Genomic DNA, 282,300 nt, shown 5'->3' with positions numbered 1-282,300 from the left:
CACATCTTGTGGGATCTTAGTTCTCTGACCAGGGATTGAACCCGGGCCCTCGGCAGGGGAAGCACGGAATCCTAACCACTGGACTGCCAGGGAATTCCCTCACCATGCTATTTTTTAACAGTAAAACTTTTCAAGCTAGATGTCAATAATAGGACTGTAGACTTCATGAGGGCAGGGACTTTGCCTGTTTCACTCACCACAATGCACCTAGTGCCAAGAACAGTTCTGACACATAATAGGTGTTCAATGAATTGAACTTGTTGAATGAAAAAGAGATCAATTTATATAAATTAATGTATGCAATATGATAGAATACTAGCAGTCATCATAAGTATTTGGTGATATGGAAAAATGCTAATGATAAATTCAGTGCCCAAAACATATTAAAAAACAGTTTCTATACATCCTATTTTCAATAAAGTGTGTGTGTGTGTGCACGTGTGTGTGCATGTGTAGGAAAAAGACTAGAAGACTATCGTCAAAATTTTAACAGGGGTCATTGGTTATTGCTGGGTGGAAGGACGGGGGATTTAAATTTTCTTGTTCAATATTTTCCAAATTTTTAACAATAAAAATGAATTACTTTGGAAATCAGAAAAATACAATAAATCTGGAGAGAAGTTTTAACCTTCAAAACGATTCTGGAGCAAGGAAAACAGATGTTCCAGTACAATGCCCAGCTAACACATTATTTAGCCATGTATTAGTATCTGTGAAGGAGCTGAAATCAGTGGTGCAGTGCATAGAGGGTGTTGTCCTCAAAATTCTGCAGTTTCTAGGAAACAGGGTACACTAGGCACCATCTGTTTCTGATTTAGGGCATTAGAGTTGCAAGATCATGAGCTGTATCTTTGTTACTCTCATAACAAATTGTTTAAAGTTAAAAAAAAAAAAAGAGTAAAGAGCAAAACCAAATGCACAGGATGCCAGAGTGAATGGCGTTATTGTATCGTTCGCTTTCTCCTCCCTGGGGCTTTGCATTTTAAAAACACATGTTGTGGTTTCTCTATGATTATCTTCCCACTTCCTGTGTTGTATCTGCCTTACTGTAAATATCCTTTTGTATAGTCATGCTTTTCTTGTATCTTGCATGTGTGTCTTCCTTCATAGTCACTAACTTTCTCCAAACTTCCACTGTATATTTTTTCTAATTTGTTTGAGTGCAGTGGTATTTTTATTCTCTAACAAGATTTTTAGGACCCTGGTTTCAAATCCTAGTCCCATCTTTTATTAGCTGTGTGATTTGGGGAAAGTCGCTTAACCTCTCTGAGTTTCCCCCCTTGGATACTGGAGGACAGTATTATATACCCACTGGAAGTGTTGCAAGGACTGGATGAGATTTAATGTAAATATGTGGAGGATCTATCCTAGTGCTAGTCGCAAACAGGGCACTTAACCGTTCGTTATCTATTACTTCCTTTTCCCCTTCCATGAACGCTCTGTACTGTGTCTCTCGCCATCTTTCTAAAATGCCAACACATACTAAAGGATCAAGTCCAAACTTAGGCTTTCAGGGTCCTCTTCAAATGAGGCCCAACCCATCTCACTGGTCTCACTGTCTTCCAGGCACATTCTATATACACATTACACTCCAAGCACACCAAATCACTGGCTGTTGCCTAAGTACACGTTACTCTGTCTTTTCCGCATGCCTTTACGCATGCTGTTTTCTGTGCCTGGAAGTCTTTTGTGTTCCTACCTGACAAATTTCTTTGTGAAGCCTCTCTGACAACTTGAGGCCCCTATGCTCCCTTCCGACCACAGTAATGTGTTCAGACTTTTATTAATGCAATTCCTTATTCAAGTGTCGTATCAGTCACTCATTTACTTAACAAAGAGTTATCCAGCCCCTACTATGTGCCGGGCACTGAGAATGCAACCTCTAGTTAAATTATAGATTCCATAATGACAGGAGTCTTGTCTTATTTCTCCCTCCCCAGTGCTTAGCACAGGAGAAAAGCAAACAATGTTTGTTAAACATTGAATAAAATTAGAACATTTCGTTTTCAATAATCAAATTGAAAATCATAATGCTACCAAGTACTTCCTCGTTTGCCTTTTAAAGGCAAAGATGAAAGACACATATTTTCTTTTACATGTAACATATTGTTATGCTTATTAACAATTCCAGGGGGCTCAGAAATATTCCTTTGCTTTGAATGTTCTCCATCTGGAAGGGTTTAGCTAATTAAACCAAAGACTGCAGATGAGTTGGCCCCATTTATCTTCAAGGGATGAAATCTTTTTCTCTCCAGAGATTCCTCAGACAAATATCAAGGGTCAATGTTATTTTTAGTAACATATAGTTTTGAAAGTCTTAAAATTTTATTTTCAATTTCTAAATTTGGTAACACATACTTTTAAAAATCTTTTCATCAAAAAAAAAATTAAATTTACTAGGGAACCTTAGCCTATACAGGAGCATTTGTATCAACTCTAGATTATGTTGAATTACCATACTGGAGGTTAAGTTAGCCATTAATCTACAAAAAAGAAGTTAGAAAAAAATGCTTTCTCTTTCCTTTTTTTGGTAAATGCAGGATTCCTGTTGGTGATAATATTCTGTGCAGATTGAATGGCGATTCAGAGAAAGCTATTATTATCCTTCATTTTGAGGGGTTTTCAGTTTTGATGATTATTTGTCACTGTTTCTAAGTTTTCTTTCTTGCCCCTACCCTCTCCCCTTCTCCATCCTCTCCTAAGGTACAGAAACATATGGGCGTCGCTTTCTCGGATTAATGCGGATCCCCCTTGTACACTCCACAGGACAATTATGAAAATTCATGTGAAAAGTACATGCTGATTTCTTTGAGGTTCAGAGTGAAAACACTTTATAATTTCACACTAACAACAATGAAGAAATGACCACAAAAGCGGAGTTTTATTGACATAAATTCAAGAATTTTTTTCCCCAGTTGGAAATAATTTGTCCATCTCCTGGGTTATATCATAAGATTTAAACTGAAGGGCCCTGATAGGAAAGAGCTACCTCATTTTTAGTGAAAAAGATATTATGCAAACTCTGATAGCGCATAAAGAAAATTTCATGGCTAATACTGCCATCTTTGCTAGGCAGTGTCAGCATGCACAATGGATTCAACTGAATTTCATATAAACTAAAAGTCAAGAAAGAAAGTCAGTATGGGGCCAAATAACCCACTGAAGTTCTACCGGCCCTATGTGGGCGAGGGCCTCTTTTGCACCCCTGCCTGGGGCTGCCCCCCAGCCTTTCTCAAGACTCTGACCTCCTCCTTTTCCATTTTTCTTCTTGGGGGACAAAAGGACCCAACAAAGCCAAGGACGCGGGTAAGGGTTGGCGGTGGAATTCAGATCACTGGGTTTAATGAAACAAGCAGGTTCTGTGGTCATCACAGCCCCAAACAATAGATTTGATCAAATCCTTAGCTCCTGAGTGGTCTTTGGCATTTTACAGTGCCCCAGAAGTCCGAGGGCTGTCACCAGGCACTTTTTTTCATTTTTCTTCTCTGAGGCCCTCCTGGAGGTCATTGCATCCAGCCTTCATCTCTGGGTATTGTCAGAGGAGGTTAGCCCAGTTTTGTAGCCTCAGGTAGAAATACTTCTGCTATCTTGGGCTTTGGTATTGTTAAGGAGGGCCCAGGCAATCCTCCACTGTGTTTTGAGAAAGATGTTACTAGGATACTGTTCACTGAACTTCTTTGGAAGGGTCCATGGGAGACACTGTCGATTTAGAACAATTATGCTCTGTCTATGCAACTGGTGTGTTTATCCTTCAGGGACCCTGTGCGTTTTGTAATCCATCATTTTTCTCTCTTGCGTTGATTACCGGGAGGCTGTGAGCCAACTTTTGTCCCATCTGTCGCAAGGGCTCCACAATTTGCATCTTACTTCTATACCTTTGCTTTCCCTCATGTTTCTTATTTCCAATTTATTTGATCTTCCTCTAGTGTTTGCATTTCTATAAGCAGCCTTAAATTCTTCTGACAAGAAGATAAGTTGTAGATAAATAAGTAAAATAAACATTTGTGGGTAGGAAAATTCAGAGAAAATGAGTTCTCTCAGGCAACAAACCTTGATAGGACTTAGGACTGCCACAGTACGGCATGGATTGTGTTAGAAAAGGCAATGCCCCTTTGAGTAATGTGGCCACACCTATGGTATGGATAAATATGTCAATGGATATATGAATTGCAACTAAGCCATGAAGCTCAGGAATCAGTGAATGAATGGTAAAGCAGGAGTCTAGGAACGGAAACTCTTTTTTAACTTAGTTGTTGAAAATGATTAGACTCTCCTACAGGAGAAAAAACTCAAGTGACCCAAAGGAAGTGATTCATAGGGGATGAAACCAGAGAGTGGTGACAGAAGGCTAAAGATGGCGTCCCAGAGGGAAAGCGGGAAGTGCCAAGCAGGAACTGCAAAAAAAATAAAAAATAAATCCACATTTGTCGAAAGGCGAGTACATAAGCCGTCCAAACCAGGGTCACAAGCTCCCAGCAAAGTGGCTAGAATTTCTGCTGATGAATTGAAGGAAATTTGCAATAAGGAAAAATACACCCATCTGAAAAGAAATCCAGTTCATAAGGTCAGCCCAACCCAAAACAACATCAGTGAACAGGAATTTCATTCTCTGAACAATACCAATCTTAGCGCTGCAGTGGCCAACTCATTCCCTTCCAAAGGGCACACAGTTCACACCTATTTTTGTACTGAAAATTCTACAGAGAACTTTTGAAAAAAGTGCTGCGCCGTCAGGAACCCTCAAAAAATGTGATTCTGTTTCCTTGTACGGCTGCATGGTAGCACATGTCCCCTTTACTATGTTAGCAATTGCCAACTTCACTAAAACTGCACAAATGGGGGTAGCGAAACCGCCAGTTACCTCATACACAGAAAGTCTCTCAGGGAAGGGAGACAACGTCACATTGTAATATTTTACATTTAAGTGCCCATAGCCTTTTACAAGGACAAGTAAGTAATACCGACCTCTTATAGATATGATGATCGTAATAATTATAATAGCTCATACCAACATGGTGCTTACTACTAGACCCTGTGCTAAGCATTTAATACATATTAACTCATTTAATCTAATCCTCATCACACTTCCCTTTCAGGTAGTCACGTAAGATAGCCCTATATAAGCTTTCCCGTGTTCAGAATGTCTAAGTGTGCATGTACGTCTCATTGCCATACACTAGGTCAAAATTTCCCCTGAGCCTGAATATTTATGAGCTCATTCCTTGGTCAGGTGGGGTAAGGACGTACCAGATGGCAGATTCATTGAATCCGTACTCTGTGCCTGTGCTTTGCTAGGCGTGTGTCATGGAATCCCTAAAACAACCCTTTGAGGTGCTTTCTGTTATTGACTCCAGTTTACATTTGCAGGAACAAATTCAGAAAGGTAAAGTACAGTCAGTGCCTTGCTGAAGATTACACAGCCAACAAGTGGCAAAGTTGGAATTTGATCCCAGAATTGTTAAGCTTTAGAATTTTAGTTCTTAACCAAGATTCTATATTGTCCCTCTGCTAGACTCCATTTGAGGGGGTGGGTGTACCAACTGCTTTCAGGTTTAAAAGTTTAAGGTGTGTTGGAACCTCCAGATCTTCAGCTGACTGGTCCTAAGTCATGGAGTTGGAGGCATCTGCAGCTATTTTTGTGGGACATCCTAACAAGAAAATGCACTGATGCCACCATAAGAAACATACAGATGAGAGCCATGCCCTAGGGGTGGAGAAGCCCCAAGATAGAAGGGTCTGGGCCTCTGATGACTTTGAGGAAGAGAGCTGCTACACTGCGGTGGGGAAAGAAGCTCTTCTCTTGTTTAAACCATGCTGTTTGCTGGGGTGGGAGGCAGGTCCAAGAGGGAGGGGATATAGGTATACATGTAGCTGATTCACTTCATTGTACAGCAGAAACTAACACAACATTGTAAAGCAATTATACTCCAATAAAAACAAAACAAAGCAAAACCAGCCAAAAAAACCCCATGCTGTTTGGTCTCTGATACCTGCAGATGGACCAAACTAATATACCCTCTAAAGGTTAAACTACTTATTTTGATCATCTCCTATTCAATGTCAATGTCACATTGTAAGATTTTACATTTAAGTCCCAGCATATTTTACATTTAAGTCCCTCCCTGTGGAGGAAGGAGGGATGCCCTGGGATTATGGGGATAGCCAAATACATGACACCTGACACTGGACAGATGAGACGGACAGCCGTTTATTAGTACGTATACTCACAGTCTAGAGGAAGGGGACACTGCTCCATGCAGTACCACATGGGGGCTGCATTTGGGAAAAGAGTGAATTCCCTGGGGGCTGCAGGAGGTAGTATCAAGAGAGTGAGGTGCCCCTTGGTTCCTTAGGGAGGATGTGACTGGCATGTTTGAATAATTCCATGGGCTGTCAGGGAATTGAAATCTGCTACTCAGGAGTAAGCAAGCATTGCAGGTGGCGCAGTGGTTAAGAATGTGACTGCCAATGCAGGGGACACAGGTCCCAGCCCTGGTCTGGGAAGATCCCACATGCTGCAGAGCAACTAAGCTGTGGGCCACAACTACTGAGCCTGCTGTCTAGAGCCCTCGAGCCACAACTATTGAGCCCATGCACCACAACTACTGAAGCCCACGGGCCTAGAGCCCGTGCTCCGCAACAAGAGAAGCCACCGCAATGAGAAGGCGGCACGCTGCGATGAAGAGTACCCGCTCGCCGCAACTAGAGAAAGCCTGCGCATAGCAACGAAGACCCAACGCAGCCAAAAATAAATAAATTTACTTATAAAAAAAAGAATTGCACTTGGTTCATTTGATAAGGAGGGCTATTTGGCTTGGGGGGCAAGAGTGGTGAGGGGACCATGTGGTTAGGCCATTTGAGGACTTCCCCATTTTACCAGCTGTCAGGGCAGCGCATAATAATAATATTAATTTACATCACGCTACTGAAACGTAATGGATCAGAGCCAGGCTATGGAGCCCCTCTTAAAACAATAATATGGCTCCTAGGGCTTCAGTGTAAGCTGATTGAAAGTTTTAAATATAAATAAAGATGTGTTAATTAAATTAAGACTTGATCAGTTAAGAAAATGGAGCATTTCCTGCTCACTCAAGCACAGCCCAGGAAGACTTGGGTCAACATCCGTGTAGGATTTCTGGTCCCTTGCTGTGGAGATGCATGAATCTGATTAGGAGAGCCTGATGCCATTGAGCTTTAAGTCCTTGCTCTCCACAGCAAGTGCTTTCCTTTCCATTCATTCCTGTATTCAACAGATTTATTCAACAATTATTATTTACTGAAGGCTGCCAGGCTCCAGGCACTGGGATTAGGCAGTAGGTATACCATGGAGAACAAGAAGGGCATCTGGTCCTTGATTTCATGGGGCTTCTAGTCCAGTCAGGTAGACAGACAGAAAACAATTAAAGACTCAAATAAATAAATACTCTGAAGGAAAACAAAAAACAGGCTTCTTTGAAGAAACTAGCAAGACCTACATGATTTGACTCCTGTCAACCTCTCCTGTATCATCTCATGCCATTGTCCCCTCCTCCCATGAGTTCCAGCCCACTGGTCCTGTTTTCTCTCTCTCTCTCTCCCCCCCCCCCCCCCCGCTTGTTTGTTTCTTATCTACACTTGTCACAGTCTATAATTACAGTGATTTTTACCTTTTTTTTTCTCCTATACTTTTTTAACCATCAACCTCGTTAGAATGTAAGCATCTCCAAGGCAGCAGTGGTGTCTATTTATACTTCTTTGCGTCACTGTCACTAGCATACTCTTGGCTTTTCGGAGGTGTTTGAAAATCATTTGTCCAATGAATGAATACACAGGAAGACCTGGATGGGGTTGGACTGGATCAGGGCAAAGGTCTCAGTTTTTTTCCTCCACTTTGAATCTTCTCAGCTTCACTTGTCTCTTGTAGCTCTGCGTGGCGCCAACGATTTCACATAGGTGTAACCTGACAGTATACCGCTTCTGCTCTGTACCTCACTTCTCTGGCTTCCTGCTCTGGTGTCACCCTGTTGGAACGACCAGGAGGCTTCTCAGCACCCAATGCCCACATGCAGCCTAGAAATACAGGGGAGTTAACATCCCAGGGCTGAACCTTTGAGCGCTGGGAGGTAGGAGCCAGAGGATAATATCTCCCCTTTGCCTGCCTCTGAAGGATGGTCCCAAGACTTCTTGGGGCTGTGGTCCTGCAGATTAAGAGATCGGTTGCATTTGGAGATGGCCAGCATATCCACACACTGGCTCTTCCTCTTTCCCTGCTTCTCTCCCAATTCTTCCTTCCTGCTCCCTGGGCTCGTCTTCCCTATTAAAAGAAAAGCCCAGCAGCTTTTTGCCCTGGGTTTCATTTTCTGGGGAACTTAGCCGAACATGGAAGCTTCTTTAAAAATGTGATATTTGAGCTGAGAGCTGTCAGATGAGTAAGATGCAAAAACAGGTGCTTCTAGTTCGCAGCTCTCCCCTCTCCTCTCCCCTCCAACACCCACGCCGCGTGGACCTGCCCTGCGGGGCAGGGCCCTGCTCGCTGAGGACTTGGCATCGCTCGGAGGCACAGCGGTCCAGGATGACACACAGGTGAAAGTGCTGAGGCGGCGCCTCGAGCCCCGAGGCCTGGTCGTGCTCAGCTTCGCGTGCAACCGGTTTGGGCAACAGGAAAAGGCGCCAAACGCGCCTCAAGTACGTCAGACCAGGCAACAGTTTCGAGCCCAACTTCATGCTCTTCGAGAAGTGGAGAAGCGCGAGGTGAATGGCTCGCAGGCGTACCCGCTCTTTGTCTTCCTTCGCGAGGCTCTGCCCACGCCCAGTGTCGCCGCCACTGCCCTCAGGACCGACCCCAGGTTCATCACCTGGTCTCTGGTGTGTGGCAAAGAAGTGGCCTGGGCCGTGTGCCTGGGCGCAGGTATAGCCGCTGCATTCTGACCATCCACGTGGAGCCTGACTGTCCCAGGGCCCAGCTGTGCCCAGGGCACCCCTCCTACCCCTGCTGCTTGGCAGTCACCACGCTGCCCTCTGGGGATTTTATCTATGAAGGTGTTACCTCGAAACGTGCATGGAGGAACCCCTGATGTCCAGGAAAATCCCTCGAGATGGGTGCTGGTCCTGTTCATCCCAGGCTCCCCTTTCCCAGACCACAGTTCTGCACTAATAAAGTGATGAGTATCAGCAGAAAAAAAAAAAAAAGAGTTAGGCAAAGACAAACAAACAAACAAAAAACAAACAACCCCCCCTCCTCCCACCCCACCGCAAAAGCTGGAGGGAGTTGGGGGCCGTTGGTTTCTAGGCAGACAAAACATATATCCTAAGGCAGAGGAGAGGTCAGAGCATTGGGAACTGAAATGCCACTGTGCCATTTTCTGGGGTGAGGGAGGGGTGAATGGGGCAAAGGAGAGATGATGAGGTGGTGAGAGCTCAGTTCACGCAGCGGCTTGTAGGATTTAGGTTTTGTTCTAATGCAACGGGAACCATTGGAAAGTTGAAGCAGGGGCATGGTATAATCACATTGTGGTTTATTTTAAAAGACCCCTTAGGCTGCTATGTGAAAAATAAACCATTTTTTCATGTTGGAGAAGGGGCAAAACTTGTGAGGTGGAGACACCAGCCAGGAGTTTCTACAGTAGTCCAGATAAGAAATGATCATTGCTTGGACCAGGCTAGGAGCAGTGGAAGTGGAAAAAAGTGGATTAATTTGAAACATATTTTTGAAGTACAATCCTTATGACTTGGGTTGGATGGGGGAGGGAGAATGGGGGAGGGAGAATGGGGAGAGAAAGGAAAGTATGGCTCTCTGGTTTCTGATTGGAATGGTGGGCAAGAACGAATGAGTGCAGATTAGAGAAGGTTAAGAGTTTAGTTTTGGATATGTTAGTTTTGAGATCTCTTTACATTATCCAAGTGGAGACGTCAAGTAGACAGTCGGGCACATGAGACAAAGTGCTCAAAAGAGAAATCCAAAATAAAGTTACACGTTTGGGAGCAGGACAGGTTCCTTAATCTGCAGCACCCAGTGCAAAGTGAAAATGCAGGTCCCTTTGTCCAAAAATTATTAAGAATTTCAAGATGGTGACAGCAGAGCATAAAACCAAGCTCAGGGAACTGTAACACGGGGTTCTGTGTGATCGTACAGGTTAAAATCGATGGAGCCTATAGGGGATATTGAAAGCCAAGGAAATGGATAAGGTTACTTAGAGAGAGAGACTTAACAGGATGAGGAAGGAAAACCCAGGACTTGACCTTGAAATTCTGTGTCTATGCTAAACTCCAGATGCATGTTCCAATTGCCTATTCAACATCTCCACTTGGATATCTAATAGATATCTCAAACCAAATGTCCAAAACCCAACCCTGATTTTCACCCTAAATTTCCTCATAACAGTCTTTTCCAACTCTATAAATGACAACTCCATTTTTCTTGGCACTCAGGCCCTAAACTTTGAATCATCTGGTCACTCCTCTTTTTCTCACCTCCCATACCCAGTCTGTCAACAGACCCTCCCATCAGGAGATATTCACAATTTTCCACTTTTTATTATGTCCACAACTGCCTCTCTGGTCTGAGCTGCCTTCTTCTCTCACCTAGATTGTTGCAGTAGCCCCCCCCCCCCCGCCACTTCCACTCTTCCCTCCTACAATCTGTTCTCAGCACAGCAGCCAGGGAGGTCCTGTTAGAGCGTAGGTCACATTATGCCACTCCTCTGCCCCACTCTATTCACTTCCCATCTCACTCGACAAAACTGTCTGCCAGGCTCTTTATGACCTGTATCTCCACCTCACTGCCTCTCAGAGTATGTACTCTGCCCCATCTCATTCTGCTCCAGTCGCCATGGCCTCATTGATATTCTTCAAACACATTAGACTCTCTTCTGCCTCAGGGACTTGTGATCTGTTTAGAAAACTCTTCCATATAATAACATTGCTTTCTCTTCCACTACCTTCAGTTCACGGCTCGGATGTAACCTTATCAGACCAGCCCTATAAAACAGCAGCCCGCCACCACACCTTGGCTCTTCCAATCTCCCTTAACCTGCTTTGTTTTTTTCTGTAGCTCTTAAGACCGTCTAACGCAGTGGTCCCCAACCTTTCTGGCACCAGGAACCGGTTTCGTGGAAGACAATTTTTCTAGGGACGAGGGGTGGGGAGGGTGGGGAATGGTTTCGGGATGATTCAAGTGCATTACATTTATTGTGCACTTTATTTCTATTATTATTACATTGTAATAGATAATGAAATAATTATACAACTCACCAGAATGCAGAATCAGTGGGAGCCCTGAGCTTGTTTTCACTTGCCACTCACTGATAGGGTTTTGATAGGAGTCTGCAAGCAATTGATTTATGATGGTCTCTGTGCAGTCACGTCTCTGCTGATGATAATCTGTATTTGCAGCCGCTCCCCAGTGCTAGCATCACCGCCTCAGCTCCACCTCAGGTCATCAGGCATTAGATTCTCATAAGGAGTGTGCAACCTAGATCCCTTACATGCACGGTTCACAGAAGAGTTCGCGCTCCTATGAGAATCTAATGCCACTGCTGATCTGACAGGAGGCAGAGCTCAGGCTGTGATGAGAGTGATGGGGAGCGGCTGTAAATACAGATGAAGCTTCGCTCGCTCACCCACTGCTCACCTTCTGCTGTGTGGCCCGGTTCCTAACAGGCCACGGACCAGTACTAGTCCATGGCCCAGGCGTTGGGGACCCCGATCTAACGTACTACGTATTTACTTGTTTATTTGTTCATTGGATCATCTTCTATCCAGTAAGAATAGAGGCTCCGTAAGGAGAAACTTTGTGTCTTTTGTCTCTGTTGATTCCCAATCCAGAGTAGACACTCAAATATTTGCTGAAGGAAGGAAGAAAGAAAAGAAGGCCTCCAACATTTCTCATTTAGGTAGAGAAGGAATTGACTAGGAGACTGAGAAGTGGCCATGGAGGTAGGAAAAGAGAAACCAGAAGCAGGAAGTATACTAGAAGCTTAGAGAGAAAGCGTTTAAAAAATTGTGGCAAAACTACATAACATAAAATTGACCATTTTAACCATTTTTAAGTGTACAGTTCTGTTAAGTACTTTAACAGAATTAAATACATTCTTATTGTTCTGCAATCATTACCACCATCCCTCTTCAGAACTTTTTTCATCAGAGCTGTAACCCTGTACACATTAAACAGTAACTAACTCCTTATTCCCTCCTCTCCCCCCAGCTCCTGGCAACCACCATTCTACTTTCTTCCTCTATGACCTTGACTACCCTAGGGACCTCATATAAGTAAAATTATACAGCATTTTTCCTTTTGTGACTGGCTTGTTTCACTTAGCATAATGTCCTCAAGGTTCATCCACATTATAGCATTTTCCAGAATTTCCTTCCTTTTTAGAACTGAAGAATATTCTGTTGTATGTACATACCACATGTTGTTTATCCATTCACCTGTCAACGGACACTTTGGGTCACTTCTACCTTTTGATTATCGTGAATGCTGCTACTATGAACATGGGTGTACAAATCTCTCTTTGAGACCCTGCTTTGAAATTTTGGGGATATATACCCAGAATTGGAATTGCTGGATTATGTGGTAATTCTATGATTAATTTCTTGAGGAGCCGCCGTGTTGTTTTCCACAGAAGTGGCACCAATGCACAAGGGTTCCAATTTTTCCATACCCTCACCAACACATTATTTTCTGTTCAAAAAAAATTTTTTTTTAACATAATAGCCATCCTAATGGGTGTGAAGTGGTATCTCATTGTGATTAGAGGAAAGCATCTGAAGACTAAGGGAGTGGTCAACTATGTCAAGAGGTGCTCCAAGATCTAGTAAATCAAGACTGAGAGTGTCTATTGGATTTGGCAATGTGCGGGTCGCAGCAACCCCAGCAGAATGATTTAGGGTCACCAGATGGGAGCAGGCAGAAGAGTGAATGGGTGGTGAAGGAGAAAGATGACTTGAGAAGCTTGGCTATGCTCAAGAGTGGAGAAATATTATTTATTGAATGCTCACTATGCTCTGACATCATATAAGATGCCTAAGTTGGAACAGAAGAGCCAACAGATGTGGTTTCTATCCTCAGGGGGCTGACAGTCCAGCAGAGAAGAGAGACAGTCAACAAATTTATTCAACTTCAATTTGACAAGTGCTAAAAACATAAGTGGAGGGTGCTGTGTGCATATTACAGTAAATATTGCACTTGAGGAAGGGAAGGGAGGAGGCATTTCTGAGGAAGTGATGTTGAAATGGATTACAATTTGATATCCCCTTGGGTCCATCTTCAGGGAGAGAATGCCCTGGTCCTGCTGGCATGGGCATTTGGGTCCCCATGGAATCCCTTACCATTGTGTGTCACTTCCATCACCTGGCTTCTAGAACCAGCATACGCAAATGGAAGTCATTTATGTGGGCTCAAATTATGCTGGCCACATGCTCAAGTAGGAACTTAGCCTCCCCCACTAAAGTAGTCCCAAATAACGCCCACGTTCTCAAACTAGCCTGTCAGTCTGCCTCTTCTTCATCATTGACTCTGGCTTCTATCTGTCCGAATCCCCTACCCATGAGACTAGTTGGTGGAGCCTCATTGTGGCCGAGGTTAGAGGGTCTCAGTGTGAGAATACCCACTTACGTGCCAGTGCCTTCTCCCAGGCTTCTAACACCACCTGTCTTCCAGGCGAGGAGCAGGGCTAGGTCTGGGTGGAGGCACTGAAGTGCAATGTGCTCTACCCATACCCCAAAGCAGCAATACTCGTGCTCATAAAGTCTCTCATTCAAGTTTTCTGTCTACTTTCTGTCCTGTTCAATTCCAGTTCAAGGGCCAGATGGGAAGTAGACATATGACCTTGGGCAAATTACTTAACCTCCTCGTGCCTAAATTTCCTCATCTGCAATATGAAGATAATAAAAGTACCTATTTCAGCGAATTCCCTGGCAGTCTAGTGGTTAGGACTTGGCGCTTTCACTGCGGTGGCCCAGGTTCAATCCCTGGTCGAGGAACTGAGATCCCATAAGCCTCGCAGTGCAGACAAAAAAAAAAAAAAAGGTACCTATTTCAGATTAAGTGAAAAAATTTAGATAAAGTACTTTGCATGGTGACTAGCATGTAGTAGGTGCTCAGTAAATGTCAGTTTTTATTATTACTTTTACTAGTATGATTATGTACTGGAGAGTTTGGTTACATTAAGCGTCTGAGCCCCAGCTCAGCTATCTGAAGCTCCTGTTTAAAGTCTACTGTTTAATAGATTGGCATTCTAGTTCTATCCATCAGTGTCACAAGCTTAGCTAATGTGTGTCTGATCCTAAGAGCTAAAGCTGAAGCTGCCAAGTTCTGGATTCTGAACAACCAGGCTGAGGACGGCCTTGGCCCGGGGTATGTGCACCAGAGGAATAAGGCTTCTTGGGAGCCAGCTTGCTGCCCTCCCTGGATATGCCCAACCTCCATTATTTTTCCATTTGAAATTCCTGCATTCTAGGGCCACCCCTGCTTTTTATATTCCCACCAGAAAAGAATGTGTTTTTAAGCACAGTGGTGCCTACACACCAAAGGTTTCTGCTTCAAGAGTTTGGGGAGATCTTCCCCTTGCCGCGGCCCCCCATCTCCCTTGCTTGACTCGGTGGGCCTCCTATTCTCTTCCTTAGCAAGGTAATGTGGTGCTGAGCGCCAGAAAACTCCCAGGGAAAACCCACTGCCAAGATGCAAAATCAAGGAAAGAAATAAAAGCAATGATTTTGGACCAGGCTGGCATAAACTGTGAGCCTGGTCTGCCATATTTACTTTTTCTTAATCTAAAATAACAGAGATAACATGCACAATGGACTTTCTAACTTGCCACTTTTCCCTTATCTTTTTTCCCTTTGTGAGCCTAAGACATCATGTTCTTTCATACAATCCCTAAAAAAAAAAAAAAAAAAAAACCTTTGGCCATTCCATTCCCCGCTGCCCATGGAGAAGAACAGACTCTATCTGATATTTCAGCTGGAAGGCAGGGTGGCAGATTCTTTCCAATGGGGTGGCGACTTCCTCCTTACTTTCAGAACACATCCCTTCCCAAAAATACGCCCTCCTGAGTGAGCAGCACAAAGGGAGCAGACCAAGCTCTCAGCGTCAGCAAATGCCCACATCCCTTCCTTTTCCTTTTACACCCAGTGGCCTGGGAATGGCACAAGAGCTTGGGGAATACACACCACAAATCTGTGTGTAGCCCCTTTAGGCCTGGAAGTGGCCTTACTCTCATCTCTCGCCCTTCTGGTCCATCTTCCAAACCAACCGTCATAGTGATTGTCCTAAAACCGAAATCCGATCATTCTAGCTACTTAAGAACTTGCCATGGCCTTTTGGCCCACAGCAAGCGTTCCCAAACTCCAGCTTATGCATGGGTCTGTGCATGGTTGGCTATAAAAGAATGGCCGTACTTTAAGATGTAGTTTCTAGACTTTGGGAAAGGACCTGGGAATCTGTATATGTTAGTTTGAATTCTTTAGATTGTAAGCGACAGAAAGTCATTTCAAACTAGCTTAGGTCAAAAAAGGAATCCATTATTTCCTTGGAAATTCAGGGAATGAAACTATCTCAATTATATATGGGGCACTTCGATTGAGTGATGACATGGAAACGTCAATATCATTGAAAGAAGAATTTATTACTTACATTTCCAGAGAGCAAGGGTTGTGTCATGCCATGCAGGGTCACCTAGGGAAGCACCAGTTTTGGCCAGAAAGTAGAAAAGAGCCAGGGGAAGGTGTAGACCACAGCCTTTTTGGGGTTTCTGCAGGAAAGGCATGGCAGGGCAGGGTAAACAGCTTAGGATTGGCTAGTTTGAATAATTCTGCTGGGCTTTGGGGCCTAGCAGCTGTTCCTAGCTGTCTGATATCTGGCCCTGGGTTGATTTGAGGCAGGGGAAATAATGGCTTGATGTGTAAGAGTTAGATAAAGGAGGTGATTTCAGAGCATGAGCTCTGGATCTCAGAGGAGATGTAAACAACTTCAGCTGTTAATTTGTCCCTGTGACTAATGGATGCCAAACAGACAAATACAGAATCTAAACAAACACAGAACAAGAACTGGCTTCAGCAGGAATGGATGTAGAGCTGTGTTGTATACAAAGCAGACACTAGCCACATGCGGCTGTTGGACCCTTTAATGTGGTTAGCCAGATTGAAATGTGATGTGAAATACATGCTGGCTTTCAAAGACGCAGCATAAAAAAGGGAAAACTGTCTCATTAATGATCTTTTATGTTGATTACATGTTGAAATAATATTTTGGAAATATTGGATTAAATACAGTATAGCATGAAAATTCATTTCATTTGCTTCCTTTTACTTCTCCTAACATGGACACTAGAAACTTAAATTGCATATGACAGCTTGCATTTATGGCTTACATTATATGTCTATTGAACAGCACTGATCAAGATCAAATGATGCGGGGCTTCCCTGGTGGCACAGTGGTTAAGAAGCCGCTGCCAATGCAGGGGACACGGGTTCGAGCCCTGGTCAGGGAAGATCCCACATGCCACGGAGCAACTAAGCCGGTGTGCCACAACTACTGAGCCTGTGCTCTAGAGCCTGCGAGCCACAACTACTGAGCCCGCGTGCCACAACTACTGAAGCCTGCGTGCCTAGAGCCCGTGCTCCACAACAAGAGAAGCCACTGCAATGAGAAGCCTGCGCACCACAATGAAGAGTAGTCCCCGCTTGACGTAACTAGAGAAAGCCTGTGGGCAGCAATGAAGACCCAACGCAGCCAAAAATAAAATAAATTAATTAAAAAAAAAAGGTCAAATGATGTTCTCTCTATCTCCCTCTCTGTTTCCATAATTCGACTCTGCTCCTTTTTGATATATTTGGAGTTCATTCTCTCTCAAACTGTCTTCCTCTGTGTGTCCATGGGAAGATGGCTGATGGAAGCTCCAGGCTTATTCCATTGAGAACCATTCCAGGTTCCTCATGCCATCCAACAGAGATTCTCTTTCTTCCATTGTTCATACATCAGTCTCCGAGAGAAACACTCACTGACCCTGCTGATGTCATATTCAAATCCCCTTAGAATACTTCTGTCCAGAGAAAATTTCCTGTGTCAACCACTTGGGTTTCCGGAGGTACAGTTTGTACCCCCTCGTCCCCATGCTTTTGCATGTGCCAGTGCATCAGCCTGGAATACCTTTCCTTCTCCTCTGTCTGGCTAATGTCTAATTTAGCAGATTCTTCATGATCTAGCTGAAATGTGAAGCTCTACCATCTCGATCATAGCACTTATTGCTTTTTATTGTAATTTTTTGTTTTCCTCTCTGTCTCCTCCACTGACCTTTAGCTCCTCAAAGGCGGGCTCTGTCTCCTATTCTTTGATTTGGCCCCAACAGAATAGTGGGTGCTCAATAAACATTGATGAAATGACGGTAAGCTTGTTCGTTGCAAGCATTGGGCAAAAGACAAGGGTTAGTTATCTACTTTACATTATGTATTGGCTTTGTATTGCTGTGTAACGAATTGCCACAAATGTAGAGGTTTAAAACAATACATTTATTATCTCACAGTCCTATGTGTCAGGAGTCTGGCATGGCTTAGCTGGGTCATCGACTCAGGATCTCATCAAGCAGTAATCAAGGTGGAAGTTGGGCTCCATAGTCTAACCTGTAGGCTCCACCAGGGAAGAACTAAGTTCCAATATCATTCAGGTGGTTGGTAGAATTCATTTTCTTATGATTGTATGACTGAGGTTTCTGTTTTCTTGTTGGCTGTAAGCTGGGGCTACTGTTTACTAGAGGCTGCCCTCAATTCCTTGCCATGTGGCCTTCTGCATAAGCTCTCTCACAGGGAATTCCTTGTGGTCCAGTGGTTAGGACTTGGCGTTTTCACTGCCGGGGCTCGGGTTCGATCTCTGGTCCGGTAACTAAGGTCCCACAAGCCACCCTCTCACAACATGGCAGCTTCCTTTTTCCAAGCCAGTAACGGAGAGTGAATCTCTCTAGTGTGTGCTAGCAGGGCGGAACCTTATATACATCATTGTAACGCTAATCACATTTGTCACATTCTCTTGGTTACAAGCAAGTCAAAGTTCCCACCTATACCCAGGGCATGTCCTCCACAATTAGCTATGTGACTAATTGAGAGTCTGCTGTGTACCAGGAACTATACCAGGCAGTTTTCATTAATTATTTCATTTAATCCTCAGATTATCTTACGAGATGAATACTATGAAAGCTGTTTTACAGATTTGGAAATTGAAGCTAAGAGAAATTGGTTTTGACTTGTTCAAGGTCCCCCACCAATCCATGACAAATCTGGGATTCAAACTCAAGTTTGATCTTAAAATAACCTTCTATCTTTTAAACCTCACCTTTAAAATAGTTTGCCCCAGAAACATTTTAAAAAATTGTCTTCTTCTTCCTCTTTCTGAAGGGTAACAACAGAAACAGGAAATACACATTCTTTGCTTCTTGGGTTCATATTTTCAATCACAGTCAGAATGAATTCTTCCGGCTAAGAGGGAATGTTCAGATAGAAGCTGGCCCTTCTAGGAAACATTATGTTGCAGAATTAGGGCAGGCTGCCAAAGCAGGGAATGAGCCCTGACCTGGATTTTCTCAATACCATTAGAAAATAATTATAATAATACCTCATAGCTACATACTGAGTTATCAATTGCTGTCTCATTTTATTCTTGGTGTCCCTGTGAGTCATACAGGGCAGAGATTTTATACAGTGTAGAGTTTAGTCCGTATATACAATTTTGTATTTTGTATTAAAAACTTTACATTATTACATGAGCTTTTCCCCCCATATTCTTATATCTTCTCCCTAAACATGATTTTAGATGGCTGCTTAATATTCAGTTCAATGGATCTATCCTAGCTTAGTCTAAAATGTTTCCCTAATTTTGGCTATTTAGGTTTCTTCTTGATTTTCACTATTGTAAAAAGTATTGTGAGAAACATCTCTGACGGTCAAAAATGTTCTCGCACACATATGCACACATGCTTAGGATAGAGTCCCAGAAAAGGGATGGCACACAGCAGTCAGTCCCAAGGCACTTGGTGCATACAGAGACGTGATTTGTTTTTAAAGATTTATTTATGATTTATTTATTTAATTGATTTATTTTTGGCTGCGTCAAGTCTTTGTGGCGGCGCGCAGGCTCTAGTTGAGGTACAGGAGCTTAGTGGTTGTGGCGCACAGGCTCAGTTGCCCTGAGGCAGGTGGGATCTTAGTTCCCTGTCAGGGATCGAACCTGTGTCCACTGCATTGTAAGGCAGATTCTTTACCACTGGACCTCCAGGGAAGTCCCTAGAGATGTGATTATAACCAATACTTTTCAGGTGAGGAAACAGACGAGTGAGACCTGCCCAAGTTCACGCGGTTCAACAATGTACAGCTGAGACTTGGATCCCATTCTTCTGGGTCCTAGACTGATGTTCTGCCTGACAACTAGCTGCTCACAGTGTGCTCCTTGGGCCAGCAGCATTGGTAAACCCGGGAAGAATGTTAGAAATGCATTATCTCAGGCCCCACCCAAGATTTTGTGAATCAGAATCTGTGTTTGCCACGATCCTGAGATGCCTCTATATACATTAACGTTTGAGAGCACTGCTAACAACACATCCTCCCCTATAATCCTGTGAAATGCTTTAAAATGAGGCAAAACACCCCTGGGTTTGGGGTTACCAGTTTCTCCTCAGCTTTGAGATGTCTCTTTCACATTTCCTCAAGGGCTGTGTGCAGTGTGCCCACCTCGTGAAGGGATTTGTTAATTTCACTATAAAACATCAGAATCTTTAACTGCATACTATCCCCGGATATGGCCAAACCCTCCTGCTCGGAACCATACAAACAGCCCTTGGGAATAATTTTCAGTAAGTACCACGGTGAAGGAGGATGGGGATTACACCAGGACTCCTGGTCCAGTTTCCACCATTAACAAGCTGGGTGACCCTGGAGAGCCTCTGAATCATTCTTTATTGAATTAGATACTGTGATGAGAACATGCTTTGTACATCATAAGGCACTGGGCACATCTGTCGGGAGCCTATATTCAGACATCACCTTCCTTGTGAGAGAAATGAAGGTGTTTAGACGAGATGATCGTTGGGGCAAATATTCAGAGGACCAAATCCTTCTGAGAAAGCCTATTTTAGGTTGCATTCCACCTGTGCTCCCCAGGATATAATGACAGGGAGATATGAGTCAAATCAGGATGGGTGAGAGTGAGAGCTTGTAGTAACTGATCTTCAAAGTTCCTCTTAAATCTAAAAGCATATGATCTACCATTTCAACATAAAAAAAGAATGAGAATTCTAAAGGGTAAGCTGGGACGAAGTGAAAGAGTAGCATTGACATATATATATACCACCAAATGTAAAATAGGTAGCTAGTGGGAAGCAGCTGCATAGTACGGGGAGATCAGCTCGGTGCTTTGTGACCACCTAGAGGGCTGGGATAGGGAGGGTGGGAGGGAGACACAAGAGAGAGGGGATGTGGGGATATATGTATACATATAGCTGGTTCACTTTGTTATACAGCAAAAACTAACACAACATTGTAAAGCAATTATACTCCAATAAATATGTTAAAAAAAAAAAAGAATGAGAATTCTAGCATCAGCTCGTCATTTTATGCAGCTACCCGCTTTCATGAAAGAGAGAAGCTCTTCTATTCTTTAAAAATGTGGATTTACTTTGGGCTTCCCTGGTGGCGCAGTGGTTAAGAATCCTCCTGCCAATGCAGGGAATAGGGGTTCGAGTCCTGGTCTGGGAAGATCCCACATGCCGCGGAGCAACTGAGCCCGTGCACCACAACTGCTGAGCCTGCGCTCTAGAGCCTGCAAGTCAGAACTACTGAGCCCGCGAGCCTAGAGCCGGTGCTCCGCAACAAGAGAAGCCACCGCAATGAGAAGCCCGCGCGCCGCAAGGAAGAGTAGCCCTCACTCGCTGCAACTAGAGAAAGCCTGCGCGCAGCAACGAAGACCCAACACAGCCAAAACTAAATAAATTAAAAAAAAAAAAATTGGATTTATTTCAAGTCCCATTTCTGGGATTAAAGTATCAGTATTTCTTCTTGTATGTGATTCAATTAATTTCATTTGCCTTAAGCACATTAAGCAATCAGAGACCAGGCTCAGGTCTCCCCAATCAGATGTAATTACTGAAGTCACTGATCTTTGCTCTGTTCTCCTTTTTCCTCTCCACATATTACCTTTCTTAGAGGAAGGAAGTTAAAAGCTTTACATAGGCTCTCTGTTTTGTAACAGCCTTTCTCAGACTTAGAGTTGAGTATCATTATGACTAAATAAGCAGCTCTGATTCGGCCCCTGGGAAAAACAGATAGTTAAAGGAATTTATATGTCACATGCGGCAGATTTCAAAGACTGGTCAGTGATGACCATTTACCCTGAACATCATGGGAATGTCTGCAGAAAAATGAACCGTAGTTTTGAGACTAAAATCTAAAACTTTTCTTTTGTTTTAATGTATTTCATAATCTGTATAATAAATCAGATCATCTTTTTTTCTTAGAGCTCCTTTGATATGCATGGGGGTGTTACATTGAGCTTTTTGATGTTGAGAGGTTAGTATTTCTAAAATCCCCAGGTTCCAAGAGGGGGAAAAAAGGGACCAGAGACTATTTTGATTACTTTCAACCGCACAATATTTGCACAAGGGTCTATTACTTAATGCCCCTTATTAGGCACAGATGGGAAATTAACCACTCATTCATTTTACACATATTTGGTAAAAGCTTGTTATGTGTCGGACACACTTAGAGATTCCAGGTGAAAGACATGGCTGCTGCCCTCAAGGAGCTTAGAGTGGAGTGGTGCACTGGGTGATGGGATAAGGGTCCACGCAGGATCCTACGAGATATCAAGGACAGAAAATTCCTCCTAAGGGCTTGAAGAAAGCTCCCTAGAAGAGATGTCCTGAGGGCTGAGGAGGAGATAGTGAGGGGGATGCGGGAGTGAAGGGTGTTTCAAGCGGAGGGAACAGCAAATACAGAGGGAAAAGCAAATACAAAGTGCAGAGGCAACGGAGAACATGTCAAATTAAGCATGACTGTATCGTGACAAGTATCTGGAAGATTGGGAAAGATGCAAGAGTTGGAGCCAAGATACAATGAAGCACTTGCTGAAATAAATCTAGGCAGAGTGAGCCGAAGTCTCCATTGTATAAAGATTTCAGAGAATTCCCTGGTGGTCCAGCAGTTAGGACTCCGTGCTCTCACTGACAGGGCTGGGTTCAATCCCTGGTCAGGGAACTAAGATCCCACAAGCCGCTGCATCGTGGTCAAAAAAAAAAAAAATTTCTTTGACTAGAGTTACTTTACAGGTACTATAGAAATAATACCTGTTAGGTGTGAACTTAAATTTGGAGAAGGTACCATATCAAGAAATCCATTGGCATTACTCCAAAGTAGAGATTATAATTCTTATTTTGCCTAGGCTTACTCTTTCATTCTTCTCCTTTTTTTTTTTTTCCCCCTGTTTGAGTGCAACTGCTTCATCTTTCTTTGCAAGAAAATAAAGTCTCAGCACAGGCAGCGTTTGATTCAGTGCTCATTTGATCTGGTTGATTCAGGAAACAGATGCATCCTCTTGGTCTCCACACAAACCATTGGGGTTTCTTTTTTTTTTTTTTTTTGGTTTCACCAAAGCCAGATCTATGTCTCCATCAGCACAGAGGAAAAAAGTAATTACCGAAGTATTAGTGTGATTATTATTTCCTGATATGAACTGCTGCATTCTTTACTAGTATCTGGTTCTCTCCCTAGGCAGGAGTTAGAAAATTTAAAAACAAACTCTTGTTGGACAAAGCCTATATTAATTATTTTTTAACCTTGTTTGCATTGGAGAACTCTTCGAAAATTTGATGAAAAAGATAAACCCTCTCCTCCGAAAAATTCATTTTCTCACACCTACACAATGCGACACAGTTTCAAGAGGTTCACAAACCTCTTGATGCCCCTGAGGACCCTTGAGGAATCTTAGACCCTGGTTATGAACTTCTGGTCTATACAGTCAAGAAAAAAAATGGAAGAACTGCTTTATGAAATTGGACTGTGACAGTTGCCTGCTAATTCTGGCAGTACATTTTGGGAAGTCAGAGTAAACCTGAATTATATTGGCCATATAGTTGCTCAAGCCTCTGCTACAACATCGATTCAGTGGGTGGACCTCAGCTTCCCCAATGTCCCCACCTCCATGCTAACCCAAACACGAGTGAAGGTCCCAGAGGAGGAAGGGAAGAGGAAATCACTTGAGATTTTTAATTTTCTAAAATTATCACTCAAGACTTTTAATTTCCTAAAGTTAAGTCTCCTCGGCCTTGGAGTTAAAAGAAGACCTGGTTTTAATCTTAGCTCTATCACTTTCTGTTTATGTGATCTTGCCAAGCCATTTATATTTTTCAAGTGTCAGCTTTCTCATCTGTAAAATGGGGATAATTATAATAACTACCTCTCAGGGCTGTTCTGAGGACTTAGTGAGATAACAAGTGTGAAAGTATTTACCGGACATCTGGCTCATAGATGGTGCTTGACAAATTAACTGAAATTCAGCTCTCCTAGGGCAGAGTAAGACCTTTTAGAGACACATCAGTATGGAAAAAAATATGGTAGAGGACTTCGAGTTTCCTGTCTGGCATGTAAGGAGCTCAGAAATTGCTGCTTGGTCCTAACAACAAGTAAAAAGCTGAACAAACTGAAACAAAATCAACTTTTCTTAGATCTGTCAAAGAAATGAGGTCACAGGGCAAATCACTGGACAGATCAGTAGGTACCCAGATTCACAACTTAAGGGAGCAGAAAGCACCAGGGGAACCAACAGTGGGAAAACCTGTAATTGACAAATTGCTGGAGGCACAGTGTGGACAAACCTGAGAGTTAAGAACTCCAGGGGCATCTAGTCATAAGGGTCCTCCCCCACACTTTTGTATTCACTCAACAGTGAATATTGGAAGCAAAGTACTCATGCTCAGCAGGTGGAGGGGAGAAAGGAACCACTTTGAATATGCTAGAGCATTCTGTTCCTTTTTTTTTTTTTTTTTTTTTTGTGGTACGTGGGCCTCTCACTATTGTGGCCTCTCCCGTTGCGGAGCACAGGCTCTGGACGCGCAGGCCCAGCGGCCATGGCTCACGGGCCCAGCCGCTCCGCGGCATGTGGGACCCTCCCGGACCGGGGCACGAACCCGTGTCCCCTTCATCGGCAGGCGGACTCTCAACCACTGCGCCACCAGGGAAGCCTGAGCATTCTGTTCTTAACAAGGCCTGCCCTCAGGAGAAACTATTTCACCAGAGCTTAACCTACTGGGGTTTTATCAGAGCCTAATTTCCCTTGGGGAAGGGAAATACCCAAGTCTAGCCCCTTCTAGCCTTCTGTGTGGGAAAAGGGAAATATGTAACTCCAGCTCCTCCAGCCATCCTGGCCCAACTAAGATGGCAGGTGGGTGGGTTTTAAAAGCACTCGTGAAGTTCACAGTCCATGACCAAGTGGGATTTATTCCAGGTATGCAAGGCTGGTTCGACACTTGAAAATCAATTAATGTAATCCATTACATCAACAGAATAAAGAAGAAAAAGTCACATTGTTAACATGAATAGATGCAGAAAAAGCATTTGACAAAATCCAACATTCATTCATGATAAAAACTCTTGGCAACTAGGAACAGAGGGGAATGTCCTTGATAAAGAAAATCTACAAAAACCTACATCTAGTATACTTAATGGTTAGAAACTAGAAGCATTTCCACTAAGATCAGGAATAAGATGGGGATGTCTCCTCTCACCACTGTTTTTCAACATCATACTGGAAGTCCGAGTTAATGCAGTAAGACCAAAAAAAAAAAAAAAAAAAAGTGAAATAAAAGGTATACAGATTGGGAAGGAAGAAATAAAACTGTCTTTTTTAGCAGATGACATGATTATGTAGAAAATCTAAAAGAATTGACCCAAAAAACTCACAGAACTAGTTAGTGATTATAGTAAGTGAATATCTTGATTACTGCAAGACATTAGGCAAATATAAAGAAGTCAATTGCTTTCCTCTATACCAGCAATAAACAAGTAGAATTTGAAATTAAAAAGATATCACTTATAGAGCACCCTCAAACTGAAATATTTAGGCATAAACCTAGCAAAATACATACAAAATTTATATGAGGAAAACAATGAAACTCTGATGAAAGATATCACAGAAGAACTAAATAAATGGAGAGATATTCCATGGAAGGATAGGAAGACTCAATATTGTCAAGATGTCAGTTCTTCCCAGCTCAATTCAATGTAAGCCCAATCAAAATTCCAGCAAGTTATTTGTGGATAAAGACAAACGGATCCCAAAGTTTATATGGAAAGGCAAAAGACTCAGAACAGCTAACTTGATATTGAAGAAGAACAAAATTGGAGAACTGACACTGCCCAATTTCAAGACTTACTATAAAGCTATAGTAATCAATACAGTGTGGTATTGGTGAGAGAACAGACAAAGAAGTGGAACAGAAGAGAGAGCCCAGATATAGACCCACATAAATATGGTCAATTGATCTTTGACAAATGAGCAAATTCTATACAACAGAGCAAAGATAGTCTTTTCAAAAACTGGTCCTGGAACCACTGGACATCCACAGGCAATAAAATTAATCTAGACAAAGACCTTACACCCTTCACAAAAAGTAACTCAAAATGGGTCATAAAGAAAAGAAATATAAAAACGTCACCAGAGCCAGATATGTAACACTTAAGAGCATTATTTTTTATTTATTTATTTTTTTGGTACACGGGCCTCTCACTGTTGTGGTCTTTCCCGTTGCGGAGCACAGGCTCCGGACACGCAGGCTCAGTGGCCATGGCTCACGGGCCCAGCCGCTCCGTGGCATGTGGGATCTTCCCGGACCGGGGCACGAACCTGTATCCCCTGCATCAGCAGGTGGACTCTCAACCACTACGCCACCAGGGAAGCCCTTAAGAGCATTATTTTTTTGTATATGTTAGGAGTCAGTCTGTCTGGGATGTGGAGTTTTCCCTCAATTCAGCATTTTAATTTAAAAAACTAAAAATTCATCAGAAGGAAAATAAGCAGACAAAAAAATGGATTATAGAACTAAATGTAAAATGCAACACTATAAAACTCCTAGAAGATAACATAGGAGAAAACCTAGATGACCTCGGGTATGGCAATGACTTTTTAGATATAACACTGGAGACATGCTTTACTAGAGAAATAATTTATCAGCTGAACTTTACTTAAATTAAAAACTTCTGCTCTGAAAAAGACACTGTCAAGAGAATGAGAAAACAAGCCACAACCTGGGAGAAAATATTTGCAAAAGACACATATTATAAAGGGTTTTATTCCAAAACATACAAGGAACTCTTAAAACTCAACAACCCAATTAAAAAATGGTCAAAAGACCAGAATAGACACTTCACCAGAGAAGATATACAGATGGTAAGTAAACATATGAAAAGATGTTCAGTAACATATGCTATAAGGAAATTGCAAATTAAAACAACGATGAGATACAACTACACACCTAGCAGAATGGCCAAAATTCAAAACACTGACAACAAAAATGCTGGCGACGATGTGGAGCAACAGGAACTCTCATTCGTTGCTGGTGGGAATGAAACATGGTACAGTCATTTTGAAAGACAGTTTGGCATTTTCTTACAAAGCTAAACATATTCTTAATATATGATCCATCAGTCATACTCCTTAGTATTTACCCAAATGAATTGAAAACTTATGTCCACACAAAAACTGCACATGAATGTTTATAGCAGCTTTTTCTTTTAAAACATCTTTATTGGAGTATAATTGCTTTACAATGGTGTGTTAGATTCTGCTTTATAACAAAGTGAATCAGTTATACATATACATGTATCCCCATGTCTGCTCCCTCTTGCATCTCCCTCCCACCCTCCCTATCCCACCCCTCTAGGTGGTCACAAAGCACCGAGCTGATCTTCTTGTACTATGAGGTTGCTTCCCACTAGCTATCTATTTTGCATTTGGTAGTATATATAAGTCCATGCAACTCTCTCACTTTGTCCCAGCTTACCCTTCCCCCTCCCTGTGTCCTCAAGTCCAATCTCTACATCTGCGTCTTTATTCCTGTCCTGCCCCTAGTTTCTTCAGAACCATTTTTTTTTTAGATTCCATATATATGTGTTAGCATACGGTATTTGTTTTTCTCTTTCTGACTTACTTCACTCTGTATGACAGACTCTAGGTCCATCCACCTCACTACAAATAACTCAATTTCGTTTCTTTTTATGGCTGAGTAATATTCCATTGTATATATGTGCCACATCTTCTCTATCCATTCATCTGTCAATGGACACTTAAGTTGCTTCCATGTCCTGGCTATTGTAAATAGAGCTTTGGAGCTTTTAAAATAATTGTCAGAACATGAAAGCAACCAAGATACCCTTCAGAATGTGAATGGATATATTGGGTACATCTAGACAATGGAATATTATTCAGCTCTAAAAAGAAATGAGCTATCAAACCATGAAAAGACATGGAGGAACCTTAAATTCATATTATAAGTGAAAGAAGCCAATCTGAAAAGACTACATGCTATGATTCCAACTATATGACATTCTGAAAAAGGCAAAACTATGGAGACAGTAAAAGGATTAATGGTTGCCAGGGGTTGGGGGAAGGAAAAGGGGTGAATAGACAGAGCACAGAGGATTTTTAAGGGAGTGAAACTATTCTGTACAATACTGCAGTGGTGGATACATGTCATTATGTGTGTGTCCAAACCCATAGAACATACAACACCAAGAGTGAACCCTAATGTAAACTATGGACTTTAAGTGATAATGGTGTGTCAGTGTAAGTTCATTGATTCAATGTAAGTTCATTGATTGTAACAAATGTACCACTCTGGTGAGGATATTTTTTTTAACGTTTTAAAAACGTTTATTGTTTACTTTTGGCTGCATTGGGTCTTCGTTGCCGTGCGCAGGCTTTTCTCTAGCTGCGGCGAGCGGGGGCTGCTCTTCGTTGCGGTGCGTGGGCTTCTCATTCCGGTGGTTTCTCGTTGCGGAGCACGGGCTCTAGGCACACGGGCTTCGGTAGTCACAGCTCACGGGCTCTAGAGCGCAGGCTCAGTAGTTGTGGTGCACGGACTTTGTTGCTCCGCGGCACGTGGGATCTTCCCAGACCAGGGCTCGAACCTGTGTCTCCTGCATTGGCAGGCAGATTCTTAACCACTGCGCCACCAGGGAAGTCTGGCAGGGTTGTTGATTGTGGGCAGCTTGTGTTTGTATGAGGACAAGGGGGCATATGGGAACTCTGTACTTTCCACTCAATTGTGAACCTAAAACTGCTCTAAAAAGTAAAGTTTATTAATTTAAAAAAAAGCAAAAAAAACCCAACTGTGGTCCACCTCCACTCCTACAAGTAATTTGAACTAAGAACAACATATAATAAACCTGGGCTTCCAGGGAAGCCCAGGGGAAATATTATTTTTATTATTAATTAATAATAAAATAATTATTTATTATATTTTATAATTATAATAAAATAATTTATTAATATTTATTATATTAATAAATATTATTATAATATTTCCTGAGGGGAAATATTATTTTTTCTTATGATGGCATCAGAGTTTTAAAAAAAAATATGTCAAATTCTTTTTTTTTTTCGTGTGTGTGTGCGTGTGTGTGTGTGTGTGTGTGTGTGAGCCTGCCTTGCTGGTAACCCAGGAGCATGCTTCACCTTCCAACTCGGTAACCCAAGCACTGAATTCCCCAAGTACACAGCTCAAGGTCATAATCAAGGATGTCAGGAAGGAAGACTTGACAGTGGGGGTATGGGCATCATAGTCAGGTTCAGAGACACCAGAACAGTTTCCTCCGAGGGTTCATCATCAGGACTCCTGCCCATGGGTCACTCTCCTGGGGTCAGGCTGCCCCTTCCCTCTCTGCATCCTCTGTAGCAGCTGTATTAGTGGATCGAAAGTGCTCATACAACCCTGTATAGCGCACCCCTTGGATGTGTCAGTTATCTTACTTCTCAGGTGGCCTTTCCCTTTCTAAAGCAGAACTGAAATTTCACCTGGGCAGTCAGCTTGAGCAACCACAGAACTTTCATTTCCTTTTTATCATAGGGAGAAAGTTCTGAACACTATTATTTCACCAAGAGAAATTGGGTGCTGGGAGAGTAGAGGCTGAGTGGGGGCTTGGTTCACACCTGTGGTTCCTAACCCAGCACTCACCTGGGGGAACTTGTGACGATGAAGGTTCCTGGCTCCACCCGAGACCTACCCTGGGCAGGAGTTTTTCATTTCTTAAGTGTTCCTCAAGTGATTCTGGTGATCTTCTAGGCTAGGGAACCATTGGGGTAGAGAAATAAATCTACCTGCCCAAGAGCATTCATCCTTCCCTAAACTGGTCCCATGTTTCCTGTCTTAAAGTCTTTGATCACATCTCCCTTTTGCTGCTCCTTCCCATATTTGCACATACCTTTATTATGTCACTTATATGATATCATATGTGTTTTTGTTTTCCTTTACCAGATGAACTCCTCAAGGCAGAGATCATGCCTTATTGATCTTTGTGTTTCCTGTTCCCAGGGTTACCACTTATAGTTGAGAAGGTTGTTCACTCTGCACGAGAGCTTAGTGTGAGGGGTAAGTGGAGCTGTAAGTGATTCTGAAATCTAGCCTGACTCACCAAGTCATGAGCCCTGATTTCGACCTCTGAATGTCTAGAGGAGGGATGCCTTTTCTAATTGAATAAAGGTGCCCTATTGGCTATTGCTGGCCCTGTCTGCACCTAGCAACACAAAAGCTAGTGTTTACTGAGCATCTATTCCAAGAAAGGCACAGAGTTTAGTATTTTGCGTAGAGAGTAGGTGATTAAGTCGTGTTTGTTAAATTGAATTAAAATCTTCTTCCTCATGTCTGGCTCTCATAATCTTCTCATTCTGCAAGGCCTTGCTGAATATCACTTCTAGGTGAAGTCCTCCTCCAGCCTCAATTCATTGCCCCAATTCATTTCTCCTTGGAGACACAGCAGCACCTGGTTTATATCTCTAGAACAGCACTTTCTGTGGTCATACATTGGAGTTGGTGTATCCCACTGTCCATGAGCGCCTCATGGGCATGGGCTCCTTATTCAGCTCCTAGATCCTGGGTGTCTAGACATCATAATGAAGGTTTATTAAATGAATATTAACCCCACCCCCAAGTGGCCCTTTAGACTCTGGGTTTCACTGCATCATGTAAAGATACAGTAGCTTTCATCCCTATCACCTGAAACTGGGAGCCAAATTTCAGAAATTAGTGTTAATTCAACTCATTATATATATGTGTGACTATGTATATATATTATATATATGAATGTATATGTGTGTACATACACATGTATATTAACATCAGCTTTGTGGGCTACACTGGGCCAAGTTAAAGAGGTGATTGGCAGACAATTCTGCTGGTTGCTCATATGCTAATGATATTTGAGTGTATGTATCAGGTTATAGCTCTGTGTCAGGACGTCTGCATTTTGGTTTCATTGATGCAGTAGACAGTTCTGGAGTTGTCCCATGTCCGAGATTTAAAAATAAGCCCTGCCCTGGGCTAATCTTTCTCCCTTTTTCCAGGAGGGAGGTGCAGAAGAGGCGGGTGACTTCCATAATTGCATGAGTTCCTCCTCATTGATCTACATGGATCCTGAGATGTACAAATAATGTGGAACATGATAGTAGGAAGTGAAACATACCCAATTATAGCCAAACTCGGGGATGTTGTTAGGAAAGCTCACTGTCTACTTTCAGCACACCTTTATTTATTAGATTAACCCGACTGAGGCATATGGGCCTCTGGAAGTCAATGGAAGCTCAGGATTCTTCTGTTTTTTGTAGCTCCTGATAAATGAAAATATGAAGAGGGTCTAAAGCAGTGTGATACAGGACTTCCCTGGTGGAGCAGTGGTTAAGAATCTGCCTGCCAATGCAGGGGACACTGGTTAGATCCTCGGTCCGGGAAGATCCCACATGCCGCAGAGTATCTAAGCCCATGTGCTACAACTACTGAGCCTGTGCTCTAGAGCTCACGAGCCACAACTATTGAGCCCACATGCCACAACTACTGAAGCCTACGTGCCACAACTACTGAAGCCCACATGCCTAGAGCCCGTGCTCTGCAACAAGAGAAGCCACCGCAATGAGAAGCCTGCGCACCGCAACGACGAGTAGCCCCTGCTCACCACAACTAGAGAAAACCTGCGTGCAGCAATGAAGACCCAACACAGCCAAAAATTTTTAAAAAAATTAAAATAAATAAATTCATTTAAAAAAGCAGTATGACACATATTGTGGTATATTTAAAATGTTTACATTTAACAAATTAATATTTTTACCACAAAAAAATGTAATTTTATAATGTTATTCACAAGTTATTGCAGAAATAGAAAGCAATATTAATTCAAAGTAGAATCTGAGTGCCATAGTCCAGAACCCAGTGTAATTCCACTGGTGTAGCACAGTGACTCTAAGTGTAAGTTCTTTTGTAGATGATGCCAAAAGTGCATCTGAGGTTTTTGTCAGTGTAGGGATCTGGATTAATTGGCTCTCATCTCTTTCCCCAACTTGCCTAGTGTCAAAGAGAGAGCTTAAGGCATACTATAGGACCTGTTTATTGAATTAATAGGCACTGAAGGTGCCAGGCATAGAGACTCTCACTGATGGATTCAAATTGCTGTGAGGGCATCAAAAAGGGTGCATTGGGCAGAGAAGCATGGGCAGTGTGAATGGAAACCCTGACCATTAATTACGCACATCTGTTTGGTCTTCCGCTGGAACTGCAAAATAAGGAGAACTTGTTTCAAATTCAGGCACAGTTGGGAAAGCACAGGATTGGTCTTAGAGAGTCATTTTGACTTTTGGACCAAATCCAGTGCACCCAACTGCATTCTTGGGTAGCCTCTTCTCAAGTTAGACGTTGCATACAGAGAAAGGATGTGCCATGGCTATAGGATAGAGTTAATGAGGGCAGTTTTTCAGCAAATCAAGTCCTTGTTTATGCACAATATTTCCTCCTTTGGATATGAAGTCATAGGCTCTTCTGGGGCCCTAAGTCTAGGGACATGAGGCAAAATTTGAGGACAAGTAGATGGAGAAAACCCTTATCAATGGTAGAATTTGTGGAACTGTCATCTTGGATAGCCCTAGGATGAACCCTGATCCTGGTGTCAGAATGACCCATGAACCTGGGCAAAGATAAACATGAAGGGGGACTTCCCTGGCAGTCCAGTAGTTAGGATTCTGCACTTCTACTGCAGGGGGCAAGGGTTCAGTCCTTGGTCAGGGAATTAAGATCCCGCATGTCTGTGTGGAGTGGCCAAGAACAATTAATTAATTAATTAATTTTAAAAAATCAAGGGAAGAGAAGTTAATATTGCAGACAGGGGTCAGCAAACTTCTTCTATAAAAGGCCAGAAATAGTATGTTAATCTTTGTGTGCTATACCAGTGGTCCCCAAACTTTTTGGCACCAGGGACTGGTTTCATGGAAGACAATTTTTCCACGGACGGGGGGAATGGTGGTGAGAATGGTTCAGGCGGTAATGCGAGCAGTGGTAACGCGAGCAGTGGTTCAGGCAGTAATGTGAACAGTGGTAATAGGAACAGTGGTTCAGGCGGTAATGCGAGCAGCGGTAATACGAGCAGTGGTAACGCGAGCAGTGGTTCAGGCGGTAATGCGAGCAGTGGTAATACGAGAAGCGGTAACGCGAGCAGTGGTTCAGGCGGTAACGCGAGCAGTGGTGATACGAGCAGTGGTAATGCGAGCAGTGGTAATACGAGAAGCGGTAACGCGAGCAGTGGTTCAGGCGGTAACGCGAGCAGTGGTGATACGAGCAGTGGTAACGCGAGCAGTGGTTCAGGCGGTAATGCGAGCAGTGGTAATACGAGCAGTGGTAACGCGAGCAGTGGTTCAGGCAGTAAGGCAAGCAGCGGGGAGTGATGGGGAGCGGCAGGTGAAGCTTCGCTTGCTCGTCCGCCGCTCACCTCCTTCTGTACTGGTCTGTGGCCCGGGCGTTGGGGACCCCTGTGCTATACAACCTCTGTTGCAACTACTCACCTCTGCTGTTGTAGCATGAAAGCAAGTGAATGTGCATGGCTGTGTTCCAATGAAATATTATTTCCGAAAACAGGTGGCGGTAGGTTTGGCCCACAGACTATAGTTTGCTAACCCTTATTCTGGACTACCGCAAGCAGAAAATTGTGTGTCTTCAAGAAATATCAAGTCTAAAATATGATCAAAGAGCACTTTTGACTCTATAAAAGGGACCCCTAGACTAAGTGAGCTTGAATCTCAGATCCATTATTTATAAGTTGTGGGACTTTGGGAAAAAACACATAACTTCTCTCATCTTCACGTTTCTCATTTGTCAGAGGGAGACTGTAAAACCAGCTTTGCCTACCCCAGCATTATTGTGATGCTCAAACAAACTGTAATGAATCAGCGGAAAGAAGCTCTTATTAGTATTAGTATAGAATTGCAGAAACACCTGTTGCTTTAAAGACTAAAGCTCCTTCATGGAGGAGGTGGTGTTTTTTCACCCATCATTGAGTCTTTGGTACCTGCCACATATTGGCACTCAGAATAAATTTATTGACTTTATAAATGAAACAGATAAAATATTTCCTTCTTTCAAATCAGTGTGGTATTATTCGAATAGACTGGACAAATAGAAGCCCACAGTGAAATAATTTGAAACTAGGACATGAGCCATTTAAATTTTGAAGTTTAGCTACATTTGGGGAGTATTTCTGGACGAACTTGCCTAAACAACTTTGGACACGTAGAGAAGAGCTCCCATCAGGATATTACATACACATTTCCAACTGCACTCAGATATATTGGAAGTGTTCCATAATCGAGGGAGGGTTTTCCCTCGGGTCTTTAAAAATTTCTCATCAGTAATATCCTCATCACAAGAGAATCCCGACTGAGTACCCCTGGGACAGCCACTAGTTTCAACACTTGTATCTCGTGGCTGGACATGACCACATGCACAAACTCCTCAGACTCAGGATACCAGCTTGTTAAGCAAGTCAGGGGTCTGTTTGGTGTTTTACAAATATGTCATTGCCAAAATAAATGCTCAAGATAGCAATCTGTTATGAATACTACTGATGCCAATAAAAAGAAAATGAACAATGTTTCCTTCATTGCTTTTTCCACCAAGCAGTCAAATTGAGAGGCTTCATTCATTACAGCTGTAGATGATCACACTAAAGAGAAAAGTTGTTTCATCAAGTTAGGGGAAATGTGAACAACTTCAAGTGAATTAGAGTGTTCTTTCTAAAGGCGGTTTATAGGAAGAATCAGGATCATAATTTAACCGTTGAAACAATTTTGTTCATGTGTGTTTTTCCTTCCTATTGTAAACCTGAGGAAAATGTGACACAGTTTGCTTCTAACATGTTCACATATGTGCCTAGTGAATGTCTTAAATCAAGAGATAATCCTTTGTATTTCCAGGGATAAAAACTTAACACACCTGGCACTCACATAAATGTGCTGAGTGAATCCATAAATGAACCAATGATTCTAGTATTAAAAAAAAAGAAAATGAAGCAAAAACCTTATGCGCGTACGTCACGGTTGTATCCTAGCTCCACTGTCTTTCCAATTTGGAGGCAGCAGTGAACAGTGGAAAGAGCTTGAGCTTTGGAGCCCGCCAGACTTGCGTTAAGATCACGATGATAGCATGTTAGAGATTCGTGGCCTTGAATGGTTTACTCAATCTCAGTTTTACATCTCAAGGTTATTGTGAGAATAAGACGGATCAATGTAAATAAAAGTACCTAATGCAGTGCTGCTGGGAACCAGTCTTGGGTGGGAGTGGAGAAACATTCTGAGAACTGGGGGTTCTTGCCGGCTGGGTAGCCTCCCCAGAAGGGAGCTATGACAATGAACTTCTTCCAGGGCTTTGCCTTCTGCCCATGATATGTAAGGTCAATGAAGATGAAAAACGTTCTTGATCAGGGTATGATGTGGGGGAAAGGTTCCTGGACAATCTTAAAAGAAGTGACCAAAAGACTAACGGGCAGGAAGAGGCCCTGGGTGACCATCCCAGAGAAAAGAGCCAACACTACTGACCCTTTTGTTCTTTTCCTTTTAACATTTGCCTCTATTAACTTGTATAATAAGGGTTTGTCTGCATTGAATATAACGCAGTTGCTTTGGGTAGCAATTTGAGGGGGTGGTGTACCGGTTGGGAGAGAAGGCTTTAGAACTAGACTACTTGCTGGGCAGATTAGTTTGCTTCTCTGAGTCTCCACTTCCTTATTCTTGAGGATTATAGTCTTCATTCTCTACTCGCTGTGGTTTTTCCCCGCTTTCTGGCTTCTGCTTACACAGAGATTCTGCCTGCACATCACTGTAGTTCACTCAGGGCTGTAAGGCTAATTACTGAGGTCTCTGGGTAGAACTGTTCACTTCAGACCCTCAGAAGCTGCTGGCTAGCCTATGGTTGCCTGCCTGTCAGTCAGTTGCCCACCCCAGGTCCAATCAGCATGGCCAACAGGGAGACAGGGTGGACATGGTCACATAAAGTAACTCAGGGCTGGCTGCTTAGCCAAGGGACTGTAGACAGGGCCATTCCTCATAGGAGACTGTGGGTGTGATATGCACCGTGATTGATGCCCAGGACATAGAGATAAGCCAGAGAGCTTGAATGCAAGGTAGACAATGGTAACTGCAATAAAAGAAATGTGGATAAAGAGCTTTGCAAGTTCAGAGGAGAAGGAAGCTGCTTTCTAGCTAGGGCAGTGGGCGAAAGGCTCCATGGAAGAGAGGACCTCCAGAGCATCTAGTCCAACTCTTCAGATTATTACAATAAACGCTCAGTGGCCCCCCCCTGCAGCCCCTCCCCAATTCACTCTATTTGTACACATTCCTGATTAATTCCTCCACAACCAAGCCAGTCAGGGCTCATCTCTGGACTTGAAGGCAGGGGTCAGTCCGACCCAAACCTCATGACTAGGAGCTTTAGGGAGTTCCTACAATGAACTTATCCCACCGTCTGGCCACAAGCATTGATTAAAGGATGGGGGTATGACAAAGGTCAGGCCAGTCACAGACAATGAGATCTACCAGGAAACAGGCGTTCCTCTTCTCCACTGAATTTGACGTGGAAGCACGTGTTCTTCAAATCCACTGGCAGTTATCTTACAGGAACAAGGGGAGAGACTTCCGAGAACAGAACACTCACTGAGGAAGTAGAGCTGGGAGATAGAGAGAGATAAATAGAAAGAGAGAAAGTGAGAAAGACAGAGACAGACAGAGCGAGGAACTGGGTCTTGGACACATCATTTTGGGAACATAAGGGGAGTAGAGGGCACTAGTGAAAAACCCAATTCACTGGGAGCGCTGGAGCAGGGATGTTAAGATTGGAAAGAGATCACTGAGGTCTTGAATGGGGGACAAGAGGCTCCTCTTTCCTTTCTATAGCAATAGGAAGCCACTGTGATATGAGTGGGGTTGTGGAGGAATTAATCAGGAATGTGTGCAGATAGAGTGAATTGGGAGGGGCTGCAGGGGGGGCCACTGAGCGTTTATTGTAATAATCGAAAGAGTCCAAGGAGAGCAGGCGCAGTGGGGCTGGAAAGAGGAGAAAGGTGCAGAAAAACAGGAACACGGATTCCAGTGTTCAGAGTGAGATCTTGTCACTTTCTAAAGGCTGCGTGAGCGAAGGAGGGTGCCGACACACAAGCCAAGGCTGGAAGAGCGCCATTCCTAAACTTTGTGGATGGCTCCTCCAGGGCAGTAGTTTATCACCGTAAAAGATGGATGTAAAAGATCAGACAACAGATTAGATGAAGGGTCTCCTTAGGTATGATTTTTGTCACAGTGCAAATGGATCATGATAAAATTTTACAACGTTGAAAAATACCTTGTGGGGCTTCCCTGGTGGCGCAGTGGTTGAGAGGCCGCCTGCCGATGCTAGGGGACGCGGGTTCGTGCCCCGGTCCGGGAAGATCCCACATGCCGCGGAGCGGCTGGGCCCGTGAGCCATGGCCGCTGAGCCTGCGCGTCCGGAGCCTGTGCTCCGCAACGGGAGAGGCCACAACAGTGAGAGGCCCGCGTACTGAAAAAAAAAACAAAAAACCTTGTGGAGTTGGGTCACCAGCATACTTCAGGAGATATTTATAGACAGTGCTAGCAAAATATTTTTGAAAGGGGTGGCATAAAACATACAAATCAGTTTGTTGAGATTTGAAATTTTTCTCTAGCTGTGTGACCCTGGTAAATCACCCTGTCCGAGGTTTACTTAACTGTAAAAAAAAAAAAAAAAAGAAGAAGGGTAAAGCTTCTTCCTGGTAGTCCTACCTCACCATCTCATAGGAAAACTCCTTGCCAGTTCCTAACAAATAAAAGGTAAAATAAATAAAAATATTAAAAATAACAAACAAAAGGTAAACATGTTTTTGTGCTCCCTCCTTTTCTTTTGTTCTAGGTATGCTTTGCGTTTACAGGCTGCCCTTCCACAGGTACTATTTGTACTGTCACAGCTTGTTTGATAGGTTTCCTATAGCTTTTATGGTTAAATCAGTAGATTCTAGTACCATCTGCATTACAGAACTGGGATGGCCTTTCTTTGCCCTGTATTCTATAACAGTGGACTAAATAAAATACAGTATTTTATTAGGATGATTTGCTCAAGGAGCTAAAAACTGTCTCTGATTTATAACAGTGCGGGAAGCGTGGTGCTCCATGGCAAGGGGCTATGGGTGTGGCAAGCACTGTGATTGACACCTCTAGAGCAGGGGGATAATACGTATGGCTAAAATGCAAGGGAAAGTGATTAGGGCCACAGCAGAAGCATAGCCGAAGTCCCATGACCAGGGGAGAGCCACTATTATGGATCCAGCATCATAGGTCCGTCAGCAGCTCCCCGTTTCCCCTCCACCACTATTTATTGAATGCTTACTGTGTGCTAAGTGTTTGTATTATTTCGTTCAATTCTTGAAATAACCCTATGAGGTAGATAAAGCATTATTACTGTTCTAAATGAGCGTAATCTGTCAAATACACTGATGAGGAGACTGAAGCTTAGGTCACTTGTCCAAGGTCACAAAGATAAGTAGTAAGTGACAGAGCAAGGACTTGACTCTGAGCTTTAAGGATTCTAGAGCCCAGGGGTTTAACTATTGCCCCAGATTGCTTGTGCTGAGATTCCCTGGGAAGATCTCTCTTATCTTTTCTTTTATAGGCACATGATTTATGTCACCCATCTGGAATGGGATGGAGTGAAAAGGGGATTTGGGAACTGTTGTCTCTTCAAGATTACTCAGCTCTTTGATTTCTCCCCTGGGAGCTACACTGACTGTCAGCTAGAAGGTGCTGGAAAAAAATTAGATTGCTCCAGTGTGTTCACTTGTATGCAATTTATTATCTCTAAAGATAAGGCCTAAAGACACCGTACTGCATTATATGTTTTCCAGTGAATGAAAGCAGAGGGCATCTGTTTAGTATTTGAGACATGCACCTGGCTCACTTTGGTTAAAAGAGAAAAATAAATATTAAAACATAGTCATCCAAAGAATGACTCCCTCTGTGGCTGGCTTGCCCTCTGCTTTGAGTATGGGCCTCAAAGGCGATAATTTAAATTTGGGGCTGCCGGAAAAGGATGTCATTTCTCCTGATTAATTGGGAAGACTAAAGATCTCCCTAGGAGAGGGCTTGGATTCCCTCCTAGGGTCTAACCCTTCTAGATCTGGATCTGAAGCTTAGAAAAAGTGCTGAGAATCTATCAGAGGGTGAGATAGAAGGAGAGGTCATCTCCTTCAATACCTTCCTTTAACTGTGGAAGAAGGGAATTCCCTGGCAATCCAGCAGTTAGGGCTCTGTGCTCTCACTGATGAGGGCCCAGCTTTGATCCTTGCTCAGGGAACTAAGATCCCACAAGATGCGCGGTGTGGCCCAAAATAAATAAATAAATAAAAATAAAAAACTGTGAAAGACATTGAGGCCCAGTGTGCTGGATACCTGCCAAATGCGCCTCCAGCCCTTCTCTTCACCCTTTTCCACTCTGTGCTGTATCCTGGGAGGCTACCCTGGATGTACTGTATCACTGGGTTCCCTTATTCTCTGGCCTCCAGTTTGATCAGACCAAAGGGAAGCCCACACAGGAGATCGGACAGCAGGAGGAGATCAAGGTAAGGGTATTATTTCCTTAACTCCCTCCCCTGCTAGGGCACTCTGGATGGGCTGCGTCCCTCCTCTGATGGCCACAGCATCCTAACAGGTGGCCTGTCAATACAGCTGCCCTCTCTGGTCCTAGTGACTGCTTCTCCTTTGCTCCTTCATGGCCTAGCGGCAGTAAAGACTCCTTGAGGTCACTAGCCCTGAGATACCCACTATCCATTTGTGCACGTGTCTTTGTGAATAGCCCTGTTATTATGCTCTAAGAAAATCACCCAGTTTGGATGTGCTATCTGTTGCCTGCTGGGACCCTGACTGATATACCCAGAGAGGTTTAATGACTTGCCCAAGGTCTCAGGAGGATTTGATTACATACCAATATGTGCTAATGAGAAGAGGTAACACTGGTATTTATTTTTTTTTGCGGTACGCAGGCCTCTCACCGTCGTGGCCTCTCCCGTTGCGGAGCACAGGCTCCGGACGCGCAGGCTCAGCGGCCATGGCTCACGGGCTCAGCCGCTCCGTGGCATGTGGCATCCTCCCGGACCGGGGCACGAACCCACGTCCCCTGCATCGGCAGGCGGACTCTCAACCACTGCGCCACCAGGGAAGCCCAACACTGGCATTTTTTAGAGTAGATGAAGCACATTCATAAATTGGGTGCAGGAAAGGCATTAAGCTTCCCACTTAGAGACTAGGAAATTGAATCTCAGAGAAGAGGAGGGATTTGCCGCAGCTGCTGAACATCAGAGTCATCCTCAAACCCAATGCATGGGCTCTGCCAGTCACGCCATGCCCGCCCACAGGTCAGGGCTGAACCTCTAATTCTTCACTAGCACAACTCTATAATTTGAGCATCAGGAAAACAAACATACTCAGAGTCCCTTCTTCCAGGCCCAGAGCTAGAGATGTTACATACACAGTCCAACAACTTGTGGGGCCAGTGGTATCATCCCCATTTTACAGATGAGGAAAGTGAGGCTCAGAAGGCTGAGTATCTAATTCAAAGTCATGCTGCTGGGAAGTAGCTGGAATCTGAACCCAGGCCTGTCTGCCGGCTCTTTTCACTACCCCGCGCTGCCTCTTTGTGCAGAGATGCGGATTTCTGAAGGTTCTGCGGGCTGCAGGCCTAGCACACTCATTGTATTTTTCTCTCATCAAACCAGTCCCAGCTTGGCCTTCATACTAACTCTGGGACCTTGGCTTGGCTTTCCTGTTAGGCAGCCAAAGAGTCTTTTGTGGATAAACCATGACAGAAAATGGAGTGGAGCTGATTAAGACCAAGAGATAACAAGGCCAGGCCAGGCCAGCCCTTTGTCTGAGACAGCCTGGGAAAAATGCAGCCCTGGTCAGCACGGCCTCTATTGTTACTTCTGAGGGGGTAGGGGTGCCAGAGGGTGTTCTTCAGCTTTGACGAGCACCCCAATCTGCAGTGCTGAAGGGTGCCTCTAATCTACCAACTTAGTAGTAAAACAATTTCCCTGGACCCACTAGCTTTCACACCATAAAAGCAGAGTCAGAGGCTGTTGCTGGCTCAGTATTTGGTCACCTACTCTCTGTGTGGCCTTAAGGGCTCACTTCTCCAGTTTGGACCTCAGTTTCCTTATCTGAAATACAGAGGAGATGGGTGAATCCAGGGCTCTGCCACTGTCTTCCCAATTTGTCCTTTATGAGTTGGGAGTCTGGGGAAGTATGTGAAGCCTTCCAAGACCTCCCCATTCACGCCCCATCCCTTAGCAGGACATCAGGGTTGTACTGTTAATGGAGTTACATCAGTCAGTTCACATTTTCCCTATTTACTCACATCCATAAACAGCTGCCCCAAACCAGGCGATGGCCTGTAGTGTGGAGGGGGCAGGATCAGACTCAGGACTTTGCACAGTATTTTCACCAGCTACCAAACCTTGAGTGGTGCTTGTTACAGTCCTGGGAAGTAGTGTAGGTGAAGAACTGGTCCAACTTCCCCTTACTTTACAACAGTGAAAAGCAGACCCTGGGATGCTGAGTGACTTTCCCAGGACATCCACTCATCCACTGCCCTGGTGTTAGAATGGGGTCCCCCCAGGCACTGTACTGTTATCACCAAGGAGAACCATTACTGGGCTTGACGAGAGTCTCCATGTGAAGTTGCTGCTTTGAGGATTAAACAGAAATGGTAAACATCCAGCTCAGGGGGACAAACATAGAAAATGTAGATAAGCAAAAAGAGGAAAATGAAATGGGTGTGATCTGATGCCCTGCCGTTTTGGCTTCAGCAGAGCAGGGACTCTGTGAGATGTACTGGATCCTGGCTGAAAACCCAGCAGAGATTGAACTTCTTGTTCTTGTTGGCAGGTTTAAGGGCTAGTGGTCACTCTGTTTTCTGTTTTGGGAGGGCCTTTGGCCAGAGTTTCTGAGTACTCAACTCAAGCCAAGCAATGAAGCAATGACCAGTAGACAGAGAAAGGGAAACTCTTTCTCCTGGCTGAGTGAGGAGGTAGCGCCTTGGTGGTACAGCCCAGGGGATGGGGTGGTCCCCAAGACAAGTGGGCAAATCTATAGAGACATTTGCTGTGTGGGAAGATTCGCCTCCCTCTAATGCCCACTTTTAGGGGGTGGTTCTCTTTTCACATATCCTAAGAAATAGCTGCTTCCAGATGCATTTTGGCTCTGAAGACTATGTTTCCTATGACCAATGAAAAAAACTCTGTTCCAGGCTTCAGACTTAGAATTTCAGTGTGTCTGAGCCCAGAAGGACCTTAGAGCTCATCCAGTCCCAACCAACTTATTTAACACATGGGGAAACTGAGGTTCAGAGATAGAAGCCGGCTCACTGCATGTCATATGGTAAATCGTTGGCAGTGCCAGGTCTAAGACATAGGTCTTCTGGTTCCATTCTGTGTGCTCGACATCAGTTTCAGACACATGGGAAATGCGTTCTCAGCCACCATGGGATAGTGAAAGGGAGTCAGTGCTTTTAAAGAAGTAATTAGTAGCCTTAATTCCATACACATGATAACAATGAGCTGAAATTTATCCAGAGCTTGTTATATGCTAGCAGTTTTATAGTCATTACCTTCTTTAATGTCCACAGCAACCTATAAAGGAGATGTTATTATTCCAAGTTTTTCAGATGAGAAAACTGAGGCTTAAGGGGTGACATCATTTGCCCAAATTCACACAACCAGCAAATAGCTCAGAGAGGATTAGAACTTAAGTCTGATGTCTCCAACTCCTTAGATTAACATACAATGATCCTGTAAAGTTTGGTCTGAAATGAGACACAACTTTAAAGCATCTTTTTTCTTCATACCTGAATGTTTTAGTAAACCCATATGGGACTGAGCTCAATGGTTTAAAAGCAGTAGTTCTCAAGCTCTAGTGGGCATCAGAGAGAACCTCTGAAAACCCAGACTGCTGGCCTCTCTCCCAGAGTTCCTAATCCAGTAAATCTGGGTGTGACGTGTGGATCAGCAGTTCTAGCAAGTGTCCAGGTGACGCTGATGATGCTGATCTGGGGACCACATATATAGAGTCACTGACTTAAAGCAATCATTAAAAGGTTTTGTGTTTGCTGAATTTTCTTGCAGTAAGTCTCATTTTCCAAGTAAATACTCAGGAACAAAGCTGCTACATCTCAGTAAAACACTCTTGTCAGGAGATACAAGAAATGACATTATCACTTGATTTCCTAATTGCTGAGAGGTCTTCAGTTGGGATGAATTGTCAGGAAGGTTAAAGATTTAGATTAGGGACTTCCCTGGTGGCGCAGTGGTTAAGAATCCGCCTGCCAATGCAGGGGACACGGGTTCAAGCCCTGGGCCGGGAAGATGCCACATGCCATGAGCAACTAAGCCCATGCGCCACAACTACTTGAAGCCCGTGCGCCTACAGCTCGTGCTCCGCAACAAGAGAAGCCACTGCAATGAGAAGCCCGTGCACCACAATGAAGAGTAGCCCCCGCTCGCTGCAACTAGAGAAAGCCCACGTGCAGTAACAAAGACCCAATGCAGCCAAAAATTAAATAAATATATTTTTTTTTAAAAAAGAAAAAGATTTAGGTTAGAGGGACTTCCCTGGTAGTGCAGTGATTAAGAATCCACCTGCCAATGCAGGGGACACAGGTTTGAGCCCTGGTCTGGGAAGATCCCACATGCCACAGAGCAACTAAGCCCGTGTGTCACAACTACTGAGTCTGCGCTCTAGAGCCCGCGTGCCACAACTACTGAGGCCTGTGCGCCTAAAGCCCATGCTCCGCAAGAAGAGAAGCCACCGCAATGGGAAGCCTGTGCACCGCAATGAAGAGTAGCCCCTGCTCGCCTCAACTAGAGAAAGCCTGCGTGCAGCAACGAAGACCCAATGCAGCCAAATATTAAATAAATAAATAAATTTATTTATTAAAAAAAAAGATTTAGGTTAGAAAGCACAGGCTGCAGCAGCAAAAGCAAATAACTCCAGGCATTTCTCCTGTCCATGAGGCAGTCTTCTTAAGACTGAGGGTCCTGAGGGAGAGAGTGTGAGTGGCTGAGCTTAGGTCACATGCTCATTCCTGAGCCAATCACCGTGGACAGAGAAATGTGATGCTCTGATTGGCCAGACCTGAGTCACATGCCTACTCCTAAAGCAGGAAGTGAAATGGACTCCTGGAAATGAATTCCACCCAGGTGCAGAACCTGAAGAGGGGTTGGGAGTGGTCCTCCTTGAGGAAGCCTGGGGATGAGGACACAAGAAAGAAGGGTAAATGGATGCCAGGTGCCACACATGCCCACATTTCTAGTTGCCAAGCAACCTTTTACCTTTTAGTTCTGGTTACTCTTCTTTCCCACAAAGTTCTCCTAGCACAAGGGCTGACTCTTCCATAGATGGAAGGGTGCCAAACCCTGGAAGCCTTGAGGGAAGTGGAAAGAGATCTAGGCTAGAGATTTGGGTTTTAGTCCTCTTCTGCCACGAATTTCCTTCCCTCTGCGAGTCTCTTTTCCTGTCAGCTGTAAAATGAGGAGACTGGATAGGATCCCTATGGGTGCTTGCAACTCTAATAGGCTGTGGTTCTGGGCAGTGTCTTAGGCAGGGGGGCCCTCCCAGTGCCTTTCAGTGTCTCAGAAATGAAAGCAGCTTTCTCTAAACATGGGCAGTCCCTGCCATGAAATGACACAGCTTGCTAGAAAGAGCCTCAATCTTGGCATCAAACAGACCGACTTCTCAATTACCTGTGTGACCTAGGCAAATTAATTAACCTCTCTGAACCTCCTAATAGAAAGTGGGGTTAATGATAATCCCCACCTGGTCTCAAAGGTTGTTGAGAGAATAAGACAGTGGATGTGAAAGTGCTTTGTAAGCCCTCAAGCACTGTGTAGTTGGAGGGCCTACCCACCCAGGGCTCCTGCCTCCCAGGCCAGTGTGATTCAGGGACTCTACTCTGAGAAAAAGTTAGTGCTCACATTCAATGAGCATGACCCCTCCACAAGGCACACGTCTGCTACTTACAGAGCATTTGTCCTAAACCTTGTTATTCTGTGCATGAGTGCCATATCAGGTGGTAAACTGAGGCAACTGGGAGGGTGGAGTGGGGGTAGGAGGGAGAGGCCACTGATGATTCCAAATCTTGCAGGGAGAGTCTGTCCTGGAGTTTCAGGGTGGGGACCAGGACCCAGTGGCTCACAGGGAGTAGGAAGCCAGGCTCCGTCCTTCTCTGCTGACCATCCTGTCCCTCCGAGTGTGCCGTTGGACAGAAGCCTCCCTCTCACTTGTCTAGTGGGGAGGGGTTAGCCATTTCCACTCTGATATCTCACAGTCATCTAAATTAATATGTTCAGAATCGGTTTCTTAATCTTGTTCCTCACCTCCAAAATCTGTTTACTCCTAATTCTGTAAATGTCACTTGCGGCCGTTGAGTCTTCCATGCAAGATACCTATGGGTCAGGATCCTTGACATCTCTCTTTCTCTTTTACCCACCCCCCCAAAATCCATCATCAAATCCTGTCTATTCCCCCTTTAAAGTATACTTCATTTACACTGATTTTCCCCCCATTCTCACCACTAACACTCCTGAGACACTCATTCCAGTGAAGGGGGACATATATCAGGCCAGAGTAAACTTGCCAAAATGCAAATCTGATGGCATTACTATCTCTCTTACAAGTCTTCAAAGACTACCTGTTGCATTTGGAATGAAAGCCAAGATCCTCAGTGGATTCTATCAAGTCCTGCAGAAACAGGTCTGTGCCCCAGCCCCCTCTCGCTGAACTCTCCCCCTTGTTCTCTGGCCTTTGTCCAGTTCATGAACAGGCCAGGTTCCCACACATGCCAATATCCCAATGTCCTTTCCCAGGCTGTTCCCCTGCCTGGTCTGCCATTTCTCCTTTCTTCACACATAGCTGCTTCTGTTCATCCTTCAGGTCTCAGCCAAAGGGTCACATTTTCAGAGAGGCCTCTTCTAATGACCCTGTCCTAGTCCCTTTAGCCCTCCTCATTTCCCACCAGTTATTCTCCCTTGGCATTATGTTTCCTCTGTTGCACTTCCTGCAATTCATATTTATCACTGTGCTCATTTAGTTGCTTATTGCCTGGCTCCACTACACTGTAAGCTCATGAGGGCAGGGAAAATGCCTTCCTATTGTATGTCCAGCACCTATTTGCTCAATAAATATTTCTGGAATGAAAGGACAAATGCAAAAATTAGAGGCCTTGGGCTTCCCTGGTGGCACAGTGGTTGAGAGTCCGCCTGCCGATGCAGGGGACACGGGTTTGTGCCCTGGTCCGGGAAGATCTCACATGCCGCGGAGTGGCTGCACCCATGAGCCATGGCCGCTGAGCCTGCGCGTCCGGAGCCTGTGCTCCGCAACGGGAGAGGCCACAGCAGTGAGAGGCCCGCTTACCACACACACACACACACACACACACACAAAAATTAGAGTCCTTGCCCCTGTGTCTTCTTCAGAAGATTTTCTTCAGATGAGCTACACTGTGAACCAGTAATTCTAGGTACCCTGTGAGAGCCAGGAATAAAAAGAAATGCTGGCAGTGTCTGGCTGTACTCAAGTTGTTGGAATGGCCTAACCTGTCCCTTGATCTTGACCATGCCCTTCCCCTCCTGCATGTCCACCTTTGCAAGTACCTGGACCCTCAAGCTCTCCTAAAATGGCTTTCAAGAAAGGATCTGACAAACCCAGATGAGACAAATGAGAACAGACATTATATATTTCACAACAAACAATAAACTAGAACACCTGAGATGACAAGGGTTTTTGTGACACTTCCTGCAGGACTGACTAAATAATGTGGGGGGTCCAGTACAAGATGAAAAGGTGGGCTGCTTGTTAAAAAATTCGTAAGAATTTCAAGATGGTGACAGCAGAATATTAAACCAAGTGCAGGGCTCCTTCTAAGTGTGGGTTGGACACCCACGAAGCTGGCCTTGCTTGCTGCCTTCAGAGGCAGGCCAGGAGATTGGTTTGGACTGTCTGAGGTGGCCCTGATCTTTCTGGATACTGTGGCTTCTAAGAGACCCTTTTCCCATCAGCTCAAGAATGATACAGAGTCCAGACAGGACTCTCTCAGCAGCCAGGATACACCAGGTATACAAGAGGCTGCTACCACTTGTCTACCCCAAATTTCCCCCAGACTCCATGGTTTCAGCTAAGCCAGTTGACTCAGAGCAGAGCCAAGCTTATTTGCTCTTATCTAGTAGTTTAAGGAAGCAGGAAAGTTGTTTTTGTAAAACTCCCTAGAAGGTAAACATGATGACGTTCTTTTATTCTGTTTACACGAACACACTGGTACGGAGGGAATTTCGGTTGCCACCACATGTCACTGTTTACCTGTCCTTCACACACCTCCAGTGAGTACGTGAGACAGCTCCTACGGGGCCCAGCCTTCAGGAATTTGGCTTTATTTCAGTGGAGGGGAGAGGAATGGAGGGGAAGAGTGAGGGCAGGCCCAGGGTTGTGCCTGTGAATGAAAATGGGAGGGACACTGGCTTACATTTCCTGAAAGCCACCAAGAGAAACTGAACTACATTCATCAATTTATTCAATCAATATATATTTTAAATAAATATGGTTGTGGATTTTATTTTTGAATAGGTAACACAATCTTATGGTTCAAAACTCAAAAGTTACAAAAACTTCCCTGCTCCCAAGTAATCCAGTTCCCCTCCCTGTAGATTGTCCTTATAACTATTGAAGAGTTTTTTGATAACTGGTAGAAATGTTGTATAAACAAGCAAATACAAATACATTGCCTCTTTTTTTTTTCCCCACCATTAACAGCATACTTTAACACTGTCCTGTACTTTGCTTTTTCACGTAAGAGTAGATCCAGGAAAAGATGAAAACTCTAATTCGAAAAGATACATGTACCCCAATGTTCATAGCAGCTGTATTTGCAATAGCCAAGATGTGGAAGCAACGTAAATGTCCATCGAGAGATGAATGGATAAAGAAGATGTGGTATATATTTACAATTGAATATTACTCAGCCATAAAGAGGAATGAAACAATGCCATTTGCAGCAACATGGATGGACATAGGGATTATCATACTAAGTGAAGTAAATCAGACAGAGAAAGACAAATATCATATTGCATATACGTAGAATATACAAAAAAAAGATACAAATGAACTTATTTACAAAACAGAAATAGACTCACAGACATAGAAAACAACTTATGGTTACCAAAGGGTAAAGGAAGGGGGAAGGATAAATTAGAAGTTTGGGATGAACAGATACATACTACTATATATAAAATAGATAAACAACAAGGACCTACTGTATTGCACGGGGGATGATATTCAATATCCTGTAATAACCTATAATGGAAAAGGATCTGAAAAAGAATATATGTATGTATGTCTGAATCACTTTGCTGTACACCTGAAACTATCACAACATGGTAAATCAAACTATAATTTAAAAAAAAAAAGATTAGATTCAGGAAATCTTTCTATATTAGTTCACAAAGAGCGTCCTTGTTCTTTCATAGGTATGCGTGGCATCCTTACTGCATAACCAAGTAGACATTTAGGTTCTTCCAGTCTTTTGTTATTCTAAACAGTGGTGTAATGAATTATGTTGATGATTGAGGTGTCGAGATTCTCTTGGTTTCTTTAAGGAAAATAGATTCACCCTCCTGATCTCTTTTTTCAGTCACTGTGAGTTGAGGGCATGTGCATTTGTAAGTTTGTTGGATACTAATATATGGCCCTCTGTGGACTTGCACAAATATTTATTGAGTGCCCACTTCAAGCTAACACTGTTGCAAAACACGGGGGTTACTGCAGTGCCACGACAGATCCTGCTCTTCTGGGGACACAGTGTGGCTGTGGGCGGGGTAAGAGACCAGCGATCAACTAGAATCCAAGTGAATGAACAAGAGAATTTCAGATAGTGATCAATGCTGTGGAAAAACAAAAAAGAGTCAAACCTAGGTGGTGTGACGGAGCATGTACCGGGTACCGCTAAAATGGGGACCAGGCATGATCTCTCTTGGATGCCTGAGTTGAGCTTGGGGGATGGTTCCAGAAGAGGTAAAAATAAACCCAGCACTGAATTTGTGTGATTTGTGAAGCTCTTTCAGACTCTCCCCATCAATTGGTTCCCTAAATAGCAGGAATTACTTTCTTGAGGTGGGGAGGTTGGAGACATCTTCTTTTCTCTCTCTCTCTCTAATTCTGTTTTTGTAAAAGAGAAAATAATCTTCCACCATCCACTACAAGGAGGGTTGCCCCTCACACTGAAGAGGACAGACCATGGGGCAGTGGCCTTGGGACAATTCCAGGGAGGCCTCAGCTCAGTAATTCAAGCCACCTGAGCTCAAGGTTGTCATCTCATCTAAGTGGCCCACAGGCTGCGGAAGCGCCCATGGTGATGGCAGCTCGGCTGCGAGGATTCCAGGGCACCTCTCTGTTCTTCAGGCTTTCCTCCCTCAACTGTCTCATTCGGATGCTCTCAGAGCCATAAAGCCCTAGTGTTGGAAACATGGACAGGAGCCCTGGGCATGGAAGTTGGCATATCCCTTCCATTCAGGGAGAATATCAAAAACTTGGAGCCATCCGTCCAGCACCAGCAGAGACCAATCAGGCAAAAGCCAGTTGCTTTGTCAAATGGGTGTGTCTCTCCCACTCCCTGCCTCTACGCTTCCTTTCCTCTGGTGGCAAAATAGGCAGTTCCTTGTTGTTTCTGCCTCTTAAAATCCTTCCATCCTTCAAGTCCCAGTTCAAGTGCCCCTCTTCCATGAGACCCCTGCCTCCTTACAGCTTAGTTGAAAGCTTTGAGCTCGGGGCAGGCATCGTCTTTATTCCGTACAAGGTCCTTTGGGGCAGAAGCCTTGACAGGCTACCCACTTCTGTCTCCCCCAGAGCCTGGCGCAGTAGAACCTTGTCCCTCGTAGAACCCTAATACACGTGTGCTGTCCGAGGAGTGAAAGGGCTGCCCCTGGCTTGTGAGGTGACAACATGTCCAGAAGTGTGTGGGCTGGCGATATTTAAGGGACAGCGATTAGCATGTTGTTACTTGAAGTTGTTCTAGAGGATCTATTTTCCACCCATGTCAGCACTCTCTTGCTTTCTATTTTGAGTCCAATTTCACCAGAATGATTAAACAAAGGGGAAATCATCAAAAACCACAGCAGAGCCTGGAGGGGCGAAAGAAAAGGCAGAAATAAGCATGTGGGGTTGAGGGGAGGGTGATAAAAATACAGTCAGCAAGTGAGAGGCCTAGGGACTAGGCAGCCTGCTCACAAGCTGAAGCAAAGCTGCAGATGCAAAACAGGACCATGTTGCAGAGCCTTTGGGGGAAGAGCTGTATAGGAAGGGGGGCTGAAGTCCAGAAAACTTCACCCTGGGGACGCGGCAACTGTCCTGACTTGTAAGAGAGGAAAGCCAAAATTGCTCCAGAATGTTTTTTTTCCTGGAGAGAAGCATGAACAGAAATTCCAGCTGACGGGCCTGTTTCCCTCTCCCATCCCCCATTCCTTGGGCTGGGTGCGCAGTTGCTCTCCCTGAAGAAGAGGAACCCATGTGTGCATTCTGTCCCCAGGGCTGCTGGGAGAGAGGGTCTGTTCTCCCGCGTCCCTCCCCTTGATGGACGGGGCTGACCTTGGACATTCCCCACTGCAGAGAGTCTGGGTCCCTAGTGGGTCCCACGAGTGTCACGGAGGGGGATGCCTCCAAGTGGAAGAGCCCTGAAAGGGGCAGAAACCCACAGCACCCAAGGGAGATCCCAGAGCCTAAAGTGGCCGAGGGCAGGGGTTGAGGGAAGGAGAAAGAAAGAGGCCTGGCTGCTTCTGGAGCTTTTGCTGATGCGAGCTTTATTATTCTTCTTCTTTTTTGCGGTACGCGGGCCTTTCACTGCCGTGGCCTCTCCCGTTGCGGAGCACAGGCTCCGGACGCGCAGACTCAGCGGCCATGGCTCACGGGCCCAGCCGCTCCGCGGCATGTGGGATCTTCCCAGACCGGGGCGCGAACCCGTGTCCCCTGCATCGGCAGGCGGACGGACTGTCAACCACTGCGCCACCAGGGAAGCCCTATGCGAGCTTTTTTTACCAACACTTCTGGTGAGAGGCCCAAAGCTCTTGCTTTGGCACCATGGACCCCATACCCTCTCCTCCAGAGACCACAGAGCTGGCTGTAGCCACTCGCCACATGTGGCTCTCGACAGCTTGAAATGTGGTCGGTCCAAGTGGAGATGTGCTGTAGGTGTAAAATACACCCCGAACGTGAAAATCTTTGTATGGAAAGAGAACGTAAAATATCTCATTAATAATTATTACATGTTGATGGGGACCTCCCTGGTGGCCCAGCGGGTAAGACTCCGTGCTGCCAATGCAGGGGGCCTGGTTTCGATCCCTCGTCAGGGGACTAGATCCCACATGCATGCTGCAACTAAGAGTTCCCGAGCCGCAACCCAGACCTGCAAAATAAATAAATAAATAAACATTTTAAATAAATAAATAAATAAAAAGAAATTAAAAATTATAAAAATAATTATTACATGTTGAAATGACAATATGTAGATTATTGAGCTAAATAAAATACATTATTAAAACTCTTTTAACCTGTTTCTTTTTTACTTCTTTTAATGTGGCTACTGGTAAATTTAAAATTACATATGTGGTTTGCATTCTATTTCTGTTGGCCGTGCTGCTCTAGAGAGTGTCTGTGCCTGAGGCTGGGGAGAGGCCAGCAAATTTTAAACTGAGACGTGTCACTGGTTTAAATATTTAAAAAACTATTTTTAATATCAGTCACCTGTGACCAATAACAAAAATCAGGGGGTCACAGGGAGAAAGGGGTTCTGCCACATTTACTGTGCCAGGAGATAGACCCCAAATCTGGAAGAGGACTCCCAAGAGAGCGGAGCTCAATGTTCATTCTACATTTATCAAAAAATACAAACATTGAGCTCTTTACTATGTGCATGTTCTAGGGGCGAAGGATCCAGCAGGAAACAAAGCAAAGATTCTTGCTCTCAGGGAAGGGGTAAACTCTAGATGGGAGACAGACAACACACAGTCTAAACGCATGTAAGAAATATAAGAAAAAACATAGCATGTTCAAAGGGGATAAGTGACGGGGAGAAAAGTGGTGCAGGTAAGAGGGGTTTGAATTTAAATATGGTGGTCAGGGAAGGCTTCATGGAGAAGCTGACATTGGAGCCCAAACTTAAGGAGGCGAGGGAGTGAACTGGCAGGTCTGGGAGGGAGTGTTCCAGCAGAGCAGGATGGAGGCGGGAGGGGGCCTGACATGTTTGGGGACAGCAAGGAGGCCAGTGTGGCTGGCATGGAGTGCGCAGGGGAGAGTATAGGAGGAGATGAGGTCAGGAAAGTAGCAGGGAGCAGACCGCATAGGACCTTGTCGGCCATCACAATGGCTTTGGGTTTTACTGTGAGTGAGATGGGGCACTTCGGAGAGCCATGAGCTGAGGCAGGGTGCACCGACTTAGATTTTAACAGGATCACTGTGGCTGCTGAGTAGAGAACAGACTCTAGGGGGTGTTGGTGGAAGCGGGGAGAGCAGTTAGAAGATTAAGCACCATTAGGGTAAGATGAAAGGGAAGGGTGGCTCCACCTGGGAGGTCAGAGTGGAGATGAGTGACGAGAGTTGCGTGGGCGGCCCTTTGGGTTTATTTCTCTCCCCACAGCTGAGGAAGCTCGAGGCAGGGACTGCTGACTCTCCATTTGCAGACCCCCCATGCTTTCCGCTCTGTCCTCAGCGACGGCCACGCAGGCTGGCGTCCTTGCTGGTCTTCTGGTTCACCAAGCTCTGTCCTGCAGCAGGGTGTTTGCTCTGTCAATGCCTCTGCTCTCCTTAGGGCTGGTGCCTCCTCATCGTTCAGGTCTCAGCTCCGATGCCACCCTTCAGAGAGGCCTCTTCCCCAACACAGCCTCCAGGACCCCCTTCCCCATGTCTATATTACTCCATTTTATTAACTTCTTTGCATCAGTCACTGGCTGAAATGATGCCTTTATTTGCTTACTCCTTCCTTGTTTCTCACCTGCCCTAAGGGTGGGGACTTGGTCACACCGTGTCCCCTGTGCCTAGGACAGCATGTATCACATCTACAGCAACAAGCCAGCGGTTCTTGTCCTTTAAACTTGAGGTAAGGAGGCAATAGGCACAGAGTCTGGTGCTGTGTAAACTGGGTGCACTTGTTTGCTATGTGACCTTAGGCAATTTCATCTCTTCAAGCCTCAGTTTTACCATTTGTAAAATGGGGATGTGTATTCACCTTATGAGGAAATTTTAAGGAGTGAGTGACAGAATGCATATAAATTGGGAAATCCAGTAGCTGGAACTATTATAATTATTAACAACTGCCTATTTGCATCATTTTCATTTTCCTATTGTCTAATTAATCTTCTCTCAGATGTTCTGAACTCCATTTCCACTTAATCAAACCCTCAAGAATAGTGCTGTCCAGTAGAACTTTCTTCCATAATTGAAATGCCCTATGTCTGTGCTGCCCAGTACGGTAGCTACTAGCCCCACGTAGCTATTGAGCACTTGATACGTGGTTATTACGGCTGAAGAGCTGACTTTTACATTTTATTTCATTTTAATTAGTTTACATTTACCTTTAAACAGCCGCATGGAGTTAGCAGCTACCATTTTGGACAGGGCAGCTCTAGAAACTACCAGTGATGGGAAGAAAAAGCTTTTAATAAATGCAGTACTTTTAATGGGCTCTTTACAGATCTAAACTTACTATATCCATTTTGGAATACCAGAATATATCATGTAAACTTTGATTTGCTTACAAAATGTTGGGATGTTTAAATATATGAAAATCCTTAACAAAAAGGGACATCTTTTCCCTTCACTTTCTTTCTGCTCCTCCGCTTTCTCCTTCCTCTTACTTCTTCAAATCCAGTTATTCAGCTTCCATCCCTGTTTTTCTTTTCTTTCTGGGGCCTCCATTCTCTAGCTAGAGCTGAGAGCAGCCTCAGTGGATAGAGGGTTGACAGGGAGGAAACCGCCTTGATTCATTTCTCTTCTGCTGTCCAACAACACACTGGCACCGTCTCAGGACTAGGAGAGGGCTGCCGCTTCTGCTGTTCCTTAGATTCAGGTAATACAGAACAAGGCAGGACAATCCACTTGTAAAATCATGAATTTTTGAGCTGAGAAGTTCCTTAGAGATTGTCTGTTCCAATCCCTTCATTTTACAAATAAGGAAGTAAAAACCCAGAGAGGGGAAGTGACAACCAAAACCCGGGACTCCTGACCCCCTAGCCTTCTGCTTATTCTATAACTCACAGTGGACAGCCCACATATTTTTCCAATTCTTTTTCTTAAAAACAAAAGCAATTAAAACTCAACTACACTAAACCAAACCAGACTTTTAGATTTTGTTTTTCTATCCCTAAGCCTTTTAGACAGATCTCAGTAAAAGTTTTTGGTCTTGATGCATGGGAAAAGGAACTCAAATCCTTTGAGTTCCTTTTGAACGACTGTTCTATAAATGTTTTAAAATGTCGCATCATGTTTATAATCCTTATTATAAATAAAAATTACTGAATATTGCCTAGTGATTGTCATTTATTTTGTGACTTTGCTTTTAAAAAAAAAAACGCCCATGCCTGAATGTTGGTGGAAAACTACCAACCAAAGTAATAGCAAGAGTTTTCATTTCATTTTCAAAGCTACTAATCAAAGCATACCAAAGCATTTTTCATATAAAACATTCATCTGATATGGAAAAAAACCTTTAACAAACAGCATGCAAAATAACTAAATTTAGTGGAGTTTGCATAAGAGTACCTGTTTTGCCTAGCAATTAGACAATAGTGTACTTAGTGGTGAGATGTTAAAGCTTTAGAGGAAAATCCTTGCTCTGACACTGAGAAGCTGTTTGAAACTGGGCAAGTGAATTAACCGTTCTGAGTCTGTTTCTCTATCTTATAAAATGGGGTTCATAATAGTATCGACCTCAAAGAGTATCTGTAAGGATTAAAAGAGAATCTATGTAAAGCTTATAGTATAGTACTTGACACATAGTAAGCATTCAATAAATCATTATTATCACTTACTTATTACATATTACTATTATGAGATAATGTGAGCTTTGCAAATTAAGTGCTATGCAAAAGAAAATTATTTTAATTATATTGATATTTTGAAAACATTTTAATTACTAAAAATACCTCAGATTTTTTAAAGGAAATTTTGACATTAAAGAAAAATGTGGGGCTTCCCTGGTGGCGCAGTGGTTGAGAATCTGCCTGCTAATGCAGGGGACACGGGTTCGAGCCCTGGTCTGGGAAGATCCCACATGCCACGGAGCAATTAGGCCCGTGAGCCACAACTACTGAGCCTGTGCGTCTGGAGCCTGTGCTCCACAACTAGAGAGGCCGCGATAGTGAGAGGCCCGCGCACCACAATGAAGAGTGGCCCCCGCTTGCCGCAACTAGAGAAAGCCCTTGCACAGAAACGAAGACCCAACACAGCAAAAATAAATAAATAAATTTAAAAGAAAAATGTGGAAAAAATTAAGATCACTCATAATGTCACCATTCAGATGCAACCACTGACACCTTTTTTAGTTTATTTCTTCTCATCTTTTTCTAGACGCAGTGTAGTTTTACCTTGTATATATCATTTTAAAATTGGGTCTCTGTCTTTAACATTATTTCATTATCTTCATGTTGTTTGTTAGAACAAATTTATAGCCCATTCAAAGCAAGCCTATGAGACTTGATGTGTGTCCTTCTCCTATTGAATGTCCCTCCCGTCTTGCAATTCATCTTATCTTACTGTATTTTTATGAATCTCTGTAATTTGTCTAATATTCTTTTTTGAGTTAGCAGAGTAGAAATCAATGACTCTCAATCCTGATTGCCTATTAGAAACACCTATAGAGCTTTAAGAAAATACTAATATGCAAGCAATATCTCAATTTAATACAAATTTCTAGGGGTGGGTCTTGGCATCAGTACTTTTCAAAAGAGCCCAAGTGTTTGTTTATGCAAATAAACAAATAAATACATGATTATAATAATTTCTAATGTATATTATTGCATACCCTTCCTAAGCACATACTTTTAAAAAAAATTTATTTATTTTTGGCTGCATTGGGTCTTTGTTGCTGCACACAGCCTTTCTCTAGTTGCGGCAAGTGGGGGCTACTCTTCATTGTGGTGGCTTCTCTTGTTGCAGAGCACGGGCTCTAGGCATGCGGGCTTCAGTAGTTGTGGCACACGGGCTCAGTAGTTGTGGCACATGGGCTTAGTTGCTCCGTGGCATGTGGGATCTTCCTGGACCAGGGATCAAACCCGTGTCTGCTGCATTGGCAGGCGGATTCTCAACCACTGCACCACCAGGGAAGCCCCTGTTTTTTGTTTTTAAACTCAACAGCCACTCCCTGCAGCCACGGGGAATTCCCTGGCAGTCCAGTGTTTAGGGCTCTGGGCTGCCACTGCAGGGGGCGCTGGTCCAATATCTGGTCGGGTAACTAAGATCCTACATAAACAAACAAACAAACAAAAAACACCCGAACTTTTGTGGTATTGGGTTGGCCAAAAATGCATGACCTGAATCTAATTATTAGGAAACATCCGACGAAACCAAATAGAGGCATATTCTACCAAATACCTGGCCTGTGGTCTTCAAAAATGTCAATGTCTTGAAAGACACAGAGGGACTTCCCTGGTGGCACAGTGGTTAAGAATCCACCTGCTAATGCATGGGACACAGGTTCAAGCCCTGGTCTGGGAAGATCCCACATGCCGTGGAGCAACTAAGCTACAACTACTGAGCCTGTGCTCTAGAGGCCGTGAGCCACAACGACGGAGCCCAAGTGCCACAACTACTGCAGCCTGTGCGCCTAGAGCCTGTGCTCCGCAACAAGAGGAGCCACTGCAATGAGAAGCCCGCACACTGCAATGAAGAGAAGCCCCGGCTCGCCACAACTAGAGAAAGCCTGTGCGCGGCAATGAAGACCCAATGCAGCCAAAAAAATAATAAAAATAATAAAAAAAAGAGAGTGAGCCAAGGATACTGAAAAAAAAAAAGATAAAGAAAAAAATCTGGAACTATTCCAGAGTAAAGGAAAGTAAAGAGACAGCACAACCCAATGTAAAATGGGATGTAGGATTTTGTTCTGCTCTAAAGAGACGAGATAATTTGAGAAATCTGAATAAAGTCTGAAGATTTTATAATATTACATCATCATCAATAAAGTATTTAGGGATAAAAGGGCTTCATGTTTGTAGTTTACTCTCAAATGATTTAGAAAAAATATGTATGTATTACATATGTATGCATGTGTGCATGTATTGTGTGTGCAGAGACAAAGAAAATCATAAAACAAATGCGATCAATTGTAAATATCTGGGGAATCTGGGTGAAGAGATAGTGTTAATTCTTGTGTTATTCTTCCAACTTTTTTGTAAGTCTGAAATTGTGTTAAAATAGATAAATTTTTTAAATCCTAAACTTTTACAAAGTCCTAAAAATGGAATAAAGTAGGGACAGAATTTAAAAATGCAAAAAACACCTTATTTTTGTTGTTTTAAAAATAATCCGTAGCTATATGGAGAGAGATCTTACTTAAGAAGAGACAGTTGTCAGCATATAGGCGAGGGAGGTCTGGGCTTCTGTTTAAGCATCTGCTGATTTAAGGATCCAACAAGTATGCTGGCAGAGTATGTCCAACAGAGGGCGGTGCAACATTATGAAGAATAAATCACATCACATGGGTTTTGGGCAACATTACTTAAAGTGGATTCTAAAGTGTTTACAAATAGAACAGAGGCATTGAGAATCTTAGAGCTGAATTCTATCTGCAACCCATTTTACAGATGCACAAACTGAGACTCAAAGAGGGGAAAAAAACTTGCCCAAAGTCATAGCCACCAGCAGCACAACAGCCTTGCAAATAATAACCACAGCTATGATTTATTGAAGGCTTACTATACGCCAGGCACTGTATGTACTAAGCACTTTACATGCATTATTTAGGTAATCACACCTCCACTCCCATCTTTTTTTTTTTTTTCAGTTATGTAGCTGAGGCTCACAGAAGTCAGTAACTTATCTGATGGGTGTCACTAATAAATGAGATTCTGGAGGTGCTCATAGCTGACATGCCATTCTGTCCTACAGTTTTGCTGGTGTACCTACCCTATCCTTGAAGAATCAATCACCTAATAGGGGAAGGCAGAACACAGCCATCGAAACAGAAATTTATCTCAGCACTTACTGATGGATACACATACACACACAAGTAACCAGAGATTAAGTGAAGAAAGATTCCAAACTGGTCCCCTTGCTTCTCTTCTTGCACTGTCCACAACTCACTCTCCACACGACAGCCAGAGTCATGTTTTAAAATATGTATCAATCATGTCACTCTCCTATGAACATCTTCTAACGGCTTCCCATATACTTAGAATAAAATCCAGACTCCTCACCAGGCTCTGCTTGAGCTGACCCCTGCCTACCTCCTTGACCTCATCTCCCACCAATCTCTTCCTTGTCCACATTGATTTGGCCATACTGGCCTTCGTTCCACCCTGAGCACATGTGAAGCTTGTTGCCATCTTAGGGCCTTTGCAACTTGCTCTCGCTTTTGCCTGGAACCCTCTTCCCAGGTCTCCACGTGGCTGTCCCTTTCTTCTCACTCAAGTCTTCCCTAAATGTGGCCCCACAAAGAGACCTTCCTGATCACAGGATCTAAGATCGTGCCACCACCTTCCTACCACTGCATCCTGCTTTGTTTGAGCTATTGTATATGCTACCGTTACCAAAGCATAAGTGCCGTCTTATCATTATCTGAAGTAATCTTGTTAACTTGTTTCCTTGCTTATTGCCCAACATTTTCCCCTCTAGAAAATATTCTTCTTGAGGACAGAACTTGTTCATCACAGTAGCGCCTAGAGCTGTGAGTGTCTGGCTTATAGTAGGAAATGTAATACATAGTTATTGAATGAATGAGTTGAATTGATTGGAGCAGGGAATTCTTGTGCAACAAAGCAGGGTGGAGTAGGAAAGTATGTTTGAAAGGGTCAGGAGAAGATTGAGGAGGCCTCAAATTGTAGGCTAACCCCTCTACGTGTATGCTGTAGGCAGTAGGGAGCCACTGAAAGTTTTTGATTTCCTGAAAGCAAGGTTTGTTCATTTAGTTTCCAAGCAGTGTGTAAGATGGATTGGAGAGGAGAGCTTGGAGATGGACAGTCGAGTTAGAAGACTAGTGGAAACCCAGCCAAAGGCAGAGTAATAGTTTAAAAACTAAATAAATTGTCTGCTTTGACCCTATAACAAAAACAACTACCACAACCCATTGGTATATAGAACTTACTGTGTCTCAGCAGACCCACCTGCAATGTCCCCCAGTCGAGTGCAGTCTGAAAGAAGACTGGAAATGGAATCAGATGGGCAGAGGTTTCAACTTGTCCTGATTCTGCAATTACGGTTTATGGGCAACATCATTTGAGTCAGTCCTTAAAGGGTTAACGATCAGGTCACAGGATTTAAGAATTTAAAAGTCTGAGCCCCAGAAGGGAACCAGTCCACATCTTGTCATTTTCTCATAAGGAAAAAATGAGATTAGAGAAGGGAAGTGACTTGCTCAAGGCCAGGAGGCCAGGAGAGCTTCCTCTGTTTTCCAGAGATGCTTCATGTCTGAGTTTCTTCACCTAGAAAATGCAGAAGTTCTTCTGCACAGGATCAAATAGATACTGTGAGGAGGCTTTGCAAACTGTGAAATGAGGGGCTCGTGTGGTATTTTATTATTATCTGGCCATAACTGCCAGCTTGGCTTTGACTCAGGTTCAGATTCATTCTTCCAACGCATTTTATTTAGCGCTTACTAATGCTTACTATTTATTGCCTACTAATGCCTCTTCTCAGCACTGGAGACACTGCAGTGAACACACAGCCCCTACAAGCCCTAATCCTCCCAGTACTCACATTCTAGGGAACTGCGTGTGTGGGTGTGTTTGTTGTGTGGTGATAAGTGCTATGGAGAAGAGCAAAGCAGGAAGGGGAATGGGGAGTGGCCAGAGGTGGGAGAGGGGCTAGAATTATACACAGGGGTGTCAAAGAGGGCCTCTCAGAGAAAGTGACCCAGATTCTGGGCTGCACCTAGCACAGTGGAGGGGAACTTTTAAAATTAAAATAAAAAAGTTTGGAAAGGAATATACTCGTTCTTGGGCATCAGAGTCTCAAGGGAAAGGCTGATTTTGCTCGGATCTGTGGTGATGACCATCCGACACTGGCTCGGAGCGTAGGCTGCAGAAATGAAACCTTTGTCATCAGCATTCTCTTAGACCATCAGACGCAACTTTCTGCTTCCTTCTCACAAACAAAACCCGAGCAAAAACCTTAAAGGGGTTAGCAGAGATAATTAGCATAAAGACATCCTCAAATCTGGGTAATTGAGGAAGGAGGCAGGAACCCACATTGCAGCCCTACTCTCTCCTAAGTGCAGCGCTAGGCTCCTACACACCCATCTCATTTGATCCTCCAGGCAGCCCTACAAGGGAGATATTATTGTTCCCATTTTGTAGATGAGGAAACTGAGGTCCAGAGCACCCGTGTGACTTGCCCAATGTCAACATAGCTGAGAAATGACACACCAGAGGTTTAAACCCAGGCCAGCCTGGGTCTTTATCCTGTGTTCTCTCTGTGAGGTCACAGCCCCTTCCCTGGGCTGAGAGCTGGAGTGGTTTTGAAAGCAACTACTGAAACCTTTCCCAGAAGAGACGCAGAAATTACATAGTCCAACTCCTTCATTTTACAGAGCAAACGAGTTAACAATACGAACGCGCGCCTAAACACCTGGTAGCCGTGAATGGATGCTGGTTTTCTGTCTTTGCAGATTAGAAACCAACGGTTTAGAGACAAGAAGTTACTTCCCTGAGGTTTACAAAGCAGCTTAGCTGCAAAGCCCATAGACTAAGGAGCCCCGGGAAGTCTACATCGTTTCACTACTCTCTGAGCCCCTTAAGGCTTAGAGGTCAAAGGCTGTAGAGTCAATGACAAAGAGAAAGAGGAAGAACTGTCAGGCCTGGAGACCAGTGATCTTTCAAGGCTTCTCTCCAAATGATTACTACGGGGAATGGCCGGGGTGGGTGGAGGTCTGGGGCCAATAACACGGAGTAGCCATGAGCTGGTGGGCTAACGCTACAGCCACTGCTGGGACAGTCGCGGCTCTCTCTTACGCTGCACGGACTGACCCCTGTCACATCCGACTTGCTCCTCAGGGTGCTTTGCTTCCAGAGGCAGTGTGGTGGTGGTACCAGCTGACGGTGCGCTGGTGGTCTTGGTTCCAAATTCGCATTCACGGGGTGAACCTAAGCAACGGTAATAACTGCGACAGCTAACATTTAATGAGTATGCATGTCTGGGGTGGGGCTGGGGAGCTGGCGTGTGTGTGTGTGTGTGTGTGTGTGTGTGTGTATGTGTGTGTGTGTGTGTGTGTGTGTGTGTGTGAGAAGACAGACAGAGAGAGGGGGGACAACTCTGGTCAGAGTGTGGGCTAAAGCTTGCGGGAGGAGCTAAACAGGGGCAGGAGGGCTCGTCCCAGCACCCAATCAGGTGTCTTGAATTTTCTTCCCAGTTCACAGATGAGAAAGCAAAGGAAGGCTCAGGGAACTTCAAGGTCATATAGACAGCGAAGGTTAGAACTCTAGTCTGTCTAAGCTCCATTTCCCCATTTTATGTTGGGTGTGTGAGTGTATATGTGCGTGGGGGCTTAATTCCTTCTTCCATTTGAATGAGAAAATGCCGCGGGGCGGGGGGCAGGGTGGAGGGAGGTGGGAGGGCGGAAGGGCTCTGGCAATTCCCGCTTCTAGGAGTAAAGGCGCCACACTTTTGGAGCTGTCTCTCTTTGGGAAATTCACCAGGATGGGCCTTTATACAAACATGAGGCAAGTCCCCGCCCATTGTCCTTGGGGAGGGGGTGGGGTCACCCCAATCTCTACGCAGATGGAGCGGAGTGCCTTGAGTTCTCTTGAATGATGTGAATCTATCTTTTTAACCACCCTTCACCCTTGAGGAATGGGGGAGAAATAATCTTCCCGGAGCGAGATTCCAACTGGACATGAGGTGCCTCCTCGGGAGGTTTTTGAAGATTGAATAATGGAGATGAGGAAGGTACTGCGGACCCTTGTGACTGATTGGTATGGGCCATCCAGTCATTCATTAATTCACCCAAGCTCTGCTAGGCTTTGGGAATTTACTGGCGAGTTACCCACCAGCTGAGCTTTGGGAGAGTTAAAAGGGCAGCAAAGCAGCCCAAAATAGGAGAGCTAAGATTGTAACTGACTGCTAGACCTGTGAAGCCCACCTGGAGTCTTGATGTCAGGGTGGTGGGAGAATGGGGTCTCTGGGTCGTGTCAGTATTTGGATAGTTTAAGATCAGGATGATCCAGTGGGTGGTAAGATAAATTTACAGTTAGAGTCTGGAATCAGGGAAATGCAGCTTAGAGACGTGTTTGGTTAGTAGAGGTTATTTTTTCATTTGAATTTAAATGCCTTTAGGTGGGGATTGGACTCCCAGCTTCCTGGGTTCTCACCACTCCTTACTGGCCCCATCGGATTTACATTACAGGCCGTCTGCCCAGCCCTGTGGCTAACAGAGTTTTCCACCCTAACAGTGGATGTCTCCAAGTTTTGAGAGTCTATTAATTCAAGTATAAATGAACCAAAGGCAGATGTGCAGAATCTGGTAATGGTTTTAAGCTTTGAACTTCTCTCTGAGTCTCACTGGAATGAGATAATAATGGTGATCTTTACTGGTGATCTTTATTGATGACAATAATAATTGGTGATAAATAATGGTGAATAAGTTGACATTCATTTCCATTCATTCCACATGTTTATTAAGAACTGCTATGTGTCAGCACTTTTCTAGGTCTTGGGAGTACAGCAGTGAAGAAAACAGACAAAAATGGAACTTGAATTCCAGCGTGGGTGGAGGGAGACAGACAGTAGAGAAGATACATGATTGAAACGCATGGTGTATTAGACGGTGATAAGTACTATGGAGACAAAGTGGGAACGAAGGTAAGAAGTTTGGGAGGAGGAAGGCTTAGATAGGGCGGCCATCGTGGGCTTCACTGAGAAAATGAATCTTTAGTAAAGACCTGAATTAAGTGAGGGAGCTGCCATTGGGGGCAAAAACAGGCAGAGAAAGCAGCAAGTGCAAAAGTCCTGAGGGGGGACCAGGCCTGGGGTTTTCGAGTAGCCCTGTCAGCGTACCATGCACTGTTCTAAGATATTTCACTTCTGTGAGGGAGGTAACATTATTGTTCCCATTTACAGATGGGCAAACTATGGCCGGAGAATCTAAGAAACTTGCTGTGGATTAGATAAGAGGTGGAACCAGGCTTCTAACCCAAGCTGCCTAACTCCAGAGCTTGTGCTTTTAAATACTAAGCTGTGTTGAAGAGATCAGACCCAGGTACTGAAGACTTACACCTCCAGCTATAAGCAGCCTTCCAAGCCCTGGAGGAAAACCCTGGGTGTGGTGGGAGGGGAGGGAGTGACTCAGACCTTGGCTGGCTTCCCGCTGAGTCACTGCCGAGGGGCCATGAAAGGAGTCGAGTGGCACTCAGGCTTCACCTCCTCACACTGGTAAATTCCTGTCTTCTGGGGGAGATGCCTGGCGGCAGACCCGAACCACACATCGTTGGTGGACAAGTTCGTCTGACTTTCCTAACAGCTCTGTTGTGGAACCGTGGGTGGGCTCCATTTCCTGGTGTGGCCCCACAGCCAGCAAGAGGGAACACTCCCGGAAGTTGCCTTTCTGCCCAACCTAGCTCTGTATCCTCCAACGTGTCCTGGATGGACACATTCTGTCCCTCGTCAGGCTGGCTGTGTTGCATCTCAGGTGAACTCTTCGAGAACAGCTGTGCGCTTGCCATGCCACTACAGAGAGCAAGATGCAAAGGGCAGCCACACACGTTGCGCTGGGGCTCATTCTCTTGACATAGTCATTCAGGAAGACAGCAAGGAAGAAATGCGTAAGTACTACGGCAAGTATGTCAAGTTTGTTATGATTTCAAAACAGGGATTGACGAATAACAGTAGCTAGCAGGGACTGAGCACTAATTATGTGCCTGGCGGTTTCGAAGTGCTAACCGTGGTATATCTCATTTTCATAGTTCTCACAACACCTAGTTAGGGAAGTGCTTCCCACTGTACAGAAAAGACAACAGAGGCTCAGAGAGGTCACACATAGGAAAGGGCAGGAAGGACAGTGGGAATAAAATCCTGGAGTCAGGAAAGTACGAGCCTGGGCTTCCCTAGCAGTCCGGTGGTTAAGACTCCGTGATTCTGGGCTTCCCTGGTGGTGCAGTGGTTAAGAACCCGCCTGCCAATGCAGGGGATGTGGGTTCGATCCCTGGTCTGGGAGGATCCCACATGCTGCGGAGCAACTAAGCCCGTGCGCCACAACTACTGAACCTGAGCTCTAGAGCCCATGAGCCACAACTACTGAGCCCGTCAGCCACAACTACTGAAGCCCAAGTGCCTAGAGCCCATGCTCCACAACAAGAGAAAGCACCACCATGAGAAGCCCACTTACCAAAATGGAGAGTAGCCCCTGCTCACTGCAACTAGAAAGCCCACGCAGAGAAATGAAGACCCAACACAGCCAAAGATAAATTTAAAAAAAAAAACGGGGTTTGATCCCTGGTCAGGGAACTAAGATCCTGCATGCTCCGCAACGCAGCCAAAAAAAAAAAAAAAAAAAGAAAGTACAGCCTGGATTTAGAGAGCTCCAAGGAGCTGGAGCAAAAGGATGGAGGAGGGAGGAGGATAGTGATGGATGAAGCTGGAGAGGACCAGTGAGACCAGACTATGAAGTCTGGACTTGAGTTCATAGTAGCAGGGAACCACTGAGGATGTTCCATCATGTTTCTCCTTGGTGCCCCAGAGGTATCACACCTTCGTCGCTTTGGTTTAGGGTCACTTTGGAGCATAAATAGTGGAGACTGAACAAACACAGTGGGAAGAACTCATACTGTCTGCATGGTGAGATCCCTCACTAGCTCCTCGCTCACCAAGCATCCTCTGTATTTGTTGAACCTCTGCTGCAGAATATCCTTGGATAAGAGCTGTATGTTCCCAGGAATGTGCTGTCCACAGCTGGCTGGTCCTCTCCACTCTGGCCATGCCCACCTTCCCTGATTCACATCTTTTCCTGGCCTTCACCTCCCTCCTCCCCAATTCTAATGTGCACATAAGTTGTTTTTGTCTAGCTGGCATTTCCACTACTTTTGCAAAGCTTCTCTTCCCTGTGCTCCTTCTGCGATCTAGCCAGTTTGCCTCACAACACTTTCTTGTGGTAGACGCCATTCGTTACCTACCCAATCTAGTCTCCTTCCTTCCTGGCTTAAGAAACCCCAATTTTGTTCAGGCTGACCACATGGCCAGCCCCAGGCCATGGATCATGATACATCTAAGCCAATCACATCCCTATTTCTCACTTTTCTAGACTCCCTTGCAGCTAGGGTATCCACGTGACCCAGTTGTTGCCTATAAGACCCGAGGGGAAGTCTGCTCTGGGGCTTCTGAGAAAGCTTTCAATTTTTTGACAAAAGAAAACAGCCTCTTCCCCATGACAAACCCTTCCCACTGCCCCCAAGGTAAACACAGTCGTGATGGCTAGAGCTCTCTGCAGGCTGGGAGGATGTCCACTGAGGGTTCTCAGCAGCCATCATTTGGAGAACGCCTGCTTTCCGAGGAGAGCGTACCATCAAACACAGAGAGAAAAGCATCAGAGCAGGGAGAGAGAGAAAGAGAGAAAAGTTGAAGTCTTATGTGAATGTCTTTATTCATACCTGAAAGCAGAACTACCCCTGGAATTCCAAGTTATGTGAACAATGCATGCCTTTCTTTTTTCCTTATGCGTGTTGAGATGGGTTTCTATTATTTGTAACCAAAGGTCCAGGTCTCCCATCTTGATGATAAATGTTCCACAGGACTCCCAACCTTCCTCTGCCTGTAACACCTGTGACCTTGATGGACTGTTAGGATGTGTGTGAGTCACATGTCATCCACCTGCCTGCCCTCAACCTCAGCACCCCCTCCCCAGCACACACACACACACACACACACACAGACACACAGACACACACACACACACACACACACACACAGAGATATCTCCATCTCTACCCTCTTGGTAAAAGCTGGCCCAAGGGAATGAGGAATGAGGAAACCGAGGGTGTCACCACATACTAAGGCCACTTCAACTCCACATTGTGCTCAGAATGCCCTTGCAACACCCTTGTTTGAGAAACACTACAGTTAAGAAATGGGAGTCAGAGAAAAGCGGGCTGGGTGGGCAGGGGTGGGGTGCATGGGGTCCATGTGATCTGGGAGGGAATTTTGAGATTGTGCAGCTGTTCTCTCATTTGTTCATTCATAAAACATTCCTTTTGCCTTTATTTATTATTCTTATTGTTAATTGAGATATAATTGACATAACATTAGTGTCAGGTGTACAACATAATAATTTGTTATTTGTATATATTGTGAAGTGATCACCACAGTAATCTATCATCACACAGTTATAAATCTGTTTCTCCTTGTGACGAGACCTTTTAAGATCTACTCTCTTAGCAACTTTCAAACATACAATAGTATTATTATTATTATTTTTTTTTTGGCCACGCCGAGACATGGGATCTTAGTTCCCTGACCAGGGATTGAACCCATGCCCCCGGCAGTGGAAGCACAGCATCCTAACCACTGGACCACCAGAGAAGTCCCTACAACAGTATTATTAACTGTAGCCAACATGCTGCACATTACATTTTATGACTTACTTATTTTAAACTGGAAGTTTGTACCTTTTGATCCCCTTTACCCATTTTGCCCACCCCCAACTCCCCCACCCCACCTCTGGCAGCACCGATCTGTTCTCCACACAACACATTTCTCTGTTGAGCATCTACTTCGTGCCAGAGTCTAAAATGTTCCCTGCTTTCTCTATGTTTGCGAGGAAATGTAACGTACAGTATATGAAAGATACAAAACGAAGAAACTGGTGAGTCTCCATCTTCTCTCCTTCTCAAAGAGGAAATGACCTTAAAATAAAACAGATGAAATCCAGATTGGCAATGAGAGAGCCTTACTACTGAGTGGGATTTGGGATGTTAAAATGAGATATCACATTGGGAGTGAGAATCTCCTTTCCTGGAAACCTTCAGGACGAAGATCTAAACCACTGACTCATCATTACTAGGCACCTCCATGGGGTAATGCATAAAGCAAAGGCTTCCGAGTGAAGCAACTTAGCTTTGAATCCTGACTCCTTTCTTGAAATGGGTGGGTTTTGACAAATTGCTAAATCTCCCTGAGTCTCAGTTTTCTCTGAGTTACTGTGAGTGTTGTACGAAGACAATATTATGTACTATTGTTTGAGGGCTGACTATATTCTGGTTCTGATCTAAGCTCTATATGTCTCAATTCATTTAAACCTCACAACAAATGAAGAAACTAAGGCTTCGGAAGGTCAAATACCTTGCTGGTCAGTTGTAGAGCCTGGCTTTGAACTCAGGGAGCCTGGCTCTAGAGCTTTTGCTTGTAACGGGGTCACTTACTGCTGCCGTTCTTGGTAAAATGGAGACTCATTTGTTTCAGTCACTAGGTGAGTGGTAAGTAAGATGCATGGGCTCTGGGGCCACACTGCCCTGGTTCAGATCCCAGGTTTATCACTCCTTAGCTGAGTTATTATGAGCAAATCATTTCACTTCTCTATCGCTGTCTTGATTTCTTCATTTGTAAAATGGAGCTGATAATGTTCTTAGGCTTTTTGTGAGAATTGAGTGAGTTAACACAATAAACTTTTTTTTTAAAGGCCATTGATTTTTTAAAAAAATTTATTTAGGCTGTGCTGGGTCTTAGTTGTGGCATGCGGGATCTTCGTTGTCGCGTGCAGGCTCTTTAATTGCAACATGTGGGATCTAGTTCCCTGACCAGGGATCAAACCTGGGCCTCCTGCATTGGGAGCATGGAGTTTTCGCCATTGAACCACCAGGGAAGTCCCAACACAATAAACTTTGACTCATACCCGGTACATGGTAAATGCTCAATAAATGTTGCCTAGTATTTTCTTTCAGGTCTCTTTGCTGCCTCAGGGAGGTTCCCCTCCCCACCTCCACCCAATCTGAATTATGTTCCTTCTCCGAGCATCATGTTCCTTTCCCATATAACACTCAGGACGACTTGCAATCATGTATAATTGTAACCACCTCACAGGGTTGTTATGATGATTAAATGAGATAATGTGAGTAAAGCAGAGCTTCCTGGCATATGTTTGGCTCTTGGCAAGTGTAAATTGTTATATTATTATCACCATTATTTACACTGGATGCCTTCCTTGGTTGAAATCACTGATGTTTTGATGTATTGACAATTTCACTAAATTGAAGGCACCTGTCAATCATAACCACACCATTACTGATGCATTTCTAAGAAATACAAAATCACGACACAAAGCTTTCCTATCACGTAGAATTTCCATTTCATGCATATTGAAAGAGCTCTTTTAAGTCTTATTTAGACATAGATTTTTATCATGTATCAAGCTGCTCTGTTTCCTTGCCTTTTTAATACACAATAACTTTTCATTTCAGTGCCAAATCAGCGTGGAATCTTTTTGAAGACATTGTTAGTGGCGATTAAACCAACACCTGTGGTGCTAACAGTGCACACAACTCAAGGGAAAGGAGACGAGACGGAAAACTGTGACCAAGTTTGTGCACGTGCGGTCAACTGCAACTATATCACGACTATCTCCTGGCTGCCTGCAATTTGACATACTGTTGATTACAACATACAGCCTTATTTCAGAGATGTAAAAATATGAAAAAAACGTGTCATAAGTTTGATGGAATACAATATTAAAATGTAAATGTCCTCGCTAACAGTCATGTGGTTCCTTATTTGGTTTTCCGAAAGCCACCGTGGTTCAGATCAAACCTTATGTAGGTTTTCCTTCTTTTTTTTTTTTTTTTTTTTTTTTTTTTGCGGTACGTGGGCCTCTCACTGTTGTGGCCTCTCCCGTTGGGGAGCCCAGGCTCCGGACGCGCAGGCTCAGCGGCCATGGCTCACGGGCCCAGCCGCTCCGTGGCATGTGGGATCTTTCCGGACCGGGGCACGATCCCGTGTCCCCTGCATCGGCAGGTGGACTCTCAACCACTGCGCCACCAGGGAAGCCCCGTTTTCCTTCTAAGTAATGGCTTCATCTTTAGCAACAAGCTTTGCGTTTGTTAAAGCAATGCTGGCTGCTGTAAAAGCTAAACCCTAAAACCACATCGGTTAACACTCTAAAGGTTTATTTCTTGCTCGTGTAAAGTCCAAATCAGGTGTTCCTCGTTGGCAGCAAGGGCTTCACTCCATGTGGTCATTCAGGGATCCAGATACATAGATTTTTGTGTTGCAACAGATCATTTCAAGGGCTTCTCTGGACCTGTAACATAGAATGTTTCGTGGGCTGAGCCTGGAAGTGGCTTGCACAACACACTTTTTCTCACATTCCACTGTCAGATCTTGATCCTATGGCCACATCTAACTGCAAGGGAGGCTGGGAAATGTACTCTAACTGTGTCACCGGGAGGAAGAGGAGTTTGGTGATCAGGCACCAATATCTGCTCCAGGCTTTGTGGGAAATTCAAGCACTGTGACGGGCATGCTTATAAGTGAATTCATTTCACCCTCACAGCAACCCCCCAGGTGGTTGCTATCTTCATTTTACAGGTAAAGAAACTGAGGCTCAAAGAGATGAAATGACTTGCTCAAGGCCACATCGCTCCACAGTCAGGGAGCCAGAGTTGGAGGTCTTGCTCCCTATGTTCTTCCATTACACCCACCTGCCTCTTATTATTATTATTTTTTTTGCGGTACGCGGGCCTCTCACTGTTGTGGCCTCTCCGGTTGTGGAGCACAGGCTTCGGACGCGCAGGCTCAGCGGCCATAGCTCACGGGCCCAGCTGCTCCGCGGCATGTGGGATCCTACCGGACCGGGGCACCAACCCGTGTCCCCTGCATCGGCAGGCGGACTCCCAACCACTGCGCCACCAGGGAAGCCCCCACCTGCCTCTTTGAACTATCCAAGAAAGGCAAGGGCGGGAGGGAGTCAACAGTCCTTCTCAGATGGAGCTGATTCACCTATAGGGTATAGTTGGGTTTTTTCCAAGGCCAGCAATTTCACCTGTAGTCAGTCACCTCTTACTAGTGGATGGGAGGGGACCAGGTTACAGGGTTTGCTACCCACTAATAGCCTGGGTTTCTTTTGACTGAGTCTAGCTATACTGGGTACATGATTTTTGGGAGCGATCTTTTTTTTTTTTTTTTGACCGTGCCTCGAGTCTTGTGGGATCTTAGTTCCCTGACCAGGGGTTGAACCCGTGCCCTCGGCAGTGAAAGCGTGGAGTCCTAACCACTGGACCTCCAGGGTATTGACAATGGAGATCTATCTACACAGATGTTGATGTAAATGAGATTGTAGATATAGACATTAAAAGGAAACTTAAAAGTAAAAACAACCAAACACAAGGTGTAGCTGCTGATTGGATCTTAGTTTGAAAAACCAGCATAAAAAAAAAATTATAGGAGGACTTCCCTGGTGGTCCAGTGGTTAAGAATCCGCCTTCCAACACAGGGGATGGGGGTTCGATCCCTGGTCAGGGAACTAAGATCCCACATGTGGGGGGCCAACTAAGCCGGCACGCTGCAACTACAGAGCCCATGGGCTCTGGAGCCCGCTCACTGCAGGGATGAGCCTGTGCTGAAACAAAAGCTCCCACGTGCCACAACTAAGACCCAACACAGCCAAAAATAAATAAATAAAATATTAAAAAAATATTACAGGAACAATTGTGTATACTTGAGCATGGGCAGAGTATTTGATTCTTTTAAAGAATTATTATTAATTGTGTTGGGTGTGATAATCATGTTGTGGCTAGGTATACGGTGGTCTTTAATTTTTAGAGATGTGTACTGAAGTATTCAGGGGTGAAACGTCATGATGTTTGTACTTTAGAACACATCAACAACAAAAACAGCAACAGAAAAATAGATGAAGCAAACATGGCAAAATGTTAAGAACAATTAAATGTTGGTAATAGGTATGAGGATGTCCATTATATTATTTTTTTTCCCCATGACATTTACTGTTTGAAGTAAGACAATGGGGGTATTTGGATGCAGCTTAAAAACGAATAATGCTTGTTACTGTCAGGTATTTTTCTTGCTATGTTTATTTATTGACTCATCAGTCAATTTCTTCCCTCCTCCACTTAACTGTAAATCCACGAAAACAGGGACCTTGCTCGTTTTGATTATCCTTAGCACCTGTATCCCTAGCACAGGACCTAGCACACAGTTGGATTTTTTTTTTTTTTTGCGGTACGCGGGCCTCTCACTGTTGTGGCCTCTCCCATTGCGGAGCACAGGCTCCAGACATGCAGGCTCAGTGGCCATGGCTCACGGGCCCAGCCACTCCGCAGCATGTGGGATCTTCCCGGACCGGGACACGAACCCGTGTCCCCTGCATCGGCAGGCGGACTCTCAACCACTGCGCCACCAGGGAAGCCCCACAGTTGGATTTCAATTTTTTTTTTTTTCTGCTAAACTTAATTCTCACTGATGTCGTTGACCCTTATTCATCATTGCCGGTCTTTGCTTTGCTGGTTCTTGCTGCATCTCTGGCTTTCTAGGTTCCCCCATCCATAGCCCCCCCCGCCTTGTCTTGGTCTATCCTTGGTCACAGGAAGCAAAGTACTGTCGGTGGCCCTTGTGCCCACCATGGTCTCAGTGCCAGCCTGCAGCCGTCTCCCACCCTCCCCTGTGATTTTCTACCATCACACTGTTGACTCCTGGAGGGCAGGGACTTTGCTTGACACTTCTTGATAGTTGCTGAAGCACTCAGCACCACACGCAACCAGTGCTCTGAAATCATTTGTTGATTGATCACTTGTATTCATCTCCCTCTTGGCCTCACTTCACCCTTTTCTGATGAGAAATATTTTCATGTATTACTTTCTTTTCTCTCTGTCTTTTTTTTTTTTTTGGCCGTGCAGCTTGTGGGATCTTAGTTCCCTGACCAGGGATTGAACCCGGGTCCTTGGCAGTGAGAGCTCAGAGTCCTAACCACTGGACCACCAGGGGAATTCCCTCTCCTACTATTTCTAATTATACAAGTAACACATGGTCATGGTAGAAAATTTAGAAGATAGAAATAAACTAAAAGAGAAAGGATTAATGATCTGAAATCTTATTTCCCATTGTTATCATTTTCATACATTATTAACTTTTCTTTATGTGTATATTAAAATGTTTTTCTCTCTATAAAATGACATTATTTTTATCCTGCTTTCTTCCCCAGCAAAATATTGAGAATATTCTTCCAAATCAATAGGTATACGTCTATGCCATCCTTTAAAATATTTGTAAAGTATTCTTTTATAAGGCTATACCATAATTTACTTAACTAGTCCCCTATTGGTGGGCATTTAGGTTGTTTCCAATTTGCTACTGTATTGAACATCCTTGCTTATATCTCTCTTTATGCACATGTCAATCATCTAGTCGTTCGTTTAGTAATTTTTATTGAGTCCCTTCTGTGAATCAGGCTCTTTTCTAGGCAGTGGAGAAATAACCACAGTGGGTTTTCTGAGGTAAAAATGCCTTTATTATTATTGTTTTTATTATTATTAAAGACTTTTTTTTTTAAGAAGACGTTGAGGGTAGGAGTTTATTAATTAATTTATTTATTTTTGCTGTGTTGGGTCTTCGTTTCTGTGCGAGGGCTTTCTCTAGTTGTGGCAAGCGGGGGCCACTCTTCATCGCGGTGCGCGGGCCTCTCACTATCGCGGCCTCTCTTGTTGCGGAGCACAGGCTCCAGACGCGCAGGCTCAGTAGTTGTGGCTCACGGGCCTAGTTGCTCCGCGGCATGTGGGATTCTCCCAGACCAGGGCTCGAACCCGTGTCCCCCGCATTAGCAGGCAGATTCTCAACCACTGCGCCACCAGGGAAGCCCATTAAAGACTTTTAATACATATTGCCAAAGTGCCTCCAGAGAGACTGGATTGGTTTCATTCCCACCTGCAGTATGTATGTCCCAGGTCCCATCCTACCATGGTCCTTAAGGGCCAGCTCCAGATGGCCTCTGCAGGGAGGGGTCCAGCAGTGTGTCTGGCATCCGTTCTCTGCTCTCCCCCTGTCTGGGGTTCTTTCCCTGGCCATACCCCCTGCCCTTTCAGTATCAGCTCAGGCCTTTTGTGTCTCCCTTTTCTAGCGCCATGACCCTAGTAGCTTCCTGCCAGCCCCTGAGCAGGCCTTTGATTTCTAGGTTCCCTGCAGATACTTCCTCCATCTGCCATGGCCCCATGCAGTGCTCCCCACAGAGTCAGCACCACTCTTAGCCCCTAAACAGAGTGTTCAGACAACCAGAGGATGAGAAGCAGGCAGGATTCTGGGACTCCACTGCTGATGACAGGTTTTCTCCTTCCTCTGTTTCTCTGTCTAATTTCATCAATAAACTCAGGGGCCCATCAGGGGATCTCCCTTGATCTCTGTGCAGGCATAGCTGGAATTGAATCTAAGTCCTTAGCCTAAATCCTTCCAGGGCAACAGGGGCATCCCTTGGCCTCCAAAGATTAGTGCAGAGTGGGCAGCCATGTATTTGGGCATGGCCCTGGGGACAGAGGCGTCAGTGGTCCTACGGACAGGCATCCCGTCCTGACAGGCTGGAGATGGGCCTGAGCCCTGGCTCTGTGTGTCCTGTGTGACCATAGTAGACAACTTTTGGGGTGTCTGCTCAGCTCACTGCTACCCCTATCTGTGCATCCACCTACCAGCGAGGTGGCCTTTGGTCGCGATCGTTACGTAATATGACCCTCTCTCCTCAGCCACATTGATTGGACCAGGGGTGGGCATGGGATCCAAGCTGGGCTAATCAGATTCCTTCTGAGAACTGGGATTTGATATGGTCTACGAGTCACTATAAGGACATGAAACAGAGGTGAGAAAAACTGGAAAGAAGTACACGGAGATGCATTGAAGGGTGGCCTGCAGGAGAGAAGCAAGAGGCAGAGACAGCTGTCTGGAGCTCTTGGTGGTTTTCCAGTTCTTGGTCCCAGGCTAGGGGAGGCCCTGGGTATTCCTGCCTTGGGGGTGCTCTGTGACACTCCAGTGTTATAACAAAACCCCCCTTTTTGCTTAAGCTATCTCTGTAATCTGCAAACAAGCGAACACAAATATAACTTACGATGGTGAACAGGGCTAGGTGTCAGTCTTCTGAGGCTTCATCTCCTCATCTGTGAGATGGAAATAGGGTCAGAGCCCACTTCTCAGGAGAGGGCCAAATGTATTCATGTTTGTAGGGCTGTGGGCCTGACAGGTTAAACTATCTTGAGTATCATTCTTAACTGTATGTGAAAGAATTTTGTAAACTTTAAAATGACATAACACTGTGTGTATGTGTGTGTGCATGTGCACATGTGTGTATACCTCTCTCTCTATTCCACTCCTATCCCAGTTCCCATTCTGACTTTTCTCTACACACTTCTCCATGGCTTTAGACAATCATTGACCTCCTTTGGGGCCTTTGTTTGGTTACTGGTAAAATCAGGGGTTGAATGCATGACCTCTAAACTCCCTTCTAGCCCTGGGAGTGGAAGATCGAGCTGGCTGGCTAACACCTGGGTATGATCCAGGTGCGCAGAGAATACACCTGCCTCAGGTTGGTGCTGAAGGCCAGGAGGCCGGGAGCCAGGGATCCTCCCAGGTAACAAATGCCAGGTCGAGTTAGGGAGCCAGGCAGGATCCCTTCACTGCTTTGCCTTGTTTATGTTTATGCTTCTTCTCTGCGGATGTCTTGCTCCGGGCCTAACGAGTCTTCAGGTTGTCACTGTGTCAGCAGGGACCGGAGTAAAGGAAATCTAGCTTTGCCAGAAAAGCCAAGACCTTGAGGACACCGGTTGCAGGCTTACCTACACCGGGATTACAGCTGGTGTACAAACTCCTTCTTTGTGCTGGATTCCTTTGCTTCGGACAATGGCCAAATCAGAACCAGGCCCAGGATCAGCCCAGCCCAGCTTGCTTTCCCAGGGCCCAGAGGCTCAAGGCAAAAATGCTTCATGTTCTGTACATCTTTGGTGACTGCAAATTTCAAATTTCTTAACAGCCCAGAGATTAATGGAGGTTATTTGAGAAGGGTGGAGGCCCAGAATGCGAGAGATCTTACTTTCTTTCCTGTGAGTCACATAGAGGAGAGGGAGCACGTCAAGAGAGATTGCAGAACAGAGCCTTACTGCTGAAGCACTGCTGATACATGGACCAGATGTGTTACCATTCACAAGTCACTCAACCTCCCTGAGCCTCAGTTTCTTCATCTGTTTCTTCATCTGTAGAGTGAGCGGGTTGGACTGGATGACCTCCAAGGTTCTTTGTGTGTAATATTTTACAATTGCCCGAGTCTCAGGATGATAAGCCCTGAGAGCAGCAAGAGCACCTTTCAACAGAGTGGATGCAAGTCTCAGAAAAAAAAAGCCTGATGAAAATAACAACAGAGGAAAATGACAGCAGCAGATGAATAAGAAACAAGGGAGAAGAGGAATTTGTCTATATGTTCTTATCTTGAAATCATGCATTTATTGTGTATGTTCAGGGAATTCAGGGGTATCTGTAACATGCTGCCCTTGGCAAGACGCTGAAGCTTAAAGGACCATGTGGGAGATACTGAGGGTAGGGAAAGAGTTCTACAGAAGGACCTCCTTAGGCCAGGGATGTCTGCCCTGGGAAGCAATCATAGAATGGTTAACACAAGTTTGGCTTCAGCCAGCTTTTTGTCCGCCTCCTGTTCCGCCACCTGTGTGTCCTTGAGCAAGTTACTTAAACTGTACGTGCTGTTATTTCCTTAACCATAAAATGGGAATCATGACAGCACCTGTGGGGTAGGGTTGTGGGTATAAATATACAGATAAAGAAGGATTAAATGAGATAAAGTGTATAAAATAGCTTGCACATAGCCTGGTACATAGTTAGCTGCCAATAATGGAACTGGATGTTATTACTTAGGTGTTTACTGTCTCTTGATCTTGGATTATAGCTTCTAAGTAAGTAAAAGGAAACTCTTTAAACATATTCTGCTTATATGTGGTAGTCTAGACCTTTTAAAATTCTTTTGCTTCATAGGAAAAAAAAAATCACATAGACTCAGAAGACACTTGAGAGTGTTTTCCCAGAGTGGTTGGAGGAAGCTAACGGTACCTGGGTCACCTGTGTGCTTCTTAGTGCAGAGTCCTGAGCTCCAATTCTAATCGGAGATAGAACCCTAATTCAGAGTTTCTGATGGGGGGCCAGAAATAAGCATGTTAACCAAATCACTGATAAAGGCTGAAAGCCAGCTCTTTTATTTTATTTTTTGGAATAAATTTATTTATCTATTTATGGCTGCGTTGGGTCTTCATTGCTGCGCACGGGCTTTCTCTAGTTGAGGCGAGCGGGGTTACTCTGTTGCGGTACGCGGACTTCTCATTGCGGTGGATTCTCTTGTTGCAGAGCCTGGGCTCTAAGCGCACGGGCTTCAGTAGTTGTGGTGCATGGGCTCGATAGTTGTGGCTCACGGGCTCTAGAGCACAGGATCAGTAGTTGTGGCGCGTGGGCTTTGTTTTTCCGCGGCATGTGGGATCTTCCCGGACCAGGGATCGAACCCGTGTCCCCTGCATTGGCAGGCGGATTCCTAACCACTGTGCTGCCAGGGAAGTTCCTTTTTTTTTTTTTCTTTTAGGTTGGAATCCGGCCCCCCTGCAGTGGAAGCGTGGAGTCTTTACCACTGGACTGCCAGGAAAGTCCCTGAGAGCCAGCTCTTAAGGAGCATGCTGCCTTGCCACCCAACCGACCAGGTCAGTGCTTCTCAAACTTTCAGGTATATAGGAATCTCCTGGCAATCTCATTCAAATGCAGATTCTGATTTAGTAGGTGCGTTAGTTAGCGTTCTTCAGAGAATCGGAAACAATAGGAAAAAAATATATAAAATTTATATGTTGGGGCTTCCCTGGTGGCGCAGTGGTTGAGGGTCCGCCTGCCAATGCAGGGGACACAGGTTCGTGCCCCGGTCCGGGAAGATCCCACATGTCGCGGAGCGGCTGGGCCCGTGAGCCATGGCCGCTGAGCCTGTGCGTCTGGCGCAACGGGAGAGGCCACAACAGTGAGAGGCCCGCGTACCACAAAAAAAAAAAAAAAATATATATATATATATATGTTAAAAAAAATATATACAAATAAAATAGGTATTGGCTCATGTGATTATGGCGGCTGAGAAGACCATGACCTACCATCTGCAAGCTGGAGACCCAGGAAAGCTGGTGGTGTAGTTCAAAGGCCTGAGAGTCACAGAGCCAGAGAGCTAATGGTGTAGATTCCAGTCTGAGTCTGACGGTCTGAGAACCCGGAACGCCAGGCAGGAGAAGATCGTTGTCCAGCTCAAACAGTCAGGCAGAGAGAAAATTCAACCCTCCTCCGCCTTTTTGTTCTATTCAGGCCCTCAACAGATTGGATGAAGCCCACCTACATTGGGGAGGGCCATCTGCTTTACTCAGCTCACTAATTCAAATGTGAATCTCTTCCGGAAGCACCCTCACAGACACATCCAGAAATAGTGTTTAACCAGATATCTGGGCATCCCAAGGCCCACTCATCAAATCAACCATCTCAGTAGGTCTGGGGTGGGGCCAGAAACTCTAACAAGTTCCCAGGGGATGTCATACTGCTGCCCAGTGGGCCACACTTTCAATTGCCAGGTTTTAGAGGCTCTGTCACTGTGATGGTCATGAGTACCATTCACTAGTACCATTCATTCCCAATCTCCTTTTTTTTTTTTTCTATCAGTTACTATGCCTTTACCACTTGTATCTCCTGGAATATGTGCCAGGCACTTTGCATGTGACTTTTCCTTTCATTTTCATAATGATCAATTATCATCCCTTTAAAAAAATTTTATTTATTTATTTGGCTGTGCCGGGTCTTAGTTGCGGCACGTGGGATCTTAACCTGCGGCATGCGAACTCTTATTTCCGGCATATGGGATCTAGTTCCCTGACCAGGGATTGAACCTGGGCCCCCTGCACTGGGAGCATGGAGTGTTAGCCGCTGGACCACCGGGGAAGTCTCTATCATCCCATTCTTTACATGAGGAAATGGAGGCCAAAATTACATAGCAAGCATAGGACTTGAACCTATGACCATCTGATCCAAAGCACATATCCTCCCCCATTACACCACCCTGCTTCAGATCTTCCAAAAAAATATTTTAATAATGGCAAACACTTACATGGTATTTACTTTATTCCAGGCAGTATTATCGGTGCTTTAACTACTGTAATACTTATAAAAATTCTATGAGGTAGATATCATCATCAAGAACATCCTCATTTACAGATAAGGATGTTGAGGCACAGAGAACTTGAGTAACTTATCCAGGGTCACACAGCTAATACATGGCAGGACCAGGATTTGAACCCAGGCAGCTGACTCCAGAGTCCAGACTCATATCCACTAGACTTTATTGCCACTAGCAAAGCTCATGCTTGTAGCTCTCTAATATGATACATACTAATATGATATATACGTGCACATGTTTATATATCATTTATATATATAATGTAACTATAGTGCCATACATGATTTTTATTTGCTTATTTAGATTTCAGGGTATTTTCTTCTCTGCTAGCAAGATTCCACTATACAATTGTTCCCACACGAGTTGATTACTTACCCTAACTGCAGGGACCCAGGTGTTGTATACATCCAGCCCAATGTGATTAAGATTTTCTTTTCAACCTGAAAAAAAAGAAAAAAAAGAAGAAAGAACATTTCTTTTCAAACCTGAAAAAAATTAATTTATTTTTAACGAGGAAGGACCCGGCTGCCAAGAAGCCCTGGGACTCTGGGCCTCCCGCCTACTCTCGCTCTTCTTGTCTTTACACCTCTCAGCCCTTCCTTTGTTGGAGGTGATGTTTCTGCTGCAGGCTTGACTGCCCTCCTGCCCCCAACCTGGCACTTGTGGTCTTTGTGTGGAAGTAGTTCGCAAGCCCTGGACAAAAGCCTCTTGTCCCCTAGGCTCCAAGTCTCCTTACCACACACTCCCCGTGTACCCAGGTACCCCCAAACCCTGGGTCTTGTGTTCGTTCTGCCAGCCCGGTGTGATTGGTACTGGACTCCCTGGGAGCTTGAAGGTACTGGGCTCCCTGGGAGCTTGACTCAGGACCTAACAGTTGGAAGTGCAGAAGCCCGTGGGCTCCTCCCTGTGGGTGCCTACATTTGGGAAAGGGTGGGGACTCTTGAGAGCAATGGCTCTCTTTCTGCTCTCTACACTCTGAAAAATCTGTCACGTGCTACTGTTTCTTTGCAAGTAAACTTTGTTTCCTATCTCAGCATACAACACACAGCACATAATACACACACACACACGCACAGAAATATGAACATGCTTAACGTTGCAAGTGCTTGAAGTCAGGAACAAAAAAGGCCTGCCGAGACACTCCCTGGTTTGGTACAGGGGCAGGTGATTAAGGCAGTGTTTCAGGAGGAACTGAGGTCTGGTGGACAAACATGGAGTTCTAACCACAGCCCAGTTATTAGTCCACAGGAAACAGCCTGTTACTATTGTAAAGATGAAGTGTTACTTTTTTTTTTTTTTTTTTAAAGAACTTTCGAAAAGTCTTCCTTTCCATTCTGATTCAGTTCAAGTCTGTGAGGCAGGAAGGTCTTAGGGCAGCCATGCCTGCAACATTAGCTAATCAGACTCCCAAGAAACATTCCATTCCGCTTAGGAGGGCTTTGGAGAATGGTTTGCTCATGGTGGCTTTTAAAATAAACTGAGGGTTGCCAGGCTGAATTGACTCCCTGCAGGGCCGGCGACCTGGTTCCAGGCTGGTGCCCAGCAGGCTTGCTTCCTGCTGGGATGGTGGACCTCTCATGAAACATGGTTGCCTTGCCTGTTCCCCATTCTTGGGGGATGAAGTGGAAAGTCTTGTACCTTCTGTCACTGCCTATTTTAAAATTGGGGAAACTGAGGCCCAAGAGAGTCATGATAAAAGTAATAACAACAGCTAACACAGAAAACACTTTATATTAAGTTATCTACAAATGTCAAGGGAAGGGGCACCATGACATAGTGGCAAGAAAGGTATGGTTTCAGATGCTGATTTTGCCCCTCTGAAGCTCTGTGATCTTGTGTAAGTAACTAAGCCTCTCTGAGATGTAGTTTCTTTGTTCCTAAAATATTGATAATGATACCCATTCTATAGGGTTGTAGTAAGGAGCAGAAATAATGGATGTAAAGTACCTAGAATAGTGCCTGGCACCTAGTTAGTACCAGATCAATGGTCTTTATTATTAGTAGGGATGCAATGCAGGCCAGCCATAAGATCAATAGTGCCTTCCAATCCTGTTTCACAGCAAGAATTACCCAAGGAGCTGGTGAAAAGTACAGATACAGTCCTCTGCAGTCTAAGGAAAGGCATGGGAACGTATATTATAACAAGCCACTGGGTGATTCTTACCTGGCAATTTTGGAACACATTCAGGTACGCTGCCCCCCAGCCTCTCTTTGCTTTGACCCTTTCATTCTCTGGGCACCTGGCCCCATATTCAGTAGAGCTTTAGCTTTTGCTTGAGGGTGGACATGATTAAAAGGTCAGATAGCATTATTTATTCTCAGAGAGAATGTGCTCTGAACTTTGCACAGCAGATTTATTCCTGAAAAGCTGTTTGCAAATGGAAGTTGGGGTGTGTGTGTGTGTGTGTGTGTGTACAGACATATATTTAACACCTTAGTTTGCTATTCAAAGGAATGCATTCAATTCAGCTAAATAAATACTATATGAGTGATTATTATGTGCTGGGGATACAGTGACAAGGAAAATGCAGGCCTTGTCTTCAAGGGCCTGACTTACAGTCCACTGTGGTTAGGTTAGGTTAGCACAGGGAGCTACAAGAGCACAGAGGGGGAAGGGTACCCAACTCAGGGTTGGGGCATCTGGGAATTTCTAGGGGAGGTGGCATCTGAGGATCTTCCTGTACACTGGAACATAATCTCAAGTCCTTTTGCAAAGAGAATGACCCTTCCCTAATTTATCCTTGTGGAAAAATGAGCTTTTCCTGCCATGGGTAAGGCACTGAGTGAGGTGTTGCAGGGCAACCAGGGGGAGAAAGGCCCGATCCCTGCCCTCAGGGAGTTTATACCACACGTACTCAAGATTAATTTATGTCTCATATAGGTCATTAATCCAGTGTGATCTGTTTATGACTGAACAGGTAGTTTATTATTCAGGCTGTAACTCCCTTTACTGAAAATACTGTTTATTCTCTTTCATCACCATGTTGTGGGGAAATCCGGTTCCAACTAACACAGCCGTGAGTACACATTTCATCCAGGAGAAAAACCCAAGCGCACGCTGGTGTTCCCAGAGCTATTCGCAGACCTGGCACGAAGCAGTGGAGGCTTGGATGGATCCTTAGGGTCGGTAGGGTCTATGAGTATCTGGGGCAACCTGAAGACCTGGTAGCACTGGCAGTAAGTCACGCTTTCTTTGGCCATCATGGATACGAACGAACGGCTTTCAAACCACCTGTCTCTGCCCCAAGAAGGTGAGGAGTCAGGAAGGAACAGAATTCCTGGTGAATTACGATAATTACACCGTGTTTAAACAAAAGATGGCAGGGTGTTTGAGTGACCAGGTGAGGTTCCTTTACCTTCTGTTCTCTGTGTGTGCAGTCCTGGTAGGAGCTGCTTAGACCCTTTAAGCGAAGATGCGTTCCTGTCTCGTAGATGGGGAACCTGAGGTACAAGAGGTGTCTGGTTGTGGTGTTGGGCACCTGGTGGTTTACAATCTGCTGCACATCGAATCCAGCTCAGACTTATTATTGTGCCTTTCAGAGTCTCTATATATGAACCCCTCAACCTCCCATTTGCTTCTTCTCAGAAGGGCCAAGCCTGAAGCATCCGCCTCCCATTTTTTGCCAAGTTGCTCCCACTTCTTGAGCCCCTGCCCCCCTCTATCTTCCTGGTGAAATTCAACCCATCCTTCAAAGCCCAGCTCAGGTGTCACCTCCTCCCCTGGTTGGAATTCATCTCTCCCTCCCCAGCACTCCTTGGTTTAGCCCTTTCTCTCATTACTTTTCCTTGGGCAACAGGCTGAGCATCTGATTCTCAGTTCCCTCCTGTGTGCATGGGCATAACAGTAACATCTGCAGTAATCTTTAACCCCTTTCGGGTTGTGGACTTCTTTGAAAATGTGATGAAAGCTGCTGGAAGAGCTACTGCTTACTGAGGCCCACTATGTGTGGTGTCAGGCCGGGTGTTTAGGGCTTTTCCGTTCATTATCTCATATAATGGTCAAGTCTCTCCAGCCAGGTACTAGTATTATCCTCACTTCACAGATGAGGAAAGGAGGCCCAGAGAGGTGAAATGCCTCTCCCGAGGTCACACAGCTAGTACTACTAGCAGAGCCAGGTTTACCACATGGCAGAGCGGGGGACCCTAATCACAGGACCCGCTCCAATGCCTGCTCTCTGCCTCCCTGGTCCGGGGATGGGGGCGGGGAGAACACACTGCACGTCCCCTACAATTTAGGGGTTCATGCACCTCCACTGCCACTCCAAGCCTTCGCCGGCAACCCAGCGAAGGTCAACCAGGCCTTCCCTGGGTTGCCGTCTTAACGCAGGCCTGGCTGTGCCCTCGGCAGGGGTCTCGGTCAACATCTGGTGACCCAAACTCGGGGCCATGGAACCGGGCCGAGGGGTACGGGCTCGCGTCTCGAGAGCCGCAGAGCCGCGTCCCGGGTGCCGAGTCCCAGGAATGTGGGAGGGCTGGGCGGAGAGGGCGGGCAAGGCGGGGGAGCTTCCTCTGCCCGCCGGAGGGGAGCCGCCCGGGAGCGCGCGGGGAGCGCCGCCGCCCCCTCCCAGCCGCCCGGCCGGCCCGGCGGGGGCGGGGGCTGCAGCGGGAGGGCGGCGATGGGCCGCGGTGCTCGGCAGCCGGTCGGCCGGCCGGGGTGGGAGGAAGCGATGAATATTCAGAGGGGGAGGGGGAGGGAGGGGGCTGAGCGCTCGCCGAGGCTCCCTGTAGCCCCATCCGCATGACGCGCGGAGGAGGCAGCCGGAGCCGCCGGAGCCGGGATCAGGGCGCTGAGCGCGGGGGGTGGGCGCCGCTCGCTCCGCCCTGCGAAGCCCCTGCGCGCCCAGGGACGCGTCCACCCCGCTGCAGCCCCGCCAGGCTCCGCCGTGTGGCCGCTGCCGCCGCCGCTGCTGCCATGTCCCCGGGGAAGCCCGGGGCGGGCGGAGCGGGGACGAGGCGGACCGGCTGGAGGAGGAGGAGGCGGAGGCGGCGGCTGGAGGCGGCGACTAGGGCGCCGGGGCTCGGAAGCACGGCGGGGCCCGACTCGCGCGTCCCGGGCACGTTCCAGGGCGCGCGGGGAATGAAGCAGGCGGCGCGGGAGGCGCGGCCGCCTCCGCGCTCGCCCCGGCTCCGCTGGGCGCTGCCGCCGCTGCTGCTGCTGTTGCGCCTGGGCCAGGTGAGATGGGTGGGCCCGTGGGGGGGGAGCGAGGAGGGTGGGGGCGGGACTGGCAGCCCCTGCACCTGCCCGGGTGCGCCCTGCCTGCGGGGATCGGGGGAGGTGGCGGGGGGTCCGCGTCCTCGGGGCCCCCCGCTGCTGGAGGCCGGCCTCGCGCGCCGGCGACCGAGCCGTTTCCCCGGCTGCCGCGTACGCGAGGGAGGGTGGTGGGCTTCGGGGTCCCGGGTGCCCGGAGCCTCCCCGTGGCCGGCCCCGCGCGGGCTGCAGGCCGTCTCTGGCCCGGCCCTGACCCGAGCTGGTCACATCTGGCCGGCGCGGGCCCGGCTCGCCAGCCCGAGGCGGCCGGAGGGGGCGTGTTTGTGGAGGGCTCCCGACGCGGAGCCGGGCGGGCCTGGCCGAGCCGCAGCCGACCTCCGACCCGGCCTGCGGGGGCCCGAGGGGCCGGGCCGAAGGGCAGCGGCGGCGGCCGCGGGGAGCCGGGGCAGGGTCGGGCGGCGGGCGGCGGGCAGTGGGAGAGGCGCGGGGCCTCCGGGCAGAGGGCGCTGCTTCTGGGGAAAGTTCTCAGCCTGGGGAGAAGGTGGCCACTCGCAGGCGTGCCTCCGGGCGACGGTCCTCTTCCCGGAGAAGCTGCTTGCTTCCCTGGATGCTTAATTCGTGCTTTGTGGGCGCCGGCTCCCCCCCCCTCCCCGCCCTGTTTTCTAGCTTCGCTTTTCAGATAATGCTGTGCCTGCCGTTTTGGTGACGATCTTTCTGAAAGCGCCGTTTCCCCTTCACGGTGTTCCCACGGGGTGAGGCCGGGCAGCTGGGAGATGTCCCCATTTCACAGATAGGGAACTGGAAGTGAAAAAGCAGAATCACCCAGCCCTGCGGCGGGAGCTGAGCCAGCGGGTTCGTCCTCACAGCTTTCTAGGAGACTGCTAGGGTCTTGAACTCGCAGTCGAAAGGGCCCTGATGATACCCCTGTTGTGCATTTTGTGAAGGAAAAACCTTGCTTCTTTTATACAGACAGCGGCTCTGAGGACATGATGTTTGAAAACCTGGGAAGTGAGTTACTGGCTGGGTATGGAACCTGGCTTCAGGGAAAACTGTTTTTTTTTTTTCCAGGTCCCTTCCTTTCTCTTTCTTTCTTTTAAATTGAAATGTAGTTCATTTACAATATTGTATTAGTTTCAGGTGTACAGCAAAGTGATTTGGGTATACATATATATGTATATATCTATATATATACTTTCGATTCTTTTCCATTGTAGGTTATTACAAGGGAAAACTTTTCAAGCACAAATAAAAAGATTGTCTGAGAGCAGAGACGTCAGCCTTGGGGCAGCAATGCAGCCCAGCAGGCAGGACAAGAAGGCAGCTGGGGCCTGGGGGCTGCGACAACTCTCAGCACCCAAAGGACGCTCTGGTTGCTAGTGTTCCCACACAGTTTTCCTCGGCAGGCTTTGAACAGGCTGTCCTGAAGGCCTGGAAGGCTCTGTGACCTCCTGCAGAGAATATTGGATTAGGTGTCAGAAGACCAGCTCCAGGGCCGGGTGCAGGTTGGACTTGCTCTTCCGTCTCCTCCATCCTCAGTTAATAGCTTTTGTAGCATGGGACCACCTGCCCCATAGCGTTGTTTGAGGGACTTTCACTGGCCAGTGTCTGAAAGAGCTTTGTAAACATTAAAGTGTGTCCAGGGCTTCCCTGGTGGCGCAGTGGTTCAGAGTCCGCCTGCTGATGCAGGGGACACGGGTTCGTGCCCGGTCCGGGAAGATCCCACGTGCCGCGGAGCGGCTGGGCCCGTGAGCCATGGCCGCTGAGCCTGCGCCTCCGGAGCCTGTGCTCCGCAACGGGAGAGGCCACAACAGTGAGAGAGGCCCGCGTACCGCAAAAAAAAAAAAAAAAAAAAAGTGTGTCCAGATGGGGTTAACATTAAGGTACAGTGTGTATGGACTGTCTTCTCCCTGACCCTGTAAGGAAATTCATTGAGAATAGTGTATGAGATTAAAAAAATATTGCCTCATATTGAAGATCTTTTGTACCAAAGTTAATACTAAAGAAATACTTCATTTATTTTTAGTTTACTTTGGTACATATATATTTTATTATATTATTTATGGTTTTGCTTGGGCCCTGATGGTTGCTAGCTGTGCTTTGAATCAGCGAAACGTTTCTTGGGTAAATTTATTTCTTGCCCAATCCTTCCTTGTGTTTCAATAGCATCTTGCCACGCTACACTTGTCCCCTATTCAGGTATTTCCTTCCTCTCTAATTTGTCCTGTAGAAACTCAAGAGGGCTCTTTATTTCTCATTTTTGGATACATTATAAAATAGGAAGTCTAAAAGGCTCTCTGAAAAAGCATTTTCAAAATCCACATTTGACGGTCTATTTTGATACTGGGTATTTCAGGGATTCAGCGCGTTTTTGAGCTGGACCAGACTTCAAGGTAGCTCAAAGTCCTTTTTCTTTGTTCCTTTGCTTGTTTCTTTTCTTTTTCTTTCTTTCTTTTTTTGATAAGGCTATTGAGGCCCAGGGAAGACAGTGATTGGGCTGAGGTCACCTGGCAAGACTGTAGAGGAGCTGGGACTGGAACCTGTGTCACTTGCCCATGCCTCAGATTTTCATGATGCTGTTTTTTGGGCCATGTTTTCTCTTTGTTCTTAATTTTACAATAGGCACAGCCCTGCCTCACTGTGTACTCCTGAAACTGTGGGTGTAAATTGAGTTTTTCAAAGTCGAATCATATTTGAGATTGAAAGTCATATTTGAGATTTCTGAAGCTTGTACCATACATATAGGAAATGTGGGTGAAGTTATCCGACTGCCTCCCTAACACTTGGTTGGTTTTGTAAGGCTTGGATGGTGTGTGTTTTTAAATGGAATCAACTGTAGCAGCTTAAAAAATGGCCAAGTTGTAGAAAAGATGAAGCTCTGTTTGGGCATTAATGATAATGGGTACGGAAGCAAGGAAGCTGAGGTGCTGGAAGACTTAATGCTTAGTAGGGCTGGAAAAGCAATTTTTTAACCTGGCTTCTCATCCCCCTTCTCCAAGACAGGAAGGATGGCCAGAGATGATTCCAACATGAGGACTTTGCTGGGTGCGGTGACTTCACCCATTCTTGTAGCATTTTTGCCCACTAATTTTGGTTTGTGTGTATGTTTTAGGCAATGTGACAAAGCAGTTTTTCCCCCTTGCCTCCTTCTTTGGAGAAAAGCAGTCCTGACAGATTCTTTATAAAATCAGTTTGATAGTGGGCTGCTTTAGAATGAAAAACAAACAAACAAACTGGTGAGTGATAGCTGTTTTGTTGGTCTTATAGTGTTTTGGATTTGCTTTTCCTTTGTTTTCTTGTTTCCTGGTGAATAATAGCTGTTTGTGTTTATTGTCTACTGTAGCTAATCCTTAAGCCCTCTTACCTACCTGTTTCATCCAGGGTACAAAAAATTATTTTGACTCCCCTTGAACTTGCTTGTTAAAATTCTCATAGGGGTGACTTTAAATATTTTTGTTTTGCTTCAGAACAACAATGGAAAAACCAAACGATTATGTTTTGTTTGCAGACAGTTTAAGAAAACAGAGCAAATTGGTTTATGGTTAGACTGTGACTTTGAGCCGACTTCAAGTTTAGCCACACGGTGAAGATAACCACAGAACACCCAAGGTTTCCTAAGCAGAGAGAATCCTGGCTCCTGAGCGAGCAATTTCGGTCAGCAAAGAGGTTATTTAGCTCCTAAAAGTAATCTTTGCTTGGGGTTGAGGCCCAGGTAGAGTTGCTGAATGACTGTAGGCCTGGGTTTAGCCAGCACTTCATCAGCAGTTCCTTTCTTAGTTCATTCACTGCTTGGCCAAGGGAATTATTCAGAGTGTAGGGTAAGAGGCAATTTTCCCTTCGAATGGAATGCTGCTGACAACATTAATTAATAGGTAACTTTATATGTGGCAGGCACTAAGGGTTTTAATGCATTATCTCATTTGACCATTGCAGAAATAACTGAGAGGTAGGTGCTATTCATGGTCCAATTTTATTTTATTTTAATGTTTTTTCTTTTTTAATTTTGGCCACACCACGTGGCTTGTAGGATCTTACTTCCCTGATCAGGGATCGAACCTGGGCCCCAGCAGTGAAAGCACTGAGTCCTAACCACTGGACCTCCAGGGAATTCCCTGATCCCGTTTTATTTGGGAGAAAACTGAGGTTCAGAACTTACCAAAGATTCATAACTAGTACATGGCAGAGGTGGGTTTGCCATCTCTGCCGCTCCAGTTTACCGTCCTGTGCTGGAAGAATTCATGTGTTTTACAAAAGTCTTCAGTGTGCAGCTAAGAGAGGAGGTGACACAGATGAGCCTATCTATGAAACAGAAAGAGACTCACAGACATAGAGAGCAGACTTGTGGTTGCCAAGGGGTGGGTGGTAGGGGAGTGATGGATTGGGAGTTCGGGGTTAGCAGATGCAAACTATTATATACAGAATGGATAAACAGCAAGGTCCTACTGTATAGCACAGAGAACTATATTCAATATCCTGTGATAAACCATCATGGAAAAGAATTTTAAAAAGAATGTATATATAGGTATAAATGAATCATTTTGCTGTACAGCAGAAATTAACGCAACATTGTAAATCGACTATATTTCAATAAAAAAAGGAGGGGGAAATAAAAAGAGAGGAGGTGACTGACCTGTGGTGAAGGACAGGCTTGTGGGGCCTGAACCCTGATGGGGTTTTGGGTTTTCTGCATTCTAAACCCTGTAGAATCTACTCCATTTGTAACACAGACAGCCCAGGAACCCCCTTTCCTGCTCATGTTTCTTTGGGAGCCTGAGTATGTGAGGCAGGCCTGCTTTAGTGGAGACAGAATGGGATCTGGGATGGAAAGACCTGGGTTTAGGTCCTCGCTCAGCCAGTTAGTAGCTGCCTAGACTTGGGCAAGACACTTAACCTCTGTGACTCCTCATTTCCTTATCTGGAAAATGGGACTAATACTTCCTGCTTCACTGGGTGGCGGAGAGGATCAAGTCAGATGGAAGAGGAACTGCTCTGTAAATTCCGAGTCTCCCCGTTGCTAGTTGTGGCTGCTGCTGTTATCTGCGGAGGGGAGGTGGGGCTTCAAGTCATTAATTCATGTAACAAATATTTATTAAGTGTCTCCCACACAGTGGTGCGGAATAACCCTAGTGGTGTGCAAAATGAACTTGGCTCACAGAACATTTTAGAAAAATGTTAATAATTATTTATTTTAGGGGAGCGTTAGTAAAAAAGTTATAAGTGAGATGTCAGACCCATGAGGGTCATGGTAAATAAATTTGTTTAAACTTAATAAAAAGTTAAGCTAAAGAAAAATATTGAGTACGGAATTATGTAAAGATGTTGTGGTTACGGCACACTTGTAAATGTGACAAATTGCTTCAATTGGGGACGCGCTGGATGTGGGACAAGCACTGAATGGAGGTCCTGGTGATGAGCAAGAGAAGCAGGTGGCCTCGTGACTCTTACAGGCTGTGGGGCTGACATCATTCTGATCACCCCCGGCTAACCAGTCACAGGTGTGATACAGGCTGTGCATGTGACGTCTTTGCTGCCCCTCCAGAGAAAGGGCTGGCACTGGATTTGCCAGGGAAGGAGTGGTCATGAGAGGGGTAGAGAGTGTCTAAGTGGAGATCTCTGGAAGCTGCAGGTCTCTCAGACCAGAGAAGTCCACAGCAATTTTGTCACCTCCCCGTATGGCTTTCCAGTGGCTTTTCTGGTGACCTCTTGGAAGACGGGAGCTGTAGGAAATTTGTTATTACTTCCTTATCAGTGATAGGATTCCTTAATAGTCATCCTATTGTCTCAGAATTTCCACGGCATGTAAATGCCTGGGTGACTGGGTGGTGGCAATGAGACAGCAGATGGGAGGCACTTTGAAAGCGAAGTAGTGTCAGTTCCCACAGAAGGTCTAATTTTAAACATGCAAATAATTTTCAGTTCCACTTTTCCTTCTTCCTGTTAGAGGGAAGCTGTGCCCTGTTGCCATTTCTGAGGCTTGAGCAGACAATGTCATTATTATGCCACAAACTATCTCCTTCTCCAGGGCAGGGATGGGGTGGTGTTTTTCTGAGTGCCTGTGCTGGTCACAATCCAATGCTGTTTCATGGCTTCTGAGCAAAGAAGTGAGTGAATATTAAAACTCAGCACCAATACGGGTCCAACACAGTGGTTCTTAATCTTTCAGGGGAGGGAGAGGTTTAAGACCCTTACAGGGTATGCAAAAGCGAAGAATCCTTTCCCTAAAAGAAATGCAGACATTTACAATTCAGTATCCAATTTCAGGGGTTTCACAGACTCCTTAAAATAGACCATGAAGCCCAGGTTGAAAACCCTCCAATCTAAAACTGTAACATTTAGAAAAGTATCAGTCCTCTTCAAAGAGATAACCCTGTGGGTAACCTTGGTTTCCTCCCAGGAAAAAAAAGTTTCTATGTAATGTATACAAGTGTCTGTGTTGAGCTTTTTAAAAAGTTACATTAAAGGAAACATTATATGTACATTGTTTTCTACTTAGGCTTTTAATTTTTTAATACTTAGTTATCTTGGAGATTATTTCATATCTGTGCCCATAGTTTTAACTCATTCCTTTAAATGACTGCCTAATCTGATGTGTGACTTTCCCATAGTTTATTTCACCATTCTCCTGTCAATGGACAGTTAAGTTGTTTTTAGACACTCTGACCCCCTTTTTAGGAATCATGCTTCAGAGAGTGTCTTTGATACATATTTCTTGTAACCTTCACAAGAATTTCCATAGGGTAAATTTCTAATTTTAGGATGGCTGGGTTAGAGGGTACATGCATTTAAAAATTTGATGGCTGTTAAATTTTCCCCACTTTGTACCTGCATGCATAGGCTTGGAGAGTGTCTGTTTCTCCATACTCTCAGCTGAATTGAGGATTGTTAAATTTGTAAGTGTGTGCCAGCCTGAGAGGTAAAAAATTGTATCCTGTTACTTTTAGTTATAGCTTCAATTTTGAGCATTTTTTTCTTGTTTTGGGCTATTTGCATTAATTCCTTCTTTTTTTTTGGTGGGGCGGGGGTTAACTCCCTGTTCATTAAAAAAAAAAAAAGATTGTCTTTTTGTTATCAATTTGTACAAGCGCTTTGGAAACTGAGGAAGTTAGTCCTTTGTCTCTAATTTGTGTTTCAATTACATATATTTTCCAATTATTTTAGATGCAGCCCTTGTCCTTAGGAACTCAGAGATAAATAAGACCCCTGGGGGATGAAGAGAGTATAGACCTGAGAGCCAGCCTGCCAAGTTGGAATCCTAGCTCCACCATCTAACTAGCTGTGTGCCTTAACCTTTCTGATCCTTGGCGTTCACATTTCTAAAATGCTAATAATAGCAGTGGTACCTTTCACACAGGGTAGTTGGATAAGTTAAATGGGATCACATTATATTAAAGTTCCTTGTAAATAGATATAGAAATTTAAGAACATTACTTCATTTTCTCAAGAATTAGGTTTTTAAAGTTAGGGCAAAAGGCCATAATTATGAATTGTAAACGTTGTGTTACAAAAAATTTTAAATTGGATTTAAGAGATTAAATCTACAATGGATGGTATACATACATACATATGTCTATGTGTTTATATATATATTAAAATGTATAATGTGAAGTAGTGTAGGCTTCTCGGCTAGCATAATTTAAATTATATTTCTCTTTTGACAAGTTAATATAATTGAATTAATATAGGTCAGATGAACACAAGATATGACTGAAGAATGGCCAGTGTGGTCTTTGCCCCCAAAGAGCACAGGAATAATGACCATGTCCTTTAAAGCAACAGCGTCTTCCTTGAGTGTCTCTCTTTCTCTTGTGACCGGGCCAGCTCTGGCTGTGGCCACCTCCTATCTCTGGGGACATTTTCTGTAGGACCAAGAGGACTTATTTTATGCCACCAACTGAAAGTTTAAAGACATAATCCTTGACTCTTATTGCAGGAGATGGGAAGTTGAGGGAGTCTGTGTGGACCATGCCACCCTGTTTCCATGGCAGCGAGGTGATGCTGCATTTCCTGCTACTGGCTGAGGGGCTACCACGTTTTCATGTCCTTGTGTCATGGCGGTTATTCCTTCGCCACTAAGCATGGACCACACTTGTGGTCTTGTTTTGCCAAGACATTGGCATACTTTACTACTTACAAAAACGAGAATATTAATTTTACCTTATAGTTTGCAAGGCCTTCAACATACGTGAACTCATTCAGTTCTCATAGCATTCCTGTGAGTTTGTCATTGTTATTCCCATTTAAGGTGTGGCTCAGACTATCTCTCAGTGTCTTGTCCGGTCCATTTCAGGTGCCATCTGTCTTTTGCACAATAATAATGTACATTCACTGTGTAGCCCAGTTTTTAACATTAGTCAAATTTAGAATTAGTTTTCAAGAGGCAAATGGGGCAGTTGAGTCCCCTAGTTTGGTTCATACATAATTATTAGGTTGAACCATATGAAATTACTGTTTTTGGTCCTTTGATACCGGTAGTTGTATATGAGTCTACCTAATATGTCCCAGAAAATGTTCTTTTAAAGTGTGGTTTAGAAAACCAAATCATAGACTTGCATGTTGTAAAGCAGTATATTTAAAACCATGGATCATAAAATCAGTTTAGTGATTTTAATAGATAGAATATATTCTATCTATTAAAAAATGATAGAAGAGAAAATATTGGCATCTACTGTATGTAGGAAGGGTAAGTATTCCTTTATGAAACTTGTTTCAGTTATATATGTGTGTGTGTGTGTGTGTGTGTGTGTGTGTGTGTGAGTGAATGTACTGAATTGAGTATAAATTGAATTAATCATGGCTTCAATCATTGCCAAAAACCCTGGAAGCCATTATTATAGGGAATGGAGTGATGGAAGGTGTGGGGTGGGGGTGGGCATGCAGGTGGTTTCTGTTTCCAGGGACGGTGGAAAACTAGTATAAAGTCCCCAAATGTGCGTCATCAGTGGCCCCATATATGACTGAAAACCATTATGCAGTGGCTGGTCCAGGAAGGCCCTTAGGAGGAGAGGGTGTTGACTGGCAACTGAGGAGGCCTGACTTTTAGTAGTTGCCCTTCTGGATAATTCGGGGGGACCACCCCAGTGGGACAAGCTATTGGCCGTGCTCTGCGTTCTTTGGTAGATGGGTTTGTTAGGGAGCTAACAGTTGTGGACCACACGTCCACTGGACCACCACTGGACCACACGTCCAGTGTGTGGTCTACTTTGAGTGAGAACTTAGGACGTCTCAGGGGAGCTGAGGCTCTGAGGGCTTCACCCATCTGGTGGACAGTGGAGGACTGAGACTCACGGCCTAGATGTTTTTTTTTGTTGTTGTTGTTTTTTTACCTCCAGGCCATGCTGCCCTCATTCCACTCATGGTGATCTGCACTGGCCTCATGCGGATCTCTGTCTGGGGGCTGTTAGTGCAGTTGACTGGAGGATCCTGATCCAGAGATTGATTTGATTCCCCTATGAGTCAGTTCTGTTTTGTTCTTTTTTTTAAATATAAAAAATTTGAAAATACAGATAAATAAAAAAGAAAGCAGGGACTTCCCTGGTGGCGCAGCAGTTAAGAATCTGCCTGCCAATGTAGGGGACACGGGTTCGAGCCCCGCTCGGGGAAGATCCCACATGCCGCGGAGCAACTAAGCCCGAGCGCCACAACTACTGAGCCTGCGCTCTAGAGCCCACGGACCACAACTACTGAGCCCACGTGCCACAACTGAGACTGAAGCCCGCGCGCCTAGAGCCCGTGCTCTGCAACAAGAGAAGCCACCGCAGTGAGAAACCCGCGCACCACAACAGAGTAGCCCCACTCGCCGCAACTAGAGAAAGCCCACGCGCAGCAAGAAAGACCCAATGCAGCCAGAAATAAATAAATAAAGATAAAATAAAATAAAAAAAAAAGAAAGCAAAATTATCTGTAATCTCCATTTCCTGAAATTAACTCCTGGTACCATTTTATGACGGGTGATCTTTGTCTTTTTTTATGCTTGTTCTATCTATCTCTTTCTCCTAAAATAGGATTCCTTCCTACACATGCTTTGTAATTTATATTTTTCTTTTTTTTTTTTATTGGGTTAGATGGTGGTACCCCAGGAGGTCACAGCATAAACATGAGGCTTCTTCCTGGAGGGTCACTGTTACTCAGAAAGTCTTTTGAAAAACATTTTTATTTCTTTAAACAAACAAACAAACATGGTTGCATCTAGAAAAATTTCAGCAAATACAGGAGACAACAAACAAATCTGTACCCTGCAGACCCTCTGGGGGTGAGTTCACTCTCCTCTGCTCTTCTCAGGGGCATTTCGTAAAGTAGTGATAATATGTTGCAAACATTTTTCCCTTGAGAGTAAATATTCTTCCCTTCTCTAACTTTCGGCTGTTGCATCCCATTGCATTATATGGAGGTGCCTTAATTTATCTCATTCATCCTGTTGTCTGGTTTGTTTCCAAAACTTTTTGCTGTAATAAAGACTATTCAGATGACTTTGTGATTAAATCTCTGAACACATCTCTGATGATTGCCTTAGGATAAGTGAAGATGATAAAAATAGTAGCTACCATAGGTTGAATAGTTATTATGAATTGCTGTCAGCACTTTGTATGTATTAACTCGTGTAATCCTATGTTGTAGGTACAGGGAAGGAAACCGAGGCCGAAGACCTATAATCTGGTCCATGGCCACACACTGTGCCGGAACCTCAACCAGCTAGTTGTGGGTTTCCTTGGGGACACGGGGAGATCTGGGAGGATTGCCTACATGGGCCAGGGTGTGTGTGAGTCTCCTGGAAGGACAGCAGGCTTGAGGGCCATTCTCACAGGTGGGAGGGTCTCTTCCTGTGGGATGGGAGGCACATTGATGCTTGCTGCTCGAGTGCCATGACATGGCAGGAATGAAATGCTTCCCCAAACCACAGAAGCTAAGAGTGATTTTGCCGTGGATTTTAGGTCCTGGAGCCATAAGTGGTAAAGGCTGCCTGAAACTTTGGGGCCTTGGCCCAGGTCAAATGAATGAAATAATGGCATCATGTTGGGGTCTTGGCTTTCCTGTTGTGAATGAATTTGGATTTCATAGAGCTTGAAATTGGGCATGGATGACATGCCTTTAGGGTGTCCCATAAGAAGAGAAGCATGGAAAAGGGCATGGGCTTTGGTGTCAGCAGAAGCATGGACCCAGGTCTATGTTCTTCTCTACAGCCATGCCTTGGAACTTGTTACATCATCTGGAAAATGGGTAATAATTGCTGGGCCACGTGTTACTAGGGTTAAATGAGGGAAGGTGTGTGAGGCACCCAATCTGGATTGTGGCTTAAGTGTTCGCTCCCAGCTCACCCATATTAACACAGTGCCTCCTGACTCTGGGGCTGCAGCTGCCACGTGCCCAAGGTTGAGCAGACTTGCTGTGCAGGTGTTCAAACAACTTCTGCCTTAGTGCCCAGGAGCATTGTTGTCTAGAGTGGTCACCAGATCCTACCGCGTGAAGAGAAATTGTAAGGGTGCAGGACAGGAGCTCTTATTTAAGATGACATGTTGGCACATCTGAAGATATGGACCTATATTCACTTTGAATCATAACGATCTCTAAAAGACAATAATGTTAATTAAGCTAGAGCAGGAGATCATGAGAGAGAGAGAGAGAGAGAACATACAACCAGCCAAAGCCAGCCTTGATGGAGGAGAGTAATGGTCCTGTTTGTCTTTTCTCCTTGTGGTGAGGCCATCCCGATCCGTCAAATCCTTGCTTCGGGCGGAAAATACTTAACAAGCACTAATCCCTTCTTTTAGATCTAGTACTCTCCAGCCTAGCCTGTCTTTCTTTCTTTTTCTTTTTTTTTTTTTGAGATTATTGCAGGCTTTATAGAAAACTGCCCAGGGGAGATCCAGATTTCCCGGGTGGGGTGGGAAGGCAGGCCTCAAGGCAATGCGTTGAAGGAGGGTGACTTCCTGTGTGCAGAGGCAGCACAGGCCAGCCATTCTGCCTGACCCGGGGCGGGGGGGGGGGGAGTCAGGGAGAGGCGGCCCCTCCCACTCACCAGTTGTGCTTTGGGATCATGGAGAAGGCAGGGCACTGAGGCTCTGACCCTGGACAGGAGGGCTTGTCCCTTCCTCTTCCAGAAGGATATGGGGGGCAGGGGTGGAGAGGTGGCGGCGAGGAATCTCCAAGGGAGGAGAGTCACATGGGTGGGAAGGAGCATGTGGCCAGCAGCTCCCAGCCCTTCAGAGCCCCTCCCGCTCCCCGCTCTGTGGCACAATGGGTCAGGTGACCCTGGTGGTGAGGCCAGACCATCTACTTTGCACCCCCAGGACTCCCTCCTCCACGATCTCCCATGGGGATCTGCTAGTATGGTTGGGGGGTGCTTCGCATCTGCGCCTGTTTTGCAGGGCTAGAGAGCTCATCCTAAGAGGAAAGGGGGCTGGGCATATCCCAGGGATGGATTCCTCACTGGACCCTGACCCAGTGAGTGGAAGTGTGGGTACTGAGTGCAAGCGACGGATGTAGGAGGAATTGAGAGCCTAAGACCTGGGCAGGGGGATGAAACTCAGATCGGGGTGAAGAGCTGAGAGCTTGAGATTGGGGACAAGGACTGAGTATCAGGGTATCAGAGCCACAAGTGGGAAAGGCGGAGGATCAGCTCCACACTAAGGCTATAAAGGGGTGCGCCTGTGCCTGGGATGGGAGAGATAGAGAAGAGCTGAACCCCAAGCCTGGGCCAAGGAAGGGAGGGGCCTGAGCTAGAGCTGGGGTGGTGGGTGGTATGAAATACATCCTCAGATTGGGGCAGGGTGCTCAACCCTCAGACTTCCGGGATGTAGGTCTCTATACAGGATGGAGAGTGAAGAGCTTCGAAATGAGAAAAAAGGCTCAAAGTCCACAGAAACCTCCTGGTGGGTTGCTGTGCTTCTGAGACCAGAATGGGATGTGAGGGCCCCCGAGCCCTTGAAGGGAGCTGAGGGCTGCTAGCTGGAGTGTAGTCTAGGGGGATGTTTCCTGCTGAGAGGTCTGGGTTCAAAGCACAGGGTAGTGGAAGCAGTCCCAGGGCCTTCGGATTGAAGGACAGGTTCTCTGGGTGAGTCCTGAAAGGGGGAGGGGGCTTCTGGTGGTTCAGGAGGGCTGTCAGAGCTTGGGATGGGTGGACCGGGTTTCTGGAATCAGAAGAGAGTGTCTCTGGGTCTTTGATGGTGACAGCTCTCAGAGGCTGGGGAGGGGGGTACAGCTTGGGGCCCCTGAGTGGGGGAGATGCCATAATCCAAAGATCTCAGATTGGTCAGGGGTAGGTCTCAAAGCCCCGAGCTCGTGGGTGTCTCATACCCATGGCCTCGGGATAGGCCTTGGGTAGCCTGTCTTTCTTAGTTTGCTATACGTAGCTCTGCTCCATATAGTTTGGCCTCATCATCAAGCACCCGTCTCCTGACTTCATGCCTCAATCCGTTCCTCAAGATCACTTCCTCCTGCAAACCACTCTACCCGAAACCGTCTCTGATCCTGCGTCCTTATTACAGTTCAGACCTGGTGCTGAAATTGTTTTCATGGCTCAGACATAACATCCAATGTAGCCTCATTGTATCTGGCTACCGGGAGTCCATCCCTGTGAGGGTGGACATCAGAGAGCTTGAAGTCACTTCGGTTGATAGTCTTGTAGGCTTGTTCATGGGGCTGAGAGACAGTACGTGCCCTGGTTAAGAGCTAGGGCTCTCGAGGAAGAAGGCTGCCTGGGAATTCCTTGTTTTACCATGTTGTTTAACCTCTGTGCCTCATTTCGCTTATCTATAAAGTAGTGGTGAGTATATGACTCAGCTCTAGGGCTGTTACAGGGCGTACATAAGATACGGTATGTATTTAGCACATATTAAGTATCAGTAAACATTGCAAAAGAAAAAGGGCCACGTGTTGGGTGGGGGTGAGGCTCAGACCCTCAGCCTCTGTCTGACCACAGAGTTTGTGACCAGCCTTTTGATTTCCTTTGGAAGAGGCACGTGTAGCGCTTAGCCTTTGCTGTCCCCTGGAATCCGGCATTTTGGCTTTGAGGTTGTGTCCCAGTGTGGTTGGGGTGAGTGGGGACAGCTTCTTTTCCTTTAGAGCAGCGTCTCTCAACCTCATTTGGGGCCTGATAATTCCTTGTTTGGGGGCTGTCCTGGCCACTGTAGGACGTTTAGCAGCAACCCTGGCCTCTGCCTGATAGATCCCAGTACCCACCTCCCCCAACTTGTGACAATAAAAAATGTCTCCAGATATTGCCAAACGTCCCTGAGGGGTAACATTGTCTTTGTTAGTAGGGGGCCCAGCTGTCCTTCCATTCCCAGGTGATTGCGTCACTGACTTCCTCTTGTGAGACCGTAGGTCTAAACTAACAAGCGCATTTATAGATGTGACAAATAGCCACATTGCTAGATCTCAGAAGAGGATTCATGTTCCACCTCTGCTCATTCAGTGGGTACTCTTTAGGGATGCTGTGATAGGTACTCCTGTGCCAGGCTCCACTTTTCCTCACCCTGCCCGGTGGGACAGGAAGCCGGTGTTAACGTGATATGTGTGGTGCTAAGCTCTACTGCAGGGGATGTGAAATTGAAGGAAAGGCTTAGCGTTTATTAGGAGCGAGGCCAGATATGCCAAGTTCCACACAAGAGATAGACCTGGTCAAAGGGAAATCCCATTACAAAGGGATTCACGGGCAAGTTCTCCCTCCCACCACCTCCCTGGAGCAATTTTCAGCCTTTAGAGTGTTTAGAGGCTCCAGGGCATAAGCCTGGAGATAACGCCTTCAGAGCCAGTGACAGGGAGCCCGGCAGGAATGAGGCAGGAGGAAGAACCCCGGAAACCTACTGAAACGGTGGTACCCTGGTGCCCATGGTGCCTGCCCCGGGGCGAGGAGGTTGGCTTTCTGAAAGCTGGGTATTCACACAGCTGTTCCGGAACACATCACTTTGTGAAGCCAAAAAAAGGGCTCCTCTCTCAGTGTTGGTCACACCTGGTTAGGACGTACTCTTTTTAGGGGCTCTAGTCTTTTACCCAGAGTCCAGCAAGTTCTTCCAAGCTGTCTGCTGCACTGTCACACACTGTGCTGGGCTCCCTCTTCATCCTTTTAATTATGGCCATTTTAGCACTGAGGCACAGAGAGGTGAAGGGACTCGCGCAGAGCCAGGGATGGGATTGTTCCGTAATCTCCTTTCTGCTGCTTTGTGATCAACAACAATTTAGTAGCTTTCAAGGCCTGAATTTTCTCTTGCGCCAAATGGCGATAATAAATACCTCAGAGGACTGTGATTGAGATTCCATGAGAAAATGCATGGGGAGCCCCCAGCGTGCCCCAGCCAGGCATGGGGACTGGCATACAGAAAGTGCTCCATAAATGCCAGCTGGCCTCATTATTATTGTCTCAACTATCAGTAATAGCAATAGGGCACCGGCTTTGATGAGCTTTTCCAGGAATGGGACTGGTTTGCCCTGATCTAATCATAGAGTCTGTCTCAGGCCCTGTTCAGTCAATGTTTGGGGGTGCAGCTACTTGGAGCGGGGGAGAGATGTCACCTGGGGAGGACAAAGAGACTGAGCTTGAGAGAATAAAGCAAAATAAAGCAAAACCTGCCCTCAGGGATAGAACATGTGATCTCCCAGTCAAACCAGCTGAGCTCATTGCCAGGCAACTCGGTAGTTAATCATTGCTTATAGGAAGATAAAAAGGATTATCACCTCAAAGAATGTCAGAGTGAGAAAGGACCTGAGGGACATTAGGCTAGGGAAGACAAATGGGTTCCAGTTTATGTCCATTTTCAAGTGATTGATAGTGGCTGCTCCAGCCCTGCATGGAAGGGATTCTTAGACCGCTTGGAGTGGCCTAGCTCAGCAGGAGAGAGTGCTGGGATCAGTTAGTGATGTCTGCCATGGCCACAAGAAAGGCAAGGGGTGGCACACAGGCTGTTTTATTTGCTCTCTTTGGTTTCAGCTGGGACAATGAGACCTACGATTTGCTCACTGAAGGGTCACCCAGCAAGTCAAAAAACCACAAAAATCCCTTTTGGAAGGGATCTTTCAAGGGTATCCAGTTCTTAGGTTTCATCTCTGAGAAAGTGATTTTTGCTTGACTATCTTTAGCTAGGAGGAACTTGCTATCTCAAAAGGTGGCTCGTTCTGTCCTTGGGCACCTCTCCTGGGTAGTACTTACACCATAGAGGGGGAGAAGGCCTTAGAATACACTTTTGGTGGGCTCTTCTCCACCGTGGCTGCACCTGGGGGGCTTTTAGAAGATACTGACTGAGGGGGAAAAAAAAGAGAGGGAAAATACTGATTGGAGGTTCCCACTCCTGACGAGTGGGATTTGAGCACCTGCGTGCGTGGGCACACACCATCCCCGGCATCATTGTCTTATTTTTATTTTTCCAGACTCTTCATGTGGTATTAATGGGTAGCCAGGGTTGAGAACCACTGAGACCAAACCTTTTTTTGCAATCAGAGGCCCAGAAAGGGTATGATTGTCCAGGGTTATATAGGGTTAGTGACACAAGGAGAAGGAAACTAGGGTTTCTTTCTTTATAGAGTGCCAGCCACGTGCTAGGTTCTTTTACTTTCATGCTGAGACTCTTCTCTTGTTTTAAAAAAATTAATTAATTTTTATTTTTGGCTGTGTTAGGTCTTTGTTGTTGCACGTGGGCTTTCTCTAGTTGCGGCGAGTGGGGGCTACTCTTCATGGTGGTGCACGGGCTTCTCATTGCAGTGGCTTCTCTTGTTGCGGAGCACGGGCTCTAGGCACGTGGGCTTCAGTAGTTGTGGCACGCGGGCTCAGTAGTTGTGGCGCACGGGCTTAGTTGCTCCGCGGCATCCTCCCGGACCGGGGCTGGAACCTGTGTCCCCTGCATTGGCAGACGGATTCTTAACCACTGTGCCACCAGGGAAGTCCCACTGAGACTCTTCTTGTCCCCCAAAGGTGTGTTATTCCACTGCTTAAGCCCATGTGGCTTCATGTTGCACTTGGTATAAACCCAAATGGTGGCCTGTAAGACCCTAAACCTTAGATCCGGATGACCAGACCCATCCTTCCTCTCTGACTTCACCCTGTCCACCCGCCCCTTTTCACTGATTCCATTCATGCTGCTTCTGTTTTAGCAGACACTGGCGCCCACCCTCCTCTCTCCCTCGGGGTGCAGGGGTGGGGGACACTTGCTGCAGTGTTCTTCCCCAGATCCTTCTGGTTCCTTCTCAGGCTTTAACTCGAGTGTCTTGTCCAGACCCCTCTATTGCTGTCTTGCTTCATTTCCTCCATCCTTACCACCACCAGAAACTATCTTACTGGTTTCCTGTTTCTGTTTCCCCATTCCCTGGAATATGAACTTCAGGAGGTAGGGACCCTGTCTGGGTCTCTGTTCATGCCTTGGAGGGAGCCTGCCTCAAAAAGATGCCACCAGGGAAGCCCCCAGAGCTGGTAGTATCCCCAAGTTACAGTCGACTAGAATCCCATTTAACTGCCTCTCAATCTCATATTATTTCCAATTATCTCATAATATTTTTACCTTTTGCCATGGCACCCCTATATATATATGTGTGTGTGTGTGTGCATGCGCTCTAGTAAAAAGAGCACAGATTTTTTTTTCTTTTTTTTTTTTTTTGCGGTACGCGGGCCTCTCACTGTTGTGGCCTCTCCCGTTGCGGAGCACAGGCTCCGGACGCGCAGGCTCAGCGGCCATGGCTCACGGGCCCAGCCGCTCCGCGGCCTGTAGGATCTTCCCGGACCGGGGCACGAACCTGTGTCTCCTGCATCAGCAGGCGGACTCTTAACCACTGCGCCACCAGGGAAGCCCAAGAGCACAGATTTTGAAGTCCTTTGGACTTGAATTTGAATCCCAGCACTGCCTCTTACTAGCTGTGTGATCTTGGGAGATTACTGAACCTCTCTGAGGCCCAGTTTTTCTTGTCTGCAAAGTGGAATCACAGTCAGTACTAATGATTACTTGACATTGATTCTATGTGCCAGGCACTGTGCCAAGTGCTTTATGTGTTTCGACTGAGTGAATCCTTATGATCACCTAAGGAGGTGGTTCTCTTGTTGCCTTCATTTTACCGGAAAGGAAAACCAAGATACAGAGAAGTTAAGCAACCAGCCTGAAGTCACACACAGCAAATCAAGTGAGGAACCAAACTTTGGCACCTTGGTTCTAGAGTCGGGTTCTTATGAATTTATGAACCCTGTCCAGGTGGCCCCAGATGGGTGGTAATGCTGAGGCCCCAAGGGTGCGTGGTGCTGGGCCCTGGTACTCAGGGCGCGTGGGGCATTGCGCGCACTTCCCATCAAAACAACAACAACAAAAAACTTTTGCCTCAAATATTTATCAAGTGCCTACTTTGTGCCAGGCATTGTGCCTATGACCAATAAAAAAATTAAAAAATAATTCTCAATCCTGTCACCCCAACTCATCAGCCCTTTATTTCCATGCCCGGTTACCTGGGCACTTTTTGTGGTTGTGACTGTTTTAATTGGAGATGCGGATTTATGACGGTGCTGGGCCTGAATTTGGTGTCATCTTGCTGAGGCATTTTCTGGGAGTATTTGCCCTGTTTTTTTTTTTTTTAATTTATTTTATTTTTGGCTGCAGGGGGTCTTGGTAGCTGCACGCGAGCTTTCTCCAGTTGTGGTGAGCGGGGGCTACTCGTTGTTGCGGTGCGCGGGCTTCTCATTGTGGTGTCTTCTCTCGTTCTGGAGCATGGGCTCTGGGCACGCAGGCTTCGGTAGTTGGGGCACATGGGCTCAGTAGTTGTGGCTCGCGGGCTCTAGAGCACAGGCTCAGTAGTTGTGGTGCACGGGCTTAGTTGCCCCGCGGCATGTAGGATCTTCCCAGACCAGGGCTCGAACCCGTGTCCCCTGCACTGGCAGGCGGATTCTTAACCACTGCGCCACCAGGGAAGCCCTGCCCTGTTTAGATAAATGGAAGAGTGAACAGCCACGGCTGCATTTCAAGTGGCTGCTGTATTCTGGGCTGGGGAGGCTCAGGGTTGATGTGAGACTGAAAGGGCTCAAAATGAGTTTGGTCTTTTTTTTTAAATTTATTTTTTCCTATTTATATAAGAGTAGTGTAACAATATTAAAAGAAATTTAGAAATTGGAGAAAGGAGGGGACTTCCCTGGTGGTGCAGTGGGTAGGACTCCACGCTCCCAATGCAGGGGGGTCCGGGTTTGATCCCTGGGCCCGCATGCATGCCCCAACTAAGAGTCTGCATGCTACAACTAAACATGCTGCAACTAAGACCTGGCGCAGCCAAAATAAATAAATAGATATATACTGAAAAAAAAAGAAAAGAAACTAGAGAAAGGAAAAAAAAAGCCACGTATCTCTCCTCATTGGAGAACTATTGTAATTTTAAAGGAGTTACAGCTACGACTTATTCCAGGTTGTTTCTTATTTAAAATAATTGTCATCACAGACAGGGACAATTTCAGATCCTTTAATGGCAGAAGGCTAAATGAAGAGCACACTTTTTCCATGGTGATAAATGGATGATAGAACCATAATTTTTTTTATAGCTGCATGGATTGGGTGTACTGTCATTCACTTAACTTTTTTCCTGTTTAGAGTTTTAGGCGGCAGCCAGTTTTTCACTGTTATAAGTAATGCAGGGATGAATATCTTCACGCTATCACTTTTTCTGTGACACAGAAATGATTTCTTCCAGATGAATTTCCAGGCATCTTTGTACTCTTTGACACCACTTGCCAAATGACTTTCCAAAAGGGGTGCCTTGTTTACATTGCCATTAGCATGCATGTGACTGCCTGTTTCAGTACGCCCACACCGGCACTGGGTGTTATCGTTTTTTAAAGACAGATGTTAAATTTAATACTTGCATTTGTAGACATGCCAACTGGGCTGTGTGGTGGCTGCCTCCACCGCTTTTGGACCGTGCGCGACTCGTGTAGAGCCTGTTCTGTGTGATCTTTGTTAAACATTAATTAATTAATTATATATTTAAAAAAATGCGCCGGGAAGATGTCAAGTCACCGTTGGTGTTCTGTGCTGCAGTCTGCACTTGTCTTGTGGTACCTAGAAAAATTCTAAGTGCAGCCAGAAACCAGATGGGCCTAGGTGGGTATTAGCTGATTGCAAAGACAATCAGGTGTATTCATTTCATTTTTAGAGCTAATTTTAGGGGTGCCTGCTCTGCAGTATCTAACCTTAAACTTGAATTATGTGATGGTCAGATGGACGTCTGAAGAATGAAATATTGTTGAGCGCTTATTAGATATCTGGCCCTTTTTTTTTTTGCGTTACGCGGGTCTCTCACTGCTGTGGCCTCTCCCGTTGCGGAGCACAGGCTCCGGACGCGCAGGCTCAGTGTCCATGGCTCACGGGCCCAGCCGCTCCGCGGCATGTGGGATCTTCCTGGACCGGGGCACGAACCCGCGTCCCCTGCATCGGCAGGCGGACTCTCAACCACTGCGCCACCAGGGAAGCCCTGGGCCTTCTTGATTATATGTCGAAAGTGGCAGCACGTGCTAGCATAGAGAGGGCAGAGAAAGTTGAGTTCAGACCCTAGCTTTGCCCTTTGCTTCCTCCCTTCCTTCTCACTACCCTACCCTGCCTTTGTTTCCTCACCTGTAAATCAGTCTGACCGTTCTAAGGAGCGCTGATGTCAGGATCAAGAACCCTGTTATCAAGGATTTAGCACACAGGAAGCCACGGGGATCTACTTTTGGTTTTGACACAACAGTGACCTGAGGGGTGGGGACAGAGAGGAGGGAAGCAGGCCGGTCCAGATCTCTTTCCTTTGGGAGGTTCTGGTTTAGCGGGAGAGGTGAGGTGGGCTGCTGGGTCAGTTTCAAGTCACAGATGGGGCAGCCCTCAGAATACCAGCCAGGAGCTGAGACAGAAGGAAGGCCAAACGAGTAACCTTGGTTGCTGTTTGGGGGTGAATGTTGGGAGCCCAGGCCTGCAGTGGGGAGGACTCATTCTGGGGGCAGTGATGGGTCACGCTTGGTAAGTTCACCATGTTTGTGGCAAGGTAGGCTGGGGCCGGGCTTGGAGGTTTCGGGTGTCCGAGCGATTTAAACCCCGTCTTGTAGAGCATGAGGCATTACAGGAGGATTTTCTTTTCACATTTTATATATTAACCATTGTATTATGTTGTTATATTTTTTAATGGTAATTTAAAAAGTAACAGCTGTATTGAGATGTAATTCACATACCACAAGATTCATTCTTTTAAAGTGTCCAACTCAGTTGTTTTTAGTATATTCAGAGGCAATCATCACTGTTATCGAGTTCCAGAATATTTTCATTACCCCTCAAAGAAACCCACACCCATTAGCAATCACTCCTGATTCCTTCCTCCCCCCAGCTTCTGGCAACCATCAGTTTGCTTTCTGTTTCTAAGGATTTGCCTTTTCTATGTGTTTCATATAAGAGGAATCATATAATGTTTGTCTTCTTGTATCTGGCTTATTTCACCCAGCATAATGTTTTCAAGGTCCATCTTTTTTTTTGGCCACACTGCACGGCTTGTGGGATCTTAGTTTCCCTGACCAGGGATCGAACCCGTGCCCCTTGCATTAGAAGTGCAGAGTGCTAACCACTGGATCGCCAGGGAATTCCCTCAAGGTCCATCCTTATTGGAGTATATCAGTGCTGCATGCCTTTTCATGGCCAAATAATATTCACCATAGGGCCCATCCCATGTGTTATTTCTTCTTTCACGAGTTGATGGACATTTGGGTTAATTCCTCTTTTTTACCTATTACGAATAATGCTTCTGTGAACATTTCTCAGGTTTTTATGTGGACAAATGTTTTCACCGTGGGAGGACTTTGAACTGGGGAGTGGTGTTTGGAGCCTTTGAGCAGGGTGGGCTGTGAGGAGACCTGTGTGTGTCTCTGCCTTTACCAGGCCAGTCCAGGGCAAGCTTAACGTGCTCCATTTCTTTTAAATGACCCTATGAGGCAGGGTCTGTTACTGCTCCCTTCTGACAGATAAGGATACTCGGGTTCAATGAGATGAAGTATGCTGCACAGCTAGAAAATGGTAGGTCCCAGCTCTGTCCGGTTCTTAGCCGGCTGGCATGCCATCTGCTCCTGGGAGACCAGGTGAGAGCAGTGGCCTCCCTGGGAGGGGCCAAGAGGCTGAGCAGTCCTGTAGAGTGACAGTGAGCTGGATGGAGTCGGGGTGTGTGTGTACACTGGTGCGAGCGCGGTGTGCAGTGAGGGGAGACGTTTCACAGGCGGCATCAGCAGGACCTGCTGTGTGCAGCTGTGACAGTAGAAGGAACACAAGTTGGGGTTATGAGAGTGAGTTGGATTCTTGGAACTAGACCTCTGTGACCTTGGGCTGATCTTGTCTCCTTTGCACATTACCTTCCTCATCTGGAACCTGGTGTTCTTCTCCCAGCCTCCTGCCTCCCTGAAGGCTGAAATGAACAAGGGTGGGGGTTGGGGAGGAAGGGAGGAGAAGAGGAGAAAGGAAGTGGGGGGACCAGAACCTGCTAGAACATGTCTGGGAGGCAGGGAGGGACACACGTGGCAGGTGCAGGCAGGTTCGGGAGGAGGTCGCCCGCTGGTCTGGGAGGACGTACATCCCTGCCCATTTGGGGGAGTTTTGAGCCCCCGTTGTAATCCTGAGACTATTGATTTTTCCTAATAGTTGAACTGGAGCCTTTGTTTCCAGGAAGAGTCTGGTGCTGACCCGCCCTCGGCATGGGCAGCTGCCTTCAGCACGTCCCTTCCTCGTTCTGCCTGGACGTCACCTGAAAGCCAGCGAGGCTTTCCTGGGTCCTAGAGGTCACTCGGGTGGCCTCTCCTATCTGGGCCTGTCTCTCTGTTCAAGTGGTAGAGCTGGCTGTCCCCTTTATCAGTGACTTGCAGCTGGCCTGGGTTTTGTGAAAAGCCTGTCGTTGCCATTTAGACAATAAAGACAGAAACCTCCCCTTTGGTGCTGTCATCGCAATGACTTGCTCTTGTCTGACTGCGGTATTTTGCTGGGTTGTTATGAATCAGGCACTTAATGTTTTTTAAGTGTGATGAGCACATGTGTCTTACTATGAGAAGCTAGGCTTATCGGATGCAAGTTAGGTGATTTTTTCTTAGACTAAGTCAGAATCCTGCCCCTATCAGAGAGTGATCTAACGTGTTCTCTCTTTTTTTTTTTTGCGGTACACGGGCCTCTCACTGCTGTGGCCTCTCCCGTTGCGGAGCACAGGCTCTGGACGCGCAGACTCAGCAGCCATGGCTCACGGGCCCAGCCGCTCCGCGGCATGTGGGATCTTCCCGGACCGGGGCACGAACCCGTGTCCCCTGCATCGGCAGGCGGACTCTCAACCACTGCGCCACCAGGGAAGCCCTAATGTGTTCCCTTTTATCCTGACCTATGAGGACATAGGGGGCCTAGGTCTGTGATCCTTCCTCTGTGTGTTTCTGCCCTCTTGCCTCCAGGCAACTGCTGTCGGTCCGGGGCTGTACTTATCAGTTCGCATCATGAAGTCCAGTCACTCTTCATTTATATAATTGGTCAGGCCCAGGCCCTTTGGAGCAGGAAGGGACCTTAAGGATCACCTAATCCAAACCTTGCCCTTTGCAGATACTGAAACTGTGGTCCAGAGAAGGGAAGCCACTTGCCCAAGACCACACAGCTAGTCATAGTGTGAGCCCAGCTTCCTGGCTCCACTACCCTGTTCTTCCGGACAGTAACGTTCCCAATCGTGAGCATACAAGGCATTCAGGGAACATACCTATCTTTGACCCGTTTCTCCAGTGGACGTGGAATTGGTTTTCTGGGGTTGAATTCTGTGGTGTGCTTGGTAATCTGCTGAGGGGAAATGCATTCTTTTCTGGGAAGCGTTGAAAGTGTCTGCTGGAGTCTGGCATCTCTGCAGTGTTTGGCCACCTGAGGGGAGGTTGAGCATGCTTGGATCCTGAAGGTGTTGGCTGACAGATGGTCCTCGCCTGCTACCCCCATTTATTGCATTTATATCTAATAGAGTAACCCAAACTGGGAGGCTGAGTTTGGGAGGTGAGTTGGGGAAGAAAAAGAGTAGTGTTCCTTTTAGAATAAAACTTGCTGATATAACGTTGAAAGTCACTGTCTTACTCATCCTCATCCGAGATAAGTCACACAATGGGTGGTATCTGGGGTGCAGAGTTCCCCCCTGTGAGAACACAGTGAGATGAACTTTGTGTGGGCTGGTCTGTTAAAAACAAGAAGCCATGAGTTGGAAACAACTGAAATGTTAAGCGGTGGGGGAATTGCGGAAACCGTGGACTACTACGCAGTCATCACAAATGCTTTGAAAGAATGCTTAATGACACAGGAAGATGTTTGTAACGCAAGATGTTTAAAGATGTGGGCTACAAAATAAGGTAAAGTGGAAACCCAGTTCGGTAAAACATTCAACTAGACTTCCAACTCAAAAACATGTTTTGCAGGGATACAGGAGTGCACTATAGTGTGGTGTTTAAAGAAAAGCAGGTTAGGCAGCCCTAGGCCAAGTCCCATAATTGCTGCGTGCCCTTGGGCAAGTCACTGGACCTTCCAGTCTCAGCTTCCCATCTGTAATTTGGAAGAAGTACCTTGCCTGTGCGTTGTTGTAAGAATTCAGTGAGCTATCTGGGCCTTCAGAGATAGGGCTTGCCTGGCCTTGGACCTTGAGTCATTGCGCTGTGGTTGAGAGATCAGACCAGACCGAATTATCTGCTGCTTCAAGCCCATCAGAGCTCCCAGTACCTTCTGGATCCTGGACCTACACACTGTGTGGGCTCACATTTCTTGCAGTTTCCTCCAATGTGCCATGCCCTTTCCACCAGCTCTGCACACATCCTGAAAGACATCCTTGTGTCTTTGTCTGCCTAAGTAGACTGGGTTCCCCCAGGGCACCATGTCACAGGGCCAGGTATCCAGGAGGTGCGCAGTCAGTGTTTGTCAAATGAATTGAAGAGGTGGGACTTGAATTGGGCCTTTAAGTAAGAAGTGGGGCTTGGTGATCAAGGCAGAAGCCTCATTCTAGGAGGCAGGCAGGGCAGAGGGCAGTGGCGGTCACTACCGCCTGTTCAGGGACCAGACCCGCTGGGCACACCAGAGATTGACATAGGCACAACCTGCCTTTTAGCGTTCAGTGTCACACGGGCATCGGCACACTTTGTAAGACATTTCATCTATCGGACTTGATCAGTTTTGCTACCTTTTGTAGATTGGGGCTGTGTGCGCTTCTTCATAAGAGAGACCCATAAGACCAAGCCTGTGTGGTGGTCGTGTATGTACTGAGGCTGCCAGCAACGTGCTGATGGTGAGACAAGTGCTGGACTTGGGGGCGAAGGTAGCCTGGGTTCTGTGTCTGGTCTTACCACTTACTAGATCATCTATCTTGAGTGGAGTGACTTAAGGAAAGAAAGCAATGCTTACCAGAGTGTTCCAAGTGCCTTTACACACAGTATTCTCATCTAGCTCTTGTGGCAGGGGTGCAGCTCAGAATGTGAGTGGTGTTAATAAGGCAGTAGGGAGTAGTGGGGACTTTGGTCAACTAAGAGAAGATGCCCTGTTTGAAGGCGAGTGCCTCCCCACTTTTAAATAACATATTAAAATGTGTCAGACAGTGTGTTTGTTGTTTTTTTAAATTGTAGTAAAATATATATAACAAAATATAGCATTTTAGCCAGTTTAAAAAATTAAAAACATTTTTTAAAACTTTTTTATTTTGTACATTTTAGCCATTTTTAAGTGTATAGTTCAGTGGCATTGTGTACACTCACAGTGTTGTGCGCTTATCACCACTGTCCATTCAGGTGCTGTATTTTGTGCTTTATAAACAGCACCTGCTATATTTAAAATGGATAAGCAACAAGGACCTACTACTGTATAGCACAGGGAACTCTGCTAAATATTATGTAACAACCTAAATGGGAAAAGAATTTGAAAAAGAATAGATACATGTGTATGTATAACTGAATCACTTTGCTGTACACCTGAAACTAACACAACATTGTTAATCAACTATGCTCCGATATAAAATAAAACGTTAAAATAAATAAATAAATACCACCTCACTTAATCCTTACCAACCAACCCACGCCACCTCCAGTGGAAGCACAGAGTCTTAACCACTGGACCGCCAGGGAAATCCGAGGTATCTCCAATTTTTAATCCTCATTTGAGAATTGAGGAATCTGAGACACGGATGGGTCAAGTAACTTGCCCAAAGACCGCACAACTGGTCAGTGTTGGAGCTGGCATTCTAACCCTAGGGAAACCAGAGTTGTCAGTTACTCTGATTCCTTTTTTTTTTTTTCCCCAAGAAAAGCTGAAAATAGTTTTAAATGTTGAAACACCTGCTTTTAAAAAATATTGACTCAAATTAACCAAACAAAACACCATTAGGGCCAGATGACAGCCTCACTGCTGTAGGCTGGGCATAGTTCTCCCAGTAACTCATCCCCACCTCACCTGCCCCCAGGAGGAGTTGGGAGGATCCAGGGAGATAATGTAAGCGAAAATCTTTTGTACCCTATGAGGAGCAATAAGTCTAACTTGGAGTTAGTAAGAGTAGCTAATATGCATATTGAGTGCTTCTGTGTCAAGCCGAGTTCTCAGTACTTTCATTCTCACGAGAGCCCTCCATGGGTCGGGGTATTGTTACCCTCCTTTTGCAGATGAGGCACAGAGAGGTCAGGTACCTCTTCTGAGGTCACACAGCTGGGAGGGTGGAGTCAGGATTAGAACCTGGGCGGTGGGGTCCAGAGTGGGGCTCTGTCCACTGTGTTTATTGCCTTTGTTTGGGCTCAATTCTGAAGAATTACCAGGGAAGGGGAAGCGCTGAGCATCTATTAAGCCCAGACTGGGGCCAGACACTTTGCTAGGCACCTTCTCTCACTTTATTTCATTTAACCCTCACAACAGTCCCAAGGCCGTGGTGGAGTGTCTTATTTTACGGAGGTGGAAACTGAGACTCAGAGAGGTCTAGTGACTTGCCAAGATCCCAAGGGGAGGGAGTGGCAAAGCCGGGATTTGAACTTGAATCTGAGAGAGTGCGAAAGCCCACACTTCTTTCCTCTACGTGGGAAGGTAGTAATCAACCGATTTTCAGTTTTAAAAAATATGTCTGCTTCAGGGGAGAGCACTGAAAAGTACAGTCAGGAAGACTTGGGTTCACTCTGTGGAAGTGACTGAGAGCTGTGGCAGTTTCCCTCGCTTGTGTTTAGGTGGTTTCTTGGGGGTCACATGAGTCCAGGTCTGCAGCAGCTTGGGGACGTGGGGTGGGGAGCGTTGAAGTGGGCGTTACTGGGGTGAGTGCCGTGCTGGCCATTGCTGGCCATTGCCCCAGTTTCCCCTCTTATCTCCTTTTGTGAATGCTTTGCTAGCAACAGCCTGGCAAATCAGCTTGTTTGGAGTCGCCTCCTCGCTCTAAGTGGTGCTAATTGAATTAGCCACAGCCTCAAGGTGGTGTTTTCAAGGTTGGCATCTATGAGGCTCTGTTGGAAAGTCTACCAAGCACGGTGTTGATTTCCACTCCTCTTTGTTCAGCATGGTCCCCTGAAGCTGCTCTGTGCCAAGGCCTGTGCTGAGTCCCAGGAGAACGAGAATGGAGGGTGATGTCCCTGCAGTCAAGGACCTCGTGATCTAGTGCAGGAAAAGAGGAGCCACCGCTCTGCTGCCGTAACAGCAGATGCAGCTGTCAGGGAGGACCTTCCGGGCGGCAAGAACAACATGGGCAGTTGGGGGAGGTGGGGTTGGAGAGACACCTTGTTGGGGCTTTGGGAGCAGAGGACTCACGGGTCCCAGCCACCTTCCAGTCCCCGGCACACAGGGCTGCTGAGAATGTAGTTCAGGGTTGCATTCAAGATGTCAAGCCCCAGGGGGCAGAAGGTGGATGACAAGTGATGCTAAACAACAGTTGGGCCCACGGTCACCTACAGGCCATTTTAATTTCTTTCAAACACACGGACTAGGTGCCTAGAAGTAGGAGGAACGTGAATCTCGTGGCTGTGTAGGTGGACGGCAGGCCAAGGCAGTCCGGCAGCACAGAGGGGTCTGAGGGCAAGGCCAGGGTTCACGTAGAAGCCTGGGCCGGTGCTTGGTGCTCAGTACTAGGCAGACACTTAACAACTGTTTCACGAATGAGTGAATGGGTGCCAGAACCTGCCGGGGCGTATCCGAGGCTGGGAGCAACCCTCTGCTGCCCGGAAGGGCTCAGTAAACACTCGTTAATCATTTCCTGTCTGGCAAGCCCTGTGGGTGCCTGAGAGAGCCGTGGTTTGCATGGGGGAGGGGGTGCTGGTCATTCGGATGGCCTGGTCTTCTGCCCGCCTGGCTCTCTGGGAGCTGGGGGATGGCACCTGCGGGGGCGGGCGGCTAGAGCGTCAGCCAGGGGTACCTGTTGCCAGGCGGCCTCTCAGCTTAGTGAGCTAAACAGAAACATGTGATGCACCCTGTGGCCTGCCACCCAGGGACTCCTGGATGGACACATACCCAGGTCCTCCTGCCTCCTGTACCCTCTTCCAAGAAAGCTCCCTGGGGGTGGTAAGGACCTTTTCCCCGACCCAGACTCTGTGCTTTGCTTTGACTTGGGTGTTTCTCTGCAGGCAGGTGACCCTGAGCCAGGAGACTGGGAGTTGGTCTTGCTGAACAAGTGGGTTCTGGAATGTTCAGGGGCAGCCAGAGTGTCCATGTGTCCAGACAGAGGGAGCTGGTTAGGTCCGAAGGATCCATTTGATTTAAAAAAAAATGCCACGTGTTCCAAAGTGCATAGGTGGTGGTGGTAGAAGGGGTTGGCTTGGAGAGTGGGGGTGCTCTTCGTTCCTCGGCTATCATGGGACCACCTCTGATCTCTGGGGTGGCCCCCTTTCCTTCTTAGGATCAGTTAGAGTCCCCTAGGGTCACGAGAACACATGTGGGTCACTTTCCCATTCTATGGGGGAAAAAGAGGGGGTTTGTGGCCAAGCAAGTTTAGAGAACTCTGGGCTAAACAAAATCAAACAGATGTCTTTCTTGCAAGACTTCTAAGAACGTTCCATGTGCTTATGACACTGACAGGGAGGCGAATATAAAACCCTTATTTTTCCCAGATTTTTGTTTTACCTCGTATCTGTTTATCTCTATTTTTAGAAATATCTCACGAGACTAGTGTTTTCAGGAAACTGCCGCAGAAGGTTAATTCAACAAAGATTTGTTGAGTAATTACTATGTACCAGGGGCCATTCTAGATGCTTGGGATAAATCAATGACCAATTCCGCCCAAGAGCCTACCCTGGAGGAACTTACCTTCTTGTAGAAGCTAGGAACTGACCTTTACAGAGGACCTGCTGCGTGTCGGGCATGTGAGCTATCACCTGTTATCCCGTTTAACCCTCACAACAGTCTGGTCGGATAGAGGGATCATTTTATAGATTAGGTAACTGAGGCCAGGGGTAAAGTGACCTCCCCATTTCGGCTGAATTGTCCTTTTTGGATTATGCCTTTGAATCGCAAGAGGAGCTGGGGAAGTAAGGAACTGCCTGGCAGGGACATTAGGGTCTGTGGTGGGGAATCTTTTGCTATACCATTGTGACCCTTTATGAAGGTCTGATGGAGAAACTTTTCTGAGGCTCTGAATCAGACGGGGAAAGATGTGCTTCTCCAGAACAACTGGTTTGTTTTCTTTTTCTGGGTGCTGAGAATCTCGTGGCTGATCGTGTTTCCCTTTGGCTTTGGTTACTAAGCACCTGAGAGCTAGGTGTGTGACCCGTCTTGACACTTCTGCAGAAAGGAACTGACCATGTGGTATATTTTTCTACGTGCTGGTCTTACCCCTGGCTTTATTATTTGCCTTACGTTTACTTTTCTCTTATCCCGATTCCCTTGGCCGTTTATTTTATTCTTTTGTGTTGTTTGTATTATTCTAATCCACTGTGAAGTACCTGGCAGATGGGGCTGAGTATAACTGAATTTTAAAAATACTGGTAAGGTGACTTGTGTAAGACCCTCCAGCTGGCTTGCAGGGAGGCGGCTCCACCTTTGTCCACCACGTGACGTACCTCTCTGGATGAGGACCCACCGAGAGACAGCTCTGTTTGCCTTTGCAGCCACCGTTTTGTGGGTTTCAAAGGAAGCTGGGCTGGCAGAACTGGAGGTCTTGAGTGGCTTGAATTGACCTGCATGTCACACGCGTGGTTTGAGCCGTGGATCCTCCTTGGTGAGGGCTGCTCAGCCTTCCCTTCCTGCTTGTGGTTCTGAGGATTCCCAGCGGGGCAGACCCCCCTTGGACAGACAGATGAGCACTGTAATGCTCTTTGCAGCTACGTCTCCTTCATTATCCTCATGGCAACTCTGTAGAGAAGGCAGCTTGGGAGCGGGGAAGAGCTTAGTATTGGGGATTTGGATCACATGGCCACAACTCTGTGCATATATGTCACTTTTCTGAGCCTCAGAAGCCTCACCTCTAAAATGGGTCCCCTAATTCCTGCCCTGCCAGCCTCACTGGATTGTTGTGGGAAAATGAAGCAGGTGAGCGTGGAAGCACTTGTCTGGTGTCATGTACTGTGCCCGTTTGCAGTGCCCTGTCTGCATGGTGCTAGACGATGAACATCATAGGAACATTGACTCCTGAACCCATCACTTTGGTAAACTTTACATACATTTTCTTAATGAATGCACAAAGCATACAGACGAGTGGGGACGACGATAGCCCCTTTTTGCAGGTGGAAAATATTAAGTAATTTGCTTAAAAAAGATTAAGTAATTTGCTCAAGGCCCCAGAGATCTTAAGTGGAAGAGCCAAAATTTGAACCCAGGCAGCCAAGCCTACAGCTGAACTTACTATTACCACTATCATAGCAAAAGACAGAAGCCTGAGACCTTTTTGGGTAGCGATATTAATGCACATCAGTGTCGTAGGGGCAGTAAGGACCACCTGGGGTAGGAAGTTGGTGTGGGTGGTCCCTGGAGGAGCAGTGGAACCTGGGACTCAGCTGGGTAACAGCCCTGGGCAACCGAGCTCGTCTCTGAGCTTCACGTTTCTCACCTGTAAGATGGGGAGATAAAAATGTGCCTCGTGGTGTTAAATGAAATAGGGGACGCATGGATGCTTGTTCCTTGCTATAAAAATGTTTGTGATATGTGAACGACATGGAGAGTAGATGTAAATTAATTGTAATGGCCCCTCTGTCTCTTAAAATCATCCTCCTTGCTGAGATGGCTCGATCACCCCCAGTCTGCAGATTCTTTGTTCAAACGTTTTGTCGAGAATCCATTTTGCAAAGTCCTAGCAAAGTGCCAGGCATGAATTACACACACCAGGGATGTGGCTGGGGGGCGCTGTGAGTGGCACGAAGCCCTGGGCCTGCCTTGGGAGCATTGGGAGGAATCTTAGAAGTGAAGCCCCTGGGATGAGGCAGTGGGGTCCCAGGGATCTGAGGTGGGAGGGAGAATTCTCTTTTCATTGTTTAGATCTATTTTTCTTCCCATGTACAAGTAATAACAAAACTTTCAAAAGTTATGTGAAAAGCAGCTAATTAAAAATACAAACGCAGTCCCCTTGGAGACTAGAAACGGGCACAGGAGAAACAGGTTAAGTGGGAACAAGATCCTTTTGTAAGGGCCAATGAGGGGAGGGGCTGGAGAGCAAATCCCACCTTCTGAAGGGGGGGGGAGACTGGGCTCCCTTTAGTTAAGCTTGATGAGCTCCGGCTTTGAGTAAGTGACAGACAGCCTTTTTATTTCCTGCTTTGTTCTCTCCCAGGTACAAATTGACCACAGTCTTCATGCATGCGAATGGCAGCTGGAAGCTGCCCTAGGGGGATGGCGAGATACCTTCGAGAATAAAGCCGAGGCCTTCCTTTTCTCTGTCTCACCAGAGTCGAGTTACCCCCTCTCCCAGCTTCCTGGCAGGGAGGGGGTGGGGTGGGGGAGGGGAGGCCCCATCCCAGCAGGCCTTTGGGGTCAGGCCGTCGGTTCCCCATCTCCCAATCTCCCTGTTCTTCTCCTGACTTTGGGACGACCTCTGTTCAGGAACGTGGAGGTGGCAGGGGTGAGGCGGGCACTTGGCCTTGACAAGAGCAGTGGAGAAGGACTCTCAGTGGAAAGGAAGCATCCTTCCTGGTTCACCCTCTTCTGCCTGAGCCCGCTGGACAGGTGCGCGGGGGCAAGCCTGTTTGGACTTGAGGCCTCTTGCTTCACCAGCGTAGAATCCCGCCCCTTAAAAAAATCCCCCCTGAAAGCAAAAATCAGGGACCATAGCAAAGAAACTTGAAAGCCAGGGGGGACTTGGCACTCTCATGTTCACTGATTCTGACATAAGGTAGTGACCCTAAGGAATGTTACTTTGGAGAAACATCTTTGGACTCAGAGAAGATCGTACATATTTGTAGGTATCTGGTAGCTGTCTGTTGTGAAATGAGCTCCTTGAAATTTTTTAAAAGCTAAATTAAAGATTTGCAAAAATATTAAATATATCAGAAATGAAACATTCTTTTTTCTGAGGGCCCTCCTCCCCCCCCAGCCAAAACCAACATCCACTTCTTTTTTCTGAGCCTAAGAGGAGTAAATAGTGTTGAGTGGGCCTGGGAGCCTTCAGGAAGGGGCCCGACTCCCTACGCTGACCATTGAGCAAACTCATTTGCCCAAGTGTGAAAGTAAAATTTGCTGACCCAGGTGAAGGGGGTGAAAAAAATGTTGTGATGGACATCTTGCCAGGGTACCAACAGTGTGTTCCCGCTCCCAAGGCATCACCCTGACACGTAGGAGCATTTAGGGTCCCCCCCCCGCAATGGTGTTGAATGCTGTCAGCTTTTCCTTCCTAATTCTTTACCTTAATAGATTATTTGAGAAAGGTTGATTTGCTTTTAAAAATCAGCACCCAAGCATGCGCCATCACACCGCACACAGATGAGAGATTGATGCAGTTCTTTAAAATTCATAGCCTGTGTTGTGTACATAGCAGCAGAGCTGGGTGGTAGTTATGTGTGTAACCGCTGACAGAAAAGGAAGCATAAATTTTGTAGGAAAGAATTTGTTTTGGTGCCCTGTTCTTTTTGCTTCATATCCCATATTGTTTAAAAGAGGGATATTTTTTGTTAAAGGGAACTGTGTATTTGAGGTAAGTAGACTAAAGTGAGATAAATGATTGGGTTCTGTCATGTGGGTGTAAAAATGGCACAGTTTCTGAGATCACCCCGTTTCTGTACTGTTCCCATATTTATCTGAAAATTAGAAAATACAAAGTATGGGCTTGTCCTGAGATCCTGGTTCGATTGTGATTTATTTCTGTTTTACAGAGCTGAGATTGGTGAAATTTCAGGAGGTTTTAGCCAATGATGATCCAAAGACAATAAATATTGCTTTGTGGGGAGGTTTCCACCTTGTGTCTGATTTGGTGACCGTAAAATGGTAGCCAGATGTCGGGACCCATTATGCAAATGTAGAAAGTGGCCGGATTTGAGGCAGTCACCTTGGCTGGCGGCATGAAATACCCTAATTTTTGGTGGCGGTGTTGGAGGGCGTTAGCACAGAAAGTAAAGATGCTCTTTGTTCCTTGCTGCTGTGGGAATGCCTCTTGTCTCTCCCAACCCTTCATTTGGTGTGGTCCCCTTTCCTTCTTAGGACATCTGGAGTTCCCTGGGTCGTGAGAACCTTGTCCACGTCTGTCCCCCACTAAGCTCACGTTTGGAGGTCTTATAACTGGGCTTGGTGCAGTCCGGGTGCAGAGCAAACGCTTGGTGACTGCAGCCGGCACAGCCCAGGTGCCAGAGATGGGTCAGCAGCTGAGCAAGCAGAGGTTTCAAAACCCTCTGAAAATCAAGCTGTGTGTCGGTTCTGCCGTTGCCAGCCGTTAGCTTGGAGCTTCTGGAGGTACCATAGGTGTGGATGCGCCCATGAGCTACGAACAGGCTGTGGGCAAGTGCATGAAGCAGTGAAGAAGCAGGGGGTTTAGACAGTTCACCTCTGTATTATCTGACTTGATTTTGAAGGGCACATGCCAGAGTTGGGTGGAGAAATATCCCCAGATACAGAGAAAGATCCCCAAAGGGCAGGCTAGCCACTGATGGTTTTTTATTTTTTAAAGAAAGGGCGGAGCGGTTTACTTTTCTGTGGTAGAAGGGTAGGCTGCCCAGAACCCTTCACAGGAGGGTGAGTTTTGTACAGAAGCCCCAGGGTTTGGGGCATCAGGGGTAGGAAAGAAGCCAAGATGTGTGTGTGCAAAGGACAAATGCATTGCGAGAAGACTGAAGACTTTGGGCTACTGTGTACGTTCACGTGGGATCACACCGCCCCACCCCGACCCCACGCAGGCAGCACCCTGAAAGAGAAAGCCAGAAAGCCGACCGAAGCCTTTGAGGGGGGTCTAGCCCATTCAGGTTTCCACTGCAGTCTTCAGCGTCGTTGCTGTTGTTTTAATTTTTCATTCTTGTGGGTCTTTTGCTTTTTAAGGAAAACTCTGGGTCTATTTGTCAGATGGCTAATAACACAGTATTCCCTTTTCTGCCTAAAGGCAACAAGGGATTCCTTCTGGCAAACGGCTTAAGAACCATGGTTCTGGAGTGGGGCTGCTGGGGCTCAAACCCCTCGCTCTGCCATTCACCAGCTCTGTGACCTTGGCCAAGTTCCTTAATCTCTCTGGGTCTCAGTTTCCTACTCTGTGAAATGGGGAGAAGAGAACCTACATCCTAAGACTGTTGTGGCGATTAAATATGTTAACCTGTGGAGAGGGCCTTAGACAAATGCTGGGCACGTGGTTGATTATGTGTGAGCGTTGGTTATAGGAATTAAGATGCAGTGTGGGCGGTGGAAAGAGCGCTGGTCGGGTGAGTCGAGAAACCTGGCTTCCGGCCTGATTTCTAACAGACTGCGTGCGTGTCCTTGGGCCTGGCACTTTCCCTCTCTGGGGTTCTGACTTTGCACCTGTAAGATGAAGACGTTTGGCTTGAATAGTGCTTTTCTGGGACTCTGTGGTAAGGGGTAGAGGTAGGGGCAGCCTCAAGACTGAGTGACAGAGGCTTGTAGACCTCCGTCTTTGCTTCAGCTGGGGCAGCTTGGGTTCCTTTCATTTATGGATTTTGGTTCATGGCAAAGAAAGGGTTCATTTGCGTGTGTGTGTGTGTGTGTGTGTGTGAGAGAGAGAGAGAGAGAGAGAGAGAGAGAGAGAGAGAAAGAAAGAAGTATGGAAGTGGCTGAACCCAAGGACCCTTCCTGGGGGAAGATGCAGGGGGAGAGGGCTAGCCAAGGGGAAGTTGGTAGGGGTGGGCCTGATGGGTGTAATGGAGCCTGGGGAGAGGGGTTTGACAGCCCGAGGTCACGTGGCACAAGACGGGACTAAATATAGAGCAGCGGGGAAATGCTGTCATCATTTTTGTCCCAGTGGTCTGGGCTGATTTACTTATTTGGCAGGTACAAATGGCTGCATGTTATAACGTGACCATTGTTTGGAGGAGAAATTAAGAGCAAGAAAACCAAGAAAAATGACTTTCAAGAGTGTAGAAATTCACTTTTGTTATAGCTTGTACTAATTCTTGCTGGAGGTCATCCCAACTTGAACAAAACAAGAATTTAAAGCGGAGGGTGCCTGCCAGTTGTTAGTACTCTTGCTTCCTCCTCCCTCTTTTCTTTCCTTTCCATTCTAATAATCACTAGGAATTTCCCTGATACGAATGTCCATTCATTCCTTTGTATTATCACTCAGTGATGAGGGGCTGTCTTGCCAAGTGGAAAACCCATTCACAGGCTAAATCCGTGGCTTTCTTTTTCTTTTTTTTTTTTTTCTTCGGTACGCGGGTCTCTCACTGTTGTGGCCTCTTCCGTTGCGGAGCACAGGCTCCGGACGCGCAGGCTCAGCGGCCATGGCTCACGGGCCCAGCCGCTCCGCGGCATGTGGGATCTTCCCAGACCGGGGCACGAACCCGCGTCCCCTGCATCGGCAGGCGGACTCTCAACCACTGCGCCACCAGGGAAGCCCCCGTGGCTTTCTTGAACCAGAGTTTTCCATGGGGTTTTGAACTTCATTCTTACTCAAGTGGGATTTAACGTTTCCTATTATTTCTTCAGTAATATCGCAGATCCAACATTTTTTTTCAGAGGGAGGTCCTGATGATTAATCAAACACAATTCAGATTATTTGTGCCCCCCTAGGCTACTTCTTCAATTAAAAAGTCTTTCAAAACCCAGCCCTGGCACACCTCATCCAGCAGGCCTCCCACCTGGATCTCAGCCCGTGTTCACATTCCTTCCATGTTAGCGACGTGGTTAATCTGTAGGGTTCGGTGTTTTGATCCTTAACTAGGCTGTTTCCTTACTGAAGACAGGAATCATACTGACATTTCTTTTCTGTTTTGCTGCCATGACCAACCTTTTCTCTCTCTCACTCTGTATCTAAGATCAAAGCAGCAGAGTAAATTTCCTTGCCCAGTTTCTGATGAGAATAAGTATTGGGGACCAAACATCCCCTGTTCTGAAAGGCTGTGCCTGCTGCCTTATTTACTAGCTAGTGAGTAAATACGTTTGCTTGTAGAATGTACATGGATTGCTGTGTTTCACGCCTGAGCTGTGTTGTTATTTCATTCATTCTGAGTGGCATCTAAGCCAGGTCCACCTGGAGTTTTTCCAGGTTCCCCAGACCTGGCAAAGGCAGGGATCCCATCTTATTCAGCCGTATTTCTTGAGCACTGCTTAGAAGGCCTGACACACAGTGGGTAATCAGGAAGAGTTGAGTTGGTAATAGAAGGGGAAAATAAAGGTATGTTGAATTTCTTCGAAGCTTGTTGCCTAGCTCTCTCGAGGGGCTTTTTGATTTCTTTCAGCAGTGCCATCTGCCAGGGCCTGAGAGTATGAGAAGGAGGGAGGTGTGGGTCTTGTGGGTCAGCTGTGGGCTCTGGAGGAGGGATTAGTACCTGGGGCTGGAGGGATCAGGAATATGCTAGGCCCATAAATCTAGCATAAATGTGTCTGCAAACTCAGAGGCCTTTGGGTATGTGGTAGGTGGCCTGTAAAAGGTAAGTGGACAGTGGACAGCCTCAGTCTTGGAGATTCAGAAGAGGTGACGGTATGGAAAACCGGTGACTGCGTGCTCTGCCTAAAGGGGGCAGCTGCCAGTCGGCTTCTTTGTCGCCGTGTAGAAGCATCGTCCTAGAAAAATTTAGATTTTTTAATGTGATGTCTCCTAATCCTCAAATGTTGGCCACAAGTTCAGCTGCAGGATCGTGCCTACTGGCCTCTGAGCGAAGGCGAGGCTGGAGAATGCCAGAGGTCACCAGGGGATACACACACGCCATAGGGTCAGTTTAGGCGGGTGTTAGTCACTGTGCAGATGGTCGCGTACCAGGATTGCCACGGAAACGGACATGCGTGCACGCAGGGCGGGCGGAGCAGATGCCCAGAGTTGGCATCAAGGAGACATTGACGACAAAAGCCGAGTTCTTCACCCACCAGAAAACCTTCTGTTCCTGGTCCCCTCCCCTCCCCCACGCCTTCAAGGGCACCTCCCTGCCTCCCGTAATGTAAGTCTGAATTTTCCAGTTTGGCATTCAAGGCCTTCCTTGTGCAGTGTAACTGTAAACGGTGCCTCCGCCCCAGAGTGTGGCCTCAACTTTCTTACACACCAGTTTTATCTCCCTGGTTCCCTCCAGACTTCCTAGGCTGCAGCAGTCTCAGTCTGTGCCCATGGTTTCTTCCCTCCTGGTTTGTTTTTTTTTTTTTTTTTTTTTTGCGGTACGCGGGCCTCTCACTGCTGTGGCCTCTCCCGTTGCGGAGCACAGGCTCCGGATGCGCAGGCTCAGCGGCCATGGCTCACGGGCCCAGCTGCTCCGTGGCATGTGGGATCTTCCCGGACCGGGGCATGAACCCGTGTCCCCTGCATCGGCAGGCGGACCCCCAACCACTGCGCCACCAGGGAAGCCCTTCCCTCCTGGTTTTACTCATGCTGTTCCCTCTTCCTGGAACGCTTGTCCCTCCAGTTTATGGGAACCCTACTTCCCACTCATCCTTCAAAAGGCTCTGCTCCCTGAAGTCCGCTGCCCTCCCCACTTTGTAAAGTTGGAATACCTTGCGTGTTTCTCTCAGCTTCCGCGGCGCTTTCCCGCCATCTCTACCCTGTCCATGGCTCGCAGCTGTTCAGTGGTCTGTCTGCCGTGATAGATGATAAAGTCTTTGTGGGATGGCTCCAGTCTTACTCATCACTCTGTCCCCCTGGCGTCTGGCTCAGGACCACAGCCAACAGGGCTTTATTGAATTAGACACTTCTTGTTGGGGTATGGAGAGCTGATCCTCACGAAGAAGCTGCTTCAGGTCTATAGGGGGCGTGGAAAAGGGGGCAGGTGGCTGGACAGAGGGTGTGGTGCCGTCTAATGGTCTTTTTGGACTTCAGCGCAGGGACTGCCTGCAGTATTGTCAGGTTTGTTACTTTTTCTTCCCCGAAGCTCCTCTTCAGAGAGCTCCTAGGTTCCAAGCTCACATGCATGCAGCGTCCAGGCAGTGAGTGGAAATGAGAGGGGCTCCCCAGCTGAAAGAAAAAGCATCGTAAGTTAATAGTCCTTCTTCACAGTTGTGCTTGGCTTGTGTTTTAGACAGAGAGCAGAGGTCTTCCCTGCTGCTAAGTCATATGCTCTCTCACCTTTCTGGAAACACAAGGTCTTCTTGGTTTATCTTTCCATTTTGTGCTTTTGATAGAGGCATGGACACCAAGAAATGTTCCTCTGATGGTGGAGAAACAGGCTTGAAGATGGGCGCTGGCCTCAGCAGCGGTGATGCCGGGAGCAGCTTGGGGAATCCCTCCATGCCCCCTTTTTGCCGTCTGTCCTCTCTCCTCTGCCCAAGAAAGTGGACCTGCTGTTTCCACATCACCCAGTTCTTCGTGAAAAACTAGAAATCTGGGCTTTTAATATGACATCTCTTAATTGTTAAAGCTAGATTTGTTTCAAAACATAATGAGGATGAACCAGACATCTGTGAATGTGATTCAGCCACTAGCCCTCCCATTCTTGACTTTTCGCTTGGACCCATAGCGGAGAGGGAAGTTAAAGCTACAAGTTAGAACTCCTGCAACTGAAGGGTAGTTTGGAAGTGAATCTAAAGCAAAAAAGGTTTGCAATGATGAATGTATGATTTCATACCATGTTGTAGTGCTGTATGATACAGGTTTGTCCCTGCAGGCTTTGAGCAGTACCCTGGAGGTGGGCTTGCTGTGTGTGTGCCAGGCCATGTGCTGAGAGCTGCAGGTGCTGCAGTGAGCACAGTGGACACGTCCAGCCTCATTGGACATCGCTCCCCCTGCCTCGGGGGTGTGGGCTGGTCTTCTTGGGTCCGGTGAGCCTCACACCTGTGTGCGTTGTTTAGCCCTTGTGACCGCATGCAGATTGGTCCAATTACTTTTCCCTTTCCAGAGCCATGAAAAATAACTTTTTTAAAAGGCTAAAAGTAAAAGAATGCATGTACCTAGTTGTATAAAATTCAGATTATACAGAAAGATATAAAGAAGGAAAATTATTCTTTGCCCTTTCCTCTCTTCCTCTCCCAATTATTTGAATAAGAAAACTGTCTGACTAGTTATGTGACCTCAGACAAATCCTCTAACCTCTCCAAGCACAATTTCCATATATGCTATGGGATAATATTAAAACCCAGCTCATTGTATTATTTATTCTTTAGCGTGGATTAAATGAGGTGATATGAAATCCCCCGAATCCTAAGCACACAGATTTTTTTTCTGTTTTGTGTGTTGAGGATTCCTTTGGCAGTCCCGTTTGTAATTACTACACAGTTTGTCCTTGATAAACATACATGTTTAGCTGTATAAGAGAAAGAATAAAACTATTAAAGACGAGCAGGACTGTTTTCAACTTGAAGTCCTGTTCTGTCCTTCTTCCCATGTGGGGGCTTAAAATTGCTTTCCCTACCCTTTCATCCCCTAGACTCATGAAGACCTCTGATGAGTGCCTCTCAGTAAGACTGGAGGAAATTGTTCTTTCAATTAGAAAAGGACATAGAATCTTCATTGTCTGCCCTTCGGAGCCAGTGATAGAGATGATAGTGTAAGAAGTTCTGGACGTTCAAATGTAAAACAGCTTAATTTGTAGGAATGTTGGATTTTTATCTAGACAGATGTTTTGCTTTTTATGGAGCTGGTTGGGAATAAAGATGGGGGCAGGGTTTTGTTGGTGTTTTCGTTTTGCTTTGAGGTCGTATTCGTTAGGATCCGCTTTAGCTGCCTACAACAAAATCCAAACCCCCGAAAACCTCCAGCTTCACAGTAATTTAAAAGATGCTTCAGTGATTAAAGTTTTGTGTCTCACATAAAAATAAGTTGGAGGTAGCAGTTCGGGGCCCTTAGAGCCCCATGGTGTCATCTGGGACCCAGGTGTCCATCCTCAGGTCATCTCACAGCCCAGGGTGTTCCTGGAACTCCAGCTCTTGTGCCTGAGCAGAAGGAAGAAAGGCACAGCCCTCAAAGGAGGCACCTTCTCTGCTGAATCAGCTCTCTCTCAGCTCTTTTCTGGAAGCCCCACGGAACATTTCTGCTTACGTCTCACTGGTTGTGACTTGGTCGCATACACACAGTTAAGCTGTCAGGGAGGCTGGGAAGTGTAGCCTTTTAGTCCCCAGTGCAATATGTAAAGTTAAAATAAGGGTCCTTTGGGCTTCCCTGGTGGCGCAGTGGTTGAGAGTCCGCCTGCCGATGCAGGGGATGTGGGTTCGTGCCCCGGTACGGGAGGATCCCACATGCCGCGGAGCGGCTGGGCCTGTGAGCTATGGCCGCTGAGCCTGCGCGTCCGGAGCCTGTGCTCCGCAACGGGAGAGGCCACAACAGTGAGAGGCCCGCGTACCGCAAAAAAAAAAAAAGAAGGGTCCTTTACTGAGGAGGAGGAGACTGGAGGTTATGGATGTGGGCAGTAAGCAGTGTTTTCGAGGACTTTAATAATTGCAGAACTCTGTGGACTGACCTCCTTCCTACTTAAGCGAAGAACTGCCTAATTGTTTTGCACAGTGACCATCGCCTATTGGAGTCTAGGGGCACAGACTCCAAGCCGACTCTTCCGCTTTGTAAATGGTGGGATGAGGTTGCAGGGAGCCTGTAGAAGTAGGAGGGCCAAAGGTAAAGTCACAACACAGGGACGGAAGGTAAATGTGTTGAGCTGTGGAAAGAGCCCGGGCCCTGGTGTCAGAAGACCTGGGTCAGCTCTGCACCTCCTCTTACCTCTCCGAACAGTCAAGTCTCTGACCTCTCTGAGCTCCTCCCATCGGTGAGACGAGGAGTCCCAACACCTTGTGGAGCTGCCGAAGCCTGCAGAAGCCCTAGTAGTTTCGAAAGCGTGATGCAGGTGATTAATCCTCTGCTAGGCTGAAGCGCTTCCAGTGGGCACGTGGGAAGCATCCACAGTGTGGAAGGTGCCGCAGGGTCAAGGGCAACATAGAAGAGGTCCAGCCTGAGTCTGGCACAACGTGCTGGCGGGACGGGGTCAGACTGCTCTTTACCAGCTGTATGCCCATACTTGGCCTGCAGGGCATGCGGGATTGGAAACACGCATCTGATCTTCCTTGTTGGTGTCCTGGTGCCTCTCACAGTGTAGTTATCCTGCCTCGTGAGTGTGGTTCTGGGGATTACAAGGCATACTTTTCATACAGCGTGGCTCCTACATGCAAGCCGCGAGCCCATTACGTCACCTGTCCGGTGCTGGAACTCAGGGGACAGTGTGTCTTTCTCCAGCAAATGCCTAGGTTGGTACATTTCAAGGGTTATCATGCTTAGGCCCGGTCCTGCCCCCACTCCCTGGTGACATTAGAACCTAGCCCCATGTTAGAGGCAGCATCCCTGTGACTGTATCGTAGGGTTGTCATGAGGATGAGCGTGCAGCTAGGTGCTTGGCGCTTGGTCAAGGCTCAGTGAGTGACCGTTGCCGCGTCCAGCTGGCCAGAGCAGGCCAGGTGGCAGAGGGCGACTCAGTCCCCCAGCGCCTCTTCCTGGCCCCGCCGGATGTTCCCCCGACTTGGTTCCTTTTTTTTGGGTGACATTCTCATCCCTCAGCTCTGGACTTCCATGTGCCATCAGTTTCAAAACATTATAAAATAAAATATAGAGGGGAGAAGGGAGGAAAGGGAAGCTGAGCAGCCCAGCCCACCTCTGGCTGCTGAGGGCCCCCACGAGACTCCTTGGCCGGCCTTCAAGTGCATCTTAAAAACTTTAAGTTAAGCCCCAGATAACGATTTTGTTTTTTGACCCTCTCTTTGTCTACCTTGGCTTCTAATTAATTAACCAATTAAAGGATTCATTCATTCATTCACACGCAATTTAGTCACTGCCTGCTCTGTGCCAAACCCTGTGTATGTGCTGGGGATATTGACATGCCCGAAACAAACAATGCCGCCTCCCTCATGGAGCTTAGGTCTGCTGGGGAAGACAGGTAGACTTCAGACTGTGAAGAGAAGTAAAATAGGGTGATGGTGGGGGGGGCGGGTGCTAATTTACACATGGTGGTCAGGGAAAGCCTCCCCAAGGGGGCATAGGGAACAGCAAGTGCAAATGCCCTGAGGTAAGACCGGTTGGCTCGTTTGTGGAATAGCAAGGAGGCAGCTCTGCGGGGAGTGGAATGAACTGGGCAGGGGGTGTGGGTTTTAGACTTTTGAGCCTGAGATGCTTTTATGTGGAGTTGTTGAGCAAGGTGTTGGTAACAGGCGCCTGGAGTCCAGAGCAGACATTGAGGCTGGAATGATAAATTTGAGAGGCATCAGCTATGCGATGCTGTGGGACTGGATGAGATCACCGTCACGTTGGATCGGTCGTGCTGGCCAGGGGGTGCACGCATCCAGTCTTGGTGGGTGTTCAAGAGATACATGTGCCTGTCCACCTCATTGGCCTTGGATTTGCATCTGGGCAGAGTGACCGAGGACCAGTCCCTGTGTTGCTCCCAATCTGGTGTGGAAATCCCTCAGAATGATGAGACAAGTACAGAGGAGAAGATAGATAGTCACTGGGGAGTCTGTCCTTGAGGTCTGGCCTCGATAGCTGTTTGGTGGGTGGTACCACTGATGGTGGCCCTACCCGGGTTCGTCAGCAGAAACAGAGCATTTGACCCATACTAGCCAGCTGAGTATCAACAAATCCTTTATTTACTACGAGGCTTCTCTCCAAGGCAAAGTGGGGCATGTATGGAGCAGGGACTTGGGAGGACTTCTTAGTCTGCACTCTGAAGTGCTGACACTGTTAACAGTCGCCAAGTGGAGCCCTTCGCCTTGGTCAGAAAGTAACATACAGACTTGGCCCAAGACTCCCTTTTCCTCTCCTTCAGCCCAGCCTGTCCTGGTGCTAGACACTGGCTTGGATCTTCCTGTTGGCCATTCCCACAAGATGGCACGTGAGAAGGATGTGATCTGCTGGGAAGAACTTGGCTGTACAGGCAAAGACTTGAGCTAGAAAAGGAACAAATGGTCATTCATTCCGTGCTTCCCATTAACCAGGGTCTTTTTTGTTTGTTTGTTTTTCCTTGTTTCTTAAAGGAAACCTTCAAGAAAGGAAGATTCCCTCCCAGGCCATCCTTAGAACTTAGGCCCCAATTTCACATCATAGGATTTTTTTTTTTTGGTTTCAATGAAAGCCTTAAATAACTTAGTGGGTATGAATATGAAGGTATGCTATAGATATTAGTAACTGCTGCTATTGCCTTAAAGGACACCCCTTTCCCCAGATCCCTATTGATTCATCTTATATTTATTTATATAACAAATCCTTAGACTAGTGCCTGGTACTTATGTATGTACTGTGTAAATGCTGTGCGTATATTAACCCATTTAATCCACATATCAGCCCTGGGAGGTAGGTGCCATTAGTTTGCTTATTTTACAGATGAGGAAATAGATACAGAGGTTAAGTAAGGTCACCCAACCAGGAAGTGGTAGAGCTAGGATTTGAATCAAGGGAGCCTGGCTCTGGCGCCAGGCTTTTAAACATTATGCTCCAAGGGCTATTGGTTTTTCCACAAATCTTTACTCGAGAATAATGACGATGGCCATACCCATAATCGTTGCTCTTTTTACGCTGTGCACCGTGTCGTGTATTTCAGATGCTGAGTAGGACTCTCCGTCCCTGCCCAGTCTTCAAAGCCCGTTTTTCAGAGGAGGAAACAAAGGCTCCGAGCAGGTAAATAACTGCTCAAAGTCTAAGGAATGGCGCCAGGATGCCAACTCTGGTCTGTCTGGCGTCCGAATCCTGCTGTTTTCTCAGTACAATGGCTGTCCTGCACTGTGCACACGACACTCCTTCGCTGGTGACTCACGGCACCCGGTCACCTCCTTTCAGACTCACTCTGTGGCCCACGGCACCGGCTGGGCCACAGGACGGGACGGTGGCCTGTGTTTCTCCAGGTCCGAATCCAAGGCCACGTGAGCCACCCGGGGAGGCCGGGGAAGTCGGAGCTGGGATTTGAAAGCTGTTAATCCAGCCGGGTTCCTCCACATCCCTTGCTCTGTTTTATTAAGCTCAGGGTTTTCCTAAAGCGCCACAGATCTCCTTTTCCTGTGTGATGAGATTAGGCCAACACACACCGCCAGTAACGCGCGTAAGCATCTCGTTTCTGGTCAGCATCATGATGAGCAGTGTCTAGTGAACTGCCTGGGCCTGGAGAGCCCTCGGGAAAGGTGGGGACCATCTGTGCTGTCCTGTAAAGGAAATTGTGGTTTCTTTCTTTCCTTTTTTCTTTTTTCGTTTATGGGAAAGGGAGACTTGTGTCTCAATTGAGTCTTTGTGGCATTGTATTACAGAGAGTCACAGAAAATGTTCTATGTAAATGACTGTGCGCCCTGATTAGGGCCTCAATAGGCACCATTGTGTCATATTGCTATTATTGGCGATTGCAGGATTCTAAATGATATTCTCATCAGGCTGAGAAAGTTCAGTGTTAGCAGTGAAACTCGGGGTTAATTATACTGCTCTGAATTAGAGCATAGAATTAAGTTGTAGGGAGAGCTGGGCTCTTGCTTTCTCCCCCCTCTGTCTCTCCAGGGTTGTTGCTGGAGGTTTGATCAGAGTATTGTTTAACCCATGTTCTAAATTTGTACTTACTGGCATTTTGCTCTGCGTGAGTTACTACCCCTTCTGGTGCTGGGAAACACAGGACCAATTTATAGGACAGTGGGAGAGGGGGAGAAATGATCTGCTTCACAGCGCATTCTTAGTCACTTGCTGGGTAAAAAAGATGGAAGTCTTAGGGGCCCGAGGGACCCTCCAGAGAGGCCCTTTACAGTTAGCTCTCGGCTCTACTGCCTTTGAATTACCGGCTGCTCTGATCCCGACTCACCTCTGAAGAAATGACACACTGACCTACATCTCGGCTGAAACAGATAGAAGCCTCTATCTCTGTTCTGCCCCTTCTTGGCATTCCTGATGCAACCTGCGAGGGAGTCCGTCCGCGGGCTGAGGCAGGCCCTCTCGGGTTTCCTGCCATCCGCTTCTCTCTGCGTGCTTGGATTGCAGAGCTTCGCTCTTCTTGAGTGGTTCCTGATTGTAAACTTCCTGCATTCCTCTCGCGCGTTCCTTTTGTCTATAAATTTCATATTGCTCGCATTGCTTCTGAAGCCACATTCCCCCGCTCCCTTTAATATGTTACATGGGCTGTGAATATAATGGTTATAAAAAAAAAACCTTTGAAAAGTGGTTTGTAGCAGTGGCCTCCTACTTTTTTTTTTTTTTTGCGGTACGTGGGCCTCTCACTGTTGTGGCCTCTCCCGTTGCGGAGCACAGGCTCCAGACGCGCAGGCTCAGCGGCCATGGCTCACGGGCCCAGCCGCTCCGCGGCACGTGGGATCTTCCCGGACTGGGGCACGAACCCGTGTCCCCTGCATTGGCAGGTGGACTCAACCACTGCGCCACCAGGGAAGCCCTGGCCTCCTACTCTATCATATGTACGTATCATGACTTATTTAACCACTTCACCACTTTTTGTTGTTTGTTTGTTTTTGTTTTGGCTGCGCTGCTTGTGGGATCTTCGTTCCCTGACGAGGGCTCGAACCCAGGCCCATGGCAGTGAAAGCACCGAGTCCTAACCACTGGACTGCCAGGGAACTCCCACCACTTCACCACTTTTGGATGTTTAGGGTGCATCTTTTTTTTCTTTCTTTTGCTGTTGTAAGTCACACTATATTGGCAACTAGCCTAGGACCTGTTCCTAGAAATGAGTGTACTGAGACTATGAACTTAAAAGTAGAGAAAGCATTTAAACCCAGATCTGTCTGCCTCCAGATCCAGTGTCCCTTCTGCTGATTTTAGTTCTCCTGTCTTTTACCTGCCAGAACTCCAGAGCCTGCCCAGAGAAGCCAGGCACATACTGCTCTCCCTGAGTGACCCACTTCTCACCTGGATGGTCCAGAGGGAGCGAGCTCTGGAGTTCTTTTTTCTTCCTCCTGTCTTTTCAGTTTGACGGTGGTGAACCATTCTCTGGAGCAGTACCGGGTCCTGTCCTGCACAGCGTGTGCAGACAGCACACGTGAAAGAATAGCACGTCGTTAACAAACGGCAGTTGAAAGAGTAGAGGATAGTTTGGTGACCGTATTGGGTGTGATTTAATCCTCCCAATGCAGACCCCCTGCTGAGTGCCCTGTCGTTCCTGTTTGGAAACATCAGTTCTCAATTTTTTTCAGTCAGTGTAGTAACATATTTTCTATATTTATAATATATAAAATAGGCTTTCTGAAGCACAGCCCGGACTGAAACAACTGTCTTTCCCACACTGTGCATTCCCTCAGAACCTGGAGAGAATACGGGTGGGGGGTGGGGCATGGGGAAGGGGCCTTTGGTCAAACAAGCTGGGGAAAAGCTCCGCTCTAAAGAGATTCCCGAAGCCCTTCAGACTCTTGGAGGCTCGGGCACACTGCCGTCGGGAAGCCTGTTTAGCTCTGTGGAAGCCACTTTGTCCCCCAGGACACCTGTTGATATCCTGTGGCAGAAGCAGCATCTGGAACGATGCTGAGCTAAGGGTTAAAGTCCAGAGTCCTAGCTTTTCAGCCCCCGTACCTGCTGTTGCCTTTTCATTTCCTGTCCTTTCTGGCTTCTGTGGGTCTCCATACACCATTGTCTCTGCAGTGCCCTTCCTCTTATCTCCGCATGGCCAAGTTCAACCCTATTTCCACATGGTCAAGTTCAACCCCCTTTGCAAGACTCGGTTCAGATCCTCCTTTTTTTGCTTTATCCTTATACATTCTCCGTACAATTCACCTCTGGGCCTCCTGCATCCTTGCAGCTGTTCTCTGTACCTGCCGTATGGCATGATTTCCTATCTGGTCTTACACTTATTTGTGTCCATGTCTCTTTGATTGATTCATTGCCTTGAAGGTAAGACCGGTCTTTCTGTCATGGCTACAGTATGGACTGTCATATTGCCTTGCACATAGTAAGTGCTCAGTAAATGCCTGCTGAACGGATGTTCGTAGTGTCAGTTAATGTTTCCATGGAGGGAGGACCTGACAACAGTGGTGACATTGGAGATGTCCCCACAGCGATTCCTTTTTTTTTAAAAAAAAAAATTTATTTATTTGGTTGTGCCGGGTCTTAGTTGTGGCAGGCGGGCTCCTTAGTTGCAGCATGTGGGCTCCTTAGTTGCGGCAGGCAGACTCGTTAGTTGCGGCTCTCCGGCTCCTTAGTTGCAGCTCTCCAGCTCCTTAGTTGCGGCACATGCCCACAGCAATTTCTATGCTGACCTTAAAAAGCACATCACTGTATGAGACGCAGAATCTGCCTTCTCCTCCGTTCAGAATTGCTGGGGAGCACAGCTTTACTTCTGATTTTTTTCTTTTTTTTCTGATCAGTTACATGAAGTTTTCGTCTCTAAGACTACTGCTAATAGGCTTTGGTTTTTTGAGTACGTACTAGGTGCTAACTGCTTTATGCACATTATCTCTATAATCCTTCTGTCTACCCAGTGAATTAGGGTTTGTTAATCAGGCAATGTCAAAAATTGTGGCCCAGAGAGGTTGAAAAATGGGCTCAGGCAAGGTCATATAGTAAATGGCAGTGCTGGGAATGAAACTCGGGTCTGTCTCCAGAGTCCTTACCCCACATAGCTGTATTGCCTTTCTCCAGATGCAACTAATACTGTGGCATTTATTGTTTTATTGAATTTCTCCTGGAACCCTCCCTCCCCTTCTCTGTCCTCTTTCTCTTTGTGAATAAGACCGTTTCTTCTTCTCTCCTGGGCATGGTATCTGTGGATTTAAATGTGGCTAATTTATCCAGTTTTCTTAATTCTACTTTTCCCCTCACCTCTGATTTTCGGAGCTTTATTGAGAAACTGGCTGAAGGGAGGCTAAAGGGCTCCCAGTGTTAAGTTTGTCATTAATAGTTATGTGTCTCCCCTGATCTGCCGTTTGCCCTTTCTTGGCATCACTGATACCTCCTGTCTTCGAGCCTTTCCAAGTTCTCAGATTTGCTCTCTTTGGATACAAACTGCAGGTAGGTGTTGCTTCTTCTGGAAGTTCCCAGATAGCACAGGCCTTGCTAAACAACCCAGCACCAGGAACTATCACCAGCCCCCCGAGATGCTGTATGTATGCATGTGCGTGTGTGCGTGCTCGCGCGTGTGTGTGTGTGTGTGTGTGCACGCGCCTAGTGAGGTGTAAACATTTACAAGGAATAAAAGACATTCTTTCCCCAGAGCTGAAATTTGAATAGTCTCCTTATGTATACAGCTTTGATGGTGATTCCATATGTTTTGTTCATCATTACGTTTTTGTAGCCTCCACAAATTATTTTCCACACTGCTACCACCAGCAGGAGAGTGTTTCCAAAATACAGAACAGCTAAAAGTCCTTCTTTGCACCCCCTGGTGCCCTCAGGGTGATTGGCCTGTTGGCTGCCCACCTTTCCAGCTTCTTTTATGTTTTTCCTGTAAGTTTGCTCCAGCCAGGGTGTATTCAAGGTTGCTCCTGCGTGCATGTGGTTTTCTCTCTCTTCTCTAAGGCTTCCCGGCTGGCTGCACCTTCTGTACATGTCACTCTTCTCCACCTGGCTGATTCCTGTTGGCAGCTCCCGGAAATCTATGCCCAATCAGATCCATCCCTGGTCTGCCCTGTGGCGTCACTCAGCTCACTGGGCTCTGTTTCATGTCTGTTTCTCCCTCAACTAGACCATTCACATCTTGCCTTCTTCATCTCTGTACCTGGCACACACTCGGAGCTCAGTAACCGTTGAGTGGAGGATTAGTCACATGAGTTTATTTCCTGTGAAAATGCAGGGAGGTGGGAAATTTGAGCATTTCTTGTCCCTTGAGCTTTCCCAGATTTGCGTGATAATGAGAATACACACTACTGATTATCAGATGCCTACTGTGTGCATTCCAGGTGTTTTGTATAGTTTATTGTTACCCTCGTTGTACCCATGAATGTAGTAGTATTACTGACCCCATCACAAAAGTGAAGAAGCTGGGGCTCTGTTTCTCAGATGAGAAGTCAGTAGACCACGGCTTCTGGGCATGTCACGTCAAGGCACTTTCTGAATTTAAAGCTGAAAGACATCACCACTGAGGCTCAGGGATATTGTGACAATATTGTGACAATATTTGAAAGAGGATTTTAGGGGCTTGGGCCCCGAGATGTTGCCAGTTGCCAAACTCCTGAGTGTAAAGGGAGAGAGAGAGAGAGAGAGGAGAGAGAGAAAGAGTTGGAGAGAGGGTTTTCTCTTTCAGATAGTTTGCATTTACATGAAGGCCAAATTGGATTTGTTTATTAAATCAATAAAGATACTATCTCTTTGAATAATTCAGAATCTGATAGCCCTGTTACCCTGAGTTCCTCTTTGTGAGAGACACAGGGCTGCTGGATGCGGCATTGCAGAGCTGGGGGCTTATCTTATAAGGGGTCTCTTCAGTGTTGTCTCGGTCATATGAATTTTGTTTGCCTAGTAGGACATGACTGAGGCTCTGAATAGTCAAAGAAAACATCTCTCTTATGTTTTTCTCATGAATAGAACACTCTGTGTCCTGAACTATTGCTCCACTGGGTCCAGCACGTGGTGTATTTTCCTAATGTTTGAACCAGTAGGGTTTTTCATTTTGGGGCAATCCAGGTAAAGATTTTTCTGGTGCTCCTGTGTGGCAAGGAAAGCACCTCTTTTCTTCTCTCTTTCCCTTCTGTCCTTGTGTTTGAAAAAGTATATTTTGAGTTGCATGACTAATCTTAGCATATTTACTAGAAATTAATGTTCCGCCAATGATCGGAAATTCCTTCTTCTCCTCCATTCTGTCAGACAGTGCTGGGGACTGGAACTCAGGGGTATTCAGATCCAGAGGACAGCAGTTTAGAACATTGGAGACATTTGCAAAAATATATCTATGGCCCTGGGCTCTGATTCTTTTATCGTGTGTGTGTGTGTCTGGGGGGGACAGAGAAAAAGAGGGAGATTGATTGATTGACTAGGAGGAGGAGGCAGCTGCATGGAGTAGAACAGGACTTCCTAAAACATGGGACCCAGAGAGACATCATAGGGACCATGATTTCCAGCCCTTGAATCAGGCTCAAGTTCAGGTCAAAGTTTTTCTTATGATTTGTGAATATGGTAATATGAAAAGTCTTATAAAACTGTGAAAATGTGGCTGGTAGCCTGCTTTATGAAAAAGACTAACCCGCTACAGGGTGGGTATTGCCCTATGAGGTCCAGAACCTGGTACACGTGCCGACAATGGTCTTCAGTCTTTGACCAGCTCCCTTTTAGACGGAACCTTTTCTACCAGCCTCATATTCATAAATGGGGTCACGTTTAGTCTGAGGTCTTTTCCTTTTCCAGGAAGAACAGAACCACACCCGTCAGACCAGGAAGACCCAGACAGAGCCCCGGGGAGGTGGCTGGAGGACTGTGGGAGCTGAGGCAGACAAGTGCAGGAAAAAGCAGTTTCTCGTCTTTAGAAAAAGTTCAGTATTCAGTTGACTAGAACGAGTGCCACCTGTATGACACTGTGGAAGGCAAAGCGGAATAGGGAAGGAAATGGTTGAATAATTCTGTTTTTCTTTTTTCCTTTCTTGAGGTTTTTTTCCTTTCCTCCCTGTTAAGAGGGATATTTCACAATTGGCAAGGTCCAATGAAATGGATCTTGAGATCGGTGAGGGTGGGATCAGGGAAGGGGCTCAGCCATGGTTGACTCCTGGCTGCTTTTATGAGAGCTGCCCTGTGCCAGCCCCATGCTTCGTCCTCATAACCATCCTGTGGGTTGAGAAAGTGGGAGCTTAGAGAGGAGGGTGCGTCCCCAGGGTCTCTTGGCTAGTAAGTGGCTTTCAATTCCATGCTGGTGGGCAGGTGGGAGAAACCTTGGATGTATTTAGGATGGCACTTGTGCAGCCCCTCTCCCCTCCCTCTGAAGGGAAGCTGAATCCTTCACTCTTGCGTTGATGCTCTGGGAAATTCCAGATCCAAGAGATCAGCTTGCTCGGAGGGCTCCCCAGTGCTGGGCTGCGTTCCTCCTACATGGGGGACTGGCCATGTGGGAAAGGAGGGGAAATCCGATGTGCTGGGCTGGGGGAGGCATTGGCCTTGGCCCATAAAGCCTTCTCTGGGCTAAGGAGGTCCACACTTGGTCTTTTCACTTGTGTTTGTTTTGAGGCATACACACTTCTTGCTTGAGTGGGGTTGAACTGGTTCCTCGGCCAGCTGGACATATGGTTGACTTCCTCAGTGGGTCCCACCTGGGGGGCGGGAGGTTTAATCTCCAGTGAGGGCTGCAGATTCACAGCTGCTCTGCTGTCAGGCATGATGGCTAGTGGGGGCCTAAGAGGAAGTGGATTGCCCAGGGACCAGGCTGGGGTAGATGGTTGCCTGTGCTTTTCAGCACGTGCTAAGGGATCTCCAAAACTGGCTGGCTCGCTAGTGACGATGGACAAAGGAATAACTCTTTTGCATAATGCTTTCATATGCTTCAGTGGGATTTTGGTACGTATTACAGGAACCTGAAAGGTAAGGAGGTCAGGTCAGGTAGTTTCTACCCCATTTCAGACATGAGAAAATGGAGACGGGATATAAAGATCAGAAAGTAGTTGGAACTCAGCTACTCTCGCAAGGCTGGTATTCGTTCCACTACCCTGTCAAAACCAGGGTGAGGACACAGGCCAAGTCAGGCCTTTAACAACCAAAGTTACACTGGAGGAAATGGCCAGGTGGACTTAGCAGTGACCAAAGACAGAGTAGAAGCCATCATTGCTGTGTCCCTAGTGCCTGAGAGAGCCTGGCTGAAGTGGGTTCTTAGTAAGTCGTTGCTGGGACCGTGGAGGAATTCCTTAGACTTGGGGGATGATTGATTACTTGCTCTGTACCTTTCAGAATGTTCCCCTTCCCTCTGTGACCCTCCAATTCTTTCCTCCCTGGGTAACGCATCTTATCACAGCAGTGGGATGGTCTATGAGATTTCCATCCAGCTTTTCCCCCACAAATTATGGGATTTGGGACTAGGAGAGAGAACTTTTAGGCTCAGTGCGTGAACTTGAGCTGTGGATTTTGTAGCTGGCTTCTGATGCCCATAGACCACTTTTGATCTGGAATGGTGTTCTTGTAACTTTATTTTGTCAACTGGGGTGAGTGGGTCCCAGGGAGGTTTGGGAAGCTCCCTGGGGCTTTCCAGTGAGTAGGGTCAGAGCTGGGCTTGAACTTGCACTTTCACTGCAGTGCTTTCTCTGTACTAGTCCCTTTTTAAATCCCAGCGGGTCATCTTAGATGTCTTTTGAGATTTAAGTCTCTCTGGTTTCTGCAGCTTGGGGCTGAGCGGTAGAACTTCTCTTTAGTGGAGAAGGACGGTGGGGTGTCTCCAAGTAGAAACTTTGGACCATTTGCGCAAGGTTCTTGCAGCTCTCAGGTCAGGAGCTCTCAGATATTTTTCTTTTGAGAGTTTGGTTTTCTTCCCTTCCCTCTGCCTCCCTTTTCTCGACCCACCTTATCTTCCCTGGGCGGAGATAGGTGGAGGGAAACTGGTGGAATATTTGCGTGTGGAGCTGATGGCCAGGCCCCCGGGGTGGGTGTGCGTGGTAGTGGTCCAGCTTGATTGGCCTCTGGTCTGGATCTGCAGGCCACACCCCGCCCTGCCTCTCCCTGGAGGGCCGAGGGGCCGGCCGCCTGGGGCTTACCAGTGCGGCTCTCCCTGTGTTCTTGTGCATCGAGGAGAGAATGAGAATGCCACCTGATCGTGTGCATGTATGTGACCGTTTCACAGCCTCGTTCTGTTTGTGGTCTCATCTGAGCTGCATGTGGGGGTGGATTGCCACTTAATAGCACCCGTGTGGAGGCCCTGCCCTGGGCACCTTCCCATCCGTGAGCTCGTTTAACCCTCACAGTTATGCAGGGGGGAATATCTCATATCTTATATAGAAGGAAAGGGACAGTTAGAGCCCTTTACTCGGGGTTGCTTTCATTATTCATTCAATCTGTATTTATTGAGTGTCTGCTGTGTGCTGAGCTCTGCCCTAAACTTGACCTTGGTGCGTAAGACCCACACATTCCCTGTTCTCATAGAGCTGGGAATCTTGGGATGGGGATCCCTTATAGAGGTTTGTGGGTGGGGAGCAGTGAGCAGGGATTGGGGGCTGGGGGGAGAGAGTTAGGATTTTAGCCCATTTTACTCAAATGCTTCATATTACTTCATGTTACTGGCCTTCTCCCTGTGTATCCTCCCTTCTCCCCTAATACGGATTATTAGCACAGTTTACATATGTGTAAACCTAGGCTCAGAGAGGCTCGGTAGCTTGTCTGAGGTTGCACAGTAGATGAACTGGAATCTTGAAGAGACTCTAGGTTGAGTTTTTTCATCTTACTCTGTCTACCTGTGAATAATGTGTTTTCATAAAAATAAATAATCAGTTTGCAGAAGAATAACCATTCCGTTAGCATTTGGGTGAACTCTCAGATACGTTAAATTCAAAGTTGCGCCTACGCAAAGGTGAAGCCCCGTGTCTCATCTTGTAATCAGGACTCAGGGATGTGGGCTGTCTGTGGTCTGAGGGGCAGAGGGGCTGTCTGTCTGAAGACATGGGCTTGGCCGTGTCTCACAGTCGTGTTCCAGTTAGGGTCAGGGTAAAAAACCTCTTCAAATAAAGCCCTCATGTTTGTTGCCAACATTAAACTATGTTCATATTTAAACCCTGCTCAGACGTTTAGAAAACAGAAGTCTGGAAATTCCGCACTGAGCCACCAGTGACCTCCTGGCACACGTGAGCATGAGTGTGCCATGGGATCGGGGCACACGCCTTGGTGGTTCTCTTCAGAAACAGAAGTTCCTGGGCACGTGCAGTTCTCACGTCTTAGGAGGCTTTTATGGGGCCCTGACTCTCCCGAGTTGGTTATGACCAACTTTATTTGATTCTGGTTGTTTGAGGCCTCCAGACATTGCGTCCTCAGTTGTTTTTGTCACGTTAAGGGGCAAATTGAGGGGGGGTGGTTTGTGCTTTAGTCTGCTCTTCTTTCTTTTGGGGATCTACAGAAGAACCCTGGCTAATCCTTTTCTTGGATAGTTTTTTGCCCTCTGCTACCAAATGCTGACCTGGGACTGGTCTGGTCCCAGCCCCTCCTCCCTCTCGCCTTTGCTAAGTCATTGCTCCCATCCAGGACATCTTTGGGGATACAGGTGACCCCAAGAAACTCTGCTCGGAGAACCCTGAGCTACCTCAACTTGCTCAGTGTCCCAAGTGGCTCTGCCCTGCTTCTGGGAAGACTCATCTCTGCCAGGCCCTCTGCAGCCTGGCTGCTCCACAGCTTACGGCAGTGATGGCTGTTACCATCCAGAAGACATCTCAGCTTTGCTGATTAGCCTCTCGTGTAGTTTGTGTTTGCGACGTGCAGGGCACTGCAGTGCTGTGAACCCTTTGTGTGCATAACCTCACGTTGTTCTCACCAGAATCTTGGGAGGCAGGTATTAGTATTGTCCCCACTGTATAGCTGAAGAAACAGAGGCTTGGACGTTGTAAATCACTATCCCAGCTCACATAGCCAGCGATGGAGGGCTGCATCTCCCCGTAGGAGCACAGTTCCGCTTAGGAATAAACTTCCCTTGCAGTCCTGAGGCAGGAGTTTTATTTTAAGGTGCCTTCAGCTTTTCCCACTGAAGCCTTCTAGTTACGGTAGGGCCTCTGAACCTTGGCACGCCTGACGTTTGGGGGCAGATCATTGTTTGTCGTGGGAGCATCTCTGGCCTCTACCCACTAGATGCCAGAAGCACCCCTGCCCCGCCCAGTACCCCACCTTGCCACGTCCAGTTGTGACCACCAAAAGTGTCTCCAGATGTCAGATGTCCCCTGAGGGGGGTGAAATTGCACCCAGTGAGAACCACTGACCATTTCTTTTTTAAAAAAATAAATTTATTTTATTTTATTTATTTTTGGCTGCGTTGGGTCCTCGTTGCTGCACGCCGGCTTTCTCTAGTTGCGGCGAGCGGGGGCTACTGTTTGTTGCGGTGCACAGGCTTCTCGTTGTGGTGGCTTCTCTTGTTGCGGAGCACAGGCTCTGGGGCTTCAGTAGTTGTGGCACGTGGGCTCAGTAGTTGTGGCTCACGGGCTCCAGATCGCAGGCTCAGTAGTTGTGGTGCACAGGCTTAGTTGCTCCGTGGCATGTGTGATCTTCCCTGACCAGGGATCCAACCCGTGTCCCCTGCATTGGCAGGTGGATTCTTAACCACTGCGCCACCAGGAAAGTCCCTATAGTGACCATTTCAAACCCTAAACCAGGATGTACATTATATGGAGATTGAGAAAAGTAGAACATTTAAAATCAGGACTGTCTTAGAGAACTTGAAACTACTGCTTTAACTACAGTCTTCGATGTAGGAAGACAGACTGATGGCGGGCTTTACGTGGGGATAACCTTTCACGTTGACATGTAAATTACACTGCATTACACTCTCGGAGGCCCCGTTATGGAGCCTCCTTAAAATATTTTGTCTTTATTCACTGATAACTTGTGGGGAAAAATTGTAGTCTTAGATTTAATGAGGTTTTGTGGTTCAAGGCACATTTTGCTGAAAAGAGCCAGGTGAAAATGAGAAGGGCCTCCCTTGAGCCCTCGGACACGTGGAGAACATACATGGAGCAGAGCATTCCTGTGCTCTCTCTACGCCCTTGCCGAACCCACCCTGCAGGTTTCATAGGCTCCCAGTCAGGTGGTTTGAGCAACGTCTGTTTTGTGGTGTGTGTACACAAGCCCGGGTGAGTTTGTTTTCACACACGTGGCTGGCAAACCTGTTACGTTTTGTCAGACGTGATTTCTTTTCCTCCGTGTGTCATTCCTGTTGGTTCACACATCCGTCCTCAGAGGTTCCAAGCCAACAGTGTGCCAGGCTGTACCTGAAGCCTCAGAGCATTTATTTGGAGAGTTCAGTAAACATGAGAGCACATGGTTTGCTGGGATGCCTTGTACTGAGAAAATCCAATTTATAAAAACCTCAAATAGAACAGTAAAATTTGGGAAGGTTTCTTTTTTTTCAGATGATGCAGTCAGATTATAAATCCATTTCTTGGATTCTGTGGAACAGAGCTCCCTCCTGTTATGTCATAAATAGGGTTCCATTCGCAACACCCATTTACATGCGCTTTCCCAGAAACACACATGTAAGCCGGGTGTAGTATGCCCCTGCGCTGTAGCGGGCAACCTCCCGGGGATATACTAGAAGTCTTATGTTTAGTACAGCTCACGAGAGTGGCTGATTTTCAGGAAAGGGTTCTCTTGTCAGTCTCGGTGACTCAGAGGAATTTTGCAAAGCCTGGTGAACATTTCTATCTTATTGCAGTACTAATATAATGCCCCCAGGAGTGATATCTAATTAACTGATGACATCTTTTTACCCATAGTATCCCATTATTTTTATTCCCAGGGCTTAACGCCCTCCTCCAATAGGATAAGTCATAATAATAGCTACCGTTTGGAGTCCTGCTATTATTAGTAGTGTTATTAACTGGGAAAAGTTAACTACCTGGCACAGGGTCACGTGGCAGGTGAACGGTAGAGCTGGGATTCCAACCCGCACTTGCCCTCAGGGCTTTCCCGCCTCTGATGGTCACTGTAGATACAGAACTGGGGAAACAAGGAAAGTTTAAAGAAGAAATAGAAATCCCTTAGTCTGCTATCTTGAGGTCGACATTGTTAACATTTTACTGTTTCCTTGTGACTTTCTCCCCCAGAACACATATGTTACAGGACTGATCATACTGCGTGTATGCTTTGTATCTCATCGGCCTCACTTTGTGTCTTATTCTGAGCACTTTCTCATGTTGATAGTTGTTCTTTTTAAAGCATCATTTGGTAACTGCATAATATTCTAGCGTCTCTTGTATTTTATTTAACTTTTGTATTATTGAGCGTTTAGTTTTTATGATGTTTCATTATCCTAAAGGGCTATCACTGCAACGCTGCTCTGATGTTGGGGACGTCAGTGTGTGTGTGTGTGTGTGTGTGTGTGTGTGTGCAAATTTGTGCACATGTGAAGGCTGTGTGATAGGCCATTGGGTTCCAGGCTCGAGCTGGAAGATTCTTATATTTGACTTCCAAGCCAAGCTGCTTGTGGTTTTCTTTCATTCTTCCTTTTTGGTTTAGAGGAAGTCACTTGGTCATATTTTCCCCCTCCCATGGCATAAGGAAAATGGTGTTTCTGATGATTGTGTTTCTCCGTAGATGTGGAAAAACCTGCTCCTGGTTTTCAGAGAGGTTTTCCAGGTCACTGCGAGGTGGGTCCTCAACTGGACGACCAGACTCATTCCGCTGACAGCTAAGCGCAGTCGAGCACCGGTTGTGAGCCAGCCGCTGGCCCAGCTGTTTTGCATAACCAGTTTCATTTACTGTTCACATCAGCCCCCGAGAGGGAGACACAGTGCCACTCCGGTCTTACAAAGGAGGAGACCGAGGCATGTGCTCAGGGGCAGAGCTGGGATTTAAGGCCAAGCTCAAACCCAGGGCTCCTCTGCCAGTTTGTGCCTCTTCTGTTCTGGGCTGTGCCTTGGTATCTCCTGTGTGGGTCATAACTGGGGGAGATTTTTCCTCCCAGGGGACGTTTGGCAAGATCAGGAGACTTTTTTTTTTTTTGCGGTACACGTGCCTCTCACTATTGTGGCCCCTCCCGTTGCGGAGCACAGGCTCCGGATGCACAGGCTCAGCAGCCGTGGCTCATGGGCCCAGCCGCTCTGCGGCATGTGGGATCTTCCCGGACCGGGGCACGAACCCACGTCCCCTGCATCAGCAGGCGGACTCTCAACCACTGCGCCACCAGGGAGGCCCCAGGAGACTTTTTGATGTCATGACTTGGGGCAGAGGATTCTGAATTTGCTGCTGGCATCTAATGGATAGAGTTCAGGCATGCTGGTAAGGACCCCACATGCACAGGACGGCTCCCCCGTTGATGAACTGTCCAGCCCCAGATGCCAGCAGTGTGGGTGCCGAGAGGCCCTCCTGTGATAGGGTGGGGGGAGTGAAGAAAACACAGGCTTCTGGGCGGGGGGGCAGCCAGGAGCGGGTGGAAGAAAGTGGGCTTGGGAGGGAGCTCTCTTCCCAGTTTTATCGTCTTAGATAAATTACACAAACTTCTTGAGGCTCAGCTTCCTCATATGAAAATCAGGAAATGATGTTTGGCATTTCCAGCATGGGTTCGGGAGTCAGACTTCCTGGGTTTGAATTCTAGTTCCTTCTGTGACTTTGAGCAAGTTACTCTAACTTTGCTAAGCCTCAATTTTCTCATTTGTTAAATAGGCAGGTAATAGTCATACCAAAATGTGATAATGAGAGTGAAATGCATAACATACCAGCTGAGACATTGTGAACACAGGGAATGTTAGTACCTCGATAACAGCAACAATGGTGAAAGTGGTACTTGGCCAAGTCTGAAAGTGAAGTGTCTCTTCCTGGGGGCAGGGTTTTGTCTTGTCCTGTGCTCTCTCTCTAGTGTCTAGAATTGCCTATAGGTTCGCCTCTGGATCCCATCAGGGTGGGGCTGAGTTTAGAAAGACAAGACATAGGGCATCCCAAGTGATGGAGACTTAGTGTTTATTCTCCGTCTACAAGATAATGGAGTCGTGATTCAGCTGTCAGTGTGCACGATCTTCAGGTTCTTGAAATGTGGGAATGTGGTTCCCTTGGGACAGGCGCTTGCCTTTCTCTTTTCCCTGCCAGGACTTCAGGAGATGCTGGCCATCCTCTGGAGCCCATGATTGGCCTTACTCCTGGCTTCAGCCTGGAATGGAGGTGCTCACCATTCCAGCCCTTGGGTCAGTGCCATAGTTGTGCGGGCAAGGTCCCCCCGCCCCCCGCACCTCTGCCCTGCTCGACAAAGGCTTATGCCCCCTGTCCCCCACGCCCAGGTGGTAGAGGAGCTTCTGAGGCCAGGCGAGGCTGGGGATCTCACGTGTCTGCATCCCTTCATTGATGCTTCTGATGGGAGTGATTTAATCGGGGGGAGCCCCAATCTTAAAGGGTGGGACACATGGATCCAGGATGTGGAGAAGAGCCTGGGGGAGTACCGAGCATGCTTGCCCAATGTCATCAATGAAATGTCCTTCATGGATCCCTCAGGTAACGGGGAAGTGGTACCCCAAATCTTACAGTGTGATGAAGACTCGGCAGAACTGTAGAAACTAGTAAAGGCCTAGCAGCTCTGCCATCTCACAACACCTGACTTTATGCAATGCTTGCTTACTTTAGCAATGCTGGGCCACCAGCCTACAGTGGCCTGGCAGCCACATAAATGAGGGAAGTGGGCTGGCGGCACTGGTGTTGAGTTGGAGGGGTCAAGCCCCGCAGGAGGCCGCCACCTTGGTGGCGGTTAGGGCCAACAGCCCTAACCATTGTTGTTATGCGAGAATGCGGCCCAGTGTTAGTAGATCTTCTGCTTTTCTCCCCCAAGAAAAGCAGGAAATTCTATTTTTATGGGAGATATTCATTTTTTGAAACCCTCTAGCATGGTGCCTGGTGCATGGTGGGCACTCAGCAAATACCCCTCCAGGGTGGTCCGGACCTGTCGTTTATAGACTGTGGATTCTTGGGCTTCCCTGGTGGCGCAGTGGTTGGGAGTCCACCTGCCGATGCAGGGGACACGGGTTTGCGCCCCAGTCCGGGAAGATCCCACATGCCGCGGAGCAGCTGGGCCCATGAGCCATGGCCGCTGAGCCTGCGCGTCTGGAGCCTGTGCTCCGCAACGGGAGAGGCCATAGCAGTGAGAGGCCCGCGTACTGCAAAAAAAAAAAAAAAAAAAAAAAAAAAAAAAATATATATATATATATATATATATATATATATATAGACTGTGGCTTCTTTCCGTCTCAGTGGACTGCATTCTTGCCTGACCGGTTGCTTGCAAGCGTGGAGCTTCTGACAGTGATTCTTGGAGTCTGAGGGCCCCTAGATCTCCCACTGTATCTCTGGGGTTAACACCTAGTCAACCTCCTCCCTTTGTTTCCTGGCCTCTGTTCTCTCCACCTCCTCCTCCCACCAGTGTGACAGTTACATCTCCTCTAGAATGTTTCTGATGAATTCTAGCCTTGGGAGGCTAGAGGGCTGGTCTTGTGACCAACATGTGGAGGACAGTGTCACCCGCACCCCATATCCTTGGTCAGGCCCCCAGGCTCCATACTTCAAGGCAGGTTAACGTCCAAGGCCTGCTGACAGATGCCCTTCTGTTATTTCATGCACAGGCTGTGGGCACGAGGGTCCCATTCCACCGCTAGGCCTCAGGGTCAGTGGATGAAGGTAGGTCCTCGAAGTCAGGTTCGGTCAAGGCCACTGGGGCAGCTTGTCTTGGTCTGTGGTGCTGATCTCAGGATCCAGCAGGATGCTGCTAGCTTGCTTGGCTCAGCTCGGCTAGTGCTGGGAATAGTAAGCAGCGTTGAAGTCGCGAGGCATTTCAGTCCAAGTCACTCTGATCCCTTTCCAGGCGTTGAGAGAATGTTTTTGCAGCTCAGTTACTTGCTGGCATGCGTAGGTCAATATACAAGGTGTTCTCGGAGAAGCTGGAGCTGGATGTTGACTTTTGCTGCCTGGGATGTGTTCTCGGGGGGGAAGTGGGTTTTTAGGTTGTAGTGGGTATAGGATGTGGTCTGGGGTGATGAGAATCACACTGTGGATGAAGTTAACATGAATTGTGGAACTTTTTTTCCTTTTGTACTTTTGGGCTAAGGCTTCTCAAAAGGAGCTTTGTGTGTCGGGGAGGTGCCCTGGATTCTACGTGTATTTTAAGCATTTGTATAGAAGTTAGAAGCACACTCATTGCTCCCTTTTATGCAGTAAATATGTTTCTGGCATGTTACTTGTAAGACCTGAGTTCAGTTTCTGACTTTGACACTTAGTGGTTATGTGAGCTCTAACCCGTATGCTTAACCTCACTCTCTGAATTTCAGATTCCTGAGTGTAAAAAGGGGACAAAACTCGGAGACTCTTGTAAGGTTTCAGTGCGTTACTGCACGTAAAGCACTTAGTGTACAATTCTTGGCTCAGAGTAAGTATTTAGTAATGGTAGTTATTATCCTAATTATAAGGCAGCTTGGTATGACGATGATAAGGGTAAGAATAAGAACAAGAATGCTGATGATGATAGTCATTGAGTGCTTACTGCGTGTCAGTTATTCTTCCAAGTACTTTGCATCAAGTAACTCATTGAATTCTCCCAATAACCCAATGAGGGAGGTGCTATTATAATCTCTGTTTTATAGATGATATATAACTCAGGCACAGAGAGGTTAAGTAACGTGCCCAAAGTCACCGCTTATAAATATGAAAAGAGCATGGACTTAAGAATCAGAAGACTTTGGCACATGCCTGTGTGTCATCTCCTAATGGTGTGGCCTTTTGCAAAGTGCTTACCTCCCTGACTTGCCTTCTCAGCTGTAAAAAGGTGCTCATGAATCAGACGTCCTTCGCCTCCCCCCCCTTTATCACCTAGCGGTGCTTGATTGCCAGTGCTTAGTAATAGGTGCTGAGGAGTCATTTGCTGATTAACTGAAGATGGGAGGGGTTATTACGAGGTTCCAATGAGCTGTAAAACTTGGGACAAAGTTCGCTGTTATTTTAAATGCCCCTGGGTGCTTATTGCTGGGGTTTAAACAGCACCCCTGTTTTTCAGGTTGCTGAACCACTTAAGAGAGAGGCACAGAGTAAAAAAATAAAGATCAAAATATCAGCTTTCTGACTGATAAAGGCTTGGTTGGAGGATGTGGCTTAGGTGTGGGACAGCATGAGCTTCCTGGTGGGAACCCAATATTAGACAGATGTACCCACCCAGTCACAGACAGCTTTGAGCCCCCAGAGGCCTCCTCCGGGGGGTGGTGAGGTGGCAGTGGTAGCAGCAGCAACTGGGTGGAGGAGTGGGCCGCCAGGGCGGGGTAAATCATGTCTGCATGGGGGTTGGGGGGGGGACCTTGGGGGAGAGGCTGATGAAAGCCAGGAGTTTTTATTTTTTTTAAAGAAGATGCTGGGGGTAGGAGTTTATTAATGAATGAATTAATTTTTGCTGTGTTGGGTCTTTGTTTCTGTGCGAGGGCTTTCTCTAGTTGTGGCAAGCGGGGGCCACTCTTCATCTCAGTGCGCGGGCCTCTCACTATCGTGGCCTCTCTTGTTGCGGAGCCATGGGCTCCAGACGCGCAGGCTCAGTAGTTGTGGCTCACGGGCCTAGTTGCTCTGCAGCATGTGGGATCCTCCCAGACCAGGGCTCGAACCCGTGTCCCCCGCATTAGCAGGCAGATTCTCAACCACTGCGCCACCAGGGAAGCCCAAGCCAGGAGTTTTGAAGGAAAATCTTTCTTTTTGGAAACCAGAAGTAGGGAAGAAGCATACTGGCTACGATTACTATTTAAAGAAATATTCTCCTTCTCCCCCTGCAGAAAAACCCAGTAACCAGAAAACCAGCGGCGCTCACGGTTCTACCCTTTTCCTCCAGCATGGTTCATGGCTGCTCATTCCTCCACTCGCTCACACCCAAAGCCCTTGAGTCATCCGTGACTGCTCCCTCACACCCTGAATCAGTGCCCCCTGCGGGTCTGCAGATGCAGAATCCAAGCCACCGTCGGGGGCTTCCTCACTGGTCTCCCCGCTTCTACCTGCGTCTGTTTTCAGTCTGTTCTCAGTGAGGCAGCCACAAGGATCCTTTTTAAGACTTGAAGTCGGGTCACGAGCTTTGCGCTTACCATCTCCAGCAGACTGCATTGTTCCTCTTGCAATTACAATGTAGGCTCCAGGAGGATTCTGATCTGTTTTGTTGACGGATTCATCTCCAGCCACCAGGGCAGTGCCTGGTGCAGAGTAGGTCCAGAACTTGGCCCTGTAACAGATACTAGAGATTTTGCTGTGTACGCTCGGGATAGAGCAGGTAACGGTAGCGTGCTTTTCCAGAGCCCTTGCTGTATGCCCCACATGCCACTCAGTGCTTCCTCGCAGCCGCCCGACAAGGCAGCTACTGTTAAAACCTCCATTTTACAGGTGAGAAAAGCAAGGCAAAGAAAGGATAGGTAACTTCCCTGAGGTGATACATCTGGCATGCAGAGAAGCCACCTTTAGCCCTTGGCATCAGCTCTGACAGTCTGTGTCTTAACACCGTACCATCTGCCACCCCTAACACAAACCCGGGTCTCAGCAAGAACCCCCAAACCCAGTTCTGATCGAGGCTGTAGGGAAGCTTTGCACATGGTGAATGGGGTGCTCTAGGGTCAAGGGGTTCTGGGAAGCCTTCTCCGTGGAAGGGATGTTTTGTAAAGTGAAGATGCCCCTGGTAAACAGAATAATTGCCCCCAAATTAGCTTCGCTTTTCTGTTAACTGTAATACCTCAGGCTCTCAAAAGTGGAGACACGCTATTTTATCTTTTTCTCTAGGTCCGGAAGTAGATTTTTGCGATGAATAAAATTAAAAATGACTGAGACCTAGGGTTACTGAGAATTCAAGAGGTAGATTAACGAAACAACATTTGAATGCAACTTTATCTTCTGAAAAACATTTTTGAGAAGCCCTGTTTATAACCAGGAAGCAGGCTTCGTGAAACTCTCTTTTCCATTAAAGTGTGTGTGGTGTACTGTAAACAAAGATTGAGCTCCTGGGAGCTGCTTTTTCATAACTTATAGAAGCGATTTTTTAAAAAAGGATCCAACGCGTGTTGCCACACAAACAACAAAATAAACCGGTATGTGCCAAGAGCAAACATTTGCTTCACCCACCCACAAACTTGGAAAGACGCAACACTGAAGGAGAAGTCAGAAGCCAGGGAGTTAGCGCCAGATTGTTCTTGGGGCCCCTGTTCATTTTAGTAAGTCTGGAAGAAGCTCTTAAGCTTTTAATGTTTTTATTAGAACCACCACCTCAACAGATTTGTCAGAAAAAGTATTATTGTAGAGATTCTTTGGGCTTCTTGGACTCCATGTTCCTTGAGCAACTGGGAGCCGCAGCCCCTTAACAGGGAGGAAAGTTTCTACCCTGCCTCACTTCCTCATCCCCACTTTGCCAGAACAATGTGTGGCAAAGAAGCTTTTGTGTCCTATGTGACTAAGGCTTTCGTAGGGAGCTTAAGAAGTTGGGGGCCAGGGTGAGGGCTGCTCCCCGCTCAGACCTGCCCCAGGAGCTGTCCTCTGTGGGGTGTGTACTGTGGGCTGCCTGGGGTCCGTCCTGGCTCCATCCCCATAATGGACACTGCTGGTTTCTTACTCAATTCTCAGGCATTCTCTCTGCTACCGAATGGAAGCCGCTTCTCCCAGGCTCACTGGCACATAGAGGCGGTCCCGGGACCCTGTCCTGGGAAATGGTTGCTTGTTGGGTCACTGGGTAGGGCTTCCGGGAAAGCCCTGAGTGGGGATTGACTCTGGTTTGCTCTTCGGCGGTGCCCTTCCGACTGGGGTGTGGATTCTGTGCTTGGAGGTACAGCAGTGATGCTGCTGCTTCTGACAATAATAATAAATACTAGTACAGCGAGTCTGTGTGCCGAGCACCTTTCTGAGCCCCTTTTATTAACTTGTTTAAGATCGGCAATGTGATCTCCATGGGATAGATGAGGAAACTGAGACTGAGGAATATCTCCATGGGATAGATGAGGAAACTGAGACTGAGGAAGGACAATATTTCTCCACCCCGGGCCTCAGACTGAGTCAGTGGCAGAGCTGGGACCCTGGCACCAGAATTTGTATGTCACCTGCCCGATATGCTGCCTCTCACAAAGGTGCAGGCCCTGTCCTGAGGACGGGAGCAGGTAATCGCCTTGAGCAGCTGCAAGTGGCCTGGGCTGCCTGCTTCTGGGGCATCTGTTATTTGAGAAAAATAAATCCCTTACTTGTTACCAAGGGCCGGTGCTTTACAGAATTGATGGAAACGCTCCACGTTGTGTGACTTTGGACATATTCCTTCACCTTTCTTGGTCTCAGTCTTTTCAGCTGTAAAATGGAGATAACAATGGTGCCAACTTATAAGTTCTTTTTATTTTTTTTTGCGGTACGCGGGCCTCTCACTGCCGTGGCCTCTCCCGTTGCGGATCACAGGCTCCGGACGCGCAGGCTCAGTGGCCATGGCTCACGGGCCCAGCCGCTCTGTGGCATGTGGGATCTTCCCGGACCGGGGCGCGAACCCGCGTTCCCTGCATCGGCAGGCGGACTCTCAACCACTGTGCCACCAGGGAAGCCCGACTCATAAGTTCTTTAGGATAGTGCCTGGCATGTACTCATGCTCCATTGTTATGGTTATATCATTGTCATCAACAACACTGGCAGTGAATTCAACAACTACTGATCTACTCTATACCAAGCTCAGCGATAGGGAGACAGAAATAGCCTATGAGGGCTGGAGAATCATCGAGAAAGAGAGCTAAGTACTGAACAATAAGACCACCTGGCTCTTGGACACCTTTGTTTCTGAAGCACTTTCTCATATATTTTCCCATTTAATCGCCTCCTGCCTGCCAACTTTGCCCACGAGCACATCCCTAGGTAGAACTCTCCCTCACCAGCCTGGGGCTGAGCTGTGTTCCTGGGCAGGTTGTCTGTGTCTACACTTGGACGGATGCAGGGGCAGCAGGTGGGCACAAATTCCAGGCTGCGAAGCAGAAATAGGAGACAGGTAAGAGCGGATTTACAGGCAGGAATGAAGTTGTGGGGAAGCATCTTAGATGTTGTTTCTGTTGTAAAAGACAGAGAATGGATTCCTTTATTTGAAAATCCACGTTTGGAGGAGTTAGCGCCCCAAGGAGAGAGGTTTTTGTCCATTTTGTCCACTGCTCTGAAGTAGCAGCTGGCGTGGAGGATAGGTGCTCAATACATATTTGCTGAATGAGTAATGAGAGGAATTGGCCTTCCTTGTACAGTTCTCACTGAAAATTCAGTTTTCACATAAAGGGCGGTGTCACGGACAGACTGCCGGAGGGTGGCTTTTTGTGATCGCCTTACCAGTCTTTCCCGACGGAGGGAATTGCACATTTTTAAGCTACTTTTGCTCTGACTGATACACTTGGCTGCCTAACAAAAAGCCAGAGAAGAACTAAGATTTTTAGCATCATTCAAAATGCTTGCCATTCCTCCTGCTTTGCGAAATCATGAGCTAGTTATTTCGAGTTCACATGAAGGTCAGAACTTGATCTGCAGGAAGGAGGTTCCCCTTGGTTTATGCGAGGGGAACTTTTTCCCCCTTCTGTTTATTTTACCCAAAGGCTTCTGTTTTTCTCCCAAGCTAAACTCTGGCATTTGTTGTAGAAAGTTCTCAGCTTATGTATGATTTTTTTTTTTTTTTTTTTAAAGAGCTCAAGTTTTGGTCTTAGTTTTGATTCTTAGTGACTTTTTTGCTGCCTTAGTTGAGTTTTCTGCTCCTTGGAAGGCCAGCTCTTAAGTGGGCGCGCCTGAAGTTCCCTTTCAGTTTTAGAGGTGACTTCAAAACCATTTTCCGAGACCTTCTAAGGGCTGCTCCCAGCTTGTGTTTCTTCTTTTTTTAGTTGATTGGTGGGACAGCGTCTCTCAAAGTACACAGGCTCATCTCCCTTCCCCTCCACCCCTGTTTTGTTTTTAACGACCGTGAGACAAATGAATGTATAATTTTTTGTGGGGGGAGGTAGTGAGTCCCCTGAACCCTGGTGTTGTTGCACCCTGCGGAACCAGAGGTCTCTTTCCCTCAGGGCTGGGTTAGTTCAGAAAATGGGAAGCTTTGGAACTTTTGTGGAGGGGGGGTTATTGTAGGGGCTGAACGGGGCAGAGCCTGGGCAGCAGCCCCGAGGCAGTTTTGGCTGCAGGGTTACCTGCGGTGGCTCAGGCGGCTCCCCAGGCATGTCCTGGTCCAGCGCAGCTGCCCAATCCCTTCCTGCCCCTCCAGGATCCTCAGGATGGTTTCCTTCTGAGCAGGGTGGAGGAGAGTCAAACCCAAGAGTCAGCTAAGAGAAGAACTTTGGGAAGGGGTTCTCCCCACCCTGCTGGGGCTTAGGCCTGCGTCTCCCGGGGGGCTTGGTCACTTAGCCCAGCCCAGTCCTCCAAGCCCCCTCCTGGGGGGAGGTGTCCCTCCCAGGAGCCCGTGCCCTACACTGGACTCTTCTTGTCTTCATTCTTTCTTCCTGTGGTGCCCATCAGATTTTCCCCATACACAGATTTGCATTATAAGTTCTGGAAACATCTGCAAGTCTTTCTTCATGTTTGTAAAATTGTATGTCTTCTGGTAGATTTTCTAACTTTTAAAAGTATGTGTCTTGGGCTTCCCTGGTGGCGCAGTGGTTGGGAGTCCGCCTGCCGATGCAGGGGACGTGGGTTCGTGCCCCGGTCCGGGAAGATCCCACATGCCGCGGAGCAGCTGGGCCCGTGAGCCATGGCCGCTGAGCCTGCGCGTCCGGAGCCTGTGCTCCGCAACGGGAGAGGCCACGGCAGTGAGAGGCCCGCGTACCGCAAAAAAAAAAAAAAAAAAAAGTACGTGTCTTTCTGTGTGCTTTGCCCTATTTGTATAGCACAGGTCACAAAGCTCTGCCGTGCCTTATCTTACTTATAAATAGTAGCAATGGTGGACACCGCCACAGTGCTTCCTGTGAGCCAGGCACTGTTCTAAGACCTTTGGATCTGCTAACTTACCCTAACACCACCCATTGTGCTGTCATCGGCCCTGTTATATAAGGGGAGGAATAAGCTAGAGAGAGATTAAATGATACTCTGGCAGCCACACACTTCCCAAATGGAGAGTTTGGATTTGAACCCAGGCAGGTGAGCTCCAGAATCCTGGTGTTTAACCACTACACCGTACTGTCCTTCATATTAGCCAGCAGGATTAGGACTTATCGTTCTTATTTCTCAAAAATGAAAACTGCTTTTCTTAAAAGATTCAAAAGTAAGACCGCAGGAACAACTTAAATGATGCGTAAAAGCAGAAAGTGAGAGCTCGCCCACCTGCCGGTGCTGTTGAGATAGACCAAACTGCTGGCAGGGGTTGATGTCCTCACAGACTCTCCATTTGGAATCCTTATGAATTTTATACATTAAGTATAACGTATATAATCCCACTAATGGGCCCGCGCCATCATCCTGCTGGTGGTGGGAAGGAGGCTCAGGTGTTGAGTCTACTCCAGGGCACACAGCTCTGAGGAGGAGTCTGGGTTTGAACCCGATCCCCTCTCCACTGTAACCTGCCTCGGGCTGGTTTTACACGAATTGAGCTTCAGGCAAAGACAGTAAAATGCAAATCTTCAGTTTCGGTTCAGAAAATCTGAAACTTGTGGTGGCGATATAGAAAATAAGGAAGTAGGACGATTCTCTTTTTCTCTCTCCCTTCTTTCTGTCTTCTAGAAAGAAGGGATTAGGAAGGCCTCCTGGAAAAGAGTCTAGGAGAGTCCTTTCCTGTGATAAAACCAGCCCCTTCCCCTCCCCCAGCGCAATTATGGAGCCTCTGGCCTGGAACCCTGGAAGCATCCTCACCAGCCTGGAGGAGATACCATTCTGCAAACAATGGGGGGAAGGAAAGGAAAGCAATGCGTTTGCCAATGGTGCAGATGACTTCCTCAATGCAAGACTCAGGCTTGTGCTTAGAAAATCCCTACTGGGAGGTCCCCTGGTAGGACCATATAGAATTTGCTTTCACTCTCCACATCCTATTGTCCAGGAAAGAAAGTTTCAGACTGTAGGGAGGGCCCTCTGGCTGTGAATTCATATGGAAATTTGAAAGGGAAGGGAACCTTATCCTAGGAAACCTCTCTCTTTTTCTGGATTGGACTGGTCAGGCAACAGCAATTATCCAAACCACAGCTCTGCACCAAGAGGCAAACCACAGGAAAAAGAAATCTGAACAAGCAGTGAAACTATGCATTAATATTTTTCTCAGAGGAGAGTTTTTTATTCACTTTTTAAAGACTGCTCCAATACGGGTAGTTCTTCTGGTTTCCCTATCCCACAGCAGATAAGCAGAAAATTGGAAGGAATAGCAGAAGACTACAGAGTATCTCCAGGGTGGAGATGGGAGAAACTGGGAAAAGGAGAAGTGGATGCTTAAACACCTCTGCAGCCCCTGGAGACCCTTAGGTGCTTGGTTTCTAATGAGAGTGTAGAAGGCCTGTATCTCAACCGTCCTGGCAAGTATTAATCCAGCACGGTAGGTACAGGCTGCTGATAAAATGACTGGCCGTCCTCAAAAGATGAAGTGACGACCAGGGTAATATTATTAAACTCAGAGTACTTGGTTTAAGAAGGCAACGTGGGGAGTTCAGTGGTTAGGATTCGACGCTTGACCCGTGTTCAATCCCTGGTCAGAGAACTGAGATCCCACAAGGCGCACGGCTTGGCCAAAAAAAAAAAAAAAAAAAAAAAAAAAAATTGTGATACAGACAGACTTCCATCCTTTCTTTATTCTTTGTTTGGAGAGGCAGAACGGTTGAAATAGACATGTGAGTGATGGTAGTTGACTACCGTTAACTACAATTTTTTTTAAAGGGTTTATAGATTCTTTTAAATTTATTTTTTTATTTTTCGCTGCGTTGGGTCTTCATTGCTGCGCACGGGCTCTTCTCTAGTTGCAGAGAGTGGGGTCCACTCTTCGTTGTGGTGTGCGGGCTTCTCATTGTGGCGGCTTCTCTTTCTGTGGAGTACGGGCTCTAGGCACACGGGCCTCAGTAGCTGTGGCACTCGGGTTCGGTACTTGTGGCTCGCGGGCTCTAGAGCTCAGGCTCAGCAGTTGTGGCGCACAGGCTTAGTTGCTCTGCGGCATATGGGATCTTCCCGGAGCAGGGCTGGAACCCGTGTCCCCTGCATTGGCAGGCGGATTCTTAACCACTGCACCACCAGGGAAGCCTGCTCTAGACAGCAGGAACACTGAGTCAACCTTGATCAGTCAGCTGATACAGGTCGAGAAGGGTTCAGGTTGCTGGGAATAGGTAGGTGAAAAGCCACGCCTTGTCAACAGGGAGTTTGTGCTTTAGTGGCCTTGTGAGAGCCCTGTGATCAGTGTTGAGGTGGCCGGAGAGCCCGGTTGAGCCAGACATTGAAGCTGGCCCTGCCGCTTGCCTCGTAGAGTGACTGGGTCCCTCTCCTTCCTAATCCTCACTTTGCTCATGTATGGCATGAAGACTATGAAAGTTCTACCCTCAGAGGTCTCCTGTGAAGATTAAATGAGAAAAGCCATGGAAACTACCTTTGCAGACAGCCTGGCATAGCCTGATAGCCGCTGTTCTTCTTATTTTATTCTCCTTCACAATCGAAATCTGCCTCGGGGGGTGTTCCAGGACAGCTTTGGAGAGGGAGTGATCTTTGAATCCAATCTTGAAGCCCCCCTAGTAGGTACAAAGGAGGTAACACCAGTTGAGAATAATTCTGAATGGCTGTGATAGAAAGTACAGTTAATTTGTTTATCAGGTGGTGTTGCCTGATGACGGTGGGAACAAGGCAACTTGACTGTGCCATATTTTGGTTTTGGACCGAGGTCACCATTGGTGATGCCAAGTAGAATCGCATCTCAGTTGGAGCATGGGTTCTTGACGGAAAGTCAGTGCTGTGGCAGACATGCTGTTTGGTTAGGAAATGAAAATCATTCCTTGAGTTGTCCCAAAATACAATGCCCGGAGTGGTATTTATCTGCCACACTGGGGACACATGCCATCTCTTAGTAAGCGCCCCTCATCTAGTTATTCCTCATGGTTGAAAAAGGTACCATCTGTGGTTGAGCATCAGATAAAATATTATATTTAGGGGCCACGTGGAATGGACAATTTATATCCTTAAGTGTTAAATCACTATGAGGATGGTGAGAAGTGGTGCATGGGAACTGGGACTCGCTGAGGCTACGGTGGAGTGTGGGTGGAAGAGCTGGTGCCATTTAAATTACTTCTCTTTACTTCTCCCTTTCAGCAGATATAGTTTAATTCACCCAAGTAATATTCTTATGTGATGGGACATCAACATAGGCTTTTTGTTCTCGCTACTGCTGGTGATCTGATTTTAAATATGAATACGTCATTGCTAAGAGTTTTTGTTTTTTGTAGTATTCTCTGTGGAGAATTTCTTAATGTATACTTCATTGTTTATCCCTTGGCAATTTACCAATAGCAGGAAATATCATTCATTATTATTGTTCAGAGGAGCAGACTATTTTTATATTTTTCAGTCAAAAGTGGCTTTGGCTATTATATAGAGAATGGATAAACAATAAGGTCTTGCTGTATAGCACAGAGAACTGTATTGAATATTCTGTGATAAACCATAATGGAAAAGAATATTTTAAAAAAGATATATATGTATAACTGAATCACTTTGCTGTACAGCAGAAATTAACACAACATTGTAAATCAACTATACTGCAATAAAAATTTTTTTAAAAAGAAAAAAAAGTGGCTTTGACATTTACAACTGTAGAGGGAGCTTTGATGATTTAGTGTTTTATGAGGGCTGGTCTGAATGTCACACGATTGTGCTCATTGCCATAGAGGTAAATTATTACCTGTTTTCTGAGGGCAGAGGGACTTGGTTTTCCTGGGCTTGCATAATTATTGGTTCACTAGAACTGCAGATATGTTAAAAGAAGGGTTACAGACCATCTAGTTCACTCTCCTTCCAGTGCAGGGAACCTTCTACAAGGTTCTGAATAGATAAAATAGGTCAAAATATCAATGAGTAGAGCGCAGTGGAGCTCTTGTGCAAAACAATGTGAAAAGTACAACAATGTTAAAAAGTACCAGTGGAAGTGGTAAGAAGTATCAAACTACTGTGGCGTTGGCGCTGTGCTTAGTACTGGGTGTATTTTTTCAACAATCCCAACAACCACCCTAATGGAAACAGCACTATGTCATACCCATTTGCAGGTGAGGAAATACACAGAGTCAGGAGTTTTAACCGAAAATTATCTAATTCAAAAGCCAATGGTCGGGCTTCCCTGGTGGTGCAGTGGTTGAGAGTCTGCCTGCCGGTGCAGGGAACACGGGTTCGTGCCCCCGTCCGGGAGGATCCCACGTGCCGCGGAGCGGCTGGGCCCGTGAGCCATGGCCGCTGGGCCTGTGCGTCCGGAGCCTGTGCTCCGCAACGGGAGAGGCCACAACGGTGAGAGGCCCGCATACCGCAAAAAAACCCAAAAAAAGCCAATGGTCTTTTGTTCTGCTTGACTTTTTTTGATCTGTGGTTCTAAATGGGGTGGTCATTCAACTCCTGGTATGCGAGATGATTTTAGATGCTACACAGATGAATATTTATTTTAATAGCCATCATTTTCATGTGTATTAGCAAAAAACCCAGGGAACAATGAACCTCATGGTTTCTTGAATAGCATTATAGGGCTTCCCTGGTGGCGCAGTGGTTGAGAGTCTGCCTGCCAATGCAGGGGACACGGGTTCGAGCCCTGGTCTGGGAAGATCCCACATGCCGCGGAGCGGCTGGGCCCGTGAGCCATGGCCGCTGAGCCTGCGCGTCTGGAGCTTGTGCTCCTCAACAAGAGAGGCCACGACAGTGAGAGGCCCGCGCACCGTGATGAAGAGTGGCCCCCACTTGCTGCAATAGAGAAGGCCCTTGCACAGAAACGAAGACCCAACACACACACACACACACACACACACACACACACACACACACACACACACACAGAAAGAATCCGCCTGCCAATGCAGGGGACACGGGTTCAAGCCCTGGTCCGGGAAGATCCCACATGCTGCGGAGCAACTAAGCCCTTGCGCCACACTCCTGAGCCTGTGCTCTAGAGTCCGTGAGCCACAACTACTGAGTCCACGTGCCACAACTACTGAAGCCCGTGTGCCTAGAACCCGTGCTCCGCAACAAGAGAAGCCACCGCAATGGGAAGCCCGCGCACCGCAATGAAGAGTAGCCCCTGCTCGCCGCAACTAGAGAAAGCCTGCGCACAGCAACGAAGACCCAATGCAGCCAAAATAAATAAATAAAATAAATTTATATTAAAAAATTGCGTTACATAGGATGAAGCTACATTTATTTCAGTAAAATCTGTAGATCAATTCACAGAATAAGATTAAATAGATAAAAATGTGGGTGGTTTGTGACTATGACAAAATCGATGGTGACGGTAGTTGAACGAGTGAAGTAATATCAGTGATGCATTTGCCCGTTAGATGCTGTTCCATTGTGAATGTGGTTCTGCTGGTCAGAAAGTTCTTACAATGGTGGGGGGGGGTCTCTAGGCCTGCACCTTTTGCCTACTAGTTCTGTCTGGTTCCCCTGGAGCCCCACACAATGAACCTGCATACACTTTTCTCACTCCCTTTGGTATTTTCTTCTCTGGGTTAAGCATCCCCAGCCATCTGCATCCCCGTGTGCCGTGGTCATTCCTGCCCCAGGATAGCATTTGTTCTAAAATGTGGGTGTCCCACATGAGGTCAGATCACCTCCTGGGATTTCTGGAAATCCTGCTTCTATGATGGAGACCTTCTTTAGCAGATGCTCGAGGACAGTCTGACCTCCTACCTGTCAGCCCGCCCCACCTCTTGATGTTTTTCTCATGAACCTCTCACCTCAGCTTTCTCATCTGTAAAATGGAGAGATAACATGTAAAGTGCTTGGCACAGTGCTTAACTATACACAGACTACTGCCGCTACTGTCAAGTCACTTCTTTGCTGCTCATGGGTCACTCTCTCTGATTATGCCTTCTTCAATATGAACGAGTTAACTGTAACCTGAAAACTTATAGATTTGAGACTTTTGGCCTCATGGTGAGAGGACCCCTTCCCGATTTCCTTTAGCAGTTTTTACTTTCAAAAAAAAGAAAAAAAAAGGATGTTTAACATCTTTTCACTTTCGAGTTCGGTTTCTCTCTTCTCCTTTTTTAGGTGATGGTTGACGTTATTATTTTAAAAAATGTTACGTACATGTTATGTAGAATAAACCAATGAAGCTGCAAGCGTCCAAAAGGTGTGTCTTGTGTTTTCAGTTGACCCATTCACTTTGTAAGTCTCTAGGGTGTTATATTTGAGACAACTTGCAGCATTTTATGTATACTTTACAGAACAAAATTATGCATACAACATATTAAACTCTTTTTAAACCACAGAGGAAAAAACTTTCTAAATTTTAAAAAGTAGGGAAAAAGTGTGTAAAGCACTTTAAACTTAAGAACTTCAAGTATCTTCACTGTTCTGTGTTCCTAGTTTATTTTTGCAGCAGTAATTATTTCAGCTGCCTGTAGAATTAGCATGTTGGAGCATTGGACTAATTCGTGCATGAGTATATTTGGAGCCTTTTACCTGATAACAATCACGTATATCATGCCTGAGTTTGTAATTACCCAGCATGGGACCCGAATTAACATACGGTATTTAGATTCTAGGCAACAATGCCTAAGTAACAACAATGCCTAAATAAACTGGGATTACTTAGGTCGTGGCAGAATCTCTTCCCGCCTGTTCTGTAAACTTGGGCAAGGTATGTAACCTTTCTGAGCCTCAGTTTCCTTACTTATCAAATGGGATAACTAAACCCTTTCACCTTGTAACTCACAATGCAATTTGGGCGAAACCAAAGTCCAGTGTTAACATGGCAGTCATGGAGACTTTGAACCTTAGTACTTAGGTCAGTGCTTCAAAGTATTTTTTTTTTTTTTTTTTTGGTGGTACGTGGGCCTCTCACTGTTGTGGCCTCTCCCGTTGCAGGGCACAGGCTCCGGATGTGCAGGCTCAGCGGCCATGGCTCACGGGCCCAGCCGCTCCGCGGCATGTGGGATCCTCCCGGACCGGGGCACGAACCCGCGTCCCCTGCATCGGCAGGCGGACTCCCAACCACTGTGCCACCAGGGAAGCCCGCTTCAAAGTATTTTTGACTCTCTTGTTTGGTGTTCTCTAAAATGCAGTGTGGCATAGTTTTTAGGTACTTTTGATAATACTGGAGCGCTTACTGGGATAATTGATGAGAATATGGAATTTCACCACATTAGGGCTAGGAGTCAGTGCTCTCAACTTGGGAGAATCTTACCTTCCATATATTTTATGCAGGTTTTGCACATTAAGCAAGCACAGGAAAGGCCCAGCGAGGGCAACAGTGATTGCTCTCAGACCGGGGTTTTCTTTGCAGAGAAGTTAGTGGGAGCGTATCAGACGAGGCATTCGCTTAAGGAAAACATAGAGAATACTTGAGACTTTTTGAATCTCCAAGATTCTGTGGTTTTTGCTTATAACCTGCAGCTGTGTTCTAGCCTCTTCCACCTCTTCCAGAGAACTTGAGGAGAATATTTTGATGTATGAACCTGTCCCTTACCTGCTCTGAAGCCCTTGTTCCAGCCTTGCCTCTCCAAGACAGAGGCCAGGTTCTAGTTCAACTAGCCTGCTTGTTGTTTTCTCTCTAAATGCCAAGTGTTGGACCTTCTGCGTGGAATGTTCCTTTCCCACCTGTGTGTACTAAAGTCCTAGTCATCTGGTTTCCATCTTGAAGGCCCCTTGTTCATAAAGTCTCCCACGGTCTTTCCTTACCCCAACCTGGCATACTTTTCCTTTTCTTGGGACTACTCTGGGAAGAACTTTGCAGCTTGACCTATGTTCAAATTACTGCCTGGGTGTTAACCTGGGGAATGTTCTTGGGTGGATCAGTTCCTGTTCTCAGAGCCTTAGAATACCTAACTTCCATGAGACAGTACAGCTGGAGCACCTAACATAGGTTCTCTCCAAACACTGGTGTCTTACCTCTTGTGTTGCCCTAATGGCTTTTACATTAGCTGTTGTGTCAGAGTTTTGTTTCTGTCTTACGTTGCTTTAATAAGTTGTAATCTTATGAGAGAAGACTATCTTTTCTTTGTTTCCCCAATAGTGCCTAGCACAATTCTTTTACATAAATAGGTGTTTTGTTGCCAGTTTCCATAGAATCAAGTTGGTCTGGAGTTATTCCAGTTAAGGGAGAAAAGTGGAGAGCGCTTGTGTTCAAAAGGGCCTTCTTCTCCCTTTTCATCCTGGTATTTCTGTCTTCTCCCCATCTTTTAGCTTCCATTTTTACTTCTTTAGTACTGAGGACGTGCCAGGCTCACTTCAAAGAGTTGACTTCAAAGGCCTCTTGGCCTAGAATTGCTCGCCACTGAAGCCTATAGGAATTGTCGTCAATGGAGGACCTTGTGCTGGTTGCGTTTGAGAGTTTTTCGGGACTTCTATTTTTATAATCCTTTAAAGAGGAAGGGGGGAGGGTTTCAGAAACATCTGCTTCTTAAAAAAAAAAATCAAACACAAGCCAGTGTGATTCCAAAAAAAGTTAAGATATCTTAAAAAAAAAAGAAAGCTATTTTACAATTGGTGGAAAAAACAAATCTTTTTCTTTAAAAAATTACTTTTGCTGTTTTGTCCTAGTTATAAGAGCTGAGGACGGAAATAGAGTCTTAAGTGCAACATTTTCCAAGATGGCCCAGTGGCGTTGCAGGCTCCAGAGCAGAAAACAGGGCTTGGGCCTGGCGAGACCTCACACTCAGTTCTCCTTGGAACTGTGGGTGTAGGCTGGATGAGAAGAGAAGGAGATTAGAGACCAGGGATCTCCCGCCATCAACCCCTTGATGCTCTTGTTTGTTGACTTTTCGAGGCTTGCAGTGACTGACTCTTCCAGGAATGAGAAAAGGAACCTCCCAGTTTCTATGGTGGTCCCCAAATATATTTACTAAAGGCCTGCTGTGAGTCCGCACCATGCCGAGCCTCTCCAGCCTTAGTGAGTGTGTTCCTGGGTCAAGAAGCTCTCTGTGACCTGACATTTTCCCCCTGCCCAGTCATACACCCCCGCTCTACGCCTGCTTTTGCAAGACTCTTTCCATCCTGGAATGCTTCTTTCCCCACTCCCAAACCCTCATGTCTTATCGGCTTGCTCACCTTGCTTACCCTTCAAGACCTCGTTTAAGGGTTAAATCTTTTATAGAGTCTTCCTCCAGTTTCCCCTCAGCTGGTTGCTTTGTTCTCCACTGTGACCTTGCAAACATCAATTAGAATGTTCATTTTATTCTTTGGTAATTATCTATTTACACTCTTATCCCTGCTAATTATAAGCCCTTTGGGGGCTAGGTGAATGGCATAAACAAGTGCTATAGGAATGGAGACTCAGTTGAGGTTAGGTGATCAGGGAAGGTTTTAAGGATGATCTTGGAGTCAAATCTATAAAGATGGACACAATTTATTTGCCAAATTGGAGAGGATGGACTTAGGCAGTTAGGCTATGAGGAGACAAGGTGAAAGGTGTCTGGGAGCCTAAATGAGCCGGGCCTCGTATGCCGGTCCAGATGTCTGGCCATTTTCAGAAGGGGAATGAGATGACTAAGATGGAATTTGTCGGAAGATCTGCCCGGGTAGGAGTGAGCAGGATGCATTTAAGGGGTAGTAAGATGTGCCAGGGGGCAGAAATTGAGACACAGATGTAGAGAACAAACGTATGGACACCAAGGGGGAAAGCAGCGGCGAGGGGGGTGGTGTGATAAATTGGGAGATTGGGATTGACATGTATGCACTGATGTGTGTAAAATGGATGACTAATAAGAACCTGCTGTATAAAAAAATAAAACTCAAAAATTCCAAAAAAAAGAATATGAAAAAGAATGTATATATATGTATAACTGAATCACTTTGCTGTACAGTAGAAATTAACACAACATTGTAAATCAACTATACTTCAATAAAGTAAATAAATTAAAAAAAAAAAAAAAAGATGTTCCAGGAAGGCCAGGTAGGGGAACGTTGGTGAGGTCTGGGAATGAGGTGACAAGGGTTTAGACCAGGCCTGCCACCTGTTTTTGCATGGCCAGAGGGTTAAGAAAATATGCTGTGACATGGGGAAGTTATATGAAATTCAGATGTCAGTATCCATCAGTAAAGTGTTGTTGGAACACAGCCAGCCGTATTCATTTGCATATTTTCTGTGGCTGCTTTCACACAAGCATGTCAGCCTTGAGTAGCTGCGGCAGAGATCGTATGACCTGCAATGGCTAAAATAGTTACTATCCAGCCCTTCACAGACTAAGCTTGCCGACCCCTGGAGTAGAACAACCAGGGTGAGTGAGACTATGAATGGAAAGTAAGGGATGGGCAGGATCAAGGGACATTGTAGAGGGAGATGCATCGTAGGAGAGTTTCTCTAAGTAGTTGCTCTTCCCCCCTTCTGTGTAACTTTATGTCTTGGTGGGGGTGCACTAGATGTGGCATCGCTAGGGCAGGGAGCAGAGGGCATGGAAAGGTACAGGGGTTGTGCTTTCACAGTGGGGGGCCTGGGTTAGTCTTAGAGTAAACCCAGACCACCTGAGTGGCTCCGAGTCCAATGTGGGTTCCTCAAGCTTAGACCAAGGACAGCTTGCCGGCTGCTGGTGGGGAAGAGTGAAGCTGAGAGGCCCACACCTGACTGCTTGAGGGCTTCTCGCGTAACAGTTCTTCCACGAGGGCAGGAGGAGCGTTGGAGGGTGAGCTGCCGTCAGGAGGCTGCCTTCCTCCCAGCTGCAGCTCCTCAAAGGTGTGTTTGTCTGTGACCTAAGCAGTGGCAGCTCTTTTTTTCTGGCTGGTGTTGACGCTTCTTTTCCCTGCCTTTGGGGATGAGAGAGGAAGCTGATGACTCCCTTTAGCTCTGAGTGAGGCGAAGGCCGGGAGGTCAACTTCCCTACTGTCCCGTGCCCGCCTGCCTGCTTGCGGGGAGGGGCACCCTCAGAGCTCCTTGAGTATGAAAAGATACAAAGAAGCCTGGGTGAAAAGGGAGGCTCAAGGGGAAAGCAAAATATCCCGAGGCATGTCCCTCAGGGAAAAGGCATGACTTTCACCCAGCCCTAGGAGTGCGGAATGGGCATCTCAGAAGCCATGAGTCAGAGGCGACATGCACATCAGCGCAGGACAGACCCTGGGGACTTACCACTGTTAGAAAAATGGAGTCTTATTGTTAGAAGAGATGTTAGGGTCTGATCTAAGCCTCTTGTTTGGCAGGTGAGAAACTTGAGCCTGAGATGGGTGTATTTACCAACGCTGGTTAGTGATGGTACTTGGGTTTTTAAGAATTAATTAATTAATTTATTTATTTTTAGCTGTGTTGGGTCTTCGTTTCTGTGCGAGGGCTTTCTCCAGTTGCGGCAAGTGGGGGCCACTCTTCATCGCGGTGCGCGGGTCTCTCACTGTCACGGCCTCTCCCGTTGCAGAGCGCAGGCTCCAGACGCGCAGGGTCAGTAGTTGTGGTTCACGGGCCCAGCCGCTCTGCGGCATGTGGGATCCTCCCGGACCAGGGCTTGAACCCGTGTTCCCTGCATTGGCAGGCAGATTCCCAACCACTGCGCCACCAGGGAAGCCCCCGGTACTTGGGTTTAATTGCAGGCCTTTTGTTATTATTATTACTAAACAATTCTTAACCATTTTGAGCCTGTACCACGTGCCAGGGGCTCCACATGTACACTTACTCTTCACTGCAACCTTGGGGAGTAGCTCTTGTCCCTGTTTTACAGATGAGGAAAGCGAGGCTTCGAAGGGCTCATTGCCTACCACCCAGTAACTAGAAATGGTAATCGGACCCTAGTCAGTTTCACTCCACAGGCTGAGCAGCTTCCTGTTTCCCTAGTGTTCAATCCATCCTTTATTTCTCTTCATTCATCAAGGTGTACTGAGTTCCCTGGAGAAGTCGGGAGGGTACTGGGCTACGTGAGGACAGGTGGGGGCCCCGTCTTGGTTTTGGTCAAGCCAATGGGAATGCCAAAGGCTAGCCAAAGATCCCGTCTTCTGTGAAGCTGCCTGTGACCCCCCCAAGCAGAGTTGATTTCTCCCACCTTTGAGCTCCCTCTTTTTTTTAAAAAAAAATTTATTTATTAATTTAGTTATTTTTGGCTGTGTTGCGTCCTCGCTGCGGCGCGCGGGCCCCTTACCGCGGCAGCCCCCCTGCCGTGGAGCACGGGCTCCAAGTGCACGGGCCTCAGCAGTTGCGGCACAGCGGGCTCAGCACTTGTGGCTCACGGGCTCCAGAGCTCAGACTCAGTAGCTGTGGCGCACGGGCCCAGTTGCTCCGCGGCATGTGGGATCTTCCCGGACCAGGGCTCGAACCCGTGTCCCCTGCATTGGCAGGCGGACCCCTAACCACTGTGCCACCAGGGAAGCCCTGAGCTCCCTCTTCATGCTCTGTCTTCAGCACATCACACTCTATTGTGACTCCCTTGGAAGCTCAGATTAGGAGCATGTGCACTTGTCTTTGTATTCCTAGTCACGGGCCCTTGGCAAATGTTGAGTCTGTGAATGAATACGGACCAGGCTCAAACTTTATTTTGCAAAAGAATCACTTGAGGAGCTTGTGGAAGATTCACACTCCTGAGTTCTCCCCCCCTGGTGATTACTGCTAGGTTTGTGGAGGGAACCCAGATTGTGAATTTCCCTGAGGCACCAGGTGTTCCAGACGCGGGTGGTCTGCAAGACACGCTTGGAGCAACTCTGGCACAGGTGCTGAGCCTTCTGGAAGAAAGGAACCAAACGCTAAAAATAGCACGCCATTCATTTGATTTTGCTGAGATGCCAAGAGCCCTCTCCTGCCAGTGACAGGTCCGGATGTGGGCCAGTTCTCAGCCCAGGGAAAATGAACAGTGTCTTCTCCGTGGTGCGCAGAACAGTCTGAGTCAGGGGAGCGTGCCGGCCAGGCAGGCAGCAGGGAGCTTCTATTTCTTTTTTAAACCTTGGTGGGAACCGTGCTGGCAAGGCAGACTGGGGGGAGAGGACGCTCGATGTGGGGCTTGGGGTTGGCCGACTTTGCAGGGCTGGCTGTACTTTGGGTGGCCGCCGAGGGCCACTGCTATATATGCCCCTTTCCTCTTGAAATAGTCACTTCCCCGGCTGGGTTATGTGTTGGTTGGCTGCCACAAATGTGTGGCTGTTATTCAAGGGGGCCTCCTGGGATGTTAAAAAGAGAGAATTGGGCCGGGCTGCAGCCAGGGCTTCGCGGGAAGACAAGAGAGCTGGCTTTGGCCCCTTTGACTCATTGTGAGATTCAGAGGAGTGGCTTCTGGGTCCTGGGCCTGCTTTTCCATCTGTAAAATGTGTGGGGTGAAGGGGCAGAGTAATAAAGCTTGTTTCTTCTCCTAAAAGGGATGTTTTATGGCCAAGATTGAACACAGGGCTCTGTTGTTAATCTGATGCAATTGGTGAAGGCTCAGGAAGCTTGAATTTTGGAGTTAACCCTTTTAGTCGGTATTGTGCTGATGACAGTCGTCTAGAACAGAAGCTTCAGAAGGGCAGGGCCTTGGTCTTTCTTCTTCATCTCTGTACCCCCACTGCTTAGAACTGGGCCTGGCGCACAGTAGGTCGCCATGAATGTTTGTAGAGCTAATGGCTCCAAATATGGGTGCCTACTAAGTGCCAGGCTCCATCTCTCTGTCTTCTTTATAGGTTCAACTTGCTGTTTGAGAAGGGGGATTATGACAAGCCAGGACATTTTTGGAGGAAGAAGCTAAGCTTCTGTCTTTGTTTTAAATGGCTCATCCATTTTCTCTTCCTTACACGAAGGAATATCAGAGGTTAAGGAAATGGCAACAGTCTGTATAGTGAAATGAACTGTGCAGAGGAGTCAGGGGACATAGGTTCAAGTTCTGAGTTTGTTATGTAATAAGCATGTTACTTATTAACTTCTCCCAGGCTCAGTTTCCTCATCTGATAAAGAGGTGAATAATACCCACCCCAGGTCACCTCTCAGGGAGTCACGTGAGGCTCACGCAAGACAGTGAATGTGCCGTACAGTCAAGGGGTGGCCAGAGGGATATGTGTGTAAGCAGGGAGGGCGTGGTCAGCCCGTAGGAGGGACGGAAGCCTCTAAGTGAGGTGACTTCTGAGGTTTACCCCTCCTAGAGCAATTGCAAAGGAATCCAGCTTCAGTGGTGAGCTCTCAACTCTTCTAGGGCAGGTCAGCACCACTCCCCGCCCCCCCGCCCCCCGCCCCCGCCCATGTCCGCAAGTATTTTGGTATTAAAAAAAGAGAAACAACCCATATTTTATTGTGAAACCCTTAAATTAGCAAATCCCGGGGTTCGCTGATTTAGGCTTCCCAGGGCAACCACATGCCCATGTGCACATGTCTGGTACAGTGCTTCATTCTTCCACTAGCACTTACCACTACCTGACGTTATTGCGTGCATTTACTTATTTATTTGTGTACGGTCTGCCTTCCCCATGAGAATGTGAGCTGCACTAGGGCAGGGCTTTGTTCACTGCGGAATTCCCAGCACCTGGAACAGATGTAGTGGGTGCCCAGTAAATATTTGTGGAATGAATGAATGAATACATATATTCATTGGGTGTGAGCTTCTTTACCAATGTTTCTCAAAGAGTGGTCCTGGGAATGCTGGGCGTTCCTGAGACCCTTACAGTGGATCTGCAAGGTCAAAACTGTTTCCAGAATAATAGGAAACTGTTGTCTTCTCACTCATTCTCTCCTGAGTACCAATCTCAGCGAACCAGTACTTTGCAAGTAACCAATGCACAAAAGCCGCGCAGGCTAAGAAGAGCCGTGCAAAGTGCAGTGAATACAAAGAACAATGGATTTTCATGTAACAGAATATGAAAAGGCACTGACATAGTTTCAGGTTCTGCATTGCAGCTGACTTTTAGAAAACTACCTACCACTGATCCAGTTTTGGTGTAGTATCAAAGAAAAATTCCACAGTTACTGAAAAGGCCAAGAAAACACTGTCTTTCCCAACTATATGTTTGTGTGAGGCCAGGATTTCTTCCTGTACTTCAGCCCCCAAAACCATATTGTAATGGAGTGAATGCAGACGCACACATGAGAATCCAGGTCCTCTAATGCAGCCAGACGTGAAAGAGGCTTGTGAAAATCTAAAATAACCCCACTCCTCACGAATTTTTATTCTTTGTATTGGAAAATACCGTTTCCATAAAGATGTTATTTTTTTTTTAAACAGGTAATAAATTTATTATAAACAAAATCTCTTTGGGGTCATTAATAATTCTTAAAAACATAAAGCCATCCTGAGACCAAACAGTTTAAGAAGCACTGGTCCAGACGGAGCCCCCGTGGTCCATGGAAGGGACTGTGCTGAACCTGTAGCTCATACAGAGATGCTTGTCCAGGTGGACGATTGGGGTTTATCGAGCAGCCCCTATGGCAGGGGTGCCTCTCTGAATGATATGTTTGCCTTCCAGCAGAATGGCTTTGGGGAAGTTTGTCTCTCTGGGCCTTGCTTTTCTCCTTTTTTGAAAACTGGGCCTGGGGGCTGGGGGCAGGTAGAAGATACCGGGTTGGGTCTCCTTCAGCTTTTTCTTTGTGTTAGCTCTGCCCACCCCTGTCAAAGAGATGCGTGGGAACTGAAACAGGGAGAGACGGTTTCAGGGAAAAGAGGAGACTTAAAGCTGAGCAAGCTTTGCCTGTGAGACAGGGAAGGCTTCAGACGGGACTGTTGCTTCCTCCAGATGGGCAAACAGGCTTTCTGTTTGAGACCTGAGTCACGTTACCTGGGTGGATGTTCAGTTATTTTGATTCTGGGCTCCAGCCTGTCTCCAACCTGTAGCCTGGAGTATTTTGTCCTCTTCACTTCACGACCTCACCTGGGGCCTTTCCTGGGATTTATAGAGCAACTGAGGTCAGTGGCCTGGGACCACCTGGCCTCCTCGAGTGGCCAGCTAGTGTTCAGGAAGACGCTGAACGTGTGTATGTATTTTAATTGCTCCTCTATAACTTCCTGCTGCTCTTCTCAGGGCAACAGTGCTTTTTAAAAGAGGCTGTGTGTGCGTTTCTCCATGTTGAGCCATGAAATACGTTGAAATATCTTTTGTTCACTCTGAAAATATTTCCTTATCATTGTGCCCCTGGAGAACTGCACACCTTGATAGAAAATGGGCAAAAATTGGATATGGAGAATTAAATGAACCAATGCATGCAAAGCACCAGACATCTTGCCTGCCTCAACAACAGCAACAATAAAATTAAAGTAATACATTATTATGGTCAGTACTCTTTTAGCAATCTTGGTAATTGACTTCTGCAGCTCACGTTATATCAGTTTATTCAGCAACTAAAATGCATTGAGTTCTTCCAGCTTGCCAGGCAAAGCAATTAATTTTACGCCCTAAGATTAAAATATTTCCTTTTGTGAGATAAGATTGACACTAGGTGGTAAATATCCTTTGGCAAAGTAAAAAGTTGTGACTCTTGGGTTGCCCCTTAATGTTTCATGTGTTTAATGTTTGAAACTGCATTGATCTTTGAAATCCCAAACTCTGGGAGCTAAATCCATAAAGTGTCAGCGCTAGAAGGGACCTTAAAACCAGGCAAGGAATGTTCTCCTCATTTTACAAGTAAGGAGCCTGAGACTCAGAGAAAGCATGTGACTTGCCCAAGGTCACACAGCAAATCTGAGGTGAGTCAGGGCTAAAACCCAGTGAGGATGGCTAGGAATACTGGTTTTGAGTTAATAACCACATCTGTCTTCAAATTCTGCCTCTGCCACTTATGAGCTGATCTCTTATCTGTGAAATTGGGATATCTACCCAAGGAGTTAACACGCAGATTTAATGAGATGATTGGGTTTAGGAGAGATTCTTGGGTCAAAAGCAAAGGAAACCCTCTTCTCTTTGCCTCCCCTCCCCTCATTAGTAAACAGGTTCTTATGAAATGTCAGTGAGTGACGTTAGTCAGAGTTTTGTTTTTAGCATGGTTCCTGCATTTGCTACTTGTGATTCTAAGTAGTATCAACTGCTCCTTGGGATGGTCTCACACCTCTCTTGATGACCTTTCTCTTCAACTGTGGAACGATTTCAAAGATCTGATTGGAGCCCCCTGCCCCCAGTCCCAGGCACAGGTCCTAGGAGGATGGGATAAAAACAGTTTGCCCAGGGTTCCCACGCCACTTGGGCACTCATTCCTTTCTTGAGAGGACCTGCCTCGCTCTTCTAAGATCATTGACGAACATTTTCTGTCTCATCTGGGGCACTGCAAGACAGCCTTTTAATAGAGATACCACAGAGTCGCAAGCATGCAGAAATTCTCATGACATACTGTCAGATTTAAAGACCAGAGAACATCCCATGCTCCTTCCTGAAGCCTTGTAATAACTGACATAAATTATCTGTGGGAATGGAATGGCCCTGGCCTCAGCCGCGCTGTACCATGCTCTCCTAGTGACAGTTTAGTGACTCCATATGTTCACAGATGAAGGAAGCATGGTGACTTGGCAAATGGCCCCATGTGCCCCTGGCTTGCTGCCTCAGGCTCTTCCTAGAGACCTGGGCCAAGGGATGTTTGAAAAAGGCCCACCTTTGCTCTTGGCATTCAGTGGGTCCCCCATAGGCCGTGGTCATCACAGCCGGGACTCCTGATCTAGACAGTCCTGAGGTCTTCTCTCTACACGTCATTTGAGCGTCATGGTCTTAAGTCACTTGTGTCCTTCAGGGTGGATGAATTAGATGCCTGTGACAGGCCCATCTGTGCACAAGGGCAGGAATCACATGTGGCTTCTATACTAAGGGTTGTTATGCTTGGCTTGGGGTGACGCAGTTTCCATCCTGGTGTGTCACATTAAGAAAATTTATGTGTGTTGGCGTCAGCCACATCAGCCGATGTGCTTTGCTTTAGTAACTTTATGAAGGGTTTATCATCTATTATTTATTCAGGTAACGCACAGTGTCTCTTAATTTAGGTGCTGCTCTGTTTGTCGTCCCTGATCAGTGTGTTGTGCGGCCAGGAGGGCTGTCGCCTACGTTTGAGACCATTTTGAACATTTTCATTTTGGTTGTTATTATCCCCAACTGTGTGTTACATGGAATTAAAATCCCTTTTTAAAAAAAAAATGTATTGATAAAAGGAAGCCATGCCCTGTGTGGAAATGATGTCAAGTGCAGAAACGTATTGAAAAAAAAGTTGCCTGTAACTGACTACCTGAGGAACCACTCTTGGTGATCTGGTGTGTGTCTTCCCAGTATTTTTTTTTTTTTTAATGCAATAGGATACTTTAGTTGATGTCATACTGTGCACATATAAATTCTTAAACAGAGATGATACATTTAATTCAGAGGGCTATTGTGAGGGTTTAATTAGATAACAAATGTGAAATGCTTAGCACAGGCCTGGCATCTAGCCATCTTCAGTAAATGAAAGGAATTTTCATAGGGGACGTTGAACAGAGGGGCTCCAGGCCTGGTTCTGTCACATCCTAGCTCTCAGGCCTCGTTCCAGCCGCTGGAGTACAGCAGCTTCATTTCCCCATCTGGGAAATGGGGCTAATCATAGTGTACCCCCAGATATCACATATTAGATCCTTGGAGCAGTGCTGCCTTACAGCCGGCTCACAATAAATACTGGCTGTTATTATTCAAGAGAAATGTGGGAAAACACGTTTTTCAACAAAGTACGTGTTCGATCCCCTCCTCTGTACTCACCTGGTCTTAGTGGGTCAAGGACACTCTTGAATTCGCAGCCAGTTGAACAGCCCAGTGTCAGCTGGGAGCTGCCCTTGAGGGCAGACACAACGAATCACTACCTCTGTATCCCGCGCGCGCCCGCCGACCTGGACCCGGGCCTACCCGGGCCGTCTTTAGCTAATGAACGGAGGGTTGCAGCCTCGGATGCGCTGCATCTTCCTCTTCTTCCTGACACACCCTTTCGTCTCCTCCATCCACTTGTTACCCAGGCTCAGGGAGGAAGTGAAGGTGGTCTCTCCTTCCCAAACCCCGGCCCACACTGGCTTCCCTTCTTGAAGCTCCTGGTGCCTAATCAGAGACTGGCCGGCTGGCTTTTACTTTGACCTTGTCTCCTCAGGTCACCCATCAGGAGAAGGCTTTGGTGTCTTGTCCCTGACCGGAGCCGGCACAGCGGCCTCTGCAGAGACAGGTCTCCTCTGGGGTGGCCTCGTCAACCCCCATGTCCTCACTGAGCACAAGTGGTGCGCACTGGCACCCAGACCCACCCTGGCCTGGCAGGTGGTTTTCCTGAGGACCAGAGTGTTGCCATTGCTTCTGCTCCATCACATGGTGGTGTCCGGAAGTCAGTTCCCATGGCCAGGGTTGCTCCACGTGGCATGGTCTGGGGCTCAGCTTGCCCGGCTGGGTTTCCTCTGGTGCCCACGTCCTGGAGCTGTCAGTCCTGCCGCCTGGGCTCAGCTTGGCTGTGGGTGTGTGGTTGGTGCTTTGTGTTTTGAGTGAAGTCTCTGTCTTTGCTGATGCATTCTCCCCAGGTCTTCCAACACTTGAGGGAACCCGCCCAGTCTGCCCCACTCTCGAGGGTGAGTGTGTGTGGGCCGTGGTGAATGGTGAAGTGCTTCCCCAGCCAGAGGCTGCTTGTGAGACCACATTCTGAAAGCTGACACGAAGGACTCAGGGGAGAGCATTTACCTGTTTGCCTTGGAGGATTTTTTCAACCTGCAGTTAAACCAAATCCTCCTTGATATAAAGTGGGAGGATGTGGGCTCTGAGTGGACTGGTCATGCCTGGAGGAGGAAAGAGGGCCTGGGGAAAATATCCCACAGGCTGCAAGCTAATCGTATGGTCTTGGACAATTCCCTTTCTGTGTTTGAACCTCAATTTCCCAATATGTAAAATGGAGATAAGAGCATACCTTATCTCATAGGAGCGTTATTAGGATGACTTGTGACGTGGGAAAGTTTCCTGGCATATAGGGAGAACTCAGTAGATGACTGCTGTTGCCATAATATTATTGTCATTATCATAAATTTGCATTTCTATGACTTCCGCATGAGGAGTTCAGTGTGTGTGTATTTAAAAGGTTAGGCTACGAAATAAAACTCTTTCTGAACCTCAGGGCAGGATGGGGCTTGTTTAGGTGACTCCAGAGCAGTGTTTGGTGATGAGGGGAAAGCCACAGACCCCATTCACGTCTTAAAGGCAGGTCTCCGCTGGCCTCCTCTAAGTGAAAAACGTAGTTGTTCACGTGACTTTCTTTTCCCTTTCTGCTCCAGATCTGACCTTTCATTCCTTCAGGTGATTGAAAAATTCCTGAAAGACACCTGCTTCCTTAGGATTGGTGTCAAGGCAAGGCTAAGTGAGCCAGCCAGGTGAAGCGTGCTCCACGAGCCCCCGCTGTTTGCTCAGGGTTGTTTTTTCGATCAAAGGGTGATGTCCCCTCCCCCAGTCACAAGAAAGGGCAAAGCTTGTTTTCTGGTGCTCAGGGTGGGCAGAGGTTGCTGAGGGTTGGAGTGGAGCCTGAAGAACTGCTGCTGGTCTGTGGGCAGCATTGAGTCTCCTGTGTACAATGTGTAGATTGTAGTGTTTGGCAGCCAACAGCGTTATTTCTGGATGCCCCTGGGTGCTGGTCGCAAATGCAGGTGCTTCTAGCCCCTGCTGAGGGAGACAGAGGTAGTTGCCAAAGTGATCAGAGTGGCCGCTAAGGTCTGAAAAACTGTCCTAAATGTGTACTTTTGCAGACAGGAAAACTCTGAAGTCTGCCAAGGGCAGGTATATGCCATCTCATTGGATCTTTGAACAATTCTGTGAACTTGGAAGGCAGGGGTGACAATATCATTTTTTTTTTTTACATCTTTATTGGAATATAATTGCTTTACAATGGTGTGTTAGTTTCTGCTTTATAACAAAGTGAATCAGTTATACGTATACATGTGTTCCCATATCTCTTCCCTCTTGTGTCTCCCTCCCTCCCGCCTTCCCTATCCCACCCCTGACAATACCATTTTATGGACAAAGGAACAGAGGCCCAAACAAGGTGAGGTGTCTTGACTCCAGGGATGGAATAGGTAGTTAGATCCAGGACTCCAGACCCACAGAAATAGTTTCCCCTTTCCTTTCGATCAGGTCTGGGGTGGGAGGGTGGCCTCTGCTGTGATCTGTTCCCAGCAGCCTCCTGCAATATCCCGCTGTGATCTCATCAGGCAGCCACTTGATCTAACCAACTAGCCAGCTAGCCACCTCCAGCCAGCTCCTGACTCCCCGATCCTCTCTCTCCTCCCTCCCCTTCTCGCTCACTCTCCTTCCTTTCTCACGTCCCTTTCTATCACTCTTTCTCCCTTTCTCTCTCTCTTTCCTTCAAGGCCAATGATGGTCCTCAGGACCTCCCCACCCCAACCCTGCACACAGGCTGAGGCCCTACCCTGGCTATAAACTCGCCCCTTAATTTTTATTTATTTACTTATTTAATTTTTAAATAAATTTATTTATTTACTTTTGGCTGCATTGGGTCTTTGTTGCTGCGTGTGGGCTTTCTCTAGTTGTTGCGAGCGGGGGCTACTCTTCGTTGTGGTGCGCGGGCTTCTCACTGAGGTGGCTTCTCTTGTTGCAGAGCAGGGGCTCTAGGCGTGCGGGCTTCAGTAGTTGCAGCACGTGGGCTCAGTAGTTGTGGCTCGCGGGCTCTAGAGCGCAGGCTCAGTAGTTGTGGCGCACGGACTTAGCTGCTCCGAGGCATGTGGGATCTTCCCAGACCAGGGCTCGAACCCATGTCCCCTGCACTGGCAGGCGGATCCTTAACCACTGCGCCACCAGGGAAGTCCCCAAACTTGTCCCTTTAACTCCTAGTTAGGAAGACCTGTTAAACCTTGCAGATGGTGGCTGTTAGGAGAAAGTTTTAGATTTTCTCTGCTTTGACAAGATATCAACCATTTGTATACTTCTTAGTAACAAATTATGGACAGTATTTCTCACGATGGAGGGCCACCCACCTTTCTGTTGCCACCTTGTCAACTGAGAACCTCTCTCCCAGAAGCTAATGGTTAGCTGCCAGTCCGATAAAGCCATTGGTTCTAAAGTGTCCATGGATGTGCATGGGTCAATTTATGATGGTTAGCATTAAACGGCCGAGCGCGTTACTCTGGTCATACAGACCTTGGTATACTTCGCTTACATTTCCAGCCTGGAGGTATTTACTGGGCCCCTGATGTGCGCTAGGCACTCAGAGGGGAGCAAAGGAACTGACAAGGTGTGTTCCTTAACTTACACTGTGGTTGGGGAAATGAGGCAAACACCGGATACCCACAGGCTGGTGGCGAAGTGAGGCCTTGGGCGCGGTGGAAAGGACGCTGGCCAAGGGTGAGGAGGTCTGGGTTTGTCTTCCGGTTCTGGCCTCCCACCTGGCAGTGCTGCTTCTCTAGTTCTTCATCTGTGTAACTGGAGCAATGCCTGACCTCTAGTGATCGCCTGATAAATGTTGGCTGCTGTCAGCATCATGGATGATGGTGACCGTGAATTGTGTCAGTAGTTTAATCATTGTTATCATGTAATATTTGATAATTTCAAAGAGTATAGTTGAGTTACAAGTATAAGAATAAAGTGTACACCTGTGAATCCACCACCCAGTTATTTCATTTACCTGTGTTCCTTTTGAGCCCATCACGGGCCTACACCATAACCAGGTCACCACTATCCTGAATTATGTTGATCACTTTTCAACATTAAAAAAAAAAATTAAACATATACATGCATATACCTAAGCAATATTTTTTAGTTTTGCTTGTTAATGGTCTATCTCACACAGTTTTCTACGACTTGCTTTTTCACTCAGTATTGTCTTTCTAATGTCCATCCATAGTGTGTTTGTTGCAGTTAATTCAGTTTTATAGGCATAAACTGTTGATCGGTGTGTTATTCTATAATTATTTATCCATTCTCCGGAATGATGAGGCTTTTCCCACCCTTTTGGGTTATTGCACATGACATTGCTGTGAACATGCCTGCGCATGCCTCCTGGTTCACGTGCAGCGAGGATTTCCGTGCGGCTCATTCCTCTGCACGGAACTGCTGGGTCTTAAAGAACACTGCTCATTCCTATGAGTGGGATTACTATGATGACGTTTGACTTCACAGAACTGCCAAATTGTTTTTCGGGGCGATTGTGTTCAATGTCCTCTCCTGTCAGCACAGTATAAGTGGTCCTGTTGTTCCATGGCATCTCTATCACTGGATACTCTCAGAGTTCTTAATTTTTGCAGATCCAGTGTGTGTCAATGATGTACTTTTGTGGTGTCGATCTGAGCAGCTATTTTTGTCTTTGTTGGTCACTTGTATTTCTTCTGTGAAATGTTGTTCAGGTCATCCAGTCATTTCTTTCTGTTGGGTTATTTGCTTTATCTTCTCGATTTACTGGAGCTCTTCGTGTATTCTGAGGATCAACTCTGTTGGCTGTATGCATTGTATCTTCTCTTAGTTTGTGGCTGTCTTCACTTCCTTTAAGATATCTTTTCAGGAACCGAAGTTCTCAGTTTTAACAGTGTCAGATTTATAATCAGTCACTTTTTTATGGTTATGCTTTTGGGTTTTGTTTAGGAAATATTTCCTTATTATACAGTTATAAAGATATTCTCCTATTTTATTCTAAAAGTTTCAGGGTTTTGCCCCTCCCAGTTACGTCTCTAATATGTTTAGAAGTGATTTTGGTGTATGGTATGATGGTAGAGATCCAGTTCCACAGTTTTCCATGTAGACACCAAATTTTCCAGCTCCATTTGATGAATTCTTCCTTCTTGTCAATGATCTTCACGGCCACGTGAGCCGTATAACAAGGTTCCATAGGTGGGTGGGTTTGTCCCTGGGTTCCTTACTCTGTTTCATTGGTCAGTGTGTCTGTTTCTGTCCCAGCACCACACTGTGTTAATTACTATTAGTGTCATACTGAGTCTTGACAGGTGGTAGAGAAAGCCACTCCCCCTAATTCTTCAGGAGATCTTGGCAGTTCCTGGCTTTTTGCACTTCCACGTAAGTTTTAGGACCATCTTTGTGAAAAAAGCCACGTCATTGGAATTTTGGTTGGGACTGCATTGAATCAAGAATCAACTTGGGGCTTCTCTTGTGGCGCAGTGGTTGAGAGTCTGCCTGCCGATGCAGGGGACATGGGTTCGTGCCCCGGTCCGGGAAGATCCCACATGCCACGGAGCGGCTGGGCCCGTGAGCCATGGCCGCTGAGCCTGCGCGTCCGGAGCCTGTGCTCCGCAACGAGAGGCCATGGCAGTGAGAGGCCCGCATACCGCAAAAAAAAAAAAAGAGAATCAACTTGATAAGAATTGACATCTTCCAATATTGAGTCTTCAGTTGAGTCTTCTTCAAGAACATGGTGTACCTCTCCTCTTTGAAGTCTTTTAATAAAGTTTGATAATTATCTCCATACAGAGCTTCCATATCTTTTATTAGATGCAGTCCTAGATTCCTCAGGTTTTTATTGTTATTGTAAATGCTAATTAAAAAAAATCACCTCTTCTCTTTCTGGCTTTATATGGAAACACATTTGATTTAGTAACTGCTAAATTAAATTCTCTGATTATTTCTAATAATGTGTCTGTGGATTTAAATATACAACCAATCTTATTATCTCATTTTCTGTAAGGAATGAGTATTTTGTTTCTTCTTTTCCAATTCTTATCTATTTATTTTATTTATTTATTTTTGGCCAAGTTGGATCTTTGTTGCTGTGCGCGGGCTTTCTCTAGTTGTGGCGAGCGGGAGCTACTCCTCGTTGCAGTGCACAGGCTTCTCATTGCGGTGGCTTCTTGTTGTGGAGCACGGGCTCTAGGCGCTCGGGCTTCAGTAGTTGTGGCACGCGGGCTCAGTAGTTGTGCACAGGCTTAGTTGTTCCGCGGCACGTGGGATCTTCCCAGACCAGGACTCGAACCTGTGTCCCCTGCATTGGCAGGCGTATTCTTAACCACTGCGCCACCAGGGAAGTCCCTTATCTAATTATTTTATTTTCTTGTCTCTTATATAAACTGAAGCAGTAACAGTGAGCATCCTCGGTCTTAGGCTTGATTCCCCCCCACCCCCTAGGTTTATTGAGGTATAGCTGACAATTCATGTCTTGGTCTTTGTTTTAAAGAGAATCCTCCTCAGTTTCACCTGGGTTCAGAATGATGCCTGCCACTATTGAGTTAAGAAAGTTCCTTTCTAGTCTGAATTTGCTAAGAACTTTTCTTGTATGAGTGTTGAATATTATCACATGCTTTTTCTGTATCTATTGAGATAAACTTTTTTTTTAACTTGATACTGTAATAAATGACATATATTTTCTATTTCTAAACCACTGTTGCATTCTGAACTAAATCAACTTGGTTGTGATACATTGCTGGATTCATCTTTGCTAATATTTTGTTTGGGATTTTTTGCATCTATGTGCATGTATAACTTTGGCCTGTAATTTTCCTTTCTCATTTTGTCCTTGTCTGCCTTAGTATCAAGATTACATTGGTTTCAGAGAATCAGGGAATGTTCCTTCTTTTTTTTTTTCTTTCTTTAAATCCTTTAGTAGAGTTTGTATAAGATTAGAATATAGATGAATAATTTAAAACTCTCCCAAGGAAACATTTTGTGAAATGTTTCAGAAGTTCTGTTAAATGTTTGGTTCAAATTAAAAAATATTATTTTTTATTATTTAACACAATACTGTATTTTAACTTTTTTTTTGCAGTATGCAGGCCTCTCACTGTTGTGGCCTCTCCCCGTTGCGGAGCACAGGCTCCGGACGCACAGGCTCAGCGGCCATGGCTCACGGGCCCAGCCGCTCCGCGGCATGTGGGATCTTCCCGGGCCGGGGCACGAACCCGCGTCCCCTGCATCGGCAGGCAGACTCTCAACCACTGCGCCACCAGGGAAGCCCCTGTATTTTATACTTGAAAGTTGCTAAGAGAGTAGATCTCAAGTGTTCTTACCCCTCCCCACCAAAGTAACTATGTGAGGTAATCGATGTATTAACTTACCTTAATGTGGTAATATTTTTGCAATATGTACATATGTCAAAGCACCACGTTGTACACCTTAAAGTTACATAATGCTATATGTCAATTATATCTCAATAAAGCTGGGAAAAAATGAAAAACTTTCAACATTGGAGGCTACTTGTGCTCCTTTGTACTGCCAGCTTAACTTTTTTTCTTATGATGCCCTTAGGAGTAAAACCTCTGCTCTTTGTTTAATTGAGATGAATTGTTAAACTTTCACTATTTGCAGCTACACAGCTCTGTAAATCAGAATTTTATTGATTTTTGTGCAACTGAATGAAACCCAGAAATGGATGAGATGTAACACATGATTTCAGATTTTTTGTGTTTGCCCAAGTTGCCGTTTAAAAATAAAAATAGATTGATGTTCCATAATAAGTAAATGATATAAATGTGAACTTTAAAAATTAAGGCTTACTAAAAAAAAAAATTAAGGTGTACTAATAATGTTACCCATCTTATCTGGTTTTATTTGGGTTTCCCATAAGATTTAATTTGTCGAGAGGATTTTGCTGTTCTAAAATAATAAAAAGAGAAGCCACTGATTGCTAATGACTCCTGCAGTGCTGACAGTCCTTGATGAAGTGTTCTTTGATTATGTGTCAAGATGAATGGAGCAAATCTTTGACAGACACAGACTGTGGCTGGAGAGAGCCCAGCATTAACTGCTGACCTTGCCATCCCAAGTGAGCAGGTGTTGAATGAGCTCAGTTCCCTCTCAGCCCTTCTTTTTCCCTGGTGGGTCATTGGCTCCTGAGTAAGATAGATGCATGCAATAGAAGAGCTGTTAATAGCATTTACTCTGTCTTAATCATTTTTAATCCATTCATATTTCAGTGTCTGAGACTTGGCAGGATGTCAGAAGCCACAATACAGGCAGGGAAATTTTTCTTTGAATAGCGAGGACCAAGTAAAATTGTTTTCCTGATATTTCATTTGTTAAAACACGTAAGAGTGGAATATTCCCGCTTAGATCCCAAATAAATGCCCCCAAAAGATCTTGCCAAAAAGACCTTCCTGGAGTTTCTTATTATCTTCATTAAAAAAAATGGCAATAAAGTCATTTTATCAAGCTTGCCAAGTATCATAATAAGATATTCCTGGCATATTAAATTTACTTAATAACTTTGACAGAAGTTGACAGACAAGTGTTGTCTTTCTGATGTCAAACCTGTTGGGAATTTGGATCTTTTAACTCATTACTGATAAGACTTTAACCTCTGCTTAGCCTTGTTGGCCCAGCGTGTTTTTTTCCTTCTTTCTTCCCAGCTTTATTGAAATATAATTGATACAGTGTACAGGTTTAAACTGTACAACATGTTAATTTGATACAAAATGATTCCAACCATAGCATTAGCTAATACTTAGTCCCATCACATAATTACCGTGTTTTTGACTTAAAAATTTTTTTTAATTGAAATATAGTTGATTTACAATGTTGTGTTAGTTTCAGGTATACAGCAAATTGATTCAGTTATACCTATCTATCTATTCTTTTTTAGATTCTTTTCCCTTATAGGTTATTACAAGATATTGAATATAGTTCCCTGTGCTATACAGTAGGTCCTTGTTGGTTATCTATTTTATGTACAGTAGTGCGTATATTTTAATCCCAAACTCCTAATTTATCCCTCACCCCCACCCCTTTCCCCTTTGGTAACCATAAGTTTGTTTTCTATGCCTGTGAGTCTATTTCAGTTTTATAAAAAAGTTCATACGTATAATTTTTCTAGATTCCACATATAAGCAGTATCATGATATTTGTCTTTGTCTGACTTACTTCAGTTAGTATGATAATCTCTAGGTCCATCCCTGTTACTGAAAATGGCATTATTTCAACTTTTTGATGAACAGGACCCGGCTGTTCCCTTAAATATCTTATATAAAGAATCTGGGGAACCCCAGTAAAATGCCAGGAAGACTGAGACACTGATCTCCATTGGGATTTGTCAAATCTGAGGTCACGTGGGCTGGCTTTCAGCGTCTACTGCGATGGATGCGTGGATCTGAAGTCTGTACGTGGCTACTGAGGATGATTTTGGGGGTGTAGAAGTTCTTGGTAGCGCAACAGCTCCCCACATGATAGATTCTGGATCAGACTTGGGGTTAATAACTTCAGGGTAGCAAGAGGACGGATGCCCGAGAGCACGTTGTCTTCGCCTTCCAAATGGCCTTCCTCCTCTCAGTGCTGGCCTTTCCTGGGCGGAGATGGGTCTTGACTGGAGGGGGAGCCCTTTCTGCCGTTTGAGTTCTTGCTGAGCCCTGGGGTGAGGGCTGGTGGGGCGTGGGGGGGTTGTCCAGGCCATTGTGGGAGAGAAGGCTGAGGGCTCCTAGAGGAGCATTTGGGGCTTGAGTCAGTTGTGTCTTTGAAAAAATTTACCCATTTTGGACTTGTCTGTGGAAGCAATTAGGGAGATCACAGGACCGTTTCTGATTCCTGATTCTGTACAGTGTCTATTCAGAAAAATAGAAAACAGTCAACTGGAACAGGGGATTATTTGAGCACACACAGAGTCCTGTTGTCTCAGAGGCATGCCTTCAGACAATTTGCCTTTTAGTGAAGTTTAAGCCCATGAAAGGAAATAAAAAGTGTTTTATTAGATGGCAAAGAAAGATGGACTAGACTTATGAGACTTTGAGAATTTTGGCTTTTTCTTTGTTAATGCAAACTTTTGGAGAGAGTGACTCTTTATATAATGCAATTTATTTGTACAATGTGGTAATTATCGCGAACAGTTAATAATTATCTTCCACTGGGTAAAATACCAGTGTGCGTATGTGTGCGTGTGTGTTGTGTATCTTTTGTTTAAAGCTAAATATTTCTACTTCTGAAGATGAGTGTACCTCAGGGAGGTAACCAGCTAACATTTATTACGCATCTATTTTGTCCAAGACCTTATGGCAGTTCCTGCTTGCCACAACTGTGGGAGTCAGGCAACATTATTTCCCACCTGAATATGTGGAAACTAGAACTTCAAGAGAATTGGTGCCTCACCCAGTATCGTACACCTAGTAGGTAGTGGGGTGGGGATTTGAACCTGCCTATGGCTTCCACAACCATTCTTGCCCTTCTGTAAGAGGCTGACTCATTCACTTTAGGTCTGGCTGGAACCCGGCACAGCTCATTGCGGTTTACGGAATATGTTTACATCCATCACGTCTCTTTTTTTTGTTTGTTTTGTCTTTTTGCGGTACGCGGGCCTCTCACTGTTGTGGCCTCTCCCGTTGCGGAGCACAGGCTCCGGACGCGCAGGCTCAGCGGCCATGGCTCATGGGCCTAGCTGCTCCGCGGCATGTGGGATCTTCCCGGACCGGGGCACGAACCCGTGTCCCCTGCATCAGCAGGCGGACTCTCAACCACTGCGCCACCAGGGAAGCCCCATCACGTCTCTTAAGCGTTGAATCTTGGTTCCTGAAAGCATACAAGGAAAAGCAAGGGATCCACGAATGTGACCAGTGATGTGTTGTATGAACAGAGGCAGGAAAAGGACTTACTGAGTGCTGAGTGACAGAGCATGGGTCTTCCTGACCTTGGTATGAAAACAGTTCAAGTTCTTGGTCAGTGAGGAAAATCACTCTTAGTCCAAATTCCTACATAGGCTGTTGGGATTGCCCTCTACGATGTGTTGGGATTGCTGAATTCGTTAAAGGGAGAACTGGAGGAAGCTACCAGAAGCTTGCAGTGCATCTGAGAACAACTGTCCCTTTGATCCGCCTTCTCCACCAAGTGTAGTCTGGTTTTAGCCCAGCTAGAACCTACGGGGCAAACTCAGCCTGGATTCCAGAAGACCTGACTGCTTTCTTGCTTAAAGACCATTAGAAGATGTCTGCAGTTTGTTCTGGATTGAATTTTCCTCAAACTGAGCCAACTCCCACCCTGGAGTGAGTTTTTCAGGGTTTTCCTGGGAGCTTAGGGACTGTGGCTACTTCAGACCAGAGGGGACTCTCTGGGCTACATCATCTCTTCTCACTGTCCCTTTAAAATACCTTAAGCCAGTGGTTCTCAAAGGAGTCACCTAGAGAGCTGATAAAGAACACAGAGGCCCGGGCTGGTTGAAGCAGGACAGAACTGGGCCCTCTGTATTTTTACTAAGTTCCCCGGATGGTCCTGATACCACAGTGTGAGAATCACTTCCATGTGTTTTCTTGCCATTGTATTTTTTCCTCACACTATTCTTGGCTTGAACGCTCTCTTCTGTTCTTTTTTGCTGTCCAAATCAAATCTAATTTTCATGCCTAGACCCTCTCCCCACTGTCATCCTTTCAGCTACTATGTTTCTTTTTTTAAAATTAATTGATTAATTTATTTTTGCTGTGTTGGGTCTTCGTTTCTGTGCGAGGGCTTTCTCTAGTTGCGGTGAGCGGGGGCCACTCTTCATCGCGGTGCGCGGGCCTGTCAGTATCGCAGCCTCTCTTGTCGCGGAGCACAGGCTCCAGACGCGCAGGCTCAGTAGTTGTGGCTCACGGGCCCAGTTGCTCCGCGGCATGTGGGATCCTCCCAGACCAGGGCTCGAACCCGTGTTCCCTGCATTAGCAGGCAGACTCTCAACCACTGCGCCACCAGGGAAGTCGGGTTTTTTTTTTTTTTAAATTGAAGTATAGTTGATTTACAATGTTGTGTTAGTTTTGGGTGTACAGCAAAGTGATTCAGTTATACATATCTATATTCTTTTTCAGATTCTTTTCCATTGTACATTATTACAGGATACTGAATATAGTTCCCTGTGCTATACAGTAGATCCTTGTTGTTTATCTGTCAGCTACTAAACTTCTTACCATCCAAATGTCCAGTGGTCAGCCAGCTCGGGCACTGTGCTAGGTGTGAGTTTGAGTCCCCAATGTCAAGGAGTTTCCAGCCAAAGAGTTACAATAACAGTAAGAGGAGACGCAAGGCGCTGAGCATCCCACAGAGGAAAGCACCAGCTATGCTGGGGAACGGAGTTTGGCAAAGTTGTCCTGGTACAAGAAGGAGCAGGAATGAGTTGGGCAAAGGAGGGAGTGGGACAGCTCTTGTCTTCTAGGTTGTAGGACCAGCACAAGTCAAAGTAGGGATGACAGCACAGATGATTCAGGGGATTTGAGGTACGTCGATACGTGGGAAAATGTACATGAAGTGTGAATTCTGCTTTTGTGACTCATTCTTTCCTTTACAGAAGGCATCAGTTACATTGTAAAAAAAAAAAAAAAAAAATGTGTGTGTTGAAAAGTTCAGAAGACGTAAAGTGGTAGAATGTAAAATGTTGAAATCCTCACCAAATTAGACGGTTCCACCTAGAGGGAGGAAGAAAAACAAAAAAAAACCAAAACCAGTTGTTTATTTCTTTGTCTCCCTTGCTAGTCTCTAAGCAACTTGAGACTAGGGGACGTTCATCTCTGTGTCCCTAGAATGATCATGGGGCCTGGCATAGAGAATGCAATTAGTGATCAGTGGGCGAATGAATGAGTTTCAGACCCAGGAACTTTGGGCAAGTCCCTTTACCTCTCTGGGCCTCTGCTTCCTCAACTCTAAGTAAAGATTTTATCTTACATTGTGACTGATCACCTATATCCCAGTTGCTTGCTTTTGAGGCCCTGAAGTTCACACGCATGTACCCACTAACTAACAGCCCGGCCAGCTCTGTTCCAGGCCCTGGAGATCCAATTAAAATCCACCAATCAGCCAGTGCTGAATGAGCATGTCATAGGGAAGGCCATGTGCTGGGCACGAGCAGATGTAAGTGTGTGACTCCCCTTACCTTAAGAGAAAGTTTATAGATAAGGTAAATATGTGGAAAGATAAATGGGCTTATGCTAAGTGCCAAAGGACAGAATCAGACTTGCAAATGTACAGGGTGCGAGAGGGGCTGCTCTGAGCAGTTCTATAGCCAGTGTCTTTTGACCACCAGGCACCATCCTCTGTCACCAATGGACCCATATTGCAAGGTATTTTATCTCTCAAATACCCTGGATTCATTAAGAAAATTTTGTTTCTTCCCATGTCTTATCGGCCAATTGGAATTTCAGACCAGCATTGAGAGATCCTGTGTTCTTAAACTGAGTTGATTGAATTCTAGCCAAAAGCAAAGAAACAATGGCAATAATGATAGAATTGTCCTCTCTTGAACATTTGCCTTGTGCCAGACATTATATCATTTAATTATCATAAGTGTTTAGGAGGGGACTGTTGTAATCTCTGTTGTCAGAGGAGAAGATTAAACTTCAGCTTCGTACTCAAGCTAGTAATTGTCAGAACCAGGACACAGAACCAGACCCAGACCACAGGCTCATGCTCTGACTTGCTGTAGGCCTGTGCCTGTGGCCAGTCCAGGGTAAATATGTGATTTAGGGCAGCATTAGGCAAACTACGGTCCCCTGGGCCAAATCCAGCCACTTGTTTTGGGGTGGCTTATGAGCCAAGACTGGTTTCTTACATTTTTAAGTGGTTCAAAAGCAAAAAAATCAAGAGAAGAATAATGTTTTATGACACGCAAAAATTATATGAAATACAAATTTAATGCTCATAAATAAAGTTTTATTGGAACACAGCTATAGTCGTTAGTGTACTCATTGTCTGTGGCTGATTTCAAATTACAACAGCAGAGCTGTAAGACCTGCAAAACCTAAAATATATACTGTCTGGCCTTTTACAGAAATAGTTTGCCAACCTCTCCTTTAGGGCATTCATTAGGCTTTAGGAGATGTTGAAAATCGCCTGTTGCCTTGCATTGCTGTCCTCACCCATCGTGGACAGGCTCTGCTGATAATTTTATGATTCTGCATTCTCTTTTCATTGCTAGGATATCAAATAAAAGTGTTTACTTTGTGACATCACTGGCTTAATAGTACCTGCCCTGGGTGATTTACCCAGGTGCCGCTTTATCCAAGGTCTGTTTCTTAGACAGGACGACGGTATGACCTTGCCTTGAAAAAAAAATTTTTTTTTCTTTTTTTGGTGGTGGTTGTATTTAGGTTATTGTTAAAAGCTGATTGGAGAACAGTTGTCTGGATGTCCCAGTGATGCACTTTTTAATCGAAAGAGAATATTGTAGGCGGAAAAATCTGTATAAGAACTGACCTGTTACTACTACCTCTGGTTGTTGAGGCCACCCTGAGACTGTCCTGGCACGTGGGGAGGAGCCAGGCCTGGGTCCTGAGCTCTCATCTTGCTGGCAGTGAGGGGAGTGGGGTTGATGGTGGGTTTGCTGAGAGCATCTTTCTCCTCTGGTGGATGCAGGATGGCCTCAGTGCAGCTCTGGCCGTGATGGGTCACAAGAGACGAGAATGCAGCCAGTCCGAGAATTTCAGCCCAAGTTCCTCTTAACATGCAGCAGAATCCAAGATGCTGTCTTGCCTTTCTCTGCTGTTCTTGCTTCTGTGTTAGCAGAAATACCTCCTGGTTCTGCTTTTTCTGAGTCTTTGTTGTGACAGCTCACCCCTCCCCATGCTTCACCTCTCGAACCCTCCTGTCCCAGCTCTTGCTAGTGGTGATAACGGTAATACTGGCTAATATTTATTGTGTACCCCCTGTATGTTAAGTGCTTCGCATGGATTGTGTCATTTAAGACTTGTCACGGGAATCCTGTGAGGTAAATCCTGTTTAAACCATTTATTTTTTAAGTTATGAGAGTTATCAAACGCACACAGATGAACCCCAGGTACCCCTCTCTCAGGTTCCGTACTTAGCCCTCTTTTGCCCCACCCTTGCCCAGGTAGGTAGTTATTGTAGCTGCTGAAAGGGGCTGAGAAGCTGGCTCAGGTGAGTGCAGCTGGTAGGGCTGGACTCCAGAGTGTCTTCACCCCTGTGCCCTCCCACCCGACAACTGATGTTCGCTGCTGTTTATAGAGCACCTACTATGTGCCACTTAATCCCCGCATCAGGCCTACAGAGTAGATGATAACTTACAGGTGAAAGAGCTCAAGAAGTGAGGTCACTGGCCTCCAGACTCCTTGCTAATTAGTGGCAGTACTAGGATGCAGATCCAGAGCTGAGGCCCTGCCCATTTTCTACCCCAGCCCGTTCTCTGTCCTCCTGTCTTCCTTAGTGCAGTGGGCATCAGTGGGGTGGTGGTTTCGCTTGTGGGAACCTCTGTCTTCAAACCTTGGAAGAACATAAGGTTACTCCAGGATGATTTCTCAGCGGGCGTGGAGAGCTTCTGCTGCAATCACTGCTGGCCCTTGTGGCCTCAGAGATAGAATCTACCATTGACCTTTTGGCAGGCGTTCATAGCTAATGAGAGATCCTTTAGCTTTTGTGGTCAGTTGAAGGCAGAGCTCGCAAAGCTGGCACCTCGTGTCCTGATGTTCAGTCCTCCTCCGGGAGGAAGGGGGAGAGGGGTGGGGGACTGGGGAGATGGGAAGGCATGGGCTGTGGATGCACCCAGCTGGGGGTGGGGTGGGGAAGGGGAGGATTCTGTGACCAGCTGGCCCTGAACATAGAAGGCACTTGGTAAATGGTGGCTCTTAGCTGTTTTTATCCGTACTCTAAGGTGGATGGGCGGTGCAAGAGGGACTTGGTGGGATTTATGGAGTGGTTTTATTCAGATTCAAGAGTCGGAAATGAAAATCTTGACTTTCACAATCAACTGAAAGATCAGAGCTCTCTACCCTGGTTTTGCTCCTTTTTGGGGGTGGTGGTAGCATGGGGGAGCAGGTCAGGGGATGAGCGGAGAATTCAGGGACAGGCAAAATGGTCCACTTTATATTCACATTGTGTACAGTATTCACATCTGACGTTGGCGGGAGGTCTCTTCCTAAGAGAGAAGCTTAGAAAGTAAACATTCGTTAATAATTGCAACCCACAAATTTTGCAAACTGCACTTAAGTCAATGGTCAGAAACTCAAATGGTGTCAGGGTGTGTTGGGAACATAAATAAATGGAATAGGCCAAATAATGAAGTCACAGTGCCTCTCGATCTTTTATATGCTCATGTTTGATAGAGAAAATGAACAGTGTGGGTGCCATGTTGCTTGGCAACTGCCATTTTTCCTCTGTGTTGAGGTGACAATACTAGGGAGTAGTGGTAAACTCTAAGCACTTACCCGTGGAAAGGGGGAGCTGATGCTCAGATCCAACTAGTTGCTTAAATGTCTCCAGGTCCTCCCCTTCCCCTCCCCTCCCCTCCCCTCCCCTCCCCTCCCCTCCCCTCCCCTCCCCCCTCCCCCTCCCCCTCCCCTCCCCTCCCCTCCCCCTCCCCTCCCCCTCCCCTCCCCTCCCCTCCCCCTCCCCTCCCCTCCCCTCCCCCTCCCCTCCCCCTCCCCTCCTCCTCCCCTCCCCTCCCCCTCCCTTCCTCCTCCCCTCCCCTCCCCTCCTCCTCCCCTCCCCTCCCCCTCCCCTCCTCCTCCCCTCCCCTGCCCCTCCTTCCTCCTCCTCTTCTTCTGCTTTTTTCTTTTTTTTTTTTTTTTTGAGGTATGCGGGCCTCTCACTGTTGTGGCCTCTTCCGTTGCGGAGCACAGGCTCCGGACGCGCAGGCTCAGCGGCCATGGCTCATGGGCCCAGCCGCTCCGCGGCATGTGGGATCTTCCCGGACTTGGCACGAACCCATGTCCCCTGCATCGGCAGGCAGACTCTCAACCAGTGCGCCACCAGGGAAGCCCCCCTGCTTTTTTCTGGGAAGCTGAAAATCAGGATTTACAAGATGCTGTCTCCTAATTTAAAAATATTTGCTTAAGATTTTAAGAAACACTGTGGCAAAGCATCATGTTTTATACTATAAATATATACACTCTTTATTTGTCAGTTATATCTCAATAAAGTTGGAAAAAATACAATGGGGAAAATAGGACAGTGTTCTAATGGAGGTATATTAAAAACAACAACAGCACTGTGGAATAAATAAAACATGTCAGTGGGCTAGATTTGGGCAGTGGAGCTTCAGTTTAGGACCTTCAGATTTATTGTATGATGTGGAGAAAAGGTTCAGAGAGGGGCCTGGGTTCTGCCGACTCTGATTCTCTCATGAGATGGGAGGTGAGTCCTGCTGGGGAGCCCATGCATTGGTGCTTTAGTCTCAGGGCTGGGTGATCTGGGTTGAGTTGCTGAACCACTCTGGGACTGACTTTCTTCCTCCATGAAGTCAAAGGGGAGGTCGATCACTATTTTACAAACTGTGTTCCTTGAGGTGCCTTGGGGGTTTCTTAAGTGTTTCCTGTGAGTTTCATAGAAAACACACCGCCTCTCCAACCCCTTCCAATTTGGCTGTGTGCAATTGTAATGAAAACACTTGCCCAAATATGTGTTACACCAAGTTTTAATACATTGGAGAACACCAGTGTCTTAACTTGCTTATGCATCTATTATATTGAAAATAAGAACAAGGTAACTTGAACTTTAAATGTATAATGAAAAGATTGCTTTTATTCAAGTGTACATATATGCACATAGACATACCTACATAGATATATATGATATGTGGAACTCTATGCATATAGTTCTTTAAGACTCTTTTTGAAAAAAAAAGTTCTGCTGCTAAAAATACCCATGGAAACTTCTGGCCTGGGATTTCCAAGGTCATCCTCAACTCTGCATCTCAAAGTTCACATAGCCTCACCAAAATAGTCCCTCTGGTTACTTTTTCCTCTGTGCATTTGAAAGGGAAATGTTCATCATGCCTTCAACTGTCCCAAGAGGCAAGAGATGAGCCACCTGGTCTTTTTAGGGTAATTGTTGCTCATTCCTTCTGTCAAAGCCTCACCTGGCTTTTGGGGGGCACAAAATTAGGAATTATGCTGACCCTTCTCCACAGTCCCTTTTGATGACAGTGTCAAGTTCAGAGAGTCATAGCATATATGACTCTGCAAATGAGGCAGAGTCAGCCAGCCCGTTCTCACCTTGCTTGGCCCAATGTCTCATGCTGTAGGTACTGCTTGCCATGCTGCCTATTGGTCTGCCTATTCCCTGCCTGTGGACTCTAGGGTGGAAATGGATACCAGGCATTCAGGCTGCCCCACAATGCCGCACCTGTCGTCTGGAAAGCTTCCCATAAAGATGTTTAGTGCCTGGCTTCTGGGTTCAGAGGGAGCGCCCAGCCTTTCTACCGTTTTCGTGATCAATGATTTACCTTTTTATACCAGTTTTAAAGGGAGCTGTTGGGTAATTTTCACATAGGAGATAAATGGAAGGAAGAATGATGGCCTTTCAGAATTGAAATTTGTGCATGCACCGAATCTCATAGAATGCTCTTTGATTTTAAAAATCTCTTGAAGCGGTTCACGTTTTGTTGAATTATGTCAGTGGGTAAAAATAACTATTGTCATATGGTGTGTGGGCTTGGTTTTGGAAGGATAAAGAATCTATTGTTACCCATTGTGTTATTCAGTCGCTTATCACCCAACCCTAAAAACCAAACGTGTATAATAGAAAACCTTAAGCTTTGTCACTTGCTGAGATCCAGGCTCTGTGCTAAAATCCTCAAACTCCGCTCCCTTTGAGAAGAGTGCAGAAGCCTCCTTAATTCGGTCAGTTTTAATGGGTGGATGGAACCTGTCCCCAGGGCCCACGTCAGGCAGGGGTTTGTGACGGGCAGCCCCGGAAGTGCCTTTGGGTTCCGTGGTCTCAGCTGAAGTTTGTCCAGCATCCGAGCCAGCTTAGCGCTCCTGGGAGCGGTTTAAGTCAAGAGCTTCAGTCAGGCAGACCTGGGCCAGAAGCGTAGACTTCCTAGCTGTAGGATTCTGGGTCAGGAATTTAACTTTTCCAAGGCTTATTAGTTTCTTCATCTGTAAAATAGGGATCAACACAGTTCCTGCCTCGCGGGTCCTTGTCGTAAGGCCTAAAGGAGTTGATGAATAGAACACCTGTAGTGCAGTGATTGGCCCATAGTTAAGGGCTCAATCAATATTATTACAAGTAGAATCCATTAGCGTTAAGTACCCGCACAGGATCACTCTCAAACCACCCGTGCCCCTCCCTCTCTGTCCCCCAAACTTACGGGGTGCTTGGCACCCCCTGCTTCTCCAGCTGGCTGGCTCCTGCCTCCATCTCTGCACTGCGCTGTCATTGTCTTTGGTACCGCTCTCGCCCCTGGCTCTCGGTGTCAGAACCACCTTATGTGCCCTGGCATCTTTGGCATCCAGCCCAGGGCCTGGCGCAGTGCAGGACCGCAGGAAACGGCACGAGTGGCTTGGACTGAAAGGGCTTCAGAGCCTGGAGAGCTCCTGGGGCTGGAGTGGTTGCAGAAGGTCATCAGGTGAGCTGACGGGTGGCCACTTCAGAGGTTCAGTGAGGCAGGAGGAAGGCTGTGAGGCTGGGAACATAGGAACCTTGTTTTGTTAGAGCCCCAAGAAAACTCAGACGCGGGGTCTGTATTGCATATATCCTTCCGCCATTTTATACTTGATGAAATGGATGGCTTGGTGAGATCCAGGTCCCTGAGCTCTCAAGCATCAGGGGAAGTGGAACCTAACCCTCTTGATTACCCTGTTGGGCCGTGCCTACCGGATTCACAGGCTCTGCAGTGATGTGACATGAGCTCTGTGCTGTGGCTCTTCCATGTGCCCCTGCAGACCCCTGCCCCCCACCTCCACCCTGCTCTGCCCACTGGGAGGAAGCTGCCCTCTGCGGTCTAACCAGCAGGTGCCCTTGACCTGCAGCTTCCCCACTGGGCCAGTCCAGCAGCAGGAAGCCCCCAGTGGAGATGGGGGAGGCAGCCACTCAGCCTGTTCCCTTGTCCTGTCCCACTGCTCCTGCCTCTAGGGTTCTTGCCCAGCTCTTGCCCATTTCCCTTAGCCCCACCCACACCCTTGTAAACAGACCCTTTAAAAATTCTCCTCAGTTACAGTGGTAGAGTGTGTCATCTGTCCCTGCCAGGATCCTGACGAATACTAGCACGTTTTAGAAAGAGTAATCTAGCAGTTCTATTTTAATTTTCCACTGTGCATTGAAGGGAGAGACTAGAAGAGAGGCAACCAGGTATGTGGACGAAGGAATAGGACCTGCTCTTCACAAAGGGCGTCAACTTAGCTTTTGGCCTTTTATATTCAAATGAGGAATTTTAGGTAGAGTTGCAACAGTACTTTGACAGAACTGAGACAAAGATATACTGCAGCAGATATAACCCTCTTCTGGCTCTTCTTAATTTAAAAAAAAACTTTTTTTTTTTTGAATTATCACATGCTAGTAATTAAAAAAAAAATTTTTTTTTTCCGGCCACGCCATGCAGCTTGTGGGATCTTAGTTCCCTCACCAGGGATCGAACCCGGGCCCCCTGCAGTGGAAGCACGGAGTCCTAACCACTGGACCGCCTGGGAAGTCCCCTTACTTCTTTTTGGTGTGTGTATTAAGAGCTTCAAGATATAAAAATGGAAATGGTCTGTCTGTATCAGCCCAACAACGAGGCTGTTTTCTGTTAGTTAGGGCTGAGGGTTATGAGGTCTTGCTTTAGGGTGGCCACACGACAGAAGTGGGAAGTCCAAGTGCATTGTACAGCGAAGCATCTTTAGGACATGGCCACTGAGTGTACCCAGCAAGGGCGAAGGAAGGGAGGAGTCAGGTTATTCCAGAGTTTATGGACTGCGAAACACGTGTAACGGGGCAGTCACAGAGGTACTTGGGAAGAGAATATGTACAAGTCTGTTTTGGTGCGCATCTAGTAGTGTTCAAAGTGGACCACTGAGGTAATGACTGTAGCTTTGGCCGAGTTGGGATGGCATTGAGGGCAGTGTTAGCAGTTTTCTCTTCTCTGGGCCTGGAGGAAGATTCTTGTGACTGGAGCCACAGTCTCAGGAATGGGGGTGGTTCCCAAAGTGGGGGAGGGAGAGCTTTGGCTCATCAGCATAACCAAAGGAGGTTGTGAAACAGAAACACATCCCTGGGGGAGGGGAGTGATAAACAAGGCTGGAAGTCTTGACAGTGAGGGTCTCTGCTCCTTAGAAAAGAAGAAGACTGCTGTACAGTGTTGGGTGATCTTGGGCATAGTTAATGCCTGGCCATCTGGTCGACCAATGGGTGGACCATTGTCTGCTGTGCCTGGGGTATCTAGGTAACGGGAAGTCCTTGGCAGAACTGAAGACAGTATTATATTCTTTTTTCGTATGTTGGCATGTCTTCCTCCTAAGACAGTGAGCTTAATCTCTCTTCTCAGTGTTTGCTCCTTTTGCCCAGTTATGGGGCCTGAAGAAGCCTTGGGCCACCTGTGTGGGTGACTTTGCAGGGTGGTAGTGAGAAGATGGGTAAGCTATGAGTACTCCATCTGGGTTTGCATCCCAGGAGAGAAGGCTTTGGGGAATCTTGGCTAGAATGGTTGAGGTCAAGATAGAGGTCAAGACCTGGATTCTGTTTCTGGTGCTTCCTCGCTGGCTCTATGTCCTTGGGTAAGCCACTTACTGTCTGTGCCTCAGTGCCCACCTCTGTAACTGAGTTATTGTTCAACTATTTATACACTTGTAAAGTATGAGTTTCAGATTGCCCATTGGTTTTATCAGTAGGGTCTGAGCTTTGGTGTTGTCATCTGTAAAACAGAGATAAAAATACCTTGCAGAGTTGCTGTGAAGATTCAAAGGTGATGATGGTCGTAATAGTTTAAATAGATCATTTAATTTCATATTCACTATAACAAAGCAGGTATGATTGTTTATAGATGTAGACACCGAGGGACAGAGAGGTTAAGCTACCTGCCCAAAGTCACACAGCAAGTAAATGGTGGCACTGAACGGTTTCCCCCAGGTGGTCTAGTCCCAGAGCCCAAGATCCCATGAGTCTGTGCTCAGACAAGGTCTGTAGAAAGCCCAGCTCAGTGCCTGGCACACAGTAGGTGCTTAGTAAACTTGAGTTCCTTCCTTTTTATCCTCAGAATGCATTCGGAAGTGGAGGTCCCCACAGTGCTTCTAGTAAGGCTGTTCTGCCCACCCCATGTTTTCTGATGTCCAGTTCGGGGTGGGGGTTCATTCCCCCTTCTTCGGCTGTCAAATCCACCTTTCAAAACCTCTCTATATATTACCTTCCTCGTCTCCTCCCCACCCTCCCACCCCAATCTCTTCCTTCCGGAAGCTTCCTTTCCCTCCTCCCTCCCAATGGCGGAGCTTGATAATAAACAGTCACCTACTTACTATCATTTTTTTAAAAAAAAATTGAAGTGGAATTCACATAACATAAAATTAACCATTTTAAAGTGTACAGTTCAGTAGCATTTAGTACATTCACGATGTTGTGTAACCACGACCTCTCTCTAGTTTCAGAACATTTTCATCACCCCAAAGAAAATCCAGTACCCGTTAACAATCACTCTCCCTTCCCCCTCTTCCTAGCCCTTGGCAACCACTAGTCTGCCTTCTGTTTCTATAGATTTCCTTATTCTGGACATTTCGTATAAATGGGATGACAATATGTGTGCTTCTGTGTCTGCTTCTTTCATTGAGCATAATGGTTTTGCGGTTCAACTACATTGTAGCATGTATCAGAGTTTCACTCCTTCTTATGGCTGAATAGTATTCCGTTGTATGTGTATACCACATTCTGTTAATCTGCTGTTAGGTTGTTTCCACCTTTTAGCCATTGCGAATAGTGCTTCCATTGACCTCCACCATCTTTTATGCAATCGCTGTCCCCTGTTGCAGTTTGGGCACAGGGGCTGTGGCTTTTGGTGTCCCCTGAGGCCTAGACAGGGTGAGCTCATTCATAACCTCTGATTGCTGGGTCTGTTGAAACCAAGAGGGAGAAGGCTGGGAGCTAGATGTGCCCCTAGCTCTTGGGCCTGGCTCTGCATACTTTATCTGGTTTAATTTCTGCCTAGAGGGAAGTAGAGAGTGGAAAGTGCTGGTTTTTCTCCACCCTGAAGTACTTCTCCCTCCTGTGCCTGGGACAAGTTCATAATAACCAGTTGGGAAATTTCTTAGCTCTGTGACCTAAGGTCTACTCTGACCTCAGCATCCTCATCTGTAAAATGGGGATGATCGTTCTTGTTTCACAGAGTTGTGAGGGTTAAATGGGTTGGAACCTGCGGAATGCTTGCTTCTTTCCCTACCTGGATTTGGAGTTCTGGGTGAGGGACCAGTTGAGGGAAGGCACTTGGAGGAAGGACGATTTTTGTGGAATCCTTCTCGATTAACAACTACCAGTGCCTTTTGGGGTGCTCTTAGAAGGGGAAGAAGCTGAGATAATTCTCATCACCATGTTTAGCTGTCACTGCTGAAAAGTTGTCCCCAACTTCCCTTTTCTGCAGTTAGTTAACTCTGATGCTCAGTGTATGAATCTGTGGAAATTTTCTCCCATTTCACCCCCAGGCCCAACTAGGCTCTGAGCTAACTTCAGGAAGATGAGCTTTCTGTTGATTGTATTCTTTTAAAAAGTACTTATGAGGCATCCTCCATGCCAGTTAACTTGTAGGGTGTTGTTTGCAAGGGTCTTTTTTTTTTTTTCCTGTGGTCACTGGAAGAGTTTGGGGGCCTGGCAGACCAGGACTTGCCTCCTGGCTTTACCTCTCACTGACCAGCTCTGTAACCCTTGATGACAGATCACTGACCTTTCACTTTTTTTTTAATCTATAAAAATGTGAAAATGAGTCACCTTGCTTTGTGGTTGCCGTAGTGTTCTTTTGGTTGCAAATCTTAGACAACCCAAACAAGAGTAACTAAATAATAAGGGGTATTGCATCTCCCCAGGCAAGAAGTCTGGAGGTAGAAAGAGTCTAAAATTGCTTGACTTGGCAGTGCAGGGATCCAGGTGTTTTCTCTCATTCCCCTCATCAGCCATCCTCAGCAGGTGGGTGAGCGCTTCCCTCCTTGTCACAGAGTGGCTGCAGCGGCTCCAGGCATCATGGGTAGATCTGCTGAAGTCCAGCGAAGCAGGATGGTGTTTCCTTCCGTCTGATTCCTTTTTATTAGTGAGGAAGCTCTTCCCCAAGAGACCCCTTGCAGACTTCTCTTAGGTGCTCTTGTCCTTCGTTTTAGTCTGCATCCTTTAGGTCCCCTGGGTCCTAAGGCAAGGATTAAACTGCTAATGCTTTATTTGGGAAGTCAAGGCCTAGTGAGGTCAAGATGAGGGAACAGAAGGGGGAGTGAGGCCAAAAAGACATGAAGCCATGTGATGTAGTGTGTTATCCCTCTGGCTACGATTTCATGATGAACCTTGAAAAGATACCAGCTGGTGTGTATGCCTGGCACATAGGGCCTTCTTTGGGAGGGTTGCCAGGAGAAACTGTACCTGGATTTGTCAAAGAAGCACACTGATAATATCGCTTGAAATTAATTTTTAAACCTTCCCTAAGTCCTGGTACATTTCTCGCCAGTTGCTTTACCCTGGAAGGTAGTGTAGCTAGTGGTTTAGGACACAGACTCTGGAGTCAGACTGCCTGGGTTCAGATCCAGGTGCTATAGCTCACCAGCCCAGGAGGGACCTGTGCCTGCCTTTTAGTAATGTTTGGAGGATTAAGTGAGTTAATATCTGAAAGCACTTGGGACAGTGCCTGGCAGAGTCAGTGCTCTGGGCATATGATTTTAATCTTTGGAAACGTAACTTTTTGCCATGACCATGATTCTCAAACTTTCACCTGTAGAACTCAGAGTCCTTTGACACGTTGTCCTGTGTAGTGACTATCAGCCACTCAATGTTTGCTGAGTCTAGGACTGTAAAGGGCACAGATGGGGATGCACAGACACTCTTCACCTTCATGTGTGCCCTCAGTGAGTGGTACCTACCCGAGGGCATCCTCCATCTGTCCTCCTCTCTCCCTCTGCCACGGCCTCCTGGGACTCGGAGCCTGTCTTCTTTAGCTCTCGGGCTTTAGCACAGCGCTTGACACATGCAGGTGTGCGGGAATCGCTTGTTAATGAGTTGTCAGTACTTTCTGCCTTGAAGTCCTTTTTTACAGACATGTCTTATTTCCCTTACTTTCCTGTAAACAGTTTGAGGACAGGACCCAGATCTTTCATGTCTTAGGCAACATTTGGTTGGATGGTTGGATGATTGAATGGATTCCAGGTGAGGACACAACATATAGATGCCCAGGCAGAGAGATAATAACATTGCAAAGGGCCAGGACATGCCATCCGAGGGTCATGAGGTTATGTAGTTGAATGTTTTCCAACTAATGGGCAAAAAAAAAGTTTGCTGCCCTGTGCTGCTTAACTAGCAACTGACTCCTCCTTTTGCTCCCTCTCTTGTGGTCCATCCTGGATGACGTGGATTGATGCATAGCATAGATCGAGGGGCAGGGCCTGGAGGGAGGAAGATGAGCTGGAAAAGTTTAGGCCTGAGATGAGGAGGACTTGAGGGTACAGTGCAGTGGTGGGAATGGAAAGTTTGAGAGAGGGGGTGAGTAGGCAAGTATATCAACAGGGCTTCCCGTCCCCCCCGGCTTGCAGGGAGTGAGGAGAGGAAGAGTACTGGATTCCTTTGAGTACTAGTGCCTGGGTCACTGGGAGACAGGACAGAGGCCAGACCCCTCCCCCCCCACCCCCCTTCTGTCCACCTATCTCATGAGATGAAAACTAATGTTGTTCTTATCTTCTCCATTTGATAAATGCAAATTTTCAGGATAAGCGGGAGGAATACTGGCCTGGGTAAATCAGGCTCCTGGGACCTGACTGGCCTTGGCCTTAGCCTTGCTGTGGGACCTTGGACAAGTTTTTCCCTTCTCTGGGCCTTAGGGGTTGCCTCCTCTACAAAATGAGAGGCTCATTCTTTCCTTCCGTGGCATTTATTGAGTGCCTACTGTGTGTGATATTCTAGGCACGGACATAGACGCGGTTTCTGTTCTCGTGGAGCGTACATTTCAGTTGAAGGAGACTGACAGTAACTGAGGTGAATGCCGGGAGAAAACTCACCAGTGATGGGGTGGACAGTGAGTGGGGCTAATTTCCATTGGTTGGTTGGACACGGACTCCGTGAAGAGGTGGCATCTGAGGCCACAGTCTGGGAAGGTCTGGGGGCAGAGTGTTTTTGGAGAAGGGAATCAATACGTAAACGGTCCAAGGGAGAATCAGCTTCAAGAACATTGTAAAGGGTGTGAGAGGCTATGAGATCAGAGAGGCCACACAGGCTGTAGTGAAGAGGGTGCATTTTATTCTAAGTGTGATGGGAGGTTGGAGGACGCTTTTTTCCACTGGAGTCCCTTTTGATTATTTTCTGCTTTATAAGGACCATACTTTGAAATATCCAAAAAGGTGTGTTCACTAAACAACAGAATGAGCAATCGTGAAATATTTTAGGTTTTTAAAGTGTGGGGAAATAACGTATGGCTCGTGATAGATAGCTTTGAGGATCCCCAGGGATCTAAAGATGGCAGACTGAGATACGGTCAACTAGACAATCTTTAAGGTCCCTCTGTTTCAAACATTTATTCTTTTCAAAGCTGATTGCCATGTGATTAAAAAAAAAAGATGACTGCCACCTACTGATAGAAGATGAATTTTTGCACAATGAAAATCTCAAACCCGGTGGATTTCTTCTGTCACGCATCTGGCTTTATACCCTCCGTTTCTCGACCTGAAGTGGCTCTGAGGAAGGGGTGATGGGGCGATGGTCCTGCTTTCCTTTCTTTCTGACCCAGAGAATCTCAACTCTTGTTTCGATGTTCTTCTGCCTCAGTGCACAATGTAGCGACAGGAAGGAGTGCTGACCTGGGGAGTTGCTCCTGTTGGATGTTTCAGTGGGAAAAAACACTGCCAACAGTTGTCTGGTCTCCATTGTTTGTAGTTGACCTGCGTTTACACTGAATTCCCCTATTCAGTGGCCCTACACCCTAACCCTGGCCAACAGGCCTTTGCCTAATGTATTTAACACCCCGCCCCAGTTATTAAATTCCCAACTGCTTTATTTCTGATTTGCATTTGCCGTGGCTGAATGAATCTACTGACTTCCGTTTTCTTTTTCTGTTACAGATCGTGTGTACAGGTGACTGTAAGTACCACTTCCCATTCCACTCTTATGTTGTTCGCTACTGCCCCCCGATGGACACAGCAACATTAACAGCAACGTGAAAATCACAGAAAATGCTGATTTGCTAAAACTTGCTTAGTTTCCAATTTTTCTTTAGAAGTGGGGTGAGGGTGAAAACAGCAAGTGAAAGAAAATATTTTTTATTTGTGCAATCCTGACAAATAAAAAAATAATTTTTCTGTGATTTTTTTTCTATCCTACATCTGTAGGTGATCAAAAAAAAACCACTTAGTTTTCATAATGCAGTATCATTTATATTTATTTCATGTACTGTTATCCCATAATTATTTTCTTGTGTTACTACATTACCACATGATTTTTAAAATGGTGTACAGGCTTTGCATAACCTTTGGAAAACCAGACGTAGCCTCCTGGATACTTTGCTTCCACGTGGAGGGCTGAATCCCAGTTGCTGGTCCACTGAGGTCCTCCCAGGTCTATAGTAAAATGAGAAAAATAGGGACAATATAATAAGTCTTTTATGAAACTAAATATATTCAGTTGAAATCACTGTTTATTCTGGGATTATGTCCTTACCAATTTTTTGGATCATAATTCGCTTCTTTAAGAAATAAAATTATTTATTTCTATAAGAAATAAAATTAAGAGTATATGGTAATTTTTTAATGTACATTTTTGAAAAAATAAAAACTGGTAGCTTTTGTCTGTCCTCAAAATTCAAGGACTATTTTTTTTTTCCTGGTTGGTAAAACCTCAAAGTCTGTGAACCATAGAGATAAAATAATTAGAATGTTCTCACAGTGCCATACAAAGGGGGCAGACCTTGCTGAAACCTTCTAATAAAGAAAAGCTCAGTTAATAACAGTCATTATGCAAAGCCTGTGCAAACAATAGAAAGAGGTCTACAATTGCTTTTTCTTCCTTGTTAATCAGTTTGGTAAGTAAGCTGGAAGGTTCCTCGTGCAGGCTTGAATCACTGGTGCAAGAGAAGAAAACATCGGTGTGTAGAGGTGATACTGTAAAGTGGGGAAAGGGAGATGAGGGAACTATGATGCGTTTTAAAAGTTATAATAAAAAAGTCTGTTGTGTGGCTGGTGTACGGTGGGAGGTGCCATTTTATTAGCTTGTGTTTCATTCTTCTTTCCTGTGTTCTAGGCTCCCGCTGCGATCTGCTTGAATTCACATCTACAGCCAGTGAGATTCAATCATCTATCAAGGCAGCAGGAAACTTTTCAGTGATAAACGTAACGGATTTGAGTGGCCAGAGTCAGCAGTTTCTCCGAGCAGACAGTGATGGGAAGACTTCATTTTCAGGGCTGGTTCCTGGGATGCACTATCTTTTCACCTTTTCAAATGGCTCCAGTACCTGCTGCCAAGAAGTGCAGATACGTGAGTGAGACTTTTCTTTTGGGGATGGATTGTGGGTTTTAGAGAATGTCAGTGTCTTCACGTTTGAGCAGTACTGCGATGGCGTAGTGGTTAAAAGCGCAGACCAAGAATCAGGGTCCCAGGTTCGCTTCCTGGGTCTGTCAGTGTTTCACTGTATGACCTGGGGCTAGTCCTTGGTCCTCTTAGACCTCAGTTTCTTCCTCTTTATTACCAAAAATACATACATATATACACACACACATAGTTTTAAAAGATATTTTAAGATGTACTTTGCTGAACTATTGAAAGTTAAGAACTTCCTTTTCTAGGGAATTCCCTGGTGGTCCAGTGGTTAGGACTCCACGCTTTCACTGCTGAGGGTGCAGGTTCAATCCCTGGTTGGGGAACTAAGGTCCTGCAAGCCGTGTGGTACGGCGCAAAAACAAACAAACAAACAAAAAACCCCTGCTTTTTAAAAATCTTTCCCTGTAGAAAGAGAATCCCTGTATGAATCAACAAAATTTCGTTCTTGACGTATTTCTCTTTCTTTAAAATGGCGCCATAGCCTTCTTCAGGAAGTTATTGTGAAGCATAAATGAGAACATGTGTGCACAGCCCCTGGCGCAGTGCCTGGGACCCAGCCAGCACCCAGAAGAGGACTGCTGCTCCTTCTTGCTGCCCTCACGCTGTGACTGTGCCTATTGTTTTATCATTATCCTCACCACCATCATCACTGCTGATTGCAAATGGTACCACAATGATGACCTGCCAAAGTGCTACTCTGACGCTGTGAACCGGTTACTTTATAAAGAGGAGGTTCAAGTCTGAGGGGCTTTCTGGCATGAAGTTTATTGAATTGTGGGCCACCAGATTCTTCTGTGCCTGGTCCCTTTTCTTTTCTCTTGTTTCCTCTCCTGCCCTTCTTCTTTGATTGGGTTAATGTTTGCATCTCCCAGGTTCCAGGTCAGGCACACTCTCCATGCTGTCATTTGAAGGCCACATGCATGCTGGAGTGGTGTTACCTGTACCACCTTTATTCTTCTGGGATAAGGCCCTGGGTCCTTGAGAAGGGCCTTATTGCCTATGCAATAAGGGTCACTTCTGTTTCTAGTCGTTACTCCTCCATCTAGACTGTAATTAGGATGCATCCATTTGAAGTTTTAGTTACTGTTAATCACCATCATGGCTTCCATTGTGTTAAGATCCTGTACATCTACAATTTGACAGATGATGAAGTGAGGTTCAGAGCAGTGAGATGACTTCGAGTACAATCACATGCTAGTGGCCAGCGGGATTGGACTCTGAGCCCTGATTTGTGAATGTCCAAGTCCAATGACTTTGTTTACGATTTCAGGGTGCCTTAATAATAATCCTTTGTGTTTAAGAGCTGTCAGCAGAGGAACCTGAGACTGCGATGTTTTAAGGGACTAATTCCAGGTCACACAGCTAAGGGGCAGAGCAGTGCCTTACATCCAGGTCTGGATTCCAAGACCAGCTCTTTTCTCTTTATGCCATTCTGTCCTATGCCATCTTTAGGCCAGAGAACTGTGGAGCTTCCTCCTAATATCTGGGTCTGGAAAAAAAGTTATCATATGCTTCTGCGCTGTATATGTCTCTCCAGAAGCAGTGTTTTCTGAGAATCAGGAGATAGACTTATTTTGCGTCACAGGTCTCTTTTATGTCAGCTTCTGTACAGATTTAGCTCCATGTTCAAGTCATGGCCAACAAGGCCACCCTCTGTTATTTTTATCTTTGTTTTACAGCCTTCTGTTTCACTAACACACATGCATACATGTATATATGGGAATCTAAATGTATTTTGTTGGAGGGAAGTCCAGGAGGCAAATAAAGAGAAATGAAATTCTACGGTTGCAAAATTCACTTCTGGAAAGTAGACATACAGAGCAGTCCCTACTCTTACATTTCTTTTCGAAATATAATTTTTTTCTTTCCTTTTTTTGGGAAACAATATTAAAATAGAACCCAGTCCTACAGAAGCCGTTACCATCAGTCCAACCAGTGTGACCCTAACCTGGAAAAACGACACAGCTGGAGTAACGAGTACGATGGAAAATGGGCAGATGAGTCTTGCAAATCAAACAGGTGGTAACAGCACATACTCAAGTCCAGGAAGCGATGGGACTTCAGGAGATACCACATTAGGTAAGACGAGTAGCTCCCAGGAATGATCATGAACCATCCTTCTTGTCCTGTTTCCTAGAGCCTTGCCCATTCAAGTTGCCTGCTGGAAAGAGATTGATTTTCATTAACTGTGGAAGACGAGAAAAGATTCTGTATTGTTTCCAGCCCGGGAGTTCAGGTGACAGGATCACTCAGTATTAAGGTCCTGTGTGTTTTGGGATATTTTAGCTACTTCCAACTGTTTGGTTTAAAATTGTTTTCATTATTATTGATTAATACTTACTTTTCTGCTAGGACTTGGGAACGGAGACCTGTTAGAAATATGTCTTGGGCTTCCCTGGTGGCGCGGTGGTTAAGAATCTGCCTGCGAAGGCAGGGGACACGGGTTTGAGCCCTGGTCTGGGAAGTTCCCACATGCCGCGGAGCAACTAAGCCCGTGTGCCACAACTGCTGAGCCTGCGCTCTAGAGCCCGCACGCCACAACTACTGAAGCTCGCACACCGCAACGAAGAGTAGCCCCCGCTTGCTGCAACTAAAGAAAGTCTGCCCACAGCAACGAAGACCCAACACAGCCATTAATTAATTAATTGATTGAAAAAAAAAAAGAAAAAGAAACGTGTCTTGATGGTGTTGGTAATTACTAGGCTTCTTTTAATCTCCCCAGGGAAGTTGATGCTATATTTATATTCCTGGGAACTTCTGTTGGGCATGCAAGTTTGATATACTTTATAGAGGAGTATGTGCTTCAAATGAAATAAGAGTCCAGGGACTCTTATTAAGCTTAGATTTTTCTTTAGTTTAGATGTCAGTACCCTGAGCCACCTGTTACAGCTGCAAATTTAGCTTTTTTTTTTTTTTAGCTGAAAAGAACCAAAAATATAAAAAACAGATGAGACGCTCTTTTTAAGCTGAGAAGAATACACAATTTAAAAAAGAGGTCCTGTGTTGGTTTTCTGATCGCACTCTGTGTCGGGTGTGCTCTCATTGGCTGGTGAAGGCTGTGGAAAGCTGACCTCCTGAGCCCATGGTGTGAAGTGACCGCCTGGCACAGCGCCTTCTGCACACGGAGCAGGCCAACGCTAAACCAGTGGTTTTCAACATTTTTTTTTTTTTAAACCTGGAAACTATTTCCTTAAATAAAATCTTGCCCAGATGCCCAGTAAGTAAAAAGAACTGAAGAGAGAGGAGCTACAGGGATGCAGTGTCACAGGTACCTTCAAAAACCTCCTGGAGGTTCTCAGCACAGTTTTAGAGAAAACAGAAACCCACAGTAAAGATTTGCTGTATTGTGAGAGAGAGAGGAAAAGAAGGAGAGGGCAGAGAGGAGATAGAAGAGAATTAAGGAGGAAGAAGAAGACAGAATTTAGAAATGCTGATGGAGCAATGTGATACAGAATTGGTGACTATAGGAAAGGGGAGGTGGACAGGTGGCCAGAAGCCCGCAGCCCAAGAACCAAGGATCCTCACTCCACCTTAAAGCCCCCAAGGTCAAGGCTGTGTTTATCAGCTACTGTTTACTGAGCACATACCATGTGCTTAGCTGTCCTTAATACATCAGGGTGTCCTCACAGTAACCCTGAGGGCTACAGTGGAAGAAATGATAATGCCGAGAAGTTAAGTTTCTTCTGAGCTCCCAGAGTTATTGAGCCATCATGTAGTGGGAACCCAGCAGCCCGATTCCAGAGCGCTGTGGTACAGTGGTGTTCATAACAGTTACCCAGATCATTGAGATGGCTGCTTTATTTGTGTCGCGCGTGTCTTTTTTTTTTTTTTTTTTTTTTGCGGTACGCGGGCCTCTCACTGCTGTGGCCTCTCCCGTTGCGGAGCACAGGCTCCGGACGCGCAGGCTCAGCGGCCATGGCTCACGGGCCCAGCCGCTCCGCGGCATGTGGGATCTTCCCGGACCGGGGCACGAACCCGTGTCCCCTGCATCGGCCGGCGGACTCTCAACCACTGCGCCACCAGGGAAGCCTCTGCACGTGTCTTTTTTAAAGAAACGTGTGACCCGATGTAGAAATCTTTGCATCAGAAACATTTGATGTGAAGAACAGAATTGCAGAATGGACCAGCTCGCCTCAGAGCTGGATGGTGCCTTGCAGTCGTCCAGGCCAGTGTCTTTGAGTTCAGCCACCTCAAGCAGGGTTGTGGAACTGTCTGCAGTGCTGCCTGTGCTTGTATCAATATATGCTTAAAGCTGGAGCCCTGGGCTCTAGTTTCCCTGGTGCTACAAGTAGTGTGCATTCTTGAGCAAGTCACCCTGCTGTTCTGGATCTCCATGTTCTTATCTCAAGATTGAAGGGAGTGGATGTCATCTTGGCCAAAATGGTTTGGTTATGTCACAACCAGTCAAATAAAGTGATAGAAAGAACGGAGGGGGGATAATAGAGACTGGAAATGTTCTGAAAATTTCCCTTGGGGTTGGAATACAGGGAAGAGGGTCTTCGTTGAAATGTCTTGATACTGTGAAATATTATTTGTATTATCTGGAATTGAGACCTTTAGATGTAGCAAATGATCACTTTTTTTGATGCTTATTCCTGATATCTAAAACAAATATTAAATGCTGCTGTTCAAAAGGGCAATTTAGAAGAGTATCAGATCACTGTTGGAATTAACTGTCATGGAGAACAGTTCAGCTCCTAAAAAATTATGGCCTTAAGGTTTATGCTTTTCTCCTTTTTTTTCTGCATAATGATAAGTTTTCTCCCTGCTGTGAAATGATGGAGCTGCACTGGACTCTGATATAATGGAAGTATTTTGAGTGGGTCACATTGAAACATCAATGTCCCCAGTCATTCTTAATGAAAGGTGACTACAAGTATCTTATTCCATCAGTGCCCACTGTGTGTTTTTAAAATAGAGCCTCATCCAGTTTCTGGTCTTCGTGTTGTCTTCGTGGGTGTGACGCACGTTGCTCTTACCTGGAAGAATGATAACATCACTGACACCTGCCGGATGTTCCTTGAAGGAAGCCAGGAGTCGACTCAAAACTTAGCACTCAATATTTCAGACCTGAAGCCAGGGGTTCAAAAAAACGTCACCCTGTATCTTTCAAATAAGTCACAGAGTGACCCTCTGGTTACAGAAAATAGCTTAGGTGAGTTACAAAAGTGGGCTTCTGATCTGCCTTGCTGGTTTTGACTTTCAGTAACTTATAGTTAAGAAAAATTGTTCTTATAATTTGTACGGAGTTTAGAATTTATAGAGGTCTTCTCCACATTTTAGTTTGACCTCCACGAGTGTGTGAGGAAGGAGGGGAAAATGTTCTTATTTTACAGGTCAGCACAGTGGGTGTTGAAACTTTTTGGAGCCTGGCATCCAGGAAAGTAGCTGGGCCCTTTAGCTTCTTAAACTTTCGGTTGGGGGACTTCCCTGGTGGCGCAGTGGCTGAGAGTCCACCTGCCGATGCAGGGGACGCGGGTTCGTGTCCCGGTCCGGGAAGATCCCACATGCCACAGAGCGGCTGGGCCCATGAGCCATGGCCACTGAGCCTGCGCGTCCAGAGCCTGTGCTCCGCAACGGGAGAGGCCACGACAGTGAGAGGCCTGCGTACCGCAAAAACAAACAAACAAACAAACAGACTTTCGGTTGGATAGACAACAGATGTGTTAACCCAAGTAGGCCCGCCGGAGGAACTTAACCGCATCCATTGAGAAAAGGGCTGCTTATCAGGCAGATCTAGCAGGTTCTTCTGCATTGACAGTGGAGTAGTCATTTGCAGACTTCATAGAATTTTCAGGGGTAACCCTGTGAATTGAGAACAAGTACTCAATCCCCATTTTACACATAAGGAAACAGATGTACAGAGTAGGTGTCAGAATTCTTGATGACAGGTGACAGAATCAGACTTGAAATAGCTTAGACTAAGAGAGCAACTGCTTGGCTCGTGTATAATTCCCCACCAGGGGCAGCAAGGCCTTGAAGGAGGAGAGGAGGTGACTCTTGTCTCTCCTTCCTGCTTCTTTCTTTTTACCAGCTTTCCCCTGGTTCAGCGGTTCTGCTTGTTTCACCCTCTCTCAGCAGGGGACTGGTCCAGGGAAAGAATTCCTTGAGTGGGCTCTGCTTAGCCAAGTGTGAAGCATGAGGTTGTCCTGGAAATCCATGTTTGGAGTTGGGTGGGAGACGATGGTTTCTTGAAGGAAGCTGGGAAGAGATGCAAATCGCTGAGTTGGAGAGAGAAGCACAGATATCTGCGGTGCTACCTGGGCTAAAAGGGCAAAGTGCAATACCTGCCCCAAATCAGGACCCTTTCACAGAGAACGAACGTGCGGACACGGTGGAGGGGAAGAGGGGGTGGCATGAACTGGGAGATTGGGATTGACATATATACACTACCATGTGTAAAACAGATAGCTAGTGGCAACCTGCTGTATAGCGCAGAGGACTCAGCTCCGTGCTCTGTGGTGACATAGATGGGTGGGATGAGGGGGGTGGGAGGGAGGCCCAAGAGGGAGGGGATGCATGTATACATACAGCTGTTTCACTTTGTAGTACAGCAGAAACTAACACAACACTGTAAAACAACTATACCCCAATTAAAAAAAAGAAAAGGCAAAAAACCTCACCAAACCCCCAAATCAGGGCCCTTTCAGGAGCATGTGTATCTCTGGGGGAGGAAGGGAACAGGTGTTTGTGGAGTCCCAGCTGTGGGTACTGTCTGATGTGTCGTCTTACGGTGGGGAGGGCACCGGCGCTGACGGAAGACAGGGATGCACTTCTGTCGCAGGTAATGTCTTTGCCTTTTGTGTTTGAAACAGATGCCAGCAACACAGACCGCTTTCTGCAGCCACTCGGGAGCCCCACTGCCCCTGGGTACAAATATGGACTTGAACCTGCACCCCCGTTCTCTGACCCTTCTCTGCCCCAAGACACCACGGAAGTCCTGCTTTTTGGGTTAAAGTCTGACACACAGTACAAGGCCACTGTTTATCCTCGAGCAGCGAATGGTGCCGAAGGACAGCCCCGCGCCACAGAGTTTAAAACAAGTATGTTGAATTTTGTAGAGTGGCTTCAGCCAGAGTTTTCTAGCACAGTGTTTGTCTTCTGTGATTCTGGTTCCGAGTTATCTCTTGCTTCATAAGTAGTTTTGTTGCGGGAGAGAGTTTTCTGGAAGAGGTTTTGGACAGAGCAGATCCAGTGAGTTTCTTCTTAACTCTGTGGCCAAGACCCTTCTTTCCTTGAGCTCATTACAGCGTAGCTGCTCATTTCCTTGCACAGCTACCATGTGCAGATGCCAGGGGCTACCTCATTCTTTCTTTCATAGCTCTGCATGCTGGCCAACGAGACAAACTGGCATGATGTTTTTCTCTTGTAACTTGGTATTCATTTTGTCCATGTTGGTTAAGTATTTTCCCCTTGAGAGAAGAAAATGAGTTTCCTGTTTTGGCCTGAACTTGGAAGGCATGCTGACCTTCCTATGATACTTGCTGACATGCACGTTGCTTCTTTCTACCTATGATTTGTCCGCACTGCCACTCTGTAAATTGAACAGTTCTAGAGACTTTTTGGATTGGTGCTGATGAGGGGGTAAAGAATGGTTCCTGCCCTCAGGGAATTGCAGTATAGATGGGGAATCAAGGCAAACATATATGGGAAAGCACACGGTCAGGCTCTGTGGGTTCAGGAACAAATGCTGTAGCCTTGCAGCTGTTGGGGGCTTGCTTGCAGGCAACACAGACCGACTCGGGTTATCTTATCCAACGATATCTCTATTCTATATACGACAGTCTCTTTTCTGTACAGTAGAAGCTAACACCACCATCATATTTGTAAGTCAGATATACTCCAATAAAAATTAAAACAAACAAACAAACAAACCCCCAAAATATATCTGTTCTGAAAGGCTGTCATAGATCCATAGAATGGAGGGAGTAAGGATGGAGGCTGGAGGACCAAGGACAGAAAACAGTCGAGCATCCAGGGAACTCTGGGGGGCTGGTCCATGCTGGAGCTGGTGACACTCCCTCAGGATCCTAGGGTGGGGAGGGTGTCCTGTTGCTTTCTAGATGGCTGTGCTGGGGAGGGGAACCGCTGTCCCTCCAGCTTCCACATGGGTGATCGGCACTTCCTCCCTACGAGGGGAAGAGGGACTTGGGTGCTGCATAGGCAGCCCATGGTCACTGTGCACTGTAGTTGCCCACTAAGTGCTGTGGACATGGGAAGGCTGGAGCCTGATTTTAATATTAAATCCCAAAGGAAGGCCTCTTCTACAGGGAGGATCTGAACTTTCTTTGAAGGGAGGATAGGATTTGGATAAATGGAGAGGAAGCGGAGGATGTGTCAGCTGAGGCAACGTCATGAGTGAAAGTGCAGATGATGGACGCTGAGGTACAAAAGTGGAGAGGCACTGGGACTAGGTAACGTCTCAGGGACTCTGATGATTCTGGAGGGGTTGATTCATTTCCTAGAGAGATGGTATATGTGTGTTTTGAGAGCTGCTCTCTCTTTTGGAGGGGCTGGGAGGATGTGCTATAGGACACCTGGGGGCAATTTTTGGCTGGGGGAGGAATGGGGGGAAGGGACTCCTCCAGGGGTGCCATTGACAGTGGTGGGGCTGTCCTACATACAAGATGCTTGTGCAGGGAGGTGAGTGGGGCTGGAATCTAGTCTCTGGGTCTTTCACCAAGCCACACACCCCAGGGCAGAGCCATCCAGAGGAGGGCCTTTTTGCCTGATCCTGCTAAAAGCGGCCTGTGGATTAGTGTGGACCTGGGGTTCCCTGCTTTTTAAAGTGATTTGAGTGGAATTAAAGTAATAGTGATTGCATTTTTGGCTTTTGGTCATGTGGATATACACAAAGTCTGGTTGGTGTTGACTGTCCTAGTGTTTAATAAATAATAATAATATTATATAATATATACTACTATAATAATTATATTATAGCCTTAACCCTCTCTATGTTGTGTGTGTATGTATATGTGTGTGTATACTCATGTGTACACACACACACACATACACACAGATACACATACATGTGTGGTACCAGGCACTTTTCAAGTGACTAATTAGGTGGGATGGAGTTAAGGACACCATCAGAGGATGTTGAGACGCCTGAGACTAGTCATGATAGGAAATTACGTCCAAAGCTGAAGAGTAAGGGGGAGGAGATGGTGTTTCTGGAGCCGAGCGAGGGCTGGGGCAGTGGAGCACACAGTTATGTCAGAACAGGTGACCCAGAGCAGGAGGCAGTGAGGAGAAAGACTCCCAGCTGCTTTCTCCTCCAGCCCCCCAGTAGCCTGCCCCTATCGCTCACTGGTGGAACCTGGTCCCAGGCCACCTGGTAGAGTCTCTACCCCCCACCCGTGCACCAGTGATGCAAGGTACAGGGCTCAGCCTCCCCGGGGCACAGAGCAGGCAGGAGAAGGACAGAGGGTGGATTGGGAGAGTGGGGTGGGCAAGTGGTGAATAACTAGCCCTCTTGTGTTACCTTTTGTTGAGTTAGGATTATTATCCTGACTTTATAGATGAGGAAACTGAGCTCGGTGATTTTCCTAAGATCCACCTGCCTGTTCAAGTAGAGCTGACCTTGGAACCCAGACCTGCCTCACGTGAAAGTCTGTGATCTTTACTTGATCATGTAGAGTATAGTGTTCATTCTTGGATGGGTGCATGCTTGAGACCTTTTGGGGTCACCCAGCACCTAGGGGGGCATGTGTAGAGTCCATGTTGTTGTTTGAGGAGTCTGTTGCATCTCTAAGCGTCAGCTCACAAGAAGAGCGTAGAGTAACTATGCAGTTGCAATTGGCCAGGTTGTTTTCTTCACTGAAGATGCTGCCTGACTTTTGCTGGGACCGCCCTACACTCAGGTATGTTGCGTTAAATGGTGTAGAGTAGGAAGGAAGAATCGCTAAGAGTGTTTCTTAGATTAGATGACGTTCCTTGATGACAGCATCTCTCCCTCTCTCTGTCTCTTTCTGTCTGCCTTGGCCATTCTGGTGGTTGTTAACTCCTCTTGTGTCTTTGCAGATTCCAGTCAGGTGTTTGACATCGAAGCTGTGAACATCAGTGCCACAAGCTTTACCCTGACCTGGAAAATCAATGAGAATGAGCCATCTTCTGTCTATACCTACAAGATACAAGTTGCTGGCGAGACAGATCCCTTCAATCTCACTGTCCATGAGACTCGTGCCGTCATCACCCCACTCAACTCGAGCACGTTATACAACATCACAGTGTGGCCTTTCCCTGACAACGGTTCTGCGGGCATACCGGGCTTTCTCCAGGTGTACACCCGTGAGTCCACTCATTGCTTTGCTAACCTTTCTTGCCTGCCTGCTATGCACCAGGTGCAGATACAAGACAAATTGTGTTCCTGCCCTTGAGGAAAGCACAGCTCACCTTGTGGGTCCACAGGGACCCTTACCACCTTCAGGATATGTGATCTTATGACGGTGACCACTGATTGACCCTGCCCACACGCCCAGCATCGTGTGACGGGCTCTCCTTGCACGGTCTCATTTAATGTTCACAAATCTGTGACATGGCACTGGCCTCATTTTATGGATGAGGAAGCCAAGGCCGAGAGAGATGCTATGGACAGGTGTCAAACCTTGTGAGTGTCAGAGGTGGGATCAGACAGCTGGGCTGTCTCAGCTCCAGCCTGTGCTGGTGACAGCCATTCTAGTGTGCTAGCGACAGGGAGCAAGTTGATACATGGAGACAAAAAGAACCTGGTTATTCATGTCCCTTTGTCCTTTGGATGCTGACGTTATAAGGAAATAGGACACAGCTATGTCTTGTCTTTTCTTTCTTCTGATCCAGCTGTCTCTTCAAGACAAGACGTTAGGCAGCAGATAAAAACCATTCTGTTCCAAGGACGGTCCAATAATTAAAACAATAATGGCGTGCCAGTAGAGTAGTAATGTAATAATATAGTAATATCGGTATTGCACTGCGCCACGAGCTTTACATGTATTGTAGTGGTCTTCACGGTAGGTGTTAGGATCCCTGTCTTACAGATGAAAAGACTATAGCTCAGCACAGCTGAAGTGTTTGCCCAAGACCACAGAGCTGGTAAGCAGCAGGGCAGGGACTTGGACCCAGGGGTGCCTGGCTCTGGATCCAGGGCTCATCCCACCGGAATACTTTATTCGAGTGTCTGTTGCTTTCCAAGAAGCACACCTTAGGCATTCTTACAAATGTCTTCTGACTGGGTCTTTGGAGTAAATGAAATCTGCTTTTCTTTTCTTTACCTTTTACTTTTTTTTTTTTACTGTTTAATCTCTCTATTAGTTAGGATCAGGTTCATTGTGAGTAACAAATTCCCCAAGTATCCGAGACAGGAGTTTATTTCTCTCTCATTATAAAAGAAGCCCAATGCTAGGTAGGATGGGATGGTTAGCTACCGCTCAGTTGCAAGAAACAGAAACCATGAGCTATGTTAAGCTGAAGAGGATCTTACCTTGGGAACTGAGGGTTTATAGAATCATTGGAAGTGCTGGTGTGTTAGTTTGCTAGGACTGCCATAAAAGTACGGCAGATTGGGAGGCTTAAACAATAGAAATCGACTCTCTCACAGTTCTGGAGGCAAGAAGTCTGAGATCAGGTGATTCAGGCTTGGTTTCTTCTGAGACCTCCCTTCCTGGCTTTGTAATGGCCGGCTTCTCCCTGTGTCTTCACATGATTCTCCTTTGGTCTGTGCATGTCTGTGTCCTAATCTCTCTTTTTTTTAAATTTTATTGAAGTATAGTTGATTTACAATGTTGTGTTTAATTTCTGCTGTACAGCAAAGTGATTTAGTTATACATAAATATATTCTTTTTCATCTTCTTTTCCATTATGGTTTATCACAGGATATTGAATATAGTTCCCTCTAATCTAATAAGGATACTAGTCATAATGGATTGGATTAGGGCCCACCTTAATGGCCTCATTTTACCTTAATCACCTCTTTAAAAATCCTACCTCCAAATATAGTCAGATTCTGAGGTACTGATGGTTAGGACTTCAACATATGAATTTTGGGGGGACACAATTCAACTCATAACATGTGGGGTGCAGCTCTAGGCTGGGATCCAGAAATGACTCCCAGCCTAAGGGTGCAGAACTCCCCATCCAGGGAGTCCCCAACTGTGTCACTGTCAGCAGCCCTGGCTGTAGTTGTTGGCTCCAGGAATGTACTGAGCCGCCATCCTGGCATCAGGAAGCTGCAGCCACTGCCACATTGTTGGTCCTATAGCCGGGCAGCCTGAGCTGCAGGCATCACATCCACATTCCAGTTACAAGAAGCAGGAAGGATAAAAGGTAACGCTCCATCCTTTAAGGATGCTTCTTGGGAGCCATATGGTCCTTATACTCACATCCCATTGGCCAGAACCTAGCCTAGTAGCAAGGGAGGCTGGGAAATGTAGTTTTTCTTTCCAATAGCCATGTACACTGCTACGAATCTGGGGGTGTATGATGAAGGAAAACGGAGGGGGGAATGGATTTTGGGGGTCAACAGCAGCCTCTGCTGCACTTCCTTAAACAGAGACTCTGGAAGGCTAAGTAATGTATACAACATAGGCAGCCAGCAGTGGCCAAGGTCCTCCAGTGCCTGAGCCCTTGACCCATGAGAATTTACGCCTCTTCTCATTTCCTTTGAATGACTTTGTACAACTTAAACACCAGTTTCTGCACTCCTGTGGCCAAGTGTTCTCTTGTTGGTTAGAAACATGAGTTTCTGAGGGGCTTGTGTTGTAGGTGATAATACAAAAAAGAGAAAAAGAGAGGTTGGGTGTCCCAAGTGTACGTTTAATCTCATTGTAAATATTTTGTGAGGTTCAGTCACCCTTGTCTTCTGGAGAAATAGATTCTTAATCTAGTCATTTACTTTCTACCCACAGCCCCCTGTCCAGTTTCTGACTTCCGAGTGACAAGTGTCAACACAAGGGAAATTGGCTTAGCATGGAATAGCAATGACTCTAATTCCTTTGAGATACATATCACACGGGATGAAGTTGGAGTAATTCAAACAACCACCAAACAAAGTATTGTCATTGAGGGCTTATCCCCTGGAACCAAGTATCGTTTTGACATATTTCCACAAGGACCAGATGGGACTAAAGGGGATTCCCAAACAGTTTACGGTACAACTGGTAAGCAAATAGGTTGTATTTTCTGCGAAACAGTCATGTTTCTTAAGGGAAATCAGTATAATTTATAAATGTCAAATTTTCCAAATATTGCTTTTCTTTTAATTATCTAAGAAAAACTTTTTAACAAGTTTATAATGACAGCAATGCATATTCATTATATAAAATACAGACAAGCAAAAAGAAAAATCACATGTAAACCAACAACCAAAGATAATAACTAATAGCTTTTGATGCGTGATGTTTTAGAATTTTAAGGTATAGAAAGGTGTGTATGTATATTTTAACAAATATTAAAATCCTGTACATGTGTTATCTGCTTTTTTTCATTTCGAGTTTATTATGACTATTCTTCCCTATTAGCATGAATATTTCTGCAGGGTAATTTTTTTTCTTTATTAAACATCTTCATTGGAGTATAATTCCTTTACAATGGTGTGTTAATTTTTGCTTTATAACAAAGTGAATCAGTTATACATATGTCCCCATATCTCTTCCCTCTTGTGTCTCCCTCCCTCCCACCCTCCCTATCCCACCCCTCTAGATGGTCACAAAGCACCGAGCTGATCTCCCTGTGCTATGTGGCTGTTTCCCACTAGCTATCTGTTTTACGTTTGGTAGGGTATATATGTCCATGCCACTCTCTCACTTTGTCCCAGGTTACCCTTCCCCCACCCCGTATCCTCAAGTCCATTCTCTGTAGGTCTGTGTCGTTGTTCCCATCTTGCCCCTAGGTTCTTCATGACCATTGTTTTTTTTTTTTTTTAGATTTCATATATATGTGTTAGCATATGGTATTTGTTTTTCTCTTTCTGACTTACTTCACTCTGTATGACAGACACTAGGTCTATCCACCTCACTACAAATAACTCAATTTTGTTTCTTTTTATGGATGAGTAATATTCCATTGTATATACGTGCCACATCTTCTTTATCCATTCATCTGTTGATGGACACTTAGGTTGCTTCCATGTCCTGGCTATTGTACATAGAGCTGCAATGAACATTTTGGTACCTGACTCTTCTTGAATTATGGTTTTCTCAGGGCACATGCCCAGTAGTGGGATTGCTGGATCATATGGTAGTTCCATTTTTAGTTTTTTAAGGAACCTCCATACTGTTCTCCATAGTGGCTGTATCAATTTACATTCCCAGCAACAGTGCAAGAGGGTTCCCTTTTCTCCACACCCTCTCCAGCAATTATTGTTTGTAGATTTTTTGATGATGGCCATTCTGACTGGTGTGAGGTGATATCTCACTGTAGTTTTGATTTGCATTTCTCTAAAGATTAATGATGTTGAGCATTCTTTCGTGTGTTTGTTGGCAATCTGTATATCTTCTTTGGAGAAATGTCTATTCAGGTCTTCTGCCCATTTTTGGATTGGGTTGTGTGTTTTTTTGATACTGAGCTGCATGAGCTGCTTGTAACTTTTGGAGATTAATCCTTTGTCAGTTGCTTCATTTGCAAATATTTTCTTCCATTCTGAGGGTTGTCTTCTCTCCTTGTTTATGGTTTCCTTGTCTGTGTAAAACCTTTTAAGTTTCATTAGGTCCCATTTATTTATTTTTGTTTTTATTTCCATTTCTCTAAGAGGTGGGTCAAAAAGGATCTTGCTGTGATTTATGTCATAGAGTGTTCTGCCTACGTTTTCCTCTAAGAGTTTGATAGTGTCTGGCCTTACATTTAGGTCTTTAATCCATTTTGAGTTTATTTTTGTGTATGGTGTTAGGGAGTGTTCTAATTTCATTCTTTTACATGTAGCTGTCCGGTTTTCCCAGCACCACTTATTGAAGAGGCTGTCTTTTCTCCACTGTATATTCTTGCCTCCTTTATCAAAGATAAGGCGACCATATGTGCGTGGGTTTATCTCTGGGCTTTCTATCCTTTTCCATTGCTCTATATTTCTGTTTTTGTGCCAGTACCATACTGTCTTGATTACTGTTGCTTTGTCTGAAGTCAGGGAGCCTGATTCCTCCAGCTCCGTTTTTCTTTCTCAAGATTGCTTTGGCTATTTGGGGTCTTTTGTATTTCCATACAAATTGTGAAATTTTTTGCTCTAGTTCTGTGAAAAATGCCAGTGGTAGTTTGATAGGGATTGCGTTGAATCTGTAGATTGCTTTGGGTAGTATAGTCATTTTCACAATGTTGATTCTTCCAATCCAAGAACATGGTATATCTCTCCATCTATTCGTAATTTCACTTTCAGATTTTTCATCATTAGTGCATAGGAATGCAAGAGATTTCTGTGCATTAATTTTATATCCTGCTACTTTACCAATTCATTGATTAGCTCTAGTAGTTTTCTGGTAGCATCTTTAGGATTCTCTATGTATAGTATCATGTCATCTGCAAACAGTGACAGCTTTACTTCTTCTTTTCTGATTTGAATTCCTTTTATTTCTTTTTCTTCTCTGATTGCTGTGGCTAGGACTTCCAAAACTATGTTGAATAAGAGTGGTGAGAGTGGGCAACCTAGTCTTGTTCCTGATCTTAGTGGAAATGCTTTCAGTTTTTCACCATTGAGGACAATGTTGGCTGTGGGTTTGTCATATATCGCCTTTATTATGTTGAGGAAAGTTCCCTCTATGCCTACTTTCTGCAGGATTTTTATCATAAATGGGTGTTGAATTTTGTCGAAAGCTTTCTCTGCATCTATTGAGATGATCATATAGGTTTTCTCCTTCAGTTGTTATTATGGTGTATCACGTTGACTGATTTGTGTATATTGAAGAATCCTTGCATTCCTGGAATAAACCCCACTTGAACATGTTGTATGATCCTTTTAATGTGCTGTTGGACTCTTTTGCTAGTATTTTGTTGAGGATTTTTGCATCTATGTTCATCAGGGATATTGGCCTGTAGTTTTCTTTCTTTGTGACATCCTTGTCTGGTTTTGGTATCAGGGTGATGGTGGCCTCGTAGAATGGGTTTGGGAGTGTTCCTCCCTCTGCTATATTTTGGAAGAGTTTGAGAAGGATAGGTGTTAGCTCTTCTCTAAATGTTTAATGGCATTCGCCTGTGAAGCCATCTGGTCCTGGGCTTTTGTTTGTTGGAAGATTTTTAATCACAGTTTGAATTTCAGTGCTTGTGATTGGTCTGTTCATATTTTCTGTTTCTTCCTGGTTCAGTCTCGGAAGGTTGTGCATTTCTAAGAATTTGTCCATTTCTTCCAGGTTGTCCATTTTATTGGCATATAGCTGCTTGTAGTAATCTCTCATGATCCTTTGTATTTCTGCAGTGTCAGTTGTTACTTCTCCTTTTTCATTTCTAATTCTATTGATTTGTGTCTTCTCCCTTCTTTTCTTGATGAGTCTGGCTAATGGTTTATCAATTTTGTTTATCTTCTCAAAGAACCAGCTTTTAGTTTTATTGATCTTTGCCATCGTTTCCTTAATTTCTTTTTCATTTATTTCTGATTTGATCTTTATGATTTCTTTCCTTCTCTGCAGGGTAATTTTAATACCTGCCTGACATTCCATTGTCTAAATCAGGAGTCAGCAGATAAAAATGGCCCATGGACCAAATCTGGCCCACTGCCTGTTTTTTTATAGAGAATTAAGTTTTATTGGAACACAACCATGCTCATTTCTTTATATAAAGTCTATGGCTTCTTTTGTGCTAGAAATGAGTAGTTGCCACAGAGAATAAATGGCCTGCAAAACCTAAAATATTTACTCTGTGGTCCATATGGAAAAAGTTCGCTGACCCCTTGGTTAGATCAGTGGTTCTCAAAGTGTGGTCCAGGGATCTCTGGGAGTCCCCTAGATTCTTTCAAGGGGGTCTGTAAGGTATTATTATTTTTAAGAATTTATTTATTTTATTTATTTATTTTTGGCTGCGTGGGGTCTCTGTTGCTGCTTGCGGGCTTTCTCTAGTTGTGGTGAGCAGGGGCTACTCTTTGTTGCGGTGTGCGGGCTTCTCATTGCAGTGGCTTCTCTTGTTGCGGAGCACGGACTCTAGGCACATGGGCTTCAGTAGTTGTGGCTCTCGGGCTCTAGAGCGCAGGCTCAGTAGTTGTGGCACACAGGCTTAGTTGCTCCGTGGCACGTGGGATCTTCCCGGACCAGGGCTCGAACCTGTGTCGCCTGCACTGGGAGGCAGATTCTTAACCACTGAACCGCCAGGGAAGCCCTGTGAGGTATTATTATCATAATAATATTGGAATGCTATTTGGCTTCTTCACTCTCATTCTCTCATGATGAGTGTACAGTGGAGTTTTCTAGATGCTCTATGACATGGGATGAGATCATTTTTCTGTTGGCTAATGGAATGCATGCTTGTGTATTCTTATGTTTTAAATATTTTCCCCATTAAAAATTTTCTATTACAGCATACATAAATGTAACCTAAATAAATAAAAATTCTCTGAGAGCCTTAATAAGTTTTAAGAAGATAAAGGGGTCCTGAAACCCTAAAGTTTATAAATATTTAACTACTCCCCTATTGTTGGACAGGTAGGTTATGTATAGTCTTTCATAAACAACATTGTGATACAGTAGTTTTGTTAGTTCTATGAGGCCTATTGATATTGATAAAAATACTTCGTGAAAACTATTGCTCATTATTGTTTTTAAAATTTGAAATGAAATCTTTGGGAAAGCTTGGAAAACATACAGTATTCCCTGATCTTTGATTGCCAGGGAATTGAAATCTTTTCCACAGAAGGGAGGAATAAAGAAATGAGACTGATATTCCTTGAGCCACGTGTGAAGTCATTTGGACTCTTGGGATTCTCCTTGTGTAGGTTTCTTCAACTCTGTTGGTTGGGTTAGGCACTGATAGCTACTAGGAAGATCTACTTCCAAAATATGGGGACTGCTAAAATGCATCCCTCAGATGAAGTGCAGTAATTCCTTTTCAAGTCTGAATTTCAGATTAGACTTTTGAGGTAGGGTCGTAGTATCAACATATATTTTTTTCTTTCTTTTCGAGAATGTTGCTAATGGTAAAGGCATCACCATTGTGGGGTCCCTTTGATATTGTATGACTTGCCAACGGCCAGAATTTAATGTAATAATAACATAATGTACTAGGGGTCTACAAATGGCTGGGCTGTCATCCTGTATTTAAACATTTTGAACACAACTCCATGAGGTAGGGATTATTATCATCTCTATTTTATAGAGTAGGAAATGGGGACTCTGTGAACTTAAGTAACTGGCCCAGGGTGGCAAGGTAGTGAACTGGCCTCTGTCTGACTTTGAAGACTGAGGTCTTAACCAGAGTGTGGACTGCACTTTGATATGGTGCAGCTGCAAAAGTAATTTAAGCCTATTCATAAGGAGAAGGCATCTCTTGTACTATTGCCTGTAATTGTCCGGTTGAATGGAAATCAAGAAGAGTTGTAATAAGGCACTAGACTCTTAGGGCATTACCATTCTATTCTTGACCAATGTTCATTATTATTGGGGAGAATAAATGTAACAGCATTAAAGGCAATTTTGAAAAAGGGAAACAAATACCGTATGACCCAGCAATTCCACTCCTACATGTATATATATTTCCAAAGGAATTGAAAGCAGGGCCTTGAACAGTTATCTCTACACCAATGTTCATAGGAGCATGATTCACGATAGCTAAAAGGTGGAGGCAACCAAGTGTCCATCAACAGAGGAATGGATAGACAAGATGTGGTATATCCATATGATAGAATATTATGTAGCCATAAAAAGGAATGAAGTACTGAGACATGCTAGAGTGTGGATAAATCTTGAAAACATTATGCTAAGTGAAAAAAGCTGGACATAGAAGGACAACTACCGTATGAATCCACTTATATGAGATGCCTAGAATAGGCATGTTCACAGAGACAGACGGTAGAAGAGAGGGGCTGGGAGGAGGGAAGAATGAGGGTTGTTGCTTCATGGGAACAGAGTTCGTGTTGGGGATGATGAAATGTTTTGGGTACAGATGATGGTGATGGTGACACAACATTGTGAATGTATTTAATGCTACTGAGTTGTACACTTACAAATGGTTAAAATGATAAATATTATGTTGTGTGTATTTTACTATCACAAAAAGGCAGGGAAACAAAAATAACTCCACTCTTCTAACCCAACTGAATTCCTTTTCTATCTGTGTCCATGGTCATATATTTAGTTTATATCACTGTAATTATTATATGAATTATTTTATTTTGTATTTGAACTTTTTCTTTTAACTCCATATATATCATAACTTCCCTCCTGTAGTTGTTATGGTTTTCATGTTTTTAGTGGCTGCAGACTATTTCATTTTATAGCCAGATCACAATGTATATATAGCCCTTCCCTTTTTATGGAATATTTAGGTTATTTCTACTATTTTTATGTTTATAGAAAACTGCTGCCTTTCATGGCCTTCTGTCTGTGGAATCCCTTTAACATCAGGAATCCAGTGGTAGGGAAAGAAGATTCTCAATTACCTCCCTTTAAGGAGAACCTACTTAAAAATTAATTTTTGAGCAGATAGTACATGCATGTGGTACAAAAATTTTAAAAGTACAGAGGGTTTTACAGTGAAAATGTTCCCCTCTTTTGTCCCCTATCTACTCAACTGGCCTCTTCAGAGGTGACCTTGGTTACTGGGTAAAGAGAGAAAAGTTTTGTAAGCAAGGGCAGAAAAGAGGTCCTGTTATCCAGTTGTTTCTGGGATCTGTGCATTCATATTGCAGCTGGTTCAGTGTGTAGAGGTGAGATGATCCGAGTACAGAACCCAGAGGACTCATTGGGTGATATAACTTCTGACTCCCAGCTCTGAGCGTGGAGGGCATGTGTGCTTTTTCCCTTCGTCACTCCAGCCTCAAATGCTCCCACTTAGTGGCAACTCTGTTTCAGTTTTGCTCTTCAGTATGCCTGTCTATGTTATAGAAAGATGTTTGCTTTTGAGGGAGTGATTAAAAAAAACCCTACTTATTGAGATCTAGTACACATACTGGAAAGCACACACATCCTAAGTGCGGAGTTTGATGAATCTTCACAAACAATACCCATCTGGTCACTAGCACTCAGATCAAGAAACTGGCCATGATTTCCACCCCAGAAGACCCCCGAAGGGGGCATCTCTATGACAAAAGCAAAAGACCAGAAAATGATAGGATAAGCTGGTAAGTTCATCTGTGTTACAGAAGAGCCAAAATTCTGGAAAGAACTGAGTGTGTGTGTTCCTCACCTAAGTTTTAGAGTTTGCCCTGTGTGAACTCATTTGAGGGTTTGATGGCAAAAGAGCAAGTTCTCTTGTCAGACTCTTTGGAATAAAGCTGGACGTTATGATGGTCATTAATAGACTTCCTTTTTTCTTCCTTTCCTCTGACCAGACAACAGTGCAGTGGTTGATATCCGTGTGGTTAATGTCACCACAACCGACATGCAGTTGGAGTGGCGGAATACAGACAATGTTACTGGGTACATCTACTGTGTAGTGATACAGTCTGAGCACAGCTCTAACCAGACAAATAGTTCTCATGAAGCAATCACTCTCGGGGGCCTGATCCCGGGCACCTTATATAACATCACAATCTTCCCAAAAATGAACAATTCCCAGGGGAACCCCAACTCCACTGCACAGTACACACGTAAGTGTCTTAGAACACCCTCCTAAGGGAGTATTCTCCCTTTCACTTGGAGGATGGGAAGTAAGCATTGGTTAAATGATGGAATAAGAGGCTCTTGTGTTTCTGGGCTCCAGGTAGAATGTGAAACTGTGTAAGCTGAAAACATGGACCTCAGCAAATGTTCTTCTGTGCTCTTGGAGCACTTGGCGCTGAGCCATGTGAACTTGGAATTGTCTTCTGAAGCAGAAAGGGATCCCATAAGCATGGAAAACATGACTATTCATTCTCTAGTCTGGAATACAGACTAGAGGAGGGTCACCCTGTCATGTTGGCATTGGAAGGTGCAGCCCAAATGAGGCGCTTTGCATGCAAAAGTGAGGGAAGTACTTTGGTAATATTTGACCTGAATATATGATAGAAATGGTAGTTCATAATGCCTTTTTCATATGTTTTTCTCTTTCGTTAATCATATTTCAAAAACAGATAGAAATTATATCTTGAAAATATATTTCAGATAAATTATTAAAAGAAGCCTGAAAAACTTTCATTCTTTTGAGATTTAATCTGTATAATTATTTTCTGAATGTCTTTTTTGGGAAGCGTTCCATCTTTCGAGTCCAGCAAACATTAGCTTAATTTATTCTTTCCCAAAAGGAGCCAGGCTATTTTTATTAAATTAAATTTAATTAATTTTCTGGCTATTTTTACATGCAAATAATAAAATGGTTCAAGCTAATCCGTGCTTTTTTTTTTTTTAAAAAAAAAAAACTAAGGGCCCAGCAATGTGTCCAACATTGAAGTAAGGACCAACACCACAGCAGCAACCTTAAACTGGCAGAACTTTGATGAAGCCTCTTCCAGGTACACCTACCGCCTTCTTATGAAGCAGGATGGAAATGCCAGCAAGGCCCCACCAATAGTCACAGGCGTCGGCATCACCTACGCTACAGTCACCGAGTTAACACCTGGCTCCTCATACACCGTAGAGATCTTCACACAGGTGGGGAATGTCACCGAGTCACTGGCACCTGGCTGGCAGTCATTCTGTACAGGTGAGTAGTCCCACGTGCCTCTTGGACTCCTTCTTGTGTGATGCTGGCCTTGCACATAGGTTCTTGAAATAAACTCTAGTTGATTAGCTTTTGTGTGGTGTGTGATAACAGACCCCAAGCTCTCTGAGCATCCTATTAGCTTATTAGTGCTATCTTGCTGCCCGCATCATTTATTCATTCAACAGATATGTATTGAGCATTTACTATATGCCAGGCACTGTTAAAGGACACAGACAAGTCCCTGCCTTTCTGGAACTTTTATTCTGGTAGGGAAGACATAATAAACAAGATAAATAGGTTATCAGTTGATGATTACTAAGGAGGGGGGAATAAACAAGGACGGGGGAAATGAGATATTTATCTTGGGAAGGCTTCATTGAAAAGGTGACTTTTGAGCAAAGACTTGAAGGGTGTAAAGCAGGCCATGTGAATGTTGGGACGTAGAGCATTACAGGCAGAGGGGCAGCCAGTGCTGGGGTGCCGAGCCTGGAGCGTGCCTGCTGTATTGAAGAAAGAGCAGGAGGTCAGGGTGGCAGAGGTGGATCCATGGGAGCAAGAGGGGGAGGGGGAGGAGTTGAGGCCCAAGATGCAAGAGGTGATGGGCCAGGGCATGGATGACGTCCGGGCCTGTAGCTCATAGTTTGGCTTTTACGCTGAAGAAGACGGAAAGGATGTGGTTAAAATGGATGCTCAGCTTTTCTGCCTTTCTTGATCCTGAATGTCTCAATGCAAAAGGTGTGATCTTTTAAAGGGAAGGAGAGCCCTGTGTTTAACTGAGGGAACTTTCAGAGAGTAATCCGGGGAATGTTTTGTGGACGACTGTGAGTACTTCTGCTGACAGTTTTGATCGTGGGGCCTTTATTTTGTTTGTTTGTTTGTTTGTTGTTTTTTGCGGTACGCGGGCCTCTCACTGTTGTGGCCTCTCCCGTTGCGGAGCACAGGCTCCGGATGCGCAGGCTCAGCGGCCATGGCTCACGGGCCCAGCCGCTCCGCAGCACGTGGGATCCTCCCGGACCGGGGCACGAACCCGTGTCCCCTGCATCGGCGGGCGGACTCTCAACCACTGCACCACCAGGGAAGCCCGATCGTGGGGCCTTTATCACCTCTGTGTCTGTGTAGCACCCTACTCCCTACCCTCTTTGCACCTGCTTCCTCCCTTCCTTAGACGAAGCCATTCAAATGTGTTTAAGCTGATTTGGAAGGGGAACAGGGGTCTCATCGGATCAGCCTCCCTGGTAGTGTAGGAGCTGGAACCTTGATGACCTCTGAGTTTTCACATGGAGTGGCTAAAGGGATCCCTGCAGCTTTGAGTCCCTTCTGCTAACTCAAGCTTCATTCACCAGGTCTAGACTCTGATCTTTGGTATTTGGGTGGCTTCCATTGCTAATGTTTATCTTAGCTACAATCATTGTAGCCTATAGCAAAAGAAGGATATCTATGAGCCTTTATGAGTGGGGATGGGTGGAACAGGAACAGGGGGAGTAGGTGTGCATTGGGCAGGTTACCTTTCCAGGCCTCAGGTGGAGAATGTGGGCGTTGCACTAGGGGACTCTCTACAACCTTCTCCTGCTTTAAAACACTGCAACATTAAAGTAATGATAATACTCCTCCCACCCCCGGTACATAAATACAGAGTTTCCCATTTACATCAGTTTTTTGTTGGCCCTCAATAAAACGCTATTGGCCCTCAGATAGGTAGAGACAAATAACACCACATTTTAGAGATGAAGAAACCGATACCGTTTACCATTGATTATTTAGCCTGTTGTATGTGTAGAAAACACGCTGGACTTGGATTTAGAAAACCTGAGATCCAGTTTTGGCTTCGCCACTGACCAGCCATGTCATCTTTAGCAAATTGCTTAATCTCTCTAAGCCTCAGTTGATTCATCTGCAAAATAGGACAATATTAACCCTGCCTCTTCCAGAAGGATTATCAAGTGGGCCCCAAAATGAGGTGACGCAGGCGAAGAAGTTGCTACCGCCTCCACTGTATTGTCGCTACCTCTCATGGAGCCCTGTGCTCTTCCAGCCTGGACCCTGACAGCCACTGTTTCATTTAATCCTGAGACAGCCCTGCAGTTGAGGCTCAGAACGGTTGGGGGACTGACCCAAGGTCACACAGTTCAGTAAGGCCCTATTCAAGGTCAGCCTCTGCCTCTTCTGTCATGCTCCATGGCTGTCTCCTTATCACCAACGGGCCAGGAACCTCCTGCTCCCCAAGTTTCAGTATTTGCAAAGGCAAAAGTGCAAGAATTGGGCTTCCCTGGTGGTGCAGTGGTTGAGAGTCCGCCTGCCGATGCAGGGGACGCGGGTTCGTGCCCTGGTCTGGGAAGATCCCACATGCCACGGAGCGGCTGGGTCCGTGAGCCATGGCCGCTGAGCCTGCACGTCCGGAGCCTGTGCTCTGCAATGGGAGAGGCCACAACAGTGAGAGGCCCGCGTACCGCAAAAAAAACAAAAAAAAGTCCAAGAATCTCATGATGTGCTGTTCTTGCCTTGCAGACCCTGCACCAGTAACCTCCTTCCACTGTGAAGTGGTCCCCAAAGAGCCAACCTTGGTCCTCAAGTGGGCCTGCCCTTTCGGCATCAACACAGGCTTCGAGCTGGAGGTCAGCCACGGAGACTGGGAGAATATGACGAACCTGGAGAGCTGCTCCTCGGAGAACGGCTCTGAGTACAGGACGGAAGTCACATATTTGAATTTTTCTACCTTGTACAACATCACCATCACTGCCCGGTCCTGTAACAAGACGGCATCGCCCACCCAAAACACCTGCCTCACTGGCATCACAGGTGGGCTTCAGGGAGGGCAGGGTGGCCAGGTGACATTGTGGTCACCTTGGAAAGCTGACCCAGAGGCTCTGCAAGTGTGGCCTAGAAACCTGTTTCTAAAAAAAATTTATCCAAAAATATTTGTTTTTGTTGGCACGGACTGTTAACCCAATTCTACAGAAATCTAGTCTATATGTTCTATAGAATCTGTATAATCTATAGAAATCTAGTGAGAGGGAATATTTTACATTCCAAAAGTTTCCTTCGTTTTACAGAATAATTTGTTGCCACCTTTTCTTTTAAGTAAGTTCCCCTAAAATGTTCAAATATACACAACAGCAAAGGACAGTATAGTGGGATCCACGTACCCATCATCACTCAGTTGAACATTTGTGAGCATTTGACCAATCTTTTTCATTTATATCCCCTCCTCCCTTATTGGACTTCTTTGAGACCAGTCCTGGTTATTCTATAGTTTTATTTGTAAGTTTTTCAGTATGTATTGCTGAAAGACAGGGACTCCTTTTCCCTTTCTTTCAAACATAACCACATTACTCTTAAAAATTTAACAATACTTTTTTTTTTTGGCCATGCTGCGTGGCTTGCAAGATCTCAGTTCCCCGACCAGGGATTGAACCTGGGCCACAGGAGTGAAAGCCCGGAATCCTAACTACTAGGCCACCAGGGCACTCCCAACAATCCTTTTTTTTTTTTCTTTCTTTTTTTTTTTTTTTACTATTATCAGATAGATATTCAGTCAAGATTCATATTTCCTTAGAATCTGTATTAATAAGCTCCCCAGCTGTTTTGGGAAATGGGATCATTCACAAGAGATCCCCCTAGTTAATCTTTTCATGACCACCTTTTATTTTGAACTTGGAAAAAATTACTTCTTTGCTTTTTTTTTTTAATTGAGATATGGTTGATTTACAATATTATATTAGTTTCAGGTGTACAACATAGTGATTCATGATTTTTATAGATATACTGCATTTAAAGTTTTTATACGATATTGGCTGTATTCCCTGTGCTGTACAGTATATCTTTGTCACTTATTTCATACATAGTAGTTTGTACCTCTTAACCCCTACCCCTGTCTTGCCCCTCCCCACTCCCCTCTCCCCACTGGTAACCACCAGTTTGTTTTCTTTATCTATGAGTCTGTATCTGTTTTGTTATATTCATTCTTTGTTTCATTTTTATCTGTCTTTCGCTCCCTGTGTCTTTGCCAAAATTATGTCTTAGGTCAACCTGGTGGAGTTGGTTTTGCTTTGTGCTTTTTGAATCCTGGATATACTATTTCCTTTAGGGTATCAGAATGTTTCCAAACAATTTCTAAAGAATTGCTAGTTGAAATAGTGAGAAGAAAAGGCTTCTTACTTCAGGGACACTGACTTGGAAAATGGCTGAGGGATTCTACTGACAGAGCCTTGGACTTAGGCAGACCTGGGTTTGATTGTAAAGTCTACCTTTTACCAGCTGTGTGATCTCAGAAAAGCCGCTTAACCTCTCTGAGCCTTGTTTTTCTTAGGTGTAAAAAAGGGGAAATAATACCTACCTTCCAGGACTGTTAATACAAATTAGATGAGGTAGTGTAGGTGGAAGATCACTTCAGAGCTGCCATGTATGGCTAGTCAAGTTGTGCACTGCATAGTTCCATGGGACACCATTCATATAGTCTACTGTGCGCGTGGGACTCCTTGGAGTTGTGTGGTACACAGCTATATAGGATGGCCCTGGGTCACAATCCTTTGTGTTTCTGCAGCACTCTACAGTGTAATAGAAACAGTGAACCTTGTTGGGTACTTTTTTGTAGTTCTCTGTTTTATGATGTCATCTCAGTGGGTATGAGCCACTGAGGAACAGAAACCGTATCTGATCCGGTATCTCCAGGGCTGAGCACAGTACCTAGTGAAGGGAAGGAGCTTGTTAGAGTTAGTTGTTTCTGAAGCTGAGCAGTGCGTGGTAGGGTTAGATAATGACCACTCAGCATTTAGTCCAGTGATCCTCTCACTTTTTAATCTGTAGCTCCCGTTCCTCAGATGAATTTTTATGTACAAATTTAGCAAGCTTTTTAAATGTACAACTTTGATACTTTTTTATTTAACATAAAAGTGGAGCTGCATTTTCTCTGAGAGAGGCAGGAAGTGCTGGTGGGATGGGTAAACCGGGGAGAGTTGGAGCGATGGTCTTTTAGCCAACACTTGTTGAGTGCTTACTGTGTGCCCGGGTAAGGGACACTATGGTGAGCGTGGCCGGCAAGGTCCCTCTAGTGTAGGACTGAGATAAGCAGTGAGAAGGAAAAGATTTCCAGGCTTTGAGGTGGGTGGAGCTGTCGTGGGGCAGGGAGCTGGGGACTCCTCGCTGGCCCGCTAAAAGGCATAGAGCTGTGGACGGGGTGGGAGCTGGTGCTAGGAAGTGTCTGTTGAGGCAGCTGACACTTAGACGATGGACAGCGCCTCCAAGTGGCCACTGCGGTCAGTTACTTGAGAGGTTGCTGAAGGATGGTTTAGAGCTGTGCCTTCCAATAGAAAATCATGTGAGCCTTCTGTATAATAAAAACTTTTCTAGGAGCCACATTAAGAAACTGTAAAAAGGAGCAGCTGGAAATTCCCTGGTGGTTCAGTGGTTAGAACTCTGCTTTCACTTCTGGGGGCCCGGGTTCGATCCCTGGTCGGGGAACTAAGATCCCATAAGCTGGCTGGCATGGCCAGGAAAAAAAAAAGGAGGAGCTGAAATGAGTTTTGATCTGAGTTTTGATCACATTTTATTTAACTCAGTATATTAAAAATGTTATCATTCCAACATGTAATTTGTATAAAGTGAGTTATTAATGAGATACTTTACGTCCAAACTTGGGCCTGTCACCTTTCAAGCGCTCAGTGGGTACATGTGGTTAGTGGCTGCCATATTGGACAGCATACATTTGGAAAATTGTATTATGGTCTTTTTTTTTTTTTTGGAGTTCAGTTTTCTCAGTCTCCCTGCATCTTGGTTATAATAACAGAAACACTCAAACTGTATGTGGGAGACCAATTTAGGTAGAGTGTGGAGAGAGATCATCTTGAATTCGCCTTTTCCTTCCTTTCGTGTTAATTTAGAGAGTGGCTTCCCAAGCTTAGCTTGGGAAAGGCGAGGCACAGGACCATGAAGGCCACTCACGGAGTGTTCCCGTGTGGGCTTTTCTGGTTTCCGGGAAGAGGGTCAGTTGGATTTCTCTAGGCAGAGTTTTAAACCTACCCCAGCAAAAATCAAGGACTTCGGTGTGAAGGGTGCAGAGCCGGCATGCAGCCAGGTGTCAGGAGAAAGTATGTTCTCTCCATGTCATCTTTGCTTCCTTCTGGGTAACTATCTGCTTCATCATTGCTCTCTGACCAGCCAGTCCTGGGGCCAAGTCCATGTGCTGACAGATGTCTGCTTTCAGCTCCCAAGTTCTCACCTTGGAGTTCTACCCACACAGTCTCCGTCTTGTTCTCCTTCTTCTGCCCCCATTCTCAAAATAAGGAATCTGGGCTCTCTGGGTCAGGAGGGACTGGGGGAAGATAGAAAAGGCACATTATCTTCTACAAACAAGGCTGCCAGGAGGCCACCCTGGCAATGTGGCTGGACCCAGTGAAGGGGTCATTGTCAGCCAGGCAGGCTCCCCAAGGACTTGCCATCTTTGTTCCCCACCAGTTCCCGTCCCTGCCCTTTGCTTCTAGATTTGCTTTGCATGAGCCCAGCACACAGCTTCCAGAGCAAGGGCAGAACTTGAGTGGGGCACTGCAGCAAATCCTGTCCTTCATAATTTTGTTCCTTCTGTGGTTTTAAATGTTGGGTGATCATATTTTCTTTTGTTCTGTTTCAGACCCTCCTTCTCCAGATGGATCCCCTAATATTACATCTGTCAGTCACAATTCTGTGAAGGTCAAATTCAGTGGGTTTGAAGCCAGCCACGGACCCATCAAAGCCTACGCTCTCATTCTCACCACTGGGGACGGTAAGGAGGGGTCATTATGGGTTAAACAGCCAGTGGGTGATGGCGTGACTGGGTACCATTTTAGTGCCCACTGAAACGCATTCATGAGACAAACACACGTCTGGTTTTATACTGCGACCCACGCTTTGGCACTCGCCCCGGGGTGGGTGGGTGTAAGCCATTTGCCTGATGAGCTAGGTCAGAGGTTGACAGACTTAGTGTAAAGGGCCAGATAGCAAACATTCTAAGTTTTGCAGGTCCTACAGTCTCCTTCTCAGCTATTCAACTTTGCCGTTGTAGTGTGAAAGCAGCCATAGAAGATACAGAAAGAGTCAGTATGACTGTTCTAGTATTTACCAAAAGGGGTGGCTGGCTGGATTTGGCCCATGGCCATGACTTTCTTACCTCTGATCTACGTTTTTCATCTCTTTTGCAGCACAGGGTCTTTTAGGTGGCAGAATATTAGTTTTAACCAAGTTTGTCACACACACACACACACACACACACACACACATATGAACACACACGCACAAATCATCCTCAAAGGGTGACTTTCTCTTGGAAGAAAAAAGGAAAAGATTTGCATTTGTAGTGGGAACTTGCAAAAAGCATTGTCATAGCTGAGAGAGGAGGTGGATTAAACGCTGCTTTTCCTTAAAGGGCTCCATTACATTCCCTGGAAGTGAGACGGGAATGATTTGAGTGTGTCTTTGTTAGCTATGTGTGGGTGCTTTGCCCAAGGTCTGGGTTTAAAGCGGTGAGTTTTGGAAATTCCCTGGCAGTCCAGTGGTTAGGACTCGGTGCTTTCAATACTAGGGGCCCGGGTTCAATCCCCGGTCGGGGAAATAAGATCCCGCGAGCCGTGCGGTGTGGCCAAAACAATAAAAAAGTGCAGAGTTTTGCTGTTCTTGGTGATTCTTTAACTCTGAATTATGCAGTGCCCCCCTTGCCCAGTCTCACAGCCTGTGATGCTGTCCTCATCTCCCCAAAGAAGACAGAGCTCAAACACACTGTCAGGGCTGCGGGAATCCAGGAAGACAAGGGATTTGCTGGTGTTGAAAACCTGCAGCTAAATCTCAAAAAGAGACATTGAGATCTCTCTCTCTCTCTCGCTCTCTCTCTTTCTATCTTTTGTTTTGGGTCTGTTTCAAACACCTAGTCATTTTGCTGTGAAGGTATTCAGCAAATCCCAAGCTCAGACCTTTGCTGAACAGGGGGGATGATATTGCACACTGACCAGCCTGACCAGTACCAGCCTGTGATGGATGAGATCACACCCTCCGCGTCAGGTGGTCTGGGTTAGAAATACGACTTTACCACGTAGGCAGTGCAGCTTGGGGCCCAGGTCTTTTTACCTTTCTGTGTCTCATTTTCCCACCTGTAAAGTGGGGGTGGTAAGCCTATGCGATGAGATTATTGTGGGGATTAAATGAGTTAATGTAAGTAAAGCCCTTAGAACTTAATATAAGGAAAACCTGGCAGAGAGAGCATACGTGAGAGATGGCAGCTGTCACCACCATCACCCTGGTCATTATTTAGAAACGAGGGAGACTTAAATCTCTGCAATCACTTTCTTATGGCTTTCCTTCCGTGTGCCTTTCTTAGCTGTTCATCCGTCAGCAGATGTATTGAGATATACGTACGAAGATTTCAAAAAGGGGGCCTCGGATACCTATGTGACATACCTCATAACAACAGAAGAAAAAAGCTGTTCTCAGGGCTTATCTGAAGTCTTGAAATACGAAATCAATGTTGGGAACGAGTCCACCACGCACGGCTATTACAACGGGAAGCTGGAACCTCTGGGTTCCTATCGGTAATGCCTTGTGGTTTTTGCCCTTTGGGGGCTGGGCCTCTGAGTGCAAAACTATATGTGCCTGGGCCATCAGACACTTCTCAGCCACCCCTCTTTCCTCTTGTCACCCCACAGGGCTTCTGTGGCTGGCTTCACCAATATTACCTTCAACCCTCACAGTGATGGACTCATAGATGGGGCTGAGAGCTACGTGTCCTTCAGTCGCTACTCAGATGCTGTTTTCTTGCCCCAGGATCCAGGTAGAAGAGCATCTTAGCAATGCATTGACTTTTTGCTTCCAGTATCCACAGGAGCATGGGGGTCTACACACCTCCCTGGGGCCCCCAGGAGGGTAGGAGAGCCTGGTCTGTCCTCTCAGAAGCTGAGATGTCACTGGGCCATCAGGACCGAGCTCAGCTTCCTCTTCTGAGGTCCCCACAGGCCCCGCCCACCACACTCCCTTCTCTGAAATCCAGTTACACTTCCAATCGGCAAACACTGTTTGGTCATTTTTTCTCAGTGTAGTCATTTGTGTGCCCATGTACCAGGCACACATGTGACTTCTAGGGTATGGAACCCTTGAATATTAGGATCAGAAGGAGCCATGGGAATCATCTTGTCCAACTCCCATTTTATTTTATTTTTAAAAAGTTGATTGAGAGAGAGCAGACAGCAGAAGCAAGAAGATCTACAATCCCACAGCCTGTGGAACAAAAACCACATTCACAGAAAGAGAGACAAGATGAAAAGGCAGAGGGCTATGTACCAGATGATGGAACAAGATAAAACCCCATAAAAACAACTAAATGAAGTGGAGATAGGCAACCTTCCAGAAAAAGAACTCAGAATAATGATAGTGAAGATGATCCAGGACCTCGGAAAAAGAATGGAGGCAAAGATCGAGAAGATGCAAGAAATGTTTAACAAAGACCTAGAAGAATTAAAGAACAAACAAACAGACATGAACAATACAATAACTGAAATGAAAACTACACTAGAAGGAATCAATAGCAGAATAACTGAGGCAGAAGAACGGATAAGTGACCTGGAAGACAGAATGGTGGAATTCACTGCTGCAGAACAGAATAAAGAAAAAAGAATGAAAAGAAATGAAGACAGCCTAAGGGACCTCTGGGACAACATTAAATGCAACAACATTCGCATTATAGGGGTCCCAGAAGGAGAAGAGAGAGAAAAAGGACCAGAGAAAATATTTGAAGAGATTATCGTCGGAAACTTCCCTAACATGGGAAAGGAAATAGCCACCCAAGTCCAGGAAGCGCAGAGTCCCATACAGGATAAACCCAAGGGGAAACATGCCAAGACACATAGTAATCAAATTGGCAAAAATTAAAGACAAAGAAAAATATTGAAAGCAGCAAGGGAAAAACGACAAATAACATACAAGGGAACTCCCATAAGGTTAGCAGCTGATTTGTCAGCAGAAACTCTACAAGCCAGAAGGGTGTGGCATGATAAAGTGATGAAAGGGAAGAACCTACAACCAAGATTACTCTACCCAGCAAGGATCTCATTCAGATTCAATGGAGAAATCAAAAGCTTTACAGACAAGCAAAAGCTAAGAGAATTCAGCACCACAAGACCAGCTCTACAACAAATGCTAAAGGAACTTCTCTAAGTGGGAGACAGAAGAGAAGAAAAGGACCTACAAAAACAAACCGAAAACAATTGAGAAAATGGTCATAGGAACATTCATATTGATAATTACCTTAAACATGAATGTGTTAAATGCTCCAACCAAAAGACACAGGCTTGCTGAATGGATACAAAAACAAGACCCATATATATGCCGTCTACAAGAGACCCACTTCAGACCTAGGGACACATTCAGACTGAAAGTGAGGGAATGGAAAAAGATATTCCATGCAAATGGAAATCAGAAGAAAGCTGGAGTAGCAATACTCATATCAGATAAAATAGACTTTAAAATAAAGAATGTTACAAGAGACAAGGAAGGACACTACATAATGATCAAGGGATCAATCCAAGAAGAAGATATAACAATTATAAATATATATGCAGCCAACATAGGAACACCTCAATACATAAGGCAACTGCTAACAGCTATAAAAGAGGAAATCGACAGTAACACAATAATAGTGGGGGACTTTAACACCTCACTTAACACCAATAGACAGATCATCCAAAATGAAAATAAATAAGGAAACAGAAGCTTAAAATGACACAATAGACCTGATAGACTTAATTGATATTTATAGGACATTCCATCCCAAAACAGCAGATTACACTTTCTTCTCAAGTGTGCATGGAATATTCTCTAGGATAGATCACATCTTGGGTCACAAATTAAGCCTCAGTAAATTTACGAAAATTGAAATCATATCAAGCATCTTTTCTGACCACACGCTATGAGATTAGAAATGAATTACAGGGAAAAAAACATAAAAAACACAAACACATGGAGGCTAAACAATACGTTACTAAATAACCAAGAGATCACTGAAGAAATCAAAGAGGAAATCAAAAAATACCTAGAGACAAATGACAATGAGAACACGACGATCCGAAACCTATGGGATGCAGCAAAAGCAGTTCTAAGAGAGAAGTTTATACCTATACAAGCCTACCTCAAGAAACAAGAAAAATCTCAAATAAACAATCTAACCTTACACCTAAAGGAACTAGAGAAAGAAGAACAAACAAAACCCAAAGTTAGCAGAAGGAAAGAAATCATAAAGATCAGAGCAGAAATAAATGAAATAGAAACAAAGAAAACAGTAGCAAAGATCAGTAAAACTAAAAGCTGCTTCTTTGAGAAGATAAAAAAATTGATAAACCATTAGCCAGACTCATCAAGAAAAAGAGGGAGAGGACTCAAATCAATAAAATTAGAAATGAAAAAGGAGAAGTTACAACGGACACCGTAGAAATACAAAGCATCCTAAGAGACTACTACAAGCAACTCCATGCCAATAAAATGGACAACCTGGAAGAAATGGACAAATTCTTAGAAAGGTATAAACTTCCAAGACTGAACCAGGAAGAAATACAAAATATGGACAGACCAATCACAAGCACTGAAATTGAAACTGTGATTAAAAATCTTCCAACAAACAAAAGCCCAGGACCAGATGGCTTCACAGGTGAATTCTATCAAACATTTAGAGAAGACCTAACACCCATCCTTCTCAAACTCTTCCAAAATATTGCAGAGGAAGGAACACTCCTAAACTCATTCTATGAGGCCACCATCACCCTGATACCAAAACGAGACCAAGATACTACAAAAAAAGAAAATTACAGACCAACATCACTGATGAATATAGATGCAAAAATCCTCAACAAAATACTAGCAAACAGAATCCAACAACACGTTAAAAGGATCATACACCATGATGAAGTGGGATTTATCCCAGGGATGCAAGGATTCTTCAATATACGCTAATCAAGCAATGTGATACACCATATCAACAAATTGAAGAATAAAAACCATATGATCATCTCAATAGATGCAGAGAAAGCTTTTGGCAAAATTCAACACCGATTTATGATAAAAACTCTCCAGAAAGTGGGCATAGAGGGAGCCTACCTCAACATAATAGAGGCCATATATGACAAACCCACAGCAAACATCGTTCTCAATGGTGAAAAACTGAAAGCATTTCCTCTAAGATCAGGAAGAAGAAAGGGATGTCCACTCTCACCACTATTATTCAACATAGTTTTGGAAGTCCTAGGCACAGCAATCAGAGAAGAAAAAGAAATAAAAGGAATCCAAATTGGAAAAGAAGTAAAACTGTCACTGTTTGCAGATGACATGATACTATACATAGAGAATCCTAAAGATGCCACCAGAAAACTACTAGATCTAATCAATGAATTTGGTAAAGTTGCAGGATACAAAATTGATGCACAGAAATCTCTTGTATTCCTATACACTAATGATGAAAAATCTGAAAGTGAAATTAAGAAAACACTGCCATTTACCATTGCAACAAAAAGAATAAAATAACCTAGGAATAAACCTACCTAGGGAGACAAAAGACCTGTATGCAGGAAACTATAAGACACTGATGAAAGAAATTAAAGATGATACCAACAGATGGAGAGACATACCATGTTCTTGGATTGGAAGAATCAGTATTGTGAAAATGATTTTACTATACTACCCAAAGCAATCTACAGATTCAATGCAATCCCTATCAGATTACCAATGGCATTTTTTATGGAACTAGAACAAAAAATTTTAAATTTGTATGGAGACACAAAAGACCCCGAATAGACAAAGCAGTCTGGAGGGAAAAAAACGGAGCTGGAGGAATCAGACTCCCTGACTTCAGACTATACTACAAAGCTACAGTAATCAAGAGAATATGGTACTGGCACAAAAACAGAAACATAAATCAATGGAACAAGATAGAAAGCCCAGAGGTAAACCCACACACCTATGGTCAACTAATCTATGACAAAGGAGGCAAGGATATACAATGGAGAAAAGAGGATATACAATGGAGAAAAGGCAGTCTCTTCAATAAGTGGTGCTGGGAAAACTGGACAGCTACGTGTAAAAGAATGAAATTAGAACACTTCCTAACACCATACACAAAAATAAACTCAAAATGGATTAGAGACCTAAATGTAAGACCGGACACTATAAAACTCTTAGAGGAAAACATAGGAAGAACACTCTGACATGAATCACAGCAAGATCTTTTTTGATCCACCTCCTAGAGTAATGGAAATAAAAACAAAAATAAACAAATGGGCCCTAATGAAACTTAAAAGCTTTTGCACAGCAAAGGAAACCATAAACAAGACGGAAAGACAACCCTCAGAATGGGAGAAAATATTTGCAAACGAATCAACGGACAAAGGATTAATCTCCAAAATATATAAACAGCTCAAGCAGCTCAATATTAAAGAAACAAACAACCCAATCCAAAAATGGGCAGAAGAACTAAATAGACATTTCACCAAAGAAGACATACAGATGGGCAAGAAGCACATGAAAAGCTGCTCAACATCACTAATTGGAGAAATGCAAATCAAAGCTACAATGAGGTATCACCTCACACCAGTTAGAATGGGCATCATCAGAAAATCTACAAACAACAAATGCTGGAGAAGGTGTGGAGAAAAGGGAACCCTCTTGCACTGTTGATGGGAATGTAAATTGATACAGCCACTATGGAGAACAGTATGGAGGTTCCTTTAAAAACTAAAAATAGAATTACCATTTGACCCAGCAATCCCACTATTGGGCATATACCCAGAGAAAACCATAATTGAAAATGACACATGCACCCCAATGTTCATTGCAGCACTATTCACAATAGCCAGGTCATGGAAGCAACCTAAATGTCCACCGACAGACGAATGGATAAAGAAGATGTGGTACATGTATACAATGGAATATTACTCAGCCATAAAAAGGAACGATATTGGGTCATTTGTTGAGATGTGGATGGATCTAGAGACTGTCATACAGAGTGAAGTAAGTCAAAAAGAGAAAAACAAATATCGTATATTAACACATATATGTGGAACCTAGAAAAATGGTACAGATGAACCAGTTTGCAGGGCAGAAAATGAGACATAGATGTAGAGAACAAATGTATGGACACCAAGCGGGGAAAGCGGTGGGGGGATGGTGGTGGTGGTGGTGTGATGAATTGGGCGATTGGGATTGACATGTATACACTGATGTGTGTAAAATTGATGACTAATAAGAACCTGCTGTGTAAAAAAATAAATAAAATAAAATTCAAAAAAAATTTATTGAAATACAGTTGATTTACAATGTTGTGTTAGTTTCTGGTACACAGCCAAGTGATTCAGTTATACACATATATATTCTTTTTCATATTCTTTTCCATTATGGTTTATCACAGGGTATTGAATATAGTTCCCTGTGCTCTACAGTAGGACCTTGTTGTTTATCCATCCTATATGTAATAGTTTTCATCTGCTAATCCCAAACTCCCAGTCCTTCCCTCCCCCACCCTCCCTCCCCGTTGGCAACCACAAGTCTGTTCTCTGAGTCTGTGAGTCTGTTTCTATTTCGTAGATAGGTTCATTTTTGTCATATTTTCGATTCCACATAAAAGTGATATCATATGGCATGTCTTCCTCTTTCTGACTGACTTCACTTTAGTATGATCTTCTCTAGTTGTCTGTGAACACCTCTTGAAGTGGTTCCCATTTGGACTTTTCCCAGGTGTCATCTGTGGAGCAGTGTTTGGATGTATCTTTGGTGCCTTGGTTATTGTGGCCGTAGGAGGCTTCCTCTTCTGGAGAAAGAAAAGGTGACTATTGCTTATGTTAACAATAATATCCTACTTTTTTTTTTTTTAGTTTTGTTTTTGTTTTTTTTTTTTTGCAGTACGTGGGCCTCTCACTGTTGTGGCCTCTCCCATTGCGGAGCACAGGCTCCAGACGCGCAGGCTCAGTGGCCATGGTTCACGGGCCCAGCCACTCCGTGGCATGTGGGATCTTCCCGGACCGGGGCATGAACCCGTGTCCCCTGCATTGGCAGGCTGACTCTCAACCACTGAGCCACCAGGGAAGCCCAATAATATCCTACTTTTAAAGGGACCTTTGTATTGTGGGTAACCAGACAGTCACACAGATGGAAGGGATAGTATAGTGAGCCCCCAGGTCCCCATCATCCAGAGTCTTCACTGTCCGGCCCGTCTTATTTCATCTCAGTCTCTGAGCTGGAGGGTTTTCTTTTATTTATTTATTTATTAAAAAAATTTTTTTTAAGCATTTATTATTTTTTTTAATATATTTATTTATTTGGTTGCACCGGGTCTTAGTTGTGGCAGGCAGGCTCCTTAGTTGTGGCTTCAGGGCACCTTAGTTGTGGCATGCATGTGGGATCTAGTTTCCTGACCGGGAGTTGAACCCAGGCCCCCTGCATTGGGAGCTCAGAGTCTTAACCACTGGACCACTCGGGAAGTCCCTGTGAGCTGGAGGGTTTTAAAGCATTAGGTCATGGTAAACACTGCAACAGAAGGGGCTGCTTTCAAACAGGCATTCTAGTTCACAAACCAGACTGTTAAGAGATGGCGTTTTAGAGTCAGCTAAGTTTGAACACACGCTCTGTCTCTGACTGGTGGTTAGGGAGCTTGGATTTAAGGTCTTGGATAATGTATGATACAGGGATGATAACAGTGCCTAACTCGTGCCGCCTAGGAGCATTAAATAAAAAAAAGTGCTTTGACAGTATCTTATACCTCTTATGCTCTTATTATTTTATCTGTACAGTTACTCTTTGGGGTAGTTAAATAGTAAAAATAGCAACTCTGTCTTGAGCACTTACTGTGTGCCTGGACTTGTGATTTTCATGAATTCTCTCATACATGAGGCCCTATGAGGCAGGTCTCCCAAGCCCCATTGCAAGGATGCAGAAGCTGAGTGTAGGAAGTGTGGAAATGGACTTGGACCTGGTCTTTGCTTTTCATTGCACACCCTCCTGCCTGACCATGCAGGGTGTGAATCCTGTGTATCAGCTGGGATTTAGTCACTGTTACCGGATGCTGCCAGCCAGGGGATTTCATCCTGGCCCAGGGTTTCTAATGCATCCTACACCTGGTCTTCTGCCACCGCCTTGCTCTCGTGGGTTGAGAGGCAGTGCCCGTATTACATCTTTTTGCATTAGATTCTGATTTTTTTTTCGAGGGAGGGGTCAAAAACAGCTTTATTGTTTCTTATTAAAAGAAAAGTTTTACATATTTACGGCAAAGAGTTAAAAAACAGAAAAGAAGGGCAAAGAAAAGAAATAAGCCATAATCACACCCATACAAAACTACTCAACATCGATGTGATTACAAAACTCACACAAATACACACACACATCCCCACAAACAGAATCATATTATACATATCATTTTCTGGCCTGCTTTGTTCACAAGACATTGTGGACGGCTTCAGATCTTCTTCATTTTAAGTGGCTGTTGAGTATTCAGCTGTATAGAAATTATTCACCAAATTCCTGATGTTTTCAGGTATTTTGTTAGTTTGTTTGTTTGCCACAGTTGCTTATCCTTGTGTGTAAATCTGGGCACATTCATGATTACTCCCTTAGGCTAAATTCCAAGCTGGGAAATTGCTGGGTCAGGGGGTATGCATGTTATCAATTTTGATACGTGCTGCGAAATTGCCTTCCAGAAAGTTTTTTTCTTTTAACGCCAGCATGGGGTTTAGCCAGCAGTACAGAAGAGGGCCAGGTGCCCGACCACCTTGCCGACACTGGGTGTATTTTCTGGTTTATTACATTAACTTTATCAGAAAGGCTTTCTCAAAGCCAAAACCAAAACCAAAGCCAAACGAATAACAAACCAAGAAAACAAAAACCAGAGCACTAAAGAACGAGTGTGGCTTCACGCTAGGGTGGTGCTGCCGGTATGTATTTACCCAGAGGAACTCCTACACATTGCTTGAGTAAGATTCTTCAATACTTTAAGATGGTATAAAAGAGAGTAACTTCGGCTTCCCTGGTGGCGCAGTGGTTGAGAGTCCGCCTGCCGATGCAGGGGACACGGGTTCGTGCCCCGGTCCGGGAGGATCCCACGTGCCGCGGAGCGGCTGGGCCCGTGAGCCATGGCCGCTGAGCCTGCGCGTCCGGAGTCTGTGCTCCGCAACGGGAGAGGCCACAACAGTGAGAGGCCCGCGTACCGCAAAAAAAAAAAAAAAAAAAGAGAGAGAGAGTAACTTCACAGGCTTATACTCAGCATTTGCTGCTTAGACCGTTAAGTCTAGTATTTGTGAGCAGGAAGTAATGCTGTGTATGAACTAATGCTCAGCGAAAAGGCATTTTGTAGATACACAAAGGGGACAAAGCACAGAATTAAGCTGTTTTGATCTAATGGGTCTTTCTTTTTCTTTCAAAACAGGAAAGATGCCAAGAACAATGACGTGTCCTTTTCTCAAATTAAGTAAGTCTCCAGAGTTGTGCACCTTCATACATTTAACCCCTCAATCTGTTCAGTGCCTATTTTGAGGTTTTTGTTTGTTTGTTTGTTTGTTTTTTGATGGAAACTGCTGCCACTTTTCGACAGGTTTGGACCTAATCCTCCGGAAGTCCTTATTAGCCTTGTTATTCTGCACGGAACCTATGTTTCCTAGTCTCCTGAAGCTAGCTTCCTTGCCGTGTTGTACAATGGCAAGGGGAACCATACTTTTGCCATATAGTCTACCAACAAATATATATTTTGTGATTCAAAAAAGGTTGTGAAGATCTAGGAGGAGAGAACTTGCTCAAAGTCACAAAACCAATCAGTTCTATGACAGGGTCTAGAAGTCAGATTTCCTGATTCATATTTCATTGTTTTGTAAATAACATTATAGTGCCACCACCTGCCACCGCTCGCCCGCCCTCCTCTTGTACTACAGGTTTTCTTTGGGAAGATGTTTACTATCATCTCCAGAGTCATGGTTGAGTCATTTTTTTCTAACTGCTTATTTTATTTCTTTCCTTTTCTATGATGAAGACCTAAAAAGTGAGTAAACTCTCCACTTTTTAAAAAAATAACTTGTATTTTTCTATTTTGAGTGTGAACTTGGTTGAATGCAAAAAATCCTGTTTTGTTTTCCTAGATCCAAGTTAATCAAAGTGGAGAATTTTGAGGCCTACTTTAAGAAACAGCAAGCTGACTCCAACTGTGGATTTGCAGAAGAATATGAAGTATGTGGCTGTAAATGTTGTGTTTTTAATTGCTCTACGTTTTTCCTGAAAGTTGGAAAACTGCCTGTTTCCGTTTTATGGTGAAGCTTTGGGTGAGAGGCAGCCCTCTTTGAGGGGAGAGAGAAGCTCTTGCATGTCCCCTGGGGGCCCCTCTGAAACCTCTTGGGGAGGATCCTTCCTTGTTTCATCCAGCTTCTGGAAGCCCCAAGCATTCTTGACTTGTGGCCATATAACCTCCATCTTCACATGTCTCCCTTGTGTGTCTGTATCTCAGTGTCTTTTCTCCTCTTATAAAGACACCAGTGATATTGCACTAAGGGCCCTGCCCTACTGCAGTATGACCTCGTCTTATCTTGAGTACATCTGCAAAAGCTGTATTTTCAACTCAGATTTCATTCACAGGTACCAGAGGTTAGAACTTCTGCATATCTATTTGAGGGACACAATGTTACCCATAACATCTCTGCATTCCCACTTTGTTCTTTCGTACTCTCTGAGTAGTATAACTAACATTTGAACACTGAATAAATGAACAACTCATATGTTCTGTTTTTAGGATCTGAAGCTTGTTGGAATTAGTCTACCTAAGTACGCAGCTGAACTGGCTGAGAATAGAGGAAAAAATCGCTATAACAATGTTCTACCCTGTAAGTTGTTTTTTCCACATTACTTTCACTTTTTTCCATCATTGGCATCACATCTCTTAACAGTAGAGGGGAGAAGAATCCAGATACGAACTAACCACTTCCATAGCCATTCCTTAGTCACCTTCTGTGTGCTGAGCACGGTGTTCAGGCATATGCCATTGAATTCAATCCTCACAGTAGCCTTATGAAATAGGTAGTAGATGAGGACAATGAGGCACAGAGTGGCTAGGTGATTTGCCCAGAGTCACACAGATAGTCATGATGGGACCAGACTTGGACCGAGTCTGTCAGTTTCATTCAGGGAAAAGGCCAGAGTCTGCGCTTTGAACCCCTTTATTCCCACAGCTCTTTTATTTCCGTTAGTATAGTTCTGGAATGAAAGGGAGCAGGGCGAGGGCAGGCAGGGAGTAATGCTTTCTGTTTGTCCAGACACGTCTCTGGTTGGCTGAGTGCATTCCACAGCTAAATATGAATTACATTTGGGTTCATTCCTGTCTTTTTTTGTTGTTTTTTTAAATTGTCTGTTTTACTTGAAGTTGTGTTTTTCTTTCCTGGCCTGAAATGTTAACTTCTGTTTAGATTCAGGATTTTCTAGCTCCTCCCTTTGTTCTCTTCATTCCTCGCCGCCCCTCCAGCACTTATATTGACAGCAGACATTGACTCATGCGTGTGCTGAGAGAAACGCTTTTAAAACTAGGCTGTCGGGATCTGCCTCAGCTCTGCACTTTGAGGGTTAACACAGGATTATTGGCCCGTTTTTGTGGATGTCTGTAGAGACTTTCAGATCCAGAGTTTGGCTGTTGTTTTTATTGGGAAGATTTTAGGCTGACACTCATGTTGGTAACTGGGTTTAGAATTGTTGTTATTTTGTTCAGGGGAGGGTGAGATAGTGGATTGTCAAAGACAGGGAAACATAGGAGCTGCTGCTTATAGCTCAGGCTGATAGTTGAGATTTTAAGGATATTATTTCATTTCTGGAGTTGGACAATTTTGCGTGTGTGTTTTTGAGATGACAGTATATAGGAAACATGAGAATTTTATGCTTTACGTCCTTCCACTTATAGTAGTCTTTTTTAAAAAAATTGAAGTATAGTTGATATACAATGTTCTGTTAATTTCTGCTGTACAGCAAAGTGATTCCATTATATATATATATACACACACACATTTTTTCATATTCTTTTCCATTATGGTTTATTATAGGATATCGAATATAGTTCAGTATAACTGTGTTATACAGAACCATGTTGTTTATCTGTTTAAATCTGCTAATCCCAAACTCCTAATTTATCCCCCCACTCCCTTTCCCCTTTGATAACTATATGTTTGTTTTCTATGCCTGTGAGTCTGTTTCAGTTTTGTAAATAAGTTCATTTGTGTCATATCTTAGATTCCACATATACCACTTATAATAGTCTTATACATTCAGTTTATTCTTGCATTTGGGACTTTTTATAACAACTTTTTTTTATGAGAATAGAGAAAGTGTGAAAGTCTTAACTGAGTATCTACCCTTCTATACTGGAAAGGGCACTGGATTTGAATTCTGACTGCCATGCACCAGATGAAAGTGCTTGGAAAAATCACTTAATCTCTCTGACCCTCAGTTTCCTCCTCTTTAAAATGGGCGCAGAAGCTTGTAGTGTGGTTATAAGGAATAAATAACATTGCTGAGGGCCTTCCCTGGCTCATGGCACTCACCCAAGAATGGTAATAGTTGGTTTTGCCTGAGAAGGCGGTCTGGAGTGGTTAAGACCTTGGGACCTGTTGCCAGGCTGCCCGGGTTCTGACTGTGGCTCTGCCACTGACTAGCTCTGCCCAGGTGATCATGTAACTTGTCTGTGCCACAGTCACATCTGGTGACTGTGGGAATGAAATAAGGTCGTGGATGTAAAACGCCAAGCCATGCAGCTTCAAGGTGTGATGGAGCCCCTGCGTTGCCACACAGGGTTGGGTTGCCACACACAAGGTTGGGCTCTGCACCCATTTCTCGCATTAGAACAGGTTATGATGCAAACGAAAGGCCATTGCTTATGAATGCAAATAAACTTTACGGTGCTGTTGAGCCCAGGGCCTCACACATGGGACATTCTCCTAAATATCTGTTAGATAAATGAAAACGACAGTTTTTTCTCTTGTATTCAACTCACCTCACACCTTTGCTTCTATTCTAACATGGAACTTTTTTCTTTGAATGTCACAGACGATATTTCCCGTGTCAAACTTTCAGTCCATGCCCATTCAACTGACGACTACATCAATGCCAACTACATGCCTGTAAGTGGAGAGCGGGGCCCATAGTGCTGGCTGGTTAGGAGGAGATCCTCCTGCTGTCCTCTTGCTGTCTCTTTGAGGTTCAATATGTACTGCTTTCCATTTTTAGGGCTACCATTCCAAGAGAGAATTTATTGCCACACAAGGACCTTTACCCAACACTTTGAAAGATTTTTGGCGTATGGTTTGGGAGAAAAATGTCTATGCCGTTGTCATGCTGACCAAATGTGCTGAGCAGGGAAGGGTTAGTATCTTTTATTTTTATTATTATTCAGTTCAATTCGTTCATTCGTATTTACTGTGGGGGGAGGGTATCTTAAAAATGATTTGTCTTTTTTTAAAAAAACACTCCCCCACATATTAGCACCTCTGTTCTTAGAAGTGTGTTTTCTGACTTTTTCTCCTCTAAGAGAAAAGTTCTAGAAAAACGTTAAAAAATTCTATGTTATCATTACCTTCCTTTGTGGACAGAGAACAATGTTCTCTATTCATTAAGTCACTGCTGCTGGCATTAATGAACAGCAGGGGTTGGGTTAGTGAGGCGGAAGAAGGCATGTGCAGCTCCGTTGTTCATCAGCTCTGTGGATGAGTGCAAGCCCGACCTGCCTCCGAGCAACCAGCTGCACCTGTGACATGACCAATTGGACCAACTCAGTGATTTTCAAACTTAGTCTATAGCATTGGGACCCTTTCTTTATGCAAAATTTCTGATGTATCCCCAGAGAAGTCTCAGCAGTTCCCTCTCCCTTCTGATGGCCTGGAATCCTCCCAGCCACTTCCATCAAAGATAAGATTTCTTCTAGTAATAAAATCCCATCTTTCCATAAGTGGACCAAGGAGAATTGAAAAACATGGGCTAAATTCAGAAAGGCTGTGCCTGAGGAATAGGACCTAATGTGCTTTGTGAATTTTTTCATGAAGGTTTGTTACTTAAAGAATAGGATAGGAGTCAAGTCCCTTTTCTTTTTGGGCCATGCTAGTTCCCCAACCAGGAGATCGAACCTGTGCCCCCCTGCATTGGAAAGGCAGAATCTTAACCACTGGACCACCAGGGAAGTCCCAAGGAGTCAAGTCCCTAAGCCAGTGGTTCTGAAACTTTAACGTGCATCAGAGTCACCTGCAGGGTGGCTCCGCCTCCAGAGTTTCTAATTTAGAGGGTCTGTGCTGGACCTCCGAGTTGCATTTCTGACAATTCCCGCTGTTGCCGCTCCAGGGTGCATGCTTTGAGTAACAGTATCCCGGAGATAGTGCCAACCTGTCAGGCATCATTTCTTTTTTTCTTCTTTCTTTTTTTAATAGTAGAGCTTTTATTTATTTATTTAATTTTTGGCTGCCTTGAGTCTTCGTTGCTGCACTCAGGCTTTCTCTAGTTGTGGCGAGCGGGCTCTAGAGCCCAGGCTCAATAGTTGTGACGCACGGGCATAGTTGCTCCGCGGCATGTGAGATCTTCCCAGACCAGGGCTCGAACCCGTGTCCCCTGCATTGGCAGACGGATTCTTAACCACTGTGCCACCAGGGAAGTCCCTGGGCATCATTTCTTTTAATGTTCTGTTCTTTCACTTTAATTTAGCAGATGTTTATCCAGCCCCAAGTATGTGTAAGGTCCTGTGTTAGGGGCTGGGGTTGGAGGAAGGAAAGGTAACAAAGAACAGTTAAGAGGTGGTTCCCTTCATATTATGTGTGACACAGAAGGTTGGGTTCTGCACCCATTTCTCGCATTAGAACAGGTTATTATGCAAACAAAAGGCCATTGCTTATGAATGCAAATAAACTTTATGGTGCTGTTGAGCCCAGGGCCTCACACATGGGACATTCTCCTAAATATCTGTTAGATAAGTGAAAACGACATAGTTAAATTAACGAAGAACAAGAAGATGAATTTAACGGGTCCTTGTTCATCATCAGGTGGGAGAGAAGTGGATGTTACTGACCCTGGGTGACAGGGGAAGAGAGCCAGTGTATTTTCTGCACTAGATTCTCCATATATGTTATTTTTTCCTATAACAACCCTGTGAGGTGTTATTATTTTATAGATGGGGAAACTGAAGCTTAGAGTTTAAGAGCTTGCCCACAAGGTAGTAACATAAATCCAGCGGGTAAGAGACAACCTGGGCAAAAACTCCATGTCAGTGTGTGTCCCAGTCCTGTGTTCTTTCTTGGAGCAGTGGTCCAGAAGCCGGGATCTTTTAAAAAATACAGATCCCTGGGTCAGAGTCAGCATCTCTGGAGGTGGGAAGCAGGCATCTGTTTTTAAAGCAAAACAAACCTCCGAGGTGAGTCAGATATTAGTCAGGGTTAGAAACCATTGCAGGAGAGCACACTTTGGAAAGTTTAGAGAGAGAGTGTGTGTATATATGTGTGTGTGTGTTTTCAGTCAGTTACTAAATGGGGATTGAGGTAGTCTCAGAGAGCAGTTGTTTCCTGATTTTTATTTCTGTTCACATCTGCCCATTGACTTTATAAAAATCAAAGACCCCCAAATTATTTAATCTGATTCTCTTTATTGGTGTCCATATTTGTATTGCAATTAGTGTGTATCTAAAAGTATCGGGAAAAGTTCTCATTTCTTCTGCTGCTTAGGGTTATAGGTCAGTCGGAGAAGTTTAGTTCAGGGAGCAGTTAGTGGAATGGCTGCTGTAGGCCTGGGGGAACTGGGCGGGCATGGTGTCCCCTGTGAAGGAACAGCTGCTGCTTAGCTCTGAGTCAGAAATGGGGGCTCAGTGTTGGCTAGATCTTCTGATTTTTCAAGAGAAGCAAGAAATCTGGATTTTTATGGGAAAACTCCCAAATTTAAAAGAGTTGGCAGGAATCGTAAATTTTAAAAAACCCAAAATTCCAAGGGTCAGACAGAACCCACCTAAGGGATGGATTCAGACCCCGGGCGGTGCTAGTTTTCAATATCCGGTCTCCTTGTGAGGCTTTCGTGATGGTAGGTGGTTTGATCTGAGTCTTTGTATAAAAACACATTTTATTCTAGACCAAATGTGAGGAGTACTGGCCCTCCAAGCAGGCTCAGGACTATGGGGACATAACGGTGGCAATGACATCAGAAATTGTTCTACCAGAATGGACCATCAGAGACTTCACAGTGCAAAATGTAAGTAAGAGGTCAAGAAGGACAAGTCTCATATAACATTAACATATATAAACCTTGGGTTGATACTTTTTAGGTTGGTACTAACCAATTTTTTTATGCATCAGAATTATATTTTTGCTTTTTTCTTTACAGAATAAAACAATCCGTATCTGCATATACTCTAAGGCAACCCTTCGGCTTTGCTTTCTTAAAGAGCATTTCCTAAGTTGTTCTTAAATAAAGTGAATCTTAAGAGCATGGCTCAGTATCTGTACTCCTTTCCTTCCACTTCCACGTGACCTGCTCATAGAATTTTTGTTACAAATCAAGGCCGTTTTGGATTATTTGGTTGGAAGTATGACATCAGGAGTGGCCATTTGCTGTTGGAATAGTTTATAATGACAGTTACAATAATAGGATTCCAGGCCATATACACATGGCCTCCCTTCCCCCAAAATGTTATGAAAACAAATGCAGTTAAATTGTGTAGGCATTCTAGGAAGTCAGTTTATGTGTCCTTTTAATTTTGTAAAGGATGTTTAAAAATAGAATCAGTGTCATGAGCAACATTGATATCTTTTGATGGCTGCATAAATCAATATAACCCTCTGCAGTTTATATCAAAGGCATAAAAATACCCGTCCGCCTTTGATCTGGTGGTTCCAAGTTTGAGAATCTGCCCTAAAGAAATAATCTGAAATATAGGTGAAGGCTTATTATTCATAAAGATGTGTCTGAGTATTATTTATAATGGGGGGAAATATTTGGAAACCATGCAAATATCTAGCTTTTGGAGTATAGATAATGAAACTATAGGTTATCTAGTCACTGTATCATTATTCAGCTATTAGAAATGACGGCTATGGAGACTGCATAATTACCATGAGGAGAAGTTAGAGTGTAATTGAGGGAAATATACTAGGAGACAAAGTTTTATGCACATTATGAATAGTGCCTAAAAGAAAAACCTGGAAGTAGATTTAGTAGAGTTGCGTTTATGAGGGGCTGGTGGGCTGGTTTCCAGTCTATGAGAATTATCCTTGAAGATTTCATAAGTCATTTCATGCTCCACTGTTGTAGTATATTAACTCTTTGCTAATTGCCGTGTCTCAAAGGCTCTGGCCTCCATTAATACTTATTTCAGTTCCTCTCCTGGAGATGCCGTCAAAGCAGTTAATCATGTATTGAATGGGTCACATAAATAATGCAGTTCACCATAGCTGAGAATCCCTTAAAATGTCATACTTATTTCTATAGATTTCACCCATTTGAAACAGACTGGTTTATCCTTGGTTGCTTTCACTGCTTGGAGTTTGCCCTTGTGGAGGGGAATTGTGGATAGAATTGTCCACATCGTTAAAAAATTTACTATTATTTTTATTAACTAAACTCCAGACTTTCTTCTAATTTCATAGTTTTCCACTAAAGCCCTTTCCAGTTCAGGATCCAATCTAGGATACCACATGGCATTTAATAAAATATTATTTTTAATTGTACAAAATGCATGAATATATTTTCCCTTTAAAAAGTGGGAACATAACTGATAGGGCTGAAAGTGTCCTTTGCCTGTCACCTCTAACCTGAGCCTCTTTGCTCTTCTGTGGAGATAATACCGAAAGTCTGACCTTCCCCTCAGCTCTCTCCTTCTCCCCTCTTTTCTCTCATGGCTGGTTTCTTTCTTTGGATGAGTACTTATAATTAAATCTGTGAATGTTATGTTCCTGCGTGACGGGATTTCACAGTACCCTCTTCCCTCACTGCCCTTTTTTCTTACTGTCTTCCACATTTTGAATAATGTGAATGTACTGCTTTTATAATGTATATACATTAACAACAACAAAAGAAGCTTCAAAGGGTAGCTGTCATAAAGAAGATGGAAATGCCAGCAGTCCAGATATAGCTACACACAGGTGAGGCCAGTGCCCAGGTGTAGGCATAATGAGTATAGTTGAATCAGGAATGGGAATGGCCCAGCCTGGGTGGAGTTCTGATAATTAAAGGTATGTGCTTTGGTCCAGGTAGGAAACCAGTCTGCATAATAACTAACTCTGTTATAATAAGCTTCACTTTCTATTGTCTATCTGAAGTCGAAATAGATGCCCTTTCTCAAAGCCCTACAGCTCTAAGTATTTACTTGGTGCTTGCCGGTTGCCTATCACTTTATTAAATTCTTTGTAAGACGTGAATTATGAGTCATTTCTTGCCCCGAAGGCACTGACTATCGTAGTTGTATTTGTATAAATTTATTTTTGGTCAGTGACATTTCCAGGTGGGCTCAAGGGGTGGGGTTTATGAATCTCTAAGGAGGTGTAGGTGTAAGAATGTGAGCACATTATTGGCAGGAGGCTGGATTGGAAGGGGAAGATTCTGAATTCAAAATCGAAGGATGAGAGACTTCTGCCTCTGAGCTGAGTGTTAAGAGAAGTTGTTTCACTTCTTGGAACCTTCCTCCTCCTTTTTTAAAGGGGGATCATAAACCCTCCTGCTTGGCATGTTATGAGGATTTGATGAGCACTTTATCAGCTGTTGTACCAATGGACCATTCTAATTTGTGGTCATGACCACTTCTGCTGAGCTGCCTTTCAGCTGAGCCGTGCAGTTCAGTCTTCAGGTACTGCTTGATCTAGCTTGCCTTTCTCTCTGGATCTTACAACTTTTCTTGGCTTTTAGATCCAGACAAGTGAGAGTCACACTCTGCGTCAGTTCCATTTCACCTCCTGGCCTGACCATGGCGTTCCCGACACCACTGACCTGCTCATCAACTTCCGGTACCTTGTTCGTGACTACATGAAGCAGAGTCCTCCTGAGTCACCGATTCTGGTGCACTGCAGGTATGCAGATGGCTGTCCGTGTGTGACAGATTTCAAACGTACTTATAAATATGGACACTTTTGAAAAAAAAAAAAAACCCTAAGAGGGAATGCAATAGGTATTTACAAATTCAAGAAAGGTTTGGATAAGGGACCAATAAGGAATTAGGGCTTATTCCCTAAGCCTTTGACTTTAGAACGGGGGTTGGCAAACTATAGCCTGTGGGTCAGATCTGGTCACCTGCCTGTATTTAAAAAAAAATCATAATATATTTAAATTTCTTTCTTATTTATAATATTTTGTTTTGAAATATTTCAACCTTACAAAAGTATGGAGAATAATAACAATTTAATCAGGCACAACAAGATGCCATATATGTTTCTTTTTGTTAACAATACGTTACAGATATAATTAAAGTCTCTGCTTACTAGTCTCCTATCCCATTTGCCTTCTTACATAGGTGAATGTGGTCCTAAAGTTTATCTGTATCATTCCCTTCTGTGCTTTTATATTTTATTACATATGTACGTAACTCTATGGTTTTATATACTTTAAACTTTTACCAGATTTTATAATGTATACATCATTCTGCAACCTGTTTTGTTTAGCATTTTGGTTTGCTGTTTAACAATGTTGAAACACATAACTCTGGTTCATTTTATTTATTTAAAAATATTTTTTCCACATGTAAAAACTGCCTGTAAATTAATGAATACAACATAATGAATACAACAGTGATGAGTTTGGAGATGAGTATACCCCTGTGAAACCATCACCACAGTCTATTTGGCTGTCTGTTTTTGTAAATACAGTATTATTGGAACACAGCCATGTCCATTTGGTTACATATTGTCTATAGTTACTTTTATGCTATAGTGGCAGAAAGAGTTGATTTGCAAAGTCTGAGAAGCTGAAGATATTTACTCTCTGGCCCTTAACAGAAAAAGGTTGCCACCCTCTCCTCCAGAACAATAGGAAATTAGCTTTGAAGCTGAAGGAATTGATTTTAGGACAGAAGAAGGGAGGGACTTTGTTGCCCTCTGGGGAATAAATTGATGGAACTTGCCAACCTAGATACAGTGGCGACTTCAATGGGACTGAGATTCAAGATGCTCTAGCAAGGTGTTTTATTTGTGGCATTTGACATGAAAGTCACTTTAAGACTTGGGCCCCAGTTCTAAGCTAGTACAGTCTGATTTGAAAGGTTTCAATTGAACCAATTGGTAATGGTCCTGGGCTTGACCCTCAAAGCCTGATAGTGGAGGAGAGTAAGATATATGTATAAATGGGGAAATGGGAGAGTTTTACAGTAGAGGTAACCCATGCTGACATGCTCATTTCCCCTTTTTTTCAGTGCTGGGGTGGGAAGGACGGGCACTTTCATTGCCATCGATCGTCTTATCTATCAGATGGAGGACGAGAACACTGTGGATGTGTACGGGATTGTGTATGACCTTCGAATGCACAGGCCTTTAATGGTGCAGACAGAGGTGAGCCCAATGTCTGTGTCTGACAATTCCCCCTTCCCTTCTGTGTTTAAAAGATGGCATCATGTCACGCACTTGTGTTAAAATATTCCACCCTTCCAGATCTTTCTGGCTTTTGGCTGTGAGGTGGATTTCTTTCAAGACCTTAAAGTGATGTGGGATTGAACTACCCCACGATACCCGATGCAGTGACATAGTTGTCCTGATAGCAGCAATGGAGCTACAAACCGAGACAGTATCAGGATTCCTCACCTTGCTGCCACTGACTCACCAAATAATCTTAGCAAGTCTCTGAACTTTGGCTTCCGGGTTTTAAACTCATGAAACTGGTCTTTTCAACTCTTGATTTCTAAGAAGGTCTGACCATTCTTAAAATAAGCTAATGAAATGGACTCATCAAATATTAATGATACGAAATAGGATAATGCCGCTTTAAGCTTTAACACAGCAATATATCCTCACCCTGCCTTGTAAATGTTAAAGAACATCAATCCTCATGGCTGCGGGAGGATGGTGACCAATTGGGAACATGCATGCTTAATATCTACAGTGTCGTTTATGTAAAACTGCTGGGTTTGGCTTTCCCTGAAATGTTCCTGATAAACTATGTGTTCAAGGCATGTTCTCAACACGTGTATTGGGAAATAGCCTTCCTCAAAGCTGTCTGGATGAATGCTCCCGGCCAGGATAGAGCAGAATATTAACCTTGTGTCAGGCCGTCACCCTGAACCAATTCAGAACTCTATGAGTATGTGTTGTGTTTCTGAGTCCAGCAGGGAATGTTCTGGAGGCCTGGGTGCGTTGTGTGCTTTGGGATGGCGCAGCGTGGCTGTGGTGGGAAGAGCGGAAGTCACCTCCTGCGTTGGTGGGGACAGAGATCTCCTGTTTTCTGCTGTAATTAATATATAGAGTCGTAGTTATCAATCTTTTATCCGCTTCTGAGAAACACAGAAATCTTATACCTGCTTACAAATGTTCTCATCCCTTTTTAAAATATTTTGAAAATAATATAAATTTGTTCATATCAAAAAAATTTAACAGTACAGGATTATACAGAGGACGTTTTTCTCTTTTACTTTTTCTTCCCCAGTTCCACTCCCTAGAGGTAGCTAGTGTTTACAGCTTGCATGTATCTTTACAGGCTTCTTTATGTACCTCTGTTAAAAAAAAATATACACACACACACACACACACAGAGCATATTTTAAAAATTGGATCTTATTTTGTAGGTAATGCTGCCCTGTGATGTTTTTCTCCTCTAACAGCATTATGGATATCTTTCAGCATATACCCTTTCTTCCTCTTTTTTTTTTTGCGGTACGTGGGTCTCTCACTGTTACAGCCTCTCCCATTGCGGAGCACAGGCTCCGGATGCGCAGGCTCAGAGGCCATGGCTCACGGGCCCAGCCGCTCCGCGCCATGTGGGATCTTCCCGGACCGGGGCACGAACCCGCGTTCCCTACATCGGCAGGCGGACTCTCAACCACTGCACCACCAGGGCCTTTCTTCCTCTTTTTAATGGCTACCTGCAGATTCTGATGTGCTTGCCTGAAGCATGGGGACCTTCAGGTCTACCCCAATCAGTACCCCTGTCTCTACACCCCCTTCAGGATGGGGACCCCCAACTCGGTCCTGATCATCCCCCTTTAACCCACCCCCTCTGTTGAGAATCACAGCTTATTCATTCTCCACATCCCCCCTAGCCAAGAAAACCCTGCTGGACTTTTTAGTGCATTATTTCCTCCACGTTCTTTCTTTGCCCTTCCCCAAGATTCTGGTACTTTTCCTTGGTGCAGGGAGGTGCGGGGAGTGCGCCGCTCTCATTGAGACCCATTAATGATGAGAACCTTGCTGTCCGTGGTTTCAGATTTCACCACTATGTTATTACCCCTTGACCTACGTGAACTTGGAGTGTTCACTGTGGGGTGGGTGGGGTTGGAGGGCGGTAATCTGTTTGAAAAAAACCTTGGGTGCGCACCTTCAGGACCTGTGCTCATTTGTTTTCTCTCTTTCTTTTTCTAACAGGACCAGTATGTTTTCCTCAATCAGTGTGTTTTGGATATTATCAGATCCCAGAAGGACTCGAAAGTAGATCTCATCTACCAGAACACAACTGCAATGACAATCTACGAAAACCTTGCACCAGTGACCGCGTTCGGAAAGACAAATGGTTACATTGCCTAAATTCCAAAGGAAAACCTTTCTGGAGTTAACCAGACCGTCACACCCACAGCAGAGGAAAATGCCCCGATGTTGACATGTTTTTATATGTCTAGTATCCTAATTCTTTGTTCCGTTTTGTTAGAACTAATTTGAGAGTGTGAAGCTGCGCATGTGAAACATGACAAGTGAGAAGTTGGGGCTGTCAGGGGCTGTGGATGGGTAGTGAGCAAATCAACTATGTTTCTGATTATCAGTGGGATGAGTTCCCTTTTTTTTTTTTCTTGAGAATTACAGAACACCAGGAAAAGTGAGCTATGATTTTTTTTTCTTTTACAAGACATTCTTTTTTAAAAAGACTATTTTATATGATTCACATGCTAAAGCCAGGATTGTGTTAGGTTGAATATATTTTAAGTATCAGAGGTCTATTTTTACCTACTGTATCTTGGAATCTAGCTGATGGAAAATACATAATAGTGGATGATTATCATGTAGGGAGGGCTACGTGGTACCTCTCCTGCCTGGGTTTTCTATTTGAACATGTGCCTTTTCTGAATTATGCTTCCACAGGTAAAACTCAGTAGATCTCTATTTTTGTATTGAATCTCATAATTGGACTATGTGGAATATTTAAACAGTAGTTTAGTATCAGAGGTTCAGCCTTCTTAGTAACATTCCTGTTCTCATTTGATTAGAGGAGATCCTCCCCAACTTCCTCCATCCCCTGTTTTGTGCTCTATTCTTTCTTCCCTTTTCCCCTCCTATTTTTCCCCAAAGACACTTCTGATGGCCACATTTTCTGCCCATTGGTTGGGCAAGAGTGGAAACTAAACTATCACCGTGAGAATTTCGGGGTGGGGGAAGGTCGGGGGGAAGCAGAGGAACCCTTCAGTGACACAATAATCTTTTATTGTCCCCATTTGATCTTTTTTCTCATTTCTGTATGTGGTAAGAAGGATTATTTAAAGGTGCAATATGTGACTTAGTGATTCATGATGCTCTAGGTTTTTAGTAACGTTTTACTCAGGTTGGCATTTTATGTGTCTCTGTGTGTCCGTGTATGTGTGTGTGTGTTTTTAAAAGCGTGGCAATCTGCGAACACTTCCGTGTGAAAACAGTGTCAGATGAATCCCTCCTTCCGTAGAGTCTACTGGCTTTAGTCTGTATCTGCAGTGACACATACCCGTATCTGCTGTATATATATATACTAAACTCTTAAAACAGTCATTCCTTGGAACTGAGGTGTACAAAGTTCAAATTTGTATCAAAGATGTAATTATTATTTTTAAAACTTCTTTTCACTATACTGCTGCTGTAATTACTTTGATTTTTTTAAAGTGTAGGTTGATTTTTGTTGTTGTTGTTTTTGGCTTTCAGGTATGTGTATCCACCGAGAATTTCAGAATCTATGTGGATTTATTTTATTGGTACATAATCTGTAAACTTCTCAAGGCATTAACATGAAAGGATTTGTTTCTTTTTATTTTATATTGTGGCTCAGGTTATATTTTGAAGATGTGTTGAGTTTCTCCTCCAATAGGCAATGAAGTGTACAAGGTCTTATGAAGGAATGACCAAGTCCCTGGAGTCCTGTGGCCGTTTCCCACAGTCATAAATCCTGCTGTAAACATAGGACGATGTGTCCTATTGAAAATGGGAGCGGCGTGCCCTGGTCACCGTGGATCTGTGGGATCCTGTCTCCTGACCCTGCCATGCTCCTTAACTCACCGGCACTTTGATCACTGACTGGACAGTTGGGTATCTTAGGGTCACGAAGGGGGAACCACCGCGTACAGAAAGCCCTTGATTCGGTTCAGAGGTCGGGTGCTGCACGTCTTTTGTCTCCCTCTCCCTTTGAGGTACTGAAAGAAATAAAGGAGAAGTGGTAATGGTGTCGTGTTTTGGGAGAACCTTACTTCCCAAATGGAAATTGCACTTTTTGCTGAATCCTTTGCTCTCTTTGGTAGAAAGCAGTTTGTTCAGTATCAGGCCCTTGGAGGAGTGGGCTGGCCAGGCCAGGCCAGGCTGGGTCCTCCTCTTCGGCTCTGAAGGTCTGCATCAGGGAAGCCGTGCTGTCCCGGGGTGTTGAGGAAAGCTGGGTTTGGGCGATTGCTTCCAAGCCTTCACACTTGGAAGGCTGCCCCTTGCACGCAGATCTTGGAGGGTTCCGTAACTTCTTCAGTGGTCCCTGTTCAGGCAGCAGTTCTGTGGGTCACACCCCTTCCCACTCCAATTTGTCAGGAAACCACGGTGATGGGTGCCAGTGTACCAAATCCCATGTAGATGTACGCCCTGCCCACGTCACTGCCGCTGCCGTGGAGAAGTCGGAGGGAAGGACTTAACTCGAAAAATTCCTTTAAAAGATGAAAGCAACAATAATCATAAACATATTGTGTCAAAATGCAAAACCCAGAAATCTTCCTCCCTTCCGCCTGGGATGATCTTGGGAAATGGGCAGCAGCCACTCTCAGACGTCATTCCCAATCCTGGGAGGAAGGCTTGTGGTGGAGAGGCCTGGATTCCAAATGGGCAGGTCACACGAAGGTCAGGACGCTTCTCTGCATCCTGAAGAGACCTGGCGATGGGCCAAGGGTGGGGGGGGGTTGGTGAGGGTATTTATAGCACAGAGAAAAGGGAAGATTAATGTGTAAATATAAAGGACACCTGGGCTGGGGGTTGGTCCCAGAAAAGAGAAAGTACTTTTGAGTTCCTGCCCCCAGCCCTTCCAGGAGCAATGGAACAGTGAACAATGAACCCAACTTTGAGGAGTCCAGTGGAATCGTGGGGATGGTGTGATCGCCCTTGCTTAGTATTTGACAGTTGCATACAGAAAACCAGCCAGGATGGGATGAGTTAGTTTGGGGGATTTGGGCCATTGATATCTTCTCCCAAGAGCAAGGACGTTTTGTCTGCAAAGTTAAATCTCATGATGATTGGCCCCAGTAGGAAGTGACATTTGGGTCTGTTCCCTGTGGCCGTGTAACAACCATTAGATTTTGGCATAACTGACTCCGCTGGATTTGGGCATCACCAAGTCATAGGCTCCTGGGGTTGGGGCCAACTGTGCAGATGATTCATGTTCGCTTTTCATCTGGGATGAAAAAGCCTGGTTTTCTTTTGAAATGCTCGATTGCACTTGCTGAGCGAATAAACGAGTCTTGGTGACCGATGTCGATTTGCCTCCAAAGTCCAAGTTCTGAGTTTTCAGACTATGTGTAGCAGTCGAGTATTTAACATACTGTAGCTTTTTTTCCCTTGGGGACACCTATGAATAGGATGTTGATGTGGACTCTAAAACTGTAATTTTCTTGTAACAATTTTGGAATGATGCATATTTCTAATGTTTGTTATACTTGTACAGAGTATTGCTGTTGGTTGCTTTTTTTTTTGGTTTGTTTTTTAAGGAAAAAAATGGCCTGAAAAAAAATTTTTTTAAAAGACATAATTACCAAATATAAAAAATGTCAACACATCATGCCTCTGTTTGACTCTCCCCCTCCTTGCTTTATGTCCACATCATTTCACTTACCGAGCCATTTAGTTTCCTGCATTCAGCTGGGGCATCCTTAACAAAAACACGTTTCCCTTGGGATTTTCCCACATCGTTTTGGTTTGCCAGGGCTGCTGTAACAAAGTACAACAGACTGGGGGGCTTAAACAACAGAAATGTATCATCTCGCAGTTCTGGAGGTTAGAAGTCTGAGATCGAGGTGTCAGCAGGTTGGTTTCCTCCGAGGCCTCTCTCCTTGGCTGGTGGACGACCATCTCCCCCTTTGTCTTCACATGGTCGTCCCTCTGTGTGTCCTAATCTCTTCTTATAAGGACAGCAGTCACAATAGATTACAGCGCACTCTAATGACCTCATTTTACCTTACTTACCTCTTGAAAGAGTCTGTCTCCAAATACAGTTGCATTCAGAGGCACTGGGTGTTAGGACTTTAACATACGAACTTTGGGGGCACGTAATTCAGCCCAAAACACACATGGAGGGTGAGGAAGTGGAGACCTGGGGGAAATGAGCGTGCAGCTCAGGTGTGGCTGCCTGTGCTCACAGAGGGTCGGATGTGGCTCTGCAGGTGGACACACACCCACTCGGGGGTGGCTCATATGCCTTAGGCAAGCCTCCGGAACTTTTAGAGGGTTTTCTGGTTGATGGATTTGGGGAATCTCAATTGCTGGGAGACTGTGGCAGTTTGGGTATGTTTTCTTTCATCTCACTCCCTTATGCCTGATGCAAACTCTAAGTAGACGGAGATGATTCTAAGATCTCTCTTATTCCTCTTGTCCGAAACAAATTAATCTATTCGACAGCGATGTCCTGAGTACCTGCTACACACCAGCCACTATACCTTGGAGGCTGAGGGTTCTACTGTGAACAAAATGGACAGAAATCTCTGCCCTCATGGAACTTACATCCTGATAAGAGGAGGCAGACAAACAACATACATAAATAAAATCTTTAGTTTGTTAGATGATGAAAGTAAGGAGAAAAATAGCATTTCACACCCAGACGCACCAACTGGTTTTCACACACAAGGCAGTGCAGCCACATCGTGTCAAGGAGAAAGTGTCGCAACACGCTCTCCACCCAACCCCTGACTGACTTACTGTTTGGTCGGCGGCAGTGCCCACTCCTCGGGTCCATCAGGGACACAGAGGGTGAACGCAGCACAAGTCCTGCCTGTAAGAAGTGGACAGTCTAGAGGGAGTGGCCAGGGGCATGTGTGATGCAAACGCACAACAAACCCCGCGAAATACTGGAGATGATAAAGGAACAGGTGACAGGGGTCCCAGGAGCATAAGGGGGGGTGGCATGTGAGGCAAGTCTTAAGCAGGATTTTAGTTGGAGGATATAAGGGGGGAGGCAGGGGGTGAATGTGCCCTTTTGGAGGATGGTGAGGGCTTCAGGATGAGGGCGTGCAGGGAAGGGTGAGGTGAGGTGAGCTGAGGTGGTGCCTGATGACCCTGGCAGGGAAGAGCCCTAGGATTGTAAGCCTGGTTGATTAAAACCGTCTCACCTTTAAGACGTGTGTGTGTGTGTGTGTGTGTGTATACGTAAGTAAACTTACACACAGACATATATACACACAATTTTGCCTTCTCTATTTTCTTTGCATGGAAACTGCACAGTGGTCGCAGGGGTGAGTGACCACAATAGGATGGAAGGAAGGACACCACCAGACCCTTGACTGGTTAGTGGGAGTAAAGGGTATACTTTCTTGCACAGAACAGGCCACACTGTGGCACGTTCAGTGGGAGACACGTTTGCCCGGGCCTCCAGGTCCCACTAGGTCCTCAGTGGTCATTGCCATCGGGCAGGGCACACGGGGTCCTGTCAGATCTTTCATTTCCCTTTTTGCTGATCGCACCCTCTCAATCCCTTTCTCTCTTTCCCCACCTCTTCCCTTTCTTCCTCATTTCTCATCCTCCTTGCCTGTCCCAACCATCTGGAGACTACAGCTAAATGCTGGCCTGCTTGCCAAGTCAAAATAACTACTGACAATTCCAGCACATTCCTGAGTTGTTTATTTGAAATACTGGGCGAAATCAGGTCAGTTTTCCAGGCATGGATTCCCATAGTATGTCCAGGTCTGCCCGAGATCCCTTGCTGTAATTACTTTCCTGATTAGGCAAAAAGCACAGGTCTGGAGCATACGACAATGGAATTATTCCAGACATGATTACTTGCCTCATCGAGGACAGAAAATATTTTGCTTTTAAAGAGATGCTTCCAGATCTATGGTGGTAGGAAGGATGGTTCGGGTCCAGAAGCTTGGAGGCCTGAGCTTTAGTTCTCCCCCTGCCCAAACTGACTGAGTGGAAATCACAGAACTTTTCGACTTTTGATAAGCATCTTTAAAAAACAAACTTTTTATTTTATATTGGAGTATAGTTGATTAACAATGTTGTGTTAGTTTCAGGTGTACAGCAAAGGGATTCAGTTTTACATATACAAGTATCTATTCTTTTTCCAATTCTTTTCCCATTTAGGGATTGAGCAGAGTTCCCTGTGCTATACAATAGGTCCTTGTTGGTTATGCATTTAAAATATAGCAGTGTGTACATGTCAATCCCAAACTCCCTAACTATCTTCCCCCCCGCTTCCCCCCAGTCACCATATGTTCGTTCTCTTAAAAAAACAAAACAAAACAAATGATAAGCAGTAGATGACAGAGAGCTGAAGTTTGCCCGAGGTGTCTGGAATGCAGCATCTGTGGCTTGTTGAATACACAGCCCTGAGTACCCGAGAGGAGTTGGGTGCTGGTGGATGTCTTCTAGTTAAAGCTGAGGAAGTTTAAGAGACTCAGTTCCCTAGGAGGGCATCTTCCCACAAGTGTTTTGAATGGTCATCTGACCATTACAAGTTCAACTGGGAAGGGCCCATCTTCATGTCCCAGCAGAGAGGGGCCTTGAGGGTAAGTTCAGGAAGAAAGAAGCTGGCAGGTAGGAGTGTGGTTATACTTTTGATGCTGTAACATGCTGAGACACTCAGCGCATTGCCTGGGATATATTAAACACCTAGTAAATGTAGCTGTTTATTTATCGATTTAAATTTGTATTGATCATGTCCTACAGGCTGGCAGTGGGCCCTCGGTGTGTACATTTGTGAACAAAGCAGGCATGATCCCTGTCCCTGTGGAATTGAAGGGCCTATGGGAGCGACAGGAAACTTAGAAGGAATCGAACCCGTATCTATCGTCACAGTGCGGCTGGAGTGAGAGGCCAGCCCCGGAGGGAGTGGGCAGGAGGGGCAGCCAAGACCCTGAGGCAGGAATGAAGCTGCACTTCTGAAGAGCAGTGAGAAGGCTGTGGTCTTCAGGGCCTCGCTGGTGAGGAAGCTAAGGGCACAATATGAAGCCGGAGACAATCGGGAGTGAGTCGGTGAGTCGGGCTGCGTGAGCCGCGTGGGGAGATGGGAAGTTAGCCTACAAGCCGTGGGAGGCCATCAGAGTTTCCACAACAGAGTGTGCTGATGTGCCGGTCACTGCATGGAGAACGGGTTGTAGGAGGGGAGCCTGGAAGCAGGGGAGCCTGTTAGAGGCTCTGCCTTAGGGATGGTTTTGGAAATAGTTGATGGTCACTTGTGAGGGAAGTGGCAGTGAATTTGGAGAGATGGGTGGATCTGAGACATGTGATGATGGTGGCCTGATGCATTCCCTCTCCTTTGTTTTGGACTTAAGACAAGGCCGCCCTGCAATTTGCTTTGGCCCATAGATGTGAACAGAAGTACTCATTCCAAATCTAGTCCATATGAGATTTTGCTTGATTTTGTTCTCCCTCTTCATTGCCATGAAAATGACCTCCCCTGGGCAGCTGCTCCACGAGCCTGGGCCCCAGAATGAATAGAGCTGCCCAGCCAAGCCCGCCAGGACTCTACCTTGGAGCAGAGCTACAGGGCCTAGGCCTGTCTAGGTCAGCTGGCTCCTAAGTGATCCATGAGGATAATTTATTCCATGAGAATCTATGACTTTGGGGTCATTTGTTATGTGGCATTTTTGTGGCAATTACTAACTAAAACACAGCCCCATAACTAGTAATAGGCAGAACTGGAATTTGAATCAACTCCGAAGTTTGGTTCTTAGTCATCTCTTTCAACAGTAGATGAGTTCGTTTAAAATGTAGTCAGTTTCTTAGCACAGGCAATTAGGAACAGAACCTGGAGGTATCTGACATGTGAGAGAAAACAGTAAGGATCTGCCTACATCTCTATCCTAGAGGCCTTCACTAAAGATTATGTTATAGTTAGTTACGCTGGGCTTTTTTTTTTTTTTGGCCACACCACGTGGCACGCAGGATCTTAGTTCCCTGACCAGGGATCAAACCCGTGCCCCCTGCAGTGGAAGCGTGGAGTCTTAACCACTGTACCACCAGGGAAGGCCCTCTGCTAGGCTTCTTTCTGGGCTGGGGGAACAAATCCACATTCTTCATGCTTTAATTCAGGCCAAACTTGTCCCAGAACTTTATGCATATACTATTGGTTTGGTCCAGGCAGGAAGGTACAAGCAACCTTCACATTCTATCAGTGGCCTATTGTTAACTGGATACTGTTCAAAAACCAGGCTAAACTGCAAAACGGGCCAGCATTCAAGTGTTGCCTTCTTCTAGCACTTAATTTGATAAAGAATACCCAGGTGTAGCCTAGAAACTGAGGTATCATGGTGTTACTGAACTCAGGTTCAGCTGCTCATCCCTCAAGAATCCAATACTGAGAAATAGGTGCTGGGTAAAAGGAAAGACAGTTTTATTGAGGAAGCTGGCAATGCTGGGTAGAAGGTGGACTCGTGTCCCAAAGAACCAACTCCCTGTTGCCGACTGGGGGCAAGAGGTTTTAAGGGGGAGTTTCCAGGGTGTATAGGCAGGGGGTGGGGGGTCTACATGCAGAACAGCACAGTCAGCTCTGACAATCATCTTGACATTGGTCATAGGGCAGTTTGATGAATGTCATCTTGATTGTTTTAAATACAGTTAATCTTCAGTTCCAGGGCTGGTTTGTTCCCATTTCCTTGAGGCCAGTTCTCGGGGTTGTGCAGATGGAGCTCTTATGTCATGGCTACAGTCTGGGCATCATGTAGTTAACTTCGTTTACCAGGTGGGGGTTTTAATATCTGCAAAACAACTCAAAGAATATGGCTCAGAATATTCTCTACATCCCTTGAGGAGGAGCTAAATGTCCTTGACTTTGTTTAATGGCTAAACTATCATTATTTTGTCTTGTTTGGCTGTTGTTCTTTGCTTCTGCATTTTCTCACTTTTCTGATTAAATTTATTCTTTGGGTAAAGTTCTTCTACAGACAAGAGGCAGGCAGAGGACATGGGTGGGTGCGGGGGGAGTGGGGGAGGTCTGACCTAGGAAGACTCCATAGCGTCCTGCTCAGCTACAATGGGGGGAAAAATCAAGTGATCACCTGGGCTGTTATAACATGTAAAGCTGAAGTGAGAAAAACAATTTATAGAACTATAAGAAAACAATTCTAGTAAACAATTAGGTAAGCACATAAGAAGACAAGAAAGACAACTCCAGAATAATGTAACCGTGGGGTCCTGAGTGGCTTTTATCTTCACTTTCCTAAACTTTCTAATTTTCCCCAATGAGTATGGAGTACTTGTTGAGACTAATTAAAACTTCAGCATTTTTCTTCTTGACTCAAAAAAATAAGCTACAAAAAAAAAAAAATAAGCTACAACATATTTCAAAATATATTTGTTCAGCTTTACAAAGTTCTTTAAAATGAGCACGAGGCTTTTTGGAGTGCCTTTCAGCTGCAGTTTGTTAAAAGTGAAAGTTAAGTTTCTGGATATTAGATTCTGAGCCGTTCAGCTGGAGGAAACAGGGGCCCACCTTGTTGCTCCTGGCTGAGCGTGGCTCTGCCAGGGTGGAAGGCCTGGTCGGCATCTGGGGAAACAGAAGGAGGAAGCAGGGAGAAAAGAGGATTAGCCCTGGTCCTCAAAGTTCTTACAGCCCTTCCATCCCTTCTGGGATCCCACAGCTCCCTTCGCGGATGAATGTGGAGGATCCCTGGGCCCTCTGAAGAAAAACACGAGACCCTAGGCTTTATCCCCCGAAAACGATTGTTACACCCTATCTCGCTTTCCTGCAGGCAGCTGAGGCCTTTGGACTCACGCGTTCGCAGCTGTCAGCGGACAGCAGTGATTCTGAATGCCACCAGTAGATGGCGCCAGAGGACTGTGCGGAGAAAGCAACCCTTGGTCAGGCTGTGAGAGGGCAATGGAGGAAAAGAAGATTAGAAAAGGAAATCAGAGAGCTGGATTTGAAGCGAGCATGGGTCATGTTGTCCCCGAGGGTGTGCTAGCAGCTACCACCTTGGTGGGAAGCTGGGCTGGAGGTGGAGGAGCTAGAGTCAGAGCCAGGTGTGAGGCAGGAGTTGTCGGGTGCTCACTGGCAGTCGCGCTCTATCCGGGGTGCAGGTAGGGCCCAAGGGGTTGGAGCAGAAACCCTGAGGATCAAGTCTGAGCTGGTTCCATTCCAAGTGAGTGCGCGCTCCTTGGCCGTGGCACTTCCACCCTAGTGAAAAACAGCCCGTGGAGCGAGAGTGGCTACAGTGGCCTCCTATGCGTGTTGGGGTGCATACTGGAGCAGTCGTGAGAGAGCAGCCAGAGCCCCAGGCAGTTTTCAGTCTGCTTTCTCTGTGCTGTTCCCAGGAGTAAGCAAACATCTGTGCACGCTCTTTACGAATGAAGTCTCGGTTTCCTACAGCCCTCCTGTAAGTCCCACTGGTTTTAAAATCACCTAACACATATATATGGAATCTAAGAAAAAAAAAATGTCATGAAGAACCTAGGGGTAAGACGGGAATAAAGACTCAGACCCACTAGAGAATGGACTTGAGGATATGGGGAGGGGGAAGGGTAAGCTGGGACAAAGCGAGAGAGTGGCATGGACATATATACACTACCAAACGTAAAACAGACAGCTAGTGGGAAGCAGCCGCATAGCACAGGGAGATCAGCTCGGTGCTCTGTGACCACCTAGAGAGGTGGGATAGGGAGGGTGGGAGGGAGGGAGATGCAAGAGGGAAGAGATATGGGAACATATGTATATGTATAACTGATTCACTTTGCTATACAGCAGAAAGTAACACACCATTGTAAAGCAATTATACTCCAATAAAGATGTTAAAAAAAAAATCAGCTAAGGGCACTCATCTTCTGTGCCCAATATGTGGGTAGAACCCTCACTCCCCAGGGAGGGTCTGCAAGACTGTGATATCCCCCTCCTCTTCTGTGTCCCCCTGCTAAGGCATGGGTCCCGACCTGATCACTTCCCATACCCAACTCCATATCAATCTTTCTTTTTTTTAATTTATTTTTATTTATTTATTTTTACATCTTTATTGGAGTATAATTGCTTTACAATGGTGTGTTAGTTTCTGCTTTATAACAAAGTCAATCAGTTATACATATACATATGTTCCCATATCTCTTCCCTCTTGCGTCTCCCTCCCTCCCACCGTCCCTATCCCACCGCTCCAGGTGGTCTTTCTTTACAGTCTTGTAATTATTGTTAATATATCCTTGTGAAATTTGTGACAAAGTTGGTTGAAAAGGTCATTTTGGCAATGTCAAAGAGGAGCTTTGGTGGAAAGAAGATATAGTTTAACTGGATATTTCCTAGTATCTTTTGGTCTTTATCTTTCAGTCATGACCAAAGGTAGATTTCCCCAATATGTAGTTTGTCAACTGACATAATTTAAAAACAAATAAAAGTTACTGATGATGATGATAAAAAAAAAGAAAAGGAACTCAGAGGTTGATAGGAGATGCTTAAAACTCAACAGCAGGGCTAAGGAAGTGCCCCTTCCAGCAGCCAGTAGCTTTTTCCCTTATAATTTAGCATATATGTTTATGGTAAAAAAAATTTAGGAAATTTAGATATGAAAAAGAAGGAAAAAAAAAATCCCATGTGGTCTTCCCACCAACAAGATGGCCCCCAATGCCACTTGGTATCCAACCCACCGTTTTCCTCTCCCACATTGTGGCCTGTGTGATCAATAGAATTCGGCAGAAGTGATGGCATGTTACTTCCAAGATTAGGTTGTAAAAGACTCTGCAGCTTTTCTGTCTGTCTGTCTGTCTGTCTCTGTCTCTCATGAACAACCAGCCCTACAAGAGGCCCACGTAGTGAGGAACTGAACCTCCTGCCAGCAGCCGAGTGATCTTGGAAGCAGAGTCTCCAACCACAGTCAGTCCTCAGATGACTGCAGCCCCAAGCCAACAGCTTGTCTGCAGTCTCCTGGGAGACCTTGAGCCAGAACTACCCAGCTAAGCCACTCCCAGCTTCCTGATCCTGAGACACTGTTTTAGGCTTTGGAGTCAGATGGACCTGATTTGTGTCCTAGCTGACCACCTACTAGTTGTGATACTGCAGACAAGCCACTCCACATCTTTGAACCTCTTCATCTGTAAAATGAGAAGAGTAGTATTTACTCACAGCTTCAAGTAACAATGTGTGCAGAATTCAAGATGCTGCTTCTTTATGTAGGTAGAGGCGGAAGGTGTCCTTGGAGTAGATGTCTTTGTTCTAAGTTAATTGAGTGCCCTGATTAAGTACGCAGATGTAGTGTGTATAGGCACTTATTATTATTACGTTTTTCCTGAGGGAAAGCAAAACCTGCTTCTCCCCTTGGTTTGCACAATTTTCATACAAATTGCTCAAGGGGCTTTCTGGGAAGGAAAGGGTTGGCCCCTCCCCCAACTTTTGGTCTCTGAGATTTGCAATTAAGGAAACCTGTTTTGGTGGTTCGGGGTGACATTGACCATAATCCATAAGCATAAAAGAATATTAAAAACACCAACAGGGAGCCCACCATGAGGGGAAGGGGGACCTGTGTCGGTGAAGTAGGTTCAGCACTGGGGTTTGGGTAGCAGGCTTGGTTTTGTGCAGCACGTGCCTGGGGCTGGAAGCCCCTCTCGGTCCAGCCATTCTAGCCCATTGTGTTTTGGGGAGTATTAGCTGAGCATGTGGCAGTGGGCAAAGATAACTATGACCTTGGAGCTGAAGGATGGAGTCACACTGTGGGATGGCGGGGCTCCAGACCTGCAGCCGCAATGCAGCAGTCAGCGCACACCCATCAGATTATGCAGGACCAGTTACATGGCTATTACCAAAGACAGTGCCTGGTCAGAGTTTTAGTTCTTCCTCCCTGCATGGCCTTTGGAAGCAGGAGTCCTTTGGCCTGAGTGTTCCTGGACACTTTGGTTTGCAATGGGATCCAGCATTACGCGAGAGATAAAGGACTTCTGCTATTAAGGCAGAGGTAGCCTCGAGCCATTTGTTGGGTAAAATAAAAGATATGATTTAATTTGTATTTTCCAGATGGTGAAATAGATTGGCTGAGTTGGGTAAGCTAACTGGTCTTATAACAAACAACTCCCAGATCTCAGTGGTTTAATACCTATGACACAGTTTAATGTGGCTGGCACACTTCAAGGACCTAGGCTAGCACAGGCTTCACCACCTTTAACCCAAACCTGTCAAGGTCATCCAGAGTGCCAGGTAGCAGATGAGGAAGAGAGAGTGGAAGACAGTGGGTGGGGAGGTTTCTGCAGGCCAGGTTTGTAAGTGACATATACCACTTTCACCCACCTTCTGTTGGTGGGGGAATAGCATTTGGCTGTGTACCCTGGCAGAAGAGAGCTGTGGATCTTGGTGGGCACTGGCGTTCGGTGCCACCTTGGTCTGACCAATGGGTAAAGTGCTCAGCCCAGCGCCTGGCACCTAGTAGGTATTCCATAAATGGTGGTCTCCTCCTTCCTTCCAGAGCCACCTGTCTGGGGAAGGGGTAGACGGGAAAGAAATGGCTTCTGTCCTCCTGCATTGGCATGGTGACCCAGCTGCTTCTAAAATGTATGGTTTTGTGGACCTGTGTCCACAGATGCTGTGTCCTGGGTTTGGTCCACAGTATGGTTACAGGAGTTGGGAACTGTGAGCTCATTAGCGACTTGCACATTGAGTGGGGATGTGTTCTTGTAGCATCCAGTCATGCCTTTAATTACTTACCTGAAGCTCCTGGGGAATCGAGGTGAAAGAAATTCTTAGCTCTGAAGAACCCTCAAGGGATGACACTAATTTGCTGCTTTGCAAACTTTTCCTAACTCTTTGCCTCAGCTCCTGAGGGCATAATTAGTCACCTGCGGTGTCACCGTGCCATAAAGCCGGAGCGTGGCCTCCAGAAAGTGGAGGACTGACTGATCATCCAACTCAAAGAACAGAAAAATAATTGGCTCTTTTTCTTCCTTTGATGATCATTGTAGCAGCAGAGAACTTTTCCTATTAAACGTGAAGAGGCCAGCATAGGAGTTGTGGAGCGTTAGTGGAAAGAGTTGAGAATAATGAATTTGATCAGCACTTTTTTTTTTTTTTACATCTATGCTATTATGTTACACATACTGTTTTTCAACTTTTTTAAAAAATTAAATATTTTGGAGCTCTTTCAGTATCTGTAGGTAGATGTACTCATCTGTGTTAGGTCTAGTTGCCATAGCAAAATATCAGAGTGGGTGGCTTAAACAACAGGAATTTATTTCTCATAGTTCTGGAGGCTAGAAGGCCAAGATCAAGGTGCTGGTGGATTTGGTTCCCTGGTGAGGTCACTCTTCCTGGCTTTCAGAGGTTGCCTTCTGGCAACCTCTCTGAGAGAGTTTCTCTCTCTCTCCTTCTCTGAGAGAGAGAGAGAGAGAGAGAGAGAGAGAGCGCTATTCTTCTTCTTATAAAGCTGCTAATCCCATCATGAGGATTCTACCCTCATGACCTCCTCTAACTCTAATTACCTCCCAAAGGTTCCATCTCAAAATACCATTACATTAGGGATTAGGGTTTCAACATATGAAATTTTGGCAGACAAAATCCAGTCCATAGCACCATTCTATTTTTTCTCTTTTTTTTTTTTTTGCCGTACGCGGGCCTCTCACTGTTGTGGCCTCTCCCGTTGCGGAGCACAGGCTCCGGATGCGCAGGCTCAGCGGCCATAGCTCACGGGCCCAGCCGCTCCGCGGCATGTGGGATCTTCCCGGACCGGGGCACGAACTCACGTTCCCTACATCGGCAGGCGGGACTCTCAACCACTGTGCCACCAGGGAAGCCCTTTATTTTCTATTTTTTATTTCAGCTTTACTGAGATATGATTGACAAATGAAGTTGTAAGATAATTGAAGTGTACATGGTGGTGATTTGACATACATATACATTATAAAAGGATTCCCCCATCTAGTTAATTGACACATCCATCCCCCTGCAAACTCACATATTTATCTTTTTTTTTTTTCTTTTTGGTGAGAACATTTAAGTCCTACTCTCTTAGTGAATGTCAATTATACAATACGATGTTGTCAACAATAATCACCATGCTATACATTAAATCCTCAGACCTTATTCATCATATAGCTAAAAGTTTGTACCCTTTTACCAACCTCTCCCTATTCCCCTCCCCACCTCCAATGCCTGGAAACAGCTTTTCTACACTGTTTCTGACCTTTTATTTTAGATTCCACATATTAACCTCTTTATTCCTATATCATGATGTGTTTTTTCTCTTGTTACATTCTTTGACTTAAAGTCTATTTTTTTCTGATATGAGAATAGCAACCCCTGCTCCTCTTTTGGTTTCCATTTACCTGGAATATCTATTTCCATCCCTTCACTTTCAGTCTATGCCTTAAACTTGAAGAATACAGGTTGCATATAGTTGGGTCTTGTTTTTTTAATTCACTGAGCCACTCTATGTCCTTTGATTGGAGAATTTCGTTCATTCACATTTAAAGTAATTATTAATTGGTGTGGACTTACTATTGCCATTTTGATAATTATTTTCTGGCTGTTTATAATTCCTTTGTTTCTTTCTTCTTCTCTTGCTCTCTTCCTTTGTGATTTGATGATTTTCTGTAGTGGTATGCCTAGATTCCATTCTTTTTTATCTGTTGTATATCTACTATAGATTTTTGCTTTGTGTTTACCTTGAAGCGTACATAAAACATATATATATAATCGTCTATTTTAAGCTGATAACAACTTAAGTTCAAATGCATACTAAAGCTCTACATTTTTACTACTCCCCTCCATTTATGTTTTTGATATCACAAGTTACATCTTTTTACCATGTGTGTCTGTTAACAAATTATTGTAGTTATAGTTATTTTTAATACTTTTATTTTTGAGCCATCATACTAGAGTTATAAGTGATTTACTCACTACTGTTACAACATTGGAGTATTCTGAATTTAACTATATATTTACCTTTATCAGTGAGATTTATATTTTCATATGCTTTGCTGGTACTAATTAGAGTCCTTTCACTTGAGCTTGAAGAATTCCCTTTAACATTTCTTATAGGGCTGGTCTAGTGGTGATCAATTCCTTCAACTTTTGCTTGTCTGGAAAATTCTTCATCTCTCCTTCCGTTGTGTAAGACAACTTTGCTGGGTAGAGTATTCTTGGGTGGCATTTTTTTTCCTTTGGCATTTCGTATATATGATGTCGTTTCCTTTAGGCCTGCAAAGTTTCTGCTGAAAACTCTGCTGATAGTCTTATTGGGGTTCCCTTGTACATAAGAAGTTGTTTTTCTCTTGTTGCCTTTAAAATAAATAAATAAATAAGTTTATTTATTTATTTGTTTATTTCTGGCTGTGTTGGGTCTCCGTTGCTGCGCTCAGACTTTCTCTAGGTGCGGTGAGCAGGGGCTACTCTTTGTTGTGGTGCATGGGTTTCTCATTGTGGTGGTTTCTCTTGTTGTGGAGCATGGGCTCTAGGGGCGTGGGTTTCAGTAGTTGTGGCACACGGGCTCAGTAGTTGTGGCGCACAGGCTCTAGAGAGCAGGCTCAGTAGTTGTGGCACACGGGCTCAGTAGTTGTGGCACACGGGCTTAGTTGCTCCGTGGGCTAGAGGAAGGATTCCAAAATGGCACTTGCCAACACCAGTGTCCTAGTGGTAGAACAGGCTCACTGACATGGCTGCTGCTAGTGCCTGTCTCCCCAGGGTGAGCTCCAGTTCCCTCTGCCTCTCTGGGAGGTTCTCCAAGATCAGCAGGTGGCTTTGATCCAGGCTCCTTCCAAATTACTGCTTATGCCCTGGGTCTTGGATCATGTGAGATTTTGTGTTCACCCTTTAAGAAGTGAAGTCTCTGTTTCCTATAGCCCTCTGGCTCTCCTGAAATTAATCCCCACTGGGCTTCAAAACCAGATCTTGGGCTTCCCTGGTGGCGCAGTGTTTGAGAGTCCGCCTGCCAATGCGGGGGACACGGGTTCGTGCCCCGGTCCGGGAGAATCTCACATGCCGCGGAGCAGCTGAGCCCGTGAGCCATGGCCGCTGAGCCTGCGCGTCCGGAGCCTGTGCTCCGCAACGGGAGAGGCCGCAACAGTGAGAGGCCCGCGTACTGCAAAAAAAAAAAAAAAAAAACAGATCTTGCGAGGGCTTGTCATCATCCTGGTGCAGTCATCTTTTGTTTGGATGAAGCTTATCATGTAGTAGATTCCTCGTAAAGGGTACTTATGTACAGTATTTACTGAGTTATTGCATGATTAAAACTGTTTTTATAGTTTTGTTTATTGAAGAACTACTTGGCTGGGTGTAAGATTCTGGTTTATACTTTCTTGATTTTCTTTAAAATGTTGCTACACCATTGCCTCGCTCTGCATGCTGTTTTTGGGAAGTTGAGTACCCCTGGAATTCTCCTGCTTTTGTAAGTTATTTCATCATTTTGCCTAAAATTCTTGAAGATTTCTTTCTTTATCTTTAATATCTCATAGTTTTACTAGAGTATGACTTGGAGTTGATTGTTCTATGTCATTTTTTCCTGGTATCCACTGTATCCTTTTAATGTGTACATCCAGGTATTTTAAGAACTTATGGAGTATTTTTTTTTAATTTAATTAATTAATTAATTAATTTTGGCTGTGTTGGGTCTTTGTTGCTGCCCGCAGGCTTTCTCTAGTTGTGGTGAGCGGGGGCTACACTTCGTTGCAGTGCATGGGCTTCTCAGTGCAGTGGCTTCTCTTGTTGCGGGGCACAGGCTCTAGCCGCATGGGCTTCAGTATTTGTGGCACGTGGGCTCAGGAGTTGTGGCGCACAGGCTTAGTTGCTCCGTGGCATGTGGGACCTTTCTGGACCAGGGCTCGAACCTGTATGCCCTGCATTGGCAGGCGGATTCTTAACCACCTTAAGCCCTTATGGAGTATTTTTGGATTATAGGGGTTTTTTTGGCCATGCCACATGGCTTGTCGGATCTTAGTTCCCCAGCCAGGGAATGAACTGGGGACCTCGGCAGTAAGAGTGTGGAGTCCTAATCACTGGGCCACCAGGGAATTCCCTGGATTATAGTTTTAAATATTGGTTCTATTCCATTGTTTTAATCTTATTTATTTAGGGACATCAATAATATATGTTGGGCTTCCTTGGTCTAACTTCCATTTCTACCTCTTTCTTGGTCTAACTTTTATTTCTACCTCCTCTGTGACACTTTTTCTTCTTCTTTAAATCTTGTTTTTTTTCCCTTTGGTTGATTATCTGATTTACTCTCATGCCTTTTATTCTATTTTCATTTGAATATTCTCCTTTTTGTACTTTAATTTTCATTATTGACAAGATTTTGTCCTTTTATTTTTTTCCTGAGTTTAATCAACTCTCATTTCACCCACTCACTTAAAAAATCTTTTTCTGGTCTTAGTTTTTGTATTTCGGATTCAGTGTTTTATTTTCATACCCATAACTGTTTGAGTGTATTTAGTTTGGCTTTGAGTACTATGTTGCAGATATCTTTCACTTTGGGGTTGCACTTTTAATGGAGAATTTTTGGCATTTTCATCAGCAGAAGTACTTTGATTCACATTTTCAGATTTCTTATGGTACTTTTGTTTAGATATAGTTTTTTTCTTCTATTCCTATTAATTCCATGGACATGGGTTGATTGCAAGAGTGTTACAGCTCCTGCTCTTCTAGTTGCATGTTGACACTGTAGGCAGAAAGAAGGAAGGGAGAAGAGTAAAGCGTGATGAGCGAGGTGCTAATTGGGCTCACCAATTAAGTTTGAGCTCTTTAAAGAAATTTCCAAAAGTTACCTTTGCTTACATTTTATTGACCAGACTTGGATCATATGGCCACGTCTAGCTGCAAGGGAGTCTGGGAAAGTGACTATTTTCCTCTGGGCAGGATTAGAAAGGAATAAAGGAAATAAAGTATTAGGAGTATCTGTCACCAAAAAGGAGGAGGAAATGTTTTTATCACTTTGTTTCATAAAAGAAATATTTGTAATTATTTTTGGTGCTACTGATTTGATTTTTTAAAATAATTTTTATTGGAGTAGAGTTGATTTACAATGTTGTGTTAGTTTCAGGTGTACAGCAAAGTGAATCAGTTATACATATACAAATATCCACTCTTTTTTAGATTCTTTTCCCATATAGGTCATTACAGAGTACTGAGTAGAGTTCCCTGTGCTATACAGTAGGTCCTTATTAGTTATCTATTTTATATAGAGTAGTGTGTATATGTCAATCCCAATCTCCCAATTTATCCCTCCTCCCTTTTCCCCCTGGTAACCATAAGTTTGTTTTCTACATCTGTGACTCTATTTATGTCTTGTAAATAAGTTCATTTGTACCATTCTTTTTTAGATTCCACATATAAGTGATCATATGATTTGATTTTTAATTTAGTGTTACTCCCCCTATAAAATTTGACACAAAGACCTATACATTAAACTGGGTAATAGTCCTACTACATAATTCAAAAATCCTAATTAACATTTATGGGACACTTACCATGTATCAAGCATTGTGTTAGATAAACTTTTTTTTTTTTTTTTTTTTTGCGGTACGTGGGCCTCTCACTGCTGTGGCCTCTCCCGCTGCGGAGCAGAGGCTCCAGATGCGCAGGCCCAGTGGCCATGGCTCACGGGCCCAGCCGCTCTGTGGCATGTGGGATCCTCCCAGACCGGGGCATGAACCCACGTCCCCTGCATCGGCAGGCAGACTCTCAACCACTGCGCCACCAGGGAAGCCCCTAGATAAACATTTTAACACAGGTTATTCCATTCCACATTCTAACAATCTTGAAGGTATGTATTATTATCTCCATTCAACAGATGAGAAACTGAGACAAAAAGCTGTTAACTAAGTTGTCTAAAGTTACAAAGCTACTAAGTGGTAGAAATAGAATCTGAAACCATTACTTTTTCCTGATGCAGTCTCTCCATTATTCTATGTTTTCTTTTATTTTTAATTTTTCTTATGCTATGTTTTCTTTTAAAACTCAACATCTTTTGAAGCTTATTTTTCGTCATGGCAATATAGTGTCTCAGTGCTATTAATTTTTTCCAGAAGTTTCCTTTCCTCATGGGTATGGCAGGCATCCCATATGGTATCTGCAATATTTCTGCAAGAACTGGCATCTACTTTTCAATGTGTAATTAAAGTTAGAGAATGATGCAGCTCAGAGAATTCATGAGACTATTGGTGTTGATATTATTACCAGTCTGCAATTACCAGAAACAGGTATGGGTAGTAGGAAACTGTCAGTCGTGTGAACTTATAATGAAGAATCCTATGAGATTTTAACCTGTTTCCTTCCTGAGTTTGCACAGTATAGTCTTCAAATCTGGAGTTTATATTTACGATGTCTCTGGGAGTCACAAATTTCTCTGTTTCCTTTTTCCCACAGCCGTTTTTATTTGATTTTGTAGAGAGTTTCCTGAATCTTAGGAATAATTTATTTTTAAAAAAGATTTTTTCATATAAATATTATAGATATTTCAGAAACACTTGGAAGCTACCAATAATAAAGAATTCTAAACACACATAACACAATTCACAGAGATAAACATGAATACTGTTTATGAGTATATTAATTGAGTTTAAATACATCTTCACTTTTGGACTTTGGTATTTTCATTTCCCTGGCCTCAGTTTTGTCACAACATTTTCTGGGGGGACTTATAGGTAGGATAGCATTGGGTAACCTTGCATAAGTAGTAGACTTCTCTCAGACTCAGAATTCCAACAGTAAGAGGAAAATAATACTATTGTACCAGTTATAACACTTTATGATTCAACCGACAGAAAATCCTATTCCATGTATTTAAAAAAGTAATGGAATTCATTATCTCATGTAACTGAAAACATCCAGAGGCAAGGTAGGCTCCAAGTGAGTCTTGATACAGTGGCTCAGATATTACCACCACCCATGAAAGCTCATGATGCCTCTTTGTCACAAAGTTGCTGCTGCAGTTCTAGACCTCACAAACACACCCACTCAAAATGATTTAAGGCAAATGTTTCTGTCTCTTCTGATATGTTCTGCCCAAGATAGAGTACACTTCTTTCCTGTGACCCCCCTCCACCCCCGAACTAATATTGTAATCAAGGGGTGGTTTATGTACATCTGCTTAAATCAATCAAAACCTGCCTCTAGGTGATCAACATCATCGAAATTACATGGCTGGGATTGGGGTGGTGTGGTTTCTCCAAAGCAAAATCTGGGTAGTTTTGACATGACTAGAGGAAAATAGATGCTGGGGAGGAAACAAAAAAGGCTCAAAAAGAAAATTTGCGCTGTAGGATTGTTGTGACCCTTAGAGACAATGGCTACAAAATGTCTGGTATAGTGCGTGGCGCATGGTAGGTACTCAATAAACGGCAATTATGATTACTGTGATCACGATCACCATCATGGCTTGTGTGGTACTGAAGTCTAAGTGACCTTGAAGCATAGACTGTTAGAGTGAGAAGGGACATGAAAGATAATCTAGTCCGGTTCGGTCATCTTATGTCTGTAGAACGGCAAACCATAGAGATGAAGGAACTTGCCTAAAGTCATCCAGTTTGCAGCCCCTTCCCCTGGGCCAGTCCTTTTTTCTCTTCTCCTTTCGGACTCATACTCTCATGGTAACTCAGAAAATTGGGGTGAAAAACTCTCTTAATGTCGTGTTTTTAGCTTCCCTCTTTCAGAGCATAATTACTGGATGTTTGTTAACTTCTAGAAGTTCTCTAAATTAATTGGCACACATTTTGAACTTTTTCCTAAGTCTGTTTCTTGGGAAAGTTTCACCCTAGAGACAAAAAACCATGAGGAATTTGGTCCCTTGATCACAGCATGGGGTTCAATTTATTTTAAATAGTTCAAGCATCTCAATATTGAAAAACAACCTTTGGTTTTCTAGAGAGCAAGTAGCTTTCCTAAACCAATAGCAGAACCTAAAACTTACTGGTTAGCTGTTTTCTGTAGCTATTTTTCTGTTTCTGAATAGTTGATCTAAAGGTTGGCCATGGACTGATTTCCTGAATCTCTCTCTTTCTAATTTATCCACATCAACATAGGCTGTTCATTTTCTAAAAGATCACAAGATCTATGGGGTTTTGTTGTATGGTAGAAAAATAGAACTGTTAATTGGCAACAACAATCACAAAATCAAAATCACTAGAAACAATCCCGGAAATAGTGCCTCAGCAACCTGACCAATAAGCAGCTGTGTGACTCTGAGACGTCAGTTAAACTCTCTGGCCCTCAGTTGCTTCACGGGTAAACTAAGGAGATTGGGTTAATCATCTACAAATTTCTTTTCAGCTCTAAAGTTTCTTTGGTTTCACCTGGTACCGTAGCTGAGATTAAGTGGCTTAGCTCACTGGGGGCCTCTGATGCAGAGGAAGAAGCCCAGTGGAAGAGTTTTGTTGTGAAGAGAACCTTCTGCGTTCCAGCATACACCCCTTCGGTCTCCTCAGCCCAGGACATCCGTGTGAGTGAAGAGTCCTTGCAACAGAAGGAGAAATATTTCCTGTGCCTAAGGAGAATAACCTTCAAGCTCAAGCTCTGAGACTGAACAATACCCAAACCAGGTAGGTAGTGCCATACCCAGAGACTTTCACAGGTTGACCGAGTGTGAGTGAGAGGCTCCAAATCACTGTGTGATCTAGCGTGAGTCACTCTTCCTCCCTGAGCCTCAGTTTCTCCTTCTATAAAAAGGAGAGGACTAGGGCTTCCTTGGTGGCGCAGTGGTTGAGAGTCCGCCTGCCGATGCAGGGGACACGGGTTCGTGCCTCGGTCCGGGAAGATCCCACATGCCGCGGAGCGGCTGGGCCCGTGAGCCATGGCCGCTGAGCCTGCGCGTCCGGAGCCTGTGCTCCGCAACGGGAGAGGCCACAACAGTGAGAGGCCCGCGTACCGCAAAAAAAAAAAAAAAAAGGAGAGGACTAAACAGGATGTTTTCTACAGGTTTTTTTGACATTCACATTCAGGGATTCCACGAAGTACCAGTTGGGGGTCCAAAGTGAATTGTGGGAAGGAGGCCCTCGTGTTGTGATTTGAGCTCATAGTAATATATCTTCCAGGCCCTCTATCATTTTACTCTCATGTCCTTGTTAGATTTTCCTCATTGGTGCTTTATGTTAGAGGAGAAAATTCTACCTAGTTAAGGTCTAGACCATCATTTACCTGTCTAGAGTTTTACATGCAACCCATGGATTATCTTGTAATCCTTGATCCCATGGTAAGGGTTTTATTTGGAGAGGTGCTAGAGGGAAGAAGAGGTTACCAACTAACTGTGTTTCTCTTGAGCAAGAGGGAAAGAGAAAGAGAGAAATGTAAATAAATACCAAGAAGTCTGAGCTAATAATAATAGCTCCTATTTTTTGAGAGCTTCCTATTTGCCAGACAACCGTGTTAAGTGCTTTATATATTTTATCTTGTATCTAAGTGTTGCAACAACTATGCCAAATATGAATTGTTACCCCATTCTAAGAAAATAAGAAAACCTGTTCCCAAGGACCTATGATATGTAGCGACAGAGCTAAGAACTGGCTGCTAACTGCACTGCTTGCTTTTATAACCACTAATCCAGACCCATCTGGGAGGAGAGTGAGTCAGCTCAACTAGGTGTCCTTACAGTATTTTGTTTTCCTCAGTTCTTCAGAGGTCCATGAACCTGAAACTATTCCCTCCAGTAAAAGATCATAATGGCATAGATTCTACGTCCATATCAAGCCAAACATTTTAACAAGAAATTGATCACTTTTAGCTGTAGTTTATTGACAGTTCTATCCTATGCCGTGTGGGTCAGGACCCTAGAATGATTCCTGACGGTCCCTACAGTGTCCTACATTCTGCAGCTGAGAAACACCAAGACAATGGAAGAGAGGTGGGATAAGTGGCCAGGGAAAGAGCAAGGGCCACATCACATAGACCATGGGAGGGACTCTGCAGCTTTTTATTTTTTTCTGTGGGAGCCAGGGAAGACATTGGTAGGGATTCTTTTTTTTTTTTCTCCTTTTTTGAGGATGTGAGTGTGAGACATAATCTGACTGATCTTTTAAGAGGATCTTGCTGACTGCTATCTGGAGAATAAACTTGAGGAGAGAAAGTGGGAGCAGGGAGAACAGTTAAGAACATATTGTAGTAATCCAGCCATGAGACAGTGGTAGCTTGGACTAGGTTAAATAGACATACAAGGCACATGGGACTGCGTCACTTTGTATGAAACCTGGGTGTTGCTTTTTACCTCTGGGGGCAATTAAGACATTTGATGTTACTTACTTTACTATTTATTCCATTGCCCACGAATAAGAGGCTCCAGGAATTCCCCCTGAGGAGTTAATATTGCCTTCTTATCTCTTCCTCCAACTTTGTTGAATACCAGAAGAAAATGGAGTGGAATAGACCCATGCCTTTTTGGACTACCTTTGTCCTGTTTTAGTGTTCACTACACCAAGACTCTGATGTCTATTCTGGACTGTAAGGAGTATAGACATACTTCTTCACCCAAGGATCAGGCACTCATAAGTATATTGTGGCACGAGAGACTGAACCAATAGCGAAGGCTAGGTTTTTCCTGAGCCGCATGAGGGAGGGGACTGTAGGACTTTGATCTTCACTAGAAAAATGTCATTCACGTATTATGCTCTTTCCTTATTTGCTCTCCTTTCTCAGGCTCAGCCCATACTCATGTTGAGGGAGGCTCTTCCTCCCTTTCTAGATTGGCCTGAGTTTCAGTCTTGACTCAGCCACTCACAAATTGTGTTTCTTTGGGTAAGTAACTTAACCTCTCTGAGTCACAGTTTCCTCATCTATCAGTTCACTACCTCAAAGTGTTACAGGAAGAATTAAATGAGGAGAGGACTATAACATGTTTATAGCACACAGTAGACACTGAATACAGCACAGCAGTATCTGCTGTTTTGGTTGTCGGGTTGACAGTGAAAACAGTGAACATCAGGTAACCACATGCTTCAGTTTCTTTTAGGCCACCAGACTATTTCACAGCCTCTTTGGGTTGTTTTTGATGCCTTCCTTGTTTCCATTTCCCTGCACCAGTAAGGGATCCCCATCTTGCTTCATCTCTCCTGCTCAGTTGTTCTTCCAGGGTACACACCCCCCCTTTTATAAAAATTTTGAAACCTGATTTTTATCAGAAGTTTATTTTGATTTTATTATGTTTGATGCTAGTGAGGGAAAAGACAGACATGAAAGCTTTGGAATATAGATTTTTAGAACTGAGAGATGAGCAAAACTGACAATTAATATTCTTATCAAATCCTTTTGAGTCTTACAAAATAGAAGTTTTCTTGAATTTTCTGACATCTTCACATCTCATCCTGCCCCAAACTTGGAGGCTCTAACAAACATAAAAAAAATTTTTTAACATCTTTATTGGAGTATAATTGCTTTACACTGTTGTGTTAGCTGCTGCTATATAACAAAGTGAATCAGCTATAGGTATACTTATATTTCCATATCCCCTCCCTCTTGCTTCTGCCTCCCACCCTCTCTATCCCACCCCTCTAGGTGGACACAAAGCACAGAGCTGATCTCCCTGTGCTATGCAGCTGCTTCCCACTAGCTATCTATTTTACATTTGGTAGTGTATATATGTCAATGCCACTCTCTCACTTCGTCCCAATTACCCTTCCCCCTCCCTGTGTCCTTAAGTCCATTCTCTATGTCTGTGTCTTTACTCCTGTCTTGCCCCTAGTTTCTTCAGAACCTTTTATTTTTCTTTAGTTTCCATATATGTGTGTTAGCACACGGTATTTGTTTTTCTCTTTCTGACTTACTTCACCCTGTATGACAGAGTCTAGGTCCATCCACCTCACTACAAATAACTCAATTTTGTTTCTTTTTATGGCTGAGTAATATTCCATTGTATATATGTGCCACATCTTTATTCATTCATCTGTGAATGGACACTTAGGTTGCTTCCATGTCCTGGCTATTGTAAATAGAGCTGTAATGAACATTGTGGTACATGACTCTTTTGGAATTATGGTTTTCTCAGGGTATATGCCCAGTAGTGGGATTGCTGGGTCACATGATAGTTCTGTTTTTAGTTTTTTAAGGAACCTCCATACTGTTCTCCATAGTGGCTGTATCAATTTACATTCCCAAACAGTGTAGGAGGCTTCCTTTTTCTCCACACCCTCTCCAGCACTTAATGTTTGTAGATTTTTTTTTTTTCTGTACGCGGGTCTCTCACTGCTGTGGCCTCTCCCACTGTGGAGCACAGGCTCCGGACGCACAGGCCCAACGGCCATGGCTCACGGGCCCAGCCGCTCCGCAGCATGCGGGATCCTCCCAGACCGGGGCACGAACCCACGTCCCCCGCTCGGCAGGCGGACTCTCAACCACTGCGCCACCTGGGAAGCTCTGTTTGTAGATTTTTTGATGATGGCCATTCTGACTGGTGTGAGGTGATACCTCACTGTAGTTTTGATTTGCATTTCTCTAATGATTAGTGATGTTGAGCATCCTTTCATGTGTTTGTTCACAATCTGTATATCTTCTTGGGAGAAATGTCTATTGAGGTCTTCTGCCCATTTTTGGATTGGGTTATTTGTTTTTTTGATACTGAGCTGCATAAGCTGCTTGTAAATTTTGGAGATTAATCCTTTGTCAGTTTCTTCATTTGCAAATATTTTCTCCCATTCTGAGGGTTGTCTTTTCATCTTGTTTATGATTTCCTTGGTTGTGCAAAAACTTTTAAGTTTCATTAGGTCCCATTTATTTATTTTTGTATTTTTTTCCATTTTTCTAAGAGGTGGGTCAAAAAGGATCTTGCTGTGATTTATGTCACAGAGTGTTCTGCCTACGTGTTCCTCTAAGAGTTTGATAGTGTCTGGCCTTACATTTAGGTCTTTAATCCATTTTGAGTTTATTTTTGTGTATGGTGTTAGGGAGTGTTCTAATTTCATTCTTTTACATGTAGCTGTCCAATTTTCCCAGGACCAATTATTGAAGAGGCTGTCTTTTCTCCACTGTATATTCTTGCCTCCTTTATCAAAGATAAGGTGTCCATATGTGCGTGGGTTTAACTCTGGGCTTTCTATGCTGTTCCATTGATCTATATTTCTGTTTTAGTGCTAGTATCATACTGTCTTGATTACTATAGCTTTGTAGTATAGTCTGAAGTCAGGGAGCCTGATTCCTCCAGCTCTGTTTTTCTTTCTCAAGATTGCTTTGACTATTCAGAGTCTTTTGTGTTTCCATACAAATTGTGAGATTTATTGTTCTAGTTCTGTGAACAATGCCATTGGTAGTTTGATAGGGATTGCATTGAATCTGTAGATTGCTTTGGGTAGTACAGTCGTTTTCACAATGTTGATTCTTCCAGTCCAAGAACATGGTATATCTCTCCATCTGTTTGTATCATCTTTAATTTCTTTAATCAATGTCTTATAATTTTCTGTATACAGGTCATTTTTCTCCTTAGGTAGGTTTATTCCTAGATATGTTATTCTTTTTGTTGCAATGGTAAATGGGAGCGTTTCCTTAATTTCTCTTTCAGATTTTTCATCATTAGTGTTTAGGAATGCCAGAGATTTCTGTGCATTAATTTTGTATCCTGCTACTTTACCAATTCATTGATTAGCTCTAGTAGTTTTCTGGTAGCATCTTTAGGATTCTCTATGTATAGTATCATGTCATCTGCAAACAGTGACAGCTTTACTTCTTCTTTTCTGATTTGGATTCCTTTTATTTCTTTTTCTTCTCTGATTGCTGCAGCTAAAACTTCCAAAAGTATGTTGATAATAGTGGTGAGAGTGGGCAACCTTGTCTTGCTCCTGATCTTAGTGGAAATGGTTTCAGCTTTTCACCACTGAGAATGATGTTGGCTGTGGGTTTGTCATATATGTCATATGTCATATATATTATTATGTTGAGGTAAGTTCTCTCTATGCCTACTTTCTGGAGGGTTTTTATCATAAATGGGTGTTGAATTTTGTCGAAAGCTTTTTCTGCATCTATTGAGATGATCATATGGTTTTTCTCCTTCAATTTGTTAATGTGGTGTATCACATTGATTGATTTACATATATTGAAGAATCCTTGCATTCCTGGGATAAACCCCACTTGATCATAGTGTATGATCCTTTTAATGTGCTGTTGGATTCTGTTTGCTAGTTTTATGTTGAGGATTTTTGCATCTATGTTAATAAGTGATGTTGGCCTGTAGTTTTCTTTTTTTGTGACATCTTTGTCCGGTTTTGGTATCAGGGTGGTTGTGGCCTCGTAGAATGAGTTTGGGAGTGTTCCTCCCTCTGCTATATTTTGGAAAAGTTTGAGAAGGATAGGTGTAAGCTCTTCTCTAAATGTTTGAAAGAATTCACCTGTGAAGCCATCTGGTCCTGGGCTTTGTTTGTTGGAAGATATTTAATCACGGTTTCAATTTCAGTGCTTCTGATTGGTCTGTTTATATTTTCTATTTCTTTCTGGCTCAGGCTCAGTAGATTGTGCCTTTCTAAGAATTTATCCATTTCTTCCACGTTGTCCATTTTATTGGCATAGAGTTGCTTGTAGTAATCTCTCATGATCCTTTGTATCTCTGCAGTTGTTGCTTCTCCTTTTTCATTTCTAATTCTATTGATCTGAGTCTTCTCCCTCTTTTCCTTGATGAGTCTGGCTAATGGCTTATCAATTGTGTTTATCTTCTCAAAGAACCAGCTTTTAGTTTTATTGATCTTTGCTATCGTTTCCTTCATTTCTTTTTCATTTATTTCTGATCTGATCTTTATGATTTCTTTCCTTCTGTGAACTTTGGGAGTTTTTTGTTCTTCTTTCTGTAATTGCCTTAGGTGTAAGATTAGGTTGTTTATTTGAGATGTTTCTTGTTTCTTGAGGTAGGATTGTATTACTATAAACTTCCCTCTTAGAACTACTTTTGCTGCATCCCATAGGTTTTGGGTTGTCGTGTTTTCATTGTCATTTGTTTCTAGGTATTTTTTGATTTCCTCTTTGATTTCTTCATTGATCTCTTGGTTATTTAGTAGCATAGTGTTTATCCTCCATGTGTTTCTATATTTTACAGTTTTTTTTCCTGTAATTGATATCTAGTCTCATAACATTGTGGTTGGAAAAGATACTTGATATGACTTCAATTTTCTTAAATTTACCAAGGCTTGATTTGTGGCCCAGGATATGATCTATGTTGGAGAATGTTCCATGTGCACTTGAGAAGAAAGTGTATTCTGTTGTTTTTGGATGGAATGTTGTATAAATATCAGTTAAGTTCATCTTGTTTAATGTATCATTTAATGTTTGTGTTTCCTTATTTGCTTTCATTTTGGATGATCTTTCCATTGGTGAAAGTGGGGTGTTAAAGTCCCCTACTATGATTGTGTTACTGTCGATTTCCCCTGTTATGGCTGTTAGTATTTACCTTATGTATTGAGGTGCTCCTATGTTGGGTGCATAAATATTTACAATTGTTATATCTTCTTCTTGGATTGAACTATTGATCATTATGTAGTGTCCTTCTTTGTCTCTTGTAATAGTCTTTATTTTAAAGTCTACTTTGTCTGATATGAGAATTGCTAATTCAGCTTTCTTTTGATTTCCATTTGCATGGAATATCTTTTTCCATCCCCTCACTTTCAGTCTGTATATTTCCTTGTAGACAGCATATATACAGGTCTTGTTTCTGTATCCATTCAGCCAGTCTATGTCTTTTGGTTGGAGCAATTAATCCTTTTACATTTAAGGTAATTATCAATATGTATGTTCTTATTACCATTTTCTTAATTGTTTTGGGTTTGTTATTGTAGGTCTTTTCCTTCTTTTGTGTTTCCTGCCTAGAGAAGTTCCTTTAGCATTTGTTGTAAAGCTGGTCTTGTGGTGCTGAATTCTCTTAGCTTTTGCTTGTCTGTAAAGGTTTTAAATTCTCCGTCAAATCTGAATGAGATCCTTGCTGGGTAGAGTAATCTTGGTTGTAGGTTTTCCCCTTTCATCCCTTTCAATATGTCCTTCCACTCCTTTCTGGCTTGCAGAGTTTCTGCTGAAAGTTCAGCTGTTAACCTTATGGGGATTCCCTTGTATGTTATTTGTTGCTTTTCCCTTGCTGCTTTCAATATTTTTTTCTATTTAATTTTTGATAGTTTGATTACTATATGTCTTGGTGTGTTTCTCCTTGGATTTATCCTGTATGGGACTCTTTGTGCTTCTTGGACTTGATTGACTCCTTCCTTTCCCATAATAGGGAAGTTTTCAACTATAATCTCTTCAAATATTTTCTCAGACCCTTTCTTTTCCTCTTCTTCTTCTGGGACCCCTAGAGTTCGAATCTTGGTGTGTTTAGTGTTGTCCCAGATGTCTCTGAGACTGTCTTCATTCTTTTTTTTCTTTATTCTGCTCTGCAGTAGTTATTTCCACTATTTTATCTTCCATGTCACTTATCCGTTCTTCTGCCTCAGTTATTTTGCTATTGATTTACTTCTAGAGACTTTTTATTTTCATATATTATGCTGTTCATCACTGTTTGTTTTTGCTTTAGTTCTTCTAGGTCCTTGTTAAACGTTTCTTGTATTTTCTCCATTCTATTTCTAAGATTTTGGATCATCTTTACTATCATTACTCTGAGTTCTTTTTCAGGTAGACTGCCTATTTCCTCTTCATTTGTTGGGTCTGGTGGGCCTTTACTTTGCTCCTTCATCTGCTGTGCATTTCTCTGTCTTCTTATTTTGCTTATCTTACTGTGTTTGGGGACTCCTTTTCACAGACTGCAGGTTCATAGTTCCTGTTGTTTGGGGGATCTACCTCCAGTGGGTGTGGTTGGTTTAGTGTGTTGTGTAGGCTTCCTGGTGGAGGGAACAGGTTCTTGTGTTCTGTTGGATGAAGCTGGATCTTGTCTTTCTGGTGGGCAGGACTGCATTGTGTTTTGGGGTGTCTGTGAACTTAGTATGATTTTAGGCAACCTGTCTGCTAATGGGTGGGGTTGTGTTCCTGTCTTTCTAGTTGTTTGCCATGGAGTGTCCAGCACTGGAGCTTGCTGGTTGTTGAGAGGAGCTGGCTCTTAGCGTTGAGACAAAGATATCTGGGAGAACTCTCGCCAATTTATATTACATGGGGCTGGGAGGTCTCTGGTGGTCTAATGTCCTGAACTTGGCTCTCTCACCTCAGAGGCTTGGGCATGACACCTGGCCAGAACACCAAGACCCTGTCAGCCACATGGCTTAGAAGAAAAGGGAGAAAAAAAAGAAGGAAAGAAAGGAAAAATATAGAATAAAAAAATTAAGTTATTAAAATTAAAAAATATTATTGGGCTTCCCTGGTGGCGCAGTGGTTGAGAGTCTGCCTGCCGATGCAGGGGACACGGGTTCGTGCCCCGGTCCGGGAAGATCCCACATGCTGCGGAGCGGCTGGGCCTGTGAGCCATGGCCGCTGAGCCTGCATGTCCGGAGCCTGTGCTCCGCAACGGGAGAGGCCACAGCAGTGAGAGGCCCACGTACCGCAAAAAAAAAAAAAAAAAAAAAAAAAAAAAATTAAAATAAAAAACTTTAAAAAGTAATTATATAAAAAAAGAAGAGAGCAACCAAATCAACAAACAAATCCACCAATGATAACAAGCACTAAAAACTAAACTAAGATAAATATAAAAATTGGAAACTGGTTAGTCACATACAGGAAACCCCAAGTTAACAGTTGCTCCCAAAGTCCACTGCCTCAATTTTGGGATGATTTGTTGTCTATTCAGGTATTCCAGAGATGTAGCGTACATCAAGTTAATTGTGGGGATTTAATCCGCAGCTCCTGTAGCTGGATGCAGAAATTTCCCTTTCTCTTCTTTGTTCGCACAGCTCCCAGGGTTCAGCTTTGGATTTGGCCCCGCCTCTGCGTGTAGGTCGCCGGAGGGCGTCTGTTTTTCGCTCAGACAGGACG

At 45.3% G+C, this 282,300-nt stretch overlaps 1 protein-coding gene and 1 long non-coding RNA gene across 2 annotated transcripts; both read left to right on the top strand.

Moving 5' to 3' along the window:
- Positions 1–63,060: 63,060 nt before the first annotated feature.
- On the top strand, positions 63,061–68,483 carry LOC115857672 (uncharacterized). The gene is made up of 2 exons (XR_004041333.2): positions 63,061–63,567; positions 68,191–68,483. It is a non-coding gene; the product is annotated as an uncharacterized lncRNA (long non-coding RNA).
- A 14,221-nt stretch (positions 68,484–82,704) lies between these two features.
- PTPRJ (protein tyrosine phosphatase receptor type J) lies at positions 82,705–252,146 on the top strand. The gene is made up of 25 exons (XM_030864402.3): positions 82,705–83,133; positions 196,815–196,833; positions 197,989–198,222; positions 200,182–200,364; positions 203,204–203,440; positions 205,101–205,328; positions 208,309–208,575; positions 211,167–211,418; positions 218,714–218,971; positions 219,724–220,002; positions 222,508–222,798; positions 226,625–226,756; positions 228,341–228,551; positions 228,666–228,790; positions 234,730–234,817; positions 237,410–237,451; positions 238,007–238,015; positions 238,113–238,200; positions 238,757–238,847; positions 241,051–241,124; positions 241,231–241,365; positions 244,099–244,218; positions 246,868–247,028; positions 248,363–248,498; positions 250,521–252,146. Exons 1-25 carry the CDS (start codon positions 82,873–82,875, stop codon positions 250,677–250,679), a joined length of 4,080 nt encoding a protein of 1,359 aa, XP_030720262.2. The 5' UTR covers positions 82,705–82,872; the 3' UTR covers positions 250,680–252,146.
- Positions 252,147–282,300: the final 30,154 nt, after the last annotated feature.

This window comes from Globicephala melas, chromosome 8 (genome assembly GCF_963455315.2).
Source record: "Globicephala melas chromosome 8, mGloMel1.2, whole genome shotgun sequence".
NCBI lineage: Eukaryota > Metazoa > Chordata > Mammalia > Artiodactyla > Delphinidae > Globicephala > Globicephala melas.
The sequence above is the reverse complement of the archived record's forward strand: the minus strand, read 5'-3'. Positions and strand labels throughout refer to the sequence as shown.

Excerpts from the sequence above, each read along its gene's own strand:
- PTPRJ (XM_030864402.3), top strand. The coding sequence starts at position 82,873 with ATGTCCCCGGGGAAGCCCGGGGCGGGCGGAGCGGGGACGAGGCGGACC. Across the intron at positions 203,441-205,100 it reads GGTTACAGAAAATAGCTTAG|ATGCCAGCAACACAGACCGC; the intron begins GTGAGTTACAAA and ends TGTTTGAAACAG. Across the intron at positions 238,201-238,756 it reads GATTTGCAGAAGAATATGAA|GATCTGAAGCTTGTTGGAAT; the intron begins GTATGTGGCTGT and ends TTCTGTTTTTAG.